This window comes from Plasmodium coatneyi, chromosome 14 (assembly GCF_001680005.1).
Source record: "Plasmodium coatneyi strain Hackeri chromosome 14, complete sequence".
NCBI classification, from domain to species: Eukaryota; Apicomplexa; class Aconoidasida; order Haemosporida; family Plasmodiidae; genus Plasmodium; species Plasmodium coatneyi.
The window spans coordinates 1-243,749 of record NC_033569.1 but is presented as its reverse complement, the minus strand read 5'-3'; the positions used below and the strand labels follow the sequence as shown (position 1 = coordinate 243,749).

General features: G+C 36.7%; 46 protein-coding genes and 2 non-coding genes across 48 annotated transcripts; 21 read left to right on the top strand and 27 right to left on the bottom strand.

Moving 5' to 3' along the window:
* Positions 1-1,563: 1,563 nt before the first annotated feature.
* PCOAH_00051790 (Protein phosphatase 2C) lies at positions 1,564-4,682 on the top strand (the record flags this gene model as incomplete). Its single annotated transcript, XM_020061959.1, has 2 exons — positions 1,564-4,524; positions 4,653-4,682. The coding sequence occupies 2 exons, from the start codon at positions 1,564-1,566 to the stop codon at positions 4,680-4,682; spliced, it is 2,991 nt and encodes a 996-aa protein (XP_019917566.1).
* Positions 4,683-5,196: 514 nt separating this feature from the next.
* Positions 5,197-5,619, bottom strand: PCOAH_00051780 (Uncharacterized protein; the record flags this gene model as incomplete). The annotated part of the gene is made up of 1 exon (XM_020061958.1): positions 5,197-5,619. The coding sequence occupies one exon, from the start codon at positions 5,617-5,619 to the stop codon at positions 5,197-5,199; it is 423 nt and encodes a 140-aa protein (XP_019917687.1).
* Positions 5,620-6,193: 574 nt separating this feature from the next.
* On the bottom strand, positions 6,194-7,400 carry PCOAH_00051770 (CutA-like protein; the record flags this gene model as incomplete). Its single annotated transcript, XM_020061957.1, has 5 exons — positions 6,194-6,259; positions 6,497-6,529; positions 6,649-6,747; positions 6,864-6,956; positions 7,173-7,400. 5 exons carry the CDS (start codon positions 7,398-7,400, stop codon positions 6,194-6,196), a joined length of 519 nt encoding a protein of 172 aa, XP_019917476.1.
* A 508-nt stretch (positions 7,401-7,908) lies between these two features.
* On the bottom strand, positions 7,909-10,427 carry PCOAH_00051760 (Leucine-rich repeat protein; the record flags this gene model as incomplete). The annotated part of the gene is made up of 3 exons (XM_020061956.1): positions 7,909-7,973; positions 8,225-9,944; positions 10,101-10,427. 3 exons carry the CDS (start codon positions 10,425-10,427, stop codon positions 7,909-7,911), a joined length of 2,112 nt encoding a protein of 703 aa, XP_019917599.1.
* Positions 10,428-12,382: 1,955 nt separating this feature from the next.
* Positions 12,383-14,593, bottom strand: PCOAH_00051750 (Uncharacterized protein; the record flags this gene model as incomplete). Its single annotated transcript, XM_020061955.1, has 1 exon — positions 12,383-14,593. One exon carries the CDS (start codon positions 14,591-14,593, stop codon positions 12,383-12,385), a length of 2,211 nt encoding a protein of 736 aa, XP_019917715.1.
* Positions 14,594-18,038: 3,445 nt separating this feature from the next.
* PCOAH_00051740 (Uncharacterized protein) lies at positions 18,039-26,548 on the bottom strand (the record flags this gene model as incomplete). The annotated part of the gene is made up of 5 exons (XM_020061954.1): positions 18,039-18,390; positions 19,012-19,114; positions 19,308-19,424; positions 19,571-19,650; positions 19,773-26,548. The coding sequence occupies 5 exons, from the start codon at positions 26,546-26,548 to the stop codon at positions 18,039-18,041; spliced, it is 7,428 nt and encodes a 2,475-aa protein (XP_019917835.1).
* A 2,369-nt stretch (positions 26,549-28,917) lies between these two features.
* On the top strand, positions 28,918-30,750 carry PCOAH_00051730 (Uncharacterized protein; the record flags this gene model as incomplete). Its single annotated transcript, XM_020061953.1, has 1 exon — positions 28,918-30,750. The coding sequence occupies one exon, from the start codon at positions 28,918-28,920 to the stop codon at positions 30,748-30,750; it is 1,833 nt and encodes a 610-aa protein (XP_019917852.1).
* Positions 30,751-32,262: 1,512 nt separating this feature from the next.
* PCOAH_00051720 (KIR protein) lies at positions 32,263-33,422 on the bottom strand (the record flags this gene model as incomplete). The annotated part of the gene is made up of 2 exons (XM_020061952.1): positions 32,263-33,093; positions 33,381-33,422. The coding sequence occupies 2 exons, from the start codon at positions 33,420-33,422 to the stop codon at positions 32,263-32,265; spliced, it is 873 nt and encodes a 290-aa protein (XP_019917549.1).
* Positions 33,423-41,590: 8,168 nt separating this feature from the next.
* Positions 41,591-42,440, bottom strand: PCOAH_00051710 (hypothetical protein; the record flags this gene model as incomplete). The annotated part of the gene is made up of 2 exons (XM_020061951.1): positions 41,591-41,758; positions 42,240-42,440. 2 exons carry the CDS (start codon positions 42,438-42,440, stop codon positions 41,591-41,593), a joined length of 369 nt encoding a protein of 122 aa, XP_019917668.1.
* A 189-nt stretch (positions 42,441-42,629) lies between these two features.
* PCOAH_00051700 (KIR protein) lies at positions 42,630-43,237 on the bottom strand (the record flags this gene model as incomplete). The annotated part of the gene is made up of 2 exons (XM_020061950.1): positions 42,630-43,037; positions 43,226-43,237. The coding sequence occupies 2 exons, from the start codon at positions 43,235-43,237 to the stop codon at positions 42,630-42,632; spliced, it is 420 nt and encodes a 139-aa protein (XP_019917783.1).
* Positions 43,238-47,613: 4,376 nt separating this feature from the next.
* On the bottom strand, positions 47,614-48,683 carry PCOAH_00051690 (KIR protein; the record flags this gene model as incomplete). The annotated part of the gene is made up of 2 exons (XM_020061949.1): positions 47,614-48,427; positions 48,595-48,683. 2 exons carry the CDS (start codon positions 48,681-48,683, stop codon positions 47,614-47,616), a joined length of 903 nt encoding a protein of 300 aa, XP_019917514.1.
* A 1,305-nt stretch (positions 48,684-49,988) lies between these two features.
* On the bottom strand, positions 49,989-52,387 carry PCOAH_00051680 (Kir protein; the record flags this gene model as incomplete). The annotated part of the gene is made up of 4 exons (XM_020061948.1): positions 49,989-50,270; positions 50,413-51,204; positions 51,502-52,254; positions 52,370-52,387. The coding sequence occupies 4 exons, from the start codon at positions 52,385-52,387 to the stop codon at positions 49,989-49,991; spliced, it is 1,845 nt and encodes a 614-aa protein (XP_019917820.1).
* Positions 52,388-53,872: 1,485 nt separating this feature from the next.
* PCOAH_00051670 (Uncharacterized protein) lies at positions 53,873-55,669 on the top strand (the record flags this gene model as incomplete). The annotated part of the gene is made up of 1 exon (XM_020061947.1): positions 53,873-55,669. One exon carries the CDS (start codon positions 53,873-53,875, stop codon positions 55,667-55,669), a length of 1,797 nt encoding a protein of 598 aa, XP_019917473.1.
* A 1,521-nt stretch (positions 55,670-57,190) lies between these two features.
* On the bottom strand, positions 57,191-58,557 carry PCOAH_00051660 (KIR protein; the record flags this gene model as incomplete). Its single annotated transcript, XM_020061946.1, has 3 exons — positions 57,191-57,235; positions 57,434-58,159; positions 58,528-58,557. The coding sequence occupies 3 exons, from the start codon at positions 58,555-58,557 to the stop codon at positions 57,191-57,193; spliced, it is 801 nt and encodes a 266-aa protein (XP_019917779.1).
* A 21,296-nt stretch (positions 58,558-79,853) lies between these two features.
* On the bottom strand, positions 79,854-81,449 carry PCOAH_00051650 (rRNA adenine N(6)-methyltransferase; the record flags this gene model as incomplete). The annotated part of the gene is made up of 2 exons (XM_020061945.1): positions 79,854-81,175; positions 81,320-81,449. The coding sequence occupies 2 exons, from the start codon at positions 81,447-81,449 to the stop codon at positions 79,854-79,856; spliced, it is 1,452 nt and encodes a 483-aa protein (XP_019917665.1).
* Positions 81,450-82,455: 1,006 nt separating this feature from the next.
* On the top strand, positions 82,456-82,977 carry PCOAH_00051640 (Uncharacterized protein; the record flags this gene model as incomplete). The annotated part of the gene is made up of 1 exon (XM_020061944.1): positions 82,456-82,977. The coding sequence occupies one exon, from the start codon at positions 82,456-82,458 to the stop codon at positions 82,975-82,977; it is 522 nt and encodes a 173-aa protein (XP_019917546.1).
* Positions 82,978-83,497: 520 nt separating this feature from the next.
* On the bottom strand, positions 83,498-91,231 carry PCOAH_00051630 (Pfg377-like protein; the record flags this gene model as incomplete). Its single annotated transcript, XM_020061943.1, has 1 exon — positions 83,498-91,231. One exon carries the CDS (start codon positions 91,229-91,231, stop codon positions 83,498-83,500), a length of 7,734 nt encoding a protein of 2,577 aa, XP_019917850.1.
* Positions 91,232-94,808: 3,577 nt separating this feature from the next.
* PCOAH_00051620 (Uncharacterized protein) lies at positions 94,809-98,583 on the top strand (the record flags this gene model as incomplete). The annotated part of the gene is made up of 6 exons (XM_020061942.1): positions 94,809-96,927; positions 97,137-97,336; positions 97,437-97,584; positions 97,744-97,855; positions 98,036-98,204; positions 98,323-98,583. The coding sequence occupies 6 exons, from the start codon at positions 94,809-94,811 to the stop codon at positions 98,581-98,583; spliced, it is 3,009 nt and encodes a 1,002-aa protein (XP_019917731.1).
* A 1,894-nt stretch (positions 98,584-100,477) lies between these two features.
* PCOAH_00051610 (Vacuolar protein sorting 26) lies at positions 100,478-101,497 on the top strand (the record flags this gene model as incomplete). Its single annotated transcript, XM_020061941.1, has 2 exons — positions 100,478-100,480; positions 100,607-101,497. The coding sequence occupies 2 exons, from the start codon at positions 100,478-100,480 to the stop codon at positions 101,495-101,497; spliced, it is 894 nt and encodes a 297-aa protein (XP_019917614.1).
* A 1,017-nt stretch (positions 101,498-102,514) lies between these two features.
* PCOAH_00051600 (Uncharacterized protein) lies at positions 102,515-104,464 on the top strand (the record flags this gene model as incomplete). Its single annotated transcript, XM_020061940.1, has 1 exon — positions 102,515-104,464. The coding sequence occupies one exon, from the start codon at positions 102,515-102,517 to the stop codon at positions 104,462-104,464; it is 1,950 nt and encodes a 649-aa protein (XP_019917495.1).
* A 1,029-nt stretch (positions 104,465-105,493) lies between these two features.
* PCOAH_00051590 (Uncharacterized protein) lies at positions 105,494-106,792 on the top strand (the record flags this gene model as incomplete). The annotated part of the gene is made up of 6 exons (XM_020061939.1): positions 105,494-105,562; positions 105,673-105,800; positions 106,002-106,077; positions 106,220-106,291; positions 106,475-106,508; positions 106,698-106,792. 6 exons carry the CDS (start codon positions 105,494-105,496, stop codon positions 106,790-106,792), a joined length of 474 nt encoding a protein of 157 aa, XP_019917492.1.
* Positions 106,793-107,608: 816 nt separating this feature from the next.
* Positions 107,609-109,039, bottom strand: PCOAH_00051580 (Translation initiation factor eIF-2B subunit beta; the record flags this gene model as incomplete). The annotated part of the gene is made up of 1 exon (XM_020061938.1): positions 107,609-109,039. The coding sequence occupies one exon, from the start codon at positions 109,037-109,039 to the stop codon at positions 107,609-107,611; it is 1,431 nt and encodes a 476-aa protein (XP_019917610.1).
* A 1,663-nt stretch (positions 109,040-110,702) lies between these two features.
* On the top strand, positions 110,703-111,545 carry PCOAH_00051570 (Uncharacterized protein; the record flags this gene model as incomplete). Its single annotated transcript, XM_020061937.1, has 2 exons — positions 110,703-110,840; positions 110,972-111,545. 2 exons carry the CDS (start codon positions 110,703-110,705, stop codon positions 111,362-111,364), a joined length of 531 nt encoding a protein of 176 aa, XP_019917680.1.
* A 1,430-nt stretch (positions 111,546-112,975) lies between these two features.
* On the top strand, positions 112,976-117,786 carry PCOAH_00051560 (DNA repair protein rhp16; the record flags this gene model as incomplete). The annotated part of the gene is made up of 2 exons (XM_020061936.1): positions 112,976-113,162; positions 113,366-117,786. 2 exons carry the CDS (start codon positions 112,976-112,978, stop codon positions 117,784-117,786), a joined length of 4,608 nt encoding a protein of 1,535 aa, XP_019917799.1.
* Positions 117,787-118,027: 241 nt separating this feature from the next.
* PCOAH_00051550 (Uncharacterized protein) lies at positions 118,028-120,685 on the bottom strand (the record flags this gene model as incomplete). The annotated part of the gene is made up of 1 exon (XM_020061935.1): positions 118,028-120,685. The coding sequence occupies one exon, from the start codon at positions 120,683-120,685 to the stop codon at positions 118,028-118,030; it is 2,658 nt and encodes an 885-aa protein (XP_019917866.1).
* Positions 120,686-121,879: 1,194 nt separating this feature from the next.
* On the bottom strand, positions 121,880-123,548 carry PCOAH_00051540 (Uncharacterized protein; the record flags this gene model as incomplete). The annotated part of the gene is made up of 8 exons (XM_020061934.1): positions 121,880-121,936; positions 122,104-122,182; positions 122,303-122,341; positions 122,523-122,602; positions 122,695-122,754; positions 122,907-122,988; positions 123,224-123,325; positions 123,487-123,548. The coding sequence occupies 8 exons, from the start codon at positions 123,546-123,548 to the stop codon at positions 121,880-121,882; spliced, it is 561 nt and encodes a 186-aa protein (XP_019917561.1).
* Positions 123,549-125,710: 2,162 nt separating this feature from the next.
* Positions 125,711-126,665, top strand: PCOAH_00051530 (Uncharacterized protein; the record flags this gene model as incomplete). The annotated part of the gene is made up of 3 exons (XM_020061933.1): positions 125,711-125,962; positions 126,218-126,264; positions 126,410-126,665. 3 exons carry the CDS (start codon positions 125,746-125,748, stop codon positions 126,551-126,553), a joined length of 408 nt encoding a protein of 135 aa, XP_019917628.1.
* Positions 126,666-127,831: 1,166 nt separating this feature from the next.
* Positions 127,832-129,752, top strand: PCOAH_00051520 (Coronin; the record flags this gene model as incomplete). The annotated part of the gene is made up of 3 exons (XM_020061932.1): positions 127,832-127,865; positions 127,996-128,087; positions 128,226-129,752. The coding sequence occupies 3 exons, from the start codon at positions 127,832-127,834 to the stop codon at positions 129,750-129,752; spliced, it is 1,653 nt and encodes a 550-aa protein (XP_019917826.1).
* A 969-nt stretch (positions 129,753-130,721) lies between these two features.
* PCOAH_00051510 (Thymidylate kinase) lies at positions 130,722-132,522 on the bottom strand (the record flags this gene model as incomplete). The annotated part of the gene is made up of 7 exons (XM_020061931.1): positions 130,722-130,802; positions 130,952-131,061; positions 131,193-131,301; positions 131,413-131,503; positions 131,701-131,809; positions 131,931-132,013; positions 132,169-132,522. The coding sequence occupies 7 exons, from the start codon at positions 132,243-132,245 to the stop codon at positions 130,722-130,724; spliced, it is 660 nt and encodes a 219-aa protein (XP_019917818.1).
* Positions 132,523-133,329: 807 nt separating this feature from the next.
* Positions 133,330-134,571, bottom strand: PCOAH_00051500 (Uncharacterized protein; the record flags this gene model as incomplete). Its single annotated transcript, XM_020061930.1, has 1 exon — positions 133,330-134,571. One exon carries the CDS (start codon positions 134,569-134,571, stop codon positions 133,330-133,332), a length of 1,242 nt encoding a protein of 413 aa, XP_019917512.1.
* A 1,361-nt stretch (positions 134,572-135,932) lies between these two features.
* PCOAH_00051490 (Uncharacterized protein) lies at positions 135,933-138,098 on the top strand (the record flags this gene model as incomplete). The annotated part of the gene is made up of 1 exon (XM_020061929.1): positions 135,933-138,098. One exon carries the CDS (start codon positions 135,933-135,935, stop codon positions 138,096-138,098), a length of 2,166 nt encoding a protein of 721 aa, XP_019917670.1.
* Positions 138,099-140,271: 2,173 nt separating this feature from the next.
* Positions 140,272-142,167, top strand: PCOAH_00051480 (Uncharacterized protein; the record flags this gene model as incomplete). The annotated part of the gene is made up of 1 exon (XM_020061928.1): positions 140,272-142,167. The coding sequence occupies one exon, from the start codon at positions 140,272-140,274 to the stop codon at positions 142,165-142,167; it is 1,896 nt and encodes a 631-aa protein (XP_019917551.1).
* A 527-nt stretch (positions 142,168-142,694) lies between these two features.
* PCOAH_00051470 (Tryptophanyl-tRNA synthetase) lies at positions 142,695-145,010 on the bottom strand (the record flags this gene model as incomplete). Its single annotated transcript, XM_020061927.1, has 3 exons — positions 142,695-142,721; positions 142,808-144,385; positions 144,546-145,010. 3 exons carry the CDS (start codon positions 144,726-144,728, stop codon positions 142,695-142,697), a joined length of 1,788 nt encoding a protein of 595 aa, XP_019917478.1.
* A 797-nt stretch (positions 145,011-145,807) lies between these two features.
* On the bottom strand, positions 145,808-147,853 carry PCOAH_00051460 (Uncharacterized protein; the record flags this gene model as incomplete). Its single annotated transcript, XM_020061926.1, has 1 exon — positions 145,808-147,853. The coding sequence occupies one exon, from the start codon at positions 147,851-147,853 to the stop codon at positions 145,808-145,810; it is 2,046 nt and encodes a 681-aa protein (XP_019917784.1).
* Positions 147,854-149,622: 1,769 nt separating this feature from the next.
* On the top strand, positions 149,623-149,695 carry Val_AAC (the record flags this gene model as incomplete). The annotated part of the gene is made up of 1 exon: positions 149,623-149,695. It is a non-coding gene; the product is annotated as a tRNA-Val (tRNA).
* A 1,953-nt stretch (positions 149,696-151,648) lies between these two features.
* Positions 151,649-151,720, bottom strand: Gln_TTG (the record flags this gene model as incomplete). The annotated part of the gene is made up of 1 exon: positions 151,649-151,720. It is a non-coding gene; the product is annotated as a tRNA-Gln (tRNA).
* Positions 151,721-152,821: 1,101 nt separating this feature from the next.
* Positions 152,822-160,853, bottom strand: PCOAH_00051430 (Uncharacterized protein; the record flags this gene model as incomplete). The annotated part of the gene is made up of 8 exons (XM_020061925.1): positions 152,822-157,024; positions 157,160-158,488; positions 158,576-158,823; positions 158,963-159,364; positions 159,534-159,656; positions 159,796-159,927; positions 160,089-160,256; positions 160,730-160,853. The coding sequence occupies 8 exons, from the start codon at positions 160,851-160,853 to the stop codon at positions 152,822-152,824; spliced, it is 6,729 nt and encodes a 2,242-aa protein (XP_019917531.1).
* A 4,309-nt stretch (positions 160,854-165,162) lies between these two features.
* Positions 165,163-165,706, bottom strand: PCOAH_00051420 (Uncharacterized protein; the record flags this gene model as incomplete). Its single annotated transcript, XM_020061924.1, has 2 exons — positions 165,163-165,201; positions 165,404-165,706. 2 exons carry the CDS (start codon positions 165,584-165,586, stop codon positions 165,163-165,165), a joined length of 222 nt encoding a protein of 73 aa, XP_019917838.1.
* Positions 165,707-171,538: 5,832 nt separating this feature from the next.
* Positions 171,539-180,060, top strand: PCOAH_00051410 (Reticulocyte-binding protein 3; the record flags this gene model as incomplete). The annotated part of the gene is made up of 2 exons (XM_020061923.1): positions 171,539-171,593; positions 171,764-180,060. 2 exons carry the CDS (start codon positions 171,539-171,541, stop codon positions 180,058-180,060), a joined length of 8,352 nt encoding a protein of 2,783 aa, XP_019917766.1.
* Positions 180,061-182,424: 2,364 nt separating this feature from the next.
* On the bottom strand, positions 182,425-188,810 carry PCOAH_00051400 (Tryptophan-rich antigen (Pv-fam-a); the record flags this gene model as incomplete). Its single annotated transcript, XM_020061922.1, has 4 exons — positions 182,425-184,512; positions 184,665-184,854; positions 187,652-188,391; positions 188,631-188,810. The coding sequence occupies 4 exons, from the start codon at positions 188,808-188,810 to the stop codon at positions 182,425-182,427; spliced, it is 3,198 nt and encodes a 1,065-aa protein (XP_019917650.1).
* Positions 188,811-191,552: 2,742 nt separating this feature from the next.
* PCOAH_00051390 (Pv-fam-d protein) lies at positions 191,553-193,121 on the bottom strand (the record flags this gene model as incomplete). Its single annotated transcript, XM_020061921.1, has 2 exons — positions 191,553-192,731; positions 192,938-193,121. 2 exons carry the CDS (start codon positions 193,019-193,021, stop codon positions 191,553-191,555), a joined length of 1,263 nt encoding a protein of 420 aa, XP_019917674.1.
* A 4,693-nt stretch (positions 193,122-197,814) lies between these two features.
* PCOAH_00051380 (Uncharacterized protein) lies at positions 197,815-198,529 on the top strand (the record flags this gene model as incomplete). The annotated part of the gene is made up of 2 exons (XM_020061920.1): positions 197,815-197,928; positions 198,098-198,529. The coding sequence occupies 2 exons, from the start codon at positions 197,815-197,817 to the stop codon at positions 198,527-198,529; spliced, it is 546 nt and encodes a 181-aa protein (XP_019917792.1).
* Positions 198,530-201,504: 2,975 nt separating this feature from the next.
* Positions 201,505-202,435, top strand: PCOAH_00051370 (Uncharacterized protein; the record flags this gene model as incomplete). Its single annotated transcript, XM_020061919.1, has 2 exons — positions 201,505-201,594; positions 201,704-202,435. 2 exons carry the CDS (start codon positions 201,505-201,507, stop codon positions 202,433-202,435), a joined length of 822 nt encoding a protein of 273 aa, XP_019917684.1.
* A 5,304-nt stretch (positions 202,436-207,739) lies between these two features.
* On the top strand, positions 207,740-211,268 carry PCOAH_00051360 (Uncharacterized protein; the record flags this gene model as incomplete). Its single annotated transcript, XM_020061918.1, has 2 exons — positions 207,740-207,808; positions 208,056-211,268. The coding sequence occupies 2 exons, from the start codon at positions 207,740-207,742 to the stop codon at positions 211,266-211,268; spliced, it is 3,282 nt and encodes a 1,093-aa protein (XP_019917804.1).
* A 16,185-nt stretch (positions 211,269-227,453) lies between these two features.
* On the top strand, positions 227,454-228,582 carry PCOAH_00051350 (CYIR protein; the record flags this gene model as incomplete). The annotated part of the gene is made up of 2 exons (XM_020061917.1): positions 227,454-227,489; positions 227,641-228,582. 2 exons carry the CDS (start codon positions 227,454-227,456, stop codon positions 228,580-228,582), a joined length of 978 nt encoding a protein of 325 aa, XP_019917497.1.
* Positions 228,583-231,032: 2,450 nt separating this feature from the next.
* Positions 231,033-232,539, top strand: PCOAH_00051340 (KIR protein; the record flags this gene model as incomplete). The annotated part of the gene is made up of 4 exons (XM_020061916.1): positions 231,033-231,053; positions 231,209-232,000; positions 232,168-232,295; positions 232,455-232,539. The coding sequence occupies 4 exons, from the start codon at positions 231,033-231,035 to the stop codon at positions 232,537-232,539; spliced, it is 1,026 nt and encodes a 341-aa protein (XP_019917615.1).
* Positions 232,540-235,988: 3,449 nt separating this feature from the next.
* Positions 235,989-238,549, bottom strand: PCOAH_00051330 (KIR protein; the record flags this gene model as incomplete). The annotated part of the gene is made up of 5 exons (XM_020061915.1): positions 235,989-236,300; positions 236,489-237,193; positions 237,351-237,412; positions 237,496-238,354; positions 238,502-238,549. The coding sequence occupies 5 exons, from the start codon at positions 238,547-238,549 to the stop codon at positions 235,989-235,991; spliced, it is 1,986 nt and encodes a 661-aa protein (XP_019917732.1).
* Positions 238,550-239,804: 1,255 nt separating this feature from the next.
* On the bottom strand, positions 239,805-240,608 carry PCOAH_00051320 (hypothetical protein; the record flags this gene model as incomplete). Its single annotated transcript, XM_020061914.1, has 1 exon — positions 239,805-240,608. The coding sequence occupies one exon, from the start codon at positions 240,606-240,608 to the stop codon at positions 239,805-239,807; it is 804 nt and encodes a 267-aa protein (XP_019917851.1).
* Between the last annotated feature and the right edge of the window lie 3,141 nt (positions 240,609-243,749).

Below are 243,749 nucleotides of genomic sequence, written 5' to 3'. Positions count from 1 at the left end.
AGCAGCGATCATTTGTTTTTTCAGCTAGCTAAAATGTGTAGCTATTTTTTTTTTTTTTTTTTTTTTTTCTCCATATGTTAGCCTGAACAGTTCAGGTGAATAGGACACCATCAACGAACAGCAACTTGGTCAAGCATATCCATATGACGATTTTGATATTACCCTTAATTTTCGCAATTTCTCACATTTACGATTATGCTGAAGGGGATGTTGCAAAATGACGAATTGCTCCCCCAACGTGGGGTAATATACCTAAAAAAGGAATAACGGCGAAATGGGCCAAGCTATGCACATTCCATGATAAATAATTTTATGAAATAAATTTCCTCCTGCACGATGTGATGTTTATTTTTTTCCCTCAAAAATGTTTTTGCACAGTATATTGAAAAGGACAAACGGACGATGGAATGCATAATAACGGAGAAAAACCACTACGTAAGAACGAGTAACCATTTCCAGGGGGATGCGCTTCATTTTCTACCATCCCCTTTGGGAGCTATAAATCTTTAATAATACGTTTTCCTCATTTATGGGTTGGTACACCCATTTTGGGAGAGTGCGATGCGACCACCATGTTAACTGTGCATTCATGAATACACATCCATACGTCCGTCCGTACGTTCGTGGGCACGTGTATATGTTGAGGGTGGAGGTACGCACACGAAGGTGTACACCTCCGGTACCCGTTGCGTCAGAGTAAGTTTGGCGTGAAAACTCCCCGTAACAGAGTTTCGTTCAGCTAAACTTTTGTTCATTCTCTTATACCCCTGTCAGAGGCCAACCAGTGTTCCCTTTCCGCGCAGTTAGCCCCACAATACATTGCTTTGCTCGTTTTCGGCGAAAGGCCGCTTCGCCCACGTGTATGCTTAGCCGTTTGTTTATATGAGAATCCATTTCTGCACTTACCGGCTTATCCGTTTGCTCTGTTTACCTTTTTCAATACAGTATGGCACCCCCTTCCTTGCGATAATGGCTTCATTTTTAGCCCCACCTGCGCGTTTCGTTCGCCTCCAATTGTTTGCGTACGAACATGGGAAGGTACACGCATGCATATATACATTTTTTTTTTTTTTTTTTTTTAAACTCTGGGTCGATCGAAAAAACTACGTTCCCCCAAGTTCATTGATTTTTTTTTTTTCCTCCTTCTCCTTTTTTTTATATTTATTTACCGCCTTGTTAATCGTCCTTTTTTTTTTTTTTTTTTAATTATTGAAATGTAGAAGGTGATGAGGTTATATCAATCTGAAACAAATTGTAGAAGTTGGACGAGTTTCAAATTATTGTGATGTATTTTTTTTTTTTTCTTGCTCATTCTTTTTTCCTTCCGGGGGGAAGTGGATCTGCTGCAAATTACGTAGACGTGTCCTACGCGAAATAGTTGGGTAGTTCCCACTCGTTGGCAGAGGCATTTACACTGAGGTGTCTCTGGCAGGGCATGCACGTGGGTAAGGTGTGTTGTATGGACCACGGGGAAGTTTCTAAGCACAGCAATATCGTTGAAACATTCGTGCCGTCTGCACATTGCTATAAAAAAGTGAAAAGGGAAAAAAGAATGCACAAATAATGGTAACGAGGGATAAGGATGAAAGCGAACTGGAAGACGAAGGTGGTGATAATTCGTTTAGGGGGGATGGAGATGGTCAGATAAATGGCCTCAGTGATAGTGGTAGCTCCGGGGTGGAAGTTCAGATGGTAGTACCTGGAGGGACTGTGCCTTACGGGAAGATAAGAAAGGAGGATAAGGCTGAAGCAATTCGCAAAGGGAAAGAAGCATCCCTCAGAATGGACGTAGAACATTACGCAGAGAAAGAGGCACATCCTTCACAGAGGCTGTTCACTGAGGACCCATTCGAAGAGGTCTCCCCCATCCAGGATGGGAATGAGGCTCACGTGCGAAACGAACAAATGGACAACATCAATTTTAAGGCGAAAAAGGTGGTAGGGGGTGAAGAAGAAAATGAACCAGCAGAGGGGGCGTATGGGTATGTAAGTGATGGAAGTGGCTCCAGCGGAAGGGTTCAAAATGGAGGTGTCAATCGTGGTGGAGTACCTGAGGATGTAATTATACTACGTGATGACGAAATTGGGGACAGCCACAGGAGGAGGGAAAATTTATCAGGCGAAGAATTATACACATGCGAAGATGAAGAACGGAAGAATAACCACATGATGAAAAAGGGTTACCACAAAATGGGTAAGGACAACCCTATGGATAAGATGGCACACAAAAGTTTTAATAATGTAAAGTACGAAAAATCCAATGACTGCACTGTTATTGCTACTGAGGACGCCGTAACGTTGGGAAGCAGTGTGAAGAATAGCGATAGCCATAAGAGAAGCGCACCTCTGTTTGACGACCCGAGTGTGAAGGAAAAAAAAAAAATAAAAAATAATTCGGGGGAGGAAGCAGGTATAAATGGACAGGAAGAAGCTGAATGCGGATTGGTGAGAGATAAGGGGGGGGATCAGGCGAAAGTACTAACAAAAAAGGATCCCAGAGGGAGGGATGTGAAGGATAACTTCCACCTGTACTGCAAAAATCACAATAAAATTTTCGGAGACGCAGATGGTGGTGATTTGTCCAAATGTGAAAATGGAGGAATGATGAACTCCACGCGGGAGGTTCCTTCGGGCGATGTAGGTAGTGATCACGTCGAACCGCTTGACAGTAGCACCGTGGTGAAGCAGGAAAATGAAGAAGAGACATGGAAGAACCAATTGAACGAAATATCAAACATAATTTACTACACAAATGGGGAGGATGATCTCGTGGATGAAATAAATAATGTGGAAGACAACCATAAAGAGAACAAAATAATATACCCTTCAATTTATGAGGATGACAAGAAGGAATGGTTTCTAACGAACGAGCAAGATGATTGGCTGGTCCACAAAATGTGTGACTGGCTTTACAACGTTAAGGACAAGCTGTACTTTAACATAAAAACGCAGGGGATTTACTATGTGAATGTGAAGGATGGATCCTTCGTAAAATTTGAGAACTCGTTCGACGAAAGGGGAGAGGTCAATATGAGTCAGAGCGACAGTCAAGACGTGCACAAAAACAGCTCCTCGTTTGAATTGGATTCTCATGACCCATTGGTGGATAAAAAAGGGAAGACGACTAATACAGATGGAAAAAATGCGTTTGCAAATATGAACGACATGGTGAATGATCACAGCGTGGGTGCGAACCGGTGTGTGTATGTTGAGGACAGCGGCAGCAGGGGAAGCAACTCCAGTCGGGTTGTTAGTCGAAGCAGTAGCGGGGATGGCGGTACGGAGGGCGACTCTGGTAGCAGCATTTTGAGGAGTGACAGGATGGAAAAGAGGAATGGCGTCCTCACGAGTGGAAGTCCCTCCAGTGACAGTGCGGCACGTGAGGATCGATCGATGGATAATAATTCTTCTGATAATCCTTCTGCTGATAGTCCCTATACTGCAAGGCGTCGTCCCTGCAGGGAGAACGGCGAAGTGAACGACGAAACGGTGGAAGAATTCAGCATGGTGTTGGAGGATGACCTGGTCTGCGGCACTTACAGCAAAATGGGAGACCACAACAGATGCGAGAATGAAGATTTTTACGTGACAAAGGAAATTCTCGACCTGAATAATGTATCGGAGAGTGATGGGTTGTGTTTCTTCAGTGGGGTCTTTGACGGACACGGTGGATCGAACTGTGCAAGGTATGTAATGAACCACTTGAAGACAAACTTGATAGCAAAGTTTAGACAGTCGTTTTTAATTACCTGTAAGAAGCAGTGCAAAGATAAGGAATCCAAACTGAATGACCTGAGTGTTGAGATAAGGGCATTGTATGATAGCTGCATTAAGGGGTTCGACATGACGGATAAGAATTACATAGAATTGTCGAAGAAGTATGACTATAAGGATGGCTCTACCGCATGTGTGGTTTTAATTTACGGACCCGATGACGATGGGTCGTTAAAAGTGTTATGTGCAAACTGTGGAGATTCAGGTGCACTCATATGTCATGATAGAAAACCAGTGAAACTCTCCCTAAGGCATAAACCCGACTTGCAAGAAGAACGAGTGAGGATACTAAAATGTGGAGGGATCATAGCCAACATTAATGGGATCAACAGGATTATCACTAAACATAAGGTGAAAGGACAGACGGGTCGAGAGAAGACCTTCTTAGCCTTATCCACCTCTAGATCCTTTGGAGATATTTCATACAAAATTCCTAGGAAAATTGTTTTGTGCAAACCATTTATCAGTGTTTACACCATCGACTTTGACATGGATTCATTTTTAGTCCTGGCCACTGATGGGATTTTAAATGTCCTAACCGACAAGGAAATCATCGATATCGTTTGGAGGAACATTCACAGGAAACCGGAGGAGGCAGCAGAGGAGGTGGTCCACGAAGCCTCAAGACGCGACTCCACGGATGATAAGACATGCACCGTCATTTTCTTTTACTGGAGGAAGGACATCTTTCGTGGCGAGTCCGAGGATCCGTCCTTGGAAGCGCCTCCACGGGAGGAGGCCCCCGGCGAGGTTAGTGCAGCCGATCAGTGGTTTATCGCATGCGTCTTCCCTTATTCCCACGCCGTCCATTTGTTCACATTTTCCCACATTTAACAACTACTTATTCATTCTCCCATTTTCACGTCCCCTCCCTGCAGGACATTAACATGTTTTCCGAAGTTTTCTGACCCACGTAGCGTCCACTTGGGTGAATTTTTAATCGGACGGCTCCGGGCGGCCCTTCCTATGTAAATTTCCCCCAAAGCGCGTAATTTGTTTTAATTGCCCCTTTTTTTTATGTACCTATTTATCACTATCGTAGTGTGCTCTTATTGAAGTTTTTTTTTTTTTTTTTTTTTTTTTCAACTAGCCATTTTATTTAAAAAAAAAAAAAAAAAAAAAAAAATTATAAAGCCAAGCTTAACTGTGTTTTGTTTTGGTGTTGCCCAATGGCTACCCCAATTTTGCGCGCCATTTTTTTTATCATCACAATGGCACTTTATGCAAGACGACAGAATTTCGACCTCGCCGGAGGTGCTTCTCTCCCACACAGACACATGCACATACACACTTGCGCCCTGATTTATTCAACGCGTTGCTAGCTGTATGTTGTAGCGTCTAACTTAGCGCTAGTGTGTTTGGGTGCCTCCCCAAGGGATGACTCCCTTGCGTGCTGCTGATCTTCGTAGCTTCCCTGACCAGTCACTTGTCCGACAGCTCCTTCAGCTTCTGCAGCTGCGCTAGGACATAATTCTTCAGAAGGGGCTTGTGAAAAGTCACGAGGGCGCCTCCTTTAATGTAGGAATAATTTTGTATGTTCTTAATTAACTGTGCAATTTTTTCCTCCTGCTTGGTTTGCTCGTAGCCAAAAATTTTGTTGTCTTTTAACTTTACCAACTTTTGGTATAAGTCATTATTGGTGTCCTTAAAGCCGAAGGTAATTTCGTGCTCGCTCTGTTGCACGTAGAGGAAGGACGACTTGTTGTCTGGATTTAAAATGATATTCTCGTGCAGCTCTCCACACTTATAATCTTTGTTTATCATTTTGTAAAAATTGATCAGGGACTGTCTATTTTTTAAGTCGAACGGGACGAATTTGAGGACTTCATTTTGGACCTTTTTCATGGTGTTTGCGAATGGTTTGCCTTTTCGACTGCACCTGCGAATGGATGTTTGTGCTTGCCGGCGTGTCACCTCACTTGGACAGCTGCCTTTTTGGGTATATCCGCCTATATGCACATGTTAATTCCTTGCGTGCGCGTAAAGGTGGGTTTTTACTGGTCGATCGCGACGACGGTGCAACTGTGCATATAATGCCAACTTCGTACACAGTTACACCGGATGCGAATTCTGCCAAGAATGCTATCAAATGTTATTGCTCCTTTTTTTAAACTCGTTCATGTGGAGAAAAGGAACTGTTTCGCGAAGGTGATGTTAATTTTGAAGCGGGAAAAAAAAATGCACACATTTTTAAAGCGCTACTTGGAAAATGCCGCCCCAAAAAAAAAACGCGCTAAGATGAAAAAAGGAAATGTAAAGAAAAACAAAAAAGTGGAAAACCATCTCCTGTTGTCATATATCAACAAACAACAAATTCTTCGTCACGTTTATGTGAAAAAAAAAAAAAAAAAAAAAAAAAACGGAGATGGGGAGCAAAGGAATAGAAACAATTTTCATCTCCTCCGGATGACATTACTGCTTAGGTATTTTTTTCGCCCCCCTGGGGGGCTGATTTGACCGATTTTGCCACCCAATCTAGGTAGTCCTGAACGGGAAAAAGGGAAAATTCAATTGGTAAAAATATGTGAGAAGAAACGCCCCTCCTTTGGATGTCTTATCTTCTCATATGGGGACAAAAGGAAGGGGCCAAAAGTTGCGGTGTAACGTTTTTACATACATAGAGGTATGTAGGAATATGTAGGGACACATATATATATGTATTGGTATATGTATATATATATATTTTTTTTTTTTTGTGCACGCGGGAGTACGCCAAACCAACCTTGCTGCCTTGATGTATTGGGACGGAAATGACCTGAACCGGGAAGGGGGTACCAATAGGGGACAATGTAAAAGGTATAAAAATGGAGAAGCGAAATGGGGAAAATGGAAAATCGGTGGACAGGCATAGCAATACATTCCCTGTTGACCCACCTCTGGCACTTCGTACGGATGGTTTGCTTTCACCGCTTCTACAATTTTGGCGAATAAATGCTTCCTCGTTTTTATCATCATCAGGACTTCATTATCACGCTGCGGGGGGAACGAAATAAGAATGTATAGCTTGCGAAGGGGATGCATATCATGCACATGTAGACATACACATAAGAAACAATTAATGCACACAGGCACGCGTTCGGTGACCGTACAGCTATTTCGCCCTTCCAGTGATATAGGCTGAGGACGCCGGGGATGATGTTCACGCAACTGGCTAGCTTATCTTCTAGCAACACATTTGAAATCTACAAAGTTGGAAAAACGTGGCATGAAAACGGGCGCAGCGTACATGGGGCATATGTTTTCAGCTGCACGTTTTCTACGTGTGGAGCTAATGCCCAGGGGAGCATTGACTCTTCAGTTGGTTTGTTCGTTTTTTTTTTTTTCTCTTTTCGATTCGCTTTCATCTTTATCTGCGCTGTTTCTTTTCGCATGTCAGTACTGCCTCGTGCATGACAAACCTTTTCCGCGACATCCGTTCCAGGGGCGGTAACATACACGGCTATGAAGTCTTGGGGCTCTTCCATTTTGGTGCAGAAGAAGGATTTGGCACAAGATGAATTCCTTCTACCTCCCCCAAGGGAACCTTTCTTTAACAGGCCTTGCTTTGTATGGTTATTTACAAAGAGGGAATACAGAAGTTTATTGTGATATCGCTTCGTTGTCGCTGCAGCTAGCGAAATGAGCATGGTCAGGAATGTCACGGCGCGCATGAATGGTCCGATTTGGGTGTGGGAAAGAAGCGTGTACACCGTGGGGAGTGAATTTTCGCAACGTAGTAGTTGGGGGGGACACACATACGCGCCTACACGATCGGAGAGTTACATTCATATAAGTGTATGTGCTATGAATCTGCTATGTGTGCACGCTCAAGAGGCATCTTCAAAGCAACACGTTTTGGGGAAACTTCCTCGGGATGGTTGTCATAAAGCCCTATTTGGCCACATGCTGTATGGGCAAAAAAGAAGGAAGGCTTCACCCCTTTGTAAGGCCGTGGTAGGTGTTTCAAAAAGTTGCACAAAGAGGTCGAAATTTAGCTCGGCACATTTTGTATGTGTTCCTTGTCAAGCGAAGAAATAATCGAAAGAAAATTGATACAATTCCATGTGATACTTTTACACCCTCTTGATATTTTAAAAGTTTATGTTTTTTTTTTTTTTTTTTTTTTTGCTGAATGGGGTATGGGGAAGGGTTCCGCTACGCTGCTTCGTGCGATCCTTGTTCAGGCAGGTCACCCTCTTTGTAGTTCCACCACTCTGACTCTAAAGGGGAAAAAGAGGGTAGGGATCCGTTAACCAAATGAGAGAAATGGGTTAAGAATTTCTCTAGTGGGGACACAATTGGGGGGGTGTTGCGTCGCGCTGCCATTTTCGTCCATTCGGTATGGCACATTTAGGTCATGTGCGTAGGGTTAAATGCAGGTGTGTATACGAGCATGTACATACATGGATATGCATAACCCCCCATTGGTTTTTTTTTTTTTTTTTTTTTTTTTCTCTCTCCCTTTTGTAACCTATGCTGTCCGCATCCGTGTTATCGTCCGAATCGTTGAGGGGAATGAGTATGGGCGCAACGCCGCGGACGGTGAGTGGTAAATGTTCAAAATGGAAGTTGTCATTTTTTTCGAATTTGCTTTTTTTTTCTGTAATAAGTGAAGCGAATGCCTGGTGTGTAACATCCGTTAGGTCGCTAGCGGAGGAGGAAACGTCCAAAAATTCTAAGGGACAATAGGGCATGTTGAGTGAATTAATGAGGAGAGCCAACCCTTGGGTATTAATGTGACACCCGGAGATATTCAGGTATTTGAGGCCTTTAAAGCAGTTCAGTGAAAATGAATCACAGGAATGGTAAAAGTCGTCGTTTTTGTTATATATTAAGTTTCTCCTTTGTTCTTGCAAGAAGAGCAGTTTGGACGTTTCGGTAGCTCTGTTAAGGGATGGAACACCGATGCAGGAAAAGAAATTATGTTGTTCGCTGTGCCGGTTCGTGATGAGCTCCTTCAATTTGTGTATCATTTGGAAGTGGTCTTTTTTGAAATTCGTTTTTTTCGCTTTGTTTAGATGGGGAGGGGCTGACCTTCCTTCGCTCGAGTTGGACGTCGACTTTTGCGAGTCAATTTCGGGGAATTCTTCCCACGCAGGGGGATGTCCAGGAGGGGGTCCATTAGTGTGACCTAGCTCACCTTGACCGGTTAAATTATCTTGGGTGCATACATCATCTTCCCTGTTAAGCGTATGCGCCATGGTCGGGGAGGCCTCTTCCCCCTGCGGAAGTTGCGCCTTCAACTTAATTGATCTTTCTACAATGTTACATTGCATCACCAACGCGTCGGCAAAGTAAGCACAAGAAAAATCCGTCAAGTCATTATTCGAGAGGGAAATTTCTGCAATGCTCATATTGGATGACAAGGTCTCGTAACAAAAGTGTTTCAAATTTTTATCGGTAATTCTATTATTTGATAAGTTAATCATTTTTAATGTCTGATTATTTTTTAACGCTTCGCTGAGGTTGTTCATGTCGGAAATTTGATTGTTAGAAAAATCAATCGCTGTGATGTTGTTTTTATTTTTTTTTAAATATTCACAGAAGAGGGAAAATCCATGGTCATTAACTTTATTATTCGCAAATGACAAAACGGACAAATTGGGCGCTTCACTCAATTGGTTAACCAGCTGTTTAAGCAGTTCATTCCCATCCTCCAGCTTATGTGTGTCATTGTGATCAACGCATATTCTCGATAAGTGTAATTCTTTTAAGTTTAACTGGGATGTAAATAATATTTTCATGTGCTCAGAGAATAAGGCGGAAGCAATGCCATTTTCAGACATGTTTAAACTTTGTACGTGTGTGCATTTTTCGAAAAAGGTGGAGAAATTGGCATCACTCAGTTGGCTATTTTTTATGCATAATTTGATCTTCTCATTGTTCGGCTTACTGATGACTTGACTTAATTTTAACAGAACAGAGGGATCCAAAAAATTGTCGGACAAATCCAATTCACGCACATTTGTGTGCATATTTTTTATCTCATTTTTTGCCTGACTGTTCAGGTGAAAATTGATGTCTATTTGTTCTTCCCCTGGGGAAAATCCTCTTTTGGAGGCAATCTTTGGGGAGAAAAATTCCTCTATAATTTCGTTGGCGCCGTCGGATTTTATCAGATTGTTTGACAGATTTAGGGAGACCAGTCTAGGCAGGTACTTGAGGCACTTGGCTAGGATTTTTGCGCTATCCTTCGGGAGGGGGGGGAGGGGAGGAAAAGGGCGTCGTGTGTGCAAAGTGGATAGCAACATTGTTGCTTTTTGGATTCATTTTTTTGCCGCTTTTTTTGCTAGCTATTTTTGCTAGCTATTTTTTTTTTTTTTTTTTTTGTTGCAGTTTGTTCTAACATTTGTTAAGTCGTTGCTCGATAGATTAAGCGTAACCAAGTTGCTGCATCTCAGCAAGCAGGGGATGAGGATGGACATACCCCAGTCGGAGATTTTTAAGCTTCCGAGTTGTATTTCCTTAACGGGGTAGGAGTGCGCTTTCTCCTCAGGCAGGCTGCCGGTCGACTGACTAATCTGTTGACCCGCCTGTTTACCCCCCATTCCATCCGCCTCTCCTTCCCACTTGTATACATTCATGTTCGAAACGAAGTCCGCAATGTCGTCCTCGTTTATGATCGGACTCGTGGCGTACATGACATTGTCTCTTATCTTTATTTTATGTGACATGGTTGGTGAGGTATGTATTTGGAGGGGTAACCTCTCCTCGTTGGGGTTATTAGAAAAAGGCAGGAGGGGGAGACAGATAGAGGGGGGCAACCGATGAGGGGTGCGCTGGTGGGTGGGCTAACCAGGGAGCGATTTATACGCACGGATGTGCAGCAATGAATGAACAAACACAGGAATATATGGAAAGGGCTACAGTCGGCATGCTCACTACGTCGAGTTTTTGCTACACTGTTGCCCAAATAAAGTTAGAAGGCACGCAGAGTGATGTACGAAATGATCAGTGAGGATACTCCAAGGGAGAGGGAGAAGAAAAAAAAAAAAGAAGGTAATAAGTGAAAAAACAAAAAAAAAAAAATGCCCCAATTTACCAACAATATTTTTGTTTCCACATAATAGTATTAAAACCCTTTCTCAAAGAAATCACTTTTGTTTGTTACTAACAACTGGCACATGCACGGATGCACGGTGGCTTAATAATTTTTTTTTTTTTTTTTTGATATCCCAAAAAAGGTATGCATGAAGTGCTAAAAAAAAAAAAGGAAAAAAAATGTGCCTCTTCGGGCAAGTTCATTCACTAGGGGGAAAAAACATATAAGCCCCTTTTTTCGAAATTATTTTTGTTGATGCATTGCAAGTTGTAAACGTGTAGTAGCCTGTGTTGCGAGGACGTTGGGTGGCCCTTGAGTCAATCTGAGCTTCGTCTGCCTGGATAGGGAACTTCCAATTTATGTTGTATGCTTTGTTTATCTACCCCTAGAAAAGTGGTATCCATTCGATTTTTACTTATGCGTGTAACTGCTGGTGTCTTTTTTCAATGTAACAATCTCCTAGAAGATGATAACTAGGGGGAACTTTCTCCGCACAAGGTGACATGAATGACCCTGTGAACATTTCCACCTGTGTTGTACGCCCCATTTTTTCGCGCAAGGAAAATGTTTACGATTGCAAGGGGATATAAACTCCACATTTGGGTTATCAACCATTCGATTTTAAGAAGAAAAAAAAAAAAGTTAAAAAAATGCGCGTTCTTCATTAAAAAATTGTGAATAGAACACAGGGGATATGCATTCCATAGTGGATGCACCCCGTGTTGAGATGGAAGCGCATCGTATAAAGCTGCTATTTGGGGATGGGACTCAGAAAAAAAAAAAAAAAAAATGCCCTTTAAAAATGTAAACATGCGCACTGTTAAAAAAAAAAAAAAAAGGAAAATTGGAAACAGGGCATTACACAAGGAATCTGAGCCTGCTCGTGCGTCTGCAAGCGAAATGGCCCACATTGGTACGCACAAGGCGCACTTTTTTTTTATTATCGTGTTTGCCATTTTGTGTATCACTTTGTTACAGCTACCCCTTTTCTGGTGAACACAGCAACGGAGTACACATAATGGGTACACGTGATACTGGAGAATGGCCCACCCCGTAGTAACTGAGCAACACGATTAAAAAAAAGTAGGACGGGGGAGTACATAAACGAAAATACGCACAGGACAGAAAAAGTGTTGTCTCATGCGCAAACAATGGCGACGGGAGGGTGTCTCTAACGGGCCGTCCGTGTGGCATGCGGGGAGGGGTACAAGAGGGTCATCATAATGGGCAGCAAAAAAAAAAAAAAAAAAAAAAAAAAAAAAAAAAAAAAACTACTAAAATGTAAAATAAAACGCTTAAAAAAAATAGCTAGCTAGGAATGGCTAGCTAAAAATGACTAGCAACAATATCTAGCAGGAAAGGTTAACAAAAAATTGTGGACAAAAACTGAACAATCAGGGCAGCAGAAAAAATATCCTACAATACGTTGACAACTGCACACCTTCTATAGTGGAAACGTTCTGGATTGAAGGACACGGGGACTTCCACATTGTTGCGACGTGCGGAGGAGTCAAAATTGGGCGAGCACAAAAATGGGATTTCTCCTGGTGAGTAGACGAGGGGGAAACCAAAATGCGGCATGAGGGACTACTTGTCCAAGTTCAAAATGGTGTCCCTAATATTGTAGTTCTTCGAAACGGTCCTGTAAAAATTCGACACAGAATTATTTATATTGTTAAAGGAGATGTTAAGGTTTGAGTTGTACTGCTTGGAGAGGGCCGAGAAAAAAATGTCTTGTTTGTCATTGTAGTAATTATTTTTGTTGTTACTTTGTATGTTGTTTGAAAATTCTTCACTTGGTTTATTTGTGTTGTACATGTAATTATTTTCCTGTTTTATAAAATGGTTCATTCGGTTATCGTTTCGAGTGGAACAAGCTGCAGGTGGGACGCAGGTAATTTGGCACGCGTTCGAATAGTAGGGTAAAATATTTCCATTGTTGATGTTGTTGAAGTTGTTCAGTGGGGAATCCGCCTCCATGGTGGCGTTGCTGTTGTTTCCGTTGGTTGGTGTGTTGGTAATGTTGGTGACGCTTGTAAGGTTGGATAGGTTGTTGGGACTTGTCCCGTTTTGCCCGTTTTGCCCGTTTTGTCCGTTTTGTCCGTTATCGTTGGGGGCGCCCTCTCCGCTGGTGCTGTTCGATGCGCTGTCATTTCCTGTTGCATGTCCACTTGCATTACCACCGCTATGGCCGTCACCACTTCCGGCACCGCTCCCACCGCTACTGCAGGATGGCGTGGCAGAAACATTCCTCTGAGTAGTAGCGCAATTCGAAAGGCTCAATGTGTTGTGATTAATAATGTTGTTAAAAACACTGACTGCATTATAGTTGGCCAGATTCGTCTCGATCGGTCTGCTCTGCATAGCGTTCATTTTGTTCTCATACAAGTTAGCATACTTTATTCTCATATTATTAGAATTGGAATTATACATGGGGATGAAGTTGCTATCGTTTCGACTGCTTGTTGCTGTTTGATCGACGAAAGACTTTTGTCTTAACAGTTTATTACACAACACCTGAGCAGAATGAACCACTTTGGAAATTTTTTCTATGTTAATTTCTGTGTGGTCCATGACGTAATCCCCTTTGGACGCTCTGATTAGGGCTTTTTGCATCCATGAGATGTATTTTATTAGCTCTATTATCATGGAAATAATTTCGTCTGGGTTCTTTGCGTCATGTTCATTTTGGTTGTTGTGGCTAGCTGTGCACGTTTCGCTGGCACCAACGTAGCAGTTTCTCTTGAGGAAGGAAGAGTGTGCGCCGCTGCCGTTACTGGAACTAGTGGCATTCTTCGAGTTGTACGAACATATGCGCTGCTGCCCAACAGCTGCGTCGTTCATGGTGGAGACGCTTGTGCTGAGACATCCATTGTGGCATTCGTTGTGGCATCCATTGTGGGCTGTACCGGCACTGGTGGGCTTACCCCCCAGGTTGGCCTCACCACTGTGCATGCGTGCGTTTTCTCCGGTATTGTTTCCCATTCCGTTGTTTCCTCCTAAGTTGGCTGATCCATTTGGAGTTGTCATGGATGACCCATTCGGTGCTCCATTTAAGACACCACTTGAAGGTCCATCTCCTGCTGTTGCTATGCTGTTGTTGATACAACGGGCGTTATTCACACTGGAGGCGTCGTTACAAAGAGGGGCACTCTTCCTGCCAGCACGGGGGTGGTTAACTGTAGTGGCCATTTCAGCCACAGCGGAGGTTGTGCAAGAGGAATCGTTAGTGGTGTTGGAAGAAACTGGAAGGAACGTTTGTTGTTCCTCCTTAATGTTATTCACCCGTTTCATTTTGTTAATTAGATTCTTCGGTTTCACTCTACATGTGTCACACCTGACCTTCCTGAGGAACCCCTCTATAGAAAACTTCGTGGCCTTTCTCTTCTTGCGGCAAATCTTGCATGTCATTTCAATTCCGTCTGCTACACGTAAGGCTTCTGCTTTGGAGGTCGTCACAGCCACTACAGTCGTTTTCAGCATGATGAGCGTATCAGACAGATTATTTTCATCCCCTGGAAAAAATGCATGTATTTTTTTTATTTCTCCTTTTAGATTATATATTTTGAACACATCTCCGAAGAGCATGTAAGAATTCTGCGTGACATAGTAACGCTTGGTTTTTACAACGACGGCTCTATAATTAACAAAGTAAACGGACTCCACTTGGTTGGTGATGATTGAGGATGGAAGGGGGGGTACGTATGCCCCCGGAGTGGTCTTATCACCTTTGTATAGGGAGTATTTTTCGTACTTATCTTCTTCCGAGGGTGTCTGCTCGTCTTTGGCCCTCTTCATTTTCGGACATCCGTGGGGTAAGCGGAAAAAATGGCGGTACCGGAAAAAAAGTTGAAAACGTCGGAATTTTTGGACGTGAATCAAATAGCGAATGGACTGGAAGAAGGGTCAACTGGACGGCCGTTCGGGCGGATGTTCTTGATAGTTTAAACATACATTTGCGTGTGTATGTGTGTAGGGGGGGGGCACACGTGAGTGACGATTTAAGTGTCTTTTTTTTTTTTTTTCTCGCTTAGCTCTGTCCAAATGTTGGGGGGGGATTCACCACAACGGAAAACTTCTTGTCCACTTTTATGTTTGCTACTTAGTTGTGCATGCAGCAGCATTGGTGGGGCAACCTGTTTGTGACTCTATCCACCTGTGGGGTAGTCCGCTAGTCGGATCTATCTTCTCATTGGCAGTCTTCCGAAGTGGTTTCTCTGGAAGGACGCACACGAATGTAGCTTCTCATACGGGGAGAGAAACTTGGAGGACAGGGTACCCTGTATGGCACGTGTGCTAGTAGGAAGATCGCGAAACTCTACATACACCAAACATGTGCAAAAAAAAAGAAAGAAAAAAAAAATGAATAAAACATGGCACATTGAAATAACAAGTGTGCGAAAAATTAAACATCCTTTCGGTGGAATATTTTTTTTTTTTTTTTTTTTTTTTGTGTATATTTTTACACTGAGATTTACGCATCAGAAGTAGCTTTTTTTGCTCTCCTGTCCTGCGTACATTTTCTCATTAGGGTATAACCCGGTGATCTAAAGGCGGTGAAAGCGAGCGAGGGGGGCACGCAAATGTGCGTAGTGGTAGGAGATGCCTCAAAAGGGAGCTTAAGTAATTTGTCCCGTTTATTCGGCTTATTTTGTATAGCTGTGTTGCTGCACATATCACACACTTCCTTCCCTACCCTCTCCTGGCGGCGCTGTTGCAGGGAAGATCCGTCGCGTAATGCAAGAGCGAAATTTCGCTTTAGAAAAAAAAAAAAAAAATGCAACCGTAGAAGTCTCATTAACAAGCATAGCAAAGTAAAGTATTAAAATGATGACGCTGATGTGATAGGGAAGAGGGCATCTAGTGCGGTCCTCAGGAAGGTGCATCCCCACCGCTAGTAGGAACCTACATAAGTGCAGCTGAACATGCACGCGCCTATGCGCACTTTTGTAAAGGTGCATCAACACTTTTTTTACACCATCACGGGGTCATCCCCTTGAAACATCATTTTGCACATGACAAAAAAAAGGAAAAAAGAAAGGAAAAAAAAAAACGGAGAAGAGGAAAAAAATATATACGCTGATGAATGGGAATGTCAAGTGTGCGTGTTTTCTTGTTGCTGTGTACAGTTGGGCATATGCACATGACGTGTATAACACGGTCGTATGCGAATAGGCGCCAGGAATGGAAGCCATCCCCGGCGAGTTTGCGTGACGTTTTCGTAGTTACACACGGAAGGAGAATTAGTACATACACGTTCTCACTACGGCACGATTGCACAATTCCCCGGTTGCACATCCGCAGGAACGCAGGAAAATTCTGCCAAGCGGGTACTCACTCTACTAGTTCGGTGTTAGCAACTTGCGTCATCCTTTTTCTCATTTTTTTTTTTTTTTTAAATGTAACATGGTGATATATTTTTACGAGCTGTAAAGATTGTGCAAAAATATTTTGGTGAACATTTTGCACGATGCGTTTAAATGGAAAATTGGGTTGAGGGTCAAGTGGTAGATTGGATTGGGGAGTCGAGCAGCAGATTTTGTTGGAAAGTCGAGCAGTAGATTGGGTTGGGGGATCGAGCGGGAAATTAGTTTGCCCGTTCGAACGATGAGCTCGTGTGACAGATGCGCGCAACGCACTCGCGTTACACATTCGAGGGATACATCTGTGCGGCATATTTCTGTACAGATGGGTTCCCCAGTAGAACCCGTCGATTTTGCAGAAATCGCTCCCCCCCCTTTCCCACTTAGTATGCATATATATGGTTAACTTGGCAACTCGAAAATGAGTGCAGCAGTTGCAACCATATATGCTTTTTCCATTTTTAAATTTCAGGCCTGACAAAAGGCACTGTGCTCGTCACGAGCGCCATATCTGTTTAGTGCAACTTTTTCTGTTTTTCTGTTTTTTTTTTTTTTTATTTTAGCAAAACGTTGCTGTTTCGACATTTTGTTTATGGGAAATGGGAAAAAAAAAAAAAAAAAACAGAAAATCAGAAAAAGGGGAACCCTTTTTGTTCTTTTCCTCAGTGCAATATGTCTCGGAGAATTTTATCGAATCGATGGGAGCAATAACACAAAGTTATGAAAAATAAAGCAGAACAAAGCAGAGAATTAAAAAAGTTCGTGCACGAAATGTCGTGTAAGACGACTTGCCCCAATGGTCGTCTTTCGCTACAGCAATTTTGTCCGTGGGGGCGAGGTTCATATATTATTATTTTACTGTATTGCTATTTTTAAAAATTTATTTTTTCGATGTGCAAAGTGGGATGCTTCTCCCAAAAAAGCAGGTGTAGGTGCATGTGCTTCTTTTGCAAACAAACGCGTGCATAAGGTTGTGCAAATATACACATATCACTTCGTGCAGAATGAACTGCCACGTCGATCTGCTAAATGCTGCGCGTTTGGGGAAAAGGCCATGTTCCGTGAATGATCGAATCGTCTAAAGTGCGCAAGTGATGCGTAGCCGTTTGGCATGCGGTCTGCCGTGCCGTTTGCCTCCTACCTTGCACCTCTAAGTTGCTTTAACAGACCTCCCCTTTTGTGGTGAACAAATTGTCCACTGAGTTCCCCGTTTATACATGTCCTTTTGAGGAAGGTGTATTTATTTTTTTATTTTAATCAAATGGGGCGAAAGGGGGGCCGCCAAAGAGGGTGCGAGAGGGTGTGGCCTTTTCGTTCGTCCCTTTGCGCGGTTTTGCATGTGGAGGAGCCTTAATTAACCCCGGTTAACCTTAACCTCGCTTAATTCTTTCCCGCTTCGTACAAAAGGATTTCCCCCCGTTTCCGCAAACTTCATGTGGCTTTTGCATGAGTGGATTTTTTTCAAAATGGTGGGGAGGAGTGAACTGCGAACTAGGAAAATTGCTAAAAGTGCACTTTCGTCACAGTTACGCTTTGCTTTTGGGGGGTTTTCCCATTTTAAAGGGTCTTTTTTTCCCATTAATTTTTTTTTATCATTTGGGCTTTTTTCCCATTTTGGCTGTTTTTTTTTTTTTTTTTTTTTTTTTTTTTATGAACAAGACAGGTAAAAGTTTAAAAAAAAAAAAAAAAAAAATACCAATGAAAAAAACACACACGTGTTTAAGGAAAAATCGCTGTTCGCGTTGCACTCAGTTTTACAAAGTGCGCCTTAAAATGCAGCTTCAAATTATGCTCAAGGGTGAGTAACATATGGTACAAGAGGAAAACATGTATAAAATGGGTCTCCTAACATGGGTCCTCGTGTGAGAATAAAGAGGCCCCTACCTGCGCGAGAAGCTGTTCGAATTTCTGTTCGTTTTCATATGACCATGATGCACATTTGGGAAGATCTGATTTGGGGGCATGTCATGCATAGGTGGAGGGATGAAAGGATGCATACCCATAAAGTTCTGCGGCATTGTATAATTCACACCTTCATTCTGCATGGATCGATTGTCCATTCTCATATTTTTGTTCATCATATTTTTGTCATTCATATGACCTAATGGGGAGGGATGTGGAGACGGATAGGAATTTGCATTACCTTGCATGCCGCCGAAAATATCTCTTCGTTTGTTCATGTCGTTATTTATGCTAATGGTGTTTGGGTTAATTGAAGACAGAGACATAATGCTGCGGAGGGGGCAGGAAAGTGTAGACGGGGTCATATATGTGCACATGTACGAATGAGTGGAAGTATGAACGCACGTACGTACGGACTCATGCGTGTGCTGAGCGCTAGTAACGGTTGACCCCTGTTCGAAGCGCCTTTGTTGCAACAGAACCCCCTGATTTGCCGCGGTGCAATTCCTAACTCCCCCCATCCATAAGGCGCGTACGCGTTCGAACATAACCACGACGTTGTCTATTGTAACATTTTCTCCTTTTAATTATTCCGCCAATATCGTTTTAATTTGTTCATAATTTATTACACCAAATAAAAAAAAAAAAAAATATATATTAAAAATGCTTTTGTTCGTTCTGCACACACAAGCACGTAAATATATTTTTTTCCTTTCAAACCCTAAGCTAAGGAACAGGCGTACACACGCAGGGGCAACCGCACAGCTCTCCACACAAACGCATAAGTACACACGAAAAAGGTGACGAACAATTTATCACACTGAGGGCTGATTACAGCACGCACGATGCCTGGCTATACAGGTAACATAAGTGCGTCATCCTAATGCATAGCAAGTTGTTAATCAACAAAATTGTTAGAAAAATGGAAATTTATTTTTTAGGAAGAAGTACTTATTCTGATCCTGTGGTGGAGGAATTTTGTTGTTAAATGGGCTGTCCTTCATGTAGGGCTTGGGCGGCATGCTCATGGAGTGTTGCAAAACGGGGTACATGTCTGTAGGGGGTGGTGAAACGGTTGCATGCAATGATGTGACAGCTACTCTATGTGTAGTCGCAGGAGGAAGCGGTACAGACGGGTAAGTTTCTACAACTGCGTCTACTCAAGCACCTAGCGAATCGGCTCAGCTAGCTCTTCATAGCACAACTGATGGGTTGTGCGAAACTAAGAATCCCCATCTGGGCCTTACTTGTGTTGTACATATTCTTCGTTATGGGAACGAAGTTCGTGTTCGAGTTCATGTGCACTGGGTTGGATGTGTTGAATGGGTTCATGGTAACGTTTCCATCCGGGTTGGGCGCGGGCGCTGCGTGGAGGTAGTAAATTAGTGCAGAGGCGAGTGTGTGGAAGGTTGAACGCACGGATAGGGTGCAAAGAGTGGGGGATATATGCTAAGCAGTAAACATGCATAACAAGCTGAACCGGCTGATGGTGCAGTGAGGAAGTGCTTACCGTTTGCCTTGGACGAGCTGGCTTTGCTTTCCTGTGGCTTCGCCTCGGATTCTTCCTTTTTTTCCTTCTCCGCCGCTTTGCTGCAGGGGGGGATAAGGGGGTCACATTGGATGAGGTGAACGTGCATTGGATGTCACTAACGCTTTTGAACGTTTATTGGACGACGCGGGTACCCACCAGTAGGCTATGGCGCATCACTTACCGGTTCCTCTCCATGATGGTCTTCAAACTGTTAACCGAAATAGCGATGTCCTTCCACCCACGGTTCTGCGCAAAGGAGTGCAGGTTCTGCAGGTATTTCCTTATGGAATTCTTCACTTTGTTCGAGTAGGGAAAAGAATGAAGAACTCGAAATAGGAAGATGACGACCGATTTTGAGTTAATCCATGACTTCTGATGGTTGTTATTTTCGAAGAGAAGAGAAACGAGGAGCTTCTCCCATTTGGCAACCTTCCCAATAATGCAGGAGTGCTCTATCGTAACTTTGGATTCGAAGTTCAGTGTGCTGCTAAAACATGGGTTCTCTTCCGACACGAGTTTAAAATGCTTTGGGTCATGACATAACTGGTACACGTAGGAAAACAACTCATTGAAGAACAGTCCAATATTCAAGGCTTCTTTTTCCGTGCAGGCATTTATAATTGGCATGAGCATTTTAATGCATACGTAGGTGAGGAGGCAGAAATTGAAAAGAGGTGTTCTAAAGTCTAGTAGTAAGAGTATGAACTTGGAACAGAAGAGAGAATCCTTTTCACTGTTTAATATCCTCGGGGCGATGAGACATTTGACAAAAGCTGTGAACGTGGTGAGGTCAATTTCTTGTGGGTTAACCCAATGGTCCACTACATGCGATAGATGTTTTTTTATTTTTTCTGTGTGTGCAATATGATACTGGTATTCCGTGTTGATGGATCCTCTTCTGGAACGGAGTTTTCTCAGCTTTTTGTTAATCCATTTGTAGTCTTCATTTTTTTTATTGTCCTCATGATGTTTTTCTAGCTTCTTTATGTAGGAGTCATACTTTTCAATAACCTTCTGGTATTGCTTGTGGGGTACATAGATGTCTGTAATACTTAGTCTCCAGTAGGTCAGATAAAAGTCGATGTTAATTCCGTTGAGGTTTTCTATGCTTAGGTATCTGTGGACTATAGGCATAATGGTTTGCTTCCACTTTTCCTCGTTGGAGTGGTGGAAAGTGGGATCGTCATACGAGGGGGGGTGACGCTTCCCCTCGGTAGACTTGCAGTTATCCGGATCATTTATACTAGCGTGGTCGTTTGTATTAGCGGGATCACCCACATTAGGGGGAGCATCTTTTCCACGCTGTAATGGGGAAGATGACCTGCGTTGTCTTTTTGCTGCTCCCTTATCATCGAAGAAGGGAAAGGCAAATCTAATTATATGGAATGACTGCGAAATGTTAAAGTAGGAAAAAATTAAAGTGATGCTGGGGATGTAGGTCAAATAGAGGTAGGGTTCCGTGTTGGTTTGCAGAAAATTGATAAACTGAAGGAGAACTGCATCCACCTTATCGATCAGGGAGGAGAGGTTTCTTAAGTTATTGGTGTTACTATCGAATAGGTATTCGTATTTCAATTTGGACAAGGTACATAGAAAGAGGTAAACCACATTAGGGTTGGAGAGATTTTTCGTGGCATTTTCAATACAGTGTCTTTGTAGCTTCTCATCATCCATCTCAGCTTTTTCTAAATTTTCATACTCTACGTTGTTCATATTATAATTGAAGTTTTCTTCCAGGATCATAATTTCTTTTTTTAGTAGCTTGAGCCCACACTGAGCATTCAGTTGGTCTTCATTCAGCTCTTGTACGTCTATCGATGCACTTGTCCCTCCGTAGATCTCGATCAGCTTCTGTAGGTAGTCTATGTCGAAAATGTATCCACTCATAACGTCCGGGTATTTTACATTCATGGCGTTTAGAATGCTTACTTTAAATTCGTCACTATATTGGGATGGTTCTTCCCCTTCGTTTGGTTCACCCTTTACATGTGCTTCTCTCCTATTTCTAAGGAAGAGCTGTTCCGATACGTGCAGCTCCGAAAATAACCTCTTCACGATGGAGATGATAAGAGGGTAGAAATCCACAAAGGGGTGCTTGGACAAAAACTTGGCACTGACTAGCGAAAGGTTGATCAGCTTCTTCGGTTTGAAAAGAGAGTCGTCGAACAAATCTGAGCTGTTCATGCTGTACTGTTTGCTTAATTGGTAGTTGCTCACATTTAGCAGCTGTTGTCTCTCCACAATTTTAAAAAGAAATATGTCACTCGAAAAACTGTGTATGTCCTTAATCGACTCGGACAGGGTTATGATCATATTGTTATCGAAGAGTTCACACTGTTGTAGAATGACGTCTGACGAGACGAAGGGGTTTCTATTGATCACCCCTGTTAGCTGCATCAGGATGTTTTGCACTTTGGTGCTGTACCTATCCTTCAGTATATCCGACGTTATCCTTTTGATAATTTTTCTCAGTTTATTTTTGGCTAGCTCGAAGTTTATACTGGAGAGGACAATGGCCGCCTTACCGTTTGGAAGGAGGGGGCCAGGTGTGGTATTACCCCCTGCATTGGCGTCATCCTTGTCTGTCTGCGTATCCACCGCCAGTTTTGAAAGGACCTTCTGGTACTTCTTCACCTTGCTGTAAAATTTGGCGTACAACTTGTAGCGCCTCGACACGGGGATGAGTCTCAGCACGTTCCATATGTCCTCATTCAGGTGGGAACCATCCGCCCCATTTTCGTCCTTGTTCCCGATGCCCCCTCCTTCGTCGTCCTCATTTATTGGGCACAAGAAAAAAAAACGGATGAATAGCTTGTCAAAGTTGCTATGCAGCTCTTCCCCCCGGTTGACCTTCCTCCTCACATAGGCCTTCACTATCAAAAGCAGTCTCCTCACCAGAGACTTGTAAAGGTACCCAAAATAGCCCAAGTACTTCACATACTGCAATGTCCTATTGAAAAAATCGTCGACGCTTTTTATTTTCTTCATGTAATTGTTGGCTCGGTTGGACGAGAAGAAGTTCAGGAAGTTGTCCAGATTGGTGACTGGGTCTGCACTGCTCATCGGTTCCATTTTAACAGATGTTACCTCCTCCGGGAGCAATGCGTGGCTGTCCTCCGCTCCTCCTTCGTTCTTCCCATTTGGGGAAAAGTCAACTGATTCCGCCTCGGATGATTCCTCAGACGGCGGGGCGGTCGAGCAGAGCAGAAGATGCTTCCTCATGGAGCGCACCAAGGTCGAGGAGCGATGTGACTGATTAGAATTCTTTTCCTTCTTCGCAGTTCCATTTGCTTTCCCGTAAAGGGAGTGACTATCACAACTGGTCTTGTCACTCTTGGCATTCCTTCCCCCTGGGGTGTCCCTCACACTGTAAATAAAGCTTCTTAGAATTTGCTTCATTTTTTTTTTCTTCTTCTGTATTTTTTTCTCATCCCTGAACAGGTTTTGTAAGTGTTCCTTGTTTCGATTTAGCACTTTGATGCACTGGTAGCTGTAAAGCCTATTTGTGTCGAGATGAATTTTGCAGAAGAAGCAGGGTCCATCGGTGTCTCCATTCTGTTCAGTAGCACCCTCCTTGTGAGGTGTGTCGTCCCGAGTGAAGGTATCTTCTTCCCCATTTACGTTGTTCTTCTTTCGCATATAGGGCACTTGTCCCGACTTCTGATTCGATGCACTTGTTGCTTGTGCTTCCCTAGAAGCATCCCTCTTCAGATATGCCCTCTCGAATGAAGTTATGGAATGTCCTATGATCCGTGACATAGACAAACTGACGTAGTAGTTGAGGAAGGGGTTGCACTGGTAGCTAGCCATATGCTCCAGTAACGTGACGACATAGCTCCAAGCATTTAAATTAATCAAAGAGGAGAGAAATAAAAACTTGGGATTTTTAATGAAAAAAAGTCGACCTAGGAGGAAGAAATAATTATCATCCTGGAGGAAGAGGTAGTCATACGAATTGGTATGACACAAATGTTTCGAGTTTGCCATTTCGTTCCTCAGTTGTATTTCCCTGTCGATGTAATTTTTTACGAAATTTTCTCCCCCATTGGATTTGTTGTGGATCATGTCAAAAATGAAGAACTCAATTGGGTCCTTGTTATGAAGATCCGCAATTTGTTCGTTTTTTTTTTTTATGTCGACACTTTTGTGATTCAGAAGGTAGTGCACTATACGGTCGTGCATATATTCTGGTTTCCCTTCTTCGAAGATTTTGCACAGATTACTCCTGGATGCGTCAGGCGTGGTAAGCGTGTTGGTTGCGTTTGATGAGCTTACCCCTTTGGAGTTTTTCCCCCCTTTGAGGGTCGTTCCGTCTGTTATGCTGTTAGACCTACCGTTGCTCCCACCGTGAGAAGTGGCACCCTCCCCGATGTTCTCATTTGAGTAGGAATTGCCCTTATGCATAGAACCACCAGACGGTTGGTTGTTATTTCCGGAGCTATTACTGTAGCTATGATCCGTGGGGCTACCATGTCGGGTAGAAGACCGATCTAGAGTTTTGCTCTTCTGACTGTACTTACGCACTTTATTGTAGAGAACGTGTAGTTCGCTTATATCCATGGGGAGGTAAGGGAAAAAGAACGGGGTCAACCGATCGGAAGTGGATTTCTCATAATCTGCACAGAGCTTTCTATAGAGCTCTTCATATGCAATTTTCAGCAGCTCATCATTTGGGAGGATATTCTCGTAAAAGGTGTTAAAATTGAGTAGGTCATTTAAAATTAGAATAGAGCACATTTTGAAATAGTTTGGCGTGAAGAAATTTTTTTTCCTCAAAAAAAAATGATCTAGGAATTTGCTCGAGTCGGGATTGCTTCTTCCCATGTCTTCTTCCCCTCTATGGAGGTGTTTTAATTTTTGTAATTCTTTCTGTTCCTCCTCTTTGATGTAATTATTTTTTATTTTTAACTCAAGAAGAATAATATCTGTGATTGTTTCCTTTGTGTATAGGAAAAACAGAGGAAGGAGCTGCTTGGGGCTGTCTACATACTGCTCATAGAAGAAGAGGAGAATGGAGAGTACCCTGCGTGGGCACAAGTTGTGAAGCCCCGCAATGGTAAAAATTTTATTCTTTAATTTGATCAGGTCTGTACAGTAGTAGCAGTTCAGGTGTCTCTTCCATGACCTTTTTGTGCTTTCCCTCAAGGTATGGTTCCTCTGGGGGGTGTCCTTCTTCAACTTGGGACAGACGGTGGGTTCCTCACAGGGTGGTAGTTCCCCATGAATGAGCTGTTCACAATGTGTTGTTGGTTCACCTTGAGTGGGGGGCTCTTCCCCTTCAGGCGTGCACAGCGTAGAGCGTGAGACGTCACCAGGGGAGTGCCCCTCACTATGGTCTGCACAATGTGGATTCTTCCCCTTCAGTTTTAGACCATTCCGCTTGTTAATTTTTCCCCTTCCCTCTTCCTTCGTTTTGCTAAACATCCTCCTGCCTCTTAGTTTATACTTTAAGGAAAGTTCCGAAATGATTTTTTTTTTTCCTAACTTGTCTGTTTGTTTATTAGTAGAAGGATCACCCGATGGGGAGCCTCCCCTTCGAGTGGAAAAAAAACTTTCCAACAGGAAAATAATTTTTGAATAGCCATTCACATTTTCCCTCAGCAAATTGTAGACCCATATGCTGTACATATTTTTGGTTCTCATTTTTGTAACCAGTTTGTATAGTTCTTTGTTGAAGATGGTAAGCTTATCGAAATTTTTACACTCGATGTAAGTGGTGGCTTCTTTGTATGTTATAACCTTTTTGGCCTCTAGTGACAGGAGGCACTTGGAAATGGTATCCTTATACTGGGCGTAGTTGCCGCATTTGTGCTCTTTCATTTGTTCGAGAATTTCGATCAGGTAGTGCAGGCCGTTGAGGATGAGTTCCTTCACGTGTCCCGCGAAGTTCTGTTGGAGTAGTTCGTTTTTCTCGCATTTCACCGACTGGGTATTCATCTCTCCGTTTTGGTTATCCCCCATGGTGACCACTTGCAATAATTTGTCGAAGCTCTCCCGGTGGACATCCACCAAATCGTGAGCAATAAAATTGACTGCACAATCCACCGCCACGGCACCCTTTAAGATGCACAAAAACAGGTCGAAGTAGAAAAGGCACAAATTGCTCTTCACCTTTTCGACGTAGAAATTTACAAGCTGAACAATGCCTTCTTTAGTGGGAACGGACGTCTGATGTGTGAGGTTATGATTTGTGAAGTCTCCCCCATGGTAAGCTCCACTGGTGAGGAGGATCGAGTGGTCTTGAATCTTCCCCTGATTTCTCCTAAAGGATTCTACATACATTTGTCTATACACGTTGAGGTAATTTTTGCTCTTTATTTCGTCGACCAGGTTGTTGAATAACCCTTTCAAGTCACACTGTTCCTTTAGGGGAATTTTAAATTGGAGGTCTTCTGCTGTTAGGAATTTAAAATCTTCGTCCACTTTTATAAATTCATTCACTGTCACGGGGAGGGGTGGTGGACTGTCCCTTCCGAGGTGGGATGCGTCCTTTTGCTTCTTCTTCCCCTTGGCGGCATCACAATTATCGATGTTCTCACGAACATCTTCGTTACTTTCCTTCATGGCACCATCTCGTTTTTCACTTGTATCGTCTTTTTCGTCGCCGCCTAGGCTCTCCTTTTTCACCGCATCTTCCCCATTTGCATTGCGTTTTCTCTTCCTAACCCCTCTGCTTGACCCTTTTGTGTGTGCTTCAGGTAAGTCGATAACTTCCTCATGAGCATCTTCACCAACGGAGTGGTGTTCCTCTATACCTGTTGGAATACTTTCACTTCCGTTTTGACCGTTCACGCTGTTGCATAAGTCCGCTTGGTACCTTTTCACATCTTCCAAGATGGATAGGAGTATCCCTTCGTAGGATTGTTTAACCTTTGGAAAGTTACTCCCAACGTCATTTTCCCTGAACTCATTCAACAGGCATACTTCATAGTTGAGGAGGCGATCTATGTCCTCCATTTTGGGCAAAGTATCCGTTGATGGGTTGGATTGGGAAGGGGGGTGCCAATGGTTACCGGCGCAAAAGGGAAGTCAGGCGAGATTTACATTTGGGTCGACATTCGTTCTACATAGGCAGTTAAATTGGCAGTTGAATTGACAGGCGCTTTTAAGCGGCCTTCCCTCCAACAAGTTGTATGCGTTACGTGTTTCGTTTCACGAACGAATCGTGACGTTATGGTTGGCCTATATGCTTAACAGTAAAGTGCAAGGGGGGCGTCCCCAAATGGGCGTCACATAACAACGTGACAAATTAACATCGCAAACGCGCGCTGCAAACCTGCGCTGCAAACCCGTGCGTGAGTGCGGAAAATCGCAAACAGGCAGTTACGTACTTTCGTGCGAGAACGCGTACACGTTCGCCTTCACTTGGAAAATCGTAACTCAAAAAAAGAAGCCACAATTTTTAATTAAAAATGGAGAAAAGAGAAATAATTTTTTTTTTTTTTTTTTTGCAAATATCTGTACGTACGTATGAGTTAAAAAGGAAAGGCAGAACACCAAAATGTTGCGAATTTATTTTTGATATACCAGGGGGGGTGTTGGGCGTTTTCTGTTTTGCACGGGCACAGTTTCGGCGTGTTTGTAGGTGGTGCGGAACAGGTCGCCACAAGTGCGGTGGTTCTCCACCTAGAGGGGTATTCCCTTATAGGGTGCGTGTATGCCCAAGTGGTATGCGCATAACCATGGCTACCTGGTGCGTGTACTCAGAGAGGGCAGCCAAAAGGGAGCTGTATTAGTGGTGAAGCGGCGTTGACTTTATACGGGAAAATTTGAACGAGCCAGGGAAGAAAGAAAGGGAATATTTTTTAACTTGTATGCGGGGTGCCAATGCATGTTTTTGCCGTGGCATTTCGTTTCGTTTGGGTGTACTTCGCCGCGAGGGTGGAAATGGAATGGTCAGCATAACCTTGGATGAATGTCCCTACGCATGGAGCTATCCAGCCCTTGCACGTTACATTTGTCCACTGGTTTGTGTGGACGCCGCCGAGCCACGGGTCAGTAAGATTTACTCTGTACGGAAAGATGGAACAGCCATAAAGTGGTGTACAGACGTTGGGTAACCATCCATGGGGCGTAAATCAACTTATCGTCGCTTCACGCAGGAGGGACACTGCCCACGCTGAGAAGTGCATCGTGTGTGTTGTTCTACGGATAGACGAGGAAAGAATTCAGGCGAACTGCTGTTTTGGGAAGAGCCTCCCAAATGTTGCCTACAGCAGACAACAAAGTGCAAGGAAGAGCAAAAAAAAAAAAAGGTACATAAAAATAAAGCGTGATTAAAACTATATTTCCCTACCCGAATTTCTGATTTGCTTCCTACTTTTTTTGCCCATTTGATCTCTTTTTTTTTTTTTCCCAACATTTTTGTTCCCAACTTTGTCCCAATTTTTTGGGGGGGAAGGGGAGAGGGGGAGGGGAAAATCATATTTTTGTGAACAAATACTCCCTCAAGAAAAGTGCATAACAACCTATTCAACACAAACTCGGTTAACACATTTCTTCATCCCCATTTTTTTTACCAACATTTTTTTCCCAACACTTTTTGGCAACATTTTTTGCACATTTTTTTTCATCTCATTTTTTTCACGACAATTTGTTCTGCCCATTTTTTTGTGTTAAAGCTTATTGGTGATGTGTGTGCAATTTGTTTTTTTCTTTTTTTTTCTTCTTTTTTTGTGTTTATTCATCCTTGTGTGATGAGATATTCATTCTTATGTGATGAAAAAGCCCCTCTCCTCGCGATAAACTTCGTGAAGAGGTGGCTGGCCCTGGCTTTGGCTTTGTCCCTGGGGCTCGGCGGAAAAAGATATAACAATTGAAATGCGCGCAAAGTGGTAAAAAGATAAAAACAGTAAAAAAAAAAGGAAAGTACATCCCAGTGTGTGTGTGTGTTACGTGGTGTGTCGCGTCCAAAGTGGAGGGGGGGAAACGGAAAAGAGGGGAAGAACCTTCCCAAGGGGAAAGGAACGTTACCTTCCCCCAAGGGAAAGGAAGGCACTTTCCTGAAGGGAAAAAAAGGTACTTCCTTATGGGAAGGAAGGAAACCTTCTTCAGGAAGGAAAGAGAACAACCTTCCTTAAAGGAAGGAGACAGGAAGTAACCTTCTTAAGAAGGAAAGAAAGGAAAGAAAGGAAAGAAAAACCTTCTTGAATGAAGAGAAGGTAACAACACTTCTTAAGGAGAAAGGAGGAACATTACCTTCCCTTAAGAGTAAACCCTTCCCCAATGTTGAGAACACCCCACAATATAGACACAAAACAGCGACGTTTTCATCCCTGTAACAATTGTTGGTTCGCCACCCCCCATCGCAAAGACGCAAAAGAAGAATGGATCATCTTGACAAAGACCAAGTGAAATATGTGGAGGAGCAAAAGGAGGAAAGCAGCAAATGCCGCAACGTTTGGCAAGAAATAATTAGAAAAACTCTTGGATGTACAAAGGAACAAATACAAAAATACGTTGCAAGTTGTAGAAGAGAAAAGGAAAGGGTCATTTCCATTCTATATGGGAGTGTCTTCCAAGGTGAAAGGTACCTTGCGTATACAAAAAAATGGAGAGGAAACACATTAAACGAAATCATCAACCAAGACGAAAGGAATTATGCAGAGTTGAAAAAGTTGGGAACGGCAGACAATAGCTACTTGTGTAGGTTAGCCCTTGGGTATGTGGACGAGAAGGATGATGCAGATATTTTTGGACAGAATGAACAAGCAGAACTTAGCAATTGTGACCCTAACGGTAACGGTGACGGCGACATAAGCAATCACGCTGAAGCTAACGCTAATGGCAAAACAACCACCATTACAGACAACATCACCCTCTCCAATAATAATAACAGAAACGGACCCACCACTGACAGCAACATGGTCACGAGAGGAAAAGCTCACCATACAGAAAATAACGCACCCTTAAACGAAAACGATGGAATGTTCGAAAAATTGAACTATTTAGAAAAAAGAAATTATAGGAACAAGTCCAAGGTAGGCTACTATAACGGTCTGCACGATGGTACCACGAACAGCCACTATTACTATAGTAACGAATACGGAAATGGAACCGCTAATGTTCACCCTGGGGGTAATTATTACAGTGTGGGCGACCGAAATTTAGGGAGCAGCCGAAGGGTAACCGGCCGAAATGCAAGAACCAGAAACCCGGGCAGTGACCCCTGTTTCGAACCCCCATCGGAACAAAATGACGCAATAATTAAATACAAGTACTTACCCACAGGTGTTTTCTACAGTCGAGTTTCCCGATCCTTTATTGCCAATTGGATTGATCATAAAACAAGAAAACAAATTAAAGTACCATATAAGATTGCCGAATTTGGAATCGAAAAAAGTATGATTTTGGCCATCCTTTCTAGGAATCATCGTATTAATAAACTGCATAACGCCTTAAAATGCTATGACAACTTAACCACCGAGCAGAAGGAGGAAATGTTGCAAGCCATTAGAACCACGCAAAAAAGTGAAAAACTCTTTAACGATTTGTTAAAACCGAGCGGGAATGGAACATCAAATGGGGAGTCCACACCCAACGGGAGGGGAACTCCCAACGCCCTTCTTCACAGTAGAGCATCCCCAAACGGCATAACAGACAGGCAAACCAACCAAGTTAACGTCCAAATGGACCAACCGATTGGTCATGTGGACCAACTAATCGCTCCACCCAACCAACTAACCAGTCAATCCAACGAATTAAACGGTCAACGAAGCCACCTAATAGGTCCACCCAACCAGCTCCCCTCACTCAGCAGCAACAACAACTCCCCGAATAGACAACACAACGAACAAAAACCAAAGCGCACAACAGTCAAAAAAACAAGTATCGAAAAGAGAAAAGCGAAACAGTCCTACCATAAGGCAGAAAATTTACCCACTGGGGTGTATTTTTATCAAGGCTCCTATGTAGCCAATTGGTGGGAAACACAACAAAAGAAACAATTCAAAGTTCCTTTTAAAATTTCAGAACATGGAATAACCAAAGCCAAAAATCTAGCCATCATTTCCAGAATTATTAGATCATCCTCTGTACAACAAGTCAATTTCATTTTATCTCAAATGGAGCAAACAATGGACATCACAAAGATGGACTATGCTACCATGGCTGCGTTAGCTAGTAAATATATATTAACCCAACCTCCGAGGGAGGAGTAATATGATAGGGGCTCCTTTTTTCTACCCCGGAATGTGTGCGCGTGAACGTGTGCGTGTGGAAGTGTCATACAAAGGTATCCAGCCGAGCACGCTCACATACGGACATGCGTTCTTTCATATATGGAGCAGAGTTCAGGCCGATCCTAAGGTTAAGCCCAATGGTTCTATTCGTAAATGGTACATCCATTGGGGCCACTTGGCGTGTAATTACCCGTTTTCCAGGCGGAAGTTTGTATGAATGGATTGAGCCATGCCAGAGTTGTATATTCTGTTTTTTTTATTCCTTTTCTTCATATTTCTTTCCTTTTTTTCCTTCCTACATATTTGTATGTTTAAATAACAAGTTGAGATAAGGTACTCCCAACGCGGATGCGGAAAAACGTCTTCACATTTTTGAAAAAATATTTTTATTTAAAAAAAAAGCGAAAAAAAAAATTACACAAAGATAAAAACTTTTGTAACATAAAAAAATAAATAAGCATTTTAATTCTTCAATAAAGAAAATTTACTAACACATTCGTGAAGTGAAAAAAAAATTTTTTTTCCGCGGCTCATATTAACTACACATAAACGTGGACACTTTCATGCAATGCAGAGAAGTAGAAAAAAAGGAAAAAACTAAAAGGGAGCGGAAAGAAAGAAAGAAAGAAAGGGAGAAAAAGTGAAATAAGAAAATCCGTTTTGCTCTTTTCACACTGTATAAGCTCCATAATTATTTATGCTTCCCTTCCCCCTGGATGCTACATGTTCTGATAACCTACCATCCCGCGTCCCCGTGTATTATTTGTTCTTCCCCCGGTAGACGGTCTCGCATGTGCAGCAGAGCTTACTGTTCCATCTATTGTGGCGTCACCTATTGTTGATGTTTCTCTAGAGTATTCTGTTAAGGTGTCTTCTATGGACGAACCAAAGTTCCGTCCAATTGTTCTTTTTTTTCTTGTGCTTCCTCCTCCATTTCCAGAAGTGTGATTACCAAACCAAGAAGACCATGGTTTATACTGAAGGGAAGGAAGGGTTTAAAAAGGTTTAGGGGGTCTAAGGAGGAGGAAGCGAAGGGTCTAAGGGAGGAAGAACATTGATGTGGAAAGGAAGGGTGTAAGGAAGGAAGGGTTGTTAGGTGGGTGGTAGATGGGTTGTTAGGTGGGTGGTAGATGGGTTGTTAGGTGGGTGGTAGATGGGTTGTTAGGTGGGTGATAGATGGGTTGTTAGGTGGGTGATAGATGGGTTGTTAGGTGGGTGATAGATGGGTTGTTAGGTGGGTGATAGATGGGTTATTAGGTGGGTGATAGATGGGTTATTAGGTGGGTGGTAGATGGGTTGTTAGGTGGGTGGTAGATGGGTTGTTAGGTGGGTGATAGATGGGTTGTTAGGTGGGTGATAGTTGGGTTGTTAGGGTTGTGGTAGTGTGGAAGGAAGGTTGTGTTAGGTGGGTGTTATACACCCGAATATGATGTCGTTTATTCTGTTCTACATTTGTCTTTTTTTATGGAAATAGTGTGTCTACGCATTATATTATTCACTTTTATAATGTGGTAAATGTAATTGTACACTTACCTTATATAATAAGAAAGGGGCACCTATGGTTGCTAAGGTGCCAAAGATGGAAGAAAGGGAAGACGTTGTTGTGGCGGAACGAACGGCTTCGGGGAGGGTCTGTGTTATTAGTTCTTCCATTTCTTGATGGAGATTAGCTGTATTACAATGTACAGCATAGGTATTATTAAAGTCGGTACAATATTGCTTACTGCTATGATCACTAGTCCCTTCTTCTGTGCATATATTTTCCATGGCCTTACACGCTGTGGAAAGGGTGGTCCAATAGGTGGACCATTCCTTTGCACAGGTGGAACTAGTCGTAGTTAGTTTTCCCTGTAACTGCTTATAATCGTTGTAATATTCAAATATGATTTTCATATGACCAAAAATGGTTTGGTCAATGTCATCTTCATATTTAAATTCGCACTTCATTCTTTCACTACTGAATGAATTTCCCAGCGTTTGGTAAATTTTATCCACTACTTTTGACAAGGCATGGTTCTTCAAATCAGACCAGTATGTATGTCCGAACCAATAATAAAACAAGCGGCAAGGAGCACTATCACCTATGGAACTAGATTGTCCATTCGGACTATTCTGCCGACACGCGTAGTCGTAGGCGTGGTCGATTTTTCCAACATCATCAATAATTTTTGAACAACCCGAACAGGTACTCGGTAATTGGGACTTCAATTGTGCAACATCACCACTATCCCCGCCTCTGGAACGCACTGTATACTGCTCGAAATTTGTATAGAATGAGTTATTTAAGGTTAACCACTCAGTAATTGAACCTAAGGAACACGCCTAGGAAGGGGGGTTATGTGTGGGACATAAATATATATATATATATGTATATGTAAATATGTATATATATATGTTTGCATTCCCCATATACTCGCTGATGGGCTAAGGAAAGGGGGTGGGGGAAAGGAAGGAAGGGATGGTTTTCCCTTCTTTCCACCGTACCACCCCTAACAACGTTACTTCTTTAGGGAAGTACCTTCCTTCCACCCCTAACAACCTTCTTTCCACCTACCACCACCCTAACAACTTTGCTTCCTTAATAATATTCCTTAATATTTTTTCCTTACCGGTGGTGCTGCTGCTGGTGCTACTGGTGCTGTTTCTGACATGGTTTATATATGGGCATGTGTGTGTGTATATTTTCTTCTATATGTATAATATGAACTTTTTTTTTTTTTTTAAAGGTTCTTCATGCATTCACAAAATAAAGGTATGAAGATTATACTTGTTTGTTTTATGATGATGATGATTGGATTGTAAGTGCAGGGGTGATTGTGGAATTTTCACTTCTTTTTTGTTTAATAATAATTATATATATTCCTTAATTCTTTGAACAATAGTAATATACCACATACACAAATGTGTACATCAAAATCATTACATATGTACATTACATATGTACATATATATATTAAGGTAAAAAATATATATAAAGAATTAAGCCCAAAAGAAAAAAGTATTCCTCCTAATTTTTTTTTAATGCACATATATATATATTGTATACAGTTCATCTACATGCCTATGTGCAGTTCATATATATATATGTATAAGGAGTTACGTTGCATCTCTCCTGTTCGCTTCCCCTTTCCTACCAGCTCTGTGTACATATATTGTTCAATATTTGGTAAGTGGGGAGTGTACACATGTAAAAAAATAAATGGAAGAGGGATATAATGAAAAGAGTTACATTCTTTATGTAACAAAGAAAAAAAAAAAAGAAAAAGAAAATGTTTACACATATATTTCTATAAGAATAAGGAACAGAACACACACACACATGCCTCTCTCCTCTTTCCTCATTTCTTCTTCTTTCTTACATTTATGATTGTTCTGTAATAATAACATTTTGACTCCTTCCCCCTTTTCCTTTTCTTATACCAATAAGTATATTATATACAGCTTCCTTATCTAAAATGCACATGATATTATGTACTATGTGAGCATTTTCTATTCCTCCCTTACCTTTTAAGGGTAGATTATATTTTCTGCACATATTAATGTATCCTTCATTTTATGTTTTTTTCAGTTGAAAATTTGGTAAGGTTGAAAGGACGTTTAGGAAGATTGAAAGAGGTTGGGAGGGTTTAACAGTTCCCTTTGTAGATTATATTCTTTACATATGTATGAACGATTATACACATGTATAATGAACGTCCCGTATATCGTTCTGTATTATAATATAATAGTGATATAAAAGTAAATGCTGGAATGTAGCTTATGGAGGTATATATATACATATACCTTCCTTTCTTTCCTTCCTTTGTATGAAGTGTGAATAGTACAGTTAAGTAGTGAGGAATTTATATATGGGGGGAGGTGAATTGGGTGAACTGCGTGGCATTCGTACTATGATTATTTTTCTATGTACCACATAATACAGTTAAAACACGGTGGTTATGTTAATATGTGCATACACAATACTTATGATATGCTGCACAGTATTAATTGTGATTGTATAAGAAAAGTTCTTTGAAGAAAATTTAGGATAAAAAGGGGAGCTGAGTGTACTACTATTCCCTTTATATATATTCATGAGACGGTTATTTTATTTCTACCTCTTAATTCAGCGGTTTGAACAATTAGCTATTTGCTGCATTTTTCCTACAAAATACTTAAAAAAAACATTTAGGGCCCCGCCTTTTCCCCCCCTTAATTATTAATGATGGGGTGCGTACGCACACACAGGCACAAACTTCGCATTTCCGTGGAAATATGGTGGCATTACACCACCCTCCCAAGACGCTCCCCTAATATGTTTCTAGGGGATTATGCTATGCGCATAAAGGCTACATTACACTGTATTACACAACCCCTCCCCCCCAAAACAAGTACACTCTCCTTTGCATTGGGATCAATGTGTCCACTATATAGGACGGTTCCTTAAGTGCTATACATAACTTAGGAGTACGGTCCCACTGTAAAAAGGTCCCTTCTGTAAAAGTATCTTGTGTAAAAGTCCCTTGTGTAAAAGTCCCTTGTGTAAAAATCCCTTGTGTTGAAGAACCTTGTGTAGAAGTACGTTGTGTAGAATGAATGGCAATATTCTTGCACAGGGACGTAATGATCGTGGAATAAGTGGTCACTGCATAATACAACTCCATGTGCATGTACAAACTCATGAGTATGAAATAAGAGTGTGCACAGAGGAAAACTGCATAGCACACTCCTATTACTCGTTTATGGGCACATAATGTGAGCCCTCCCCCTACCCATCATTTACGATTGTTCATATGTGGTGATATAAAATTTTCTTCATTATGTGGAATATCATAAATTGTAAAAAAAAATGGACACATATGTACACCAGGAAATAAGATTACGGTGCATTATTAATAAAGTTTCCAATGTGATTACTTCTCATATGATCACCTTTCATATGTATGGAACACATGGACATGAACATGAACGATGTTATACACCAAGTACGTGTGTCCTATACGAACTAATGGTACACATATATATACACCTTCCTCTACTAAGGTACACTGTTTAAGGGCCACATTGTTCAAGGACACAATGTCCCTCATGGCAGGGGGATCACTCTAGAAGGGGAGGACCACTGTTCAAGGGATGTACACTACTACAGTACATTGTTGGGAAGCACTGTTTAAGGGGGGTGCACATTGTCCCTCAGGGGGCAAGTACCACTGTTTAAGGGGTGTTCATTCATTGGGGTGTACACTCTACTTGGGGTGTATTACTGTTTAAGGGGGTGCACATTATCCCCTTAAGGGGGGCGAACAACTTTTTTCTTTACAATACACCAATAAAGATCCATATGGATCATGTATATTTCCGCCCTTGTTGCAGGGGACATAAATTATTCTGGAGAGGGGGGACCCCTGTTACACATAAATGAGCTGTACCTTCCATACGTTCCACATGTGTATATAATACATGCTCCTCCTATAATTATTAGAGTACCTTCAAAGCTTTTACATTTTCCCATGAGTGCGTAGTTCATATAAGAAAAAAAATATTACGAAAGGAAAAGGGGGAAATAGTAATATAATGTACAATAGAATATATAACGTAAGAAGAGTGCATACTTAGTTAGGAACCCTCTATTTAAAATTAAAAAAAGAAAGAAGGAAAAGGAACAAAGAAATCAATAGCATGTATAACGCTTATATACTAAATTAAAAGAGAAAAAAAAGGGGAAAGTTTAGGCAAAATCTCAATTAAAATATAAAAAAATAAATAAATAAAAAGAGAAGCGGAAAGGGAAGCACAGTTTAATATATATATATGTGCAAAAAATATAATCTACATTAAAAGGAAGGCAGGGTAGAAGTGCTCAAATGGTATATAATGTGAAAACACATTCTTCAGCACATATGAATAAATTATTTATAATAAGTTTCTTTTTAAGAAGAGAAGAAAAGAAGAAAGTCAGAAAGGAGTTCCCATAACGGAACCATCATAAAAGGAAGTAAAAAAAAAAAGAAAAAAAGGAAAAAATAAAAAGAAAAAAAGGAAAAAATAAAAAAAAAAAAAAGGAGGGGAAAGGATAAGCTAAGGCTTAACGTATAATATGCTCTTAATAGAAGGTTAGAAAGAAAGGAAAAGAAAGAAAAAAAAAGAAGAAAAGAAACGCATGTGGTTGTGGATGGGGGGTGGGGAAGGGTCTATACATTATGAGAAGTGTGTTCTTATAAGAAGTACGTAAAAAAAATTTTCATTCCCCCTTGCTTTACTTTCCTTTCCTTTCTCATTCCTTTTTTCCCCCCTCTTCTTTTTTCCCTTTAATTTTGCTATTCCAATGCACTCTTTCCTACTTTTACTTTAATAATGTAGATGTGATAATTTAGGTACATACATATGTAAGTTGTTAATGACCTTGAGAAATTGAACAATGTGTGTACTAATCGTAAAAAATAAAAATTTTTTCCGTACCATGTGTATATACTCATATGATATACTCCTGCATAAACATAGGGAAGAGAAATAGTAATATATTTATACATACTCACTTCCTTCATTATTATTAATGTATGAATACAATGTGCATAAATAACCTTTTATATAACATATATATAAAAATTCACATTCCACATATACACAACAGAAAAAATATACAAATGTATATAAGGAAAAATGGTAAAAGTAATACAATTTATTTATTTCCATAAAATAAGGTGTATTAATGTTGTGTATATAATGTTCTATTGAAAACGTAAAGGATTCATACACATACATTCCACTGAAATTACATATTTATAGGAAGAGGAACAGTGCAGTCTGGATGCATTACCCTCCAAAAAAGTGTATAAAGCATTCGAAAAAAATGACAAACATACATGTAAGGAGAGGAGCACCTGGATACAAGGAATAGAGGAAATTTTACAGGGTAAATTAAATCAGGACTGGGGAGCTAATACATATGCAACACAAATTGAGCATGCCCTGTGTTACATGTCTAAAGTAAAAACAGAGAGTGCAACTTGTACAACAACTTGTAACTTCTTTTATTTTTGGCTTGACGATATATTACGTAACAACCTCAGCATGCAAGGGCTTAATTCACTTCAGGATATTATGAAGCAAATCTACAATACATTGGGAGGAAGCTCCAGCGGCAGTATATGTAATTATGAAACTGTGCACAGTACTATTGGGGAGACCCTTCTGCAATACCGGAAAAAAGTCTTTGACTATTATTATGACTACAAAACCATATGGAAACAAATAAAGCAAAATTCCCAATCGGGGATTTCTTCTTCTTGCACTAATGCATATGACACCTACCTAAGCGAAGCTAGTACAGCCTACAGTATGGTGAGTGCAAATTGTGGGACGGGAAGTCATAATAATGACTTCTGTACTAAAATTGTAAAGAAAATCGAGGATGGTAACCCCATCCCCAAACCATCAACACTGAAAGAAAAGGCAATGTCCCCAGGAGGAGGGGACCCTCCACGAGTCGAAGGGGAAGACGACGAAGGGGACGGAACCGACCTGGTTAGTTGTTTCACACAGCTGTCTTCAGCAGTTCCTTCAAAACCTTCAGTAGTTGCTGCATCATCACCACAGGATGGTGGTGGTAGCAGCAACGTCACATCCATTGCAGTTCCTTCTGCATTGGCCACCATAGGATTACCAACAATTGTTGCTTTCCTTTTTTACAAGGTAATAATTATTATAAAATGAAAATGCATAATTAATAATAATAGTAATTATTATTGTTACTTATTTCTTCCTTATATAAACAATAAATATAGAATAGATTGTGTATATACATAACATACATATGTATGTGTGTACATATATATACATATGTTGCATATGTGCATACTACTCCCCCCCTTTTTTCCTTCCCTTTCTTTTGAGTATGATCTTTTACCTTTTCCATTACGTGAAAAATTACGAGGCACAAAGACAAGAAGGAAAAGATCAACCACTCAGCTCAACTTCGATACGCTTACGGAATACACCTCAACAGAAGGTGCATCAACCATTGGATCCACAACAGACAATTCTACCATATATAATGAACGACCATCATCTACCAGAAAAGGAAGAGCAAATAATGGAAGACAACCAAAAAGGCCACAGCAGTCGAGAAATATTGCTTATCAACGTATGTGATGTAACGATAAATGAATATCTCCTTCCCCAGGAAGGAACATAAATAACACCTCGCAAAGTTCGCACAAAGTTTATATATACAGTGTAGTTGATACAGTATGTATGTACAGTTTATATATATACAGTGTGTAGTTCATATTACAGTGTATGTGTGTAAAAGGGAAAGGAAGCATAAATGGAAAATGACACTTTTTCCTTTCCTGTATTTTTTTTTCTATTTTGCTTTTCTTTCTCTTACTTCCCTTCCCTTTCTTTACTTTAATTTGTTTATATGAATAACTCTCTTCATGAAGAGGATAACACTCCAAAACGAAATGTGAAAGAATGGGGCACAAGCAAAAAAAAAAAAAAAAAAAAAAAAAGGAAATAAAGGGAAAAGAAAAGAACGAAAACTGGAGTAACATTAATATATATGTGAAAATATAATATACATTAGAAAAGGAAAGAGGAAAGGGAATTGCTAAAATGGCATAGTATACATTTTTCAATATGGATGAATTATTTCTGTTAAACCCACCATTAAAAAAAGAAAAAAAAAATGAAAAACATTGCTGTATTTACAACTTGTACAACAACAACTACTACTACAACAATCCTTGTACAACAATAACAATTACACACAACTTGTACAAAAGTATAACTTATAATTTGTAAGTTATAAATTATAATTTTTTTATTTGTATTTATAATTTGTGTCTTTTGTATTTGGAACGTTCGATATATTTTTTTCTTGCTCGACAATAATGGCATCCAAGTAATGCACCTATTGCAATGAGCGCAATAATTGCAACAATTGCGTATGGCCATACCCAATTACCTGGATCTTCCGGAAGGTAGGTGTAAACTTTTCTTAAATCTCTTAAAGCTGGTACGGAGATATCCTTAGAACCTAATACATCTGAGCTTATATAATATGGAATGTGCACACAGATGGCTACAATAACCAATATAAGTAGTAGTAAGATTCTATGTTTAAATTTTCCATATTTACATTTTTTATACAACCTTCGACATCTATCTTTTAAGGTGTTAGTATTTTTGTGGGTTTTGTTATTTTTGCTCTTTCTTCCATGTGGTAAAGGTGTTAAATCTACTCTTGAATCAAAATTTGAATCAAATTTTATATCGAATCTTGAAGCGGAATTTGAATTTTTGTAATGTGTTCCTTCATATGGCAAAGTAATTTTAATGGGGTCTTTATCACTTCTATGAGAAAATGGACTTCCCTGTAACGTTGTTCTAACAGCAGATTCACCACTTGTTGTTGAAGATCCTATGCTGCTTGTACTGCTTGACTCGGATGTGTCATATGTGCCCATTGCACTCACCTAAAAAGAAAGAAAAAAATGGCGATGAAAGGGAAAAAAAAATTTTTTCTTCCTTCTCTAATTTTAGTGAAAAAATGTTCATACATAATCATAATAATAAATGTATGTATGTATTTGTGTGTGTCAAATGTGTGTATGTCACAAATATATATATATATATTTTTTTTATATAGGTGTCTGTAAGAGTTGCTGCAGCTGCAGGGCCTTCTATTATCTTACGTGGTGATGGTAGTCATTTTGTGTCCATGAGGAGTAAAGTATCAAGGTGAATAAGAGGTATTTTGCGGAGAACATCATTGTGCTTCTTTTTTAAAATAAAAAATTTTTAAGGAGGCGCTTATATTCTTTCCTTCTTTTTTTTAATTACAGTGTTTATGAAGTTTGCTCTGTGGGCGCATATATGCGATTAGTTATTATTTGTTATTAGTGTGTATTACATATATATATTTTTAAAATGAAGAAAGAATTTTATTACAACGTACCAAAAAACTATATATATACATATGTAGAAAAAAATAATAATCATTATTTAAAAAAGAGTAGTTCATTTTTTTAGCATGTGTATTATATGTTGGTTAAATGAAGTTAAGTGAAATAAAGTGGTTCTTATTCCTAAAGAAAAAAATGTAACACCTACACCCCCTTTCAACTGTATTTCGCACCCTTCTTCTTCTAACGGTGTAATTAAATAAAAATAGCATGTTTTAAGCAATAAATTTACCTATATGTATATGTGCATGTTTTCATGTTTACACTCAATGTTTTGCTCCTTTTTTTTTTTTTAGATACAATGGTGGAAGTAATAATAAAGAAAAAAAATGAATTATACCTTTCTTATAGGTGGAATGAATGGAATTCCTTTTTTTTAGGTGTGAGTGTGTGGCGGAGGTGTAAGGCGGGTGTAAAGGGGGTCGAAGTTGTATGGTGTAGGGGGCGTGTAAGAGGGGTGGAATTTTTTTTTTACGTGTGTAGGGGGAAGGGGTATTATTATTTTGTTTTAAGAAAAGGGTGTATTAGTGGTATTATTGTTTGGGGGGGGCGTATTATTATTTTATTTTAGTGTATGTGCGCATTTTATTTTAGTGTGCGCATGCGAACATAATAAATACAATATTGCGCAAAGTATTATATATAATCATCTAGACGATGATGATCATGATCATCATCTAGGAAGAAGATGTTGTTCTTGTTCTCCGTTCATCTAAGAAGATGTTGTTGTTGTTGTTCATTCATCTAAAAGGATGTTTATGTAGATGTTCATTCATCGTCTACATGTTTATGTATATGTTCATTCATCTAGTTAAAAACCATCCACCTAAATTTTTGAACACCTAAATGTTCATTCATCTAGATGATGATGATCATGTGGATGATGTATATGGAATGGAATATTCTGACGAAATGGTTGATATGGCTGTTAACTTTGTTATTGAATATAATGTAGAAGAGTCGTCGTCGTCATCATCGAACACATAAGATTCTCTTCTAAGGGACCTTTTTTCTCTGTTGTTCCCAGAGTGCTTATGCTTCTGAGAGAAGGGGTATAATTTGTACAAAAAAAAAAATGAAAAGGTGGTAGGTGGGTTGTTAGGGTGGTAGGTGGGTTGTTAGGGTGGTAGGTGGGTTGTTATGGTGATGGAAGGTGGGTTCTTAGTGTGGTGGAAGGTGGGTTGTTATGGTGATGGAAGGTGGGTTCTTAGTGTGGTGGAAGGTGGGTTCTTAGTGTGGTGGAAGGTGGGTTCTTAGTGTGGTGGTAGGTGGGTTGTTAAGTTTGGTGGTAGGTGGGTTGTTATGGTGGTGGAAGGTGGGTTCTTAGTGTGGTGGTAGGTGGGTTGTTAGGTGGGAGGGTGGTAGGTGGAAGGAAGGTTGTTAGGGTGGTGGTAGGTGGGTTGTTAGAGTGATGGTAAGTCGGTTGTTAGGTGATAGGTGGGTTGTTAGGTGGTAGGTGGAGGATTACATTTTTAATATTGCAATTTTAAATATAATTGTAAACACATTTGTAATTGTTACCTTATATAGAAGGATAGGAATTGTCGTAGTTGCTAAGGTACCAAGGATAGAAGAAAGGGAAGACGTTGTTTTGGATGCAGTTAAGTCTGCTTCTGTTATAGGTGATTGATTGGGTCCGGACGGCAAGAAACATACCTCATTTTCTTCTTCAGCGGCCTGATCATCAGGATATAATGCAGATTTTAACCCTGATAGTCCCATTTGAACTTGTGACCTGTGCCCTTTCCAGAAATTGCTACAGTAACTATCCTTAGTATCCCTTTTGCAGAGTGCATCCACAGCATTATATGCTTCAGTAATTGTATCCAAGTAGGTGGAATATGTTGGATCACAAAGGGACCAACTATCCTCTGCACTACCTTTTACGGTAACATGGTCATAGGTGAAATCCTATACATCTTTCCTCAATTCGAAAAGAAGTTTGTTAACGTCTTTGTAATTTACATTACATTGCTTTTCGTAAAAAGTTTTTTCCAGTGCATCGTAAATTGCTTCTATGAAGGGCGGAAATTTGCTGGGGTCCGACGTTTCGAAGAACTTAATTCCTAACCAATAATAAAAGAAGGTACACGATGCACCTTTGGAATTAATACATCCATTATTCTTACATGCGGAACAGAGAGCACCAGCAATCTTCTCCGCGGAAATAGAGAGTTTATCGTATGTAGTTAATTCAGTCTTTAAATCACTCCCCCAATTTTGGAACTTCCCACGGCCGTCGCCACATTCCTTCTCAGTAGTATTCTCGAATTTGTGATAAAATTCCTTATAGGAAGGTAAACTCTTTTCCTCCAATCCCTACAAACATCAGTAACAGAATATATATGTACATTCATACGTTCCCTTATTTCATTTTACACATACATCACAATCACACCATGTCCATAAAATATTATATGTGCTTCCTTTTATGTCCTTCTGTTCATATTGCACAAAAGAAGAAAAAAAGAAAGGAAGGAACAACTCCTTTATATTATTTCCCTTACCAATTCTGGCATGGTTTATGTGTACAATTCTCTATATGTAATGACTTTATATTGAAATTTTTTGTTTATTTATACATTCAGCATAAGATGGGAGTGTAAGAGAGGGAAGTGTAAGAGAAGTGTGGATGTGTGCAAAAAATTTTATACCTGCCTGTTTTATGATTTTGAGTGTAAGGATGAATATGGAATTTTCACTTCTTTTTCGCTTAATAATATATATTTTTTAATTTTCAATTGGCGCACATTATTAACTTCTTGTTCTCTAATAACACATTATAAGTATTAGGAGCATTATATGTGCACATATAGTTAAGGAATAAAAATAGGAATAAGAGTGCTATGAAATAGTAATATTAAAGACAAAGAAAAGTTGTAATTCCCCATATATTCCTTACCCGCGCACTAATATTGTGTAGTAATATGGGGGGGGTGATTCCTTTTGAAGAACATTACATTATTCTTTTTTTACACGGTTCCGTGTTATTGTTTATATAACTAAGTGTAAACCTCAACTTTTAGGGAAGAAATTGAAGAATATATATTATGAATATGTATTCTACACTTACGTGAAGAGCACTATTAAAAAATATTTGTTAACAAATATTGTTAAGAAAATATTATTAAGAAAATATTGTACTGTTAATATAGAGGGCCCTTTCCTCTTTTCTCTGTATGTGTATATATTTATGAGTATTTATTAAGATAATTCAATCCATATAGAGCAACATTAACTATACATATAACTCAGGAGAGTGTGCATACCATATTTATGAATAGAAATGTTTATACATTTGTTATAATAATAGTGCTCCTTTTCCACTCATATGGTACTACACCTTCCATTTTATTTATTATGATCGCTCAACAATAATAACTTCTCCCTTTTTTTTCTTTTCTTCCTCTTCTTCCATTTTAAAGGAGAAAATCCTTTCTTGAAAGAGGAGAAAAGATTACTATAAATAAATCACTCACATAAAATATCTGCATATTATGTACTACTTGAGCTATTTTTTTTCTTCTTTTATAGATTGTATTCTATATATATTAATATACATTTTGCTTCTCCCTCTTTTTTTTTTTTTTTTTTCCTTCTCTTTTTTTTTCCCCCCCCTTTTTTTTCATTTGTATGTTTAAATAACTACATGAACAGAAGATATTCCCAAGGAAGTACGCGAAAGAAAAAAAAAAAAGAAAAGTTCTTACCCTTCTCAAATAAATATTTGTATATTTAAAAAAAAGAAGAAAAGAAATTATTATGTTAGAATAAGAAAAATTACGCAAATTAGAACTTGTAACAAAGTGAATGAACACTTCAAATATTAAGTGAAAAAAAATTGCAAACAAATGAGAATAGTATGGGGAAATTTTTTCTGATATAATTTGATTACACATTAGAATGAATACACGAATACAGTGCAAAAAAAGGGAAAAATGAGAAAATAAGGAAGTGGGAAAAAGAGGAATAACGTAACAGTAATATATAAAATGTAATATGCACTGAAGAGGGGAAGAAGTGAAGGAAAGGTGCTCTCTTTGTACATGTATAAACTATACAATACATATATGTATGTATGTATGTATGTATATTAGCAGAAATTTTGAATAATTCCTTCTGTTTGAATAAATAATAATGGTTGAATATAAATTAAAAGTACACAAGCACGGAAAAGTTTTTTTTCTCCTACTCAAATATCTGCTTATCAGGGAGAAAACAAGAACATATTACACTCATCTACATATATATGTATGTACATCAACATTAATCAGAAGAAAAGAAAAAAAAAGAAATAAAAAAGTTTGATAAATTTGATAAATTTGATAAATTTGCATATATATATGTGTGTGTGCTTGTTCTTATAATCATTTCCTATAATATGTACAAAATATTCAACATACATGAACACATGCTGCATGAATATATATGAGCAACAACACACAACACATTACAGTAAAAATTTTATTGTGTAAAAGAATGCCCACATATGAACAATGGTAAAAGTAATAACCCCCCCCCCTTTTCATTTATTTATTTTCCATAAAAAAAAAAAAAAACAGGTGTATTCATATGCACATAATAATACTTCATACCCTATATGAAGTAAATACAGGAATACATGTATTTTGTTAATTATATTTGCAGGAGGAACTTCTAAAGGAATTACCTTCAAAAAAGGAATACTATGACAAATTCGGAACTGGTCAGTACGTGTGTTCTCCGAATGATGTCAAACCCCCAGTGCAGGAGACTCAATTGAAGGAAAAATTAGGTAAGTACACCGGAGTTCAGATTTTCACAGGGATGTTCACAAAGGCTTATTGCTATGCATGTAATAAGAAAAAGGAATATGCATCCAAACAGGAACAACAGGAAGAATTAAATAATGCCCCCTGTAAATTCTTCTATCACTGGTTGGGTAAACAGGTCCTATCGATTATAGGTGGACCTAAAGTATCGGAAGTGCTGAATGAAATTTACAGTACGCTAGAAAGTGTTACCGAAGGTGAAAATAAATGTAATATTAAGTACAATGATGTTGAAGACGAAGAAATTTTCAACCACAGAAAAGAAGTGTTTGACCACTACTACAACTATAAAACTATAGAACAGTCTTTACGGGACGGTAACCCCCTTTGTAGTAAAGACCAGGTATGGGATCTAAGCGACATAGGAGAAGCATGCAGTGCAGTAATAGAATACTGCAACGGGAATGGAAAAAATAATGATGAGTATTGTAATGAATTCAATACGAGTTATAAGGAGATCTGTAATGCGGAACCTAAAAGTCTGAAGTGTGAATTACAGTTAGATGCAGGAAGTAGAGCAATTATTGCGGTTGAGACCTCTGTACAGGGAACAAGTCCCCAGGGGAATACTGTAACAGCCTCCACTACTGGTGCAGTTGTTTCTTCCGTAATACCGATAATAGGATTACCATTTATTACTTTTGTCCTATATAAAGTGAGTACATTCATTATAATTATAATGGACAACTACCATTTATATAGACCCATTATATATAAAAAAGAAAAAAAAAGGGGGGGAGTGGCAGAATATTATCACATATACATGTGTATATATGTATGTGTATATATACATATATGTGTACATATATGTATATATAGTATCATATATGTGCACTTATGTACATATATACTGTCATACATGTACAATAGTGTCGTATATGTACATATATATGTAGTGTATTCTCACATATGTGAACACTAAGTGTGTAATAATAATAAAACTACACCACATGCATTTACATGTACATAATGCACACATACATACACATGCACATATATATATGTCGGTATATATATATATGTGTGCCTATATATGTATACGTATGATTCTATTTTCCTTCCCTCCCTCGCTTTCCCTTAACAATTTTCAGTATAATCTTCTACCTGATTGGCTCCACAACCAATTTGGAAAAAAGGGCACAAGAAAAAAAAGAACACCTGCCACCAGGCGCAACTTTGACAACGACACCTTAACAGCAGCAGACAGTTCAACAACATATTCAACAATAGCAGAATCAACATTCGACTCGTCAACAGATGCATCTACCATCTATAATGATGAACGACGGTCACCACCCACAGTAAGGACAAGTAGTGGAAGGAATAGTAATAGGCAACAGGGGCAACAGGGGCAACAGAGGCAAAGACAACAGCAACAACAACAACAGAGACAAAGGAAAAATAGAACAGCGAACAGGAATATTAGTTATGGTAGAATGTAAGACATGGTATGATCGTCTTTTCCTGAAATTACGGAAGATTTGTGTGTGTGTCAGTACAATGCTGTGGATATGCACACATTGTGACGTGCCGTGTCCTTCTATTGTTGTTACTTTTAACTGTTCATTATTATTATTACTTTATTCCCCCTTTTATTATGCACAAAGCACAATATACATTGTATAGTAATAATGCACTTCTGAAGAGTTACCGCCCTTATATTTATTCGTAGAAGCACGTAATTTTTTTTTTTAGTTCCATGGGCAGGCTCCTTATTCAATGTTCTACATACGCTGATAACCTATATTTCTAGAGTTCGGTCTTTGTCTTTGTTGTTGTGTACTTCCCGTCCTTGTGGACCGTACAGTAGTGTATGGAGCAGAGAAAACGGTAGAATCGTCTACTGAATGTTCTGTAGAATCATCGGTAAGCACATCGAAATTGTCCTTAATTGATTTTATCTTTCTTCTTCTTTTGGGAGAATTGCCACGTAATCCAGAAAATATGGATGTATACTAATAGAAGGGGAGGGGATAGGAACACATGTAGCACATAGCACATATATATATATATGTAACTAAAGGCATCTTTTTTATACTTATTATTTATATAGAAAAGTAATGCACCAAAAAAATTATTATTATTTATATTTTTACTATAATTGCGATAATTACCTTATATAAAAAAAAACTCAACATTGGAATTCCAATGAATGTGGCAATTGTGGAAGAGATGGCAGTGGTGGTAATATCAGTGGATGTTGCGTCCTTAGTGGAGGATGTTGATTGTAACTTGGCCTCAGGATCTTCCGGGTGTGATATAACTTCCAGCTCCTGGTCCCTTGATTTATGCGCCTCCGTACCAACCGGTTTACACTCTAGGTCTAAAATCCTGGTACTTTCATAACGTGGGAAGAGCGTTTTAAATTTCCTACACCGCTCACTCTCTTTTCTGCTCATACATTTCCCACGCACAGTTTCATAAGTGCTTTGTATTTTCTCCCAGTGTGCGCGATATGCTGCATTACAATTTCTTGTTCTTCCTTGCCCTTGAAGTTGTCCCTTTATAGTACTTTCGTCCTCTTTAAAATCAAACAATATTTTCGACGCCTCGAACACTTCAACACCATCATACGTGTCCTGGAAACATTTTCCCAGTTGATGAGCATTAGCTTTTATTGCTGCATCAATTTTTTCCATATTTTCCTTGAAATTTTCATCTCTATATTTTTCAGACAATATGTCACCCACATGGTAATAAAGGAATTTACATCCCATGGAATATTCCTCCGAACCTGCGTTTTCATTGCCCCTTCTTCCATTTATATAGCAAAGTGCTTTTATAATTTTTTTAACATTTTCTTCCCCTATACTACTACTCAATGTCATCTTCATTTTCGTTGTGGAGCTATCTTCACCACATTTTTCTGGACCCTGCTTCAATTTGTTATATATTTGCCTGGAAGGTAATGCGCTTAAACATTAGTTGTCCTCCCCTTCCTATAAATATGGAATTAGTAACATAATATAAATGTACATTATATTACATTTTTCACATGTTCACACATTATATGCAGCAACATACTCAACCTATACTTTCCCCTTCCCCCTTCCATTTGCACTTACCGCTGGAGCCATTTTTCATTAATTTGGGGTTTCTTCCCTATATTTTTAATGCATAAAACCTCTTCTGTACATGATACCTCTTTGTACATTGTGTAATTATCTTAATATTTGCTTTTAGTCTATCCTACCAGTTCTGGGAAACTATGCAAAATTATTCTTTACACACACATCCCTATAAACATACAGAAACATTATGTATACTAAGATCCTAATCCCTTCCCCCGACACACTTAAAAAGTATTCAAAAACCCTCCTCCTCCTTCCTTCCTCCTTAGACCCTTTCCTTCCTAAGGATTTATTCCCCTTCCTTCTCTTCAAGTATTACAAATTTCTTCTAAAACTTGAATTGCACAAAATTATTTATATGCGTTACTTATGTAAAATGCTATTTATTGAATATGCACGCAGAAGGCGGAAGATGTGGATGATGGTAAGTTCGAGATGGAAGGAATATGGTGCTGTGTTGTGGTGTGGGGTATTTTTTATTCATTCTTCCTTTTCCTTCTTTTTTTTCATTTTTTCTTTTGGGTTTTAAGTTTTATTTGATTTTAGGGGATGCCGAGGAGGGGGGGGTCTCCCTGTTTCAATTTCACCCATATTTAATAGAAAGGTTAGCGTACATATTTATGGAATGAATGGAATGAGAAGAAAGTAACATAATAATACGAAAAGGATGCTAAAGTTATATATGCCCAAAAAAAAAATATTGTTCACGAAAATGTTTTATAATATAGAAGAATATGGGAAATATTCATTGCAGAGTACACTCAGGAAGTGTGAACTATATATGTTAATTTTATTTTTAACTCTTAAGTAGGTTCCCTCTCCCTTCCTAATTTACATTCATTATTTTTCCCCCTTATGTGCTAATTAATTCTTATTTATTGCTTCCTTTACATATATATGTGTATTTTACACATCCACCCCTAAAAAATATATTCATTGTATCCTATAGTTCCTACATCCTATATGTATGTAAAATTATATATATAACTACATCACTTTTCCATTAAAATTGGAATGGGGGGGGAGGAAGAAATATAATATGTGCACATCCCTCCTTTCGGTGACCCACATGGACAGGCAAATGTAAGTTCCTTGCCAAAAATTGTTAATGTTATTATGGTTGTTCCTCGTATGATGATGCAGAGTTCGTTCCCCACGCAGACACTTTCATAAATTACAACAGTGGCAGACATTTGCACGGATAATTATTTTAGGTGTTCCTACCACATTAGTCCTTCCTGGCGCATCTACAGAGCTCTATATGGGAATCTATTATTTAGTATAATATGGACAACACGTATACCACCGAAAGTTCCTTCTTTGATTTAGCAAAAATTATTTGGGACAATATATATTCCCTTCCTTCCTCTTCCTCCTCCCACTGGATGCTACATGTTTTGATAACTAATGTTTTTCCCGTTTTCATGTCCCCGTCTTCTATTGTTGTTGTTATTCCCTCCTCTGGGTGGTCGTTTTCCATTATATATGGTAGAATTGTCTTCTTCCATAGAACCTAGTGTGGACGCTTCTGTGGAGTACTGCGTTGTTGAGTCGTTCTCGGTGAATGTACTGAAGTTAGAGTTGGTTGATCTTCTGTTCCTCCTTTTATTGCTATTTCTGCTCCTTCCTCCAAAGAAGGTGTTTTTTATCCCAGGAGGTAGGAGATCATACTGAAAATTGTGAAGGGGTGTAGGCATGATGGAAAGGAAGAGAAGGAAAATATGTGGATACATACATATACATATAAGTACATATATATATACGTATATATTGCTCTATTATAATTGTTGTAATTATGTTAATTATACTTACCTTATACAAAAGAAGAGCAATGGAAGCTAATCCTCCCCCTATTCCAAGAGCAGACGATACTATAGGGCCTATGGTTGCAGGTCCCCCTCCTTCCACAGGGAAACCTTCATGTGTTTTCGTTCTTGCAGTGTCTATTCTATGCTCCACAGTACATTCCAACTTTGATAGTTCTTGACCATTATGCTCCTTATAATTCTCATTAAATTCGTCACAGTAACCTTTGTCTTTCTTGCCACTGCATTGTTGACGTACAGCATCCCATGCTTCATAAGTCTCTTTGAGGTAAGTGGAATATGCTTTATCACACTTGTACTGATGCTCATTCCAGTGTTCCTTTATATGTTTATAGATTGTATAATATTCATATGCTAGTTTTCTGCGGTTAAAAGTGGTTTTGTCGTTAACATCACCTTTGCATAGAGGTCCACACTTATCGCCACCTTCCCCCCCCATTTTATTCAGTCCGTCTTTAATTTCATCCATCAGTTCATCAAATGAATAAATTCGTTCCTTCTTTTTAAAGATCATTTCCCCAAACCATAGGTAAAAAAATTTAAAACGATCCTGGTACAACGAAGCACACTTTTTCTTCACGGTCCCAGTTACATAACACCAGGCATGGAAAATCTTCTTCACATCAGTGTCACTGAACTCAACCCCCTTCCCACTTAGTGTACTTTGCAACGCAGCCGTTACGCCCGCCACATCACTAGAATCACAATGAACTTGACGAGAATTGTCTTCGAATTTCTGATACAATATTTTTGAAGGTAATTTTTTAAAATGTTCTTCCTGCAAATATGCAGTCGGCAGGGGGAAAAAGAAGAGTGGAACGTGCAAATATATATATATATACATACACATATATATAACTACATATATAGCACATATATATATGTCTACATATATACATAGATATATGTGTATGGATATATATGGTATGTGCCTTATTTCTGTACATTGCTGTATTATGTATAAACCATATTATATGCAAAATATTGGACTATTAATTTTGAGTATAGAATACTAATGTATATGCACAACGTTCATTTCGAATGGAAGCGTTTATTCTTTTTTGTTTTTACTTACGGTAAGTGATTTTCCATCCTCATATGTTGGAACTGCATCGGAGAAGACTTGCTCCAGTTCTGCGGGGCATGATTCACTTTCTTCCTCGTTTTCGGGCGATGTAGTACATGTTAATTTGGGTTTACCGCTACCATCAAAATAGTTCTTATATTCTGCAGTAAGTTCGTTACAATATGGATCAGCAGTAGCATCAACACAACTACTCTTCTCACTTGAATATGCTGATTTAACACTCTGTAGATATGTTCCACATTCTGGAGAACACACTTCCATATTATCCTCTGAGCTCTTCTTTAAAGTATAATAATTGTAAGAAAAATCGAACACTTTTTTCCGTTGGTCGAAAATAGATGTACTCATATCAGGGTACAAATTTTTGCACCCATTGTTACATGATTCACTTGATAGATTCCCGTAAAGTGTTTGCATGACGTTCCTAAGTTCATGATCATTTAAATGTTCCTTTATTTTTTCTCCTATCCAAAAATACAAGAAGTGGCAATAATCATAGTATTCCCCCGTTTTCGCCTTTTCCCCTTCGTTACATGCGTAACAGTGGGCATCCGCAATTGCTCCAATTGTATCATTATCATTAATTCCGTATGTTTTCCCCACTGTCCTCTTCAATTTCTGTACTATTTCCTCTTTGTTATACATGCTTCCATACTTTGTACAACCATTACTCTCATCCTCGAACTCATCATACTTCTTTACGGAAGGGGTCTCATCCCGTATTTCCTCCAGGGATTGTAACTGAAAGAAGGAGAAAAAGGCGAAAATTGGTGTTCCTATGTGTTCGTTTATATTATTATTTTAGTGTGTACATAGTGTATTGTATTTATAATATTTATATATGCTAAGTAGTAACCTGTGTTTGTGGTGCCATTTTGTGCTAATGGTATTATTCCTTTATATAATGAACCTATTTTTAGAAAGTTGTTGCCTTCCCTTCCTTCTCTTCCTCTTATTTATTCATATAGTAAATATATATATGTGAAAAAATTCTTCCTTTCTTCTTCCTACCTTCCTTCCCCTATTGGTTCTTCATAATTTTATAAGCGAAAAATATGTATCAAATGATCATTTTTCTGCATTTTTACCATTTCCTAATAGTATACACATTGTTTACATTTTCCAAACAACAATGCACTTTAATTATATGCATGTAATTAAATCCTTATGTACATATAATTAAATCAAAAATTTATGAAGAACATATATATGGGAAGAACAAATTTTTAGACCCTTATACAAAAGCGTACACATATAACAAAGAAAGGAAGGAAGGACAAAGAAGGGGAGGGATAGAATCAAACTGTTCTTTGTATATACACTTTTTATTTATTTCATTTATGTGTTATATTATTTTGCTTACAAATCACTAATCGGAATATTATTCTATATTATTATTATTATTATTTATATTCACGTTTTCGTCCTTTACCATGGAAGCAATGTGATTCCCTTCTCTTCCCCCTTGTAAAACACAAAATTCCACTATTCGTCAGAAAAAGTCCACTATTCACACACACATACTTTTATAATACTCATGCTTTCCCTATTAATATTTCCTTAAAAAAAAAGGGGAGTGAGTTCATTATTAAAGAAGTTCTTAGAGCACATATACATATATCTAATATAAAATTTATATGCATATGTGGTAATTCTTCCCTTTAAATCTGTGCATCCTTATTCACATTTAGAAAAGGGAGGGGGAGTGTACATTTTTAAAAATATATGTAAAAGATTATAATACAGGGAATTACTATAATTATAAGGAAAAAAATGTTCGTACTTTAATAAAAATGCTCCCCTCACCATACACCTCCTTCCTTCCCTCCTTTTTATATGATGATTTTTTCTTCCCCTAAAACAAAAAATTTTAATTTTTTCATTCGGATTCGAAAAAATATATTCTATAATGCATGAGCATTGCTTATAACACATCACTTTTCCCTTTCTTCCTTCTCTTTGTCCTTTTTTCTTCCTTTCCGAACTCTTCCATAATTATTATAAACAAATTGTAAAAAACAAATTGTGCAGAAAACATTTTTGTGCACACATATTAAAAAAAAAAAATTTGCTCCCCCCATTACACATGGAAAAAAAAACCTAAATATAAGACCTAAATAAAAAAAAATAAATAAAAGAACCTACATATATGAACGACATCGTAATTCACATTCTTTATCTATATTACACATTTCCCTATACTACTCAGTTCTTTGACCCCCTCCCCCCCCACAATTCTACAACAACATAACTGAGACCATTTTAGGTTATTACATTACTATGCAACTTCCCCCCTTCCCTCTTAAATTGTCTATCTGCCCCAAAGGAGGAGCGAAAAAAAAAAAAAAAAAAAAAAAGGATGGATCATCTTGACAATGACCAAGTGAAATATGTGGAGGAGCAAAAGGAGGAAAGTAGCAAATGCCGCAACGTTTGGCAAGAAATAATTAGAAAAACTCTTGGATGTACAAAGGAACAAATACAAAAATACGTTGCAAGTTGTAGAAGAGAAAAGGAAAGGGTCATTTCCATTTTATACGGAAGTGTCTTCCAAGGAGAAAGGTACCTTGCGTATACAAAAAAATGGAGAGGAAACACATTAAACGAAATCATCAATCAGGATGAAAGGAACTATGCCGAGTTGAAAAAGTTGGGAACGGCGGACAATAGCTACTTGTGTAGATTAGCCCTTGGGTATGTAGACGAGAAGGATGGTGCAGATATTTTCGGACAGAATGGACAAGCAGAACTTAACAATTGTGACCATGAGGGTAACGGTGACGGCGACGCAAACAATCACACTAACGGTAACGCAACCACCATTACAGACAACATCACAGACATCACCAATAACAACAACAATAACACCAGCAACGGACCCACCACCATCAGCAACCACTGTAACATTGTCACGAGAGGAAAAGCGCACCATGCAGAAGATAACGCACCCTTGAACGAAAACGATGGAATGCTCGAAAAATTGAACTTTTTAGAAAAAAGAAATTATAGGAACAAGTCCAAGGTAGGCTACTATAACGGTCTGCACGATGGTACCACGAACAGCCACTATTACTATAGTAACGAATACGGAAATGGAACCGCTAATGTTCACTCTGCTGGTAATTATTACAGTGTGGGCGGCCGAAATGTAGGGAACAGCCGAAGGACACCCGGCCGAAATGCAAGAACCAGCAACCCGGGCAGTGACCCCTGTTTCGAACCCCCATCGGAACAAAATGACGCAATAATTAAATACAAATATCTGCCTACGGGTGTTTTCTACAGTCGAGTTTCTCGATCCTTTATTGCCAATTGGATTGATCATAAAACAAGAAAACAAATTAAAGTACCATATAAGATTGCCGAATTTGGAATCGAAAAAAGTATGATCTTAGCCATCCTTTCTAGGAATCATCGTATTAATAAACTACAAAAAGCTCTGCAATGCTACGACAGCTTAACCACCGAGCAGAAGGAGGAAATGCTCCAAGCTATTAGAACCACACAAAAAAGTGAAAACCTCTTTCACGATTTGTTAAAACCGGGCGTAGGAGGCACGCCCAACGGGCGGGACATACCTAACGGAAGGGGAACTCCCAACGCCCTTATTCACAGTAGAACATCCCCAAACTGCACAGAGAACAGGCAGACCGACCAAGTTAACGTCCAAATGGACCAACTAATCGGACAATCAAACCAACGAATCAGTCAGTCCAACCAAATAGTCGGTCCACCCAACCAGCTTCCCTCATTCAGCAGCAGCAATAACTCCCCAAAAAACCGCGACCAGCGGAAACCGAAACGAACAGCGGTAAAAAAAGCAAGTGTCGAAAAAAAAAAATTTAAACAGTTGTACCATAACGCAGAAAATTTACCCACTGGGGTGTATTTTTATCAAGGCTCCTATGTAGCCAATTGGTGGGAAACACAACAAAAGAAACAATTCAAAGTTCCTTTTAAAATATCAGAACATGGAATAACCAAAGCCAAGAATCTAGCCATCATTTCCAGAATTATTAGATCATCCTCTGTGCAACAAGTCACTTACATTTTATCTCAAATGGAGCAAACAATGGACATCACAAAGATGGACTATGCTACCATGGCTGCATTAGCTGGGAAATATATATTAACCAAACCTCCGAGGGAGGAGTAATAATGTGATAGGGGCTCCCCTTTTTTTATACCCTGGAACGTGTGCGTGTGGAAGTGTCATACAGGTGTATCCAACGGAGCACACACACACGGACGCTCGCTTCTTCATGTATGGAGCAACGTTCAAGCCGGATCCTAACGTTAAGCCCAACGGTTCTATTCGTAAGTGGTACATCCATTTGGGCCACTTGGCGCAATTACATGTTCTCCAGGGGGATGTTTGTATGAATGGATTGAGCCATGCCAGGGATGTATATTCCTCTTTTACTTTATTTTATTATTTTTTTTTTTTCCTTCCTACATGTGTATGTTTGAATAACTGCATCAAGCGAAAGAATATTCCCAAAAAGGGGCGCGGAACAAAAAAAAAAAAAAAAGGTCCTGACATTTTTGAAGAAATATTTTTATTTAAAAATAAGCGAAAAAAAAAATTACACAAAGATAAAAACTTTTGTAACAAAAAAAAATAAATAAGCATTTTAATTCTTCAATAAAAAATTTTTACCAACACGTCCGTGAACGGAGCAAAATTTTTTTTTCCGCGGCTCATATTAACTACACATAAACGTGGACACTTTCATGCAATGCAGAGAAGTAGAAAAAAAGGAAAAAACTAAAAGGGAGTGGAAAGAAGGGGAAAAAAAAGGAATAAGAGAAATGAAAAGAATGAAAAAAATAGAGGAACAAAGAAGGAAAAAAAATGTCATTCCATTTTGCTCCGTTTCCTTACTCACTGTATATATAAACTGTACACACACTGTATGAACTACACTGTCATTTATGTTCTCCAAAGGGGGCACATTATATTCATTCAGTGTTACATCACATATGGTGTGTTACGTTTACATGTTCTGATAACCTACCATCCGGCGACCCCGTGTATTATTATTTCTTCTTCCACTGGACTGTCTTGTGTTGTATGCACCAGATCCTACTGTGGAATTTTCGCTTGCATCCAGTATGGAATCCGTTGTGGAAGCCTCTGCAAATGCGTCGATTTCACGTCCGGCAGATCTTTTTCCTCTTCTTCTTCCATTTGAATGGTTACCAAACCAAGAAGACCATGGTTTATACTAAAGGGAAGGAAGGGTTTAAAAGAGGAAAGGGTTTAAAAAGATTTTAGGGGGTCTATTGAAGAGGAAGGAAAGGAGCGGTCTAAGAAGGAAGGAACGTCTAAGGAAAGCAGGAGGGTCTAAGGATGGAGAGAAGGAAAGGAGGGTCTAAGGAGGGAGAGAAGGAAAGCAGGGTCTAAGGAGGAGGAACGAAACGAGGGTCTAAGGAGGGAATGTCTAACTGGAGAAAGATCTAAGGAGGAAGAGAGTGGGATTCCGGATTTAGGGTGAAGGAAAGGTCTAACGAAGGAAAGGAAAGTCTAAGGGAGGAGGAGATGGTCTAAGGAAGGAAGAAAGTTGGGTCTATGGACAGAAGGAAAGGGGGATCTAAGGAAGGAAAGGGTCTAATGAAGAGGAAGAACAAGAGGGTCTAAGGAAGGAGGTCTAAGGAGGTGGAAGGAAAGGAGAGTCTAAGGAAGAAAGGAAAGGATATCTAAGGAGGAAGGAAGGAGGTTCTAAGGAGGAAGGAAAGGAAGAGAGTGTCTAAGGAGTGTATATTATTTATACTGTTAATAATTTAGTTCTTTTTTTTAAATTTCTACTATTACTTTACTTACTTTATATAAAAAGAATGGAGCAGCGGTCATTGCTAAGGTACCAATGATAGAAGAGGTGGTTGCTGTGGTGGTGGCACCACGTACGGCTTGACTTACGGCTTCGTCCTTTTCTTTTGTTGCTAAGGTTGCTGCTGTTTGTGCTGCCAGCTGTGCTTCACGTTGGATCTTTGTTATTAGTTCCGTCATCTGTTGGGGGAGATTAGCTGTTTCACAGTGGATTTTATAGGTACTGTCAAAGTCTTTACAATATTGTTTTTCCCGATCATCGGACCCTTCTTTGCACTTCTCCTTCATTTTTTCACATGCTGTGGAAAGTTTGGTCCAATAGTCTGACCACTTCTTCGCACAGGTGATACCACTCCGACTTAGTTCACTCTGTACCTGATTATAATCGTTGTAATATTCAAATATGATTTTCATATGATCAAAAATAGTTTGGTCCGTAATGTCATATTTAAAAGTACATTCTCCCTTAGTGCAAGATCCCTTCAGTGTGGTGTAAATTTTATCCAAAACTGTTGATAGCGCATTACCTTTTAAGTGAGACCAGTATTTGTGTCCAAACCAATAATAAAATAGGCGGCAGGGGGAATCCCCGTAATCCGATTGCCCATTCTGCTGACATGCGTATAAGTAGGCGTTTTCGATTCCCTTAGCGTCACCAGTAATTTTCGTACAGTTCGAACAGGCAGTCCGTAACTCGGACGTCAATTGTGCACCTTCAGTACCCCCATCACCCTGATTCTCTGCATTATTCTTGAAATTTGAATAGAAGTCGTTAATTAAGTTTAACTGCTTCTGAATTGAATCTAGTGTGCACGTCTGTGGAGGTGGGAGTTATGTGTGTGGGACATAAATGTGCATATATATATGTATCTAGACATACATATGTATATATGAACATATGTTTCCATTCTCCATATATTCGCTGATAGGATAAGGAAGGAGTGGAAGGATGGAAGAAGGGATGGGAAAAACTTCCTTTCCCCCATGCTCCTTCTTAATCCCTTTTTTCCTTAGACACTTCCTTCCCTCCTCCTTTGACTCTCCTTTCCTTCCTCCTCCTTAGACCTTCCTTAGACAACCTTCCTTCCACCACCTACCACCCAACCACCTAACAACCCACCTACCACCCACCTAACAACCTTTCCTTCCACTTTTCCTCAATCCCCTAAAATTTTTTCTCTTACCGCTGGTGCTACTGGTGCGGTTTCGGACATGGTTTAGATGCACAGATGTGTATATTTTCTTTGTATATATATATAACATAAACTTCCTTCCTTTCTTTTTAAAATGGGCGGGTTGTGTTGTTGTATATATTTTCCTTCTATATATATATGTGTATGTATAATATATAAACTTCCTTTTTTCCTTTTTTTCCTTTCTTTTAAAAGGGGGATTGTGTTTATATATGTTGAGGAAGAGTGCGAAATTTTTGTACAATACATGAAAAAATAAAAACTAAGGAATATTTATTCAGGTTCTGCTTCCTTTAATAATACACATTTCTCAAGTACTCAAGTTATAATAGCACATTACATATATACATCAAGATCGTAATATGTGCACATGCATATAATTAAAGGGCAGGACCGGCGTACGAATGAATTAAGCAAAAAAAATTAGCATAACGGAATAGAAAGGAAGAGAAGGAGAAGGAACAGATTTTTCCCCCCTCCCCCCCTTTTTTGAGGAGAAAAAATTTCAATATGAATTTAATAGGTATTCAATACGAACTCAATAGGTATTCATTATGAATTCAATAGGTATTCAATATGAATTCAATAAGTATTCAATATGAATTTAATAGGTATTCAATACGAACTCAATAGGTATTCATTATGAATTCAATAGGTATTCAATATGTATGAATTGATTTAAAAGTTTTTTTAATATTAATATGCCCCCCCCTCCCCCCCCAAAAAAAAAAAAAAAAAAAGAGAAGTATATACCACATCCTTCTAGTAATATTTTGTAGCACATAACACCCTCCTTCCTCATTTCATCTTCTTTCTTTTACATTTATGATTGTTCTGTAATAATAATATTTTGACTCCTTCCCCCTTTTCCTTTTCTTATACCAATAAGTACATTATATACAGCTTCCTTATCCAAAATGCACATGATATTATTTGAGCTCTTATCTCTTTTTCATTACACATTAAATTCTACATATGAAAACTGTGCTTCCCTTTCCTCTTCCATTTCATTTTTTTTGCACAATGTGTGCACAATGTATTCATATTCAGTAAGGGTAGAGTATGTTTATGAAAAGAACGGGATGTTAAGGAGAGGAGATATATAACATTTAAGAAAAGAAAAAAAAAAAAAAGAATGAACACATCCCCATATAAGAATATGTTGCAGTGTACACCCTCTCTCATCCTTCCTCATTCCTTCTTTCCTTCTCTTTCCTTCAGCTGCGTTTACTAATAATGAACTCAAACAAAAATATTTATATTACGTTATTTGAGCAATCCGATTCCCCTCTTTCTCTTCTTTCCTTTTAATTCATATATTATATTCTATATACATACCTATGTGTTCGCCACCCCCCCCCCTTTTTTTTTTTTTTTTTTTTCTTTTTTTTCTTTTTTAAATATGTTCTTTTTTTTTTATTTTATTCCTCTTTCTTTTCTTTTTCCATTTTTTTCTTCCCTTCCCTTCCTTTTTGGTACATTTTATAAGTGTGTGTAAATAGTGTACATGTAGTATTACAAAAAAAAAAAAAAAAAAAATTATAGTTTCTCCCCATGGGGAGAGGGCGGGGGTGGAACATCACATTACATTGGACGGTAGTGTATGTTTTTTCTATTCTGGCTCTTCGTATTACTTGTTCCTGTTCTTGTTCCTCTTCTGGGTCGCCCACCATATACAGTAGATCCATCTGTTGTGGAGAAGTCTCCTATTGTGGAAGTGTCTTCTGTAGAAATGTTGTCGTCTGTTAATGTGTCCCCAAACATTTCTACAATGCGCCTCTCCTTGGATGTTCTTTTTTTTCTTCCTTTGTATGAAGTGTGAATAGTACAGTTAAGTAGTGAGGAATTTATATGTGGGGGAGGGATGAATTGGGCGAACTGCGTGGAATTCGTACTATGATCATTTTTCTATGTAGCACATAATACAGTTAAAACACGGGGGTTATGTTAATATGTGCATACACAATAATTATGATATGCTGCGCAGTATTATATGTGATTGTATAAGAAAAGTTCATTGAAGAAAATTTAGGATAAAAAGGGGAGCTGAGTGTACTACTATTCCCTTTATATATTCATGAGACGGTTGTTTTATTTCTACCTTTTAATTCAGCGGTTTCAACAATTAACTATTTACTGTATTTTTCCTACAAAATACTTAAAGAAGCATTTAGGGCCCCGCCTTTTCCCCCCTTAATTATTAATGATGGAGTACGTACACACACACAGGCACAAACTTCCCATTTCCGTGGAAATATGGTGGCATTACACCACCCTCCGAAGACGCTCCCCTAATATGTTTCTATGGGATTATGGCATGCGCATAAAGGCTACAGTACACTGTAATACTCCCCCCTCAAATGATTATACTATTCCACATTGGGCAGATCTGTTTACCATGTAGAATGCCTTTTCAGAGGTTGTGCATATTACTTAGGAGTATGGGCTTACACTGTCTAAGGGGTCCCATTATATAAAAAGAAGGTCCCTTGTAAAAATCCCTTGTGTTGAAGTACCTTGTGTAGAATGAGTGGCAATATTCTTGCACAGGAATGTAATGTTCATGGAATAAGTTTTCGCTGAATAAGTGGTCACTGCATAATACAACTCTATGGGTAAAATGTGCACACTCATGAGTATGAAATAAGAGTGTGCACATGAAAGAAACTGCATAGCACACTCGTATTACTCGTTTATGGGCACATAATGTGAGCCCTCCCCCTACCTATCATTTACGATTGTTCATGTGGTGATATAAAATTTACTTCATTATGTGGAATATCATAAATTGTAAAAAAAATGGGCACGCACATATGTACACACCATATACAAGATTTCAGGGCATTATTAATAAGGTTCCCAATGTGATCACTTCTCTTATGATCATCTTTCATATGTGTAGAACACAAAAACATGAACATGAACGATGTTATGCACCAAGTACGTGTGTCCTATATAAACTAATGGTACACATATATATACACCTTCCACTACTGTGCCATGTTGCTCAGGGCGAACAACTTTTCTACACACATACCACAACACACCAAATATCAACAAAGATCCATATGGACCATATGGATTTCCTCCCTTGTTCAAGGGGGAAAAAATTATTCTGGAGAGGGGGGTCCCCTGTCACACATAAATGAGCTGTACCTTCCCTACGTTCCACATGTGTATATAATACGTGCTCCTATAATTATTAGAGTACCCTAAAAGCTTTTACATTTTCTCATGGGTGCATAGTTCATGTAAAAAAAAAATATTACGAAAGGAAAAGGGAGAAATAGTAATATAATGTACAATAGTATATATAAGGTAAGAAGAGTGCATACTTAGTTAGAAACCCTCTATTTAAAATTAAAAGAAGAAAGAAGAAAAAGGAACAAAGAAATCAATAGCGTGTATAACACTTATATACTAATGTAAAAGAGAAAAAAAAGGGGGAAAATTTAGGCAAAATCTCAATTAAAATACAAAAAAAAAATAAATAAAAAGACAAGCGGAAAGGGAAGCACACTTTTAATATATATATGTGCAAAAAATATAATCTACATTAAAAGGAAAGCAGGGTAGAAGTGATCAAATGGTATATAATGTGCAAACACATTCTTCAGCACATATGAATAAATTATTTATAATAAGTTTCTTTTTTAAGAAGAAGAAAGGCAGAAAGGAGTTCCCATAACGGAACGATCATAAAAGGGGAAGGAAGAAAAGAAAAAAAAATTTAAAGAAAAAAAAAAAGAAAAACAGAGAAACATAAATATATATGTATAAAATATAATATGTGTTGGAAGAGAAGGAGGTATGGGAAGGTAAATAGCTCAAAATAATGGTATATACATAACATAATATAATGTGCGTGCACATTTTTATTATGAAAATGAATTCTCCGTACCATAATCATAGAAAAAAAAAGGAACAACAACAGCAAGGAAAGGCAAGGCAAGGAAAAAGCGAACAATCACATTATTATTATTACTAAGCAATCATAAATGTAAAAGAAGAAGGAAGTTATTATAAATGAACGATCATAAGCAAGCATAATTAATAAGAAAAGAAAAGAAAAGGAATGTGGTTGTGGGGAAGGAGTGCATACATTATGAGAAGTGTGTGTTCTTATAAAAAATACGTAAAAAATTTTTCATTCCCTCCTTTTTTCCCTTTCCTTTTCTTTCTCATTTCTTTTTTTTCCCCTCTTTTTTTTTCCTTTTCATTTTGCTATTCCAATGCACTTGTTCCTACTTTTACTTTAATAATGTAGATGTGATAATTTAGGTACATATATATGTAAGTTGTTAATGACCTTGAGAAATTGAAGAATGTCTGTACTAATCATGAAAATAAAAAAATTTCCGTACCATGTGTATATACTCATATGATATACTCATGTGTATATACTCCTGCAGAAACATAGGGAAGAGAAATAGTAATATATTTATACATACTTACTTGCTTCCTTCATTATTATTAATGTATGAATACAATGTGCATAAAGAACATTTTATATATAACATATATATAAAAATTCACATTCCACATATATACACAACAAATGTATATAAGGAAAAAATGGAACCAGGAAGGGAATTGATAACAGCAAATGTAGGGGGGTTTGTTTTTTTTCCCTTTTCCTTTTCCTTCTTTCATTTTAAAAATGAATAGTAAAATAATATATATATATACACAATGCTGCTTCTACTGAGTGTATTGTAATAAAAAAATGTGGACCATACTAGAACATTTATTCCCCTTTTGGCCTATTACATTCATAGGACTGTAATGTGGAACAATTACCCTCCAGAAAGGTGTATAACTATTTCAACAATGGCGAACATAAATGTCCGGACACTAACGCCTGGGCAGAAGGAATAATGGATATACTGGAAAAGGAACTAAGGAATACCTGGCAATATAAAACAGGTGAATATGCCAAGGAAATTTTAGCAGCGTGGTGTTTCATGTCTAAAATGAATACAACTAGCCGACCGCCTTGTTCAATACTTTGTGATTTCTTCTATTATTGGTTAGGAGATATATTATGGAACAAATTGAACAGGACTACTTCACTTCAAAGTACTATGCAGAAAATCTTCAATAAATTTAAGGAATTCGGCGGTCAATGTAGTTACGAAGCTGTACACAATACTACTGACAGCTCATTTGTGGATGAAAGGAAAAAAGTACTCGATTATTATTACGACTACAAAACAATAAAAAAACAACTAAAAGACTCCCAACCTGACGTTTCGCTATGTATTGAGAAATATGATAACTACCTAAATGAAGCTGAACAAGCTTACAAAATGGTAAATGCAAACTGTGGGAGTGAGAATAGGGATAAATTCTGTAATAAATTTGTACAGGAAATCAAGGATGGAACAATCCCAACACCATCAGAACTGCAGTCTAAAGCTACGGAGGAAGGAGCACCTCCATCGGAAGGAACGGATCAGCAGGATCTCAATTCCTGTTTGGCACAGTTGTCTTCAGTAGTTTCTTCACAACCTTCAGCAATTACTGCATCATCACTACAGGAGAGTTATGGTGGTGGTGGTACCACCACCACCCCCGCTATTATCTCTTCTACACTGGCCACTACCTTGGGGTTACCTGCTGCCGTCGCTTTCTTCCTTTACAAAGTAATAATTATTATAAAGTGAAAATGTATATATAATAATTATGCTTATTATTATTTTTTATTTCTTCCTTATTTAAAAAATGTAAAAAAACATATAGAAAATAAACTGTATGCTGTACACATATATATACATATATATATGATATATATATATATGTGTATACGTATATATAGGTATATGTATTTATATAATACATATATCAACCCTTCTCCTTTTTCTTTCCTGCCACCCTCCCATTTCTTTATTTCAGTATAATCTTTTACCTTCTTGGTTTCGTAAGGAATTTGGAAGAGGCAACAGTAATAGAAACAGTAGAAGAAACAGAAAAATAAGAACAATTGAACGCAACTTTGAAACATTCACAGACACTTTAACAACAGACATGTCCACATTATATACAACAGAAGGTGCCTCAACCATTGCTTCATCAAAAGACAATTCTACTATATATGGTGAACCACCACCCAAAAGAAGGGCAAATATTAATAGAAATGGGAATAGTAGAAATCTACGTTATCATCGTATTTAATGTAAAACCCATTTGTAATGTGTAATGTTTAACCTCCCCTGAAGGGAAAGGAAGCATAAATAACCGGAAAGTCCGTATACAGTTTATATGCATTGTACAGGAACAGAATAACATTTTTCTTCCTTTTTTTTCCGTCCCTTTCTATTTTCTTTTTCCATTATATTTTTCTTCTCTTTTTTTGAGCTTCTTCCTTTTTGTTCTTTTCCCTCCCTCATGTAATTATTTTTTTTTTTTGCATATTCGTGAATTTCAGTAATTTGTTTCTTTTATTTTTTGGGGGGGGCTCTTTTACTATATACTATAATAAGGTGATAAAAGGACAAGATATATATTTCTTCCTCTTTTTTTTTTTTTTAACCCCTATGGTATAATAAAAATTTATTTGCAATCACTTTATATTCAATTCATTCTTCATGTTTTTGTATTACGTTTTATAAAGGAACAAACAACATCTTCTTCTCAGATGAACGAACATCTGGTAGATGATGGATGAACATCTACATGGATGGTGATCATGTAGATGAACAACTTAGATGGTGATTCATCTGGTAGATGAATGAACAACAATAACAACATCTTCTTCTCCGATGATAAGGAAGAACAACAACATGAACATCTTCACAGATGATAAAGAACAAATAAAATAAAAAGGGGGGAAAGGGGGAACATTAATATATATAAAAATATAATCTAGAATAAAAGGCGGTGTGGGGGAAGGAGGGAGGGGATAGATCAAGGAATGTGATAAACACCTTATATAAAATAGTTCTTAGCATTATACTAATTGAAAAATAAAAGAAAAGAAGGAAGAAAAAAAAGTGCTCTTCGCATATATGAACTGCACTAAACATATATATATGAACATTTTTTTGCATAATATTCCGAAATTTTAAAAAGGGGAAAAACATTAAATGAATAACGTATATGCTGAAATTTTTGGCACAAATAGAAAAATTCCGCCGTTATTATATATATAGTAACATGAGTGCATGCACGTAATTATATATAGTATTCGAAGTATAACCACACACAATTCCATAATAGAATAAAATGTATAAAGAGGAACGCACATGGGAAAAAAATTCGACAGTAGTTCTCCTTTTTTTATGTATTGCTCTTCCAGTACATATCTGCTTCTATTTACGGCGTACTAGTATAAAGGGAATAATTTAATACATATATGTATAAGGTTATCATTACTTTGAAATTTTTGAACAGTATGTGTACAATCTTTGCGGGATAGAAATATAGAATGTTTGATATTCATAATCATTATGGAACAAAAACACATACACACACAAAGTGCTTATACACCCCCACCACCACCACCCCTGTTGAATGTATTTATAAGAACATAACTTTTAAAATATAAATTCCATTATATACAAAAATATATGTACATTTGCGCACATAAAACATGTCATCAATGGTAAGGGAAAATAATATGGAGGACTAATCCTTCCTCTGTTTAGTTTGACTAAGTACATAATATGTGCACATAAAAGGGGGAGAGCATATATAATATGCACATAGAAAGGAATGTACATATATAATACCTTCTTATATATACGACGAAGTAATGTAAAATAATAAAGAATGTATGAGATCTATAGGAGTATACCTACATATATATATATATATATATATATATGTATATATTCCACACACCCCTTCCACTCTTCCTCCTCCTACTACCACTTCTGCCTGCCAATTATATATAGTTGAAGGATCTGAATGAAAAGAATTTACCTTCCAATAAAAATTTCTACCAGAAATTTTGGGATGCTTCTAGTGGCAAATGTATCCTAGATAATACCTGGAAGGACACATTGGATAAAGCTTTAGAAACTGCATTAGGTACATACCCACAAGTTAAAGGTATAAGGAAGACGATTGCGTACGCTTATTGTGTCGCGTGCAAACTGAAGGAACAGTTAAAATCTGAGACCGATGTTGAAGATTACAGACCTTGTCGTTTTTTTTATCATTGGGTAAGGAAAGATTTCCACCAGGAATCATACGGTTATATTCTGAAGGACGCCCTGCACGTAATATACGATACCCTAAAAGATGTTACGAACGGCGAAAATAAATGTAACACTGAATATGACGATGCTGATGATGATATTGCCAAGTATAGAAGAAAAGTATTCAACTTTTACCATGATCATAAAAGTATAGAAAAGTACTTGGAGGGGGACAATCCCAAGTGTGTAGAGGAATGGACACACTACGAGGGAGACGCTGAGGAGGCATGTAAAGAAGTGACTACATATTGCGAACAGGGGGAAGGTAAAACAAAAGATGAACAATATTGCATGGAATTCAGCAGCTCCTATAAAAATTTCTGTGAAAAACTTAAAACTTTAGAATGTAAAAAAAAGTTAGAAATAACAGTTGAGGCACCTGTGCAGGGTGCACACCATACTGAAGGTGATCAGCGTCTTGAAGCACCTGAAGCAACCACTTCTGGGGGAACTGCTCCTCAAGGTAGTAGTAGGAGTACGGCCGCCTCTATTATTCCTTCCATCCTAGGAATACTTGGTCTTCCTACCATCCTATTCTTTTTATATAAGGTACAATGTACAATTACAACAATAATAAGGATATGAGTTATAACATTTAATTTACATATTTATTTCCTACTTAAAAGTAGAAATATAGAATAAATTGTGTTATGTACATGTAATATAAATTTCCATTGTTCCTTTCTTCCATCCTCCCATCCCCTCACTTCCCTTCTATCTATTTCCTTCCCATTTCTTTTCTTAGTACACTTCTGCATTTTCTTTTATAAAAGACTTCTTCGTGGATGGCAGTAGTGGCAGGAGCACCAAGACGAGAAACAGGGGAAAAAGATCCATCAGTAGGAATGAATTTGACACTCTAACTTCAACGGATGACGATACCTCAACAACATTATATTCTACAGAAAATTCAATAATGGAGGATTCTAACACAGTATATTCTTCTGTCCCATATACTACTACAACACATACCAGAGGAACAAGTAAAAATAATAATGGAAGACAGCGACAACAGCAGAGGCAACGCAGGAATGTAGGTTATCATCGCATATAACGTCTCCCCCTTCTCCATTCACATTAATTATATAATTAGTGTGTGCGTTTGCAATCCACTTTTTTATTTGAAATGGCATATACATTATTTAAAAGTGTGCACATTTTTCTTCATTTAAATAACATATTACTTAAAGTGTGCACTTTAAGTGAGAAGAAAGGAAAAAAAAAGTAGGGAAAAACATTCCACACTTACAAAGTACAACTTATAATTTATAATTTGTATTTATAGTTTGTATTTTTTGTATTTGTATCGTTGGATGTATTTTTTTCTTGCTCTGAAGTAGTAGAATCCAAGCAAAGCACCTATTGCAATAAGTGTCATTACACCGACAATTGCAGGTGCCCACGTAGAAATACCTTGAGGACTCGAAAGTAGGGGGTTAGCTCTTTTTGCTTCTGATAAAAAATTTCCAGGGAAATCAAGAGAAGCTACTTCACCTGAGCTCACAAAATGTAGAATTAATAAGCACAGGGTCAACATACCCAATATAAGTAGTAGTAGGGTTCTATGTTTAAATTTCCCATATTTACATTTGTTATACAACCTTCGACACTTGTCTCGCACACTTCTATTTTTTTTATTTCTTTTATTCCTTCCTTCATATGGTTCCTTTAGGGAGGTGCTTCTAAAGGGAGGATGTTCATTATTATCACTTTTATGAGAAAATGGACTTCCCTGCAACGTTGTTCTTGTGCTAGTTGTCCTTATAGATGATCCTACACTGCTCAAATCTGACGAATCATATGTGCTTATTGCATTCACCTAAAAAAAGGAAAAAGAGAAAGTGGTAAGGAATGTGTGTTCATAAATCATAGTGTATAAGTATTACCATTAAAAAATGAAAGAAGGAGGGCGGGGGGAAGGGGAATTTCCCTTCCCCCATCCTCCTTCCTTTCACCCCTAACAACCTTCCTTCTAAGCCCCTCCTCACTCAGCAAAAAGAAACAAAAAAAAAAAATTTTTCTTTTCTCTTTCTAATGTTAGTTTAAAAATGGAGAAAACAAATATTCATTCAAAACCATAATGAATGTATGTATTTGTTTATGTGTGTGTCAAATTTCTAAAGAAAAAAAATGTAAAAACAGCTTCTATCTTACGTAGTTAGTATGTTGCGTCCACGAGGAGTAAAGTATGGCGACGGTGAGAAGTATGGAAAGTTTTGTGAAAGGTGCCATTTTGCTTGTTTTTTTTTTTTTTTAAATGTGGAAAATGTTTTAATCTAAGATTTTTTCGCACATAAGCTACTGTTTTTTTTCTAAATGTGTGTATGAAGGTAGCTTATATTAAAAATAATTGGAATGTGAACAATAATAATTAATGCAAACGGATGTGATAATTTAAAATAATGGTAAAAAATTTGATTTCATTATTACATTTTATGTTTCTCTAAAATTTTTAAGTTCAAATGTAGTAGGAGTGGTTCGTATTCTCTGTAAAAAATTAATATACACACCCCTCCCCAATTGTGTGTGTTCCGACCATCCCCTTCCTTCCACACCCCTTCCCTTCACGCCCCTTCAACTACATCGTTTCCTTCGTTCGTTTGAACTGTGTAATGAATATATTTTATTCCCTTCAAAAAAAAAAATTAAAATTATATGAGTTCGCACTCAAAAAATTTTTATTATTTTAATTTCTATTTAAGGGTGGATATAAAGTATTTAAAGAAAAAAAAATGAATTGTGCCTTTGATATAGGTGGAAAAGGGGTGGAATTTTTTTCATTAGGTGTAGGTGTATGGAAGGGGTTTAAGATGGGGTGTAAGAGGTAGAAGGTTTTTTTCAGGTTTTAGGTGCGTAGGGGGAGGGGTAACGGGGGGTGTATTACTATTTTAGTGTAGGCGCATTGTATTTTGGTGTATTTCATTTCAGTGTGCGTAAGCGTACATGACAAATGCAACATTGCGCAAAGTATTATATATAATCATCTGAGAAGTAGATGTGCGTTCATCTAGCAGATGTTCGCTATCATCTGAAGAAGAAGATGTTGTTGTTGTTGTTTGTTCGTTGTCATCTAAGGAAGAAGATGATTTTCATCCATCATCCTACCAGATGATCGTTCATCTAAAGACGCTGTTCATTCATCTACCAGATGATCATCTTCTAGATGATGATGATGTAGTGGTGGTGGTGTATGGAATTGAATATTCGGATGAACTGGTTCCTTCTGTTAAGTTTGATCTTGAATATTCTGTAAAAGTGACATAGTCGTCATCCCCAAACTCATAAAATTCTCTCCTATCGGATCTTTTTTTTCTCTTGTTCCCAGAGAGCTTATGCTTCTGAAAGGAGAAGTGTCATTTATACCAAAAACAAAAATGAAAAAGAGGTGTTATGGTGTTATTCTGGTGTTAGAATGAACGTTGTTAGGGTGGTGCTAGGTGGGTTGTTAGGGCGTGTGGGTGTGTGGGTGGAAGCAAGGTTGTTTGTGTTCTTACCTTGTAAAGGAAGAAAGCGGACAAAGCTGCTGGTAGGGCCAATGCTCCTGCAAGTGCAGGAATGGCTGTCCCAGGAACAGACAGAGCAGAAGTTAGGGTGGTAAGAATTCCTCCACCATTAGAAGAGGATCCATGTTGTTGTGATGTTAGCGGTGCTGCTACTGGTGATAATTGTGATTGTGCTAGTGCTGCTGGTTGTGATGGATCAGTTTCCCGTATTTTTTTTTCAATTTCCTCCTGTAACTGTTGTATTGCCTGTTCTATGGTGTCAGAGTCCACCTTCCCTGGAGTTGCTCCCTTATTCACTACGTCCTTAAATATTTCATTCAATTCGTCTTTCGATAAGGTGAACTTAGTATCATCATCATTTATTAGTATGTCCAGTAGGTTCAGTTTACTACTACTTTCCTTATCATCGTGATTTATTCCTAATAACTTGGCAATATTTTGTTTGTCCTTCTCATCCAGACTTCGTAGATTCAGTTCAGTTTCTCTCCCACAATAAGTTGAACCTACCTGCATCACACTTCCTACTCTTCTAATTGCACTCTTTCCACTGGAGTCCTTTTGCGCCTTCCTCTTATCATCAAGTGCCCATTGTCTAATTTTATCCGCAAAAACTGCTTTACCGATAAGTAAACCTGGAATATCCACGTTTTTACACTTATCAAAGTTCCTCCCCTTCTCGCTATATTTCGATAACAGCTCTCCTTCTACTTTTCCTACTATGTATTCAGTAATATTCTTAAACCGGCAATGTTTTGGATAAAACGCTAACATAGCAATCATTCCAACTATGCATCGCTTATAATTTTCCACTTCATCAATATTCTGTTCAACAGTTCCATCCCCTATGTTCCTCTTACTTTTCTCTTGGCCCGGTTGTATTCCATTCTTGAAATATATTATTTCGGCAATACCTTTACACATTTCTTTCATATCATTCTCCTGCGTTTTGTCCTTCTTTTCCTCAGGCCAACTGACTCCACCACAAAATGTACTTACTTCTTTCCCTCCCGGTGGACTCAACCGAGTTACTAACTTTTGGAACGTTCTGTCCAAATCAATCCACAACTCATCCTACAAAACGTATATAAAGAGGTTAGACATACACACACATAAAAGTACATAAGCAACTAATGTAGTGTGTACCACATCTTTATGCAAATGGTTCCTGTGCAAGCGCGCACATATATATTTATATTTGCCCTCCTTAGCAATGCTCCTCCTCCTTTATCCTTATATTCCTTTACTTGAATTTGCCCCTTCTGAAATGTCCCCCCTGTACTTTGCAACCATTGCTTTAGCCATTTTTTCCATAGTTCTTCATTAGGTTCTACCATGGTACTATATTTTCACATTACAACACACTTATCTTCCTTTAATCTTATTTCCTTATTCTCTTCTTTTTTTCCTTAAACCTTCCTTCTTTACACCTTTCCTTTAAGCTTCTCTTTCTCTTTAAATCTTCCTTTTTTACACCTTTTCTTCTTTACACCTTCCTTCTTCTATTCTTCTTTCCTTAAACCTTCCTCCTTTACACTTTTTCTTTTCTTCCTTCTTTAAATCTTTTTTCTTTACAACTTTTCTTTAACCTTCTTTTTCTTTTCCCTTAAGCTTTCCTTCCTTACACCTTAAACCTTTCTTCTTTTTTCTTTCTTTTTACCACTATTTATTCAATGAATGGAAATCAGCAATGCTATACATTCAATGCAAAATCGAAATCGTTTACTTAATTAGGTAATAATAATACATCATTAAGTACTATACACATATTGCGCACACAGGACGTGCACACATTTTCTTTCTTTACTTTCGCTTTCCTCAATTTTCTTTCTCTTATTTTTTTCCTTTTTTTTTTTTTTTATTCTTTTTTTTCTTTTCTTTTCTAATACACCTTACTCCTCAGCACCCCCCTAAAAAACTTAGCAGACCACATTGTTGAACTTGAACCCTGAACCTGCTTTCACACCCTGAACTTCACTCCCTTTCCTTCACTCTCTTTGTTCCTTTCACACCCTTTCTTTTACTCTCTTTCCTTCCATTCTTATTCTTTCTTCCATTTGTTTTCTTCCTTTTATACCTTCCTTTATAACTTCATACCCTTTCTCCCATAGGTGCACACTCCTGCACACTTCCCTTTCTTCTCCTACTTTTTACCCTTCCTTTTTCTTTTTTTTTTGTTTTTTTTTTTTTTTTTCCTTTTCTTCTTTCCTTTTTTTTTTTTTCTTTATTTTTTTTTGAATTCCTTTTTCTCTTCTTTTTTCTTTTCATTTCTTATAGTGATAAAAAAAAGGAAAGAAAAAGGATATAAGAAGAAGATAAAAACAAAAAAAGAAGTAGGAAGGGTAGAAAAATATGTATCACCCATGTACACATTACTCCTTATGTGTAAACATACAACTTTGGACAACAGAAATGATGAATATATATATATATTTTTTTTATTTTCCCCTCCGTTTTAAAAAATATTATAAACGGATATATTTGTGTATGTATATATACATATATATATATATATATATATGGACATATACATATATGTAGTTATATATATCTATGTATATCTGTGTATTGTATATACCATTCTAATGTTCTATGTATATAACGTGCATTAGTAAATATAGTTATTACCCTGTACAGGAAATATGCAACAGTCGTTACAATTCCCACAGTACCTAGTGTACCCAATATAGCAGCAGGGGCGATGGAGGTGTTGTTGTTGTTGATTGGACAATCTGAGGTGTACTTTAATTTGCACTTTAATTGTGATGGTGATAGAATGGAGGTGGTGCCACCACCTAAGAACCTTCCTTCCACCTACCACCCACCTAACAACCGACCTAACAACCCACCTAACAACCCATCGACCACTGCCCTAACACAACCTTCCTTCCCTTCAGTATAAACCATGGTCTTCTTGGTTTGGTAACCATTCCTTTGGAGGGAGCAATGGGGTCAGGAGTAAGGGAAGGAGGTCATTTGAACGTCATTTTTTCTCCCTAACGGACACTTGCACAGAAAAATATTCTACAGAAGGAAGTTACACACTTGGTTCAACAACAGATGGAACAGATCATTCTACAATAGAATCCATGACACAATATTCTGCGCCGTATTCTGAGTGATTATCTAGAAGGACGGGAAGTACACAACATAAGAAAAGACAACAGGAACAAAGACAAAGAACAAATATAGGTTATCAAAACATGAACCATTGAATAGAAATCTTGTCCATTAAATATAAATAATATGCGTAATTGTCCTTCCCTGTTATTTTCCTTTATTATTTCTTTTTTTCTTTTGTTCATTGTACTATATTACATAGTAATGGTGCACACGTCTGACGAAATTGTCCGTACATATATTTTGGCAGAATCATGCAGTACTCCTTTATAACTAAAGGAACAGGCTTTTAATTTAATGTTTCACGTTCGATGATAAGCTATATTATTTCTATTTTTCTGTTTCCTTCTATTGTTGTTGTTTTTTCTAGTATTTCTTCCTCTAAGTGACGTACCATTATATATGGTAGAATTTCCTACGGTGGAAGAAGTTTCCATAGAATTTGCTGTTAAATCGGAATTTGTATACTCTGATATTGAGTCTATTGTTGAGTCCGTTGTCGAAGCATTTTCTCTTAACATGTCGTCAAAGTTCCCTGTAGTTATTCTTCTCTTTGTTCTAGGAGACTTAAAAATTCCAGAAAATAAGGACGTATACTGAAAAAAAGAAAGAGAAGGAATGAAATGGTAGAAGGAATGGAAACATTTACGACGTATATGTATATATAACATAGCGCTACTTTCCCCTTTACTTACTGTTTATAAGGTGTAATATTCGACATTTATATTATGCATACTTTCAGTTACAATGGTAAATTACTTTATATAAAAAGAAAGCGAATGTTGGTAGTCCCAATACACCGAGTACAGAAGGGACTGCAATGGTTGCTGCGGAGGATTGGGTACTTTCTTCAGGTGTCTCAGGAATTCCTTCGGGCCGCTGTCCCCGAGGAGAAACTTGAATGTCCCGAATTTCTACAGCTTCTGATTCAGCCTGTTCCACATCAGTTAGTTGAGTTAGTAGTTCTGATGGTTTGGGAACAGTTTCCTTATCACCAAGATTGGTATTATTGCCTTCGCACACTGTCTTGAATAAGGTACAATACCCATCCTCCCCGGTGTTCCTCCCTGGGATTTGGCATGCAGTTAGCATTGCACTGCAGGCCCCTGCAGCAGTTGTCAGATACGTTTTATACTGTGCGAAACATGTGTTTTCGTTTTTTGTTATTTTGTCCTGTATTGCTGTGTAGTCTTGAGTGTAGTCTAATAATAACTTCCGATTATTGAAGTCGCTCTTTCTATCACTATGTTGCATGAAACACTTGCATAATTTTTTCTCCTGAGCATCTATTACACCGCGTACTGCATCCATAGTGTCCTTGAAATCGCTATCATCTTTATCTGAATATATTCCGGACAATACGTTGCCCACATAATAATGAAGGAATTTACATTCCTTTAGATCTTCCATCTTCTGGCTGCTGCTGCTGCCCTTAATTTCCATTATATAGCAAAGTGCCTTCATGATTTCGCTAACACGTCCTTCCAGTTTACTAATTCCTCCTAAGGCGACCTTCACTTTTCTCATGCCGACTTCTTCATCACACTCCTCCTTCCCCTCTCCTAATTTTTTATATATTTCTCTTGAAGGTAATTGACTCAAACATGAGTCCTCCTATAAATATAGAATTAGGGAAATATATGTACATTATATTATACTTGTACACTTCCATGCATTACATGGAATATACTCAGCTTATAATTCCCATTTTCACATTTGCACTTACCGCCATTTTTCCCTTAATTTGTCTTTTGCTTCCCTATATTTTTAATGCATAAAACCTCTTTTGTACATGATACTTCTTTGTACATTGTGTACTTATCCTAACATTTGCTTTTAGCCTTCCTATTAGCCTTAGAAAGATGCGCAATTGTTCCCTTCACACATTACTATAAACATACGATAACATTATGTATACGAAGTTCCTAATCCCTTCCCCCACACACACTTAAAAGTATTCAAAACCGCCCTTCTCCTCTTCTCTTCTTCTCTTCAAGAATTTATTCCTTCTTCTCCTTCCTTCCTCCTTAGACCCTCCTTCCTAAGGATTTATTCCTTCTCCTTCCTTCTCTTCTGAAGGGATCACAAATTTCTTTCTAAAAGTTGAATTGTACATATAAATTTATGCACATTACTTATAAAAAAATGTTACTAAGTATAAAAGAAGGAGGATAATGGGATGGTAAATTGAGGATTGGAAAGAAGATCGATGGTGTCATGTGGTTTGCTCTTTATTTATTACTTCCTTCTCTTCCTTCCACACATTCAGATTCTGCATGAGTACTTTTATTTTTTTTTCACATTACTTTCTTATTATTCCTTATTTTTTCCTTCTTTCCTCTTTCCTTCTAAAATATAATTTTTCCTTTTCTAAAGTGAAAAATTCTAAAATTATGTTACTTAAATTGAAAGAACACTCTACACCTCCGTTCAGAATTATTTCTCACTTCAAAAAATTTTTTTTTTCTCCAGGTAGGCACATATACAACCGAATTCCACATATACTGAGTACTTTTTACTTACCCCTATAATTTTACTTCCATCAGTGCTACATATATATTTATTATGTATTCATATGTAAAGTATATTCATTATTGAATGTGTACACAGAAGAAGGAGGGAGGGAGAAAGGAAGAAATGGAACGAAAAGAAAAAGGAATGGAGGAGAAAGGAAGAAAGTGTCTACTTTTTTTTTTTTTTTCCTACACTGCATATAAGCTTTATGATGGTTATTTATGCTTCCTCTGATGAGGGATGGGAAGGAAACACATTCCCCTTCCCCTTCCTCCTTCCACTGGACGCTACATGTTTTGATAACCAATATTTCCCTGTCTGCGTTGTGGTCGTGGTGGTGCTCTACCATTATATATGGTAGAATTGTCCCCTTCTGTCATAGAACCTACTGTAGAAATACCGGTTGAATATAGTGTAAAAGTGTCTGTAGAGTCGTCCACTGATCGCAGATCGAATTCATTTCTGCTGACAGATGTACTTCTTTTTCTTTTTCTGCTGTTAGTGGTGGTTCCTCGTATCCCATGGAATAGTGGTGTATACTAAAATAAAATCAAGGAAAAAACGAGCAGTGAAAAATGTGTCCCACATGTATACATAATACGGAGCAACTTTTATACTAATTAATAAATAGGAAGAAATATTCATAATAAATGCTCCTATTTATATATTTTTAAGTGTGTTAGTGGTGGTAATAGTGGTAGAATGGTTGTGGTTTCGGTGGTAATTATGTAATATTACCTTATACAAAAGAAGAGCAATGGAAGCTAATCCTCCCCCTATTCCAAGAACAGACGATACTATAGGGCCTGCGCCCACTGCAGGTCCTCCTTCCACAGTGGAATCTTCCTCATGTGCCTTCGTTTTTCCAGTGACTGCTCTTGGATCTAAGGTACAGGTCAACTGTATTAGGTCCTTATCTTCGTGCTTTGCATAATTTGCATTAAAATCGCCACAATATATACTACTGCTAGTATTCCCGTTACACTGATCACGTTCCTTCTTCCATGCTTGATAAGTGTTTTTGAGGTAAGTGGAATAATTCACATCACATTTGCGATGATGCTGCTTGAACCTTTCATCTATATGTTGATAATTATAGTAATATTCATATGCTAGTTTCCTCCTGTCGAAAGCGGTTTTGTCGCTAACATCTTTGCATAGAAGTCCACACTTATCACCACTTCCCTCTTTCATTTTAGTCAGTTCTTCGTGAATATCATCCATAAGGCCAGAAAATGAAGGAATTTGGTCCTTCTTTTCGAAAATTGTATGTCCTAACCATAGATAAAAAAATTTAAAAGGATCCTTGTACAACGAATTACACTTTTTCTTCACGGTCCGAGTTACATAACACCAAGCATGGATAACCTTTTCCACATCAATGCCATTAACCCCCTTCCCACTTAGTGCCTTTGTCAACTTAGCCTTCACGCCCGCCATTTCATTATTATCAAATTTTCTTTGACCAGAATTGTCTTCGAATATTTTGTACAACCTTTTTGAAGGTAATTTATCTAAATGTTCGTCCTGCAAATATGCAGTTGGCATGGGGAGGCAAGAAGGGTGGAACGTGCACATATATATATACATACATATATCGCTATATATATAAGTACATATATATACGTATATACAGGCATATATATATATATATATATACATACATATGTATGTGTATGTATCATATATGTGCATGTAGATATGTTCTCCCCTATCCGTACATTATTGTATTATGTATAAACCATATTATATGAATAATAATATACATGCATGCACAACATTTATGCATTCATTCTGCATATAGATGGTTCATTTTGAATGGAGATGTTCCATTCTTTGAATGAGGATGTTGTTAATTTTGATTAAGTATTTAGAGTAAGAATGTGCCTTAATTCCTTTGTTTTACTTACGGTAAGTTGTTCTCCTGCTGTTGGAATACCGGCGCCCAGGGAGTCTGTTAGTTCTGTGGGGCATGAATCATGGTCTTCCTCGTCTTCGTCTTCGGGCGCTGTTGTGCATGGCAAGGTTGGTAGCTCCTGCGGTTCCCATTTACTAGTTTTCCAGTATTTTCCCCTAAATTTTTGACAATATATACTACTCTCCTCACCATCACACATACTCTTCAGCTGGTTATATGCATTATTAGCTTTCTGCTGACATTGGTCACACTTCGTATTGTTAGAATAATTATAATTATGTGTTTGTGTCGTTAGGATTTCATAGTTATAGTAATAATCAAATAGATCCTTAGCCTTTCCGAAAAGGGGTTCACCCATACCATTGTATATATCACTGCACTTCCATTCAGGTTTAAATGCATTCAGCAATTTATAAATATCCTGGGTGGCCTCCAGGTAGTTAAACTTGTTTTCCCCTTTTATTTGATCAATTATCCAATAGAATAAGAAACCGCACCGTTGTTCTTCGGATGAAGTGTTCTCTTCCTTCTTGTGTGTATAACAGCAGGCATTCTTAATTTTGTCCTTATGCGCTGTGACATACATGCGGATGAACAATGCACTATCTTCTATTTTAGTAGTGTTACAATCAGTAGTACTTCCATTATTTCCGAGCGCCTTATAAATCTTATCGGACGGTAATTCATTTTCTTCTTGCTGGTCCTGTAAGTATTATGAAGTAAATATATATGTGCCGGCACATTTCTATATTTCTATTACATTGTGCACAAAAATTGCTGCATATGTATATTCATTTATCAAACTCCGAACAAGGAGAATGAGTATTCCTTTCCTCTTTGTATGCTTTTTTTCCACTTACGTCTGGCGCCATTTTTTCTTTATACATTTGTTGTATGTATGTATATATATATTATGGAAGTGCACAAATCATTATTCATAGAACATTATTCGGTGTATTATATTATTATTATTATCATTTATATGCAAGTTTTCATCATTTACCATGGAAGGAATATGATTCCCTTCTCTTCCTTTTTTAAAGCAAAAATTCCACTATTCGGTAGAAAATTACACTATTCACACACACATACTTTTATAATACTCATGCTCTCCCTATTATTATTTCCTTAAAAAAAAAGGGGAGAGAGTTCATTATTAAAGAATTTCGTTAGCTTACACATACATATATATATTATACAATTTATATGCATATGTGGTAATTTTTCCCTTTAAATCTGTGTTTACTTATTCACATTTAGTAAAGGGAGGAAGCGTGTACATTTTTAAAAATATGTGTAAAAGATTATGATACAGGGAATTACTATAATTATAAGGAAAAAAATGTTCGTACTTTAATAAAAATGCTCCCCTCACCATACACCTCCTTCCTTCCCTCCTTTTTATATGATAATTTTTTCTTCCCCTAAAACAAAAAATTCTAATTTTTTCATTCGGATGACAAAAAAAATATATTCTATAATGCATGCGCATTGCTTAACACATCACTTTTCCCTTTCTTCCTTCTCTTTCTCCTTTTTTCTTCCTTTCCGAACCCTTCCATAATATATTAAATAAATTGTACAAAACAACTTGTGCATTAAACATTTTTCTGAATACATATTAAAAAAAAATTTTGCTCCCCCCCTTACACATGAAAAAAAACCTATATATAAGACCTAAATAATAGAAACTAAATAAAAGAACCTACATGGAAAAAGAACCTACCAAAATAAAACCTACATAAAGGAACCTACGTAAAGGTACCTACATATAAGAACAAAATATAAGAATAAAATAAAAAAGGCATCGTAATTTAATCATTTCTTATCCATAAGGGTATGTTTTCCCTCCTTCCTATATGTAAATATTTATGATTATTCCCTAAAGAAGGGCAGTGTACATTTATGGAATAAGTACAGAAGCATATAATATAAGAAAAACTTGTTCTTATCATACTTAAAAAAAAAGAAAAGAAGGAAAAAAAGGAAAAAGGCAACTCGCGGGTTGTACGTCTATAACACATTTGTGTGCCCCCTTCAATGGCGTCGCTTCCAAAAGAACAATTAATCCCCGTGCTTCTTTTTGCGCCACACCTTGGTCTGCACAGTGGGGTCGAAGGGGTAGGAGCTAAGGGGAAATAAAAAGTTCGTCAGTTCAACGAACTGCGGAGGAGTCAACTGCTGGGGTCTCAAATGGCAAACAGATGGTGGAAGCTGAAGCTCCTTTTCGGTGGAATATTTTGCAAGGAGTCTTTTCAAACTGGACTTGAGTTTTTTCCTCCTCTGCTGAAAGGAATGCCGTAAAATTTCTTTTAAAAAAAGTAAATTACAGTTAAGGTTGGAATGTTTGAAGATAATTTTCATCACAGCTGCTTCTACTTTGGGAACTGGGTAAAAGGCAGAGCTTGGAATTTTAAAAAGCAAGTAGGGGGTTGTGTACAAATTGAAAAGTATACTTAGAATGGAGTAGTTCTTTTCATTCGGTTTGGAGATAATTCTCTGGCCAACTTCGTACTGAATGGTAACGATAGCTTGTTCGATGTAATGATGGTAATCGAGCAGGCAGAACAATATTTGGGAGGTTATGTAGAAGGGTAGGTTCCCTATTACTGTTAATTTGGTTCCTTTACTTTTGGAGAGATCTTTATAATTAATTTGCAACACATCGTCGTGGATGAAGTCAAATCCTGGCATGGTTCTGCTGAGAACAGACAAAGCTCGACTGTCTATTTCTACGGCCGTCATTTTTTTATATTTTGCGAAGAGGAATTTGCTTATTTGTCCGAGTCCGCACCCCAGCTCGATTATTCCCTTCCCCTGGTCCTTCACACTTTGGAAGGAACACTCTCCGTTCGCGCTGCGCGAAGTGGGGCTATCCGTATTAGCAGCGTAATTCTCCGTATTCGTAGATGGGTTATCTGGATTCGTGACTGTGTTATCCGTCTTCATAGATTGGTTATCTGGATTGGCGCCGCTTTCATCCACCTTGGCAATTCCCTCGTTGCTGCCGTCACCTGACCGATGCTCGGTCCTATTCTTCGGCCGCTTACACTTTTTCTTCCCTTTCGCCTTCTTCGTGTTACCCCCCTTCTGACTGCCAACCCGATTGTCCCTCAGACAGAACGCATCGGCATTCAGCTCAATCGCACTGACCATTTTCTGTATGATATTTTCATCCTTTAAATAATTCTGCCCAAGGCTTCTCTTTGGCTTGAATTCCCTCGATGGTATTTTAGTTCTGAGTATGTTCTGATCTTCACCCGGTTGTTGCAGGGGGTATATGGTTATCCCTTCGAAGGTCCTACCGATGAATTTGTTTTCCTCCTCATCATGGCTCTCCCCCATATACGGGGAGGTGTCTTGCAGTTCATCATTTTGGCTGGGTTCTTCAGAAAACGGGGAGTTATGCGGTGTGAGACTGTTTTCATGTCTACGTCGATTGGGTTGCCTTCCTTTTCGTTGAGAACGGTGCGATGGTCGCGCTGTGTGAATGTACTGAATTGGAATTTTCCTCCTTTTTCGCGCGCTACCTACGGTTGCGAAACCGCAACGTCCTTTGAGCAAATCTGTCTGTGCATGGTTGACCTCTTTAAAAAGGAAACTTTTTATTTTGACAAAAATGACGAGACAAATGGTGAGTTTAACTCCCCGCTTATTCATTCATTCGTGCGTTCGTCTGTCCGTTCATGTGTTTTTCTTTTTTTTTCTTTTTTTCTGTATTTTTCGATCTGCTTTTGTACGGTGTGGACGCGGGGGCTTTTCTGTTAGCCACTTGCTGCGGTTCGTCCTATACTCTTCTCAAGGTGAAGCACAGTCAGTAGGTTATTAAGCCAATAGGCATTACGCAGTAGGCGAAAATGGGATTCCCTAGCTTGGGATCTAGCGTTCCAAGACCCGCTGCCACCGGGGGCATTCTAATCCGTTTACCCTTCCAAATTAGCGGGGAAAAAAAATTCCGACCAGGTGAGTAAGTGCTTTTTTTTTTGGAGATTAGCGAATGAAGTGTCGGGAAAATATCCGAGGGGGCATTTTATTTTCTCTAGGAAGCTATAAATTGGTGTGGGGTTCCCAAAACAAGGCAAGTATATTTAATTAATCGCGCAGTGCATAAGTATAGCAGCTGTTACCCCCATAGGTACGTGGCCCCTTGAAAACTGGTGCATACTACTTTGGGCGTTCGCCTTCGCGTTGCGGCGTTCTATGTAGGCTGAAAAAATGCGGCACTGAGCGGGGAAAAAAAATCCGATTGGCAAAAGGGAGAAGCCCGGATGGTCAGCGCTTTGTATTTAAGTAAAACTAGTGCCCCCGCTTCCTTTTTTTTGCGCTATATTTTGCGAACAATTTTGCTAGCTTCTTTCGCGATTTTTCGATGACCCTAGCAACATTTCACATTCCTGTTCAGGCGAAAAGTGATTAAAAAAAAAAAAAAAAAAAAAAACGCAGCAAGGCAACGCGAAAGGCAACAAACAATTTGAAGCATCTTTTCCAAATGAAGGCGCATAACCCACAGACGTCTTCACCCATTCGTGAATAATTCTGAATAAAAAAAGGGGGTACTTTTTTTCAGCTGAGGTAGCCTCGGTGACTCTTTTCCCCTTGAGCGCTTTTAAGGGGGTCCCCCGCATTGGGCATAAGGAGCAACGCTGCACGAAGAATGAGCAAACAAATGGCGCAGGCAGAGATTGAGAACAGCTTCACCATTTTGCAGCCGGTGGAGGCAGAGCCCATGTCCGTCCTGGATCACGTGAACGACATCATCGCCAAGAAGAAGAAGGAAAAGAAGGACAAAAAGGAACAATTAAATGAGTGGGGAAATATGAAGAAGAAGGAAAAAACGGACGAGTTAAAGCTACAGTGGAAATTAATACAACATGAAAATTTAGCCGAAAGGAGTGAATACCATAAAGTTAAAAAGGATGAAAAGATGCCCCAGTTTTTTCAAGTCGCTACATTAGTGAATGGGAACGATAAGATAAAAGTGGGAGCTGGACAGGAATCACAGTCGTTACATACGTCCAACAGACGCAAGAAGAAATGCCTGTCCGCCCTTCAGCAATTGGAGAGAGACAAGGATATGAAGGAGTGGTGCGTGAAGAGGTACACGAAAATTCAGAGGGAGAAGAACATCGGCGGGAAGTCCTTCGTACGGAAGCAGCGAAGGCAGCTTTTAAAAATGAAGAAGTCGTAGGGGGGCAGGTTCTGCACAGTTCGGCACTGCGCAGGGGTGGCAAGTAGGATAATTGCTGCCTAGGCCACTTTGTTGCCCTGCGGTGAAGACCGCGCCCAGCGTATGAGCTTATGTTGAGCTTTTTTTTTGTGATTATGCCTCATTTGGGGAACTTGCTTGCGTACCCCGATTTGTTCCAATTTTTTTGTTTTCTTACACATTATGGGAAATTTTACACGCCCACGTTTTTTTTTTTTGGCGAAACTGTTAATATTAAAATTGTAATTTTGTTTTTTTATTTTTTGGTGCTGTCCCTTTTTTTTGGGTTCACCTGTGGGGATGCAGAAAAAGTTGCCTTCTCAGGGGCAGGGTGGAAAGAGGTGGCGAAAAGGGGTCGTAAAAGGTAATGGAAAAAATGGGTGACGTTATCGTAAAGAGGGGGGAGACGCGCAAAAAAATGGTACAAAATATCTGCACGCATGTATCAGAAAAGTCGAAAACGGCCGCTAATCATCGCGTTGCCCGGTATAGCGCTATACCGTTAAATCTCGTAGAGGTCGACACCGAAGTTCTTCAGCGTGTCCACGAAAATTTGGATAACCCTCTGTGTGGTAACCCGCTCGGTGAAGTTAGGATGTGTAATCGCGTTGATTATGTTGACGTGCTTGTCCACAAACATGTACATCTCAGAGAGGGTTGGGAAGTAGGTCTTGAATTTGTCAATATTTTTGATGAAGTCTATGAAGTACTTAAAGGACATATTATTCTGGAGGAACAATTGCGTGACGTGGCTGTTCAGATAAAACTTGATATTTTGGAATCTAATAGAATCGGCGTCTGCTTTGTTTGTGTCCATGAAATTTGCTATAGTTCCACTGATGACACCATAGGAGGAGTTAACTGGATCCGATGGTGCTTTCACTTTTCGAACCTGTTCGAAGAATGGCTGTAAATTGTTGATTATATCATCTACGTTTATGTAAAAGTCCTTGGAACCCATGTTGAAAATATAGGAGGATGGCATTTTGGACATAACTTTGCGCATGACAAATTTGGATATTTCCGTGATGAAGTATCTGATTTTGAAGGATTCCACTTTGAGTTGATTCTCATCCATTTTTTGACTGTCTGGTATGAATTCCTTAATAAAGTCAAAGAAGAGATCTTCCTCATTTATATGGTAGTCGAGGTTTATTTGGTTGTTCTGTACCGTCTGCGGGAGTTGCACAAAAGGGGTCTGCAAAATGTTCAGCATTTTTTGCTCAGGGGAAAATTCCTCCTCACTGTAGTTTCCAAAATTTTGACAATGAACCGTGTCATCGTAGTAGTAAAAGTTGAAAAGGCAAGGGAAGAGTTGCGATAGGAATTCTATATACTTTTGGTACTTGAGTGCAAGCTGTTTTTCCAGGTTCTTCTGCACACGTTCGTTCTCAAATTTAAACGGAGCAACTGAATATTCGAGAAGGACCTTAAAAAAGAGGAAGTACAAATCATGGATGGGCTGCGTCACATGGATTTTCTGAAATGTGTCATAAAGATGTTTGTAAATATTCAGAAAATAGAGATCATCTGCCGTTTGGGTAATTTTAGTTTTTAGGATATCAAATTTTGGGAAGACAAGTTTTTTTTCCTTCATGAAGTTTTTAAATTTTTCATTCAGTTCATCAAAAGTTATTTGTTCTTTTATTAGGGTCTGTAGTAGCATTTTAAATGACTGCTCGTCTATGAGGTCTTTCAAATGAAGGTTCTCCTGGTAGTTGCTTTTCTTATTAACATGATCATATGTGACCCTCCTGCTGAAGATAATTTTTGCCTCCTTAAAATGCGGTTCCTCTTGAAGCATGGACTGGTAGTCTCCATCCGTAACGTTTTTATTTTTTGTGAAGAAATAATTCAATTTGAAAAATGACTCAATTTTATTTTCGTCTTCCGATTCGAAGGAGTTGCTATCGTTTTCCAGGAAGGACTGAATGTGGTGGAACAAATCTACAATCAAATTTTGCGTTACTTCGGAGAAGTCCGTCTCGAAGAAGTTAACAATGTAAGAACGTAAATAATTTGGCAGGGAATTCACAAACTGGTGAAAGATCTTCAGTGCATCTAACTTGAAAGGTCTGCTATAGGGGAGTAGGTTCGCTGGGGCATATCGTTCTAGGTATGGTTTCTTATTCGTACAATATAAAAGGAAATTTAATTTATTTAAAATGTTATGGAAGAGGGAAATCAACTCTATATCGCTCTTCTCGATTAGGTGCTCCATCTGGATATCAAAGTAGGACACCGTGTGGTAGGACATTCTGGCAAGGAAGGAATAGGCCAATTTGGAGAGCATCACCCTAGTGTTATCATCAAATACACTGTCCGAAAAATACTTTTCGACGACAGAACTGACCTTCTCAAAGGTAAATAACTCCTTATTATCGGGATGTAATAAGTACCTCCACAAGTATGCTATCGGATGGACACGTCCGTATGCAAAAGATGTAAATTTTTTCTCGAACAGTTTATTCAACTCGGTGTCATTTGTGACGGAAAAGATCTCCTTAAAATCGAAGGTGGAAAATTTGTCCAGACAAGACAACCTTGCATCTATGACATGCTCATTTAGCATGTTTCGAAGGTCCGGATTTACAAAATAAAAAAATAATGTCATTAATTTGTCCAAATGAATATTGCTGTAACTATATGAGTCGATTCCTAACTTTTCCATTTCCTGTGTTTTGTATTTATGATCGTGATAATATTTGGACTTGAAATGAGCCGAACTATGTGTGGCTACCTTGGCGAAGATATAATCCACGAAATCGTCCAGCCCTTTCTTTATTCCGCTTAAAAGCTCTGTTGCAAATTGGGGATTTTCCTTTTTAAATGCTTCATACAAAATCTGGTTTCCATCCAAGCTTTGGTGAACCCCTAGGAGGAACTCATGCAGCTTTGGGTTGTAGGACAAAGTTGGGGATACATCAGTGGGCCTGAGAAAGCGCAACACGTGTTTCTTCATTTCGTCCTTAATTTCTACTTTCTTGTAGTAACTTTTTAAAATGTTCAGGTAAGTCATCACCCTGGACTTTCTGTCCCTTCTCTGTATGTCGTCCATTTTGACCTGCACCCCCAGGAGATCCAAAAAGGTTATAATGTAGATGCTCAGCGTGTCAGGCTTCACGAAGAAGACGTTCGAATTGTCCAGAATTATTTCACTCACGGTTATGATATCCCGCACGTTGATCGCATGGGGATTAGCCTTCAAATATTTTAGTACTTCCAAAATGGCATCGTAACTGATACTACTTTGTTTTAGGTATTCTGCCGCTGTTTGGAGGATGGCGGGTAGATGCTCCTCTGTGTTAGATGCATTTTCCCCACTGGTTGCTCCCCCTTTTGACATGAACCCCAAGTGGGTCATGTAATTTTTCACACTACCCTGAGTGATGTGTCCATCTGGAGTTAGCAGTTTTAGTTGATTTAGCTCCTCCTTATCGAAGAGGGTCATAGGTGGGCCCTTTACCTCCACGATGTTGTAAACCTTCACGTGCATGTAATCCTTGAGTGAGTCTAGCTTTCCTGTTCGTACCAATTTGTCTTTTACAATTTTATCCACAACGTATACATCTTTGATTTCTTTCAATTTGTAGGGATAGGTCTGCTCTTTCTTCACCACACGTAGGTACTTTTGCTTGTCCGCTGCTTCCCCCCATGAGAATCCCCACGAACCATCCCAAATGTCTCCTCCGTACTGGAGAAGCACCGGTTGTTCCAAAACAGCATCGGCCCTATTTTTTAGGTATTCTCCTTGATTCAGTCTGGACTTCTTTCCCCAATCGTAGGAGTTATTATATACCATTTCGGTTCTTTCAATGTACTTTTTCAGAATGGCTAGATACCATAGGACTTTATCTGAGGTATACTTGTAATGTATACCAAAGTGGAATGCTTTATTTTGTGTGTCGGTGAGTACCTTTCCTAGGGAGTTCAAGGCGACATACCTTTTCAGCAGCGCTGTGTGTGCTAGTTCGCTTTCTCTGTCTTCATTTTTAATTCCCCCACTTTGGAAAAAATCTGGATTCGTCAAAATGTAACTGAAGTCTTCTATATGTGTTCCATTACGTAGAGAATGAATTATATTTTTCAAATGGGCAATGTTCCTCTTAAGGTAGGTTAGAGCTTCTGGCTGTTTAACTCCCCCTTGCTTTTTCACCAACTGTTTGTACGTTTGTAACTCCCCACGGAAGCTTTCCAATTTGTCTGCAAACATTTCAGCGTTTCTGTGCAACTGCGCTGAAAATTGCTCATCGATGTTTTTCTCATCAGTGGGTAACCTCAAATAATCATATGGGTTGATGGTGTGGTATTTGTAGAAGAGGACGTCTTTATTAAAAGTCTTAATAAGTTTGGAGAGTGCATTATTTTCGATTTCCGTTTCGATCATAATTTCTATTATAAAACTTTCTAAATTTTTTTTTTCTGTTTTTTTTATAAGATCTGGGAGGAGCAGTTTTAGCGTTTCTGGGGGATCCTTCTCAGTATCACTGACGACGAAGTTTAGATCCTTCATGAAGACGTCCCTCCTGATGTAGAGTTTTTCCAATTTGTGTTGTTCATTCTCTATGTTGGTAACTATCTCCTTTAGTTTTTCTTTATTTGCGTCATTTTTCGAGTTGATATCTGAGTTTTCCTCCATATGGTAAAGCTTCTCCCCTATTTGTATGTCCAATTCGATGTGCTTCTTTTTTGTTTTCAGTGCATGTAGGAGAAACCTCGTTTCGTTGATGTCGTAATTTATTTGGTCTATATCGTTAAGTAGATCTTTGGTGATATTTTCAATTCGTATGTACTCCCCTCCGTTTTTGTTCGAATGGGGCACCAGTGCATCTGTGTAGTGATTGCAATCTTTGTATTCTTTGGCTACTTCGAAACGGAAGAGTCTAAATCGTTTTTCTAGATGGTCTATAGCGTCCATTTTTATTAGGGCCTGTTCGTATCTCTCTGAAATAGATTGAAAATGGGTTATAAGACCAGATGCATCACTTTTATTTTTTTCGATTGTCTGTTTTAGCTTGGTAATCTCTGCGTTAAGTTGGTCTTTTTTCGTTATCCCCTCTGGGGTTTGGTCCGCATTGTATTGTGCCAAGTTGTCCTCGAGAAGTTTCAAATCATTTGGGTAGTTGGTATTTTGTCTCACAATTTGGAAAACCCTTTTCTTCATTTTCAGTTTTTCATTTTTTATGGACTCCAAGTCGATTTGTACTTCCACGTGCATTGTGTTAAAGAGGTCTGCGTAAATTTCGTCAATTTTGTTGAGGGCCTGTTGGCGAATTGGCTGAAGCTGCTCCCTAACTTTGAGGTCTATTTCCTCGTAGTGTAGTTTAATATGTTTCCTAAAAGCTGCATCCATGTTTCTAGAAATTACCCTCCTAGCCGTCTTGAATTCTTTTTTGTAAGCCTCTTTTTTCGCCGTAAAAATATCGGTGAAGGTCTTCGTGTATGTTGGCTCATCGTAACTAGGTGCTAGATCCTGCATGATTCTGATAGAGTAATTGAGGGTTTCTCTTAATTGTTTCATTATGGTTTTTTTTCTCTTCCCAAGAAATTTTCTAAATTTTCCATAGAATCCTTTTTCACCTTCACATTGTTTTGTGAGATCGTTTTGGTACTTTTTAAAATTTTTCATAAGAAGTCCTGTGGTTATGTTATATTGCCCGTCTTCAGTTTTGGCCATCATTTTGTCTAGATGTGCATCTAAGTCTGACTTATACTCAAGGATGTTTTCTTTTCTACTTTCTTCGTTCTTCACTTTGGCGCTTAAGTCTTCGAACAGCTTCTCGTTCTCTCGTATTGCTTGCTGCTTCAGCTTAACATAATCAGGGACGCCTTTTCTCGCCAACGCTTTGCACTCTTGCTTCAGTTTTAGTGTAATATCTGCCACTACTTTGAACCCAGCATCCACTCCTGCTTCATACTCTTTTTTCAATTGGCTATATAAGGAATTCAATGCGGTGCTGTAGTAAAATGATTCTGGGGTTTTTTCGTGTTGGGTGTAATCTCTATAAGTGCCGTCTTTTATCATCCTTTCTTTAGTGAGTCTTGCTCTTTCCCTCTCTTGTGTACGGGTTTTTTGATATTCCTTTTCATTTTGAGCATCTTCTATTGGTTCCACTTTATCTTCTTCTGCTTCCAATTGCTGGGTCTCCAATTCGTGTTTCCTATCCGTTTCTGCGATTTTGTCTTGTTCCTCTTTTTTTATCCTTTCCTCTTCTTCGTGCTTCTTTTGTGCGTATTCCTTTCTTTCTTGTATGAGTTCCGTTTCGACTACCTGTCTCAGTTCATTGTATTTGTTTTTTTCCCGTGCGTATACATCTGCGTGGTTTTCATCGGCCGTGGCTTCCTCCTGCGCTTCCTTTACTTCTTTGGACTCTTCGTCGTCCTCGTCGTCTGGTACGTCGTCACTATCGTCATCATCATCGTCAGAACCTACGCTATCTTCTCCGCTGGTGCTTATTTTATCTTCACTGAGGACACGCCCACGGGGCTTCTCTTCCACTTGGGCCATGGATAAGAGAGACGAGGGCCACGCAGAGCTGCCCGAACCTTGGGGGAAGAGTGCCACCACTTCGTTTAGAAATTTGTCTAGCGTGTCCACCTTGTTGGAGTCCTTATGATCGAGTAGAATCTGCTTCATCTTGGGGTCTCCTTGGAAAAAGTTAATCACCATGTGGTAAGTGTTGTAAAAGAGGGCAAGTCCATATTTCATGGTTAAGAAATCGTAGGTGCTTCCGAAATTGGGGTAGATTTTCTGAACCCATGGGGTAAGAGCTAACACATTGTCTAGATTCTGAGCGTTCGGGAGATCCCCGTTTGAGCTGCTAATGCGGTAGAAGTTTTTAAAGATATCTCGGTAGATAGACTCCACGTTGAATAGCAGATCGTTGTTCTCCATAAAGAGAAGGTAACTATTTCTAGTTTTGGTGGGATAACTCGGCATTAGGTATATATTAACCTTTTGCAGAAGGTAGGCAAAGATTGTAGCTCCGATCCGCGGGGAGATGTCCACCCCTGTGATGTTTACAAGGTTGGTGACGAAATCTATTAGATCATTTTCAGTGCAGTTGAGGATGAAATTTCTGGAAAAAAGATGATGAATTAATTTAAGATCTAGAACCCGTAGATTCGATTCCGCCAGGAAATCCTTAATCGCTTTCTCTATTTTGTAGACACTTAATTTGTCCTTGGCAGTAGATGCGTACTTAATACTGGAGGTGACATTTTTAAAGGTACCCCTTTCTTTGCTATCACTATTGGAGAGGAAAAAAAAGTCGTTCATGAACACATCTAAGGAGAAAGAACCCACGTCGTAAGTATAATCGTAGAAGCTGAACCCAGACACAAGAATATAATTCTTCAACGTGTCATGAATATTCTTGTAAGCTTGCTTAATGAATAGAAGTAGATCTGTCTTGGGGACGTTATTTATTTTGTAAATTTTTTGCACCCCTATTTCTTCATCCTTCCTAAAAAGTATATGTAAGGCCGTCAAGAAGGAGGAGTAATCTTTCGTGTCTACGTTGTGAACAACTTTGGGAGTTTTCTCATCAGTTGTTAGTCCTAATTCGTCACCATATGATGAAGGATTATTGTAGAATCGTTCGTAACCGAGCTGGATGTTTTTACATATATCCTTATTTTCTTTATATTGGACAATTTCTGTGATTTTATACACTGTGCTGTTTTCCCCTCCAAATAAGTACACATTTGTGTTTTTTTCCTTTTCTTCGCTGCTCCACTGTGCGTCTTTCGGGATGGTGAATGTTTCTGTGGTGTGCTTCTCCTTTTCGATGATCACGTTAGTGTTTGTTGCTACCATAATTCCTGTGTCTTCGTCTAAAACCATTTTTATCGTGTCGGCTGCCTCTTCTGCGGGGGCGCTTTGTGTTGGTAGAGGAGTTACTGCGCCATCGCTTCCTGGTACTATCGGGTGACACTCCAGAGGGTTTACGGCTTCTACTTCACTCTCTTGCACGGGGAAAACAGGATCAGCTTTTCTCTCGTCTACGGGCGTAATATCTACATTATTGTGCAGGTAGTAGATCTTTCCTTTGTACTTATATATAATATAGGGGGGCACAATTTGGATGGCATCTTCCAAGGTGTCTGGAATGTTTTCTGGGATAATTTTTGTTTCCTTTAGGTACTTGATTATCTGATCGAAGTTTAGGCCTTTCCGGCATTTCGCTAGCCCGCATAGCAGGCACAGGAGCGTTGCGCACAGGGACAACCTCATGGTGCCCTCTTGTCAGTGGTTCGGCTGTTCGGTTGTTCGCGTTTCGCTTTTATTCTACCGGGTTGTGCCCGCTGTGCGTCTTACGGAGGCGCAACAAACACGAAGCAGGAATGTAGCAAAGATGTAGCAAAGGCGAAGCAAAAACGCAGGTGCGCACGCTTATATGAATGAACCCAAGTGGGGTGTTCACTGTGGGATTGCTCTCACGTGCTATGGCTTGCGCAGCCGAAGGGGATACCCCTCATGGGTTACTCCTCCTTTTGGTAGTTATCACAGTGGTGAAGATTTAAAGCAAATTTATGCGAACACGCATGTGTGGTAGAAGTGGGTTCAGGTAAGTATACACCTCTTCATGCAAGCATGCATGCATTTGGGTGAGCGTGTCTTCCACGTTGCAAATGCAGTAGGTAAAATGTGGGAGCCGTTGCAAAGAATTACGAGAAAAAGGAAGAAAAGAATTCTAAATGGGAGTACTCAAATATATGCAAAATGAGTTGTATGCACGTGTTGGATCATACGCAGAGGGGTGCAAAAAATGGACGTTTCTTTTTTTATCTCATTTTTTGGTAGAGAGGGATGTGAAGATGAATGGATCTACAGGAAGAGCCGCTTGAGAGGCCGATTAGCAGAACGGCTGCACTTCTCCTCATACGACTTAGACACGTGTGCATAGAGTTGGGGGTGCGCGCGTTTGGGGGAAGTTCCCGCCGACGGCGTGAAGATACAGCGGGGTATCTTTCCCTCACCCCTGTGTTGATGCTTGTCGGTCTGTCGAAGGGGGTGTTTCTTTATTTCTTCGTTTTGATGTGTAGTTTTTTTTTTCTTTTACCTTTATTTTTTAGTCTTTTTTTAGCTTATCTTTGTGTTACTTTCTATGTTCGCTTCGTTAGTTCGTTTCATGATGTCGTTACTTTTTTCCATTCCTTGTCATTCATCGTTGTCATTTTATTATTTTTTTTTTTTTTTTTTAAGACTGTATTTGACGATACTAAATTTTGGGAAATAAAAAATGTCCACATTTATTTTGTTCAAAAAAATAAAGAACATCAATGAAGATCATTACATGTGAGCATGTAGATCTGGTAAACGACAAACGAAGAAAGCATACACATCGTGGAAGGACGTCCTGACCGCAGACAGAACTATACCAAATCAACCAGAGTGAAAAATGGGGGAAAAATATGAGCCGTTTTGGAAGCTTTACTCAAATTTCAAGTGTAACGACGGTCTACACAGCTATAAAAAAAAAAAAAAAAAAAAAAAAAAAGGTCAAATGGCTAGCTGAACTTTTTACAAGAATTTTCTTCACACAAAGATTTGTGCCCAACAAATTACTCTAAACATACAGCTGTGTATTTTCTTTTTCTTAATAAGCGTTTAACTCCTTCAAATGTGGGGGTGACATGTTTGTTCTTCCCAACATTCTACAGGGGAAGCGACGTGGTGACTTTACTCCAACACGAGGGGGTTATTCCCCCTTTCGATGAAAGAAAAAGGAAGTGTGGCTATACATGATCGGATGGGACTTTTCCCCCATACACGTCTCTCTACATTTTGACATAAAAAAAAAAAAAAAAAAACATTTTGTATATACACCTACTCAGATGGACTGTAAGAAAGTGTCAATACAATGGGTAAGCTGGAGTGAGTATTTTTCCCGAGCTTCCACATGATGTTAATCTTTTTCCACGACCAATAAATTTGTTTTTTAAGTGAGGAAGGCGCGTGGAAGCAAAAGCTGAGGGGGGGTACGATCCTCGTCTGCTTAACTTTTCCTTTAGGCATATATGTTACTAACCGGGTGTGTCATGTGCAGTGAAATGGTCCACATGTGGCCACACTTCATACTCTGCCGGGAATATCCACCGTTCCATAGCAAATCTTATATGTGTTGTCACCGATGCAACAGGAGGTTGCCTAATTTCTTGTGGGCATCAAAATCGGAAACTGCGGAAAACGCATTTTTCCGTCTTCCCATCCTCCGTTCCGACCAGTTCTTTAAAAATCCCCTCCATGTTGCATGTATGTAGGTATGTAGTTATGTAGATATGGGCACATGCACACACACACAAGGGGTAGGAGGAGGGGCAACCAAACGGGCTGTGTCAGCGGTGGAGTAAAGCGAGGGAGACAACCCACGCCCTGTTAACAAAAATTCATACACCAAAGGGGTGGTAGTTTTGCCCTCGCTATGTATGCATCGCGTATGCAACGTGCGTTTCGTCTTTCCCATTTGAGGTGTTCTTTTTTCGTTTTATAATATGGAATTGCGGCAACTTTTTTATTTTTTATTTATTATTATTATTTTTTTTTTTTTCCCATCATTAAGGGGAAGGAAGCCATCGTGGAAATTAATTCGTGTTGGTGGGGAAAAAAAAAAAAAAAAAATGCCTCAATGAAGGGGCACATCAAATGTGGTATTGTATTGATGTATGATTGGCGCAAGTTTTCCGCGGGAAATGGCCTAAACGTGGCGTGAGCGCGTAAAGAGTCAATCGCCCCCCGCCCAGTTTCCGTTCGCACCGCATGCCAACTCGCCCCCAGTTCGCGGCCTATCCAGTTGCGACCGCAAAAAGGGAAAACAAATTTAGCTATGGGAAAAAAAAAAAAAAAAAAAAAAAAAGCGAAATGATTGAAAATAAAATAAAAATAAAACAGAAAGCTGAAACGTTAGGACGTAAAGGTGAAAAAATGTATGGAAGGAAATGATTAAGATAGAGAACCCATTTAATGGGAACTGCCAATTTGTTTGTTCTTTGCGTAGCATTTTATCGTTTTAACATCGTTTCACTTTTTGAGGTTCCTCTTGTTTTTGTGTTTGGCCTCTTGGTTAAGCTGCCAAGGGGACATTTCGCAAGTGCTGCATATACGCACCTGAGCGGAAAGGGGAAAGGACTGCCCAAGATTGGGAAAAGGGCAGGAGGTGAAGTGAGGGGGAAATTAGAAGGATGAAAGTTGCGACTGAGGGGAATACTGGACGAGGAAAGCACTTACATACCGCCGGAGTGGGGAGAACAGGTGGGTCATTAGGAGTAACAGAGGTAGTATCAGCAGAGGAGGACGAAGAAAACATTATCCGCTGGGGGTGGCGCAACAATAGCACTACTCCCTGAAGTGACACGCAGCGGGTTAGCTGGCACAGAGCGGCATTCCGCCAGGCGTAATTCCAACGTAGGCATGATGTGATAGAAAATGCCAAGGGAGGGCACCATAAATTACGCCTCATAAATAATTAGGAAGACCTGTAAAAGTGGGTAAAAGTACAGAGGAACACGTAAAGAAGCTGCATATGTAGCCGTCCTCACCCCGCATGCACTGCATAAAAGGAAGAAAAATGTGCCAGCAGGATTTGTAAAGGGAGATAGCCCCCAATACAGTAGTTAATTTTTGATTGCAGATTTTTTCCCCCGGAGAGGAAGCAGGCACAGGGGAGGGTGCCCATTATAGACGCTGTCACTGATCTGTGCAGGGGGTGTGGACCTCCGGAACGGTGAGGTAGTCGAAAAAGAGTCGATCCCGCTGCAGTGCACGGCCCTTCCCCCACGATAAACGCTGAACCGAAGCAACGTAGAAAAAAATGGCGAACGTAATCCCCCTGAAGTCGAAGAAATACAAAAAGATGAAGAACGAGACAGAAGACTTCCTCGTAGCATTCCTGTTTGACATTGTCTTCTTTGCAATCTGTGTGTGCATATGGTTATATTTAAGGAAAAGACGAGATGAAAATAAAATAAGTGATAATATATATATACTGAACAACCAAACCCAGAGTGAAGTAAAGGCAGACAAGGAATCGTCCAACGTGAAGGAGGAAGAAAGTAATGAAATGAGAAGGAAGGGAAATCGTTTCAGAACATTCTTAAACATAAAGGATGAAAAAATTGTTAATACAGAAATAAAATATTATTTATTCTTTTTAAGGGCAAATAGAAACATTATTTTTTCTCTGTGTATTTTGGGAACCTTTCTCGTGTTACCACTTTATCTGTCACTGCCAAGAAATGACATAAACAACCCATCCTTTTTTCACTACATAAGTGCTGGTAGTATATCAGACATCAATATATTAACTATTTTGTTTTTCATTACGATAATTTATAGTGCCATTTCGTACAGTTTTATTTATCTGCTTTGGAAGAAAATTCGACCTAGTAATAAAAAGACGAAAAAATTTCTGCCGCAGAATTTTACCATCATGGTTTCCAGAATTGATAAGAAGGAAATAAATGCATATAAGATTTACAAATATTTTTGTAACTTGACAAATAATAAGGTGGTGTCTGCATACCTCATTTTGGATTACTCCATCGTGTACCATGAGCAGAAAAAAATTTTCAACGCAACGAAGAATTTGAAATTGCTAAAGGAGAATGAGGAGAAGAAGAGTATCAAGCGGGAGAGGTCCAAGCGCTTCCTGCTCGGCTTTCTGAACAGGAAGAAGGGCTCCAAGGTGGATCCAAAGGCGGACCCGAAGACGGACGCCAAGGGGAAGAACAGTTCAGTGGACGCCCCCCTGGAATTACTTGATGGGGAGGAGCGGCTAAATGGGGAGAATGCCCAGACGGGGGAAATCGCACCTACAGGTTCGCCTACAAAGGAGGGAGGCGCGCCCACGGAGGATCCCATCGAGGGGGTAGATAACCCTAAAGGGAAAGTGCCCCTTGAAGGGGTAACCCCATCCGAGGACCAAACAAACTGCCAAAATAGGAACAAAACGGATGAGTGCGAAGAAATACATGCAGATGCATCCAATCCGGATGAGCAGAAGAAAAAGAAGAAGAATAAACCTTATGGGTTGGCCGACCTGGGAAGCGATATAGAAGGATCAAAGTGTAACGAGGAGGGAGAAGCATACTATGGACAAACGATGGGGGATACTGTGGCAGCCACCAATCGGACAAAAGAAGGATGCAAAAGGAGGAACAGGAGGTCAGAATTGAGTGGAGAGGAAAAAACAAATGACAAAGGGGATGAACAGAGAGAAGACGGTAGACGAAGGAAAGGAAGTCGAGTGGAAAACCAAGCCAGTTTCTTAAAAGATACCAGTGACGAAGATGACGATATGCAAAGCAGCAAAATGAAAAAAAAAAAAAATTCAAACAAAAATTACACATACAAACTAGACATTGAGGATGAAAATCTAATGAGTAACAACAACGAAATGTTGTTCTACGATTTGGAGAATTTATCCACCAAGGAAAATGACAACATGGATTTAAATTACAAAAAAAAAAAAAAAAATAGATACAAGTCAGAGTCGAAAAGAAATATATTTCATAAATTATTCTTCTTTTTAAAAAAAAATAAAAAAAGTCACTGGAAGAAGAAACTTAAAGAACATTTGATTAAATTTTACTCCATAAAAAATGAAACTCCTAAAAAATCCACGGGGGTTTGTTTCGTCTCATTTATCGATACGAAGTCTGTGCATGACTGCATTCATAACATCCCCTTTACGGAAAGGAACAAATGGATCATATCAAATGCCCCTCCGAATTATGATATCATATGGAAGAATTTGAAAAATCACAGTTACAAGGTTTGTGCTCGTTTTATTATACTTAACGCCCTGCTGTTGCTGGCCAACACGATTATCATTTTGACCGTCACGTCTATTGACAATATACTGAAGTTGAAGATTAAGAAGTACCGCCAGGAGGACCCCAGCTCCGGCAACATTAGCGCCATTCTTATAAGTAAGCCTAGACAGATTACACACGTAATCGTATAACCGGGTGGCCGAGCGAACATCGTAGTGCACCCCGAACACATGTTTGCTCCGCCCTAACGTATGTTTGCTCCGCCCTAACGTATGTTTGCTCCCCCCCAACGTATGTTTGCTCCCCCCCAACGTATGTTTGCTCCCCCCCAACGTATGTTTTCTCTCCCCTTTTTTTCCCCGCAGCGTGGCTCTCCCCTTTCATCGTCATTGTCGTTAACAGTATCATCCAGCCGGCCCTAATCGCTTGCGTTTCGGTTGCCGTTGGGTTTATAAGGAAGTCCAGCGAACATACATATGTCTTGCAGGGGAACTTTATCTTTTTAATTCTGAACACAATTATTATTCCCCTCTTGTCATTGTCCCCGCTCAGTTCGCTCATAAAGGTACGGCCGCATCGAGAGAGGCGCGAACTGCATACATTTCTACCCGGATGTACAACTCCTAATCATGAGCATTACACATTGTTGCCCCTCCCCCCCGTAGGTTATGTACTCCGACGAAATAGGTCAGTGGTCCACCCGCCTGGGGGCCTACCTGTTCAACTCCAGTGGGTTCTTCGCTATGAGATACTTGCTTCACTGTTGCTTCCTGACCTGTGCAAACCAGTTGCTTCAAATTCCGCAGTTTTCAAGTAAGGCCCGATTTGCACTCCTCACAGGGGGTGTGCACACGCAAAGTGCGTACCCGCAGTGTGGCCCATCGGAAGGATTAATCTTCCATGTACAATGTGTCCTTCTTCCCATTTTACCATTTTACCGTTTTCCCATTTTCCCATTTTCCCCTTTTCCAGTCCGATCAATCGTCAAAACGGTAACGAAGAAAGAAACCGGTGCATGGAGTTTTGATTTTGGTTACTGGTACGGATTCAACACTACCATTTTGGCCCTGATATTGACCTTCAGGTAGGTGCAGACTGCGTATAAACCATACTTTTTTTTTGGCTTCCACATCGTTTGAGTGTGTTTGTAGGCATTTTCGTGGGGGTCCTTTCGTCTTTTTTGGTTAATTTATTTTACCTTCCCCCTCGTTTTATAACTTACGCATTTTTATATTTATATGTTTACATTTCCCCCCCCCTGCAGTGTCGCTGTGCCTTTCATCCTCCCGCTCGGCTCGCTGTACTTCTTCCTCCGCTACTACATAGACAAGTACAACCTGATATATGAAGTGTGCCGAACCAATTTGGACAGCCATGGAGCTATCATAAGGACGGCCATTAAGTTTATGCTTTTTTCCGTGGCCTTTTTTCAAGTAAGTTATTTTGTTTGATGCGTCTGCGTAGTGAATGGTATGCATGATCATAACATTCACGTCTTCGTCGTCGGCACACCGACGTATGCTTCATCGGCGCATTTCCCCCCCCTTGCAGCTCGTCATGTTTACCTTCTTCTCTCGGGTACAAAACAAATTCATTTCCGTGGGGAGGAACATCCTCTTTTTGTCTTCGTCCCTCACAACGCTACTGCTGCTGTGCCGATCTACGGAATGGGTGAGCACAAACCACATAAAGAAGAAGAAAGGGAAGAGAACGTTTTGTTACCTTTGTGAGAAAAACGTCTACGTGAGTAATTTGAAGGACCTGAATAAGTTGAAGTACGCCTATGCCAACCCGTACGAAGCGAAGCGGTGAAAAAGTGCCTTTGCCGAGCGTGCCGCGTAGGTGAGTAGGACACCAAAGTATGTCCAAGTATGCCGAAATATTCCAAAGTATGCCAATGTATGTGTAAATATGCGTTAGTATGTATAAGCATGTGTAATCGAGTATGTTACGTACGTGTATGTATGTGTATGTGCGGTGGCCCCCTTTACCTACCCAGTCAAATTAAAATTTTGACCTCAAGCAGACACATCACTACTTGAACGTTTGATGCGAGAATTTGTTTGTGACCCCCCCTTTTTTTTTTTAAGATATAGTATTCCTTTTTTAAGCGTATTTAACTTTGTTTTTGTTTTGTGCTTCGCTTTTTTCTGCAGTTATATGTGTTTTTCTGTTTAGCTTCCTATCCGTTTAGTTGCCATGAGGCGCATTCATCACCCACTCTGTACCATATTCTTTTTTTTTTTCTTTTTTTTTTTTTGGCCTTTCCATTTGTGTAGAGGCAGTGTGATAATGTCCCACTATATTATAGCACCCCTGTGTAATATGCACACGTGCGCGTATGCGCCATGTATCATACATATGATTCTTGGACGCCTTTTTTTTTAATAATAAAACAGCGGTAAAAAAAATTATAATTTAATAAGCTCTTTTTGATTTAAAAAAAAATTTTTTTTTTGCTTCACTCTGCTTAACTACAACTATTGTGTGTGGAGTGTGCAACCAGAAAGGGGAGAAGCCACCCTAAGTGTGCACTGGTACGACACACACTGCGGGCATCACTTGTTAAGCTTCGAAAGTTTTATTCCTTCTACATGCGCTTGGTGACTTCCTCACCGGGCGGCTGCACTCACCCCATTTCCGTTAAACGGTCTTTCCCGTGAAATGCGCTTAAACGTATGGGAACATGTCATGTAGGAAGTAGCACATTCCGATTAGGCTTCCCTAGCGTATTTTTTTATTTTCCAATGTGCTTAAAAAGGGTGTTCCTTCGTGATGAGAAATGGAAATTGTCATCTCCATTTGTTTAGCTCGATCTGCTTTTTTCCTGGGGGAGGGCCTTTTTTTTTTTTTTTTTTTTTCCTATATTTTACCTGAACGGCAAGGTGAAAAAAAAAAAAAAAAAAAAAAAATTTCATTTCACTATTTGGCTATTCCGCCCAGTAACACATTTTGGCCGCACCAAAGATCCATATGCAAAAGTAGCAAAGGAAAGCGCACTTTTAACCTTGACAGTTTGAGGTCAAAGGGACGGGGTAGTTTCCACTACTGTATGTTTGAAAGGGACCATCTCGTATACCTACTTCGTTCTGTTCCCGGGAGTTCTGTTTTTTTTAACCTTCTTGAGCGTTTTGATCTTTCTAATTTTTTTTATTTTCATGCAAATTGGGATGGGGAAAAGAACTATTTGATGTGTATATCACAAGCGTTGTTGAGATATACGGCTTGAAAACCCTGTTTACCTTTTGAAGGATAACGTAACCCATTTTTTTTGTTTTTTTTTCCGTATTTAATGTATCCCTGGGAGGTATGCTTGCGAGGCGCAGGAGCTCAGAGGTTGGAATGTATGTATGCGCGGACATGTGAATACATCTCAGGGCAAAATTTCGGAGAGCGTGTGAGTAAGCCTACCGAAACGGCATAGAAAGGACTGCATATTGCGCATATAGCATTGCACACTGCGCTTAACGTAGCCGCGAAAAGGGTAACCAGACCAAGTGGACGCCCCCGGTGCGTAGTCAGGGGCATGAGAACTCGATCATCCGCCCTGCACATGCGATTGCACCCTTTTATGTATTCCCATATGAAACACCTGCTGATGCAGTAAAGTGGGACATCACCGAACGGGCGTTGGATTATCGATTCGACTTGGTGCAAGGGGACATTGGCCTGCTCCAGGTTGATTTTGAGCCGTGCGGGTGTCACGATGGTAAGCATGGGGGGGAAAAATGCGTCACGTAGAAAGAGGCAGAATGAACCGCGCTAGCTTAAACTGCTATTACCCATACTGCCATACCGATATATGATATGTCTCCCTCCCTTTACCCCTTTGCAGCTGTCCAACATTTTCGGGAGCGTGTGCTCGATAGACCTTAAAATAGACGCAGAAGCAAGCCGGAAGTTCGCATTCCTGCGAAAGGACAAAAAGGGAGACAAGTGTCCCATATTCTCAGATGGAGAGGACATTAACGGGGTTGCGACGATTAGTTTAAAACCAGGAAAGAAGTTTGAACATTACGGAATTAAGTTAGAATTGATTGGGCAGATAAACATCCTCAATGATAAGTCAAACTCGTACGACTTTTTCTCTATTTCTAAGGATCTAGAACCCCCAGGGTTTCTAATAGAAAGCAAACAATTCAAATGGAAGTTTTCCTCAGTCGACAAACAACATGAATCATATTTCGGAACCAATGTAGAGTTACGCTACTTCGTCCGGTTAAACATAATAAAAGGATATTCAGGGAACATACAAAAGGAAATAGATTTTATAGTACAAAATTTATGCATTCCTCCGGAGATTAATAGCACTATAAAAATGGAGGTAGGAATTGAAGACTGCCTTCACATCGAATTTGAGTATGATAAGTCCAAGTACCATTTGAAGGACGTTGTAGTTGGGAAGGTTTACTTCTTACTTGTAAGGATTAAAATAAAGCATATGGAATTGGACATAATAAAAATGGAGACATCTGGCGTTGGTAAAAATTACACCACGGAAACTGTGACTCTGTCTAAGTTTGAGATTATGGATGGGTCTCCCATAAAGTCGGAATGCATTCCGGTTCGACTCTACTTGAGTGGATTCGACTTGACCCCCACGTATAAAAACATTCAGAACAAGTTTTCCGTTAAGTACTACATAAACTTGATAATTGTGGATGAGGACGAGCGTCGTTACTTTAAGAAGCAGGAAATTTTCCTCTGGCGGAAGAAGCTGGGGTGATCGCGCTGGCAAACAGGAGGCGTCATTTACATGTGACCAGTTATGCTTATTCGTGCTCGTCACCCATTTGGCGTCGGGGGATGAGTCTACATTCATTCTATTAACCGATGTTTTGGGAAGTACCCCATATATTCGAACACAGGGTTATGCGGTTTGAGCGGCCCCCTATCAGCAAGTCGCGAGTTGCGCTTACTGGGTGTGTTGCTTACGTGTTGCTGTTGCTATTTCGCGTTCATCTTTTACCTTCATTTTAGCCCTTCGTTTTGATGTTGCACAATGTTGTGCGGCGTAGTTATTTTATTTATTTATTATTTTTTTTTTTTTTTTACTGAGCATGTTTTGCTCGCCCCCCCTATGTGGTCATAATTCATAACGATTGGATGATTTTTTTTTTTTTTACTTTTTTATGGAAACATCTGAATTTTAAATAAGTACCCTTCGTTAGGGATAAGGTACAAGGGACATGTGGACACGCTGAGTCCACCACGCGAGATTTGCATGTGCATTTGGTAGAGGTGTATGTACGCTTGTCTACAGGGGGGGATGAAAAAAAAGAAGGGAAAGCAACGTGTAGGAGTAGCGCGTTGATGTTTGCCGGTAATGTTGTTCATCACTGTTTCTCCCTTATGTTGTTCTTAGTGCAATTCAGGTTGATGACTTCTCCCTCTGTTTGTGCACTTGTTCACTCAGTTGTCCTAACGCGACGGGGAAAACGTTCTTTGTTTTTTTTTTTTTTTTCATAGCGTGATAAACCCATATCATTGGGTGCGCCATTCGAAATACAAAAAAAGGGAAACAGCTCAACTGGGGCTAAGCGGAAGACAATCCATGTGTATTGTGTCTCCCCCGGTGTAAGCGTAAAGTGTGTGAAAATTTACCCCCCACCAAAGATCCTTTTGAGCCGCGTTGCAGTGTGTAACTAATTTTGTGTAGGCTATTACGTCTGTCAGAAGGAACGGAGCGAATAGATTTAGGGGGTATAATAATATAGGAGTTACTTTCACGATTAGACGCACCATGGAAAAGACGACCAAGAGGTCACGAGAATCCCTAACAATGTTACTGGACACTAGATACAACAACAGACAGAAGGAAAAGGAAATAAAATTATTTGAAAATATCAAAACGGATATCAGCATAATCATCAGTGAGCAGCTAAAGAAGCGATCGAAAACAGAGTTCGAATTGAATAATATAAAAAAAAAATTCTCCTACTTAAAATGCATGTCGGAAGAATTGGAAAGACAAATTAAGGAAGGGAACAAGGAATTAAAAGTGGAAGAAGAATTAATTAAAAATTACTTTGAATATACGACGACCAATCTGAGTTATGTTTTTATAAAATACGAAAATATTATTAGTGATTTGAGTGACCAGAATGGATACATGAATGTGAAGTTAAAAAATATCAAGGAAAATGAATTAACGGAATTTGATAGGGCGTACGATTTGCTGGTGGAGAAAACTGGCCAACTTACCACCACGAAGGAAAACATTTTAACTATGCAAAAAGGAGTGGAAAGTTTGAAAAAGGAATATGAACGTGTTCAGGAAGAAATAGAGATAAAAAGGGAAGAAAAAAATCAAGTGGAAAATAAATACAAGGAACTACTCTCCAGCATAGAAGAATATAAAAAGGAATTCGATATGATAAAGGAAAAATGTAACTCCCAAATGAATGAAAAGAAGCAGAGTTCGATCGATTTGAATAAAATTGAGGAGCAAATAGAAGAAATGCAAAAGGAAATTTCAACTTTGTCCAATGAGAGGAAGATAAAAAATGATGAACTGCAAAGTTTAAAGGACGAGCACGACATCATTCTGAACGACCTGTATCGATGTAATTCCCATATCAATGACAAATGCGACCTGCTATCTGAGCAGATAAAGGAGTTAGAAAATGAAGTAACCGCCATGGAGGTGGAGAAAAATGAACTCAGCCAAAGTTACAACGAATTGGAGGTAGGTCTGACTAATGTATCCAACTCCTGTGAAGAAAGCAAAAGAGAAAACGAGCAGGAGTCTCTCCTCATCAAAGAATTAAGTGATCAACTAATCAGGAAAAAAACCAATTTGAAGCAAACACAGGAAGAATTTTCACACATTAGTGACCAATGCAATGCGGCCAAAAATGAAAATGCAAAGCTACAAGAAAATTACGACCATGTTAACAGAAGGATGGAGGCGGTAGACATATCAATCAATCAATGTCGTGCTGCGCTGCAGGGACACGAAACCGAATTGGAACACTTAGAAAAGGTCAAATTGGAAAATGAAAAAAGGAAGGAAGAAATATTAAACCTTATGGAAAATTCAGAAAAGTTACTCCTTGAGCAAAAAGATTTTTTTTTCAAATTGTCAAAACTTTTGCAGCTAGTAAATTTGTCCAACGAACAGCTAGCCAGTTTAAAGCGCGAGACGGAAAATGGGCCCGATAACAATGATGTGCAGAAAACCTACAAAGAATTAAAAACACACTTAACGAAATTGTCCACTGGTTTATACGAAAAAAATGAGATGCACAACTCGCTTCAGAAAGAAATAGACGATACTGCTAAGAGGGTTACCGAACAGGAGGAAGAAATTACGACTCTGCAAAATGAACAGACTGATTTGCAGCATCGACTAGAGGTGATCACCCAGGAAGTAGGGACTCTTCATCTAGAAGTGACCAAACAAGAAGGAACCTCGGAGGCTAAAATAAAGGAGACGAAAGATGCCCTCACACAAAAGTATGATCAGTTGGTTGAGTCGATCTCTTCCCAGATTAAGAACAAGCAGGATGAACATAACAATTTTGTTAAGCAGGGCGAACTGGAAAAACTCGAATTCGACTTTCAGTTGTTTAACTCTGAACTGACGGCCACCCTCGAGCAGGAGTGCGAACGGAAGAGGCAGCAGATAGCCGAGAAGGATACGCAGCTAAAGGCATACCAGGAGAGGTACACCTCGTTGAAGGGAATCTGATGTGCTTCGGGGAGGGTTCTTACCTTCCTTTTCCCAAAGTTATCCTCCCCCATTTGTGCGGCATTTTCCCGTGTGCTCCGCATAGCCCTCATCTATGTTTACCCCTTACAATGTCGATTTGCCCGTCTAAGTTTGCGCGGCGATTTTTTTTTTTTTTTTTTTTTTGTACATATTGTCGAGGGGTTATCTGCTGAATGTGTTGTACTTAACTTGCTTCTCCCCCCAGGCTTGGTCTTCACTTGTTAACCGTTTGTATGCACTCCACATGATTACACGTTGCAGAACGTGCGTGTGAGCAACACAGGGGTGGGACCTCCCCCCATGAGAGGACCACTGCGTATTCTCATTAACAAACACATTGATATGAAGGAGAGATCAACTAAGTCCAGTTCAATTTGAGTAAAAACTGGGTGCGCGCAAGAGTCCCTCTTCAACCACAATGCATGGGTTACGACCTCCCCCGGTGGCGAACACATTAAAAAGAGAGGTTAGCAAATTGGAAGATAAAGGGTAATGCTGCGCATCTTCTGTAACTTCGTCGCACAGGTATCACCACCACGGGGTGCGTATTTTTTCAAACCGTGGTAACTGACGTTGGAGGAGGTATTCCGAAAAAAAAAAAAAGGGTTTCAAAAAAATGCAATTTCTTGATACAGAAAAGTAGGTTAAACGGGTCGTACAACTGTGCAAAAATAACGCGCAAAGGTACAGGAGGGGAAAAAAAAAAAAAAAAAAGGCTGACGCATCAGTGAACCTATTGTTGGCCCTTTTAGCCATACACAGGGGTAGTGGTTGCTTCACCAACAAAGGTAGTCCCTGCTTTTTTGCAATTTCGAAGTAATCACGTTATGTTGCAAGTTTCGTGTAAACGACCAGGCCCAAGTGTGGACGTTCTCCTATGAACGTTATTACCGCGTACGCGCAGCAAGCGCGGCAGTTCGTAGAAGAAGCTGAAAGGAGAAGAAAGCATATTAGTAAGACTTCGAAGCGGGCTAGTCATAGCAAAATAGTTAAAGCTGCGTAGGAAAGATGATAAAAGGCGTTCTAATAATAAACAACAATGGGAAGCCCAGGTTCCTCCGATTTTACGATGAGAGTGTAAGTGCAACCTGGAAGGAGAAAAGCAAATGACACCCTATGATCCATATGTATGCCTGCTCGCACACGCAAGGTGAACACATACGTGTAACCCATTTTTAACTCCACAGAGCCATGAAAGGCAACAGATGATTACAAAGCGAATTCATGAAACTATAAAGAAAAGGACTACCAATGAGTGCTGTTGTTTTTTGGAAGATGAGGAATTGTTCAGTCCGGATGTGAAAATTGTGTACAGGTGAGTAGCAAATTGAGGAATGACAAGGAATAAAAAGGAAGTGGCGTTATATGGACAGCTACCCTAGCCACTTACCTTTACTATCCATATTAATGGAAAAGCATAAATACCGTTGCTACGTGGAACAATTAAACAAGGGGATTTTTTTTTTTTTTTTTTTTTTTTTTTTTTTTTTGTATACCATTTGCACACATTCGTTAGGCACTTCGCGACCCTGTACTTTATTTTTATCATCGACTCTATGGAGAGCGAGCTGGGTATTCTGGACCTAATTCAGGTAAGTAATTAATGAGCAACCGATAGGGGTATAACTCAATTTTAGCAGCAATTCCCCAGATGGAGAGCAAAGCTGCGGGAAAATACAAGCATCATTTGCGTTTTTTTTCCATTCCACACGGCTCGTTTCATCCATTGTGCAGGTTTTCGTTCAAGTGTTAGATGCAAATTTCGAGAATGTGTGTGAATTGGACTTGATATATAATTACGAGCAGGTAATAAAGGGGGAGAGACAACTTAAACGGAGTTCCAAAAGAACAGCGTGCCAAACGGGGGACCCATGTAGGGTAGGAAAATGGCGCATGAGTTTAAGTATGCCAAATTGTACACAACTGGGGGATAGACGATAATTTTTTATTTATTATATATATTTTTTTTTTTCATTTTTCCCCTGTTAGATCAACTACATTCTGGATGAGATCATAATGGGAGGTATGCAAAACGTAACATAAGAAAACCAATTGGGGGATTTTTTTTTTTTTTTTTTTTTTTCATCGTGGCTACCTCGTTCGGTTAACCCTCGCCTGGGCATGTAGCTGCACACATGGAGGTGGACACGTAATTTTACAAGATGTCGCACGTGGCTTCATGTCGCCTCTCATCTCCTTCCCCTCACCTCAGGCATCGTTATGGAAACGAACATAGAAGCGATAGTGGGTTCCATCAATGGCGCGAAGAAGTTAATTGAAAACGAGTCTTCCTTCTTTGGCGATTGAGTGGACAGGGGTACCAATCACAGGGGCGTCTCCCCCGAAGGAAATAAATGCATATATTGGAGCAGTCGTACAGGCGTAGACATGTACCTATTTAATGGTGGACGGCGCATCCTCACGTATTTGGCACTTTTTTTTCTTTTTTTGTGTTTCTCCGGGTCAACGTTCACCTCCTTTTTTCCAGACGTTTGCGGGGCATGAAAAAAGGGGACTCCGTTGACACACCTCCGAGATGTGCGTGTACAGTACACACGGAGGTACAGTACATTGTGCAGGAAAAAAAAAAATAATAAATAAATAAATACGGGAGATGCGCATTTTCGCGTGTTGTGTAAATAAGGGTTTACAAAAAAAAGTAGAACTGGACGAAAATCGCAAAGGGGATGAAATGCAGCCATATTGTATTTCCTGGCCAAAATGAGCATCCCCCTGTGGGTCATCACAGAGCGTGCAGCACCAAAGGTGGACACCCCTGTGCCGACGCCCGCTTGCACACACATTTCGCGCACGTGCAAGTTGGTGCGGAGTTTTTTTTTTTTTTTTTTTTCGTTACTTTTGTGCAGGTGAAAACGCGTTTTTGCCTGAACGGGTCATATTTTTTGCACGATTTTGAAAAAAAAAAAAAAAAAAAAAGAACAAGCTAAAGCGGGAGCCGAATTTGCGCGTCTGAAAGGAGCGAAAAGGAGGGAGATGTATACCATGCACACGCGGGGCGTACTTACAGGTGTGTCCCTGGGAGGTGCATCATCTTTGTCCTCCCAATTGAGATTTTCCTACGCTGCCGCTGCGGTTATTGCCACTGCCTGTGGTGTTCCCCCTTCAGTCGAAACTGAGGTCCAAATCATCCGGGTGGTACGTCCGCTTAGTAATATTGTACAACTGGAAGGAGTCGACAGGGCCAATTTCCGTGATGTACAGAGTTATCAAATGTTCAGGAATGTAATCATACTTGGGTATGCGTACAAACAAATTATCGGTTTCGTTGTAAATCATGGATGGACCTGGCTGAAGTTCATTTTGTCTGATTGGGTCATAAAAGGGGTCATTAATTAATTTAAATAAAGGAAGCACGATAGTTACAGGCTTCGAATTAAACTGAGCTGAACAAGCTATATTATAACCCCCAATTTTGGTGATTACTCCCCCGGAGGAGGAAACTGCCACTGAACCAAGAACAACTTTGGTCACTTTTGGTATAACCGCAAAAACGGCTGAGTCGGAAATGTACGTAGTGTCCACTCCATCTTCACTTAGTAACTGTGCCATTCGAAATCCATTTCGGTTAATATCTCCCCCCACAACAATAACTGAAATTCCATCTTTTTTTTTATTTACATTTTTTAAAAACTTTTCAACCCCAACTGAGTAACCCATCGTTAAAATGACATCATTTTCCATAAATAAATCGTACGAAGTTCTTTGTTCTGTCTCCCCCCAAGACGTATCAATGTCTGCAATAAGTTCAGTAATCCCTTCAATTATTGAATGTCTCAAGGTGTTCGTCGCAGGAATGTGATAAGTATTTTTTTTGCTATTGTTTTCGAAATAAAATGAAAATGATGGCTCGAAATTTTTTATTTCTCTTTCGTAAACGTACTTACTGTTGATGCATTTGTTTGTATTTTTGTCGACAAGAAAATTGTTATTTTTGTTCAAATTGTCAACATAGTTGTTGTTGTACAGGTATAGCTGTTTAAAATGCTCCGTACGAATAATTGTTAACACTCTTCTGATAATGTTTGGAATGATGAAATACATTTTATTATTTCTGATTATTTCTCTTCCCAAATATTTGATAATTTCAATCAAATCGTATACATTATTCCAGTGAGATATTTCAACCACTTTTTTCAACACCTCCGCTATTTTTTTTCCTATAAAATTGCTTCCTTTGATGTCTCCATTTTTTAATCCTGCGTTTAAAATTTTCACAATTCCTTTTAACCAGTATGCCACTACGATTTCTTTTTCTCTCTCTTTTTTTAGCTTATCGCTTCTTTTTTTTTTTTTTTCAAATTTTATCTTGTCTTCTTTGTCCCGTTCTGTGTTGCTGTGTGTTTGGCTCGGCCCGTTCCCTCCACCATCATGGGTGGCTCCTTCCTTTTGGCCATTATGTGCAACTGTGTGGTTTTTCCGTTCCGTGCTATGGTTTACACTTACGTCAGAAATTATCGTTTTTGCGTTTTCACTCCCGTTGGCACTATTGCTCTGGGCATATCCAGGCAGCACACTTGGGGTTCCCAGCTCCATGGGTCATTCGCAACAGTGTACAATGGGAAATTACACCAGTCGGTGCGTCGTCATGTGTGTACTTTAACAGGTGATCGCTGTATAGAGTTTTCTTGTCTGACGACGCTCCAGCTATTCGTCGTTCGGCTTAGAGTTAAACGGGAAGCTTTTCATTTCAAGTTCCAATTTGCATTTTATCTTCGTGTGCTTATTCGAATGGCCACAAATTCAACTCATTCGCTGTGTAGGGGCTAGGACCACCTATGCGTATGTGCACCTATTTCGGGTCAGCTTCGCAACACGAGCAATATATGTGTAGTAAGCCAGAGAGTCTATCTGTTCGAACGGCTTGGGTACACTCACGTGGGTTAATCGGGACAGGAAGGGAACGAAACAGAAAGAAACGGAAAAAAATAGTGTTTTCCCCTATCTTGGGAGGGCGTAGAACATATAAAAAAAAAATCAACAAAATTAGAAAAATCAAAATGGACCTCACTTAACATGTGGCTCTCTACACCTGCAACAACGGTGGAGTAGTATTTACATCAGCACAGTGCTGGCGTTTTATAGAATACAAATCTATTTTTCTCCTTTTGGGTCGGATAAAAAAAGATTGTCCCTGGGAATGGCGGCGTAAATGCATTTACCCGCGTAAACAAAAAAAGAAAGGTTAAAAAAATGCTCACGCTGAGATGGGTTACCAAAGTAACCATAAAGCACGGAGGAGACCCAGAAAAAAGGGAAGTCAACAAATGAATATATATATATTTTTTTTTTATGTGGCTACGGAAGCTCGAACTTTAAATGTGAGACTGGAAAGGTGCAGGAGGGGAAATGATGTTCCCATGGGTTTTTTAAAAAAAAAAAAAAAATTACAAGGACGGGACCGAAGCTTGAGGCATGTTGCAATTTCTCTTTTGCGCATCGTTAATGGGACGTTTGCATCATTTTGTGTGACAGTTGCGTTTAGGGGAGTGATTTTTTTTTTTTGGTTCATTTTGTGTGGTTAGTTTTGCGTGGTTTGTTATACTTAGTTCGTTTTGTTCCGTTCATTTCGCATCAAGTTGCCATATTTTATTCCATGTTGCTACCCTCTCCACGTGTACATTCACCCAAACAGGTGGCCGTACACAAAGGTTCAATGATTTAGGGCAACACGGCTTTCTCGCATATGCGTGGGGCGAGTGACTACGATTTTGAGAAAGGGGCCAGGGTCTACGCGGCCAACCGTTTGTGCGCCTGCTCATTCGAATTGCCCTTTATTGTATGCAAAGCAGGGAGAAACATTTTTTGCCCCCATCTGGCCAATTCCTAGTTCGGCACAAAAATAGGCATATTTTTACGCGCACACCAAATTTGTGGCCCCATTTGCAATTACTTCGTGTATGCCCATTTGAGGAACCCTGCTGTCTTCTCTTCCTGCCTATTTGTGTGTAACTCCTATAGAACTGCCAAATAATTGTTGCGCCCCATTTATTGGCAGTCCAAAATACGTCAAACGGCAAATGAAAAAAGAAGGAAAATTATTTCAAAGGAAGGTTGAACAACATGCCGAAAGGATTTTTTAAAAGAATGCAGTAGAAAGTTACTCTTGCAAATGATTTAAAAAAAAAAAAAAAAAAAAAAATTATGAACAGTCAGGTAAAAAAACAAGCCATTTTTTTCAATCGCTAGACAAATTAAAATGGACGAGGGTACATTCGACGAAAAGTTTGCCCATTCCATTTTGTTGGAGTCTCTGAAGGAAGCGCTTAAGCAGATGATTGATGAGTTTTACGTAGAAAAGGAGATCGGACTTAAGATCTATAAGGAGGCCTGCGCGGTAGGTTTTGGGGGAAGCAATACTGGTTGTAAAAGTGTGTGTGCCTGTGAATATGTGCATGTATACACGTGAAGGTGTGCGTATGTGTGAGGAAAACGCACCCCCCCCCCTTCCTCCATTACACTTCACAGAATGTAAGGAAAGAAATTTTGGAGAATTCGTCCCAACTGTCAGATGTCCATATCAGTGGCCAGATGAAGAGCTACTACTGCAGGAATGACGTGTGGACTTTTTTTTTAAAAAAATCGCTTTTTAAAATTATCAAAAATAAGAAGGGAAAGAATAGCTCGAAGGAAAATAAAAATTATCAACCATTAAATTTAAAAGTTTTTAAAAACTTTTACGACAAAAGAGAGGAATTCCTAAAGTACAGCATAGACAATAATAACGTGAAAATTATAAAAAATTTTGGAAAATTATACAGCCAGATTGTACATAACGAGGAGGGAGAAACTGACGCGGATGATACTTTTCTTTATTATGACGGATTGATAAAGGTGCTCTGTGTGGAGGATGCACTTTAGGACAGGGTGGACAATAGTCCCCAGGAAATTTGTACCCCATGAGAGCTCAACCTGATACGTTGAACAACCATGTGTGTATATATTTACACATCCATGCGTTTGAGAGGAAATCATTTTTTTTTTCCACGGAAAAATACATTTTAAACCCTCCTCCTGAGGGGTAAAATTATGTCCCAATGTGGCCAAATAAATCATCCAACGGGGGGGCGAGCAGGGAAATAAGACCTATGGCCTATTGGGGGGTAGAGACCACTCTGTATTAGTGTAAGTAAGAATATTTTACTATTACACATTGAAGCAGCCAAGGGGGGAGAAAAAAAAGCAGCACACGCAATAAGCGCAGTTGGCCCAGTTAGCATAATGTACAAAAAGTGGATGGAAAAATGGGCAAAAAAAAAAAAAAAAAAAAAAAAATCCTCGCGTAGCTATTTTATATATGACATATGCACATGGCTACTTTTCCCCCCGAGGCGCCTGAAAGGGTCAAGAGAAAGCAGTAAGGGGTAAGCACGAACTGCTGACTGTGAAATGCCTTTTCCGCTAAACATTTAGGAAGTCCACGTTTACACAAATGTGAGAGAAAAGGAGTTGTCGTTAAGTGACATCCTGTTTTGTTTCTTAAAATTCTCCCGCGTAGTCTCCGCACATACAAATTTTTCTATACATGGCAGCCTCAGGCAATTTGATTTCCAGTGTTATGTCATACCTTTTTTAATGATGACAAGCATAACATGTATTTAGTTATCTCGTCACAGTTGCGATTGCGTCAAATTAAATTTGCTTCTTTTCGATTATTTTTAATCTGAATTTTTGTTTTTTTAAATGCCTTATCTTAGTATACGTGGTGTGCCCAGATGCCAAGGAAGGGGGAAGCTTACGTGATACGTATATGCTCCACCCGTTTGACAATTCCGCAGGGAAGAACACACCCACAGAACAGGCGCATTCTTATTGCGCAATACGGGGGTTGAGGTATTCGAACCTGACCTTACACAACAAGGATCATCTTAAAAAAGAGAAAAAATAAAGAAAGAAAAACCATTTTAAAGCGTCGCAAATGTGTAAAGGCTCAGAATGGCACAAACGAGCAGGTAGTTGACAACATATTCTGTAACTTTTGGAAGGAGCCGCTCATGTGTGGATAAAAGTCCCGGCGCCAATTCGACTTGTTCGCTTTGCAAATGGGCAATGGGCAAATGCGTTCCCAACACTTTTAAGAACGCCACTTCTTCACATATTTGCAGATTAATTCGGCCACAATGGCAAAATGCTCATGTGGCGTAGGGTACATAAGGGAACATCTAAGCATTTTCCAATTTGTGTAACTCTTACTTGTTAAGCAATTGAAAGGGAAAAAGAAGCGGGTGTATCATAGCTATTCCCACTAGCCGCGTTTTTCTGTCAATTTTGTTTTAGTTCCTTTTTTCCTACGCGATTTGTCCGTTTGGTATGCCTTCCACTTAGCTAGTGGCCGTACCGCTTTGCTGCTACGTCAGACACGAGACGAATTTTTAAACACGCCTCATCATGGTCTCTGCGGTTTGAGCACCTCATTAGGGTAATCTCAAACTAGACAGGAACGCATACACATAAACAGTGCAATCTGCCACAATGGGTGATAACCTGGATAAAATATTTTCCAAGAAGGAACGATTTTTCAAAGAAATAATTGAAACGAACTGCATATTCGTGAAGGAGCTAAAGAACTGGGTTGGTACGAATTACATCAAGAGGTTGAAGCTGAAAAAGGAGTCCCTGAAGCTGACCCCTAAATTGTTAATAAACCGGACCAAGTCGAGTAGGGCAAATTAGCGTGTCTAGTTGGGAGGGGGGCACGGCGCGAAAATGGAAGCAGACATGTATCCAGTCACACCCCTGCACGGAAATTGTTTTATGTGAATGTTTGTTTGTTCATCAATTTGTTCATCAATTTGCTTATCAATTTATTTATCAATTTGTTTATTTATTGTGTGTTTTTTTTTTTTTTTTTCCTTTTTGTAGAAGCGAGCCGCTGTCGAGTGTGCGGATTTGCGATCGAAAAGAACAACTTACGAATTGGATACCCGACGAAGGACCCTAGGGGGAACTACGGTTTTATAAGTTGCTGGGTTCATCTGGACTGCAGCAAAAAAATCCTCTACGCCATTTTGTACACTCAAGAAAATGAACCTCACTTGAAGGCGTACCTAAGCAAGTCGGAACATACTGTGTGTGAGGGGAACTACAATTTGCATGAACAGTTCATATATGAAAACATAAATTGGGAATTTTTTTTTGGAGGATTTGACGAACTGGATGAGGAAGAAAAGGAAAAGTTAAAGGAAACGGCCAAGCCGTTTGAAGTGAAGAATGGAATAAAAGGGAGGAACAGTTTTGAGGCGCTGATAAATCTGGAGAAAGAAGCATTCAGTGAAAGCAGTTTGATTAAGCAAGAAAGTCGAGTTATTGAGAATAAATTAAAAATTCCAAAGGAGCTTAAATTTGATTTGTTGGAATATCAGAAGGAGGGAGTGTCTTGGATGATTAACCAGGAACAGTCCAGCGTTAAGGGGGGCATCCTAGCAGATGAAATGGGCATGGGGAAAACCATACAGGCCATTACGCTAATATTGTGCCAGAAAATTAATAAATTAAAGGGGGAATCATATCCATGCTGCGATGAAGGTGTTAGTGAGGCGGCAAAAATGGAGTGTGCATCGGGTGGACAAGTCAAAGTGAAGGAGGAGTCGGACAACAGCGTGGTGGTTATTAGCAGCGGGGCAGGAAGTTTCGAGGATGCACCAAATGTTAAGAAGGAAAACCCTAACGGGGGAAAATCCAAGAAAGGGGCACCCCGAAAGAGGGGAACTGCCAAGCAGGAACAGCCTCACAAGGGTAACACCAAGAGTGAAAAGGAGGAAAACCCTGCGAACACTAAAAAGGATGAAAACCAAGGACAGACACTGATCATTGCGCCCATTGCAGCGGTAATGCAGTGGAAATCTGAAATAGAAAAATTCATCGAAGGAGATATCCTAAAAGTGTACGTATATCATGGAAGCGTAAAAAAAGTATCATTCGAGGAACTGAAAAAGTATGACATAATTATTACGTCATATGCAATGGTAGAGGTGCACTTTAGAAAAATAATAAACAAGCACAAAGTTTCGTGTGAGTATTGCGGTAGGTTATATCTGCCCAACACGCTGGTGCTTCATAAGAAGTACTTTTGTGGACCAGATGCTGTCAGAACGGAAAAGTTAAAAAAGAGAAAAAAAAAAAATAAGGACACTGCACTAGTGGCTATGAAAAAGTTTGATGATAATTTTGTGCCGACGCCGAGAAATGTTCTCCTGCAAATAATGAATGAAAGTAAGACGGATAGTAAAGGGGGTGAAGAGGCCCATTCGGGAAAGGGGAAGAAGAAAAGGGGTAACCCCAAAAAGGAGGAAAATCACATCAGTGGAAGAAGCGGCCGCACCGGAAGCGATGCCATTATTGTCAGCTCGGGGGAGGAACCAGAAGAAAGTGAAAGCAGCTCCGTGTCGAACAAGCCGGTGTATTCCCCCCTGACGAGGAAAACGTCCAGCAGAGTAATAGACCTGTGCAACTTAGGATTTGAAAAGGAAGTAATTGACAAGAGGGTCAGCAGCACACACAAAGGAAAGGGAAGAAATAAAAGGAACATAAAGTGGAATGAAGTCATTAGGGATATATTGCAAAATGACTTGTACACCGTAGATATGAATAGCCGTTGTAAGGATGTGCTGAAGGAAATTTATTTAAGTGATACGGTCATAGAGGAGGAAGAATTGAAGAGGCTAAACATGGGGGAACTGAAGGTTCTTCTGATTACGATGGGGAAACATATTTTTGGAACGAAGATTGAGCTGATCAACAGGGTTTTAGTTTCTGCTAGGTATATAAGGCAGGAACTGATGTTAACAAAGGGGGAAGTGCAAAGTGAAGTGATTTCCAAATCGGAGGGCAGAGAGAAGGGGACGCTCAGCAGTATGAGCAGCACCGCGTCGAGCATTGCAGGGTTGGGGGTGGCGCGTGGTGACAACAATGGTGGTAATGGTCGTAATGGTGGTAATAGTGGTGATGGTGGTGGAACTGCCTCTCATGCGGATGATCCCCCTGATGAGGAGGATAACCTTGGGGAGGAGAACGAAACGGTGAAGCGAAGCAAAAGTGGCAGAGTACGCCGGACCAGGGCGAAAAGTAATCATGTGAGAAGGAAGACAACGGGAGGGAGTTCCTGCACGTTGAAGAAGGGCAGGGAGGTGAAGTCCACTGCTAAGAGGAGAAACAGCTCAACCGCCAAGGTGAAATTGAAACGGAGAAGGAAGAGCAATAGTAGTGTAATGGACGGAAGTGCCAGTCCAAGTGACAGTGATGAATCGTTTAGGATAGATGACCTTGGGAGTGAGGCAGAAGCGTCATCCTCCTTCTCCTCATGGGAGGACAATGCGGAAGGGGACACAAGCAATTCATACGAATCGGCTGCATCGTACGGTTCGATCATTGTTGAAAGGGCGAAGAGGAAAAAAAAAAATCAGAAAAGTGCCGAAGGGAGTATATTTGATGAGAGTGCTCTGCATCATATACACTGGAATAGAATTATTCTAGACGAAGCGCATAGAATAAAAAATAGGAACACATCAACAACGCAGTCGATTTTTAATTTAAAGTGTTCGGGTTATCGGTGGTGTTTGACCGGAACTCCGTTACAAAACCGAATAGGAGAGTTATATAGCCTGATCAGGTTTCTTGAGTTTTACCCGTATGCATATTATTTCTGTTCGAAGAAGGATTGTAAATGTATGTTACTGAACTACGAAATGAAGGACAATAAGTTTTGCTTCCTCTGTGAGCATTCCAGGATTAACCACTTCAATTATTTCAACAAAAGGATTCTGAGACCTATACAGCTGTTTGGTTACAACGGGGAGGGCGTCAGCAGTATGTCCTATTTGAAGAGTGAAGTGTTGGACAAGATATTGCTAAGAAGAACGAAAGGAGAACGAAAAAATGACATCAAATTGAAGCCACTACAAATTACCATAAGGAAGGATAAATTATCAAATGAGGAGAAGGATTTTTATGAATCCCTCTACAAACAGACGTCAACCCAGTTTGATACTTACGTGAAGTCCAACACCGTTTTGCACAACTATGCACATATTTTCGACTTGCTGAGCAGGTTAAGACAAGCTGCCGATCATCCTTACCTGATTCTGTTTGGGAATTCTTTCCTTAGTGACCCGTCAGGAAAATTCATAAAAAAGAATTCGTCCATTATTCCTGCCATTTCGAACGACTACGTGTGTGGCATCTGTTTGGAAAACGTCCCCAAGAAGATCAACATCAGTAGCAAGTGCAATCACAATTTTCACAAGGCCTGTCTGAAGCAGTACGTTGAGAGTTTTCAGGTGACACATAAAGGTCATGATAACGTTCGTGGTGATGATAACGTTTGTGGTGATGACGATGTGGATTGTCATAGGGTCGGCACAGTAGTAACGAAAGCGAAAACGTTCCATGTGGGGGACGAGTCAGACCAAAACGAAGAACTTCTCTACGACAGAAACGAAATCGTATTCAATGAAGAGCCATCCGTCAGTAGTAGCGCCAACGAAGCAGCTGCAAAGAAATTAGATAAAAAAGCCAAATCCATTTCGGTGGTCAAATTTAAGGATAAAGAGAAGAAACAATTCGTTAGTCTGTTAAGTAAAGAGGAAACATCTGTGCAGGATTTACCCCTCGGTTGTCCAGTGTGTTATGTTCCCCTAACCGTCGATTTTAACCTGCTTAACCAAGTGGAAGAAAATGACGATGAAGAAATAATTGTCTGCAAAGAGGAAACTACCTACATTAATAAAAGTTTCATTAACCGAATAAATACGCAGGAGTATCGGTCAAGTACTAAAATAGAAGCAGTCTTTGAGGAGGTGCAAAACGTCATTACTACGACGGATGATAAATGTTTGATATTTTCACAGTATTGTTCTATGCTTGATTTGATAGAGTACCATTTGAAAAAGCACAACATCATATGTTCGAAGCTGCTGGGGTATATGTCTATGGTGTCTAGGAATAATATCCTTTACAATTTTAACGAGGATAAGCATTTGCGTGTTTTGCTTATCAGTTTGAAGGCCGGTGGTGAGGGATTAAATTTGCAAGTGGCCAACAGAATATTTATTGTTGATCCGTGGTGGAACCCCGCTGCGGAGTTGCAGGCCATTCAGAGGGCCCACCGAATTGGCCAAACGAAGACCGTGTATGCCACACGCTTCATCATAGAGAACACCGTTGAGGAGAAAATTGTACAACTGCAGAATAAGAAGCAGCTCGTTTTTGATTGCACCATTGGGGACTCGGGCAACGCCATGCAGAAGTTGACGAAGGAAGACTTGGCGTTCCTCTTCCACGCGTAGTTACACGTATATATATATATATATGTGTATTTTTTTTTGAACAAATGGATAATGAGCCAAATGGGGCGTTCTCCAAAAACGGGTTAAGGGTATGACAAAGCGGTGATGGAACGAAACAAGAAATGCGTGTCACCACATGGGTGCCACTCATAAACGGGTTGGGTTGGTTGGGGGTTACGTTACCCATTAGAAAGGACGAAAAAGACGCAACAAAAATGGCAGCAATGCACCTCTGCCAATTTCACCAAATGGCAACGTTTCCATCCGCGTGAATTGTGCACAGGTTGCCACCCGGGAGGTACTGCGCCCCGTTTATCTGGCCAAGCTCGTCATTAACAACGGTGACGTAAGAATGCGTCACTACATTGTGTGCAATTAGGGCATAGGGGAAGGTGCAAATCAAGTCGTTCCCATCAGGCGAAAAAACAGGTGCACACGTGGGACTTTCCTTTTTTAAAAAATCTGGATTTTCAAGACACTGAAAAAAATTTATTTTATTTGTGTTTATCAGTTTGGTCTTCCCGCGGATGGACTGTATTGCTATTAGTCGATCATCTGGGGAGAAACTGACGCCGGAAATTTCATCGTCGAGAATATTCTTTTGATAAAGTGCTGCCTGGGTTACGCCCTTGTTGTGGACTCTTACATCGTAACATATGACTGAACCTGAGCGCGTTCCAATGAGGACAAGTGGTTGTTTGTTTGACTTGCACGAGCAGGTAATCGCATCATTTAGGTGAAGTGAACTGTAAAAACTTCCTCTTTCTACGTGGAAGAATTTTACCGTTTTGTCTAAACTGGTGGAATAAAAAAAAGGACTCTCTCCTGGGGAGCCACCATTTAGGGGCAGCTCGTCCGAGTAACTAAAATGGTGCAAAAAATTAATCGATGTTATTTTTTCCTCATGGGAGTGGTACCATTTTTCAATTTCGCTGCTTTCGTTATTAAATAGGCAAATGGCATTGTTTCTTAGGGAGAGTATGGATTGTTTGCCGGCGGGGTGAACGCACACATTGTTCGCTGCGATTTTCTGGTCGGTTATTTGGAAACGTTTAATGCAGGTCAGTTTATCTTTTTTGATCTTTACGAAGGAGATGCTTCCGTCCTCTGCACAGGTGACGAGGGCGTTATGAAGGGGTTCATCTGTTGGGTGGGGAACAGAAATCTCACGCAAGGAAACCGGATCGGGGTCCCTCCACTCGGAATAGTCTCCATAGCTACCATCCATATCAACGCTGCTGACCATACTAACATCACTGTCGAAGTTACTGTTGTAATAAATTGGAGAGGTTTCATTCTCACCACGGTTTGTTAAACCTGATGCGTTCAATTGGTTCTCTCTATCAGAGGTGTAACGGCGCTGCTTTTCCGCCCATTCTGCTTTTACATATTTGTGTGAGTCACCCTGGGGATATGCTCCGGGGAAAGGGCTAAAACAGAGGACACTGCTGCTCGTGTGAACATTTAGGCGTGCCTTTATCTTGTACAAACGGTGTCTACGTAAACCGTCATTAAAGAATTGAGTTGGATCATTTGACGCGGTTTGATACGTTCCTTTCGCACGGTAGTTATTTCGGAGATTCGTTGCCCCGACTTGGTTGTGGTTTTCCCCACCGTTTTGAAAAGGGGAAGTTTTATTGTTTGTTACCTCCACATCGTCTCGTAAGACGCTGTATTTGTTTTTCCCAATTGCATGTGGTGCTTCTGGAGCGGGTGCGTTTCCCCCCCATTGGGACTTTTCCTCGTGGGGCATCTCCTCACCATGGCTACTTCTACCCGGTATGGCTAACAAATTGTTTTTTCTCTTTGCAAAAATGTTGCTCTTACGATGCGAATGGTGTGAATCCGCCGAAGGGGGTTCCCCACAGCTATGCATGTAGTGCAGTTTGTCCCAGTACAGGGTTAAAAAGAACTTATGCTTTTTAGAAAACCTTTGTCTGTGTGTTTGACTTTTCCCTGAAAGGTTGGTATAATTGTCCTTTCGTTGTCGCATATACGTGTGCATCTTGATCAACTGACGTCTGTATGCTTTCTTAATTTTTAACAAACACTGAAGGAGTTTTTCATTTTCGATTTTTTTCTGTAATAATTCACTTCTGATCGTAAAGTACTCCTTCTGCAGATTTTTTTTGCACGTTTTCAGTTGGAAAGCTTCTTTCCATATTTTGAAATAGGAAAGTCTGATTGCGTCAAATTCGTGAATCACTTTTTGGTTTTTCTTTTGGCTCAATTTTATTTTCCTCTTCAATGATACGTTACAACTGGCGTACAATTTTATGTCCTTCTTTTGTCTACAAATAACATTTTGCAGATTGCACAACTTTTCCTTCTTCTCATTCAGCTGTTGTTCCTTTTTTACCAGTGCGTCGTTCAATGTTTTATTTTGTTTGTTCAAATTGTTTAGGATTTTTTTTTTTTCATTTATGTTGTTTTTTAGCAGAAGTATCATTTCGTCTGCTTTGGCTTTTTCCTTAATGACTTGGAGCAATTCTCTTTTGGAGACTCCGTTTGTGAGTCTGTCCTCCGTTTTGACGATATCACCTGACGGGGTTGCTGCCCCCCCTGGAGATCCGTCCGTCGTGGCATCATTCGCCGATGCTAGGCTAAGGGACATGTTCCGGTGTGTCACATTGTCCCCATCGTAATCTTCACGTTGTGCATAGAATTGGTTCAAAATGTTCGGAATAGAATTTTCTCGACTGGAAAGGGAGATACTCGAATGTTTACCATTAAGCATGAACACATTTTCTGATGTAAACGATGCAATGATGGCTGTCAGTTTATTTTTTTCATCCACTAGGGCGTTATACGAGGTTAGTACTGGTTCGTATCTCTGGCTCTGCGCAACATTCCTCCGTTTCATGCGTTGCAAAATTGTATTTTTCCAGTCTTCGGCCATTGTTCGTCAGGCAATGTGTGAACAATCTGTGTGATGCATTTGTTGCCGCATGAGGGGGTACTTAAGGGTCCACATGTGGAAGTACACAACTACGTTCGATTGTACACATTGGATGTTGTGTGTGTGTGAGGGTCAACCTTCAAATACGCTTTAACGCGAACCGCTGTTGCTGGTGTGGGTACGCAGTTCTTATATTATTCCTTCAGGCAATTAGGGGAGGCCAAATTGATGATCCGGAACATAACTGCACCCTTGGGTTTGTATAGGAATAAATGGGCTACACGCATTGGACGATAAAAAAGATCCTTTGCATAGCACATCACATACGGTTACGCAGCTGGTCATATAATCAATTGGGGAGGGAGATGTCCATGCTTGTTGACGGTATCAAATATTTGCCCCGTCTGAACAGTTTTTTTTATTTTACAAAATGGGCACTTAAAAAAATCATCAAGTGGTTGTCCACAAATTGGTGGAAGGATGCCCCCAGGATGGCAAAAGTTAAATGCCTCTCCTGCAGCGTAGTTATATGCCCCTCTTTTCCTGTTACGGTTCGGAAGGTAAAGCAGACTTTCCTTCAACGATATGATCCTTGCTTGGGCCATTAAAATATTGTGGATGCAGGCATTTCCTCCTAATCAACCATGCATTGTGCTTAAATGATCTTTCGCTTTGGTTCCTCACAAAAGGGAAAATGCAAAGTGAATGAAAAATGGTACGAAAAAACAATGTATGCAAAATAAATCGGCAGGATGTTTTTTTTTTTTTTTTTTTTTTTTTTTTTCCCAAAATGGCTAGTCATGCAGTGGCAAGATTTTCCCCCACTCAGCGTTCATTTGGTTCGGCGCATACATAAGTCTGTAAAGAGGCACGAATGAGGAACAGTTAGGGGCCATCGTACAACCACGCCATTTTATAGCTCTTTGAACGTACAGCTTATGCATACGTGCAAGTGCGCCACGTTGCTCTGGCGAGGCCAAACAATTCAAAATGGAAAAAAAAAAAAAAAAAAAAGTCGCATGTGAGGAAAAATACGATAAGAAGTCACTGTTTATCAGGTTGAAAAGAAGGCTTATGTTCGGATTATCCATTTTTGGAAATGCTTTTCTTCATCATGTGCATAAATTTACATGGCGGTCGTGTTATGGCTATGCCTTCTTTATAAATTTCTTTTTTCCCGCTTCCCCATTTTTGCTAATATTCGTGCAGGGAGAAATTTGGGTGGGCATCCTTCAAGCTGTCAATTATGTTCTGTTTCGCGGGGGAAAAAGGGAAAAAAAAAAGAAAAAATACATATATATGTGTATAAATATATTATAGGAGCGAGCAGAAGACGCCGAATTAGCCCCCTTTTGCGTTCCATCATGGCATATGACCGTATGGCGATGTGCATATTATGCCATTTTGCTTGCCTGCACGACGTCCTTTTTTTTCGTTGGGTCAGCATCATCCACGCTTGTTGGGGAGATGTTTAACTTATTTTTCCTTTTAAAAAACCTGTGAAGTGCATGGGACCAGGAAATAAATTCATCAGGGGGTACGTTCCCGTGGCAGGGTTGCAAAATTGGCAAAAGGTGCAGCGAAGTCAAAAGAGAAGTGACGTAGGTTTCGTCTTACATGTATTCCGCCAGCCAGACTTCCTTGGCCTCTTCACAGCTGCCAATAGGGGGGAAAAAATGAAGGGGGGGATTTTTCCCATTGTTATATAGCACGTGCGTTGTGCATTCTGGGGGAAACAATATTCATACACCCAACATGAATAACGTACGCAAAGCTCTGAACAAATTTTAAGCAATTAATCAATCGCATAGGAACGCATTAATCTGTTATTTTTTACTCAGTTGGATCGCTAAGCCTTTTGTCCTTTATCAAAAAATTCACTTTTTCGTTTTTCGTCAACCGCTTCCAACAGGGTTCCTTCGGGGGGATGTTGGGAAGATCCACATGAAAGGTGTTCACATAAATTAAGTGTGAGCAAAAAAAGTGTAACAAAATAATGCGCAGCTAACCTTGACCCGTTTCTCAATTTGTAATTTTAGCCCGCTGTCCATCGAGGTGTAGGAACATTTCTGAGTTTGAGTTCAAATCGGAAATGCAAAAGAGACAGTATGAAAAAGGAGGCGAGGTTGTAATGCATCCCACGGGGATGGTTCACTGTGTATTCCTTATGAATGGTAATACAATAAAGAATTATCTGTGGAGTACCACCGAAGGTGCTTACCTCTGGGATTATCGGTCTTAGTAAATCTAAGCTGAGTTCGAAGTTCTGACCCTGCTTGTTGGGTGCTGTGAGGTGTATGTTACTATAGCGGGGGGAAGGGGGAACGTGTTAAGCAGGCATACCAACGCGAGTGGAAGAAGGTAAAAGTTTGAACGGGTGGAGGAGTGCCCATATCTGCTACGTCAATCTTTTCTTTTTTGCTCAGGCTTTATCCAGCGCTGATGGACGTGCAACCATAGCGATAAACGATGAGTGATATATTTTTTTTTTGGAATAGCGTTTTCTCTCGTGCTTCCTCTCCCCAGTGGTTTTTTCACCTTTCCGTAAATTCCACCTTTTCCCCTTGGACGAACGGGATGGAAATGATTAGCGTCAACTTCTTTGAGCTCTGTCCCCACCTAACCGTTGGAAATTCATCTCTATGAATTGTAAAAATTGAGTGAAGGTGGGATGAAGCGAAAACTATCGAACAAGTGGTTATGCGCGTGGGATAGAGTCACCATAGACGGACCGCTCCCTTAACATGTGAATTGCTTAAATATATATATATATTTAACGGCGATAGAGCATGAAAATTTACTGCGATGTTGTAGAACCAAGTGTCGCAAACCATAGAAGGCAAAGGAACGTCATACCAGACATTTTAATAAATCTGACAATTTGAGGAGGGTACATTTGTGCATATATTTTTTTAACAAGAAATATTCACTGCGCATACATTATTTTATAGTTGGAGTCAGGCAAATATGTAAATCACGTATTTTAAATTTTGAAAACAGAAGGAATTACTAAAAAAGGAAAATGAAATGTGTGGTCTTAAATCGTTTTGATTTTTTCTGTCTATCCTGTGGGAAGAATAAATTTGTAAGAGGAAACCTGCTCAATTAACTACGTACAGCATATGAATACGGAACATTTTGCAAAAAAAAAAAAAAAAAAAAAAAAAAAATAGTGTAGAACAACGAAGAGCAACATTTAGCTCAGCGAAAAAAAAGAGGTGTATGTGTTCATTACATGGTTTTTTTTTCCTTAGCAAAATGAAAATGTTATAGAAACATTCGGCGCAAAATAGTGCTTTTTTTTTTTTTAAAAAGTGTGGACAATGTTTACTCGTTCGCACTTTATGTGTTCACCACGCTTATCCTTTTTAAGGCAAATAATTGCGAAGTAAATCTGTTCTACGAGTTGTCCCCACCTGTGTGTGCAAATGTATGTGCACTCAATCGTTGAGACAAATTGGAAGTTGTGTAGTCGCTTAAGTTAATAATGCGCCGTGATAAACACAAGGACAAAGGAGAGTGACACACAGTTGGGTGAAGACAAAATTTGGAACTCCCTTTTGAATTTTCCATGATTTACCTATTTTTTACCCATTCCAGCATTCGCTTGGAAGGACGAAAAGGAAAAGGTGATGAGTTAATCACACTGTTTTGTGGCGATACTGTGTTAATTGTAAAGTGTCTTTTTGTGTCCTACTTTGAAAGAGAAAAAAAAATTTTCCTGGATAAAGCAGGTAAGAATGGGTATTATAAAAAGACCCCCTTTTCTTTTTTTACACTCCCATTTTGCTAACACCAACGCTCTACAAGAAATCCCATTCCGATTGTGCCTTCTCTGTTAACAGCTTAGAAAAGGTAGCCGACCGGAAGGGAATAATTCCGTTTCGTCCATGTTTCCCTTATACGTTGTTCATCATTGTAAAATTGAAGCACACGTGTTCGCCTTTTTTTTTTTTTATCACATCGTAGACGTTGAAAATGGTAGAACGAAAACACGATTGGCAGGATGGCAGGTTGAACAGGAGAACTGGTAGCTCCTAGGGGGGCAAAAGTTGAGGAGCAGCTGATTCGCAGCCCGCTGTTGTTTTTGCGCGGGCGACCAGAAGGGTGTTCATTTGTGTATATGCCTACCTGCACATGTAAATGTTCAAATATATGTATGCTCCATTTTGCGAGGAAGAAAAATTCTGGGTGTGCCCCAACGAACTGCAATCCATTTTGTAACGTAAAGAAAAAAAACGGCCTTTTCTAACACTTAGCCAACATAATTTCCCATTTTTTGTTTATTTTGGGTATAGTGGTGGCGTCACTCGGTCTGATAATTTCACCTGCATAGTTTTATACTTTTTTCGATGCATGGGATGGGACAATTTTTGCATTGGTTTTCCAACGATAGCTCTGCGTAGGAACGGACCGGGTTACAAATAGTGACCGTGTTTACAGTCTTTTGATAAATTTCCCACGCTTGGGAATTTCAAAAGGTAAACAAAATTGCAGAGGAAAAAAAAATGGGGAAATATGGCTAAGCGGGAAAAGGGTGAAATTTCTTTTAGCGTTTCTTGGATCCGTTTTTCCTATTTTTATTTTAATTTTTGTTCTTTTATTTATTTTTTTTTTTCTGCACTTGGTGTCCCCATCACGTGAACCGTTCAAACCATTGGAACCAATAAAGCGAACAGTCACGGGGCACCATTTTTGCAACGATTTTAGCAAATGGTGAAAAGAGTTGAACAAGGCGGATAAAGCGAAGCGTCCAGTGAAAATTGCCCAGCTGTGATTAGGCTGAAAAAAAACGGGAGGAATTTTGATGGAGCCGTGATTTTTCCAATCGTAAAGCGACGCCATGTGAGGGAAAAGTAAATATATATAAGTATACATAAAGGTACATGTAAATTTGTGCGCATATGCATATATTTATGTTTTCCGAAGGAGGCGAACGTGCTTCTCGCGTGGAGAACGCCGTGGAAAATTCTTTCGCTCTTGTAAATAGCGCTTATTCGCGTTGTCACGCTTGGCCAGCACAAAAGCGATAACAGAGAACAGATAAAAAGGAGCCATAAATGGGGAAGCAAAGCGAGTCAACGCCTTTCAAGAAGAATTTCAACTCGTCCAAGAAAACGAATGGTATCAACTCGGCCAGTCCTACAAACTCAGATAGGGAAAATTCGGAGATTGGCTACCAAAATAGCAGAAGCAATTTGTTGAAGCAAGCGGGAAGTAGAAGGAAGAGCAATGACACGTTTTATTCCTACTCACGGATGTTTATAACAGTTTTAAGTAAAAATGCATATCTTTGAGGGGCTTCTCGGGGGCATAGACACGTGAAGCGTTTACCACTGGGGGGAAGCATATTTCATGTTCATTGTTAATTAGATTGATGATGTTATGAAGCAGGGAATTTGCCCGTTGCGCGTATTTTTTTTTTTTTTTTTTTTTTTTTTTTTTTTTTGTACTTCCTCCGTTGGTCCTCCCCCCCCATTCGCGAGCATTTAAATTTTTTTCATTTTTTTTCATGTGTTCCCTTCTTTTCAGACTACATATTTTGCATCCTAGGAATTATATGCGCGTGGGGAGCCATAGTAAGAACATAAAGACGGGGAATATCCCCCTCTTCAACGACATCGCATACGTTGTGGCGAAAGAGCGCGCACACACAGATATGCATAAAAGAGGAAACAATTAACTTATTCCCATCGTTTTCATTTATCTTTTTCCTCATTTCAGGACTCACTCGTTCAAGTAATTTCCGGGAAGCAAGTGTACCTATCGCTGACGTGCTATTCTATCATTCTGATATTTGCGTTGGTGTACCTAATGTTATATATTTACTTCGTGGATAGGGATTATCGACCATGTGATTTTTTTTAAAGTCATCAATTCGTTTGTTTTTCCGGCTGTGTTTTATTTTATTTATTTGTTAAAATGGATATGTGAGAATGTCATGGGGTTTGAGGGTAAACCCACTGGAATGGCAAAATTGCTTTTCCTAATCTGCCCGTGTTTTTGTTTTTTTTACTTTTTTTATTTTTTTTCCGCCAACAAATGTTTGGTGTGGCAACAGAACAAACCTGTACACGTGAAGTTTCGTTTTTCCATTTAAGGGAAGAAACAAATGACGGAAGTAATGCGTGTGAAAATAGGTGGTACATTTGGTAGGAATAGACAAAAGTAATGTGCAGCTATGAGGTGGAAGAGGAAAAAAAAAAAAAAAAAAAAAAACTCCGTTGCTTATTCATTCCATTTATAAATTTTTCGTTTTGTAGATGCTCGTATTTGCGTTTCTTTTTTTCCCCCAATTGATTTACTTCGTTTTTTGAAAATTAGGGAGGAAGCCTAAATTTGTGGGAAAAAGTAACAACTTTTTTTTTCAGCCGTTTGGTCTTTCCTTTTGGGGGTATACAATTTTAGTAGAAGGAAAAGTCTACACATAGGTGCGCACGTTTGTGTGTGAAAGGTTGCATATGCGCCTGCTGTGGATACGAATGTGTGTTTAGCATAGATGGAATTCATCCCCAGTTGGCCCTCCTTGTGTGCACTGGTTAAAAAAACAAAAATGGAAAAGAAATTTTTTTTTTTTTTTTTTTTTTTCTTGCACACCAATGGCTAGTCCTTTAATCCAAGGTGTGCAAAATGGCAGTCATCATATTTCAGCATGGTTGCTACTCAAACGATTTGCTTGACGATGCATGGGTGTGTCTAAGACAGGTGTGGAATTCCCTTTTCTGTTTTAATTTCCTAATACGCTTCACGATTTACGTTAGCGAGTTTTTTGAGTTAACAAAATGGTCCCTTATGGATCGGCCAGATTAGCAAGCAAATGTGTACTTTCCATTTTGTCGTGGTTGGATGCATGCTGATTCATTTTTCTGATATGACAGAATAAGCACGCCTGCTCTGTAGACTTCTATCGAGATAAGATAGGAAAGCTGAGGGAAGGAACATACTGCACAATAGGTGTATAGTTCTTCCTCATGTTAGCTTCCCCCTTTCACCGCTGCGGAACTTAGACCCAACATTTGTGCCTGCCTTGGCAGACTTAACGAACAACGTTGTTGTATGGTCAATAAGAAAAAAGGACAGATATTTTTTTTTTTTTTTTTTTTTTTTTCCTGTGCACACCGCTTCACCATTTCATGGACCTATAAAATGAGTAGCATTCCGTATCTAAAGAATCTATATCGTAAGGAAATGGGATTTGTGCGTGGAAGGGTTTTCCGCGTGAGGTGTCTTGACGTCGCTCCTCGCGTGCTGAACGCAACCACATTAAACTTCACGAAAAACGTGCGCCCACCCTTTTTTTTTTTGCACAGCGGACCCTTCGAACAACCTTTTTGACGACTTGCGAATATGCTCGAGGGTGATTGACTCGTGCGGCATTGCGTGTAGTTCGGGATTTGTGGCGGTAAGTGGAGGGACAAAAATGGAGTGAACCTGGGAAAGGGGAAAACACTGCCACTATGACATGGGTAGACACGCTGGTCACATGAGTTCATCTCATTTACGTTGTTCCTCATTTGGTTTTTCCCCCCCATCTTGGCAGGTCCCCTGGGAAGTGGAGGGTGGCGGGGTGATAGGAGCTATTCGGCTGGAGAACCAAATGCGGAAGCCGCCAGTGATAAAGCTGAAGGGACACACGTCAAGCATCCAGGACCTGCAGTTCAACCCCTGCTTCAGTGAAATTCTGGCATCGGGTTCAGAGGATTTAACGGTCCGTGTGTGGGAGATCCCGCATAACGACGAATCGGTGAAGGAAATAAAAGATCCACAGTGCATTCTGAAAGGACATAAAAAAAAAATATCCATCATAGACTGGAACCCAATGAACTATTACATCATGTGTTCAAGTGGGTTCGACTCTTTTGTAAATATATGGGATATAGAGAATGAGAAGAGAGCTTTCCAAATTATAATGCCGAAGAAATTATCTTCCCTGAAGTGGAATGTGAAGGGAAACTTACTAAGCGGCACGTGTGTAGGGAAACATATGCACATTATAGATCCGAGGAAGAAGGAAATTGCATCCAGTTTTCACATCCATAGTGGTGGCAAGAATACCAAAAATATTTGGATCGATGGATTAGGTGGGGACGATAACTATATTTTAAGTACAGGTTTTTCTAAGAATAATTTAAGAGAAATGAAATTGTGGGATTTAAAGAATACAACTTCTGCTTTGGTCACCATGTCTATAGATAACGCATCTGCCCCGTTGATCCCACATTATGATGAAAGCACTGGACTTATATATATTATTGGAAAGGGGGATGGGAACTGTCGGTACTATCAGCATTCACTTGGAAGTCTACGTAAGGTGAACGAGTATAAATCCTGTTCCCCATTTAGATCCTTTGGTTTTTTACCAAAACAAATTTGTGATGTATATAAGTGTGAAATTGGGAGAGTTTATAAGAACGAAAATAATAGTAGCATCAGACCTATCTCTTTTTATGTGCCTAGAAAAAATCCAACGAAATTTCAGGAGGATTTGTATCCACCTATTCTACTGCACGATCCAGATAATTCTTCCAAAAACTGGATTAACGGGAAGGACAACAAGATGGATAGGATAAATATAAAAGATCTAACACAGGATGATTTGCGAATTACCAAAAAGTACAAATACGTGCCTCAGTCTTTTAATAGCATTATTATAGGGGAAGAATACACGGCTAAGAGGACCTCAATCATTAGACAGCTTACAAAAAAGTTCACTTTTTTTAAAAAGGGTCCCCACAATGATGGTTTTTCCTCTGTGGGTAGCTTCAAGGAATCTGTTTTTATCTACCCTAAGAGTTTTAAGGAGAAGTGGTTGCTCACTGAGAAGGGAGGCGAACAGTTCTCTGGTAAGAATTCCCTGGAGAAGGGCCCAACGGAGAAGGAGGAACAAGGGCAACAAGAAGAGCACTCCCCTTTGGAAAACGAACAACCATGTGACGGCTACAGCAGGGGGACAAGTGAGTTGCCCGTTCGGCTGTCGAGGGGGGAAACCCAACGGAAGACGTGCGTGACTTGTTTCGACGCACTGCGTTGTGCGCGTCTGTGCAGGAGGAAGGAACCGCAAGAATGAGCAGCTGCATGGGGGAGTAACTGCTAAGATGGGTAACTGATCTGATGAAGTAATCGTAAAGAATACAACTAATCTGGGGCAATTTCAACATGAATATTGGGAGTGCGCCACAATCGTGGAAAATAACAAAATGATCCCATCGGGTGAGGTGCCTTACCAATGCCAGATAAATGTCCAACGCTGCTTCCGTGGAAGTTTTTCCAAATGGGGAAAAGGTCCCTGATGGGAAGATTCCTCAGACAGTTTCATGTATATGCCCTGCGCAACGCCGTGCTGTTTATTCCCAACGGATTTTTGGGACAGTACCGAATGGGACTAGCTTTTTTATTTGTGTCACTTCACTTAGTTATTTCTCCCCCCTTTTGTGCAGACCTACTCAAACGTGGGTCGAAGGGCAATGTGCGTCCACCCTAACAAGCATTAGAAAAATTGTACACTTAACTGTGCATCCATTTTGAAGGTACATTTTTAAGAATTTTTTTCGCTTCCTTTGTTTATTTTTTCTTTCACTATTTTTGCGCCTCCTGGGGTGGTGCAAATTAGCTGTGCGCCCCCCCCGTTTCGTTCGCCGCGTCTAACAGGAGTTCACTGCTGCGAAGTAACACCCCGAGGTGCTTCTTTTGGACCCATTTTGCAATTAACCCATTGAGGAATTACCGTGCCGATAAAATACGTAAAAACGAAGTAGGTTTGTTACCCCTTTTTAAAGTGGTACATGCGGTGAAGGCGGCTCTTGGAAAAAAAAAAATAAAAAAGTGAGATGGAGAAATGACGAAAACGTTCACGCAAACATTTTCACAAAGGGGCACATAACATACATTAAAAACAAAAAAGGCCGCGGGTGTGATGACGGTTTTGTTAGACCTATACGGTACACACCGTTACATCTTTTTATATTTTTCCAAAGCGTCACCATGCACACATCGGTGCATGCACATGTGAGGGATTCCGTCACACCCGTGGACTCCCCTACGACCACAAAAATGTGAACAGCTCTTCATGCACTGGTTCCAGTTTTGTTATCTCATTTACAACATCTTGGTGTATGTCCTGCGAGGGGGAAAGATTAGCATGGGATTAGCATGTGAGGTATCCTATTTGCACTTGTCGGTTCACCCCTTGAAGTGAAAAGGGTCTTTTATGGAAGCCCCTTGTAAATGAAAACGTCCTATTATGAAAGCAGGTACTCTTCCCCTTACGTCGATGTTTTTGGTCCCATCAAGGTTTATCCAATAATCCTCTTGGGAGAAATTTTTATATGCTTCGTATATCCTCTTCTGGACTTCGACCTTCTCGTAAATTTCTTCACCTTCGTGGGGGGGAAATGCAACGGAGGTGGAAAATGGGTGTATACACAGTTTGGTGCAGTTGCCACATTTGTCACGCCTTGTGCTATAGCAAATGCTTCTGCTTAAATCGCGTCAGGTATGTAGAGGGTACCATATTCTGATCTGTTCTGAGCGTAGTTGGGAGGAACGTTGAGGTAAAAAACGACGTCCGGTTTGATGAGGCCTTGGTCGGGGTTCATGCACCAGGCTTTGGGCAATTTCTGCATGGGGGGAAAAAAATAAATAATAGTGCGGTATGCACATTGTAGGAAGAAAAAGAAGAGGGGTAGATTTTTCCACGCAAGTATGCATGTTAGCACATGTGGTCTTACAAGTGCTCCCGCAGAGTAGGCCACCCCAGAGTAAGCATATCTGTCGCAGACGACCCACACGCCCTTGGCCAGCAGGCGCTTAATTTCACCCCTGAAATGGGAAATGCGAAGGGAAGCAGGGAAAATTAAGTGAATTGTTGCGTGAATGAAGTGAAGTACGATCAGAAGAGGCAGTTGCACAACGAGGAGCATTCCGAAAAGGTCACGCACACCCGCGTATCGACATGGAACGTGGGTGAATATAAAAAAGGATACATTTTTTTTTTTTTTTTTTTTTTTTTTTATAACATTAGTTCCCATCGGTTTGCCGAGAAGAGTAGATGGATTGTTTCGTTCGTCATGTCGTTTTGCATTTTCAAATACTTGGCGATTATTTGTCCCGTGGGGGTTTCCCTGTCTTAAGGGGGGAGGGATGGTTCGTTCGTTTATTACCCAGATGAGCAGTTTGGCTGGTTGGCTGGTTGGCCGATTGGCCGGTTGGCCAGTGGACACGTTCATAACGCGCGTTAGGGCCCTACTTGGAAAACACAAATGGTTGACTTCCACATTTTTCCTCCTCAAGTGCTCCACTAGCAGTTTCGACTGAGTTGATTTTCCAGATCTAACAGGAAAGTGGGTTGTAATGAAAAAGGGGGCACCACTGCGTGTAGGCAAAAAAGACTCCAATAAATACACCACACACGGGTGGATGGGTGCACTCGCCGTAGGTATCTTGTCAAAAAAATTGAAAAGTTCATTTTATTTCCATTTTCCAACCTATCGAGCCCCTCAAAGACTATAAATTTCCCCTTCTTTTTGATGCCATCATTGGTACTACTATTTGTTGAATCCATTTTGTCGTACGAAGATCAAAGGTGTGGTATTCCACGTGTAACGCGCGTTCGCATTATGCTCATTCATACGTTCCGGGGAGGATTGGAAGCTAGCATGTATAGCACATAACATGTGGACATGAAGCTGCGAATACGACCAGGTGCACGCAGCGCAGTACCTACATGTATATTACACCCGGGCTTCTCGAAAATGTGTGCCGTGTGCCGGATAATTGCTTCAAAGAAGGGTTTCGTAATTTGGGGATGGGTAAGCAGCTGCCGATGCTATAACGGGGTGAAAAAAAAATAAAACAACCAGGCACAAAGGGAGTAAAAAAAATAAAGAAACTGCAGGAAGAAAACGTGCAGTTATGCTTTCACGGGGTTAGGGCAGAGCCAGTGGAAACCAAAAAAATTGAACGTACTGAATTGTAGCACTTGTGCTGAGCGAGCGGGAGAGAAAATAAAAAAAAAAAAAAAAAAAAAAAAAAAAAAATGCCGCTTTGCACAGTTTACGCAGTTTATTTGTCATTTTTTCTTCGTCCCCCCAAAAGAGAGAAAAAAAAAAGGTACAACTTCTTCTCATATAAAAGTGTATCTTCCATTTTTATTCCACTTGTAAGGAGTAAGACGTGAAGTGTCACGTTAAAAATTATCGGCCCTTTCCGGGTGAAAGCAAAATTGGGAATCTTATAAAAAGGCCCCTTATGAGGTCTACAAATTGGCACACCGTATTCAGCAAGCAGTGTAAGGTCGTGAGGAGGTGCACACGCGGGGGTCTGCAGAACGATTGTGATGAATTGGAGGGAAACGAAAGAAAGGATTTTTTTTTCCCCCTTTTTCGAAGGGTACCTTTCCTTTAAAATAAGTCACGTTGGGTGACGCGCATCTGGTCACCCACCGGTTTCAAGCAAATAAAAAATTGAAATCGGAAATTCGTAAAATTTTAACATTAAAAAAAAAAAAAAAAAAAAAAAAAAAAAAGTTAGGCACATATACCCTGGAGGAGCGCACTTCCCCCAAGTCCCACACCAATTTGTGTCCATCCCCAAGAGGGAAGGGAAGCAAAAGAAAAAAGTGGACCATTTTCAATTCACCCCTTTTCTTACACCTCTATGTCTATGATCGTATGCGAAGGGGAAGAAGTTCTCTGGAAATTAGACTTGTAAATCCATGCAGTGAGCGCATAAAATGTGTTCAGTGTAGCGTATAAAATGAAGGAAGGAATGAAATAGTACTTGATAAAAATGAGGGGCCAGTGTGGTTTTACATACGTTCCGTAGGAGGTATACGGATTTTCAAATACTAGGTGTTCCATACTGTTACTACTTAGATTAGATTCATACCTTTTACATAGACTGATATATGCACTGTCCATCTCCTGCACCAATTTGTTAACTATGTTCGCACTGCATAGGATAAAAATGGTCTTCTTTACGGGATTTTTTTCAAAGAAATGTTCCTCATTGTTTAGGAGGAAACACCAAATGTTGTTTGCCATGTATTTACATTTTTCCTCCACGAGTATATCGTACGTTGGCTTCGACAGATCTTTCAATCTTTCATTCAGCGTCTCTAGCAGGTTTATTTTTTTCCAAATTTCGCTTTCGCCCTTTTGATCGGCATCCTGCGGTGTAGTGGTACAACCTTGTTTATCTCCTCCCTCTTCTGCTGCTTCCTTATCAGTTGCCGTCGACGAACCATACTGTTTATACAGTTTGGTAAATTCTTCAACGGAGTAGTGCCTTAGCGATATGGATTCAATGCAGTACGTGAAGAATTTTCTGTAAGCACTGGTGTCATAGAGGAGTCTAGAATCGAGTCGATTTCTAATGGTGTCCATGTTCCTATCGAGCAGAAATATTTTCCTTTTATTTTTTACGGCATCTTCAATAATGGGTAAGAATTCATTTTGTAAAAAGCCATTATGTATTCTTGGCAGGTAAGTAAATTTGCTGTAATTATTTTCGTAGTTTTTTTTTTTTTCTCGATTCGAAAGGATGTCCATTATTCTGTTTAGTCTTTGTTGACACAGTTCTAGGAGGACATAATGCGGTTTTACTGTGCTTAAAAATTCAGTGGCGTCCTTACCGCTACATTTTTTTTCATTTATCTGTCCGTGTAGGATGCCGTAAATGATGAAGTGGAAATTGGGGGTATCATACGTCACGGCGTTTTCAGGTAGGACCGTGTCGGCAAAGGGGGGACTTGTCTCAGTCGAGAAGTGTTTACACAGGGGTGCCTTACGCGCGGGTCGTATTTCGTAGGAACGTTTCGTGAAGCATGTGAGTAGGTTCCCCATCCGGGGGGAAACCCCTCTGAAGTTTGCTGCCATGAGGTGTAGCATCGTTCCGTTGGGCACGTTTTGGCTTTGACTTTACCTCGATTCGGTTTATGGTGCGTTAATTTGGCAGCTATTACGTAGAGAAGTAGTTTTCCTCCCCCCCTAACTTGTGAGTGGAACGTTCAGCTGTGTTATTTCCGACTGGCGGAGAGACCATTTCGTCCTACGAAGGGAAGTCACTCGAATGGACGTCACTTATAGGCGAACATATGTGCAACGTAATCTGCCGAAGTATCGCTATGGACGTTCCCTATTATACCAAAGAACTGATGACGGACGCGCTTTTCTCATAGGGTGTGAAAGCACATACTGTAGGAATGCAACGAGGGAAGGGGAAAAACTGTTCAACCGCGTGTAGGAAGAATAACCAATGGGTTATCTAACGAATGGCTTAAAAATGAGAAGTATGCCATTTTAAAAAATTACGCATTTAACATAATGCAATAGTGAACATTGAGAAGAAAAAAAAAAAAAAAAATTCCCTTCATCCATTTTGCAACGCTGCCGCGATAACGACACCTTTCGGGGGATCCGGGCGCCACCCTTCAGTGCATAATTCGTCGAAAAAAAAGGGGGGCAAAAATAGCCTAAAGGGAAAAGTACAAATACGTGCATGTGACGCTGAACATACAACGTTTATATGTTTCGTTTTCCACGCTTATCAGCTCCCTTCTGATAAGCGCAAAATGAAAAAATAGAGAAAGCATATAAGCAAGGAAACAGCATTAAATTGTGAGGTTATAGAAGTCCTGTAAAGCTCGTTTCCCAATTTGCGCCGCTATTTATTTTTCCCATTTTTCTCTTTAATTTTTTTAAAAGCGGCAAACTGAAAGAAGATATTGAAGCAAATGCGAGGAATTTTTCCTAGCGTGGGAGCTCTCGTCAAGGCATCAATAAAAGGACAAAAAAAAAAAAAAAATACATAAGCATGCAATTGCGCAGGTAGCCCCACTGCTGGAAGAAAGAACCAAAGAAAGCTTTTACCCCCACGTCCTGTGGATCCATTATCTAATATATAAAGCAAAATTGTTCTTCACCAAATAGAGAACAATTCAGTTGGGAGAAATATTGTCATATGCAAAAATAGCAGGTCAGTAAGGAAGAGGATGTATTGAAGTAGCCCCGCGTTGCAGCAAAATTGTTCGCTACGTGAGAAGGTTCCCCTTGAGGAAGCATAAGAAAAAGTGAGACAAAAGGAACGGTGAAGGAGTTTTATGGAAAGGTAGTACTTAACATATATTTGGTGAGTCAACCTTCGCAGCGTATCTTCATTGTGCAGGTACTTGTTCTTCCAAAGGTATGTTAAGAAAGTACAAAAATTGGGACATTTCCATGGGCACTGAAATGTACATGTAAGGAAAAGGATGCTTAGGGGGATTATAAAATATTGCCACCATAGCGGGAGGACAAAAGTCGACGAGGAGGTTAAAAGGGAACAAGCGAACGAAAAGAAGGTAGAGAAAAGGAACGATCAACAGGAAGAGAAAATGGAAGGGAAGAATATCGAGATGGACGAGGAGGCTGAAGGGATGGATGCTAAAAGTGGGAAAGTGGAGGAGGGCGAAATGAAAGATGTGGGGGTCGAAAGTGGGGATGCAAAAAGTGATGACGAGAATGTACGAAACGACTGTGGGGACAACCCGAAAGACCACAACAGCAGCAGCGTCATCGACCGGAATACGCTGTGGAGTGACCTGTACATCTCAAGGCCCTTCCTGAAGGTGCTCTACGAGGGCAAGTTCAACAATCCCACGTTTATCCAGCGTGACGTGATACCGCTAGCCCTGGAAGGGAAGAGCATTTTAGCTAACTCTGAGACAGGTTCAGGAAAAACGCTGGCTTTCGTGTTGCCCATATTGGAACGGCTGCTACACAGTCCCAACGTAAAAATGAGAAGTCATAATCCGAAGAGCATATGCATAACAAAAAGTTTAATACTTTTACCAACGAGGGAACTGGCCCTCCAATGTTACGACGTTGTGAAAAGTATGACAAAATATGTGTCAATTACTTATTCACTTTTTTGTGGAGGCATAGATGTAAAGCAACAGGAGTATGAGTACAAAAAGAAGAAAGACATTTTCATTTGCACTCCAGGAAGGATATTAGATTTGTTGTTAAACTCGTCTAGCGATTTTATAAACTACCTAGAAGTGGTAGTGTTCGATGAAGCTGACAAATTATTGGAGTTGGGTTTCAAGGAGGAATGCCTAAAAGTGTTAGATGTGTGTAAGTTTAAGAAGCAGATTTTATTTTTTTCAGCTACGTTAACTAGGGATATTAAGGAGCTAGCTAACTTTTCTCTTAAGAACCCAATTTTTATACAAAGCGGGGTAGATAATAGGAAAGTAGATGCAAAGGGGGAAGTCATCCCCAGTTGTATTAGTAATAAAAAAATCTTAAAGTCTTTTAAAATTTCAGAAAAATTAAATCAAGAATTTGTAAACATTGTAAATGAGAAGTATAGAAGAGCAGCTTTACTACATCTGTGCAGTAATGTGTATAAAAATCATGCCATCATTTTTTTTAAGACAAAAAAAGAGACACATTTGATGTATTTAATCTTTTCCCTGTTTAACTTCAAATGTGCCGAGTTGCATGGTTCGCTTACTCAAAAGAAGAGAATAGAATCCATATTAAAATTTAAGAAAAATGAAGTGGACTTTTTATTATGTACTGAATTGGCATCTAGGGGATTAGACATAGATCATATTCTCTACGTCATAAATTATAACCTACCCTCCAACGTTATTAAATATGTACATAGAATTGGAAGAACGGCAAGGATAGGCAAAGACGGCACGGCGAGTACGCTCTACAGACCTAATGAAAAAGCGGATGTGAAAAAAATCATTAAAGGATTGAAAAAAAGTAAAAATGCTAAAATATTTAGGAGGAACATATCCAACGATAGCATCTTACACTGGGATGAATTACTTAGGAAGAAAAAAAAAAAAATTAAAGAAATGATAAAGGAGGAAAAGGAAAACAAGGAAATCGATAAAGCCACCAAGTCGATCGAGAAAATTAAAAACCTCATTCAGTTTAAGGACGAAATTATGAGTAGGCCACCCAGGGAGTGGTTCCTTACCAACAAGGAAAAACTGCACCTACGGAAGTTAAACATGAAGAATGACATGTTAAGTGGTGATTCCACGGGTGGGAGTCCAAGTGGCGAGGATCATGCTGGAGGGGAGCGCACCCGTAAAAAGGACACCGATAGGAAGGGCGCACGTAAAAAGGAAACTGATAAGCAGAAAACCGGCAAAGCCAAAAAGAAAAGCCAAAAGAGCGATGAACAGGACGAAAAAAGCAAACTCAAAAGTTTTCGTTCCATTATAAGAGAACTGAAGCTGAACGTGCTGGTAAACGGCAAGGGGAAAATGGACAAGTCGAAAAATGCCAAGGGGGTTAAAAACAACTGGCAGAAGAATAAGAACGGTGCAGGTGAACGACGTGGTAATGGCGCTAAGAAGGGGAACAAGCCCCCCCGTAGCGCAGTTCAAAAGAAGGAGAAGAAGTTAAAGTGATATGTGATCTGCATTAGAATTAAACCCATTGGGGAATGCAACAACAGGGCGCTTATTAGAAGAAGTGGCCTTTTTATAGTTTGCAAAGGGGCAAGGGTGAGAAGCATTACGTACCTTTTTTAAGTTAGCTGACTGGAGTTGTTAGAGATGTCATGTCGCATTACAACGTCGTACGAATAGGGCGAATTGCACCCTTTAGACCCCACCCCCCTGTGGGCAGAAAAAATAATGACACATTAGTAGTTATAAATATGCGATAAGACAGGAGCATATTTTGCACGTATGTTATGCATTTTGTGCATATATTGGAGGGACACCCATTTGTTAGTAATATGAGTGTGTCATCAACCCCCCGTAGTTACTTCATATAATAGTTGTCCTTCTTCAGTAAGGAGGGGCATTCATTACATATGTTTCCTTTTCCACCTGTAATAACTGACAGGAGGTTTTTTGCGTGATGTAATCAAACAGACAAATTTTTTTTTTTTTTTTTTTTTTTTTTGTTAAACTGCAGCGCGATATGCGCATATAGACAATTTTGACATTACTAGGTTTGTAAAAAATTGAAAAAAGGGGTGAAATGATACCCACATAAAAATCGCACCTTTTTCATTCCGCTTTTAATTTCCCCACTTACGGAAAGGCGACGTGGTGATCACATTTTAAATGAACTTCTGTCCACCCCTGCAAAAAGAAAAAAGGGAACCATTTTGTCCCTTAACAATCATCTCAGCAGGTTGCGATGTACATTATATATATACGTGTATAAATGCTTGATGATCAATTTGTTCAGTAGTTGTTATGTGCTAAGATAAGATGCGTTTTTTCTTCCTTCATGTGAATAACGTCATGAGGAGGGAAGATGGACAAAATTAATCATTTAAGTCTAGTACGTGCAGGAAAAAAATTATCTTTTCTGTTTCTACATTTTTTTAGTTAAGCCAGGAGGGTACTTTTTTTCTCATTTTTCTTTCCATGGCATAATTTATCCAAATGGACCAGTTCCCTTTTTTTTCTTTTTACCAATTTGTTTCTTAAACTTTGCAATTTTAAAGGAGTGTTCTTTTTTTTTTTTGCTTTTAATCGACTTATGCATAACGTTTTTTTCCCGCCCACAACTTTTGTGGTTTCCCGAGGGACGGCGAAAAAAAAAAAAAAGCCACAATTGTGTTCAGCGGTTTTTTTCCGCATTGATGGCATTACAATGAAAAACGGTATTGTTGCAATGAACGCGTCGAACCAGGAAATGCATAGGCAGATATGTACAAAAAGGGAAAAAAAACTGGAAGGAAAAATATTTACATTTGTATATTTTTCCCGTTTTGTAAATTAAAATGAGATAGGATAAATTTTCTTTTTTTTTCCCCTCCCTTTTTTTGGAGTCCTCATAGTAGTGTCATTTGGGGGGGGAGGCACAAATTGACCTGTAGATGTTCAAAAAGAAGAAAAAAAATATATATACCAAAATAAAGGTGAAAAAAAACCAAACGAGGAAGCACGTATTTTTTCCTTTTAACCTATAAATGACCTTTTAGCTACATATATGCATTTAAGCATGTAGCATTCGACGCTGTGTTGCTCAAATGGTACGCCATATATTATGTCACAGTTAAAAGGCATTTCATTTGTGATAAATACGCCTACATTAGGGGGAAGAAGAAAGCGAACAAGCATTCCGGCAGGGCAACTGCTTCCCTATTAGGAAACGCGAAGAGAGGAAGAGGGAAAAACGATTTTTCATTTTTCGTGAATGCAAGAAAATAGCTCGTTTTCTTCAGCCCACTTAATTTTTGCACCCCAAAATAGGGAATAACAAACACGTAAGGCATGTTTATATTACATAAATACACGCGAATTTTTGGATAAAGTAAAAGAAAAAAAATTTGAAAAAGCTACAATGTATTACCAAGAATAACGAACCTTTTTATACAAAGCTACATACGACAGAAGGGGAAATCCCAAGGGGAAAGGAAAAAGGGTGTGTTGTTGGCTTCCACGTCATTTTCCTACCTCTTTCGGGGAATGTGCGACGTTGCGCTCGAGCAGGGTACCCCCCATAGTTAGCCAGCGTATGGCCAGCAGACAAGTCTACAACACTCTCCCCTTCGTCACGTAAATAAAAGAGAAGACACCTTTTGCTTGCTAGCCGTTCAGGCCAGAAGGAAGTGGCAGAATGAAAAGGGATAGAAACCAACATGTAGGTGAAGGGAAAGGAAAGAAGAAAAAAAATGATCATAATGATGAGGTCGACGTGGTAGGGCCAGCTGGGGCTGGAAAAGAAGCCGCCGCAGGAGGCGGAAAAGGTGGTACTCAAAAAAGTGGGAAGGACATCGAAATGTTTAATCCGCAACTCAGCGCAAGGGAGTTGAAAAAAATTCAATACTACGAAAATATGTTTAAGAAAATGGAACAGAAAAGGGAGGAGCAGCAGAATGAGGGGGACAACAAGGGGAAGAGGAAAGTTAGCAACTCGAGGAAAATGAAGGGGGAGACAGAGCCAAGCGTTAAGGGGAAGGAGGAAGAATCCAGTGGAACTGCACTTGAAGTGACAGGCGAAGCAGTGGTCACGGAGGAAAAAGGAGACGACGCTAAGCAAAATGGCGTGGAAGAAACCGCACGGGGAAAGAACCAAAAAGGGGGAAAAAATGCGAAGGAAGCGAAACAGAAATCGAAGAATGCGAACCCAAAGGAGGAGCCAACAGAGACATGTGCATATGCAGTCGACACTGAGAAACAAAATGAACCCCATTCCATGGATGATAACCAACGCGGCAAGAATAATAAATGGAGGAAAGGAGAAACGTCGCAAGTGAGAATAAAGAAAGAGGAGTTAAGGGTGGACAAAGGTATTTGTTCCAAAATGGGGGAAGGAAGCAATAAGGCTGCTACGTTGAAAGGAAAGAAGTGTGTAGAAAATTCGAACCGCTTTGCAAGTGATAGTGACGGAGGAGGAGAAGAAGAAAATGACGAGTTGCACAGATCGGAGAGGGATCCCCCACGTGGTGACAAATACAACGATCAGGGTTTTGCTTCCCCAAAGAATTACACATATAGGAAGAACGGAATGGCAGAAGGAGGGAAAGGCGATAGGGAGCACGAATCGGACAATGATGTGAATTATGATAACGATCCGAATGAGAGGATAAACTTTAAAGGGAGGAGGAAAATCTACCCAGGAAGTGAAAGGGAAAAAAAGGTTTTAAAAATTAAGAGGAGCTTCTCAGTAAGTTCAAATATAAGTGAATATTTTTTCGACACAAGTTCGATACAGTTGGTGAGCGATAATGAGGTCAGTGTATACGGGAAGGAGGAACAAAGTTCAGAAAAGGATAATGAGAACGAGCCAACCTTCAGTTACAAGAAGAAAAAACTCCTACAGTTGCTAACGTGTAGAGATTGTAAAGACGATGACAGTGTTCACCCCTTGGCTGTAGCGAATAACGGCAGTAGTAGCAATAACACCGACGGGGTAAATTACAACTTGGCCGATTCGGAAAAATGGCTAATATGGAAAAATAAAAAAAATTACAACATTCGCTTCGCGTCGAACAATAATATTAGGAAGCGAAAGAAGTGGCACATTGTGCGCAGTTATCATCTTTCCAGCATCGAAACGGATCAACGTGTTGACTTGCATCCAAATGGTGAAGAAAATTTTGTCGACGAACAAATGAGTATGAATGGTAGATCAAATGGTACATTAAATGGCACAGAATATTTTCCCAATGGGGAAGATGTACCCATAGGGAAGAAATCATTTTGTGAAAAAAAATTCAACGGAAAAACTGCAGAAAATAGTAGCACAACAAATATGATAATTAATGCTAATGACAAATTTGATGTAAATTGCTGCATTAAGAAGTATCTTGATAATATGCGATACACAAATTTAAAAAAATTAAAAAAAGTGAACAAAAGCAATTTAAAGTTGTATGTGAAGGGGTGTACAAATTTTTTAAATTTTGACAAGGTGGACAGCGCCATCCTGTCGATGCGGAAATTCCAGGAGGCGCTTCAGCGGAAGGGTGGCGTAGGTGGTGATACAGAGGGAGACGCAGCGCCTTTGTGAATAAGGACAGCTTGCCAGTGAATTAATTTTGCAGGGATGTACGGGTAGTCTTGTCACCCGTTTGCGACCCTGCATGTGTGTAGGTAACATGTGGGGTGGGATGAAGCGGCTTCCCGCGTGCATTTTTTTTTTCCGTTTTGTTTTTTTTTTTTGTTAACCATTTGTAATAATTCGTAATTGCATGTTTGTACAGGCATATGTATGTACAAACAGACGAGCACCTCCTCCCTACATATGTGTTGGGGCATACGTGCAGTTATGCCTGTAGAGGGGCATCTTTTTTTAGTTAATTTGGTCATTTGTATTCATTTAAATTTTTTTCTTGTTTTTTTTTTTTTTTTTTTTGATTAATTTATTTATACCCCCCGTTTCGCGTTATATATCATGCGGTGTTGAGGAGTGCCCTGCCATGTCTCCTTAACGGTGTGTTAACGTGATTTAACTTTTTTCGTCCCAGATGTTCCTTCACGTGTGCAGCTGGGATGAGCGTATGTAGACAGACCTTCCCCTCTGTTTGGGTCGACTAGTTAAATGTTTAACCTTTTTTTGAAATTCTGCGTGGGGGGAAAAGAGAAGGGTGATGTGGTAATACGGCAATGTGGCAAAGCGGAGTGAAGCCATCTACGGACGCGTCACTCACCTTGAACGTCTTGGCCGCCCTGCGGGAGAGGCATTTCCTTCCTTCCCTCAAAACATGATTAACCAAGTTACCACCGTCCGATTGGAGAACGGAGTAGACATATTTGGGAAAAAGGAAGTGCTCATAAATCAGGTGTGACAATTCATATTTGAAAGTGGCGTAATTATTATTGTAGCATGATAAAATTTGGTTTCCAATTTGGGGGTTAATGTTTGGGTTTATGTTATTTCGTGAGGGATGTAATTTTTCTTCCTCACATTTATTGTCCATGGCCACTTGGGGGTATACCTTCTCTGAAGAGGTAACATGGTCGTTGTAATTTGTTTCATCTTTTGAAGCAGCGGAAAAGGATGTACATTTATTGTGCTTAGTTTGCTCTTGTTTGGTTTGGAAGAGTTTATCGGCAAGCTGGGTCAGGGGTGACACGTCACGGCCTGGTTCACTCAGATGGAGAGGTAACCCCCCCATTTTGTAGTGGTAAAAAAAGAAGAACAAATTTATAAGATTGTTAATTTCTTTCCTGTCAGGTTGGGCGTAAATTAATTCGTTGTAATTATCCGTTTTACTTTTTTTAATTTTTTCCTCTATTATGTTTTTTTCATCAAAGAGGTAAATAATGTTATGTGCATTTTTAACATTTGCAGGAAGGTCATCACTGCTATGTTTGCTCATTTTTTGCTGTCCATCAAGGTTCATTATTTGGACATAAAATTTGGAGGGGAATATTTTTGGTAAACTTATCATATGGGGAAAGTACGAATTAATTTTTTTCGAAATTGTTTTCATCACTTCGGCGTTTTTTTTTTGGTCCACTCCTACTATTAGGTAATCTGGTTTGTATAGCAAAATATCTGCTAGCATTAAATTGGGGTAAGAAAGTAACGCCACGGATTTATTTTTTGGCACGTTCTTCACATGCACATGTTTGTTCAGCATGTTAACGGACGTGAAGGAGTTTATCAAATAGTAGAGTGACGTATGTTGTGCAATGTCCGACTGTCTAAATATGGAGAAATAATGTTTCTGCTTTATTTTTTTTTTGATCTTTGTTCGTTCATTCTGTTCGTTTTTTTTTTCTAAGTGTATTTTGAACGGTGTATCTGTGTCACTGCATGGGATATTCTGCGTGTGGGAGGTATCACTATTATGCTTCACATATGAAGATTCATTTCCTGATGCGTTTTTCAAAAATGAGTAAAATTGGCAAACTCGGTTAGTATTGCCACGTGTGAGTTGTTGGAACATTTCTTCCTTCAGCAGCTGATTCGTCTTGCCCAATTGCAACAGATGCTCTAATTTTACATTATTTATGAAAACCTGTATGTATTTTTTTTTTTTTACATACATGTCTATAATTAAAGAGAGAATGGTGTTAACCGAATCGACGACGTTTTTTCTCAACGTGGGGAGATTATCTAAGCTTGTTAAGGAATGCAAATCTGCTATTAGTATAATTTTGTATATCTTCACCGTTTTTTTTGTTTTTCCTTTCTCGAAGTGGGCGTTCCTTTTGGCTTCCAGGTTTATGATTGGGTTTAGGCACCCGATGTAATTCCCCAGGTGGATGCTGCCGCTTGGCTACGTTTAGCGAAAAAAGAAAATAAAAAAGTGGTGGAAAAATTAAGACATGTAGTGGGATGCGCAGAGATGAAGTGCTAAAATTAGGAACGGTCCCGCTGCTCATCATTTAAGGTAGCCCCATTTCACACGTAACATTTTTGTGGACAACTTTTTTTACCTTAATCCCAGTTAGATAGGTACACCCACTTTTGAGGTTAACTTTCATTTTTTTTCTTTTCACTTGGGGGGCCTTCGAAAGAAAGGGAGTGCAGCCTCCCTTGCGCACCATTTTAGCACATGCGTAAAGGTCAATCTGTGCAAGTATGAGGAGGCATAGAATCATCACTCGTCCGCTCCTCATTATGCATGCCTTCGATAGGAACACGTGTGCCCGTACATCTGACCTCAGGAGTGTTGCGAAAACGCATCGAAGAAATCAAATGGGGCAGCCATTTTTTTTAAAAAGGAATAAAAGGTAAAGAACACCGCCCAGAAGGATATGTACAAAATGAAGTATACCCACTTTTTATACATTTCAAGGGGCATTTTTTCTAGGAAGATGTTTTCTTGCCGCGAATTGGTTGGCATTGCGTGCAGTCCTTTTCTACATGGAAGTGTAAAATTCGTATTGTGTCGATTATCCAAGTAAAAGTGTTCTTTTTTTGCAAGTTAATCCAAGGCCGAAGGGGAGTGGGTGGTATTCCATAACGGGTGGCCTATATGTTGTTTTCCCAACTGGCATTCGCCTTACCATATGGGAAAAACCACTTTTGCGTCAGAATTGTGCAGAGATGGTATATCTGCCAATTTGAGCAAAAGGAAGGCGGAGAAATGAAACTCCCAAATCGGGTAACATTTATGCGAAAAAAAAAAAAAAAAAATTAATCGTTCCCTTTTTGCTTTAACAGAAATATGCAATTATTCGCTTTTCTCCTCTTTGACGCACTACTATTTGGGGGTTAAAATTTTTTTTTCAAAAAAATCATGATTCGGTAATTTCTAACTGAGTATCCACACAAATGCAGTCTTAATAAGAGGCATTTTTATAAATACGGAAAAATGAGTTTCGCACGAATTTGGAGTTAATTTAAAATTGGTGAATGGAACACATGGGGTGAAGGAATGCATGTGACAGGAAAAAAATCGACACATCATACACACGTATGTATATGTAGCCGTGCATACGCGTTTGTTGGCGCGGCTCACACAAAAAAGGGGCGGGGGTTGCAAAAATACACACTTTGCCGGAAAAAGGCATATACACGAGCACGTGTGTTAGAAGTAGGCATAGAATGGCACATGCTAAAGGGTACGACATAAAAAAAAGGTTGTGTATTCGCATGTGCCTCTGCGCGAGTCCATATAACGGAACAACGCACGATATCGGAAACAATGCACACAACACGGGTGGGACAAAAAAAAAAAAAAAAAAAAAAAAAACTAAAACTCGAACAAATCATCCAGTGAATACTTCTTACTGTTCACACAAGTCTGCAAACTGCTGACACTTCTTCTTTTAATCCTTTCATTTATTTTGTTGATTATAATTTGTCGTTTATTTAATTTGTTATTTATGTTCGTCTGGAGGGAGTCCTTGCTTTGGGGGAGTCCTCCACTTTTGGAGTCCATCTCGTTGGCACTTTCTTTTAAATGTGTTTTTTCCGATTTGCCCGGCTGTGCCGTAGGTGCGATGGTATGGTTATGAATTAATTTGCTCGTATTAGGGGCGCTCTCCTTCAAGTTGTCTAGGCGTGCGCCGTTGGAATTCTCTTCGTTTATTTTCTCGTTCATAATTTTGTTTACCAGTTCCTGGTTATACAAATTGGTTAGGCATAGATTGATTACTTCCGGGGTGTAAATAATTTCGTTGGTCATTTTGTCACCACCATTTGGGGCAGTCTCATTTCTGACCGATTGGTCAGGATTATCTAATGAGTCAACACCACGAGGAGGCTCCTCACTTTGACCATCTTGTGTGTTATTCATGCTAAGCGAATTATGCTTCGGGGGACACATTTCTGTGTTATCTTTGCCAGGGGCGTTCCCCGCAACGATGTTAATTTTTTCAGTCTTTTCCCGTGCCGTTTCTCCATCTAGGCACTCTTTTGGGGAGTTCCCATTTGTGGTAGCAACTCCATCAGTAGTGTTTTTTTTTCCCTTGTCTGTTTGTTCCCCTTGCGTAAATTCACTCTTCAAAGCATAAATATGGGAATCATAAATTACATGGTCAATAAAGGTTAAAAAGGATAGGGAAAGAATATTAACCAATTTGCTATCCACCTCAATGGAGGAAGAATTTTTCTGTTGACCTTCTGTCATGTCTTTTATGTATCTATTCAGAATTTGAATTTCCTCCGTTACGTTATTTTCTGTGTTGAGAAAATATTCTGGTTGGACTTCCTTCACGTCCTGTTTGGTACTTAAGGAATTTTTATAAAAATCGAGCGGCATATCTGATTGGCAAATATTTTCATAGAACTCTTCCATTGAGTCTATGGAGCTGTCTGCTTCTGCTTCGGCTTCTCCCTCACTTTCATCAATGGACTTTTCACTCCTGCTTGAGTAACAAATGTCTATATTAATGTTATCGCTTTTTACTTTCGGGTTCTTTTTTACAATCCCCTTAAGATAGTTCTGTTTTACGAATTCACAATTCGTTAGGTATTCAATTTGGTCATCTATAAGGGGGTTGTTCGTTTTGGTAACTCTGGCTAGATTGACCAAATGTGCAGGGTGCAGCGTATGCATTCGCAACCCAGCGTAGTCTGCATTGGGTCCATTTTTTAACTTCCTTTTTCTGGGGGTACTTTTCGCATCACTCGAAATATTTTTTGTTTTTTTACATGGTCTTCCTGCGCCCTTCTTACCGCTTACATTTTCCTGAGTCTGCTCATTTGGAGCAGCATCTGGACTGTTCACTGGAGCATCGCTACAGTTTAACTGCTTTTCCAAAGGTTCCCCTTCCACTTGGGGTTCTTCCTTGGGTAATTTCTTTGCGTTCTCCTCGGTACTGTCGTTCGTATTGGGGACTTTTACTTCCTCACCGTATTGACCTTTTGCCAACGCTATGACATTGATGTCATTAATTGCGTTTTTCGTTTGGCTGGCGTGGTCGTCTTGGTTGGAGGGCTGCTTAGTTGATTGGTTGACAGCGTTGTGGCCCGGTTTGTCAACATCCTCCCCCTCAGCGATGTGCAAATTTTTGCTGCTCTCTTGCTGCAGCTTTTCATTTTCGAATAGGATGTCCTTTTTAATTTCATTGAGCATGTGTAAAAGGTCGTAGTTTTCTTCATCGTAGTTATCTTTGTCGTTGTTCTCATCGCCGCGATTCTCACCATCATTCTTATTCTCCTCATTTTCACCCTTCCTTGCTACATGCTGCAATGCCTGTTCGTCCTTCGCGGCGGGGGCGTCACCATCTTTCCCGGTAATGTTGTATTCACTCGTCAATTCGCTTCCATTTTGACTAAAAAACGTTTCGTTCATCCTATATTTTTGCAGGATATATTAACGTTCTTCTGTTGGCTTTTTTAAAACGCGCGGATGCAGCAGTACGTACATTCGCGTAGTACATATGCATGAGGCAAGTACATATAAGTGTACATATATATATATGTACGCGCGTTTATTTTTATGGTAATATATAAGAAAAGCCTCAAAATAATTATAAAAGAAAAAAAAAAAGTGGGACGCAAATGGATAATTATATGGTTATTTTGCATATGCTGCCCATGCGAAGTATGTATATAGGTATCGGCGTACATGTTTATTTTTTTTTTTTTTTTTTTAAGCACACACGAAAGCTGTATCTCTTCAAGCATTTTGTGTTAACCGTTAAAGGGACAAAAAATGAAGCGATTAACCCGCAGCAATGAACATAAAAATGGCATAAAGGAAGAATCTCCCACGTGAAGTGTAAACATGCAGAAATGTAACATATATTCTTTATAAATATGTATACTTAGGGGCGAATATTTTGAAGTCCATCCCGCTATGTACCAAATTTTTCGTGTACAGGAAAATGCCTAAATTAGGGGGAGAAGCTTATTTCCCCTTCAAATGGGCTGCAACGTGGCAATTTGGACTTATATGTTGGGTAAGAAGACCCCTCGTTGTTGTGAATTTTTTTTTTAAAACCATGACAGGAGTGAAAGTAGCAACGTGGAGGCAGCCGTGCGATTATCTATCTTGAAGCTATATTAAAATATGCCATCTCGCGTGAACGGCAGAATTAACAAGTTGTAAGATGAGTGTGCCTTCGTTTGGCATTGAAGACCAGAGGGTTGCGCGCCGTGAGAGGGTGCAAATGTATACATATATACATATATGCATACATATATATATGCATACATGTGTTTGCATAATTAGATACCTTCGCGTGCCACAGAGTGATGGAATTCATAAAAGGAAAACACAAAAATGGTATGGTTGTTAATAGGTCCATTCCTTTGTACATGCCGTCCTTCAGCACAAAAGTATAAATCAGCGAAGCATGTAATTGTATATGCATAATGTATAAACGTGCAACGTCGTATGATCGTAGAGGGGTAAAGCTTTGCTCTCATCCATCATGGTTTCACAGACAGACCTTCTTAAATCTGTCCATAACGGGGTGTTTCTTAAGGAAAGACGTTTAAAACGGTAAATACCAATTTAATCATTCACATTTCGCAGCGATATGTTGAACCGTATGGATGTTGCATTTTTGCATGACCATGTTATTTGCGATGTCGTAGGTAAGAACAGACAACAAGCATCTCCGCTTTTCACATTTTTGCTTTAAAACAGTGGTGCTGTTCTTTTTTTTATCCTTTTTCCGTCAGTTTTACCCTATTCGGTATACGAAAATGAATAACGTGCTGGAATTGAAAAAGTCATGGAGGGGCAAATTGCACTTTTCTCAGCAATACAATGTCATGGGTGTATGATGCAGATATTCTTAAAATAAGGAAAACATTTTCGCGTGATGATTTTTTTTTTTCTTTTATTAATTTGTATACATAAATGCAGTGGTTATGTTATTTACCAATAGGTTACTCCAAAATGGTTATCATTTTTAAACGAAAAATGAAATAAGAATTTATCTCTCCTTGAGAAAAAAAAAAGAAAAGCAACTTTGCCGTTGTTTTAATGCTCTTTACGGGAATGGCCCCAAGGGGGATGAACTTTTTAACGCTATAGAAAATGCGTATAAGCACTATGATAGAGTGCGAACTGTACAGCGGATGGCTTTTCTTTCGGAATATCCATTTGGAGCGAGCATGGTCTAGTGGCTATGACGCCTGCCTAACACGCAGGAGATCCCGAGTTCGATCCTCGGTGCTCGTACAAATTAAAGAAAAAAATTTCTTATTCGCCACAAAAGAAAGAAATTGTTGATTTAAAAACAAAATAAAATACTGCTTTTGTATTTATTGTAGATTATTGAATTTTTAAGATTTTTATAATATAAGAAGTCTTCCCCTGAAGGCATTTTTCCCTTAATTCACCACGTATAGGTTTGTATACCGTACATTTAATGAAAATTTTTGGCTCTTCAGTTGCATAGCGAAATGTAAAATAAATATAACGGAAAAGTGGAAAAACAATTTGCAGTAATCTTCCTCTTTTCTCGTTTTATGGTATTTTTTCTTTTGTTATTCAAATTGGAAGAAATAAATTGCCATTAATATCATCTTCAATGATAACCATTTGCCAATAACGACGATGTTCACCTTGCGCAAAGAGATACTTAACAGATAATATTATAACAAGATTGTCCCTCACGTTCTGTATTTACCGAATTGTGTCATTTTTTGATAACCATGACATGGGAAAATACTTACACAAATGGGTGAAAAAGAGAACGTTAAAAAAAAACTGTGAAAAATGATGTATCTTTTGTTGTATTTGGAAACAAGGGCACATTTCATACATCAGCTAGGTGGAATATCATAGGAGGAAAGATACGTATGCAGAAAGGGAAGCATATATTTGCTATTCCCATTATTCGGTAGCCATACGCATGTACAGTACATTAATTTAATGACGCGACTGTGTATTGCTGTTTTAGGGGACGTTCGTTTTCTTTACACCATGTATGTATATTAATAAATGCAAGTTTTGTCTTAAGCTCATTTTGTTAGCCTCCAGAACAAACAGCCTTTCGAGAGACATGGGAAATATTTATCAGCTGACTTTGAATAGACCGCATCGCTTTTTTTTTTTTTTTTTTTTCCCTGATTTTATAATTCATGAGAAAAATAGCTAGCTAAAAATGCGGAGTTATATTTTGACCATGTTAAGTATATTTCCGCACTTTATAATTCACCACAAAAGGTGGCTTTCACTTTTTTACGAAATATGCGTGCACTTACATTTTTCGAATGGCACGCTGAAAGTGTGTGTACCATCTGGGAATAGTGACATTTTTGTGAATAAATTATGATAAGTTGTAAAAGGTCAGGGGGGAAGCAGCAAGGTTTACATTTACCCACCTTAAAGGTGGGAGGAAATTTTATTCTGCATCACTGCAATGTGTTGTGCTTTATTTCACTGATGCAGTTTGAACGCACACACGAGGGATGACCTTTCACTATTTGGAAGTTTTTACTGTACGGTGCCCACCCCGCCAAAGGAACTATTCATTTCACGAATGGCAATTTAAAAAGGCTTTTTTCGGCGTCCTACTAAAAACTGTGGGGGATTTAAAAAAAAGGAAAAAAAAAACTTTTCATGTAAATATAAATTTGGTACATATGTATATGCTACGTTACAAAAGAGTAATTTCTGTGATTTATCACGTTACATCACTTTCTGTATTCCACTTTGTCACTAGTGAGGATCAAAAATGACCACTGTTGTGTGTGCACAAGCTATAGTTATTATAGTTACTTCGAAGAGTTCTCAAAATACCATAGCGCTGCTAATATCGCTGCGCAAGAGTCAACGTTAATATTGTCTCTATTTCTACATAGCAAAATGAGCTGTTCAGGGAAAAATGGTAACTATATAATATCCATTATAAAACATAGTAATAAAAATATATTATTTTTTCTTTTAAGGGGGTCTAAATTTATTGCCATTTCTGGATAGGAAATTCTAAATATTATTTTTTAGTAGCAGCTATATTTATATACAATAAATAGAAATTTTCTGTAGATGGGGGCATATTAAAATTTTGTTATATATTTATTAATTTTCTTTAATTTTTAGCCCCTCTTAAAAATTAAAATTTTTCGAATTATTATCTAAAAAATTACTTAATTTTTATATATTTTTTAGCTCTTTTAATTTTTAAAAAGGTCTCGCCGGGACTCGAACCCGGGTTGGAGGATTCAAAGTCCTCAGTGCTAACCACTACACTACGAAACCGTATGTACCCAAAATGTCACGCAAAAGTCACTTTTTTTTCTAAACGATCAACAAATGAACAACGGTCACGTGGTATTTGAAATTTTAAATCTGCAATAATTTTTCACGCTGAAACGGCTTTTAATTATTCCAACAAACAGGTAGAAAAACATAATTTTTACATAGAAAAAAAAAAAAAAAAAAAAAAAATTAGAAACCGCGACTATCATCTGATTTATTTACCGAGTTAGCGCAAAATAAATCGGGTGCGCAAAGACAAAATGATTTCTGGCAAATACATGTACACAGTAATTACGTCACCACTGAGTAGGGAACTAATTATATGGTACGAGGTAGACCCACTTTTCGTAATGAGAAAAGAAAACGCAAAGGAGCCACTACAATTTCAATGCGTATGTACACATGGCCAAATTGACACCTCTGTTCGTGCCCCCCTCTTCAGGGTACTTCACGTGAAAGGAAGTGGAAGAGAAAAATACGGTTCAGCTACGCACCTCTACATGTTGCTAGTCCATTTTGGAAAAAAAATTATCCTAAATTAGTTTTAATCGCATCGTACATGAAAATTTGTTCAAAGGGTGATTTATTAAGTGTGGGAATCACACATGTGCCTACGTAGGAAACGCATGTTGCATACATAGTGCTGCACTGGAGTACGTGCGTGTGGGGGGTCACCTAAATTGACTTTTTCTTTTTTTATAAAGTAATTGAAAATGGAGTTGACGATTAGCGTGAGCGAAGTGCTAATCGGAAGGGAAACGGTATACATAGATGCATGTAAAAAAAAAAAAAATGGTAACGAAAAAAGCTTAAATCTAAAAAATTAAACATTAAAAAAAAACGAAGCGGAAAGTCGTTTCTGTGCTGCCGTCCACTCCCGTCATGCTGATACCAAAAAAAGAAAAATGAGTGTCCCATAATTAGTAGCAGTGTAGAGAGGTAATTAAAGCTCGTGCATTCTGCTTTGCTACCGAGCATACGTTTGAAAAAGAAACTGACAAAATATGAACAGTGATGAAAATTTCGCGCGGAACAAATTAAATGGAGTAAGAGCACACCTCCACGTTGGCAAGGTACCATTATACATTCATTAGTACAAACTCATGGAATGTATATTTCATCTCTTTTATTCTTCCTGAGCCATCCAAGGAACTTAAAAGTGTGAAGGAAAATTTTGTGGGATCGCTTCATATGATATTTAAAACCGAGGAGGAGGTAACCAATATTGACATATAAATGTCTTATGTTAAATAAGGTATACATAGAATTCCATAGTTCTATTTTTTTGGATAACTCAAGTGAACTGAATAGTAATTCGTTATATGTTAATTTGGGGTGTAAAACGACATTACTTTCTAGCTGAAAATTTTGATACATATTTTGTCTTCTGGATGGTTCGATGTATGTTTCATGTACCTGTACGCGTACCTCCGCCAGGGCTTCAGCATTTTTAAATATTGCTCCTAGTACATTAAATGTTTCACTACTGTTGGTTACGTGCATTATTATGTTATTGTAACGATGTGTAATGAAGTTGTTGAAGATGAGGTCGAAACATTTTATATCTTTACAATCTAGTGATTCCTGGAACATCTGTACTAGTCGATCTACGGCTGTATCGTCAAAGAAACCTCTGTACTCTTTAAATTTGTTTAGAAGACGCACAATTTTTTCCTTCACGACAAGTTCTCTCTTTAACATGTTCTTTACCTTCATTATGTGGAAAGCATAACCTTCGTTAATGACTTGTAACACATAATGGAGTTCCCTATCCGTCAATCTTTTTAATGGTGGGTAAATTACAAATTCATTGAACAGTTGGAACTCTACTATTCTGTATAGTGATATTATATCTGTTCTGGATCCTATAAATCCTTTTTCGCTACTTGATTTAAGCTTCTGCACCACATCGTTAATGTCGAGAAGCATTTTGTTGATAAATGGATTCAAATGGTGGCTCTTTAAAAATTTATTTTTCATCTTCATAATATGGAGGCCCTTTTTGATTACCTCCACCGGAGAAACAACAGAAAATTTGTTCAACGAAATTATGGAATGCACAATTTTCATTATCACGCTGAAGTTTCTAAATATGTTTGTCTTATTAACATACATGTTGTATGGTCTGTTGAAATACCCATAGTTTTCTTTACTCGTGTTACTTCTTTGATGTATCATGGTGTCGACAAATGGGAGTGGATTTATTTCACTTCTTTGCAGGAAGCTTAGGTCGTTTGTTTGGTTTGACTTCTTTCTCGATTCTGATTCGTTTGTTGCTTGGAAAATTCCTCGCTTCCAATTGGCGTCTTCTTTGCTGTCCGTTTGTAGGAAGTTCATCGATGTTGTCGACCCTGGGATGGTGCTTCTGCTGGATGAGGCACTTCCAAGTGTAGTGGTGGATCCCCTGGAGGTGGCACTTCCAAGAGTTGTGTTGGACGCCCTGGAGGAGGCACTTCCAACAGTAGTGGTCGACCCTTTGGAGGCTGCACTAGCAACGCTTTCGAACGACCCGGTGGACAAATCAGACGCGGCACTCACATAGGAGAGGGAGTCTTCATCCTGCTTCGAACCCTTTCCAACGTGGACAAAATCATCCTCAAATTCTGACTCTGTGATATCTGCTCCCGATGCGGTGGTGTCGTCCCAATTTTCGTCCCCTTCGAGAACATCTTCCTCCGGTTCCACTTCTTCCTTAAAGAGATCCTCTACTAGTTGTTCATCTAGCTTTTGCTGTTCTAATGCTTTTTCTTCGTCCGTTTTGGACATTAAATCTGCTTCCTTAATGAGGCCTACATTTCCTACCGTTTCGATGCGAGGTTTGCCCGGATTCAAGACCAACCAGTAGTACAAATTGAACGGGTAGTTAACAAAAGAGCACTTAACCTTTTGGTAATATTTTCCTATGATAGATTTTCCGATAATATCAAATTGGTCTAGAATATTTTCTTTATAAAAAGGTGGCGTCGTAGCTCTGTTGGTGAAATTAAAGCTGAATCCATTTACGTCTCGTGCGATGTTAAAATCGCCAAATGGGATAGATGGTATGTTAGTTTTGTCGAGAAACTTTTCCAGATAAATATAATTCTGCACCGTTTTGCTTATCATCTCAACATCGTTGTTTGAAATGACTCGATTTCTTTTTCTTCCACCAGGGATATATATGTCTGAGGTGGGACCGATATTGTAATCAGTTGCATCTTCAATTTTCTGATAATAGGTGTCTAAATTTTTTATATCTAAATCGTCGTAAAATAGGTCTATTAAGAGGTAGTTTTTGTAAAAGCTGCTAATATCATACGACATTATTTGGTAGTACTTGTTTATTTTTTCTTTATCTTCGGGGATGAAAACATACGTTTTTATGTCGTCCACTGCGTAGCATTCCGTGTGGAAGTTGAAGTGGTCAATCGGGTACTTCTTAATATTGTTGTTTCTTTTTATTTTTTCCATAAACTTTTTAAAGTTTTCAAATTCGATGATAGAGTTAAGGATAAAGTTTAAGTAATTTCTGCTCGCCAGGTAGAAGACAGAACTGTTCATAGAATAATCTAAATCTCCCGTTACTGCATAGAATTTTATGAAGACGTAGAAATTTCTCAAAAATAAAAAGTTGGTAAATCTCATATCTGTTAACAATTTCATGAATCCAATTAGTTGAGATAGGTATTGATCCACTATTGGCTTCATCTTTATATCGTTTAGAATATGCTCACTTTTATTTTGTGAATGCATATCGAAGTATTTTTTGTCTTTCCTAAGTTCATTCAAATCGTAGTCATATTTTTTCTTTATTATTAATTTTATAATATTGTAAATTCGCAGAATAATTTCTTCATTATTTATTGAGGTGTTTGGAGAGAGTTTAAAATTGTTCAACATGGTTCTGACCGTTTCTTGGCTCGAAGTGTATCTTATGATAGGGAATTTAAATTTGTGGAAGACATTAGAGAACATCATGATGTCGTCAAATTTGATGAACACCCACGGATACACCGAATTAATAGATTCAGCGTTTTCCAAAATTTCGAAAAATGCCGTGTATCTTAATATGTTCATGAATCTCTTTCCCTTAATTTTCTTTCCTAACGACATTAACAACTTCCTGCGGGTGAAGCCAAAAACCCTCTTCACATTTAACAATTTCAGGTACAAATACTTCATGGGCGCTTTATAAATCCTTTCCCTTTGATCTAGGAATTTTTCCAAAGTTAGGAATTTTCTCCATGTGTATCGGCCAGTTTTTTTCTCTATTCTGAGTAAGGACATAATTATGAGCAAGTGCTTCACAGCTTCATTCGCATAAGTGAATTTGAAAATATCATCAATGGAAATATTTTCCTTTTTTAAAAATAAGTACGTACCGCATAATATTTTTATCAGATTTTTATGATCAATTGGTGCATATTGCGTTTTGTCTGTCTGTACGAGATTCATATTCCTGACGTTTTTCATATCGATGGTACTTCCGTTTATATTGTTCGTCACTTGATCTATGCCTCTTAGGTTGTCTTTAATAAAGGGAGCGAAATCGTAGTACAGAAGGAACAAACATTTTGTGGGCAAATGGGGGAATTTTTTCCTATTTGGCAATTCCCCATGTTTTGATTCTATTTCATCTATAATTTTGTACCTCTCTTCTTTTCTCGATTCTACTTCTTGTTGGAAGGCCTTGGTTTTTTGCACAAGCTCATCATCTAGGGGTAGTTCGATCTGCACTTCCTCGTTTTGCGGTTTTGGAGGTTTTTCCCCTTCTTTACCATGGGACTGCTCAGAAGGACTGACCGTTCCACCCTTCTTATTCTTATCGTTCTTATTTTCGCCTTCGCTTTCGTCCTCCGTGGCATACTCCTTTTGCTTCTCCTCGAGCATGTGCATGGTGTGCGTCTCATAGTTGTGGGCGTAGTATTCAACCTTGTAGTAGACCTCTATCAGTTTCTGCTGATAGAGTTTGTACGTTTCGCTTGTAGGAATTTCGTGCTTTTCAATATTCTTATAGAGGGAATATAGTGCAGACATCATCACAATGATTGTAGCCTCTTCCGTGTTGAAAAAGTTTACCTTATTTAACACATTTTCCAAAAATACTTTAAACATTTTAGAGAAGGTTGTCTGGTTTAGATTGAATCTATATTTTCTGATTCGCCTTATAAATATGTTTTCAGACCTATCCTTCGGGTGTGGAGTTTTTTCCATGAACAACCTGTGCACTTCATAAAACTCGGTAGGAACCATGCTTAGGAGGGCTCTGTTCCAGGAGACTCCTTGGTGGAAGTACTGCTTCACCGCTCCGATCATGGAGGAGAACTGCAAAATGGTCGGGGGGAGGAAATAGCGAAATGGAAGTGTGACACGCTTGTCAAGGAGGGAGTTTTCCAAAAGGAACCCTCATGATATGACACATTTTTGTTCGCTCATACGTCAGCTCCTCAGCAGACTTACAATGTAGGCGCTAAAGCGATCGACCCCTGAGGCCCACAAAACGTGGTGAATCAAGTCCACCACCAAAACATCGTCGTCCTCCTTTAGGCACATATAGCATCCAGTCAACTTTCCTTCAAATTTGTCCAAAAATGAGCCCACAAGCAAATTTCCATCGTTCCTGTTGGAAGGCTCAAATTTAATTAATGGGACTTGAAAGGATAAAGGGTTTCTATAATCGTGCATATGTACAAGTCTAGAAAAGGACTCTTTTTTGTAGCTATCTTTGAACAGAAATTTAAACAATTGTCCATCCTTATTGTGCAGATAGAGATCGTTGTTTTTCATGGAATAATTACTAAAAACGAGAGAACTGTTCTTTTCATTATTTACTTCGTCTATCACTTTATGAATTTCTTCCAAAACAACTTTTTCAATTTCCTCGTCGTAATTTACTTGTTCCAAATCTACACCTTCCGTTTTTTTTATAGTGTCTACCACATTTTTTAAGTATTGATAAAGGTATAAATCTTTGGAATCCAAAATGACCTTAAAAAAACTGATCATATGTTCTATAATATCTTTGTTTATCAGAATATCGTTGTAATTTAAGAAGAGGGGAATTAACAGATTGATAAAAATGTTCAATGGGAAAAGCATTTTCTTCACGTCAAAGGTGCTGTAATTACATATTTGGTTCAAATTTTTAGCTATTTCTAGGGGGCATTTTTTAAGTATTTCATATTTTTCTCCGTAATTTACAAGGTTGGCTATAATTCCTGTTGATCCTATAATGATCAATTTCATGGATGCATTTAACTGCTTTTTTAAAGGCTCATCGAAGTATAAGCTGGCGTAAGGGAACTTTAGCGAGGGTTTATAGTGGAGAAGTTTTATCTTAATAAGGGACAGAGTAAATTCTATACTGCCTCTATTGATTCTTTTAATGTTTCTTTTTAAAAAAGGTTTTCTCATAATATCGGAAGAGATTCTTTGTAAGAACATTTCATACACTTGATCCTCATAAATGTATCTAAATTCTGACTCTACATCAGCGTTAAAGAATTCCTTGGGGGGCATTTTACTGATATAATTTACGTTCACGAAGAGCAGCGTGTAAATTTTTGTTAGAAGATTAGCCACGGCTAGTCGCATGTAGGACTCTTCATAGTAAAGCACTTTTCTCGTGATTTTCAGGATCATCAGGATCCTCTTGAAGGTCTGCGTGTTGTACTGGGCTTCCTTATCGAGGTCCGCCTCTTTGGTCTGCGCGTTGTAGAATGTTATGACGTGGGTTAGTTGTAATGTTGGAAGGTAGTAATGATGTAGGGACGGTGCTAAGTGTTGTCTCTGTGAATCGGATAAGAAACCCCATCATGCACCGACGGGAAGACACTCAAAAACGACACGATAACGCTCACGCTCAGGCACACTTACACTTATTAACTGCATGCCCTCCATGGAATCTATGACATATTTAAAGAGAGAATTGCTGAACTCAAAAAATCCCGTGCCAAGGTTTTTATCGAACAGGTTGTTCAAAATGGGGGTTAAATTTTTTCCGGACAAATGCTGCGTGACATTTACGTAAGATAATTTCCAAATTTTCGACACTAAGATTAAGGCGTCTCCGTATAGCAGTTTCGAGGCGTACGGCTCCAGTTCCGGGAACTTCAACACGTTGACTATGGGGCGGATGGGACGAATTAGGGAGCCGTGCGGCGAAATGAGGTGACCTTTACAATCTCGTGCAAACACACGCAGATATATACATGTATACATATATATGCATATATTAAGATCGATCTGTGATTTTCCGCTTACACTTCAAAATGGTGCTATACAACTTCCTGTAGGATATTCGAACCAGCCGTTTGATATTTCTGTAGATTAGAAAAACTATTTTGCTCAACTGCGTAATGCAGAAGGAGGATAGAGCAAAGGAAAAGGCTCCACGGAAAGGAATCACGAGGGGGTAGAAAAATAGCAACAGCGACTTGAACACATAAGACATGATAACCCCGTAAGTGTTGTTCATTAAGAGCTTATCAAAAGAGGCGATGTTGTTGTACAGATAGGCTTTTGAAAAACACAGATCTATCAATTCGTAATTTATAACTCCAATAATTCCTCTCAGACTTTGGACAAAGGACACGGACATAAAGGTTCTTGCTAGGAGGAGCCCATCGTTTTTTAATCCGTCGACCATGCCCCAGTATGCGTCAGCTACGGGAAGAAGTTTTTGCGTGTAAGGGAAGGGGGTGGCATGAAAGAAAAATAAAATGCGCATTGTGTGGTGTAAACAGTTTTGCATCGTGTGGTGATAAACATTTTTCGCATTGTATAATGCCAGCGAATGGGCACATTTTTGCGCTTTAATATTTTCCTTCCTAACTTTTCGCTTTCTTGTATATCATTAGCGCGTGGTCCATTTCATTTTTAAAAGCATTGTCCAGTGGGAACGGGGGGCTGTCAAAGTTGGCTATCAGCTGCTTTCTGAACACGTCGTGTTTTTTTCCTGCATAGAGGTGGAAGGGCGGGTATGTCCGATGGAGAATAGAAGGGTGAGTTGTTAACCTGTGTTTACATACTCCGAACACGTTCAGTATAACTTATCCTTAGCAGCGTTTTCTTTTTCTATTTTTGTGTTGTATTACTTGAATCGTGTGCCCTAGATATCAATCTGACAATGCTCCTCACATTTTTCTGATTCATTACAGTTAGGTAGAAAAAGTAGTTGGTACGAGAGAGAGACTCATAAATGGCAACATTCTTGTGAAACTCGCCCTCTACAAAAGGTAACGGTTAGTAGTATTGAAGTAGTGCATACATTTGTGCTGCGTCGCTGCGTGTGTTGAGAAGGGTGCAAATTGCAGAGGTTTATGTGCTTGTACACTCATGTGCACGCTTTCACGTCTTTACGAGGTTGCCTCTTTCTTTCTCTCCCTACTTATGAGCAGTCCCCTATACAGTATAGTATTGATTAACTTGGCCACATAATACTGGTTAAATATAGAACCACCCTTTAACGATAAAAAAGAGTATTCATTGTAATTAGACCCGTTTTTAATTTTGACATGATGATTCCCTTCCGCTTCTCTGTTTTTAAAATCATTCCCTGCAAGGTAGTTGAGGCGATTCTAACATGAAGGAGAACGTTAGTGGTAGACAGGGGGAGGACCTATGTCTACTTGAGAAGACACCCACATGGGGGCGTCGATACGTGCTCATCCTGTTAACATGTATAATGAGTCGTTGCGCATATTTTTGTGATAAACTTGTGTGAAAGGAAAATTGGAAAAAAAAAGTGACATGAGATATGGACACATTTGGTGAATAACACAAATTGGAGGAGGAAAAAGCGGGCATATAATCTCTGCACAACAGGTGGAACGGGAAATTTTGTTCCTTGCGCTTGAATTGAAAATAAAGTGGGCGTAATTGCAAATGTGCCCTAATTTGTGCCCATGTTGGAGAAACGAAGACAGTGTGCAAGGGATACATAGGCTCATGCGTACGTGCATATCGAATCGAAAAAATAAACGTAAGGTGCTAGACGAGATGTGTACCCCAGATAAGGGCATTTGTTACCTGCGCTGTCATCCCGTTTGTAGCCAACCAAAGGTTGAAAATTTTTATTCTCTAATTCTTTACATTTTGATAGTATGTTAAAAGATAAATAAAAAGCTGAAATGTAAAACCAATACTTTTTCATTGCAAAAACGGAGGGGAAAAGGAATGAAAAAAAATTCCCGCGTATTATACTTCTACACGCAGACTTTTTCAAATACTGCTCTAAGTGTTACATATGGTAAACTAGTTTAATTGGGATGGTCCAGGAAGGGTGGCCCATGCGTACATATTTACACACGTACATGAATGCATGGATTGTCAAATATATAAAAAAAAAAAAAAAAGTTTCGCTGGTGAGGAAAAAATTGCGTGAGTTGTAAAAGTTCGTTCAAAACATTAGGAGCGCGTTGGCAAAAAAGACCAAGTACAGATTGAACATTTTTTTTTTTTCCTTTAAACTCACACAATCTGCGCAGGGCGGATCAAGGAAAAAAGGGAAATAAAAACTAAAGCCATAGGTGCACGCATACGTGAATAATTACGTACATCTTTACGTACGTGTATAAAAAAAAAAAATTAAACTGAATTAAACAATGTTAAACAGAGCTAAAGAGAGCTAAATAGAATTATAATTGTTAGAACAAATTAAAATGCAAATTTTATTCAGAATTATGAAGTAAAAAAAAAGTTGTCCCTCTCTGAGTCTTCATAACTTATGTGCGCGCGATTTATCCATATTACATGTGTGCGTATATATTTATCCATGAATAGCGTTTTAGAAAAATTCTTTAATACACAATTCCAGTTACAAAAAATAAGCGTTATGGGAAAAAAAAATATGCGCATATATATGCACTTATGTACAGCACGTGCATAACCATATATACGTTACACGTGTAGATTTTTTCTCACGCAAATGACTTTTTTCCGAACTGCTCTGAGTAGAAAGACATACACTTTTTTCGTAAGTGCCTTTTTATTTGGTAAAAAAAAAATTTTAAATAACCAAAAAATATGTGAAGAAAATATTTCCCTGGTGAAAGATATGCCTATAAAAGGAATACATTTTTTTTGGTAAGCAATTTAATTGACCAATGTTTCGAAAAAAAAAATTGTAAAAAAGGAGCACACGTAGTCATATGCATTTAAGTGCATCATTTATTTAGCCATATAAAATGTTCTGCATATTTCTAATTTAACATTTTTTTCGGAAGGATAAATTTTTTTAAATTCATTATGATGGGGCATACCCCGCAGTTACCAAAAAATGACAATTTTTTTCTTCCTTTGTCCCTTATTATGTTGATACATTCAAGCACCTCATAGTGTTTCGATTTGAACAGGAGGATAATTCGTTTCACCACCAATATTCGCACTGCGTATTTATTCACATCAACATATATTCTTTCATTTTAAGCATATTTCTATCCTCTGTTGTTGACTGAATGGGGGGTTAATCTGGAAATATGCTAACCGTGTTTGTCGATAAAATGATTGTTTCTTTTGGGGGGTCACTTAAAAGCGATCATGTTTTGTGCAAAACTTTGCCCTTTCAATGAACGCTAAAAGGGAAAAAAATATTTTTTTAGCATTATAAACTTACTTTTAATGAACTATCCTTAAATGCCTGAGTCTGAAATGAAGTGCGCACGCAAGTACATACATAGGTACGTACATCCATATGCATATGCTAATTGATTAGCATTTCCAAGAAACATTTTTCACCGCATCAGTGATATGAAAAGTATGAATATGATCACTCCTACAGCGGCTCGCGAACGAATGTTGTTTTTTATGTACGTAGGATATTCACAAAAAGGTTAACCCCTCACTGGAGTAGTATCGCATGTTGTTCTTGAATGACATTTGTCCTAATCACCTTCAGCTGGTGCAACCTCTTGTCTACTTAATACTATTAACGATGGGCGTAGTGGTACCAAAAACTGCAATCCAACCGAATGAGAGCTAAATATTCGTCTTTCTTGCTCTTGCTGCTTGTAAAAAGAGGAAAGCATTGCGCGGTAGGTATAGCTTATTTTGCCATGTGATTGCTACTGTGACAGTATTGTTGGTCTTTCCCTTTTTTTGGAAATCCTTTGCAAAGAGGGGGAGAAGCTGCATATAATATTGCTTTCCCAGCGAGTCCATTACACGTAAAGGGATAACCATAATGAACCTTTAAATTTTTTAACAGAATAAACAAAATTGGACGAACGGTTACCTCATTTTAAGGCATGAAAAAATTACCCCCCCTTGTGTACAAATATTATAGTAGGAAGTCATCATTTGGGAGTAGCCGGTATCGCCTTTAAATGATAACATATGTAGTGAAGTTTTTTCAACCATTTCCCTTTCCTACTTGTTTATGCTCACTTGTGGCGGTTATTCGTTAAAGCTGAATTTAAGTTCGCTATCGATAAACCAAACCTGCCGCATACTGTTTAACCACGAATCGTTATACAGAAGTGGAATAAAGATGTTTTCAATGGTGCATAAGACATTTATTTCTTTGCACTTACACGTGACGATGTTCACCTTCGTCCACAGCCGTTTGTGGAACTATCATATGAAAAGGTTCCTTTTATAGAGCTCATAAAATAGAAAAAGCTTGTGAGTGTAAATGATATTGCCGTGAGGTAGGGTTAAAGAGGGTAAAGGGAATTTATTAAATACCTCTTTTTTTTATAACGTGTGCGCAAGACGGCATGAGTAGCAGTTTACCTACTTAGACATGCTCCATTAATTTTTCTGATTCTTTTATCCCTGCTGCTTCACATTGTTGTGATAGGCTTCCATTCCGCTTTTTTAAAATGATTAAACTGAAGGTAAAAGAAGGTTAATTAATGAAAGAAGGACGAACCAGTAGGGTCCAACTGTAGGTGCGATTGTGTAAGCAGTTCCAGTTGCTTCATTATAAAGGGGGTAATAACTTTTACGGCAAGAAGAGAATATTTTTATATATTGCATTTTTTATTTTTAAGAAGTGTAGCAGATTATTTACTAGTTATATGGTAGTTTCTTAAAATTTAATTTCAACTGGTGTATGTGTGTTGTGGGGGTTGTAAGTTCTAATGGAGGACCCAGCTGCGGATTAGCAGGACGTATACCTGGACATAAGCACAGTATCTTCATAGGTATAACACCTACATGCCGATTTTGCATGTTGCGCTTACCATAAAAAGCGAAAAGGATACGCTTGGAGGTTGCTTCTTTAACAAGAACAAGGACATTTTTACATATCCTTAGCTCACCTGATATGCATCATTGTGTGTGGAAGGTGCACACTAAGCCAGGATGCAAAAGCCCCTTCCAGCTGTTACGCCATTTTATGTTGCAAATAAAATTGCCTCCACTGGAAAAAAATTGAAGTTATTTTTTCTCTTTAAAAGAGTCACACCCGTTCTGTATTTTCACAAAGCTGTTAGTTTTAACATTTTACATATTTAGGCTGCTCATATATACCTCTCGTATTGTACACATTTGCACTATGGGGTATACGTATAATATACAAAAAATCTCTGTTTCTTACTATGATATTTTTTTGTCAAATTTATAAAAATAATGTTTTCTGATCCCAATGAAATTAATCCATGTAAAAAAAAAGAAAAAAAAAAAAAAAAAAACATTCAAATATATAATATATATATATGTTGATATATTTTTTTTTTTTTTTTTTTTTTTGCATTTTTTATGGAAAAATAAAACTGAATAATATTTGGGATATGTAAGAAAACAAAATTTTATATTTAATTAAAGGAAATAAGAAAAAAACATTCGTTCCTACATTCGATGAATTAATACGTGGAAAATAAAAATATATATATATATATACATACATGCATTGCATATATTATATGCACAGTTATCATCATGTATGTGTGTAAAGATATATATCATTATGAAAAAGGATTAATAGAAAAAAATCAACATCATATAATGTAGTATTATATAAATATCTATTAACATAAGAAAAAAAAAAAAAACATGTACACAATATAGCTCTTAAATCTTAATTTATAGAACAGGATTTTTTTTTTTTCTATAAATAGATATATAACAAGCTTCAAAAATTATGCAGCTTCGAAAGGAATGTAAGAACATAATATATTATTCCGAACGGTCACCTTCATTTTGGTGAATTGTAGAAAACACCAATCACGAAGGTTTTACACATATATATATATATATATATATATATATATGTGTACACTATATATTCCGTGTTCTCCTGATGCACAAAGGGTTAAGACCCCAGGCTCCACAGGGCATAAGGCGTGTTCTTCTCACTTTGCATGTGCTTCCTTTCTCACGCGCAGGTGTACATATATACATGTACACAAATATACGTAATTCCTCTGCTACGCTTTTATGGTCAGCTATAAATTATACAAATGGTGCATTTCTTCTTGTATCTTAATCATCGTAAGGTCCTATTTCTTTCTCTCATCCATTTAATAATATCCGTGGTATTTAAGTTTTTGGAAGATTTCCTAAAATACAAAAGGGCGGGAAGGGAACATTAATTGTCAAACGGGTGTTCCACAGGGATGGATAAAAATGAGTGCGGCAAAATTTGTACGCGCATAATACATACGTTCATATTTATGTACATATAATATATATATATAAATATATATATTTATTTATTTATCATTTGCCGCGCTTGCCATTCTTTCCTTTCTGCCTTATTACCTTTTTACCAACGATGTAGGACAAGTATAACATCACATTGAATAACATCAATCCTAGAAAAACGTTGAGGGCATAACTGCATGAGCATTCTCCTACAACAGTTGGTTTCACCATATAGTCACCGAAGGTATCGTACAAAGTAGCAGCAACTTTTGGATCGTAGTTTGATATAGGGTCACTCATTTTGAAGGGTTGAAAAGGGAATAAAAATAAGTTTAATTAAAAAGTTTTAAATTATACTAGAAAACTGAAACTTTCACACACTGAGAGTTTGCTAAGGTGCGACCTTTTGGCTTGACTGCAAAGAGGCGAAAAAGGGAACACACGATAAAAAATGTGTACGGTATATTATGTATGTAATGTACGTACGCATATGCATCCAATATGCGCGGCAATCTGGATGAAGCAAAAAAATTGCAGCGTCGTATTTTGCTAGCAGTTCGTAGGTGTAAAAGTTCATATGGTACTATTTATTTATTCTTCACATATGCATTATTATTATACGTATATATAATTCATGCAATAAACGGAACTAACGTCAAAGTTACTCAAAAACATCTTTAAGTTTCTCTTACAAATTATTTTTAGGAGGGCATAAACATGAATATATAATAAGATTAAAATAATACTACGCAAAGGCTAATAATTTGTACCTGTATTTCCAAAAATTAGTAGGATGTTAACTTGTATTTCTTTCTAATTTTTAAAACAATTAGGAGTTATAAAATTGTTATATAGTTTTACGATGTTTCTATGACTAACAATTTTAAAAGGAAAATGTTAAAAAAAAAAAAGATATAATAAAAAATTTTACTATAATTTGAAAGTTTTGCGGAAAAATTGTTTTACATTACAAGAGTAATAAATATTATTATTATTATTATTTTTGCATCGCTTAAGAATATAACTTTTTTAAAAAATATTCTTTCTTTTTTTTCATACCATAATAGGATTTCCATCCAGAATTTAAAAAAATATATACACTTTGATTGAAGTGATTAAAATGTTAATTAATTCCTTTTTTATTTATAACGAAAAATGTGAGTATTTTTAAATGAATCTAAACAAATGTGTTATATTATTATATATATAAATATTCGCAATATGGATTTGCTGAAGTAGTTAATTTTCTTCATTCAAATCTGGTGCTTTTTTTTAATTAATGTATATTTTCTCTAATTTTGAAAAAATATTTGCACTTTTATTTTTGATTACAGCCCTATTCTCTGTTTTGCTAGTGTGTTTTTATTTTATTTATTTTTATTTCATTTTATTTATTTAATTTTTTTTTCCTAGTTACATATTTATGCACTTTGTTCCTTTTTAAGTGAATACACTTTGATATATTTTTTTTTTTTTTTTTTGCGTTTTCCTTTTCACATTTAGAAATAAGGAAATTTTATATTGTATATTATTATTTTGCTTTAATATTAATGCGTATATATTATTGACTTTATTGGCTAGTAAAAAAATAATTTTGCATTCCGCATAGAAATAAATGCAATATTTTATGCGATTTTGTGATATATTTATTCATAAATAAAATTTTAAATTTGGGGGGATAATTTTTTTCAGTTTTCTAATTTTTGCATCTTTTTTTTTTAGGGTACACCAAATCATCATTTCGTATTTTTTCGTTCAATTTTGGTTCATTTTTAGTCAATTTTAGTTAAAGTTTTGTGTTTACCTTTTAGTAATTTTTTGCTTGTTCTTTTTTGCGGCATTCAATTTTGCCTCTTCATTTCGGAGTGTAAAATTTATCATAGTGAAAAAATCTTCACGTCGCGGAAGAAGGTTCACTTTTTATTTACAAAAAAGATCCAAAAAAAAATATTGCTCATTTTAGGGAATAAAAGAAAAGAAATTGGAAAAGGAAAAAAAATTCCAGCCTCCGCACACATTTCTTAAAACATTCCTAACAGATAAAAAAAGCAAAGACATTGCAGGGAAAAAGCTAAGGCGCCAGTAATTACGCCTATGTTATGTCGAGTTTTATTTTATTATTATGAATATTTACTTTATGTTATCATACAGTGTAAACTCTTTTTTGTAAGTATATGCATTGAATTATCGCCGATTGGTATAAATTAGGCTATGCGAAAATATTACTACGAAAAAAAGAGAAACTAAGTATTCTTTTCTTTATTAAAATGTTGCAATAAAAAATGGACAAAAGTGGCACGTAGGCAATTATTTTTTTTCGTCTTTTCAGCCACCTCCAATGTAAATATACATTGTTAGCATACTTGCGTTTAGGGTTTACAGTTTGTGAAAATAATTTTCTGAAATGGTTCTTTTTAACTTTATCTGGTTTTAAGATGTAAGTAAAAATGTAATACACTACAATACAATATAATATTAAATAATAATATTTGCTAAACCTGCTTAGCTGGTAAGCGCTCCCTTTTTGCTACAAAATAATAAAATTGGTTAATTATACATTCAATGGAATAGGGCTTCTGTGTTTTTTCTAATGAACGGATGACTCAAAAATATAGGCCGTAAGGCCAAAGGTATATATTTAACTTTTATTACAAAGTACGCGCGTCTATCATTTTATGAATCGCTCATAACATTGCCACTACTTGATACATATTATGGGGGTTATCATAGGGACATTTTTTTTTTAAAGATTTAGCGATGTGCAAATTTTCATGGATGCAAAAAAGTAACCCTTAAGTAAATTTCGGCTCTTTGAAAATTTTTTTTTTATTCTATTATAGTTATACTTTATCTTATTGAATTTTACTAAAAAAAAATGTTTTCGTTTTTTCTGATAAAGAAAATTGTTTTCTTTAGACCGAGGTCGCTTCAGAAGTGCAACGAAAGAAAAGAAGATAGTTGTGTGTTCTTTATGCCTTTGCCATTTCTGTGATTTGCTTAGTACCATGTTGCACTATATTATTACAATTTTTCCATATGTGTATAAAAAATTGGAGCCCCTTTTTTTTTTTTTTTTTTTGCTATATACAAATACTGGCATATGATATGTGACACAATTTATTCGAACAGCACTTTGCCAAATTTGAAAGAAGAATGATTAAAGCAGATTCTTCGGGCATATTATAAATTTAGCATCTTCATCTGGCAGGCCCGTTTTTTCTGTGCACTTCTCAGGACTCTGTTGTACTAACTCCGTTTTCGAAACACGATTTTCGCAATAGTTAAAAAAGGAAGACTGCTTGAGTCATAAAAATGTGGCTGTCTTTCGAAAATAATGTGAAAGAATCATTTGGGCTTCCCTTTTTATTTTTTTAATTTCTTTCATTTTACATTATTTTACTTCCTTTTTATAGCCACATGTTCAATATAATATTATTCTTCCCACATGCTAAAAGGGTATTGTAATAGTAACAGTATGCGGTGAAACACTCTTCTTTTTTTTTTTGTGACATTCTTCTCCTTTTGAGATTTCATTTAGACCGAGTGCTGACAACACGCCATGGGTAAAATGGTTCATCACATTGTGCCCCCCATCTCTCTTTTATCTAATTCGTTTAAACTGAAAGTGGGCTTTGTTTTCTTTTCACACCTTGGCCTACATCTCAGGAGTAACAAAAATAGGTATGAACGTGAGCCCATATATTATTCACCCTCTCCATAGTGAACAATGAAAAACATGAGAACCGGAGGGGGTAAGTGTACCCCTATACCATTTTGGGTGGTGAAACATTAATGTTTGAATAAAAATAAAAAATGAAAAACGGAAGAGAGAGAAAATGTAACTCTACTTATTGTACATGCGCTTGTGGGAGGAATTTTTCCATCGTGCACCAAATCGGATTATAAAAAAATGGACATATATCTCATAAACAGGTGTCAATGTAGGGGCTCCTGTACAGTTCTATACATACTACGTGAGTTTTCCCTACCTCAAGCTTCATATAAATAATTATGTTATCCGGATTGACCAAGTTAACTGCCTTGCTAACCTCTTTCGTTCAGTTCGCTTCTTAGAACGTATTCGTTGTAGCGCTAAATGTTAGAGATTTTTCATTTTCTGAAAATTTAGAAAAAATTTAATGAGATAAAAAAAATGAATCTCGTTGTAGAGTAGTGTCCAAAGGGTGATCACCCTTTTACTAAATCGTAGTAAATTTTTGTTTTGTCCTTTTAATATATTTTACTGCTAATATCTACGTAGGGCACCCCTTTTTTGTGCACCTGGATTGGAATGGAGGTTTAGTAGATGCGCAGCATGTGTATATTTTTATCTATACCTGGAGATTATTCACAGTGAGAAATTAGAATTTTATTGGAAAGTTAAAAAATTTTTATGCCGCTTTTTCGAACACACCCACAAATACGCACGAGGAATCAAGTCAGTAGAAGTAAATTTTTTCCCAAAGGAGGTGACTATAAAATGAAAAAAATGAATATAAAAAAAAAGAAAAAATAAAATAAAACGAGAATTCAACATGGTCCTGCAGAGCGAAGTGTATGATGCCTATTTATGAAAAATTTTCCTTAACAATGGCAGTTCCGTAGTGACGACATGAGGTATACATTGATTGACTACACTTATCGAGTAGTAAAAATATAAACTCCTGCGTTAGCTTTAAAATTTGACTGAACTATTTTTAAAAAGTTAAAATAGGGTGGAGACTAACAGCAAGCGCAACAGGTGGACTATGCAAAAAAAAAAAAAAAAGCCAGAAAATAGATAATCTAATTTATTTATGTTCCAATTAGCACAGATGTGATGGAAATGAGAGATCTCATAGTATGAGGAAAACTGAGAGAGGTGAACGGGTTTTGTTAAACATTGTGCATGTGAAATTAAATGATGAAAAATGGGTTAAACTTTGTTAGCAATAGAAGGAAGCAAAAGAACTCGAATAATTTTTCCTTATTAAGCAATTATCCATTTCAGAAAATTTCATCCCAGCGTGAAATTTAAATATACGTACATACGTGTAATAACAGAACAAATTCTTTTTGTTCTAAGGTAAATTAGTTCTACATGGAAAAAAAAAAAAAAAAAAAAAAAAAAAAAAAAAAATTTACCTTTCCTTCTTGAATTAAATTAGAGCGAAAAAACATGTTTTTTTTTTTTTTAAATTTCAAAAATTCAGTTTTAATAATTAAATGAAAAATTGGCATTGCTCATATAAATTAGTTCTAGGTTGTGACACATGCTTTCTGAAGTTGCAAATGTGTGAAACGAAGGTGCTTAAAAATTAAGCCTAAATTTTGTTTTCTACGACGGGGAACTTTAGAATATATTTGTGCCCAGAATTCGACTAGCACTACCATGTTTGGCGTTTTTTTTTTTTTGTGTAAATGTTTTATTATCTTAATATTTACCCTTTCGCTGCGAACAAATTTAAATTTTTAAAAAGGAAAGAATCCTATGATAGTTTTTTTTTTTTTTTTTCTTTTGTTTAGCAAAAAGAATGAATTCGTGTAAACACATTTGTTTAAATTTTCCTTGTGGTGTTCTTTTAGCTAAAATTACCTTTACATTGTTATTTATTTTTTTTTTTCTTTTGGAACACGAGTTTTTAGATCCATGTAGATAATTACAGAAATTAAGAAGAGAACTTTTTTTTTTTTTCTTTTTTTCTCTAGAAAAAAAAGATTCAGTTGTAAGTTATGACAACTGTTTGAGCTAATTGTGTGCATTTTTTTTTTTTTTTTGTGAATCCTTCTTTTATCGAATCCGTTCCGTTGTAAAAAAAGGAAGAAAAGGTAGAATGAACCCAATTTTGTGATAACCTTAACGAATGTGTACTCACCATATCAGTGTAATGCGATAGTTTTTCTCAATTTTAAGTTGACCCTTTTAGGTCGAACAAATGTGAGATTGGATTTATTACCTGTTTTGTATAAGTGTGCACACTTGTGTGTGTGTACATATTTGTGTTTATGTGAGCCCGGTGTATTTTTCCCACTGAAAATTTCCCACAGTTCTTATACTTTCACCGCAGGTGTTTCACTATTCAGAGATCATTTTAGTAATGATATAATGCGCGCAATTGCTAAATGATTTAAAAAATATATATATGTAACAAAGAAGGGCTTAGAGATAGGGAAGATTATTAAGAAACAGATTATAGCAGAAGGGAGAAAAGACAAGGAAAAGCATTAGGGTAAAACTGCAAATTGAAGTTTCATAGATTTACAGTTTGTAAAATGAAGAGAAACGGATGGCGGAGAGCATCCTTCGGAGTTTTTCTCCTTCTTATAGGTACAATGTCACAAAAGAGGGTAGCAGTGGATTTTCATACACACATTGGCAGTTCGAATGGGTGGCAAATCGGCAGATTCATGTCCCCCCATTGGGGCTGATCTGTTTGGCATTATTATACATCCTATGCTAATCACCTCTTTTTGTTAACCCTTCCACACTTGTTGTAGGTGCAAGCTGGGAAAATGTCATAAACGAATCAAATAAACATAAAAAGGAAGAAACGAATTCTTCTGTTAATTCTTATTGGGGTAGTCAAAATGAGTCTGAATCCCCTAGAAGGAAAAAGAAAAATTTGCAAAAACATACTTTGTCCCCAGGAGAGGAGGGATATAGGAAGGATACCACACCCGGCGGTAAGAATGGAAACGAATCCGGGTTATTTAAGAAGAAAGCACTTATACATGTAAGAGATAGCAAATTTAGAAGGGAACCATCGCGGTATGCGTATATTAAAAGTAACGGTGAAGACAATTTGGATAAACATCCTAGTAGTGCTGAGGAGGAAGCAAAGAATGAGCGTAATGAAAGTCCCAGTTCCTTTTTACAAAAGACGAACGTTCCCATTGTGGACAAAGTTTTAGATTACTTCGAAATTGTAAATGAAAAAGGGGAGTTAGTCTTTTCGTTGGAGTCATACTATGTGGATATATACACGTGCAAAGAAATTGTGCGTTTTATAAACCATAAGACGATAACCAATTCTAGCGGTAACTATGGAGACCATGATGGGGAGGACGAAGAAGATAAAGATATAAGCTATAATTCTGGGTCAGGGATAGATTCCAAGGTAAAAAATTTGTATTATTATATGAAAATCTCCAAGTTGCATTGCTTCCTTAAAAAAACTGAGCTACTAAACAAAATAAATAGTTTAGAGTACGCAGAGATAGAAGTTAACAAGCAGGTATCAACAGCAAAGAGCTCCCCTGCATATAAATTACTCATAGATGACTATGTAAAATGCTTAAAAGAAAGTAGTGAAGTAACTGTTAAGCATGAGATAGAGGATGCTAAGGAAAACATCGAAAAAGAATATGGAAATAAATATTGTCCTGAGAAGTGCAATTCGGACGTCTATTTGGAAAGTGTACGCTCATACCTATCGTATGTGAAAAAGAATGCCGACATTTTGTACAATTCTAATATTAGCGAAGCGGAGGAATTTTTAAAATCTGGAACAAGCATTGTTAGTATTATAGAGAAAGAAATAAGATCAAATAATGTCATAAGTTCTATAAAGTTCGTACTAAGTGAAATTAATAGCATAATAAATAATTACAATTATCACAAAAAAAATATAGAAAAGTCTATCGATAATATAGAGGAGCATGAAAAAAATGATAAATCTATCGCCTTTGATAAAAAAACGTTGGTAGAGAAAAGTTTTGACTTGGCAAAGAACATGTCCGTGTACAAATATAACAATAAGATGTTCAAGAGGATGAAAGATTTGTACGATTTTAAGAGAACTAAATGTAAGACACTATTTAGTTTTTTAGCAGAAAAGTTAAAGGATAAGCTTAACTCCTTTGCTGAGTCGACAACATATGAGGAAAAGTACAAGTCGATAAGTGAAGACTGGGAATATATTTGGAACGATGTGAACAATGAGTACAAGGAAATTATGGCCAAGATAGAAAATTATGAAGGTAATGAAAATTTAGAAGTTATGATGGTCATAAGTAAGGTTAAGGGAAATCTAGCAAAATATAAAGATCTTATAGACAAGCTAGAGGGCTTATTTAATATCATAAAATCGAAGCATGAAATTGTCATTTCAGCGAAATCACTAATTGGGGAACAAAAGAATGAGTTCAAAAGAGATGAAAAGGGAGAGTATAAATTCGATGATCTCATAAAATTAATGGAAGAAATAAGTAGAAATATTAACACGGTGAATACAAACGCCGATATTATAAATAAGACATACACCGACATTAAATTAGTAGAAAAAAAAATTGAAACGTTAGTTACCTCCATTGAGGAGTACATGAAAGAAATGGACGCTTTAAAGGCTAAGGAATCAACTAACACTCATATTAAAAAAGAAATGGAGACGAAAATGCTGTTTATAATGGAAAATATTAACAACTTAAAGAAAATACTTTCCCTGGAAGAAAAAGCAAACGAGAATATTGCGCAAATTGATGAATTAATTAAGGGAACATCATTAGATATGAACGGAATTATAGATAAAAAAAAAGACGCTCATGATAAAATAAAAATGATTATTAAAGATTTACATGAAGGCAATTTAAAGGATTTTGCGGAAAAAATGTCTCTAAATGTGGACAACTATAGAAATTCTATCAGGCACAGTAGTTCTACGGCCGATCTGGATGGCGTGCTAGAAAAGGTAAAAGGTGATTATGAGAAAATGGTATCTATCAAATCAGATAAAATATCAGAATCCTTGCAGAATATAACGAACCTGCTCAAAACTATCTCAGACATCAAGGAAGAAATCTTAAAAATCCAATTCGAAGATATGAATGAAAAATTAACAAAATCGTTAGAGCAACTTAAGAGTTTTTACGACAAATTAAAAGTTAGCAGAGCAGAGTACGCAGCGGGGAAAGGGAAGATTGAAGAATACAAAACGATTATACTAAAAGGGGAAAATGAATTTTTTAACAAAGAGTATGATAAGGATGATGATATGTTAGAAGTGAAAGATGCTTACACAAATTTCCTCACGCATAAGGAGAATTTCCTCAAGAACAGAAGTAAAGTGTTCGATGAATTCCATATAGCGAAAGAGGCCCTAAAGACAGCTAGAATTTATCTTCTATCCTATGTAAATGTGCCGGAACAATATAACATTATCAATGGGAAAGAAAATAATAAGTATAACGAGTTAGTAAAAGAAATTAATGACAAAGCAATCGATAAGAAATTGTTAGAGTACGAAGAAGAATTCAACAATAACAATAAATTATCCGATAGCATGATAAAAGAAGTGGAACAATTAAATAAAAATTTGTGTAACCTGAAAATTTTAAACAGGTCTATTAAAGATTGCAACACTGATAGCAATACAATCGAAGAATTAATTAGGAAGTATAATTCACTAAAGGAAGGAATTATTTCCGAAAGAAACGAAATAGAAAAAGATAATTTCATGGAAGAACATGCAAAGGCAAATTTAAAACAAAAATTTAACGAGGCAGAGATCAATCAGGGTAGAAAATTGGATGACAATAATTTGAAGAACTTAAAGACACAAATGACGAATATTCTCGATTTTTACAAAAGTTCAAAGGAAAAATATAAAGACTTAAACGAAACAGACCTGAAGACAATAAGAGAAAATAAAGACTGGAAAAGCGCTAAGGAATTGATAAACTCTCTTAATGTCGAATACGAAATATTGAAAAAGCAAGTGGATGGTCTGATCAGCAGCAAAAACAGTGAAATTATAAAATGGATAAGTAACAGAATAGTGGACAAAAATAAAGAAATAAATGAGAACGTGGATAAATACGTAAATTCGTTGGATGAAATTATTGCAAAATCTAAGTCTCCCATTTTTGTCAAAGATATTAATCACTACAAAAATGGTCAGAATAAAGAAAACGCAAGTAAATTTAATGCAGAAGTGGAAGCTCTTGTTGTGAAGATCGGAACACAAAAGGAAATATTGAACAAAATTAAAACAAATTCTAACCAATACTTGGCAGAAGCAAATGCAAATAAAAGTGAAAATATAGAATTCAAGGCCAAGGAGAAGGCCATGAAAGAAGTTTTCGAAAAAATTAAAGGCGCATCAGAAGAACTAAATAACAAACTAAAGGAAATACATACACTGAAAGATTTACAGAATATAGAATTAAAATTTGAGAAAAACGAAATTCACGTTATGGTTAATGAGATTACCACCGAGCAGAAAAAGTCTGAGCATGAAATGGAAGAAATCAATTCATATAAAAATGCCATAGATGAAATGAAGAAGGAAAAATCGGGAGAAGAGTCTCTGGATCCCCCTTTATTTGTATATACTGAATTTTACGAAAAAGCGGTAAGCAGTCATAATACTGTCAAAGAACTTTTTAGCGCGACTACGGAGTTAAAAGGAAAGTGTGAAAATAGTGAGAGTATTAACGAAATTAAAGACATTAAAAAGCAAATTGGTGGTTATTTGAGAGACATTTTAACAAATAATAGCATTTTGCATGGAGCGCTGGCAGATATTAAAAATATGAAGGAAATGATGCTGAATGTGAATATTCAAGAAATTGTGCGTCTTGTGGAGAAGGATGTGACAGAAGTGGAAAAATATTCCACGTTGGTAAAAAGTGAGCAGGACAAATCAGATGCCCTAATTAAAAAAATAGATAAATATTTCACAGATGCAACGAGCTTAAAAACGGAAATGAATGAAAATTTATCCATCAAACGAATCGATGAAATTATGAAGGAAATTATGAAATATAAGGACGAAATAGCACACCGGGAAGATGAAATGAATACGTATTTGAAGAACTCCAGAGAGTACAATGATAATGCCTCCCTGTATTACCGCAACGCAAATAGTAGAAAGGATAGGCTACAATATTTGAAGGATAAGGGGAAACAAGCTGTACCGGAGATTGATATGGATAAAGTAAGTGTGAGTGTACAGAAATGTATGACCCTAGCAAAGGAAGCTGAAGAGAGTGAAAAAATAATAAAACAACAAGGTAATAAATATGGGGAATATGAAGAAAAAATGAACATTCTCCTAAATGAAGTTTCCGTTTTGCAAATAAAAATCATGTATGCAAAGGGAAAGGACCAGGCCACGAATATCATTAAAGAAATCGAACAACTGCATGCAGGCATTGAAAAAAAACTTAATGAATCTGAAGGAAAATTAGAAAAGTGTAAGGGGGAATCCCAAATGGATGAAAAAACATATATATTGAACAATGAAAAATCGAAGACAGCATACATAAATATGAAATTAAATTTAGAACTAGTCGAGTCTAATTTAAGCCAGATAAAAAATGTAAAAAAAAGTGTGAATAACATTTTAACCAAATCGACAGATTTAAATAAATCCATATTAGAGGTGTCTATAATTGAAGGGGATAATTCCCTTGATGTGCTGAAAAATGAAGAAGCGCATTATATACAATATTTGAAAAATATTGAAAATGAGAAAAAGCTCATGACGGATGAAAAGAGCAACACCGATGTGATAAACGAAAATGTCCTTAAAATAGAAAATGAATTGAAGAAATGTAAAAAAAATTACGAAGAAGGCATTTTGGAAAAAGCTAAAGAGACGGCTGACGAAAAGAAAAAACTTCTTGAGTCAACTAGGGAGTCGTTAAATTCGCTGGAGACATATTTTACCGAAAGGTTTAATGAAACATATTTGAAAGTATACAACATTAAGGATAAATTTATAGGTCATCGAAAGAGCATGGAAGAGTTATTTGAGGATTTTGGCAAGTCGTACAAAGTAATCGAAACGAATGCTGCAAAGGTTGCAGAAGGAACGGTAAAGCATGATGAAGCTAGAAAACTAAGGGAGGAAGCACAAAAGGAACAAATAAATATTAACAATAAGGAAGAAATTGCAAAAACGAATTTGAACAAAATCAAGCAACATGAATTTATGAACTTTCTATTTCATACAAGGGAACATGTGGATAAAATTAGGAAAGCATGTGAAGAAGAAAATGCCAAAATGGGCACAGGATATGAAGATATTAAAAAAATCATTACAAAAATTCGAAAATTAAAAGACGAGAAGAAAACATTCGAAACCTTAAATACAGCAAAGGAGAAATATAACGAAATAAAAAGAATCTCAGGGCAGTGTAATAAGAATGAGGCACATAATGCCTTTGGGAAAATGATAAGAGCGTCTAATTTTATGGGGATAAAAATATTAACAAGCTTAGGATCCGAGTTGAGCCCCGACATGCACCTAGAAACCACTTCACAAACTAATCCAACGTTAAATTTTGAATCGGAGGTAGAAATAAAGTCGGAAAATGATGCCAAATTAGATGCTTACAAAAACCTACAGTTGACGTATGGATATATACAAAAAATATTTAAAGATTCAGAGGAGACAGACAGGAAACAAGAAGAAATCGATGGGTGGATAAGGGAAGGGAACAATAAAAGTCACGACATAAAATCATCTAATGAATTAAAAACTAAAATTAATTACACAAAATATAAAGCAAGCAATACCTTAGATAAAATTACTGACGCTTTGGGGAAGTATGATGAATTGAAAGCTATCACCTGCAGCATCGAGAACGATAACAAAATTATGGAGCACTCAGAATTTACAAAATTGAAGGAGTTGAGTGATGCCTACAATGGGAAGAAGAAGGAACAAGTATTCGAGTCGGAGATCAACCGAGTAAATGAAGAATTTCAAGGTATCACGAAAAATATAGAGAATTTAGAGAAGCAATTTGAAACAGTACAAAAAGGAGAATCGCCCAGCGAAAAAATTAACGAGGAAAACTCCTCACTTACAGAAATTAATGAAAAAATAGATAGCATAAATAGCAGAATTACAACAATTATGACTAGTCTTAATGAGTTGCTAACAGAAGGGAAGACATGTGAGAAATCGTCTTATGCTTCCCTAATTGGAAATATAAATGCCAAAATTTCGAGTGACATAAGATTAATAAATGACCAGAAGGAGAATGCGGAAAAGAATGTAGAATATATTGAGAAAAATTCGAAATTGGTCAATGATGATATTCGTGCATTAAATGAATACTTTGATACGAACAGGATAAATAATTACCAGTTCTCAAATTTGGATGAAGGAATTAAACACTCTGATGATTTAAACGCAAAGGAAAAAGAAGCAAAAGAAATAGTTAAAGATATAGAAAAAGAATTCATAGACGTAAGACTTGAGGTAGAAATGGATTCCTTATATAGCAGTAAAGAAAAAATTATGGAACATTACAACAAACTGAAAGATAAAATAAAGAGCATTAACGACGTTTGCAAAAATATCAATTTGGTGAAATTGAAAGAAGTGGAAAGTAACTCAGATAAATATTTAGAAATAGCAGGGAAATTTGAAAATGTGCTAAATACTCAAGCAACAAGATTGTTGGACAATCACAGGGTGCTACAAGATATCGAAAAAAAATTAACAAAAAATGAAGGGGAATTGAAAGGTATCAGTAGGACGTACACACTAGAGTCCATCCAAAAGTTTAACAATGTGTGTAAGAATATTGAGACCAATATGCAGAATCTGCGTGAAGTAGAGCAATCGAATAACAGTGAAGATAAACAGGTAAATGCCTGTAGGGAAAATGTTTCCCATCTTATATACAGAGGAGAGACTTTGTTGACCGATTTGAATGATCACGATGTAGGAACGCATGGTGCGACGAAAGAATTAACTGATGATGCAACAATAGGGTACATTACAAATATTAAAGGAAAAGTAAATAATACCATAGAAGCATTTAAAAAGGTGTTAGAACGCATTCAACAAAACAAATCGCAGACACAGAAAAATGAAGGTCTAAATAAAGGCATATACGAAATATGGAAAAGAGCTAATGCAATTAAGGAAAACTTCTCGGAAAATTTTCCAGAAAATCATAACTACTTTCATCTGGGGGATTATCTAAAGGATATAAAAGACATTTTGAACGGAATAGTTGGAGGCGCCAACATAGAGGAATATATCGAAAAGATTTCTCAGAATATTCAGCAACAAATAAACTATACACTAAGTCATCGTAGCGAGGAATCTATTTTAGAAGCCAAAAGAAATATTGAATCCTATAATGAAAAGGCAAGCGAAATGCTACAATCTATGATCGCTGCTGAAGATAAAATTTTAATAAAGAAAAAAGACATGGATAATATATTCAGTATTATATCCGAAAATATGAAGAACCGTGTGTATATAAATACGAAAGAATATATTAACGAGGTGGATAATATAGTTAGTAAGTTAAAAGTGGATATACATAAGTTGGAAAATTTTATAAATAATACACAACTGATAATAGAGCAGTTAGGGGAAGGTAACTTCATGACTGAGAATGCTTCTCGTGATGAAGTTGCTGAAGAGTTAAATGATAACGAAAATCAGCGTGAACGAAATGATATAAGTAGAGATTCAAAAGGAGATTCTTCTAATAGCTCTTTGCATGATGTGTATGGATTGAGAGAAAGTAATAAAACTGATGGCAACTATTCTTATGACAATGAGGAAAATGAATCTCATGATGAAAATAATTATTCGGGCAGAAAAACCTCAGGAGAGACTTTTAGATATGCTGCAGGAATTGCGGTAGCATTTGTTATTTGTTCAACTGCTGGATTCACAATTTTTACATCTAACAATGATGAAGCAGGAGAAGAAGATTTCGGAACAGATAAGGGGAACATTGAGTGGGATATATATTCAAATAAACGAGAAGAGGAGGAAATTATTGAAGTTACCTTTGACGAAAGTGAACAATACCTATGAATAAAAGGGGGAGAAGTTCATACAAAAAAGAAGAAAAAAAAAAAAAACATGCATATGTCGCTCTTTCGTATATTTATAATGTTTCAATCAGAATTTGATATTTAAATACATTGGAAGGTTTCGAACAGTCAGCGGGGAGTACAATTCATAAGCAGAAGAATGACCGCTGCTGCATTTTGCGTTTAGCGAAAGTACTGTGTGACTAATTTAGACATGTGTGCAGGGGCACACCTGTGGGTTTTTTTGAAATTTTTTAATTGATCTATTCTTCTTTCATAGCAAATTTTTATAAGTTGCTTCGTTGATGGGTATTATTATGAGGCATAAGAGTTGCAATGCTTCAAGCATTTGTATTTTTTTTGTTACAATTTCATTATCTTTTTTTGTTTTAACATGCACTATGCAGTTTTATGCTTTTCCGGTTGCTCTTTTGCAGCACGCCGGACATTTTTGATCTTATTTTTATTTTTTTTTTTTGTTATTTAAATATCGAAATTTATTATACTTAGCAAAAGATTAGCACAATAGCGCAAACATTCAAAATAATAAAGAAGGGTTATTTTGTTCGCCCTTATAACTCGTAAGGAATAGTACAAAATTGTGCGTTCATAATTGAGCCTCTTCTGCTTTAACCTTTTTTTATTATTTTATTTGCCGTACGTACATATATACATTATATATATGTTATATGCACAAGCAATTTCTCGATATTTTTGGCTGCCTTAACAATTAAGGCAAATGATTAAAAAGAGGGGCAGCTCCTCATATTTCTACCAGTGCCGTTTATTCGAGTAGAAGTTTCTAAATCTTTATATAATGGGACAAGGACGGTGAATAATAGGGCTGCTGCATGGTCTTGTACTGTAGGAGTGCCATACACTACACGTTTATGTTTTTTATGTTCGGTTGTTCACCTTGAGGGGGACCTTATCAAGTAGGCGCATTGCACGTATAAATAAATATACACATGTATATATATATGCATATACACTTGTACATTATATACATTTGGACAGTTTGTTTTCACTGAGAAAGCGGCCTTTCATTTGTTCACAATTTAAATTTCTTCAATGTAGTTAAAAGTCTTAATATTATAAATACTGCTTCTATTTAATAAACGCGTGTATATCAACTAAACGGTTTATCATAAATATAAGGTAATTCATGTAAAATATAAGACATTATTTTTCATGTAAAAAAGAATACATTTACTGAATCGGAAGGAAAATAAAGAAGCAATCAGACATACAAGTATAAAAATATATAAATATGGAAATATAAGAATAAATATATTTTCAAGTGTTATTCTTAATGCAGAAGATTATATACCTAAACGTTGAGTGGTAAATAAACCATCATGCATTAAAATGATTAAATCGTTGAACCATTGAAATGATTTTTTTTTTTTTTTTTTTTAAAAATAATTCATATATGTATAATACATATGTATATGTGTACACTGTTACTGGACGTGGAAGAAAGCACCATCATTTATCATTTTTAAAATTTAAAGGTTACGCTAAATTATTCATTTAAAGTAGTAATAATAAGAATAACTTTATTAAAAATTAAAATAGACGTTCACATGACCTTGTATTGAAAAATATACATTCAAATTAAAGGTGAATCTTTTAAATGATGCATTTCAAGTGATGGCGTAAAATGGTACGCCAAAATAAATGCGCAGTAGGGAAGTTCAAAAAAAAAAAAGAAATGGAAAAAGTTTCGTTTATTGTAAACCCCATACTACTAAAAATGGGAATTTATACCAATTAATTAGCTAATCAGAGAAACTAATATATAAAAATTTTATAAACAAACATTATAGAAATTCAAATAATTATGTTTATTTGCTGTACAGATTGACGATGTATAAAAGACATCTTTTCAAAAACAAAAAAAAGAAAAATTTTAATAATTTTAGGGAGATTTATTTTCCCAATATTGAAAACATACTCTATGAACAAACAATAAAAAAAGATTAAGGGAATATCTATTTTAATATATGCACATATGTGAAAATACAGAAAAATTCTTAAAATAATTCCCTTTAATGTTTTATTAACATTAATATACTAGTTGGCAATTTAAGAATGGCGTTTTAATTTTTCGCCTTCAAATAATTTTCCTTTTACTTTTCCCTATGATATTCATCTTTATGGGGAAATACGAATACATTTTAATAAGGAAAATTGGAAAATTACAATTTTTTTTTTTTGGAGGGCCCTGGCACTTGTTCATGATCTTCTGTTAATTTATGAGCCTATTCTTCAGTAATAGTGAGAAAAGGATATTCCAAATTAACAATACATGATAAGGTGATAACTTTTTTTTTTTTTATTAAAGTTTTGATTGGATCGAATATCAATATGAAGACGATGCCCTTCGGGAAAGTACATCTCGTCTCTCTATAATCCATGAATTCCACTGCTTCCTGTTGATCCATGTGTTTATAAAGTTTTCCATCCAATCGTTAAATAATAATCGTTTTTCATTTTTCCATTTTATCCATTTACCGGTTTTACTTTTTGAAATTAACTTTTCTTTTGATTGAACCCAACTGTCCCATTCTGACTTTTCTCTTTCGATCCTGTTTTTCCATGTTAAATATTTTTTTCTTTTTTTTTTTTGTAGCCACAGGGTCAAATTGCTATTTTGCCATTCTTCCCAATATTCATGTTCATCAATTTTCCATTCATTCATTACCCAATTAGAATTCTTTAAGGATTTCCATTGGAACCAGTCATAGTTAACCCATTCATTCAATTTACTTTCATGATCTTCTACCCACTTAATCCAATCATTTTCCATTAGTCTTTTTCCAACTGTTCTTATCCATGTTTTCCAGTCATTTGGATCCCACATTAGATATTTTTTGTAAAGATTAGTATTATATTCTATATCAAAATTGTGGTTGTAATTCATCCACTTAGTTTCCATTTCTGTTATCCATGTTTGAAGGTCTTTTTCTTTTTCTTTCATCCAGTCGTCTGTTTTGGTTTCCAGACCAATAAAGAAAAAATGCCACTGTTCTTCTAACTGACGCATCCATTTATTCCATTCATTAACTTTCCATTCTTCTGTTAGTTCGTTTTTATCTGATTTATCAAAATTTACACCTTTATCACCGCTTTCTTTATCTTTTGGAATTACATTTTTTAGGTTTAGGATTTTTTTCCCTTTATCTGGATTTATTCCGGCACTCGTTTCCTGTGTCGTATTTATTAATTCTTCATTTGTCTTGCCCTTCGTTTGTTCGTTTTTTTTGAGGTTCTCTTGCCCCGATGTTTCACGCTTAGGAACCCCCGTCGTATCGCGCTTTGCTACTCCGCTGGCATCACTTTTCGCTACTGCGCTGGTAGCACTTTTAACTACTGAGCTGGTAGCACTTTTCGCTACTACGTTGGCATCACTTTTCGATACTGCACTGGCATCACTTTTCACTACTGCACTGGCATCACTTTTCGCTACTACGTTGGCATCACTTTTCACTACCGCACTGGCATCACTTTTCGATACTTCACTGGCATCACTTTTCGATACTGCACTGGCATCACTTTTCGATACTGCACTGGCATCACTTTTCACCACTGACCTGGTAGCACTTTTCACTACTGTGCCGGTTGCTTGTTTCGATGGTCCAATCTTTTCCCATTTTGTTAGTCCACCCGTTTCATGTTTCGATGGTCCACCCTTTTTAAGTTTTAATTCTTCACCTGTTCCTGACTTCGATTGTCCTTTTGTGTCACGTTCTATTGTCACATGTTCGTCTCGTTTTACTTCTTCGTTTGTGTTTCCATCTTTTTCATTTTTTTTTTCTATTATATTTTCTTTTACGTCGTTATCGGCGGTTCCTTCTTTATTGGCATCTTGGGTATTTTTCATAGATTTCTCCTCAGTTTTTTCTATGATCATATCTTCATCATTTTCCTTTGTAGAACTATCTTTTGGCTCATCTTCCGGTGTGTTTTCCAAGCCAACCTTAGGAAGACTGTCGTTTGATCCTTCACTTTCCATATCACTGTTAACATTTGTCATGGAACTATCACTTAATCCTTTTTCCATAGAATCATTTTGGTTTTTATCCTGCTCTTCACTGTCATCCTTGCAATCGTGAAATTCATCTGCATCATTTTTGCCATCAACGTCGTCCTCCTCATCATAATCATCATCATTCTCATCATCAGGGTCGTCACCATGTTTATGACCATAACATGAATTTATTGAAATATCCTGTGTCGCATATCGTTGAACATTTTGGACACCTTCGTGGGTACTTTTCAATTTTCTAATTATTACTCCTAGAATGGTATCAAGCACATTCAATATGTAGAACTTACACGTTTTCAGGTGTCCTCTAACCATATTCTTAAATTCTTCCATCGATTCTTTTCCATTATTTAAGTCATACTTCGTAAGCATCCAAATTTCTTCTGCATGTTGAAGCATTGACTGAGAATGGTTTAAAAAAAAACAAAAATGCGCTTTTTAGATCAATTGGAAAGGGCAAAATGGATTGGAAGTATGCCCATGTGTATATGCTGCATATGTAGACGATGTAATTATACATAAAAAAAATTGTCTGTGCACCTCTTTCAACTTACTGGATAATAAGCCCTTACTAGAATCCTAGTGGACAGAAAAAAAAGGATGATATATATGCAAGCAAGAAAAATATTTTCTTTTGCAAGTAAAAATAGGTTGTCATTTTTATCTGCCCCTAACGACGAAGCGACATTATTTGCACTATATTCTTGTACATCCTGAAGCTGCTCCATATTTCTGTATATTTTTCTTAGTCGAAGGGGAAGGCTTCCTCAGCAAAATGAATTCGCAGTATGTTTGGATGCAATTTGCAATCCTCTTTGTAGATTTTTTCATATTGCTTGTATCAAATTTTATTCGTGGGAGGAAATATTATAAGTGCATTCTTTTCTAATATGTTCTAGAAAAATGAGAAAATAAATACCTCTGAAATTGTAACTGTCAAATGTCTTGATAATTCCTATTTCGTTTAAGCTTATGTTATATCGCAGAATGAACACTGCACAGCGTGTACGATTTGAATGAATTATTTATAGTAAACATCTTCCTTCGGTTTTGCACTCGTTTGGATGAAAGACAAACATTAAACGATAAAAAAAAAAACTTTTGTTTACCAAAACTTTGTTAGTGTACCATTTATTATTTATGTACAGAGATGTACAATCTTCATGACATCAATGCACTGTTTTGGTCAAAACGATTTATGCTCCCCTTCGTTTTAAAAGAAATTTTATAAATGCATTGGGGCAGAGGAAGCATCAACAGATTTATAAATGATTAGGCATTTACATACTTACATATATATGTATATGTATATATATACAGGTACATATAAAAATACGTATATCTCAATTTTATCTGTACGGCTAACATAATGCATAAAAAATTCCCGTCTTCGTAAAAATCTTCATGAATTCAGGAATATTTTTATCTATATTTGCGCAGAAATAGGACGCATTTTTCGCATTCGCGGGTGAATCATATTCGATGGTAAATATATTTTAATAATTCCTCGAAAAAACAATGTAGAATTCTAATATTTATGGACTAATCTTCCTTGTGGCAAAAAGTGCTGAAAGAAGAATTATAAAAAATAATTATTTATAACATAAATTATTTAAACATTCATTAAAAAATAATCATGAAGGAAGAAAAAAAAAAAAATAAAGATATAAATTTGAAAAAAAAAAAAAAAAAAAGGACGGGGGGCATAGTGTTTAATAATACACGTATATACATTAACGTGCGCATATATGTAGCATTTTATTTATGTTTATCAAGAGTATTTTTGAAAGTATTGATAAACTTAATCACAGAGTTTTTCTAACTTCCTAATTTTTCATCATTTTAAAACATGTACAAGATAATTTGTCTGTGGTTTATATTAATTGATGTATTTATCATTTATTTGTTTACTTATTTACATGTCAATTTCTTTTTTTTCTTTTTAATTTTAATAAATGTAAAATTTCTTTCTGCTAAAAATACTCAAAAAGTGGAATTTATTTTTAGTATATATAAATAATGAACACTTTATAAGGAAATTAGTTCAAATGAAAGTAAAAATGCCATGTGAACGATTTTTTTCCTTCCTTTTCTTTTTCTTTCTTGTTCTTGTTCTAGTTCTTTTTTCCCCTTGTTTTTACGACTTTATTGTTATATAATTATTTCGAGGAATGAAAAGAAAGGAATAGACATAATTTTTTTATAGACATTTTATTGGATCATTATGAAGATATCATTTTTTAGCATTGTATATTATTAGACCAGTGATAGGTTCTTTGCCACTTATGAAAATAATAAATAAAGTGGATGTTACATTTGATTAAGCCCATTTTTGTACGTAAATAAGCATACGAATTTGTACGGAATGAAATCATTAAGCGTAAAAGCATCTTATAGACATTATTCTATATGGTTCCAAAAATTAAAAGAAACGTAGGATTATATTAATTCCGTAGTAGGAGATAATTTTAAAAGGGCAAAATAATAATTCGGAAATTGGAGGAAGCAAATGAATAGGGAGGAAAGTGTTTCAACGAAATAGAATAATAATTAAATATAACTGGGAATAATAACAGGATACATAATCTAACACCTTTAATGAATGATTAATATGAGAGGCAATTATTATTAGCCGAAGAAATAAATGGACAGATAAAATTTAATGGATATATATTATTATTTGGTACTTTCTAAGTAGCTGCATCGTCATTGTCTAATTAATTATGTGATTTTGCTTTCAAATGTAATTCACTCCACCAAGGGGGGTGGTTATCAATATATGTTTTGTTACTACGGCTATTTTGTTCTATTATATTATACTCTATCACATTCCACTTTATTCCGAGGCACAGGAAATAGAAGTGAACGCTTATATTTTCTATACCCTTTAAACCGTTATGGCAACATTCTTGTAAATATGACTCTACACGCACAGGTAAAATTTATATATTTAATGGAAAAAGTAGAGAATTCGATCTTATTTTAATCTTATTAAATAAAATGTGCAATAAAAAAAAAAATAAAAAATAAATAATTATTAAGAAAAATACAATTTTTCTATACCAAAAAAATTTCATGTAAGACAAATTCAACCATAAAACAGAACGTATGTAACATAATTAAACGTAAGTGGCAAAATAACAAAACGATATAAGTACATGTGGGTTCCTATTTTATACAGAAAACTCATTTTCAGCTTATATTTTAGAACATAAATTTATCCTTCTGATCGGCTACTGATGGTTTTCTTAACTTTCTGCATAAAAAAGGTTCATGATGGGACAATAGTGTAAATGCTACATGGATTATCATATCATAATAAATCTACAAAAATGAATATTATAATGCATTCAAATTGGCATATTTCCATTCATGTTCATACATATGTGTTTACGTATTAATAAAAATGCTATTTTGATGGGAAAAAAGAAAAAAATAAAATAAAAAATAGAAGCGTTTTCATAATGTCACAATTTCATCTTCGTAATGTTTCTGCGTAGGAAGCGCTTTCACTTTTCCCTCTTTCATCCAGACCTTCCACTTTTTTTCTTCTATCCACTTGCTGATAAATGATTCCATCCAACTGTTAAACAAATCTTCTTTACTATCATTCCATTTCTTCCATTGCTGGCACTCAGTGCTTTGATAAAATTCATATTTTTGGGCAACCCATTCTTTCCACTGTTCTTTTTCTCTGTATAACCTTCTATTCCATTTATTCCAGTTATTTTCTGCCCTTTCAAATAATGGTTCGGGTAAGGTCAAACTTTTATATTTGTGCCAATAGTCAAATTCTTTACGTCTCCAATCTTTTAACAACCAGGTGCGAATTTTATCGTTCTTCCATTCTTCCCATTTTTTTATAATCCACGCATTATAATGAGAATAATTTTCACCCATCCATTTATGGAAACTCATTTCCATCATTTCTTTACCGTCGCTTTTAATCCAGTTTTCCCATTGCTTTTCATTCCAATTCTTTGAATTCTTTAAAATATTCGATTCAAATTCTGTTTCTATATTTGCGTTATAATGTGTCCATTTATTTTGCATAGTATCTAGAAATTCATTCCATTCTTTATCTTTTTCACCAAACCATGTCTTCTTTTGATTCTCCAGAGACGCATTGAAATAATTCCAGTCTGTTTGCAGTTTCGTAAACCAGTTACTCCATGCGTATTTTTTCAATTCTTCTGACTTCTCAATTAGTCCTTGTTCAAGGGCGATTTCTTTGTAGGTTTCTTTATCTTCCGGGGTCTCTTGTATTTCTTCATTTCTTTTCTACAAGGTGATAAGTACAGTTGTTTACAAAGTATATTGCTACGTAGGCAGCTAAGAAGAAATTACCACACCTCCTTTTTTTTAGCATGTAAATATGAATAAGCATATACAGGCACATATATTTATATGGTTTACACAAAGAAGGCGCTAGATTCTTTATCTTTGCGCACAATTTGTCATTTTTCGCACTAATTTTTTCATTTTTTTGCTTTTTGATATACTCCTTTATTTTTCTTTACCTGTGGGAGACGATTTATGAAAAGGAGAACAGCTGCCAGGGTAAATAAGATGACATATATATACGGAGAAACAGAATTCGGATCAATTTGTGGCAATAGTTTTTCCTTGCTTATGCTTATTGCATTTTTAAGCCGTTCTTGTAAGGGGCTCATAAAAGATATGTACTGACTTAAATCCATGATGCTTAAAGTTTAATAAAAAAAAAGAAAGTTCATAACACGTTCGGCAAAAACAAAATCAAATAAAGCGAATAAGATACTACTAAACTGAATACAATAAAACGAATGGGTGGAAAAGTATAATAGTTGGGGATGGGTTATACAATTAAATGGAGCTACATTTATATTTGTGCAAGTATTCCAAGTCCCCTCGCATTTTTAAATATTCTTATAGAAGAACTAAGGCTAACCCTAATTTGAAAAATGGGCATTATACAATTCACATAAATTCGTTAGTGAAATATATCCTGGCGCAAACAAAAAACTATTAAATATTTATATATGTATAATATATAATATAAAAAAAAATGATGTCGAAAAATTGAACGACACAAAACGGGCACGATAAAGCCGTGAAAGATCTCAGTTGATGGAAACTCTTTCGCCCTTATAATAAAATGATCTTCTGAAAAAATTTACTTAAAGTGTTTTTATAAGGCACAAAAGTTGTCGTTACTACTATTTATTTAACCATTTCCATTACAGAAGCATAATTCTTTTTTCACAATAATTTAACGCCCCATTTTCTGCAAAAGAATTTGCTTTGAAAAAGGGAAAATAAGTAGGTAAGGAGTATATAATAACTTTCTTATTATTTTGCATTAAAAATATACATATATACATATATCGGTACAAATTCTGCATGCGTGCTCGATATATAAAAATAATCCATTTTTATAATATAGTATATTTTTCCTTAGATTCTATAAAAAAATTAGTACAGTTTCTCATCCATTTAAGTAGCTACATATAATAATATATTTTTATTCGCGCGTATTGAGAAAACTACTACATTTTCACCTTACTCGAAATACTTGTGTTTTCCCTTAAAATTTTATTTATTTTTAGACTTTCATTTTATATTTGAAAATTTTATTTTTTACTCTATCCAAAAAAGAGGAAGCTCTAAATTTATAGATAGCGCAATATAATGGAAAATATATCAAATGTGGTTTATGTTTCCCAGCATATGGAAGAAAATGGATTATGAAATATGTGGATAAAGTTTTGCACATATTAACCCAAATAAGTGTATCAGATTTATATGTTTAAAGTAAAAGCTGTTTTGTCATAATTTATAAAATGCTATCTGCACTATGTGGGGTTGCCATTTTTGTGGTTCATTTGGAATATCACTTTTTTTTTTTTTTTTTACATCCGTTTATACACCTCTTTACAACTTTGCTAAGACCTTCCGATCGGATTGCTAGGCTCCTTTATGCTCTTTATCTTTTTTTTTTTTTCTTTAGAACCTTTCTGATTATTTTTTAAAAAATGAGAATGAACAATATTTTATGCTCCTAATTTCTGAATACCACTAGGAATAGGTATTTGCTTGTTCTATTTTATAAAAGGAAGAAAAGGAATTTTATTTGAATGATTCTGTTTAAGACAAGGGGTGCATTATTCATTATAATTCATAGTACACTTTAAGGAAAAGTGGAAATTTCTCTTTTTTATAGTCCACAGTTTGTAAGCAAAATCTTGTTATTCAACAAATTATAATAAATATATTTTTCGAATGGTACAAAGGGGATTTTTTTTTAAATATAATATATATCTAAGATAGCGCATTTCTGCGGCCATTTTGTTTAGGTAGAAATATATGTGTAAATTGAAATATAATAAAATGGTTAAATGGTGAAAGAAAGTAAAGAGAAAAAAGAACGAAAGATTTACTATAACTTGAACCGCGTAAAATGGTAGAAAGAAAGAATCGTACACTACCCCCCCCCAATTTAGTCATTATTAAATTGGCTTGAGGTAAATGTATAGGGCAAATTGTGTAAGGCCCTAAAAGAAATATCTGTCTGTTTAAAAAAACGACGAACTTGTTAACATTACCTCTGTAGTAATTCTATATCGATATAGACAATACTTTTCTTATGGTAGAAGAAAAAAGGAAGGAATTTAAAGCCAAAAATGTAATTCAAGGTTTGTACATTTAGCGAAATGTATTCAAGCTAATTAGTTAGTTATAAATGGGTGCAGTGCAAAAAGAGGAGGATCAAAATGCACCCGTTTGTAACTGTTTCTTTTATTACACTTTAACAAGAACTTAATTATATTTCATTTAGCAAAGATAATAATTAAGCATAATTAATAATATAACCATATTCCTAAATAAAGCACCATGCAACAATAACGATATATACATACTTTTTAACAGAATGGTAGTTGTCTACTGTCATGTAAATATTTCATTAGAACTCTTCACAAATGATCTGAACTCGTAAAGAGTTCTTACGAATTAATACAAATATACAGAAAAAAAAAAGTAATAATAATAAATACATATATATAATATATATATATTAATAAATAAATAAATAAATAAAAGAAGAATAAGAATGAAATGAAGAAACAATAAGATATTCAAACAGCGCAATCTCTTAAACAATTATAAAAAATTAAAAATGTACATGAAAACATTGAAACGTAGAAAGAATCGAATGTAGACAGGGTGTGGATATAATACCATATGACTTCCTGTCCATGTTCCTGTTTCTGTTGCCGTTACTCTTGCAGTAATGGCAGTAATGGCAATAATGGCAGTCATCGCCTTGTTCCTTTAAAGATTAAACAACGATCCAGCAATTTATGATCAATAGGTGTCAAACGTACAACACTATGAATAGGCATATAAAAAAATGTTCTCCTTACTCTTTGATTTGGCATAGTAATTTCGAAAGAGTGTTCAAATTATCCAATGTATCTTGAATTTTGGAGTGCTTCCATTTTTTGTTGTGCACTGTGCTGCATTAATTTTTGCTCGTCATAAACTGCATACATTTTATTTATACGTTTGCACTTCTTATATTTATACCATACATATATCATGGTCGCAATGAGAATCACAGATGTTACGACAACAGCAGGCATTATATTAAACAAGGCGAACACGCCCACAAAGAAAGCAATGGATATAACGGGGGAAAATATGTTTATTTTATCCTTAAGCATCTTTATTAATCCTTTATTTTTTTTTTGTTCGACGTGTTGGCCATCATAAGCACCAGTAGTACCTGTCATTATTCTTAATATTTCTGTTTCATACATTGCATCTACTTTTTTTATGAATTTAATAAAACCTTCTATCACGGATAGTGGGGCACTTTTGTTTATTTTTTTTTTTTGCAATACATGTTTGATTTCAAGTTCTTCTATTGGTGCGTTACTTTGCGAAAGTGGCATGTGAGTATTCAGAGTAACATCAAAGGTGTTAAAGTTATTAGGGGGGGGTTGGTAGGTTTCCAAATTCTGTTGATAAGGATGAGCTTGTCTATCATAATCATTGGATAAATATTCAGATACATGAGGACCCGATGTAAGGGCTGATTGATCACGAGAAGAGTGTCCACTATCCATGTAATAACCTCCTCCTGATGAGTAATCTCTATTTCCTGAATGTTTATCATAGTTTAATGAACCCAAATCACCCTTACGGCCACTCCCCTTTTTGTAATCATCATAGTCATCCGATCTTCCCCTTCCATAATCATTATAATGTTTACCAGCTCTCGTACCAGGGCCTGTTTCATAATACTCATTATTCCTATACGAATTGCCCGACATCCTTGGATAATCTCCCTCACACATTATTGCATTAAATTGTTTCTGTATATTTTCATCGTGTAGCATAGAATCGAAGCTACCCTGTAAATTATCTTCAGAGCATAATTCCTGAAATTTACTTTCAAAATGAGCATCCTTTACTGCACTGTTCATTCTTCTTGACATACTATGAAGTTCATCATCTTGATGGTAACCACCAGTTCCATATGTCACAGGTGTGTCATCTCTTGTTGAATAGAATGTGGTTTGGCTCAGTAATCTGTTGTTGCGCTTATAACATGATGAATTACATAAGGTGTCTGATGACTGAAAAATGAAACAATAACAAGGAAAAATGTCTTAGAGGAGTTTACTACGTATGTATTTATGTACACATAGGTCAGTAGACGCATGTGTGTATGTGTATTGCATTTACTTTTACATTTTAATATATTATTCATATAAAAAATGAAAGATAAGAAAGTTAAAAATGCATGTGTAAAAGTTTGTTTATGCTAATTATTGTATCCTACCTTATGGGCATATTGCGATGACCACACGAAGAGAGAATATGTAATAACTTTCATATAGGAAATCCTACTGTTGCTTTCCTTCATTTTTAATTTTTCGGAAATTTGTGAATTCTTTTTGTAATAAGATAAGAATACTTAGGTGACACATAAAATAATTAGTTCAATAGGATTATATATAATGTTAAATTCCATTTTCTATTCTTTCATAATTTTAGGGACCGTTTTTAAAAGGGCTTCACTTTTTTTCATCTTTTATAATACCTTAAATTAAATCTGAAACTTCAGTGTTTTTTTTTTTATTTGTTAAGCTACAAAGGGTTAAGGATGCAAAATGCACTAATTGTGTAATTTTAAGGAAAAAATTATTAATTATAATAACTATTTCTATACCCTTCACATTACAAAATATATTTATAAAAATATGAAATTTCACCCAGTATCATTAAGTGTAATTTTAAGTGTAATTTTTACTAAAATTTAATATATTTAAAAATAAATGAAAGCAATCTTCATTTAAATTAATGTATTTATTGTAAGTGAAATGAATATTTTATTTCTCGAAATAATGTAATTATAAAAATATGGAAAATATGAGAGAAACATTTTGATAAAAAATTCTTAGTTGCTAGAAAATTATTTTACTTTATACATACATACACACGTAAATATATATATAATTCCTATATTATTTTATGTGTACCTTTATGTGAAAACATCAAATAAAAAGGGGAAAGTTTCATGAATTTACATGTACATAAAAATTATTTCATTAAAAATAAGCAAAACTCCTTTTTATAATGCATTTTTTTCGGCGGAGTGAACAAAGTACTGCGTGAAACTTTTTTAAGTTATTATACACACGGAAGTGTGAAAAATAGTAATTTTTAAATTGAACTCTTGTGAAAAATAAAACCCATTTATAAACTGTTAAAAAGGTAAATTACGAGTTGAATGTAATTATGGGTAATTCGTGAAGCATTTGTAAATTTTCTTTTTAGTAGAAAAGTGCTACCGTTCGACTGAATCCATGGTGACTTGCAAAATTTACAATAAAGAAAAATTGTTGAATATATTCTTTCCGTTAAATGAAGTGCTAGTTCTGTGTTTTATTTGTAAGAAAATGATTAATTTATTTTTTCTTAAATAATCAAATTCTATGAAATATTCTTTCACGGAGTAGACAAAGAAAGAAAAAAAAAAGATTAGTTACGCACATCTGCGTTGATCGCCGTTTGCATATTTATCAAACCGTGCAAGCTTATCAAATTGGAAGACACCATTTCACGTAATATATATAGGTACCATTATACATATGCCAATGGGGGGGGAAGGCAATAGTTACTTATGTTAAAATATTTGATAAATAAATTGTAGCCATCTAAATCGACTTCTCTTTATTTATTACTCACATATTTGAATATACTTAAGGAATCACATTGGCAGATTTTCTCCCAATTTTCTTTAAATGAGGAACACAATAAAAGTTCAACATGTATAATATATGTGTGTAGGTACTTCCATATATGTTTGCACATTTACTTAAATTTCTAGATATATTTTTAAATAATCCCATATGGATTTTTTTCTTTTTTTTCTTTATCCCAATTTTGTTGCATACAACTAGCACATGTGACAGTTTTAAGGACTTGCTTTTTTAGTAACACATAAGAATTTTTTAAGTTAAACTAACATAGTACACAGTAATCCAATGTCTATAAACTTCATATTAGAATTAGCTAAATAAAAATAGGTAAACAAATTTTTGGATCATTACGCTGTACGAATTAAAGGAAAAAATAAAAGGGTACATTTTCGTCAGGAACAATAATATTCAGTGTGTAATACACTTAGGCGGTCATTCTTATTTTTTTTATTTAAACAGTTGTGACATGAAAAAAAAAAAAAAAAAAAAGCTTATTATATCAAAAGTAATTAAAATTAATGGACTTATTAATCTAAAAGTGGAGGGTTAATACTTTTATGCGAGATTGTGAATTTGTTCTTAGCAATATTATCTTTTTTTTTTTTTACAATTATTAAATGGTAAGCGTTAAGTTGATTAGCAAGTTATGTGGTGAGAAAATAACATATAATAAAGATAAGTGTAATCATTTGTATTTTAAGGATTTTTATATTATGTAACATTTGAGCTACTTGCTATGCAGTCATATGTACCATTTGAATGAACAGCGTGTTGTATTTATTTCTAAATTTGTATATTCATAGAAACGGTGCTGAGCCATTTGTTTAGCCATAGTATAACGAATTCCACTGGAATTCTTTTGTAATGCACTAGCGTGTAAAACCTATTTACTAGTAATCTAATGTCTAACTGTTGAATTAACTTCACTAGGTAAAATGTAAAAACATCATAACGATGCATTACTATATTAAATGTGTACGGAATCGTAAGGCTATAATGATCTAATATTTTATTTCAGGAAAAAATGATAAAAGAATAAATTATCCTTAAATCACTGGGTTACATTATTAATTGAATTATTTCTGCCTATATTGTATTAGCATCATATGCAGATGGATTAAGAATAATTTGTTACATCATTTTAAAAGATGTGCAGCTTGTTTATTTATATTTATTGGTGCCCCACCTAACATATATTTATTAGATTCTTCGGGAATCTGAAAAAGTAGGACCACTTTGGGGGGTTATACAAATAGTAGTTATTTTGTACCTTTCTATGTTTCTAAGAGGGTTGTAAAAGAACGTAAAAACTAATTTTAACATTACAACAAAATGTTAAAAGTATTTTTATATTTAAAACATTTCACTTAATGCGCAGCATAATATTATTACCCAAGCGCTTTCTTTGCAGTTCATTGATTGTATATATATAAATATATGTATATTAATTTTACTGATTAATAATTATTTGGGGTGAAGAGAACACCGATAACTTTCACGCACAATGGTGAAAATGCAGACGCAGCTACATTTTATTGAATTTCGATATCTTCCCGAGAAAGGTTAAAAATTAATTAGGCATAATAAATACGAACTAAAACGTATTGTTTTGAAACAAAATGAGCTGTTAATATCAATTTTATGTCAATGGAAACGTCTAAATATAAATGCATCAAAAGGTATTGGAGGAATTGCAGTTATTATGAATAAGAAACGTAACGGGTGTGTGATTTATTCTTAGGAAGTTACAACTGCAACGAGAAACCTTTCTTCTTTTTATAGAAATGGACCTATCTTTCTATGGGAACAAAAATATTAGTATCTATATATGAATTTATTTGTAAAAGGGAAGACATTCACTATAAGACAAAGCTTATACCCTTTTTTTCTGTTTTTTGAATCATATAGACATGAAGTAACAACATTTCGTTTTATTTCTACTTCTTATGTAAACGTTAATCCCTTTCTTTTTTCTACATAACTTGGAACGAGCGCACAAGTTCACAGTGCATACCCTTTTACTAGAACAATTTTTAAGTGGTAAAACGCAAATGAAAATATGTGGTAGAAACATTCAATTATATAATGTTTGCTCACTTTTTAGGGAGTTATCTGAATTTTCTCAATTGGTATATAATGCTAAGCAGCTAGCTTCAAAATGCTGCTAAAAATTTTTGTAATTTGTGGAATAGTAACATTTAGCACAATTTTTTCTCTAAAACATTTAATTTGGGGTAACAACATATTAGGGGAAACATTTTAAATACGTTTCTAAATTCTGGAATGTTTTAATGCTTTAATGATATATTCTGCTTATTACTATTTTCATGGTTAAATTGAAACGTTCAATAATTATGCAAATATTGTAAAAGATGAATGATTCATTCATGTGGCATTATTCTTTTTAAGTATATTTTTTTTCTTTCTATTTTGAATTTTTCTGGCATGATTTGTTTTTTTTACTTAAAAATCCTTTAGTTATTTTTTTTTATATAAAGATGAAATAAAAAGCTTCACTTGCGTGTTATTTATTTGCATGAACTTTTTGCGTAAATGAATTAGGAATTATCCCTTTCAAAATTACGTCCATATATTTTAATGCTTTTTTTACGTGAAAATATCTGATATATTTTGTTAACTTATGATGTAAATAAAAATATACATATAGCATAATAGTATTTATAATAAAAGATAGTATAAAATGATTATAAAAGCCCGCCATGGATGTACATGAAAGGTATAGTACGCAATAAAATATGCTATTCTAGGGCATAACGGCTTAAAACTTAGGTCCTCGTTATTATATAATTTTTATATGGATACCTTAATAAATGTTTTAATTACAAGTAGGACGTACGCGACGGTAGAGCGTAAAAAATAATTAAGACATAAAATAATAATGCATTACTCAAATTAAAATTAATGTTTTATATATAGCTACCACCATTTAAGTAACAACAAATGTGATTTGTTAAATATTATTTCAGAATTGCAGTTATATTTCTTGCTTCATCCTAATTTTTTTTTTTTTTTCATATTTTAATTTTAGTTTCAGTGTTTTTGAAAGAAATGTTCATTATATTTTTTTTCATTTAATGTACCGAAAATTGAAAGACTAAAGAATTTAATAATAATTATTATTGTCGGTTAAAATGCTAATATGTTTTGAAAAGTTACATATTTCTATATATAATTGAAAAATTATACGGTATTATTATTAAATCAGTTTATTACCATCTTCCATTCGTGTCTGCATTATTCCCATTTGTTCAACATTTCTGCATGCGCTTTATTAGAATAAAGCAAAGAATGTTGTAAAGAAAGTCATAATTTTTGTATATATGTATTTATATTTATTCATTTACTTATTTATATTTCTTTTTTAAAAAAAGAAGTATGCCTGTTGGACCAATATAATAAAAAATATCAATAGAGAAATTTTATTAAGCAAAAAATGGAAACCCAAAAGAATTGCCCAAAGAGGGGAAAAATAACGATGTCTAAATTTTACATGAAAATTTTTATTTTTGCCATATTAATTTGGACGCTACGTGGTCCCAGTAAAGGGGTAAGATGATTGAAATATGTGATGTCTTCAACTTCGTTTTTTTCATGTCTTTTGAGTAATATTAACACATGCCCATGAGAGGGATATTTATCTGCATTCGTAAGCTTAAACGAGTGAATATGTATATGTACATATATATATGTATGTGTGTATTTATTTATTTGTTTAGAATGTCGGTGAAGATTATTCTTATCAAAGTGAACCAAGAAAAACGTTAGATTTAAGGGATGGAAGAATATTAACTGGAGATGCAAGCAGTGGAATACGTTCCAGATGCGATAGTGAAAGCGCAAAAATGTCAAATACTGTGAAAAGCCAAAACCACAAAAGCGGAAAAACTAAATTTGATCGAGGGGCATCTTCTGGAAGTACTTATCAACCCATGGATGAAAAAGCCGCAGAATATAAGAAGCATCTTAAAGGAACAAGAAAAAATGTTAATGGCGCTAAAAGTAAATCTAACAAAACAAGAAAACATGATGTTTCTGTTACTCCTTTACTTTTTGCAAAATTGTTATTGAAGGACCCAGAAAAGGGAATTGATATATTAATGCTTTATACAGGTGGATTTTATAATTATGCACGTAATCGTTTTTTTTAAGTAAAACATATATGACGTACAGTCACCGACGGAATGTCATTCTATGAGAGTGATAACGTAAATTAAGTGCGGCATAAAAATAACGTTATATCCGATATTATATTCTACACGAATCTCGTATCATTATAAAGTCTTAAATTTAATATGCACAACGAGCTTAGTGTTAAAGAGTTCCTATACCTAACGTCGATGTTATTAATACATCTTAGATGTCCTTTTATTCTTCTTGGGTCATGCTCACTTATCCATACATTTTTAATGTTTAAAATATTTATGTATTGATTTGCAGATGTTTAAATGTGCATTTTTTTTTTTTTTTTTTTTTTTTTTTCTTAATTCCTTCATGTATAGGGATGAATATATATTTAGCTGCATACATGCAGGAGTATGCATAAATGCGTATAATGAATTATTATTATTATAGCTTATACATTTGTAAAAACGAACTATATAACTATTTATTTGCTTATTTTGTATAGACATATTTATTTCAACATGGAGTTGTAAGAAAGGAAGAAAAATTAGGGCGGGGATTTGAATAATTTGATGTTCCTCTAATTTACGTTATATTAAAATTAATTCCGGTGTATAAATGAATTAAAAAAGGATGATCTATGCACCTACCGTTTTGTGACGCCTTGTTCAATTAAGAGCGATGATCACCCATGGAGGTACTTTATAAAGAACTGCGTCATCTGGAACAAAATTTTAGTGAAATTCCGGTAACGCTTCTTTTGCAGTCGAAAAATATTTATTCCGCCGTGTAACAAAATACTGTATGGCGGGGGAATTATACACATGTGCTCTTTTAATATGCCCGTGTTTCACACATCTAATCTTTAATGTGAAGAATTTTGAATGCTATTATCGGAATTGAGGAACTTGTTGATGTGTTATTATGAGGTGTTGATTTATCTTAATGATAAAAAGAAAAAAATGCATCAATAAATACAATGTATAATGCAATGATTTTTAATAGCATTGGATTAGTGGATTACTAAATTAAAGAGGTTCACGCTCATTGTAGGGATTTATAGGAGTATTTTTCCTCTTAAAGAGTGAGCTATTTTTCATTTATATATTACATGAATACATTGATATAGTATGCCACATTGTATGCAATATATATGTGCAAGTGTAGCCTTTGTTAAGGTATTATACATTTAAAGACACGTCCTTCATTCTAATTAACGTTGTCTGTGAAAGAATATTGCTTAGGCAATAAACATTGACTATATTTTTATCTTAATGCGGCATAGTAGGCATTTTTGGTCACTTGAAAAAGGGACATGTCCAGTTTTGTCAATTTTGCTGTCCTATGCTTATGTTAACATTTTTTGCAGAATTTTAGCAGATATCAAATTATAACTTTAGAAGGTACTAATGAAAATGTATATACGGTATGTTTCCTCGTACGTACAATGATGAAAAAATAATACTAAATAGGGTGTTCAGGTTTTACAGATGCATCATGTTCCTAGAATTTCATTATAGAAGCATAAATTAAATGATAAGATAAAACAACAGGAGTGCGTTATAGCAAACAAAATTAAAGGAATAGCTAAAATTTAATTATTCTGTGGGGACTTTTTAGTAAATATATATATATATTTTGAAAGAATACGGTTTCTATAAATGGTGTTAATTTTTACGATACAAAAAAATATAGCAAACTGAACATCGCGACAACCTCCTAGGTATTAATTCATAATAAATTGAATAAATAATTGAAGCATAACCCTTATTCCATTAATTATGTTACATTATGTTCTGTTTTGAGCACAATGCACCATTTATTAATAAAGCGTTCGATCCTTTCTACATTCTTTATTTCCTATTCATTTTGCATATTTCAAATGGATTTTATAATAGTTGATGCGTAATTACATATAAAAGTGATTTAAATGAAGTGCCCCATTATTTTCAGTCAGAATGCGTCAAATGAATACATAGCGCTAATAATATGTGTAAATAAAATGGAGGGGGGAATGTTTAAAATGAATATATATTAAGTTGTGCAAAACTACAAAAAAAAAAATTGTAAGCTCTATTACAAAAAATGCGGAATATAAAATTGCGGTACATCACACTCAGATTACGTTAATAAATTTTTTATCATTTATTTTCTTTTCTTTTCCGGTATTACATTAAATATGGTTTACCGCATATTTAGGTAAATAATTGTTTGCACTTTTTTAAGTTTATTACGATAGTATGAGTATGCGTAAAGAGAATTTATCATTTCTGAGTTCATGTGTAAGGTGCGTAAAATAGAAAAACATGATGCATGTAATTTGGAAGCTAGGAAAAAAAAAAAAAGAAGGTTCAAAATTAAAAGGTATATATGCTTTATAGAATAATGCAAAATTCCCTTTATCAAAGCAATTATAAGAATAGTAATAATTTAGGATTTTTTTTTTTTATTATTATTTCCATGATATTTACCATGCAAAATTAAGAATTGTAATTTTTCTTTTTTTTTTTTGTGATATAAGAAAAAGTGTAAAGTATAATGCGTATGTTTACTTTGTGGAACGATAAAATCTGGTACAATTCTGAACTTTTAAGGAATGATGATAATACTTGATTGTGTTGAACAAAATAAAGAATAAATGGACTCTAGGGATATTTTTTTGAAAACTTATATATATGCTTCATGTTAATATAATGATTCGTTTTGCCAAATGGCGACTTTTGTTGTTCTTTTTTAAACGTTAGATTTACATTTCATTAAGTGATTATTTCTCTTAACACGTAGATTGCCAATAAAAATAAATTTATAGTATATTTTTCGAGAAACAACAATACCTATATATAGATGCATACGTACATTCATGCGTACGTATATATATTTTTTTTTGTGTGTAAAGCATTTTAAATGTGCATACGTTAAAGGGCGCTGTTGCTCATCAAATCACATGCATTGAAGAAACAACAATTTCGATGTTAAGAATTCTCACACATATATTAATATTATGAGTAGTGAAAATGCTGAGAATAAATATATTTTTTGGTGTACGCGCTCTTCCGTATATTTAGCCGCGATTATTTTTTTAGTGCTACTAGTAAGACGAAAAATACGTGTGCAGATGGGACTATATTTTTGCGTTACACATTCGTGTGAATACAACTTTTGTTAACATTATTTAATTTTTTTTCTCGATTTTTCCGCAGAATATATTTTCATTTGATGGAATGAGCGTTTCGCAGACCCAAATATGTAATCGATATTTAAGCAATTTGTGTAAAAATAACAATTATAAATATAATCATTCAAAGAGTAAGAATGGCAAAACGAATTTAGTTGATACAGAAGTTGATTCAAGTTGTGGAACGCAAAAGAAGAACGTGGCAACGCATTATAAAACAAATGAGGAAAATGATGCAGCAGTAAAATCAAGTTCTGTTGATATAGCTACAATGCGCAAAAAATGTTTTAAAGAGCACATGCATTTAACCGAAAAAGGGTTATATCATTTAGTGAATACATTGGAAAAGGTCCCATATAAGTGCGAGATGAATAGTATATGGTGGCAACTGCGTTATATTGAAGCACGTAAATTTGATAATATAGAGAATTATGTATCAGAATATTTAAAAGTTCTGGGAAAAAAATATAAGGCAAATGATGATTTTGTGGATGATAAATTGGAGTATTGTACTGAAATTATATACAAAAGAAGAAAGCATCATGAGGTTTTTTATAATATGCGTTTTTATGCCCTACTTGATCGGGAATCCTTTGAACTGAAAGAATTTGTAGATATCATCAATGAGAGCCGGGACTCAATTAATAAATTTAAAGAAGAATTGGTTGAAACATGTAAATCGTTGTTTACTAAAAAGGAGGAAGGAAAAAATGCTATAATTGAAAAAATTATAGACTCTTGTTTTGATAATTCATAAGATTACAAAGGGCAAAAGTGATGTACTATAGGAATTTAATATAACAGTAATAGCAAATGGAGTTTGCGCGAACACATTCCCATTGGAGAATGGAAGAATAAAATAAGTAATCAGTGAGCAATTTATAACTGCGATATCCAGGAAGAGGTGTGAAGGATATGGGTGGGTGGAATTAATAAGTTAGGGTAATTAGCGAATCATTTAAAATAGGAAATGATGGGGAAAATAATTTTTTTCGTGAAAAGTAAAAAACAAATGCAGGGAAACCTTCCTGCAGTAGAAAATAACATTTTCATCCTATTCTATTTTATTTTAGTCTAAGTTTTTTTAAGTGTATGCTGATTATTCGATATATATATGATGTATGTTGATCTTATTTCTTTTTATTTTGTGCACCTGGCTTATTTTGTTCAGTTGATGTAGTTTTACTACTTTTCTTTTCTGTAGTTCTCCAATTAAAGGGTTCTTAAAAATAATTAAATAAATATACTTACGTGTGTACGTGTGCATGTACATATGTAAACACTTCTGATTGAATGACCGTTGCATCAATATGCAGCCTTCCGATGTGCATTCATTCGGTAGTACACATCATGCGAAAATTCCGTATTATCATTTTTGTACCAACTATTCATATAAGACGATTTGATTAATATCCGTTGACCTTCCCTCCACACATGCAATCTTATTTAATTTTGAATACATTTAGAATGAATGTACATTCAATTCTTCCTCAAGGAGTAAAAATGTAACAATTAAACTTTATCATTAGAAATGACAATTATGGCTACCCTTTAATGGAGTTCTGAATATTTATACTATAAATGCGATTCATATTGCGGATTGCATATTTTTGGTGTTTAGAATATTTGGGATTTTAATTAAGCGTATCCTCCGAGCTGTACAAATGGTTCATAAAGAACTATGACATGATATGAATACCAAATTCGGGTTGTGAATATCACTAAGTGTTGTTTTCACTAAATGGGCGCTTATAATGTATTTTATAATCGTACTTTGGAATTTATTACATGTTTCCTAAACAGGATTTTCTATTTGCCCCATGTGTTATTTTCTTCTAACAACATTATCGGTTAAGCATTACATGTTTATCAATATTTAAATGATTTATTTTGGCTGAAAGTATTTAGGGGACACACATAATTTAAGTTCATTTATGCCTTTATAGCAAACTAAACCATGCCACGCGTATGAACTGAATTTTTCCTACATAAATGAACTTGTAAATGTGAGAACAAAATGTAGGTAAAATTGATATATACCGTGTAATAAGTGCTTAAGCAGGGAATGAACAATATATGTATTTTTAAAAAACTAAACAGCGGGTATGAAGTGAAAATAACTGATATATGAACCCTAAACCCTGAAATAGTTTCGACCTTTATTTCCACAACATGTTATATATTAACAGAAGTGAACATTGATTCATTAGTTAGTCTAAGGGTAGAATGATGATGGTGGGAAATTACTTAATTTAGCCAAGGGTGATACGATCTAATAGGTAACCATAGAATATTATGACTTACCTTTTAGTGTAATACACAAAGAGAAGAAAATAATGTCCATAAAAGGGAAAATTTTCCATGAAAATAAAACATTCTCTCCTTTGATTATACATATGTATAGGATACTTGATTATGTGCTTATATCTAGGGGTAATAATGTGCACATAGTTGTTATGTATTTTTTTGGAGTTGCATCGTGTGAACTTGTAGGCGCGAGACATTTTTAGTCCCCTTTTCTTAACCATGGATTACCAGCGCAAATTGTGTTCTTAAATTTTTTTTCCAAGTCTTTCTAAAACTTCATTTAGTATTGAATATATGACAACATTTTACATAAAGGTTAACGTAACGAAATTGTGAAAAACTGCACATTCATATATAGTCAATATCACCTATTGTGCATATATGTGTGTTGTGAATTTATTTAGTTTGTATATAATTTTTATGATTAAATTGTGATCTAAGCAAAGTAGAATGAAAAGTTTTGTAGACCTGGTTATTTATAATGGAATAATTTAATGACGGCTCCATTCAATTAGCATTTCATATCTTCATATAAATTTTAACGCTTTATACACTCATTCTGTATAGGGAATTTTAATTGAGCACATATTTAGAGGTCACTTTCAGGAGGGCTCTTTTCAAATATGGCACGTAAATAATAATACATTTATTCATTAATGAAGTAAAAAATGGTAGAGTATTTCAATATTATATTCTTATAATAAGTAAAACTGTTATAATTCATTTTTTTTATTCTGAAGGCTCTTAGGATGATTTATTACTGGAACATGTCGATTGAAATATATCCCTAAGTTGACAATTGTGAACCCAGCAAGGTTTGGTAATACAGAAGATATACTGAGTATGGTGCACCTTCTACATATGTCAAAGCACTACTAATTAGTACGATTTAATCTTAGGAGGAAAAAATATGCAACAAGAACCTACTAATCACCAAAACTGAATAATTCGCCCGATAAAGAAAATGTTATAGGATTAAATCTCATAGGAGTAGGGCAAGCTAACACGAGGCAATTGCAACTTTAGAAATAGTATATAAACATTTGTCCTTGTATCTTAATATTCTTTTTTTCCCCTTATTCCAACTATTAACTACGATTTTAAATTTGCACACGTTGATAGGAAAAAGAAATTTGCATTCTTTTATTTTTTTTTTATATTTTTATACTGTAGGACATTTTTTGAAACTATGTGAAACTTCCAGAAGGTTCATTTTTTGTGTGTTGTAATAACAGTTTAATGTTAACAACATATAGAATAGACAAGTCTACTCCCTTTTGTTTACGCGTTACACAGTTATGTGGAAGAATCAATATAAATGGAAATTATTTCTTTTTTACATCAGTTTTAAATACAGGGGGAGTATGAGAATGTACAATTTTTTAATTTATACATAAGGTTGGGTTTTTTTTTTTTTAAAAAATAACATAGTATGATATGCTTCAATTATACGGGTAACATGGTTGCGTTCGAGAAGAAGGGGAATTTTATATGGTATTACAGAAAATAAACAAGTAAACAGATATTGAGGCCAGATATTTCTATAAAATCCAGGTAAGAATAAGGATTTCAGCCTATATATAAGAATAAAAATGAAGAACATTCAATGTGTGAGCTTAATTTGAAGCAATATTTTTTCATTTTTTTAAAAATTCGAATTATTCTTATAACCTAAGACAAAATTTAGAGTAAAAGGACTGCGCCTTATCAACGAGATAAGAAAAGTGGCCGAAGAAATTATTCCTATATTCGTATATCCTTGTATATATACTAAGATATGTATAGTTGTATTCTCACTCACTTCAGTAGTATCCATGAAATCGTGTTACATTGAATGAGTTCCTACTACTACCAGGAGGCTATTAATTTAGTGTACAAGAGGTAAGCACTGTTAACATTCCTTTATTATAGAGTTTATAGAATTGACTATGATGTCACAAAATAATTCGATATATGTATGCTTATTCAAACAGGGTAATGATAAACCTCGTTTATGCATTCAAAATGTGTTTTAAAGAATTTGCAAAAATAAAACATTTCAAGTAGGAAAATAATATATTTGAAATACAAAAAGATTCTGAATATAGAGGTTATAATTTTGTTTTGGGATTTTAATTTCTTTCAGTGTACAGAAATTTTGAGGACCTTATATTTTAAATGAATGTGTTTATTGAAATTATCAAGAAATTTGTAATTTTTCTGTTTGTGTATATAAGATTTTTACAAAAAGTTTAAGTTGTATATATCAGAAAAATATAAATATATACATAAAGGTACATTTTTCTTTTAGTAAGCACTTTTATTGCTATTATATGCATTATTTATCTTGGGGATTATTTTCTATTTACGAATTTATCCTAAAGTGTGAATAACAGTTAATAAATTCATAAACGAATAAGATATAAAGCTTAATTATAATCTTAAAACCAAAACAGGTGAAGACGCAGAAGGCTTTTTTTAAGGGAGGCACTGAAATATATTAGGACTTACTTTTTTGTACCATAAAATATACATAATAATAATGTACGTACTGCGCGCTCCATAATATTTGATATTTCGGCAGTGAAACTCTAATGCTTATGATCTCAGATAAAAAAAAACATCTTACATATATGGAAGAAAATGTATGTACCGCCTATTATTCTCATCTACGCTTTCTTCACGTGAATAGCAGAGTTATATATTACGCAGAATTGGAAGAAATGCTGCGCAACAGAAAAAATTTAAAGGCCAAGTTATATCGAGAAAGCACTATTATATGTGGATATGTTTTTTTTTTTTGTCTTCTTATTTTTTATGTTTTTCTAGATAAAAATAAGAATACGAAAATTTAATATATGATATTATGTTTAATGTTAAGAAAAAAAAAAAAGAAGTGCATGTATGGTATAAAAAATTTAGCCTATGCATGTGAATTGTTCTCCCCATTGAAATGCTCAATATTATTTTTTTAAACCTTGTTCTAAATAACATGCACTGGGAGGTTAGCTGGAATAGTTGAATTTATTTTATTTTTTTTTTCTGTTTTATCAGTATACAACAGTACGACATATATCATATAATTGTTCGAAAAAAAAAAAAAAAAATTCACAGTGCCCTCAAGAAAAAACTTTGCAAGTGTTATTTGCTTATATTACATTATATGTTAATAATTCTAATTAGTTTGTTTTATTTCGTAATTTTTAGTTTGGCTTTTTAGTAAAAAAGAATTCTGCTCCCCTTTTTTTTAGTTTGTTCTTTTTTTGTTTTTTCTGTTTTGTTATAGAACTAAAATTGCAAATATATGTACATATATATATATATATCTTTGCGACGTGTATGGTATATTAGGACGAAAGGTATAAAATATAATTGGAAAGGGGAAATTCTTACCTCTCTTGCATATATTATAAAAAAATTACGCCCTATATGAGCGGTCCAATAAAATGATATTGTATAGAAATCAGCACGAACATCACTTGCACCTGTTAACCAAAAAATATATACATTGTACACGTAAAAGAAGTGGTCCCACGTAATCATGTTTTCTCTCTCCCATGAAAATATTGACCTCCTTCCCACAAAGAAACATTTGATTCTTTTATAAATATGGAAGTATATGAAACATGAAAGTGTATACATGTTATTTGATATTATTATGAAATATGCTACTACTAGGTAAAAAGAACAACGGTAAATACATATTAAAAAGGATGACACCTGAAAAAAATCGCACATAATATACACCAAAAAGCAAAGAAGAGGGGGGGAAAATATGTCCCACTTTGTTCCTAGAACATTCCTATGTACACTATTATTATGTGTAGTCCTAAATCCTTATAATGTAAGGCCTAAAAAGAAGATTACATATATATACATACATATATACATATATACATATATCGGTATATATATAAGTACATATATATATATACGTATATACATATATATGTATGTATATGTGTGTACATATATATTCTGCCTCTTTATATATATGTAGACATAATTTCGTCTATTCTATGCACAGAAAAGGAGGGTATATTGCGCACATACTAAACCTACCCATTATTTTCTAACCCAACATTTTGTAGAGTGCTTCTTCCCCCATATGTACGGAAAACAGAATAAATCATGATGTCTTGAACAGCAAACGTGGAGCATCCCTGCAGGCGCCATATGCGCCGTCGCAGGATGAGGTATACTGGCGAACTCAATTTAATCAACAGAACGATGGTACAAAGTGTGCTGCTCCAAGGTATTCAGACCCAGAGTATGCCAATCAGCAAAACTCTGTAAAAGGCATGCCGGTACAGAGTACGCTCGTCCACAAAATTCAGCCCAATGGATTGTTGGACAACTCTACAAAATTGCAAAATGTGCACTTATACAGTGGGAGCAGTGTAAGGGAGGATGTCAGAACAAATGGCTTAACGGGAAAAAAATTACAACAACAACAATTACATCAAGCACCAAACACGCATCCAACACAAGCACCACCATCAGAAGGACGTCCATCTACACCACCACCACAACAACAGCAAGCACCACCATCAGAAGGACGACCATCGAACACACCAAACCCACCACCACAAGAAATGGAATATCCACCTCAACAGCAGGCACAACAGGGACTGCAACCACCACCCCTTACATCTACACCACGAGTACTACCGTCCATAGACGTATCGAACGGAGATGGGAAACGGAGTCGAGTACCGTCCCTGTTAAATGAAATAAAAGAAACATTATTGATCAGACCACAAATAATTGAAGCAAAATTAAAAAATTTAGAACAAGCTTTGCTAAATAATAAATTAATAACAGAATCCAAATTACAGGAAGTGAAGCAGGTCCTATCCGATAGGGAACTAATAGGAAAAAAGAAAAGGAGCGTTTTCAAAGTCTTGAAGGAAAATTTTTTAAGCAACCCATCTATACGAAAATTAATGCTAAAAGAATTAGAAGACATTTTGTTAGGAAATGAATTAAACACCGAATACATTTTAAGTGTATTAAATAAAAATAAGTTTAGTAAGAGATTGGCCTATTTGCCTTTATTAAATATATTTGGAAGATTCATCATCTCCAGAAAATTAATAGATGAATCGAAATTAAAAGAGTTAAAAGGGATTTTGCTAAGTGACCAACCCATCACAGAATCGCAATTACATGAATTAAAAGTGTTGCTGGTGGATGTATTACATAATATCACTAATGCAGATAAAAGCGCAACATCACAAAAAAAAGTAAGTAATTATCACATCATTCGTCCTGTTCCTCCGGACGTGGATGCGTATTACTTATCACAACGACCTTTTGATTCAGCAATCAATGTGGATGCGCGATACCCTGACCATCATTTATTGCAAAATGTGCATTCAAACAAGAATCGTAACTCCTTGCCCAGAAGGGAAGCGTTACATATAGAACATCCATTGGTAGTAAGACGGACCAATTTGAAAAGGAGAGAAAATTTATCTCTGGAGGTAGATCGTTGGCGCAGGACAAAAAAAGATGCACACTATAAAAGAAATGTGTCGCAAAAAGCAGATTTGGTAAAAAAGAATGAACTGCTAAAAAAGAAGGTTTTGAGGGAGGCCGATTTGGTGAAAGAGAATGACCTGTTGGAAAAGAGGATCTTGAGAAAGGACCATTTGATAGGAACAAGTAATCTGAAAAGAGGTCATACCATTTTTCTACCAAAATATGGAGACTCCATAGATGAAAATTCAGCTATAGACAGAAGAGAAATATTACAAAAAAATGAGTTAATAGAAAAAATCCATGTAAGGAAGGATATTAAGGAATTGACACCAAAGAAGGATTCGCTAGAAAAAGTTCCTGTGGAAATCACCCCAAAAGACAAATTACCACCAAAGGGCAATTCCTTGGAAAAAGTGATTCCTGTGCAAATCACCCCAAAAGACGACAAATTACCAAAGAGCGACCCTCTGGTAAAAGTTCCTGTGGAAATCACCCCAAAAGACGACAAATTACCAAAGAGCGACCCTCTGGTAAAAGTTCCTGTGGAAATCACCACAAAGGACAAATTACGAAAGAGCGACCCTCTGGTAAAAGTTCCTGTGGAAATCACCCCAAAAGACGACAAATTACGAAAGAGCGACCCTCTGGTAAAAGTTCCCGTGGAAATCATCACAAAGGACAAATTAACAAAGAGCGATGTGGCAAATAAAACGGACAAAACAGAAATCGAGCAAATCACTAAAAAAAAACAATGGACTATAGAAATACATATGAGTGGAAAAAAGCAAAAAGATGAAATAATAACGAGTAAAAAGAAAAAAAAGAAAACTACTATTATAACCACGCATATGTGTGAAAGGAATAAAAAAAATGAACTCACAGACGACACCCTCGATTCTAAAAGTAAAGAAGATGATAAAAATGTGGAAGAAGAAGAAAAAGCGGTCGCTAAGAAGAAAAAATTCAAGGTAGATGTACATTTAGAAAAGAAAAGAAAGAAAAAGGGAAAACCAGTTATTAAAAAAAAAAAATGGATGATTGAAGCAATTATGAAAAATGTTGCCCCAAAGAAGGAGTTGGAAATATTAAAAGAATTACCTGTGTCCCATGTAATTGATGTAGACGTCAACGATCCGTTATACCGAACAAAAGAAGAAATTCTTTTTGAGAGTATTCTTGCGAACCCTATAAAAGAACCTAGTAGAAAAAAAAAAAGAGCTCGACTTTTACGAAAATTGGCTATTTATGGATTAGTACCAACACTTGCTATAGGAGCAATAATAGGTTTCACAATAGGATATATTCATGTAGCGCCGGTAGATGCTATACTGGACTCTACAGCTTTAGGTATTAGAACAACTGCATCATTGGTTCGAGAGAATGTATCTAATATTGCAGCTACAGCTGGGGAGTGTGCTACGAAGGCAGCGGGTTCAACCTTGTCGTCCGGTGGTTCACTTCTGGGTATTCTTTCAAGTATTGTACTTAAAGCTGCGGAATGCACACTGAGCACTGCAGTAAGTACGGCAGAGGTCGTTGTTGATGCCTCATTTGAGGGTGCCGCGGTAGCTTCTTCCTATGGTACATTATACGGCGTATTACAATCCTTGTTCCCATCATTAATAGCTGTTTCAGTTGCAGTCCTCATTTTTATTCTATTCTTATATCTAGATGAAAGAGGCAAGATGGAATGGTTCCACAGGTATAGAAGGAAGTTTATGAAAAATTTGAAGAGGAAATATAATGAATTCAAGATGTCCAGAAAAGGAAAAAGGAGGAGAAAGTGGTATAGAAAATTTCTATCTGAAATGAATACATAAATAAAGAGTAAAATGTATATCTTAACTTTTGCTGTTTGCTTAAAACATTAATATAATACGTTAGGATATATTTAACTTTTATTTACTATTTATTTTTATTATTTTTTTTTTTTTTTTAATTTTTCACATTTGTTATTCGCACTTATTTTGTCAGAATAATATGTAATCATTGTAATTTGATTTCTGTTTATTAATATTACATGTGTTATAAGTGTACACATGAGAATATTAGCTTATAATTCTCATTGTTTCTGGTGATATTTAATACATATCACATATTTGCTTAAAATTATCATTTTTCTTTAGCTTGCAAATATGTGTATCTGGGACAATTTAAAAATATATTTTTTTTGTAAAGTAGCGCGCGCCACCCCACCCCTAACTATATTGAATATGTTACTTCATCCTTTTGCATGATATGAAGTTGCACTTGTTACGTTGCTTTTGTTTTTGTCTTCGTCCGCGAAAAAATTTCCCTGTCATATAATTTTAAATAGGTTTTATTGCTAATAATTACAAACTTTAATGATCACTATATATGAATTTAAATTTCACCTAAATTCAAAATTTAATAATTATTCACACCTTCGAATACACCGGATGTGGGTATGTTTTGATTTAATGTAAAATATGTAAGGAAGACGCATTTCACAATTGTCCATTATGTGTGGCACGACAGCAGATATACAAGGGGAACGGTATTTTTGCGATTATTTATAAAAATTAGGAAGGGTGCATTAAAAGCAATAATTCAAATGAAAAGTTCAATGCCAACATTGTTACACACATATGCTTCTTATATAGATAAAATGTGCCTGAAATATGTTTTCGATAGTTATATCACCCCTGCTGTGACTTACTGAGACATGTATGAGGACTACTAATATTAATATATCAAATGTGATGTTATATATGAATCGAATAAGGTCTTATATTAGGAAGTTTAATTGATAAATTAAATACAGAAGAGAAGGGGGCCTTAAAAAAATGTTACATTCTAAAAAAGAAAACATGAAGCATGTGCGAACTATTATTTCCCATGTAAGGGCCTATACAAGACAGGCTTGGTTGAAACACGTACTGTTGCGTACATTCGTCTCTAGGAAAAAAGCTAAGTTAATCATTGGTCCCTCTAACATTATGGAAAACGATATGTAATACATTAAAAGCATTTTTTTTTTTTTTTGTCAAATTTGCATAGCTACTGTAATTCCGGTGGGACAATTTTAGGTTTTTACTTTTACCATAGGGGATGTTCGTAAATTCAGTAGTAACATTTAAGTATTTTATGTTAATATATATAATTTATATCTTTTTTTTGAATTGTAATTATGATTTAAATATACATTGCTCGTTTTACGCTGAACGTTTAATGGATTTACTCCATTCGGATCGACGTTTAAAAGGGGGGAAAAAAAAAAAGAGGAGATAGTTTGCAAGAAAATATGGAAAAATTTTTATACAGTACATAAGTACAAAAGGGAAAAAATTGATATACATAGTTCGTGTTGGAAGCTATGATAGGGGATCTCTTACTAAACGGTGTTTCTAATTTGTTCTATTTAGAAAACACAGGAGGAAAATATTCATCATTTAAGGAAGGGACAAAATTTTTTAGTAAAAGTATGACCAAATAATGTATCGCAGCGTTATCGAAAATGAATCCTGTCTTGTACAAGCTTTAGTATGGGGAAATACAAATGTAATTGGAAAGTAGGAGGAAATGTCTTTCCATTTTTTACGTTCTATGCAGAGCATTTAAATTTTACTAATTTTTCTGTTTTGTTAGTAATTTTATTTTTCCGAGATTGTTTTTAAATGAATAACTTCATATGGTTAGAAAATTCCCCCTTTTCAGTGTTTTCCTGTCAATGATGATTCCTTTTGTGCGCAGGGATTATCCGTGAACTTTGTTTTTTAGGATTCATCTCAATTTGTCGTTATCATTATAAATTGAATATTTTAATTAATTTGTTCATATATATTTTTTTTTTCAATTATAAAAAAAATCTTTTTCTGTTTAACAAAAAACGTATGACACTTAAGAAATTATGTGTGTTGAATAAAACGAATGAATATTTAATTGTTTACAAATTTGCACATTATGTAATAATTAATTTTGGGAGAACGTCATTTCGTCTGACGTCTTCCATTAATTATGTGCAGTGCTTATATATATTTCATTCTGTAAACACTGCCACATGGGTGTTTTAAACAAAAATTATACGGTTTCTATTTTACTGTGTAAGTAATATATGTGAACTGCGAAAATTGGAGGTATTTTTTTTGACATCTATAATTTTTTGTAGAATAATTTTTAAAAAAGAAAGAATGAATAGTATATTTATGTAATTATAAGAAGTTATACGCGCATGCCTTTATCTGTGGAATTTTCTTAGAGAATAGTACTGTGTTTAGCAGTACAGAGTAATATATATGAATGAACATTTTGAATCATTTACTGAGCAATACATAAGAAATCCAAGAAATGTGCGATATTGTTCAGTGCGTCTTTTAAATAGTATTAGAACTATATACCATTTCATAATTCCTTTTCTACAGAATCAAGGTGTGTAATAATGATTGATGTTTATTTATGAACGGGTTCTTTGGGTTTGCTCGCATCTGTTTATAATGAATGACACTGCTACTACTGTGAAGCGCGCTTCCAATGGGAAATATCTTCTGATATATATTTTTCGTGAAAGTGTGAAATATTGTTTAGGAAGCTATATATACACATTACTCTGGGTTTGGGATGTGCTACATATTTTATCTCTATTCAAAATGATAGAATATTATTAACGTATGAATCATTTTTTCATTATGAAATAGAAAACCTGTGAATAAGGCGTTCAAGCTGCGGAAAACAGGAATGTGCAAAATATTGAATTTAATTATTCAATTAATACACTTCTTCCAAATATTTTTTCCATGAGGTCGCTAAAATGGCAAACGTGTAAAGAAAATTTAAGGAAGTAGATGCCTTTGTTTTGTTTCCTTTCATGTGGTACATGCTCTTATATAATTCCTCAATATGTACATGCAGAGCAGTATAAAAATTTATACATGTGTGGCAATTTCATTTTCATAAAATGCACTACACTTATATTGTTTCATTCTGTACTTCCAAGATTTCCGTGTGTTATAAAATTAGAATATTCTGTTTTACCCAAAACCTATATATTATTTAAAACGAGCATTTTTTTTTTCACGGACAAAAAGAAGAAAAAGCACCCTCTTCACTGTACATTCGTTTTATTACATATGCATGTAATACCTGCTTAGGGTGTGATACTGATATGCCCACTGCAACATTTTGACAACACCTTCCCTTCGAATAAAAAAGGACCTCGGTGCGCCAAGGAAACTTACTGGCCCCCCTTAGAAGAAAGGAGTCCAGGAACATTTTTCACATAACCCGCTAGACTCGTATACCTACATATGATTATATTTTGTGGTAAACGTTGGAAGCTCTCCTTACGAATTCGCAAAATTCCTTGGAAAAGGATGGACCGCAACACCTTTTTTTTTTTTTTTTCATTTTTTAGAACAATACAAAATATTTTTTACATTATTGGCAAGGTGCAATTTTTATTCTTTTTAAAAAAATAAATAAATTTCTTTTTTCATTCATCAGAATATATAAACACATGTACATTTACCCGCATTTTGACATATGCTCCTCTGCTAATTATTTTTCTTTGCTTTACTTGGCACGCTGTGAAATAATATACGTTAATCTGTTTCTGCGATCGCGCAATACGGTGGCCCATAAGTACTAATCCGTAATCCTGGAAAGTGAATACGTAATAGGATATTTTTTTTCAATAAACAAAAAATCTTAAGGATGAATTTATCATTCATTCTTAGGGAAAGGGAAGCATATATTTACGGGGCGCCGCCCCATTAAATCATATATTATACATACACCACTGCAAGTCATATACATTACTAACGTATGGACTTATGATTACCATGTAGCATAATTTCAGTGTGTATAACTTTTTTTTTTCTTTTTTTTGTCTCGAAATTTTTTATTCGAATTTTTGCTAAGCGTAAAAAAGAAGAGAAGTTGGTTCCTTTCCTTAAATATAATTTTTTAAAGGAAAAGTGTGTGTGACGATGTTTTCTCAAAAAACATGGATCAACGAAGCCATGTGCATACAATATTGATTCTGATCATTTAATACATAGGGAAATAAATGATTCATATTATGGATAATGCAAGAACAGCATTTTATGTAGTCCAATAGTACATGCAGGTAAAGTTGCATGGACAAATTGGAAGGTGCCACGTGAACCATATATGAGAAGTAGTACTCATAATTTGTAACGTTAATATTATACGCTGAACGGTGCATTTAGGATGCGTCTAACATAGAAGCAAAAGTGTTGTGTGAAAAATATCAGGCACCAGGAGCATTGCTTGCGTGAGTGTTCCAGTTTCATATATGTAAGTACGAAGAATATAAGTTTCACTTTTCTATTATGCATTCTTACTATGGCAACTGTCATCAGATTAAATATGTCAATTTCCTTTTAATAAGTATTTGCACGAAAACACCATAACCCACTACAAAAATACACGTGACGTAACACCAACAACCATAACAAAATCACCCGTCATAATGACACCCACAACGCCTATGTCAACATTTGTTGTGATAAAACCTACAATTATTATGTCAAAAGTTCTATATTAAACTTTCCAAACATATTTCCCTGTCCAAGATGCTTTCTTCAAATTCGCACACATTCCTCGAAAACATCACCAATATGCCAAAGATTAACATCCACAACTTGGCGACAAATTCTGGATGCATAAAGAAGGAGTTTTCAAGGAACATCTTCCCTAAGAACTTCTTCCTCAGCGACTTCTTCCCTAGGAAAAAAGTCTTCCTTCCCTAAACCCACAATTTGAAATTAGAGTTCGTTCCTTAGGAAAAAAGTCCTCCTTCCCTAAACCCGGAATCTAAACTTGGAAACTGTTCAATAGGAACACCTTCCTTAGGAACACTTTTCTTTGGAATATCTTCCTCAGGAACAAGGCTTTCCTCCCTAAATCGGAAACCTGAACGTGGAACGTGTTCCTGAAGAACATCTTCCTTAAGAACATCCTCCCTAAAAACACATCCCTCTGGAACCTGAACCCAATAAAACTGAACCCAAAATACTAAACCCTCAACACAAAACCCTAAACCCTAAAACATAAATACTATAGAGAGAACACTAACCCCTGAACCCTAAAACCTAAACCCTAAACCCTAAATCCTAAACCCTAAACCCTAAAATTTCAACCATAAACCATGAACCCTAAACCCCGAACTCTAAACCCGGAACCCTAAATCCTAAACCTGCACATTCAACATCTTGCACAGAAAGCAGAAACTCGGAGCCTAAACGCTGAACCCTGAATCCTAAACCGTGAACCTTAAACCCTAAACCCTGAACTCTAAACCCCAAACCTTGAACCCTAAACCGTGAACTCTAAACCGTGAACCCTAAAGCCTTGAACCATAAACCTTAAAACCCTAAACCCTAAAACATAAATCTCAAACCCTTAAACCGTAAACCATAAATCCAGTACCCCAAACCCTTAAACCTGAACCCTCAATCCTAAAACCGAAATACAAACTCCTATATCCTTTCATCCTAAACCGTGAACCCTAAATCCTAAACCATGAATCCTAAACCCTAAATCCTAAACCGTGAATCCTAAACTTTCTTAAAGCTCGCAACCCTGAACCAGGAACCCTAAACCCTAAACTTTCTTAAAGCTCGCAACCCTGAACCCTAAACCCTGAACATCTTCCATAGAAACCTGAAACTGGGAGCCTAAACGCTGAACCCTAAAGCCGGAACCCCGCAGTATGGTATAGTTTCCGTGTAGTGCGACTTCGCTTTTAAAGTTATTATTGGTTAAAATTTCATTTTTACCACTTTTCTGTTTTGCAATTGCATTTTTTTCTATTTAAATTTTAAAAATCTCTTCTAGGAACAATGTTCGTTGCGTTTTATTTGTTTCCAGTTTTTATGTGCAGCAACTATTTATTTAGCAATTTTTATCATAATACGCAGGGTGAAATAGAATGAGAGGGAAAGGAAGGAAAAGAGGAATTTTGTTGAGGATAATATTTGTGGAACAATTGACTTCTGCACCGCATATATGGATAAATACTGAATGATAAGGCAGCCGAATGTTGTATAATTTTTTTTTTATTCGGGTTATTTTTTATTTAATGACGAAAATATAAAATTGGTGTAGAGCGGAAATACACTAACGATTGTGCATAGGATCCAGTTGAACAACATTAGAATGCATGCATTGTTCAGTGTCAATTATTTCCTGTCGGTGCGTGAACATTTTTTTTTCTGTTTTTATAATTTATTTGTTTGGCAATATGTTGTTGACATTCTGTACATAGCAATTATGTGAAGGAAAATTTTGTGCTTATTAGAACTTTTCGGTGAAAATATTTTGTGCTCATAATTAGCTACTGCCATATGGGTTAATTTTTTCCGGGTGAACAACTTATACTGAGAAGCAACGTTTTTTTTGTGAATTACATTTTTATATAATACTGAGGCAAGTTCATATGAAAGCACTTTCTATAGAAAAGGTTGTTCCCAACAGGTGTAGGTGTATACTGCATACAGAATGCGTAATGTAACGAAAGGAATGTATAAAATATATGTACAATGATGATTTTTAAACATGGATAAAAGGAAGAAGGGAGCAAGAATGAGGAATTCCATATTTTTGGAAGCCTCAGTCATAAAATGATAACATGGAAGTAGAAAGTGTGCATAGTATATGATATTATGTGGGGGGCTACTCTTTAACTGATAAATAATTAAGTATGTAGATAGTGGTAAAGATGGATCCGCCGAGGAGTGATTTTGAAGATATGAAGGAAGAATGGCTAAGGAAGAATAAGTCTAATGAGCATAACAGAAAAATGAAGGAGGTATACTAATATACTATAAGTTCTGTAGAGAGTATGGATGCATCACTCTCTCAAACCATATTATTCTAATAACAACGAATACATATCATATAGGGGAACCATATATATGAATGTACTATTCTTAACTTTTATAGTCAAGATTAGCTGGGATGATAGTACAAATGATTAGTAAGTTGTTAAATGGAATGATGGAAGAAGATAGTGATGGAATAGGTGAAGGAGGGTGCAAAAAAATGAATAAAGAACCAGGGAAAGGAATGTCATCGGAAGAGTTAGAAGTATGTGAGTTTATTTTGAAGAATCTGCTAAAAATAAAGGAAAAGAATAAAGGTCCATGTAGAAAAAGAAGGAGCATTGGGCGAGAAATAGTGGAGTACATACGTTGTACATTGATGAATGTGTGGTTATATCAGTATCTACGTGCTCACTGTGCAGATGGACATGTTATAGAAAATGCATTTAAAGCAATGAACAATCTAAACAAGAATTCTGATACAGAAGAGAAGTGTTATAAGGAATGTAAATATGGAAAATTGGATCATATGCAGATAAGCGGAATGCAGATGTTAAAATATATTAAGTTCAGTATGGAAAAGAAGGACGAAATTATGCAATTAATAAATAAAGGAAGTGAAGTAAATGAAGAAGGAAGTGAAGGAGGAGGAAGAAAGGGATGTAGGAAGGAGGAGACGCGAAGACATACGGAAGGAGCGCCTACGCCGCTAGAACCTTCTTCACCCGGATGGACTAGTACATGGTTCCAACAAGTACCACAGTTAGAAGGAGAACAACAAGAAGATTTGGAAGATACGATTGCAAAAACATTGGGAGTAAGTGTAGTGCAATTTACATGAACATATAGATAGCACATTATGCAGAAAATTGGAATATAATGCCTCCATTATTATAAGAAATAGATGAAACGTATATGCACAATATAATGAATGAACATATATGTATGGTGTACATATTCGTAGGTTGCAAATTTGAATGAAATTGAAGGAGCGTTCGGGAAAAATTCAGAAAGCATTGAGGATGAGGAGGAAACTCCCCATAGAGGTACTGACGCTGTTGATTACCGTGAACATGGCATGGCATACGCTTCTATTGTCACCGCAATTTCCACACCTATGTCCCCTGACCTTACCCCTGTTCCAGTAGGTAACCCGCCAAGTACCCAACCTCTGGGCACAGTAACGGATACCCAGACTCCTGTAACATCCATTTCAAGTTCAAGTTTAAGTTCAGGAATTTCTTCCAGTACTTCTGGTGAGAATAATGCTGGTGATACTGTTAGTAGTCCAGCTGTTCCTGGAGCAGGAACTGCCCCCGCGGCAAGTGAGGAACCAGGCTCATTAGCAGCAACAAGGTTACCATCACCAGTACTAACACAACCAGCATCATTACCGCAGGCACCAGCACTAATAGGCAGAACATCGTACTCACCGGAACCTGCGGGAGTTGGAAGGAACGTAAGGAAGGCAGGGAAGGAAGGCGTGATGGACCCTTCTGATCTCCTTACCCCATATATTCCATTCATCCCTGTTGCTATTGGAACGGTCGTCATTGGTTATCTTCTCGCCGAAGTAAGGAAAAAGCACACAATTTATCTGTCTGATTGGTACTTTGTACTTATGTTATAATGACTATTATGATCATGGTGACCATACGTACTATAAATTACATTACTTTCCTTTTTTTTTGGTTGCAGTATTTCGGATTGTTCGGCCCACAAAAAAAGCGTTACAAACGTATGACACAAATACCCGGTCTTCCTTTAGAGGAGCACAGGGACGGAGCAGATCTAACGATATCCTACGCACCTTATGAATATATCATGATGAGAGAAGGAAAAGGCCACCACCCTACACATAGTACAGAAATGCAGCAAAAAGAACATGTCAATCGCAAGACTATTATTGATATTCACTTGGAATCATTAGACGAGTACCAAAACAAAAACCAAAAGTTGGAATTAACGAACAAAGGCGATTTTCTTCAAATCATCGTGGAAGAATTCATGCGAGAAGGAAACACAGGTAATAATGTACAAGATGGTCCCTCTCTAATTACGGGTTCATCTAACTCTGATTCCTTTGGAACATCTTCCTAAAGAACACTTTCCTTAGGAAGAAACAATTTGTAGCCACAAAATTGTGGATGCTAATTCCTTGGCATTATTGTTGTTTGAGGAATGTGAAATGGAAGAAAACACGATGTGATAAGCATTTGTATTTAGATCATTTATTACAAAACACACTTTGACATAATCGTTACAAGGGCATATAAATAGAAATAAAATGTAATAAGAATATTTGACCTTTTTTGTATTAAGCAATATTCTTAATATGCTACAATATTTGTACTACTTCCTATTTTTTCGAATTTTTTTTTTTCTGTATTGTATAGAAGTGTTTACGTTCATGTGTAATTAATATGAATTAAGGAAAAAAAAATTCCCTCAGTTCACGGATGTGTTGGGATAATTTTTTTTTTGTACTGAAGGATCCAAAATGTGTTCATTAAAATTTTTTTTGTTATAAAATTTTGACTTCATAATTTTTTTCGTTTTTTAAACATTTTTTCCTTCTCCTTTAAGTTTTAATTATGGACCATGTGAAAAAGTGCTAAACCGTTGTGCGGGTTCCGAAAGGTTCCGCAAATGTCTCACCAATAGTGCAAAAAAGAAGGAAAGAAAAAAATTAAATTGAATTGAACTGAATTAATTCATAATATTAAAAAAAAAAAAAAAAGAAAGAAAAAGAGAAAAAAATATACGTCCACCATTCTAAAATTTAAAAAAAAAAAAAAGAAAATGGAAAAAGTACACACACAATAAAAGCGAAGCACAAAATAAAAAGGGGGGGGGGAAGCACAACCAAAAAAAAAAAAAAGAGGAGCTTGGCTTACTGCTTTTTTTTTTGCGCAAAAAGTCAATTTCTAGCCCAGTACATCACATATGCGCGCTTCTTTTAAAAAAATTTGTCAAAAAAAAAAAGAATGCCCTAATATAAATTTTGTCACACAGAAAAAATTGCACCAAAAAAAAAAAAAAAGAATTGCCCTAATATATAAATTTGTCACATAGAAAATTGCAAAAAAAAAAAATTGCACAAAAAAAAAAAAAAAAATTGTCCAAAAAAAGTGAAAAGTAATTCTGCTTCTTACACTGCCGATAAACTGTGAGAGGTGTTATTTATGCTTCCCTTCCCTTCAGGGGAGGAAAAACATTACACATTCCAATGCGTTACATTCAATGTGTTGTTACATACGATGTTAAATCAAATACGTTGATAACTAATGTTTTTCCTGTTTTCATTTCCTCCTTCTCTTCTACCATTATTGTTTTTTCCTCCTCTTCTAAGTGGCTCATTATATATAGTAGATACATCTGTAGAAGCCGTAACTGAGTTCTCTGTGGAATATAATGTGGAATCTCCTGTTGTGGAATCATTTTCTGTTAGGAAATCTATGTTCCGTCCCACTGTTGTTCCCTTTCTGCGTCCACTTCCCATAAAGGTGTTACGTAAGGTAGAAAATAAATTGGTATACTAAGAATGGAAAAAAGAAGAAAGAAAGGGTAGGAAAAAAGGAAAGAGGTGTGAAGGAAGTGAAAATAGGAAAACGGTTATAGGAGCACGTGACAAATGCACAAAATGCACATATGGCACATACACATACATATAACATAAATTATTCTATGCATTTATTTATTTTTTTTTTTTATAAGAGTATACGTATATAATTCAATAATATGGTATATATGTGCATATGCTAATTATATATATATATACAGTGCACAATATAATTTATTCTATATTTGTCTGCTTATATATAAAAAGTGTCCATGAATTATATATCTTATATGTATTCTAAATTTTTCCTTATTTACCTTATAAAGAAAGAAGGCAATTGTTGGTAAGCTTAACGTGGCCAATGTACCCGTTACAGCAGTAGTAGTGTGATTACCACTCCCCGTAGCAGCAGGAGCAGGTTGACTAGTACGCCCAGAATCTGCCTGGATTTGTAGTGTGGAGGCGCCAGATTGCACCATTATACCACTTTCAGGTGCAAGTGTTGATGAACACTTTGATTTTAACTTCTTTGGATCATAATTATCACCCTCGAACACTGCCTGAATGTAGGTGCAGTATGGATCATTGCTGTTTGGTCCATTACAATCTTGTTTTACATCCTCATATATTGAACTAATTTGCTCTAAATAGTCGCCATATGTAGCAGCACACGAGGATTCATCTTTTAATAAGAGTGCTTTTATGTCTCCGTAGTCCAAAAAGTAATCGAATACGGCTTTCCTCTTTTTGAAAAGGTCGCTATCAATGTTATTATTGTAATTATACGTGGTACACCTTAGTTCTGTCCACATTTTGATTTTATCGAATACCGCCTCAATAGCATCTTTGAATGATTTAACGTTACATTGATTCAATAGTATGTCCCCTATCCAAAAGTAGAGGAAGTGGCACTTCTGATCAGCATCACCGAGAAGACTATTCTGGGTGGACAGGCAGCAGGCACCACTTACAATTGTATCAGCACAATAGCTAATTTCGGAATTCCGCTTTAATTCAGGTACTACGTTCTTCCTTCCCCCCTCACCGCAAGTACAGGCTCCCTCGCCATTCCTGAATTTACTGTAGTATGTCTTATTTGAAGGTAAATCTTCCATCACATCCTACAAAATTATATAAGAAATAATTATTGTAGTATAAAATATATCCCCGTACACTTCCCACAACAGCGTATACACAACATATTACGTATACATACAATATGATGTGTACATAGAATATGCTACGTATACACTATTATGTGTGATTCTTTAATAAGGGCAAAGAATGTACTGTATTACCTGCCCGTTTACCATGTTTCCTATATGGTGCGTGTATATTACCTTCCTATAATAAAGTTCATTTTCAAAACTTCTTTATACATTAGGACAAAGTAAATCTGTAAAAAAAGGATTTTGCTCCCCCCTTCCTTATGATAATTATGAATAAGCATATGTTAAAATTTTTTTTTCCCTCTTCCTCTTTTTTTTCCTTTTTTCCTTCATTTCTTCTAATATTACTTTTTTTTTCTTCTTCCTTCCTTTCTTCCCTCCTGCGTCCTTTTTTTTCCTTTTTTTTCCTTTATTTTTCTTTTTTCCTCTTTTTCCTTTTTCCTTTTTCCTTTTCACATTCCATTCACATTCCTTTCCCCTTTGTCCTATGCATTGATTGTAGAATTCCACACCTGAATGTCGGAACCTATTACCTTAAAATGCGAAATCGTACACATACACACTTCCCTTAAATGCGAAATCCTACACATACACCCCCTAAAATTCGAAATCGTCCTACATACACACACCCTAAATTGCGAAATCCTACGCAAACACCCCTAAAATGCGAAATCCTACATACACACACCCCTAACATGCAAAATCCTACAAACACACCCTCTAAAATGCGAAATCCTACACACACACCCTAAGATGCGAAATCCTACACATACACCACTAAAATGCGAAATCCTACACACATCCCCCCACTGATTCGTTCACCATTATTTTTTTTTTTTTTATTATTATATTTTTTAATGTTGATTAGTGTTGATCATTTTATTGTGTATTACTTTTTTTTTTTTTTATGCTTCCTTTTTAACTTTTTACTATGTGGATTATAAATTATAATCCTTCCGATTATAGCACATTTATTTTTTTTTAAGATGTGCTTTTTGCGGGGTTTTATTTATTTTGGGACACTTCAGCATTCACTTTCGCGTGAAAATGGGAAATATTCAAAAGAGGAAAAAATCCATTTAAAAAGGAAAGCGGGTGGTAATAAATTAAACGAATATTATGTTCAATTGTTGTAATGTCACAGAAAAACATGGTTCCGATATGCAAAATTGATAACATATGCATAAACTTAAAAAAAAAGGGAAACGCGTGGTCTAATAAATTTTTCAAGAATCAAAAATTAAACGGAAAATTATATCTTTGTCATTTAATCATGCATTAAAGGTCTACACATTCATGTAATAGTATGAATATTACATCATATAGATATTCTCTAAAAAAAGGGGGGAAAATTAAAAATTGACCTCTTGGTAACACGTTTACAAAAAAAAAGATTTATTAAATTTGACAAATACAAGGAATGTTCAAAAATGCGGTTTTCTCTGAGGATGCTTATCTTTTCTTAATATAAGCATAATATAACGTGTGAAGTATAACACCACACACCGCTATGCTTTTTTCAAACACTTTGTAATAAATGATCTAAATATACAATTCCATTATCACACACATTTTCATTTCCATTTGACACACTTCTCAAAGAGTAACGCCAAAATAAACATCCACAATGGTCTTACTTTTCAAACATTTTGTAATATATGATCTCAAATATACAATTCTTTTATCATACACACTCACATATGTTTTCTCTTCCTTTTCGCACACATTCCTCAAAAACACACCACCATTGTTACCAAAGTATTAGCATCCACAATCTCCATGACACCTACTATGAATTATAAGCGTGATGTATATATCCACGCTAATCGTTACTGATGTGTGTTCCATTTACATCTTTCATTAGAATTATGTATTAGAATATTGACCTGAACTTGTTCATACATAGGCTACTCGCCATGATTCTTATTAAGGGCATGACAGAGCGGCCCCAAAATTGTGAGATAACGTTAAGCCCTGCCATGGAACTCTTCTCTGCAGTATTACCCCTGTGCGCAAGTGTATCGAACACTTGGCGTTCTTAGAACTATGCTGAACGCATGATCCACATGATCCACCTAATCCACATGATCCACCTAATCCACATGAATCGTAGAATTATATATGTACATTTAACTTGAACAACACAAGCATGCAAAAAATTCGTAGTTTGTATTTGGACAGTTCTCTGTGCTGTAGTATATAGGGCACGCCGCTTATAGGCCTATGTACACACCCTCTATACACATAGTACAGAAGCTAAGGGGCCTTTGTGTGCCCTATATAAATAGTGCAGGACTATAAAGATCGTTGTACTGAGGTTTGTCTATACATTCCTCACCTGGGATGATACCCCGACGGTGGGGTCAACCCCATTGGGGTGGCTTTCCCTATTTGTAGCTCCCCTTTGTAGTCTCCCCCTTTAGGGTCCTCCCCTTTGGGATTTCCCCCGTTGGATGCCTCTCTCCCCCCCTAACCTTATCATACGACCCCACCCCCAAAAGTGCAAAAAAAAAAAAAAAAGGGAAGAAGTTAAAATATGAAACGTCCATAGAACTAATGACAACGGGAGTGGAAATGCCAAGCTGGCAGATGGGGGAGGGGGAAGGAGTATGTTACATTCTTTGGTTGTATGCCAAGCCCAGCACATTCCACTTTCGAAAGAGGATAGGGGGTCTAAGGGGGAAAGGAAGGAAAGAAGGAGGATCTAAGGACGAAGGAATGCGTCTATGGAGGAAGAGACGATCTAAGGAAAAAGGTGTCTAAGGAATGAAATGAAGATCTAAGGAGGAGGAAGGAAAGGAAGGGTCTATGGAGGGAAGTCTAAGGGAAGTCTACATATGTGTGATGTCCTTTTTATTTGAGTTCAGTTAAAAAAAGCGGTTTTTCTCTGTATTCACAACGCATAGGAACGTATTTTGGTAACCATCATGTTTGATATAAGTGTGGTTAGGTATTCGGCATAATTAAGAGGAGTGCAGTAGCATGAAGTGGACGTGTTCTATGCTCGCCGTACTAAGGAATAAACTCCAAAATTTCTTATATATAGGGAGTGTATAAAGAAAAAGGTGTATACACCTGGTGAATAGGTCACCAACACAGCATAAAATGAAGGCTAACAGGGGAAAAATATGTAGAAAGGAACGCTGTTCTTTGAAGATGTTGGGGGGGGCGCGACTATAGCGTATTCAGCTTATTCTCTTATAAGATATTCCTTAATAAACTTCTGATATATATTGTTATGCAGTACTATTGGTAATCATATTTGCTATACGCACACACAAATATAACACAATATATTAAATTACTCATTCATTATTTTCTTCCTTCCAAATTGTGAGTTATCATCATTATCGTCATTATCATGCATTCCATAACAAATGACTACACAAATGGCAGTAATGATGATGATCATCATCATTCATATATAATAATAACAATATATATATATATATATATTTTTCCCCTAACATAGTATACACATAAAAAAAAGGAGTTCCCCCCAGAACCCCAAACCATCCTAACCCTTCTGAACTTCCTAATCCTATGGGAAAAGGGAAAAAAGGGAACTAACAAAGGGAAGTATGTACTCATATGTAGAATATAGTATGCCCTTAAGAAAAAAAAGGGAGTTCAAATAACATAATGTACACAACGTTCCACATATTAATGAATTATTCATAGTATAGTCACCGAAACGGAAGGAAGAAAGAAAAAAAGGAATAGCATAAAGATGTGGAATATAATACAAGGATAAGAAATTGGGGGAAGCTGAAATAGTGTAATGTATATTTAAAGAATAAGTAAGCTTGTAGTGCACGCATGGAGGGGAAGAATGAAAAAGGTGGAATTATTATTGAGGGACGATCATAATCAGAAAAAGGTTTATTGCACTATGTTAGTATACGAAAATGTGCACATACGGTAAAAGGAAAGGGTAAATAGGATGCTCCTTATGTATAAATTGTATAATATGTATGTTAAGAATTTTTAATTATCACTTTAAGTGGCCAGAGAAGCATGAATTAAAAATGTGTGAGTAGGGATTTCTGTTATAAAGAATTTAATTCTTATATACACAATAATGAAGGAATGTAAATAGTAATATAATGTTATGAATAACAAAATATATTATGCAATAGTATAAAATAAATGCATGGATAAGGAATGTGCATAAAAGTTTTACACACACAACCCGAATTCCGACCCCCCTAACCTTATGTTCTTATTTCAGTACAACCTTTTCATATTTTTCCATTAATAATATATGTGTTATGATTTAGTATATATATATGTAATGTATTATCATCATTTCATAATTAAACAGTGTATATTGCTGGGAGCATTAAGAATTTAATACTAATTTATAATTAATCAGGAATATCCATAATGCTTACATATTTATTCTGTATAAATATAGAAACAACTCGTTTAAGCATATGCGTGTTATGTGTACAAAAGTATACATGAAACATGGAACCAGCAGCAGGGAAAAAGGCAGATCTGACGGTCAGTTCTTATTCAAAATAGATATATGTATATGTTATACGCATATAATTCCTTCTTCGTGTGTGTAATGTAATGGGAGATGTAAGAAGTACACATAAAAATATTTATTTATATATGTTCTTCTTCCTCCTGCTCAATTCCATTTTTGTAGGCGGATGATTTAAATAGATTACCCTCAAAAAAAGCATATGCTGCATTTGACCACCGCTACGGCAATTGTGGTACCTATGGTGTTAATGTAGGAGATGCAGCTTCTCAACTGAACAGCGCATTAAATTCCCACCAAAATATTAAAAACGAAGCCGAAAAAATTTTAAAAGCGTGGTGTGAGGCATCCTCACAGATGACAGGATCGTATGCATCCTCTAGTGGGCTTTGTCAATATTTCTATTTTTGGTTATGGGATCTATTAAAGAACAAATTAAGTGACACTGAAGAATCACCTTTAAGTGTTATGAAAACAATCTATGAGAAATTGAACCAAGTTTCTTCTTCTTCTACTACTACTGTTGGAGGGAAGGAGATGTGTAAAATTATATACGACAATATTAGCGACAAAGAATTTTTTCCTCAAGTAAAAATACATTTCGACTACTCCAAGGACTATCTAACTATAACAACACAGTTAGGGAATGGTGTTAGTGGTGGTGGTGTTGGTACAAAGGCTTGTGATACAACATATCATGATCACTTAGAGGCCATTAAAACAGCATGTTCTGCTATAGAAGCAGATTGTAAGGAGGATAGCCTGTCACCTAAGAGTGGTAAGTATTGTGACCCGCTTCGTGCGGCGGGGCAGCAGAACGAGGTAACAGCTGGAGATTACTGTAAGAAGGAGGAACTGCAGAAATTGGAGTGTCAAGAAGTACCAAAACCTAAACCAAACCCCAATCCAAATCAAGCTAGTAGTAGTGGCTCTTTTAGTGATGCTGATAGTGGTAGTGCTGCCAGCAGCATCGCCCCTGCTGCTGGTGGACTTGCTGCGATAGGAATACCAACAGTTCTTTTCTTTCTATATAAAGTGAGTAATACAACAATTACCATTACAATTTTAATTACAACTATAATGAACAATTATAATTTAAAGTATTAATTATAATTACAATTGTCCATTACAAAGTGTAATTACAATTGTCCATTATAATTACAATTAAAATTATAATTACACTTATAATTACAATTGTAATTGTAATGGACAATTGTAATTTAAAATAATTACGACCACTATACGTAGAAGTTTAAATAATAATATTTACCAATATTTCCTTTTATAATACAAAAAATACACACACATAAATAAAGTGTACACTACATATATACAAATTTCCACCATCGCACTTCAGTACACTTCTGCATTTTCCTTAATAAAAGACTCCTTCTTCGGAGGCAGTAGCGGCAGGAGCACCAACAATAAAAGCAACAGAATAAAAAGAAGAAGAACAACAATTGAAAGCGACTTTGATGACGACACTCTAACAGAAGACACCTTAACAGCAGATAGTTCAACGGAATACTCCACACTTGGTTCGACGATAGGTTCTACAGATGAATTATCCTTATTTGGTGGGTCAGAATCCGGAGGAAGTAATAACAGGAGGGGCAAGAACATTCGTTATCAACGCATGTAAAACAACATACACCACACATTGTGGAACACACACATTTGTGTGTGGAATGTAACATTGAATGAATAAATATTCTAACAAAGACATGTATAATCATACAGTTCATATAATGTAGAAACAGAAGGACAACCCTTTATTTCTCTTCTTTTTTTAATTATTTTTTTTCTTTTTTTTTTTTTTTTTTTTTTATTTTCTCTTTTTTTTGGTATTGTATGGAAGTGTTCACATGTTCATGTGTAATCAATATAAGTTCAGAAAAAAAAAAAAATTTTTCAGTTCGCACACGTGTGTTGAGAAATTTTTATTACTGCAGGATCCAAAATATGTTAATGAAATTTTTTTACAAATTTTTATCTTTGTAATTTTTTTTTTTTTTTTATAATTTGTTTTTCCCTTCTTTTTCCTAAGGTCCAATTATGGACATATTTGAGAAAAGGTGCTCCTCCAAGTTTTGCGCGAGAATTTGCGCAGTGGTTCGCGCAGGAGGTTAGCCCGGGGTGTCTCGAAATGTTCCACACTGGGCGTGCCAGCAGCGCTTCGCACCCGCCCCCTTCTTTTATGGCTATACACATCTTTTAGATGTGCAATTCACATGTGAAGCGGCAATAATAATGTTAATACAAAAGAGAGAGGAAAGATGCGCCTCATTCTCTGTGTGTTTATTGTAATTTAGGTATAATATTAATCAAAAAGAATTGTCCAAAAAGAAAATGAAATGCCCTAAAATAAATTTGTCACACAGAAAAAATTGCACCAAAAAAAAAGAATTGTCCAAATAAATGCCTAATATAAATTTGTCACAGAACAAATTGCACAAAAAAATAATTGTCCAAATAAATGCCTAATATAAATTTGTCACAGAACAAATTGCACAAAAAAAGAATTGTCCAAAGAAAATGCCCTAATATAAATTTTGTCACAGAGAAAAAATTGCAAAAAAAGAAAAATTGTCCGAAAAAGAAAAAAAGAATGCCCTAATATAAATTTGTCACACAAAAAAATTGCAAAAAATAAAATTGTCAAAAAAAAGAATGCCCTAATATAAATTTTGTCACAGAGAAAATTACCCCCCCCCCAAAAAAAAAGAAGAAATATATTAATGTATGAACGAATCACACTTCTGTTGCACATATTCCACACATATTCTTCCTAGGTATATGTGTTCAGTGTAATATATAAATGAAGGAACAAATAATGGGAGGAATGTAGAATTCTCGATATAAATTAAGTATATAAATTATATAAAAAATTTTTAGTAAGGATTCTAATTACGGAATATTTTTTAAATCTGAATAACATAATTTTAAAATTTCTTCACTTTAAGGAAAGGGAAAAATTACATTTCCGGGGAGAAGGAAGAATTTTTATTTTAGGAGGAAAGAAGGAACAAATAAGGAATAGTAAAGAAGTAGTGTGAAAAAAATAAAAGTACTCATGCGGAATCTGAATTTATAAGCGAAAAAAAAGAAAGGGAAAGAATAAATAAGGAATGTGTGCCACACACCATAACAAACACACGCTGCTCTTCCTTCCTAAGTTACCATCCCATCTTTCTACTTCGTGTATTCAATAATTAATATACCCTACACATATAACCCACACATAAACTTTACATATATGAATAATATATAAATAATATAAACATACATACAGTCGAGGTTAACTGTAAATTATTCTTTAAAAAGAAAAAATATAATATATAAGGAGCACATAAGTATGTAGGGGGAACAAGTTCACCAGTGTGCGCATAAAAATTTAACACAGATACATAAGTATAAATGAAGCAGGAAGAACAGATGCATAATCAACGAATGCACACTTCAAGAAGGGGCGAAATTGTATATATACCGAAGGATATACACACATATTGGAATGAAATTCTTATGGATCAGAATATTACAGCAGGAGAAAAGGAGAAATGGCACAAGGGGTGACAGCGGTAAGGAAAGTTTTTTTTTTTTTTTTCTTCTCTTTAAAATGAACAATGCAGTAATGTATATATTTCCATACTGTTCCTTAGAATATTGTAATACAGGAACATGTATGGAAATATATACATTTATATTTGGCCAATTCCACCCACGGTATTTATAGGAGGAATGTTTGGATCAATTACCTTCCTCCGTAATATATAAGGAGTTGGGGAGTGCCAAGGACTCCAGTACTGATGCGCCATCACTGTGGGAGGCAGGAGGTTTACTACTTTCACTCTTAGAAGATGATAAAGTAGATTATGTGGTGCGCGCTTGGTATTTAGCAGCTCGGAAGAAGGGGGAGGGAGGGGACGATGTGGAATATAAAAAATACTGTAATTTTTTTTATTATTGGATAGGGGATATGTTACATAGCTCGAAGAAGAGTGATTCATTCTCAATGAATATGGGCTTAGCGTACTCAGCATTAAACATGTTAGGTGTTCCAAACGCATGCCAAGAAATAAACACTACTAATAAAGTTAACTGGTCCCTCTTCCAAAACAGAAAAACCGTCTTCGACTACTACCACGACTACCAAACTATATACAACAACTTACCACCAGCGGACGGTGATAAGAACTGGTGTGAAACTAAATACAAAGATTACCTAAACAAAGTTTCCTCAGTCTATGATGCTGCTACGAAGGATTGCACAACAACAGCAGCTACTAATAATAACACTGATCCTTGTTGTATCAAATATAACGAAGAAAAGTCTGGAGGGAATGACACAAAGTATAAGGACCTATTAGAAAAAGGGTGTGATGGAGCGGTAACTAAAGCAGTACCTGAACAGTTAATCACATTGGAACGAACTGATTCCCCTACCACCACTGCAAGCACCATTGCCTCTTCCATAGCCGCAGTAGGAGGAGGATTAGCTGCCATCACATCTTTCTTTTTATATAAGGTGAAATTATAATTATAGTGAAAATGATATAAATAATTTTGGGTGCATTATTTTTATATATGAATAATAATAAAAGTATAAAAAAGAAAAAAGGGTGCCTTCAGTTACACATATATATATGTGTGCTACTTATGTGTTATACATGTTCCTTCCCCCCCTTTTTTAAGTATACCAATTTATTTTCTGGATTACGAGGCACCGTCTCCCCTAAAAGAAGCAACAGAAAAAGAAGATCAACAAACTCTAACTTTGACGACACATCCAACGACGACGACACCTCAACATACGAATCAACGTATGATTCAACGGACACTTCAACAGTAGCATCTGTAACAGATAATTCTACCATATATGATAGGTCACCATCACGTGCAGGAAGATCAAATAATAGACAGAGAAGAAACAATATAGGTTACCAACGTAGGTAATGTCCATCCTCCCTTCCCCTACTCAGAAACTATAATGATCTGCAACGTGTTTTAAATGCCCGTTACCACAGAGAGTATATTTTCTATAGAATTCGAAAGGGTAGCAAATAATAATACAAGGAGTGAGCAAAGACGAAGAAATATAAATTACCGTTTCACACATATATATAATGTTCCATTCCTCAAGCATTATAATGATGTACACTGTTTTTTAAGTGCACATTACCACAGAAAATATACTATACACAGTGTCTGAAAGAATAAAAATGAATGGAAGAATGACCGGGGTCGGAATATGGGTTACTATAGCATATAGTACCCTTCTCGAACTATGGAGGAACTTGCCATGTTAAGTGAATTATCTGCGATAAAAGTATGAAATATAAAACAAGAGCATTACAAAATTCTGAAGTGTAACAAAGAAGAAAAAGGAAAAAGACTAAGAAATATTTTCGAAGAAGGTGATCAAACTCCGCTTAATTAGGCGGAGCGTAATTTGTACATTAGCTATTTTTGATTAGCAAATTTTTTCTTTTTTTTTTTTTCTTCAATCTTGTTTTTTTGTGCGTTAAATTATTAAATTTTTTTTTTCGCAACATCAATTACATTCATGACTTTTTTTTTTTTTTTTTTTTTCCAATCTTGTTTTTTTCGTAAATATTACTGGCGTAACTTTGCGCCGCGCAATTTGGCTTCCCGCGCGTTTGATGCTGCACCTTGCACTTCTTTCGCCCTGCAGCGATGGCAAGGACTAAAATCTTTTTTTTGCACTGTTCTGCTTCGCCGTTGCTAATTTACTGTTTCGAATTTTTACAGTTTTCATTTTCACTGTGTTCACATTTCGACAGTTTTTCATTTAACTGTGTTCACATTTTACACAGTTTTCATTTAACGGTATCCACATTTTACACAGTTTTCATTTAACGGTGTCCACATTTTACACAGTTTCATTTTAACTGTGTTCACATGTTAACAGTTGACATTTTACACAGTTTTCATTTTAACTGTGTTCACATCTTACACAGTTTTCATTTTAACTGTGTCGACATTTTTTACAGTTTTCATTTTAACGGTGTTTACATTTTACACAGTTTTCATTTTAACGGTGTTTACATTTTACACAGTTTTCATTTTAACTGTGTCGATATTTTTTACAGTTTTCATTTTAACGGTGTTTACATTTTACACAGTTTTTATTTTAACGGTATTCACATTTTACACAGTTTTCATTTTAACGGTGTTCACATTTTACACAGTTTTTCATTTTTAACTGTGTAAACATTTTAAACAGTTTTCATTTTACAGTTTTCATTTTAACGGTGTTCACATTTTATATAGTTTTTCATTTTAACTGTGTTCACATTTTACACAGCTTTTCATTTTAACCGTGTTCACATTTTATACAGTTTACATTTTAACGGTATTCACATTTTTTACAGTTTTCATTTTGAACTGCGTTCACATTTTACCAGTTCTCATCTTACAGTTTTCATTTTAACTGTGTCCACATTTTAACAGTTTTCATTTTAACTGCGTTCACATTTTACACAGTTTACACTTTACAGTTTCTTCATTTTAACTGTGTTCACATTTTATACAGTTTTCCTTTTAACTTTGTTCACACATTTGACACAGTTTTTATTTTAACTGTGTTCACATCTTACACAGTTTTCATTTTAACTGTGTCGACATTTTTTACAGTTTTCATTTTAACTGTGTCCACATTTTACAGTTTGCACATTTTTAACTGTGTTCATATTTTACACAGTTTTCATATAACTATGCTCACATTTTACACAGTTTTCATTTTCAACTGTGTTCACATTTTAACAGTTCACATTTTATAGAGTTTACATTTTTAACTGTGTTCACATTTTACACAGTTTTCATTTTAACGGTGTTCATATTCTAACAGTTTTTATTTTAACGGTATTCACATTTTTTACAGTTTTCATTTTGAACTGCGTTCACATTTTACCAGTTCTCATCTTACAGTTTTCATTTTAACTGTGTCCACATTTTAACAGTTTTCATTTTAACTGCGTTCACATTTTACACAGTTTACACTTTACAGTTTCTTCATTTTAACTGTGTTCACATTTTATACAGTTTTCCTTTTAACTTTGTTCACACATTTGACACAGTTTTTATTTTAACTGTGTTCACATCTTACACAGTTTTCATTTTAACTGTGTCGACATTTTTTACAGTTTTCATTTTAACTGTGTCCACATTTTACAGTTTGCACATTTTTAACTGTGTTCATATTTTACACAGTTTTCATATAACTATGCTCACATTTTACACAGTTTTCATTTTCAACTGTGTTCACATTTTAACAGTTCACATTTTATAGAGTTTACATTTTTAACTGTGTTCACATTTTACACAGTTTTCATTTTAACGGTGTTCATATTCTAACAGTTTTTATTTTAACGGTATTCACATTTTTTACAGTTTTCATTTTGAACTGCGTTCACATTTTCTACAGTTCACGTTTTACAGTTTTCATTTTAACGGTGTTCACATTGTACGCAGTTTTTCATTTTAACTGTTTTCACATTTTTACAGTTCACGTTTTGCAGTTTACATTTTAACTGTGTTCACATTTTGCAGTTCACGTTTTACAGTTTTTATTTTAACTGCGTTCACACATTTTACACAGTTTGCACATTTTTAACTGTGTTCACATTTTTGCAGTTTCTGTTTTACAGTTTTCATTTTAACGATGTTCACATTTTTACACAGTTTTCATTTTTAACTGTTTTCACATTTTACACAGTTTTTCATTTTAACTGTGTTCATCCATTTTTACACAGTTTTCATTTTTAACTGTGTTCACATTTTACACAGTTTGCATTTTAACTGTGTTCACATTTTTTAAACAGTTTTCATTTTTAACTGTGTTCACATTTTACACAGTTTTTCATTTTAACTGTGTTCATCCATTTTTACACAGTTTTCATTTTTAACTGTGTTCACATTTTACGCAGTTTGCATTTTAACAGTGTTCACATTTTACACAGTTTTCATTTTAACGGTGTTCACATTTTTTACAGTTTTCATTTTAACGGTGTTTACATTTTACACAGTTTTTATTTTAACGGTATTCACATTTTTACACAGTTTTCATTTTAACGGTGTTCACAAATTTTACAGTTTCCATTTTAACTGTGTTTACATTTTTACACAGTTTTCATTTTAACGGTGTTCACATTTTCACAGTTTACATTTTACAGTTTCCATTTAACAGTTTCATTTTAACGGTATTCACATTTTACACAGTTTGCATTTTAATTGACTTCACATTTTTTACAGTTTTCATTTTAAAGGTGTTCGCATTTTCACGGTGTTCACATTTTTTACAGTTTTCATTTTAACGGTGTTCGCATTTTAACTGTGTTCATATTTTATACAGTTTTCATTTTTAACGGTGTTCGCACTTTTTACAGATTTCATTTTTAATTGTGTTCGTCGTATTTTACACAGTTTTCATTTTATAGCGGCTTTCACATTTTGACAGTTTTCATTTTAACGGTGTTTACACATTTAACTGTGTTTTACATGCGTTGATAAGCTATATTATTTCTTGGTTCATTCGTCTTTTGATACCGTGCTGCATTATATGTCCTTCGAACATGTTGCCCACCATATACAGTAGAACCATCTATGGAATCTGCTATGGTTGAATCTGCTGTGGAAACGTCCGTTGAGTCGTATGTAGAGTTTGTTGTTGAATTGTCCGTTAATGTGTCCCAGTTCTTTCCACCTGATCTTCCTTTTCTTCTATTACTGCTGTTCCTACTGTTGACGTTATTGTTCCTTCCTCCCCCCCAAAAGTTGTCCTTTATCCAGGAGGGTAGAAGATTATGCTAAGAAAAGGGTTACGGGAAGGGAAAGAATGTTAGGGGTGGAAGGAAAGGAGGTGAGGGTTGCAAATGTTAAGGGGTACAAATATGTATACATATATACATACATACATATATATATAAGTACATATTTAGTTATATATATACATACATATATATACATATGTGTATATATTTATTATGATCATTACTTTATATAAAAAAAAAACAGCCGCTGGTAGTGCTCCTATTCCTAATATGGAAGAGACAGCGGCGGTGGCTGCCGCACTTATTCCTTCTGAACATGATAAGTTTGCTAACTCCCTAGTACAGTATTGCATATATTTACTTTCAAAATTGTTGCAGTACTCATCACTCTTACCATTACATTCTGTTTTCACTTTATCATAAGTTTTGAAGATGTCATCCATGTATTGTTTAAGTTTCTCAGTACAACGGGATCCATTAAGCTTTAGTAGTTGTTTAATAGTTTCATAATCCTGAGAATGATTATACAATTTTTTCATGTTGTCGAACTGTTCTTTGGTGATCTTATCGTACAGATTTTTGCACCCACTTGTACCTTTTCCCTCCGGTAATTTTGTGCAGATTATGCGCACAGCCTCCGGGAACTTATTAGTGTCCTTCAATTTTCCCCACAGTATGGATCCTAACCAATAATAGAAGAAGTTATAACGTCCAGGATACCGTGGATCCCTTTCCCCCATTATTGTGGTTATATAGTACCAGGCACTGGCAATCTTATCTATACAGGTACTCACATCAGGGTATTCTGCGTGTATACCCTGTAGCCTACTTTTTATTGGGTTGAAGGTACCTTCATTCTTCGGTGCGACATCCTGAAAATCAAGAGTGTCGTACACTTGCTTTGAGGGTAAATTATCTAAGTACAGGTCCTGTAAGTATAATTAGTGGAATATACATATGTAACCCCAAAGTGTTTTTTATTCTTATCCCTTCCCCTAATTGGTGCATATTAAAATATTATCATGAACACAATATATGTGTGTACATTCACCCTAAAATTAAAGAGAAGGGCATTAAATTTGTTACTATTATTATTATTGTTTTTGATGTTGTTTGTTTGTTGTTATTGACGTGGTTATTGTACTGACCTGGTTAAGGGTAGCAGCAGAATGAGGAGGAGCAGGAGCATCCCGTTGGTGAGCATCTGCACGGTTCTGTGCTTGTGCTTTACTTCTAGTCTTCTCATCAATGAGCTTCTGCCTATATTGATCTGTATATTTTAATTCTAATTTAATGTTTTTGTAAATATTAACTTTCCCTGAAGATCCTTCTATCTCCTGTGGTCCAGTTTTTTCTAAGGTTAGGGGGTTCTGATCCTTGTCTGTTTCATACTTCTCTTGAAATTCTTTACAATATGAACTCTGTTTGCTATTACAATCTTTACTTACAGTTTCAAATGCTTTACAGGCTTGGTCTAAGTGTCCATAATATTTTTCATCACAGGAGTTGTCAAATTTCTTCAGTTTTCCCTTTATACCTTTATAATCAAAGGTAAAATCAAATACGGTTTTTCGATAACCAAAAATTGTTTTGTCCAAGTGAGTAGTGTTTGTGTCTTCGTCTTTGTATAGGAGTGTACAATTTTCGCTAACACCAAATTCTGGAAGTGCCTCATAAATTTTATGCATAATTTGTGAAAATTTAGAACCATCTGTCACATTATTTCCCCCGTTACTTTTCCATACAAGGTCACCTAACCAATAATAGAGAAAATGGCAGAGTGAATAATTAAACCGTTCGTTCAAGTCGTCCGATCCGTCCTCGTCCTCCGGGCCCGCTTCGTCCACACCATACACATACCCCCCAAACGCCTGTTCTATTTCTTCCTGCGCATCTTTCTTTTTTGAAGTTACAAAACATAGACCCTTAGCAATTTTATCCTCTTCACCTTTAATTTCAGTGCATGAATTTAATTTGGTCTTCGCTTCTCCTAATTTTCCCCCTTCACCATTAAAATGGCAGTAAACACTCGTTCCTTTGACCTGTTTATAGAACTTTATTTTTGAATCCAAGTTCTCTAAATTTGTTTCCTGTAAATGTGGTGGTTACGCATAGAATGTATACACATACGTTTTCCTCCGTGTTTTTATATTTTTATTATACTATGTAAATAAATTCTTGTGCGCACACACATATATTTATGTATGTAATCATTTTAAAAAGAGGAAAAAATGTACATTTAGATATTTTCCTCCTGCCGGTGCTACTGGTGCTGTTTCTGACATGGTGTATAGGTGTGTGCTTTTGTATAAAATAAACATGTATTACAAATTGTTCTGCTTATATATTTATACAGAACATACATGTGTAAGAAATTTGCTCGACTTCCTTTCCTTAACAAGGATTATAAAAAAAAGTAGGAAAGTATGTGCGCCCTAAAAATATTTTTTACTTCTTTTCCTCTTTCACACTAATAATAATACACATTGTTCAAATTTCTTCTGAGAGCAACCATAACAAATTAAATACACACACACATCTCTGTGAATCAAAATGACCACATCTGTGTATCAAAGTTATCACATATGTATATCAAAGTTAAAACATCTGTGTATAAAAGTTATCACATATGTATATATATATATATAATGAACAGAGAAAAAAAAAAAAAAAAAAAGAGAAGATGTAAGGAACAACGGCGCAAGGGGGAAGTAAAATGAAATAATAGAATAATAATAATGGGGAGGAGGGAAAAGAACGGGAAGAAGTTGAGGAAGCGGGAAAGGAATTGAGGGAAGAGGAAGCGATGCAAAGGGATCGAAAATTTTTTTTTTTTTTTTCTTATTACATGTTCCTTTTTATACATTCATTTATATTATTTCATTGTATCGTATGTGGTTGTTCGTTTGGAATATATGATATTATTATTATTTTACTTAAATTATTTGTTATGTATATGAGGAAGGGGAGGAAGGAAGGAACTAGGCAGGGGAGGGCGTAAATTCCTTTTTTCTTTTGAGCTGAAGCAGAATTTTTAGTATGCACGTTTTTTATTTTGCGTTTTTTTTCTTAAAAGGAAAAAAAAGATGGATTACTATGAAATGTTCACGTGTATGTAGTATGCAGTTTACGTATACACACAGAGCACATCGTACCTTACCTTCCTCACCCTCCTTCCTTCCCTTTTTTCTTCCCATATTATATGCGTACATGCACATACATATAATTAATGCATATACTTATATATACACATATATGCATGCATATATATACAATGTATGTAGGCATATTCCTATCTTTCCCTTGTTTTTTTTTTTCCTTTTTTCCTTTTTTCCTTTTTTTCTTTTTCTTTTTTTCTTTCTCTTTTCTTCTTCTTTCTTCTTTCTTCTTTCTTTCTTTCTTTCTTTCCTTAGACCCCTTCCTTTCCTTCCTTCCACCAACCACCACCCCTAACGACCTTCATTCCACCTACCACCCACCTAACAACCTTTGTTCCCTTAGGAAGTACCTTCGTTCCACCCAACTCGCAACCTTACTTCTTCATCTGGATGATGATGAGGTATATGGAATAGAATATTCGGACGAATATTCCGTTGTTGAGTCGTCGTAGTGGTTTGAGAACCTGTTCAATTCACATCTAAGGGACCTTTTACTTCTGCTTCTTCCATTTGCAGAGGAGTTATTCCCCTTAAGGAAGGAGAGGAAGAAAAGGTGCGATTTATACTTGTAAAAAAAATATGCCAATGTTGGTAATGCTACTGCAGCAAGTCCACCAGACACAGCAGCAGGTACCACAGCACTTCCATCAGCTTGGGAAGCTGTAGAATCTGGTCTTGGACTACCAGTGTTCTGGTTTCCGGTGGAACCGGTACCAGAAGAACCTGGGTTCCAAGTTCCCGTAGAACCGGTACCAGAAGAACCGGGGTTCCAGGTTCCCGTAGAACCGGAACCAGAAGAACCTGGATTCCAAGTTCCTGTAGAACCAGTACCAGAAAAACCTGGGTTCGTAACATTTTTGCATGTTAAATTTAAGGTTCCACTATTTCCTTTTCCTTGAATTAATTCCTTAAATTCGCCACAGCAGGTATTATTAGTGCTACTTTTACATTCCTTATATACACTCCCATAGGCTCCATTTATTTTTTGAAGGTGGTTGTGATATGCTTCATCACAGGAGGTTACTTTCTCCTTCTGAGGAGAATACAGCTCAATAAAGAATTGGTCTTGAGTATAGTCATATATTATTTTTCTAGAGTCGAAAGTGGCTTTGTTAATATCATGGCATATATTTTGACATACACTTCCAAGGCCTGATCTTTTCAATTCCCTGTAAATATCATCCATGACGGTTTGAAATGATTCAGAAGATTGTACACATTCCGATACTTTTCCCCCTAACCAATAATAGAGAGTGTAGCAAAGATCATTAGCGTGGCTGTTAACCCTCCTTACGTCATGTATGTAACACCACCCTTCTGCAATATTCTTAGCACGATGCTCTGTTCTAAGATAAGCTTTTATTTGACCCTTAACTTTTTCTACTTCGTCATGCTTAGTACATGGAATTGAGTCACTCCTTCCTAGTACTTTTCCGTATAAGTCCTTCTGCGATGGTAACTGAGCCAAATGTTCCTTCTAGAAATGGGTAATTAGCAAAATATATATGTGCATTACTACACATTTTACATTATTACTTATTACATTATTCATTAGGTATTATATGTTTGTACACACTGCTAAAATCAACTTTAAATAAGGAAATGAAGTTGAGTACCGTTGCATGCGTTGCCATTGTTGTTATTGTTCATCTGCATATGTGTGCATATGTGTATATATATGTTTATATATATATTTTTTGCCTTTCCACCGTTTGCCTTGTATAATAAAAATTTTGTGCTATAAAAATGGACATTTTTCCTTACTTCAACATATATATATATATATATTATATACATATATATGTATATATGATGTATATATAACTATATATATATATATATAGTTGTATGTGTATGTATGTATGATTTTTTCCTTTCACCTGCTATTTATGTAAGAATGGCAATTTTTTGCTTCTTCTTTTCTTTTCTCATTTTTCTTTGTTTTTTTTTTGTTTTTTTTTTGTTCTTCTTTTATTCTATTTTTGATATGTACGTTATGGAGTTGTTCATTTATATATAATATGTATATATATATGTATACATATATATGTCCATGGAAGGGGAAAAAATATACTCTCTCTCCCAAACGAACGGCGTTGTCGAGAAAAAGGAAGAAAGAAAAAAAAAAGAAAAAAGGAGTACAAACCCTTTCTTAAAAAAATTTTTTTCATGTATTTTAAAAAAAATAAAAGGAAGGAAAAGGTAGGAAAAGGAAGAAGGAGGATGATGGTACATGAATATAAGTAAAATGTATAATGTGCACATTTAAAGAGTAGGAGGGGAAGAAGGTCGGGGTGCTCAAAATAGTACATAATATAGTGCACATGTTCTGTGTGAGTAAGTTATTTATAGTGTATTTATGGAAGAAAAAGAAGAAAAAAAATAATAAAAAAAAAAATAATAAATGCAGGAACAATCATATATGTATCAAATGTGATCTATGTTGCAAAGAAGGAATGAGTGAATGCAGAATATTTTTTTTCTAAGTGCAAAATAACGTAGTTCGAAATTTTGACTTTAGGAGGAAAGAAGGAATAAGAAGGAAAGGAAGGTTTAAGAAGCAAAGAAGGAATAAGGGAAGAAAAAAGGAAAGAAGGAAGGAAAAGAAAGAAAAAAAGAAAACGAAAGAAGGAGGGAAAAAGAGGAACGAAAAAAAGAAAGAAAAAAAAGGAAATAAAAGAAGAGCTAGGAAAACAAAGGTTTTAAGAAGGAAGGAAAGAAAAGGTCAAAGGAGGAGGAAGGATGGAAAAGGGTCTAAGGAAGGAAGGGTCTAAGGAAAGAAGAAATAAGAAGGAAAAGAAGAAAAAAGAAAAGGAAGAAAGAAGAAAAAAAAGGAAGGAAAGCTATATGAAAAACTTATTATACAACATAGTATAAATGAAGAATAGGGGAAAATGTTCACAGAGGAAAAGGAAGAAGATGGAGGAGGTGGATGCATGCAATGGGGTAAGGAAAATTTAAGAACATTTTTTAAAATATCACATTTTGTAAAATATTACATTCGTCAAAATGGGAAAATGAAAAATTAGAAATGTATAGAATGCTATATATTCTTTGTTACATTCGTTGGGAAAATGCTTGGAAAAGTTGAATTCAATAATGATGTGCACTACACTGGAATATGGACAAGGAAGCGGAAATAATTGTAATAATAAACATACAGAAATAGAAATAAAGGTAGGAGGTGCATTAAAACCATATGGGGATCTTGCAGGTTATAAGGACAAGATTATAAATACTTTGTGTAGAGTGAGTTCATTGTCTATAGGGGGGAACATGGAACCACTAGTCTCTTCTGTTATATATTCTATATAAATTGGTTGGGAGATATAATAACAGCGATAGGAGCGGAGGTAACAGCAACCCTATTCCAACACCATCACAACTAACATGTGAAGGAGTAGGTCTAAGTGCAGAAAGGACACGGAAAGAACAGTATATCACCATATTACTGAGGAACAAACATGTAGTCCATCACAGGATAGAACATCCTTTAATGCTGAACCTGCTGCTGTGTCTGGTGTATTAGCTGCAGTAGGATTACCTGCATTGGCATACTTTTTTTACAAGTATAAATCACACCTCTTCCTCTCCTTCCTTAAGGGGAATAACTCCTCTTCTAGAGGAAGCAGAAGTAAAAGGTCCCTTAGGAAAGAATTTAAAGAGTTTGATGATGACGACGACGACGACACCTTAACAACAGGAGCTTCAACAATAGAAGATTCAGAAATGAGTTCCATACTCAGGTCAACAGAAGGAACTTCTATTGATAATTCTTCTTTATACACCACTACTACAACATCATCATCTACCAACAGCAGACTGAAGAGAAATAATAGACAAAAAAAAAGAACAAATAATAATACAACAAGTCACCGATATATACATTATCATCCTACATAAAAAAAAGTGGCCCCCCTTTTTATTTTGCTCTATTACTTTACATTTCACAACTATGACATTTCACAATTATGACATTTCTCTCTTGTATATTTCAATTCTGTGTGTGTGTGTGTGACATTCACACTTTTTATCCAAAAGAGAAAGAAGGGTGATGGTAATAATAATCTTCAAGGGGTTTAGGGTTCAGGGTTTAGGGTTCAGGGTTTAGGGTTCAGGGTTCAGGGTTTAGGGTTCAGGGTTTAGGGTTTAGGGTTCAGGGTTTAGGGTTTAGGGTTTAGGTTTAGGGTTTAGGGTTCAGGGTTCAGGGTTTAGGGTTCAGGGTTTAGGTTTAGGGTTCAGAGGTTTAGGGTTCAGGGTTGAGGGTTTAGGGTTTAGGTTTAGGGTTTTTTAGGGTTTAGGGTTTAGGGTTTAGGTTTTTAGGGTT